General features: G+C 47.7%; 2 protein-coding genes and 1 non-coding gene across 13 annotated transcripts; 1 reads left to right on the top strand and 2 right to left on the bottom strand.

Moving 5' to 3' along the window:
* Positions 1–3,695: 3,695 nt before the first annotated feature.
* Positions 3,696–21,018, top strand: CLEC2L (C-type lectin domain family 2 member L). Its single transcript, XM_074366939.1, has 6 exons — positions 3,696–4,169; positions 12,618–12,692; positions 14,990–15,156; positions 16,018–16,118; positions 17,488–17,600; positions 17,915–21,018. The coding sequence occupies exons 1-5, from the start codon at positions 3,980–3,982 to the stop codon at positions 17,597–17,599; spliced, it is 645 nt and encodes a 214-aa protein (XP_074223040.1). The 5' UTR covers positions 3,696–3,979; the 3' UTR covers position 17,600; positions 17,915–21,018.
* A 2,328-nt stretch (positions 21,019–23,346) lies between these two features.
* On the bottom strand, positions 23,347–23,508 carry LOC123614725 (U1 spliceosomal RNA). The gene has a single exon (XR_006722206.1). It is a non-coding gene; the product is annotated as a U1 spliceosomal RNA (small nuclear RNA).
* Positions 23,509–29,111: 5,603 nt separating this feature from the next.
* HIPK2 (homeodomain interacting protein kinase 2) lies at positions 29,112–212,048 on the bottom strand. Of its 11 annotated transcripts, none has more exons than XR_012508058.1 (16): positions 211,692–212,044; positions 155,513–156,593; positions 88,339–88,462; positions 87,926–88,045; positions 85,868–85,954; positions 83,941–84,125; positions 78,568–78,730; positions 75,116–75,323; positions 74,064–74,185; positions 66,155–66,297; positions 63,209–63,388; positions 60,214–60,495; positions 48,130–48,374; positions 44,132–44,289; positions 43,526–43,686; positions 29,112–29,135 (listed from the first exon to the last, which is right to left on the bottom strand). XR_012508058.1 is itself a non-coding variant. In XM_074366931.1 (16 exons), the coding sequence occupies exons 1-16, from the start codon at positions 211,708–211,710 to the stop codon at positions 41,931–41,933; spliced, it is 3,735 nt and encodes a 1,244-aa protein (XP_074223032.1). In that variant the 5' UTR covers positions 211,711–212,048; the 3' UTR covers positions 30,484–41,930. The 11 variants fall into 11 exon arrangements, 9 of the variants coding, with proteins under 9 accessions (XP_074223032.1, XP_074223034.1, XP_074223033.1 ...); XM_074366931.1 differs by lacking the exon at positions 29,112–29,135 and adding an exon at positions 30,484–42,404 and having other exon boundaries at positions 44,146–44,289; positions 66,155–66,294; positions 211,692–212,048; XM_074366933.1 differs by lacking the exon at positions 29,112–29,135 and adding an exon at positions 30,484–42,404 and having other exon boundaries at positions 44,146–44,289; positions 66,155–66,294; positions 75,116–75,242; positions 211,692–212,048.
* Between the last annotated feature and the right edge of the window lie 2,905 nt (positions 212,049–214,953).

Genomic DNA, 214,953 nt, shown 5'->3' with positions numbered 1-214,953 from the left:
TCAGGAAACACTCGGCATAGCTGCCCTCTCAGTCTTGGAGCTGGTACCCAGGGCACTCACCAAGAGGCCCAGCTTCCATCCACCGGTGGGGCCCTTGTTGTGAAGCTCTGAGGGCTGGGACTGGGCATGTTGTTGGTCTCTGTATCCCCTGAACCTAGTACTGGGCCCGGTGTGTTTCTACTGCTCAGTAATTGTTGAAACAATGTCTTGAAGGAAGAGTTTCTGATCCCTGTTGGCTTGATTTTCATGTCTTGGAGAAATGGAGTGTCTGTGAAGATGGCTGGCAGTTCCTGGGTCATGAGTCCCAGGTTGTCTCCTGGGCTCCTCATTTTGTAAAGTTGTTAAGCCCATGGCCTGGCCATCTGAGCAGCACCTGATGAAATCTTAACATACAGGAGCAGACGCCAATCCCTGGACTCAGAAACGATACTGCGGATTTGACATGTTTCAGCAGTGTGCAGAATGTTTCTGCTACACAATAACTAGATGTAAATGGTAACAACCTTCTATAAGTAATGGTAAGTGGGGTTCATGGCCACAGCAAAATCAAGCACTTCTGGGGCATCTTTGGGGCCAGGGTGCCAAAGACAGGCCTCTAAGTGGACTTGCTCCTGCTCTGAGATCCTTCCAGATATGCTGTGGACTCCAAATCCAGGCCCACCCAGATGCTAGCTCTCTATTTCTGAAAAAGGAAGACAGTCCCCAGCTGTGAGCTCTCAGAGCTGAGCCCCAAGCTCCCCTTTCCCTGTGAAGTTCTCCCCAGCCTCCACCCCGACAGAGAACACATGGCAGGTGGCTCTGCTTTGCCTAGCTCCTGGCCCAGGATCCTGGGGCCCTGCTAACCAAGGTGGGGCCTGGTAGGTTGATGTTTAGTGAAAATGCCCACATATACTCAGTTCAACATTCAGAAGGACAGAAAACGAAAAGAGTTTCCCTTCCTAGTCTATAAACACCAACATTCCAGAAGTACTCAGTGTGTGTAGGGGTCCGTGTCCAACCATCACACTGTGGCAGGTGGCAGGTGGCAGGTGGCAGGATAATCTAATAATATTTTTGTTGGGCTCTCTCTATATTTCTTTCTGAGGGGGAGGTTATTAGGTTTCTTCATTGATTTCCGCTTGGAGGAGGTGCTGGGGATTAAACCCAGGACCTCCTGGGTGCTGAGCAAGCGCTCTACCACTTGAGCCATACCCTTCCCCCTCTCTACATATTTCTTAATTGCAAGCAACTTGCCAGGCTTTGTATGTCCTTGCCTTAAGAATTTTGATGAGGCAGAGAGCAAAATAGCCTGAAAGGAAGTCGATCTGTACTAAAAACCAAAGGCCACTGAAGAGATGATGGGATGTCCTGGAGAAGAGGCGGGGAGGGCCTTGGAGAAATGGTGAGATGAGGAGGGCAAGCTCCTGCCCAGCAAGGGCAGAGAGGTCTGTGGGCCCCTTGAGGGTAGCAGGGCCACCACCACTCAATGAAAGCCTCCTGGAGGTGGCCACATGGCAGGATGGCCACGGGAGGCAGCTGTGGCCCCAGAGCCCAGCACCAGCAAAGACCTCACATCCCATGAATGCCAGGAAGTAGGGCCTCCTAGGCACGGAGGGCAGGTGCCAGTCGGTACTTCCCTCATAAGCCTTGGGGATTCAAAACAGCGCTCAAAACAGACTGCAATGAAAAAGAACGAAGGACCGACAACATGGATGACCCTCAAAAACATGCTAAGTGAAAGAAGCCAGGAGTGAAAGGCCACATACTATATGATTCCACTGATATGAAAAATCCAGAATAGGCAAATCCACAGAGGTAGAAAGCAGATTAGTGCCTGACAGGGAGTTGGGGAAAGGGGCATGGGGAGTTACTGCTTGGTGAGTACCAGGTTTCTTTTTGGGGGGGCAAAAATGTTCTGGAATTAGATAGTGATGATGGTTGCACAATGTTGTGAATACACTAAAAGACACTAATTACAGAATTTAAAATGGTTTAAATGGTGAATTTTATGTTATGTAAATTTTATCTCAATTAAATGAATGAGAGTTTTCTACCACCCTGGTGGACAGTGACCTGAAGTTAAAATTAAGTTGATTTAATAGAAAAGGAAATGTTTGGTTTTTTTTCCCCCAACCTCTGAGCTTGTGGGCCAGGATTCATATCTAGTATCTAACCTAAGAAAAGGAGTCTGAATCAATATCCTGAGATACAGCAGAACCTGTGTTTCCCGGGGAAGGAGCTCCAGAGATAGGGACATGGAATGTGTTAGAAAGAAAAACATTGCCCAGGGGAACAAAACTGGGTCCCTGATGACCTTGGAGCTCTCAGTCCTGTCCTGGGCTGACCAGCTCCCGACTTCCTTTATGGGAGAAAAAGTAAACCTCTTTCTAGTTTGTCACTATTACTGGGGTTTTCCCTTATAGTCTGATGAACCGAGTCCAAAGGAATGCAGTGTCCTAGAGAATGCGTGATCTGAAGCATTAGCAGAAGTTAGGCAGGCAAACTGGCGTGCAAGGGGGCTACAAGTTGGGATTAGAAGGACCAAGAGGAAACGTATTCCAAGCAGAGGGGAGAGGATGTTTGCTGGCCTGGAGGAAAGACAGAACATCGCTGGGTGTGTCTGGGGCCAGCAGAGAAGGGGGAGAAGGGGATGAAGCCTGAAATGTGAGCAGGGCTGAGACCATGAGGGACCTTGTAGCCTTGTAAAAAGTTGGACCTGACCCATGGGTAGAGGGGGCCCTAAAGGACTGGTGAGGTTTGGATTTTCAGAAGATCCCTCTGGTGCTGGGACAGGCTGGATTGGAGGGAGCAAGAGTTGAGGGAGACCATTAACAGGCTGGGGCTGTGGTCCCTCAAGAGAGGAAATTGACTTGTACTTGGCGCATGGCTGTAGGAAGGGAGAGGAATGGGCACACTGAGACTTGGAAAGTGAGAAATCACGGGAGTTGGTACCTGACTGGATTTGGTTGGGGAAGAGAGCAGGAAGGTTGAGGATGAGGAATCATAGACTGAAATAGGAAACAGACGTGGGTGGGATTGGGACTGAAGAAGGAAGATGCAGGCCTGGGCGTGGAGCCTGAGGTGACCGTGGGTCAGACAGCGAACCTGCCCGGGAGTGAAGACCGTCGAGGGAGCCCTGGCCTGGAAGCCAGAAGAGCGGCCACCAGGCGCTTGCCTGGTGCCGCCTTCAGCAGTGCCTTTGACCTCTCTCATTCCGACTCTCGACCTGAACTGGGGATGTTGTCAGTTAATGTATGTAAAAGCTCCTGGCACTTATTAGATGCTCAATCAACGTTAACTGAATCCACGAGTCGCCTCGGTCCTTTGCTCTCACGTGCTCTCTACTTCTGTCGTTTCCACCTCTGTTAAGAGTCAATGCCAAATCACAGCCCTCACCCCTCTGCTATGGCTCTAGGACAGCCCAGAGGAAAGCCCCGCATCTTCCATGAGCCCCACTGCGTGGTCTGCACGAACTTTATTCCGATTTTAACAGAGGACAAGCAGGAGGCTGGCAGGTGGAGGTGGATTAGAAGACAGGTCCTAACTCCCGGCCTGTCCCCGCCCCCCCCCCCCCACCCCCAGCTCCAGGATCCCGGCACCCCACTCCGCAGCATCTGGCTTCCTGCCGAGGGGGCGGGGAGCCGGCGGGGCCGGGGCTGTGGGGCCATCCCCGCTCCCGGCGCCTCCTCCCTCCTGCCCCCGCCCTGCCCCGGCTCCCGCGCACCTCCCGGCGCTCCTCCTCCGCACCCCGGCTCTGCGCGGAGGCTGCAGCTCCGCCGGGGCAGGAGCGGCGCGCAAGGACCCAGGCGGCGGCGGCCACCGGGCGCAGCGGGTCCGGCGCGGAGAGCCGGGCTCAGCCCCGGCCTGCGCGAGCCGCAGCCCTCGCCCACCCGAGGCCGGCCTGGGGGCTCCGCAGGGCGCGCGGAGCGCCGAGTGCGCATCGGGCTGGGCCCCGCACCCCGGCACAGGAGCGCGGGCGCGGCGCGGCGGAGCGCCCGGCATGGAGCCGGCCCGGGAGCCCCCCGCGCGGACCCGGCCGCCGCCGCCCCCCGCCGCCCGCCCCGCGCCCGCCCCCGCCGCTCCCAGGCCGCGCTCGCCCGCTGAGGCGGAGGGCCGCGGTCCCGAGGGGCTGCTGCGGCGATCGGGGTCGGGCTACGAGGGCAGCACCAGCTGGAAGGCGGCCTTGGAGGGTAAGCGCCGAGGGGCCCTCCATCCCTGGGACCAGGAGGCGGGACAGAGTCACCTTGGCTGGCCTCCCGGAGGGGAGGGCGGGGAGTGCGACTCTGGAACCCGGAGGACTGATGTCATGGCAATCCGATGCCCCATTGCGGGGTGGTGGGGAAGATGTAACTAGGGACCACTTATTGTACAGCCTCGACCCTACCTCTGCAGCTAACTCACTCTTTGACCTTGGGAGCAGGTTTCATGCTCTGAGCCTCAGGTTCCTCTTGAGTGAAGGGGGATAGTTACTGTCTGGCACTCACCTGATAGGCATATTGAGATAGTGGCTTGAATCTGTAGCAGTGAAAATGCTTTGGGCAAAGTGACAAAAGCTGTAGTCCCCCGGCAGCGGGGCTGGTGCCCTGTGAGAAGTGGGGGGTTGGGCGCCCGGTGGTGAGGAGAGGGAGAATCTGCTGGAGGTTCTTCCTGGCAAGTAATGGGTCCCACCTACCCCTTCTAGTCAGACGGGCTCAGGGAGTGACCCCTGGCTAGCTGAGGGAGCAGTAACCAAGGTGGAAAATAGATTTTAAGTTCATGAGTTCTTTCATTAAACTTATGTGGCCACTGGTGGTGTGTGGTGTAGAAGGTGCTGGAGTTATCAAGAGAAAGGTCTGGTCCTCTGGAGGTTTCTTGTTACTTTTGATACCCAAGTCCAAAGGCTGAGGACCTGGACAGCATTAACTAAGGAAGCCCAGAACCTGGATCACCCCACCATCAGGGAAGGAATGTCAGAAAAGGAGGGCTTCCTGGAGCAGGTGAACTCCTAGGAGGTGTGAAAGAGAAGGAAGGCTGCATCAGGCTTGAGGAGTGACATGTTCAGGGAACAAGTGGCCAGAGCTAGCCTGTCTCTTGTGGGGAAGTGACCTCCAGAAGTGGTGAAGTGACCTCCAGGATGGGGGAGGGGTGAGAAGAGGTGAGTCTGGAGGACCCAGATGGTGAATGGCCACCCAGGCCTTGCCAAAGAGTTTGGACTTTGTCTGAAGCAGCTGCTAAGAGATTTGAAGCAGAGAATGAGACAGTGGGGTCTGCCCTTGGAAAAGTAGTGGTGTCCCAAAGGGGTCAGACCAAGGCCAGGTCAGTGAGGAAGGTGGGGCAGTGGTCAGGGGAGGGACGTAACCCATGCCAGCCAGGGCAGGTGCCTTGCTGAGGAGGGAGAGGTGGGGACAGTCATGTCAGCATTTGGCCCCAAGGCTGGTGGCTCAGGGGATGTGGATGGCCCGAGGAGGGGCTGTGCAGATGCTGGAGGGGAAGTGGGACACCTGGATGGTGATATGGGACAAGGGAGGCGAAGCTGTTGGAGCTCAGAGTAGAAGAGCCGTTGCAGAGGAGCTTTGGGCTGAGAAGAGCTGAGCTGAGTAAAGGTGGACAAACCCCTGTCTTTCACCTGCATCTCCGGGCTCATTCTTCCGCTTGCCTGTGACTGCCTGCTTCCCTCCTGCCCACGTTATTTCTTGAAGTTGCTCACTCCTCTTGCCTGTGTTTCTTCATTCATTCATTCATTCATTCATTCATTCATTCATCAGCATTTCTCCAGGGTCTGCCCTAACCTATCTCTAACCCCTGAGTTAGGGTGCTTCAGGAGTGGTATGGCCTCTTGCAATGGCTTCTGGCTTGCTGGCTCCTGTTTTACTCCCCCCCACCCCGACCTTGGCCTATTCCGCTTCCTACTCCCAGTCATAACTGGGCTGACCACCTGCAGAGCTAGGCTGAAGAAGAAGCTGAATACTGGGCAGGAAATGGCCCGGGGGGTCTCTTGGGACACTGGGTCTTCCAGGCCCTGCCGAGACTAGCCTGCTCTGAGCTTAGCACCCACCTGCGGCCCAGCCTTGTCTCGCCAGTCCGGGCCTGGCTCTGTGTCTCAGGGCATGTCTGGCCCCTACCCTCATTCCCAGAGTCCACCAGGAGCAGCCCCACCCTTGATGCCTTAGGGGCTCAGTATCTGGGGCCTGTGGGCTTTTCCCACAGGAGTTTTAAAATCTGGACTCTATGTCCCTGCCAGGAGCCTCTGCTCCACAGGTCTACTGAGTGTCTCCTGAGTGTTCCCTGGGTGCCACATCTCCTTTTGGGAGAAGGGAGCTTTTGGACCAGGGGGTGGTGCTCTCCAGGGTCCTGCTGTATGCTGGTCTCCCACATTTTCTCACTCTTCCTTTCCTTCCACAAACATTCCTGGAGTGCCCACTGTCCTGGAGCAGCTCTAGGCACTGGGAACATCCCTGCTTTTGCAGAAATCATAGAACAGGGGCTGAGGTAGCCTGGTGAGCTGCAAAGAGCACAGAATCTGGGGTCGGATAAGCCTGAACAAGATCCTTCCACCACCAGTGGACTGGCAGGTTTTTGAACTTGTCTGAGCCTCAGTTTCCTCACCTGCTAAGCTATATCAGGATTTCTGCCTCTCAGGGTTACACAGACAAAGGTGCGGGGGTGGGCTGTGTGCAGGTGATCCCTTTCCCCAGTCCCTAGAGCCCTGCATCCCCCGTGGGAGTGCCCAGGGAAACATGTGTGCCTGACTGCTCAGTTGAAATCCTTTGACTGCTGGTCTGCCTACTGTGAGTCCACTCCGCACCCCAAACTGAAGACCACATAATAAGCCCAGTCCACAGACCCCGAGAAACACCCGTGATGAGATGAGGGGTCTGCCAGGTCTGGGGACCAAGGGGTTTTACAGGTCCTGCTTAGCCAAACACCTGACTTGAGAGAAATGGTAGACTTTTTGACTTGGCCAGCCTGAACCCTCAGGGGGCCTGTGCTCCTTTATTACCACATGCTGAATGTTTATCAAGCACTTACTAGCACACTGTCTCCTTTAACCCTCACGTCTACCCTTGCAGGGGCTTGGTGAGTTTTGTATCTGTTTTATTATTATTACTTTTTATTGAAGTATAGTTGGTTTACAACATTGTGTTAATTTCTGGTGTATAGCATAGTGTTTCAGTTATACATATATATATATTCCTTTTCATAGTCTTTTTCACTATAAGTTGTTACAAAATATTGAATATAGTTCCCTGTGCTAGACAGTAGGACCTTGTTGTTTCGTATCTATTTTACACACGAGGAAACTGAGACTCAGAGGCTAAGTGCTCTTGCCCAAGGACGCACGTTGGTTTCTCACACGTAGAACCCCATCGGGTTCACCGCAGGCCTGTGACGTGAGCGCTCTCACTCTGTCCTGAGCTGACCAAGGACTTGGGGAGGCTAATTGGAGAGCATCACATTGTGCTTCTGACGCACGAGCCCTCCTCCCCCCGTGCCTCAGACAGCCCTGCCACCTCTAGCAGATAGTTTTTCCTCTTCACAGGTTAAGTGACGTGGAAAAGTTTTTAAATCTAAAGCTGGGATTTGAGCCCAGGTCTTTAAGACTTTCCTTCAACGAACAGTTAGCTTTATAAATAGAAAGCCAAACATTTCTCCTGATCAAGCCTCTCCCTGTGAGTATTAACCTTTCCTTCCACCCCTGGCTTTGGGGGAGAATGCTGGAAAAGTGACCCAAGCTCCTGCCTGGGTTCTGGAAAGACTGGAGGTGATTCTAGATGGGTATATTTCTGGCATTGGGGGTGAGGTGAGGAAAAGCAGCCTGGGGGTTCGGCAGAGGGGACAGAGTGATTCTGCAGACCTCAGGCTATATAGATTTTCCAGTGCTCACCAATTCTGAATTTTTAATGTTGAAAGTTTCTTGATTGGGCATAAACCCACAACTTCCTGACCAAAACCACACACACGCATTTAGCAAAGCCTGTTAAAAATTTTAAAATTACCAAACTCTACATTCGATAGTTTTGAACTGTCCAGAGGATGCTTGCCAGGCTCTGGCCCTGGCGACTTAGAGACGTCAGCTGTGAGTCTCTGTTGGGCTGTGGGTGTGAGGGTGATGGGAGAGCTGGCTGGACTTGGGAGACAGATTTCTTTTTTTCAGTTGTTCCTTCTAACATTAGGCTAAAGCATATACATTTATAAACATAAATAAACTGCGCCCTCAAACTCCATCCAATAAGGGCCGTTGCATAGAAGGAAGGATCGCTGAGCTAGACATCTCTTATGGCTTGAATTGTATCCCTGCAAAGAGATATGTTGAAGTCCCAACCCCCCGGGACCTCAGAATATGACCTTATTTGGAAATACAGTCACTGCTGATGTCATTAGTTCAGATGGAAGCATAGTGGATTAGGGAAGGGTCCTCATCCAATATGACTGGTGTCCTTATGAAAAGACAGTTACAGGGATAAGTATGTGACAATGAAGGCAGTGTCTGGGGTGATGTAGTTGCAAGCCAAGGAACTCCACAGATCACCAGCACACCACGAGGAGTGAGGACAAAGCAGAAAAGGAGTCCCCTACAGGTCTCAGAGGGAGCACAGACCTGCTGACAGCTTGACTGCGGACTTCTGGTCTCCAGAACTGCGAGACAATACATTTCTGGTGTTTTAAGCCACCTCGTTTTTGGTGCTTTGTTACATCAATCTTGGAAACTAATACAACATTGTTTTGGGTTGTCTGGCCCCCAGCTGTCCTCTGTGAGGGCAGATGGTGAACAATGAGTCAGGCTCTGTCATGTGTCCTCTCTCTGCCCAGAAGGCAGCGTCCAGAGCAGTTATCTCTGTGAGAAAAGTGAAGAGTCCTTGGTCCTGGTGATGCTGGAGATGCACGACCAGATTCCCCTTTCCTGGGGAGCAGGTGGATATCCACATGGCCAAGGGCACTGTCATTCAGTGTAGCTAAATTCCCTTTGTGTTTTCAGTACCAGTGGGTGCTCTGTAATAGGCAAGGCAGTGACTGCGCCCTGTTATACGGAACCCTAAGGTAAGTAAAGCACAGCCCTTACCCTAAAGGAGCCTGTCGGCTGACAGGCTGAAGTAGAGCTGACCATGCCAGGCACTGTTCTAAGCACTATATGTTGAATTCTCATAAATTTCCAAGAGACAGATACGATTATGACTTCATTTTCAAGATGAGGAAAATGAAATAAGTAACTTTGCCAGTCGGAAGTGGCAGCGCTGGGGTCTGAACCAGGTGATATGGTTACGACGCTATGTTCTCATCCTCAGTGCACAAGAGGCTCCGGTGCCAGTGTTACAGAAGGGGACTGAGAGGTGTTTGACGAAGGGGAAGGAAGGTTCATAGTGCTTGCCACAGGCAGCCTTCCGAAGCTCACTGATACAACAGTAAAGGGATTTTTTTAAAGGCCACAAGGACAAGAAGAACGGGAGAGAAAACACTGACAACAAAATTGGGAGCTAGAGGTCAATGACTGCACTGACTCCACTGGCTTGAGAAAGTTCTGGACGCAGAGGAGAGCCTGAGTTACACACAGCACCCCCACGGCACAGAGATGGGGCACTGGTCAGCATATGGCTGTGAGTGAAGAGGGAGCTGAAATTGCGAGGGCTGGATGAACACTTATTTAGGAGGACTTCAGCACCCCAGATCCCCTTCCCATCCTGTGAGCCTCTCCCCTGTCTGCTCCCCTCGAGAGAGAGGGCGTCCAGACACCAACACATTTGCTAGCAAGCAATTAAGGCAACGTTTATGTACTGAATGCGGAGGATGGGCTCCCAGCCTCTTCTCTCGGCCAAGCCTACACCCTCCAGGAGGGAAACAGAAGAGCAATATCCAGGGACTCTGACCCAAGAGGAAAGACCCCAGGAGGTCAACATACACAAAGCCTTGACCAGACCAGACCAGCCAGATCACTCTGCCATGACCCCCACAGTTAACAAGCCCCTCTTGTGGTCCCAGAGGTGCCAATGTCCTCTTGTTCCTTTTGCCTTAATCATGTACTAATGACCAAGGATCTCCAGACATCTGAGGAAAGTCTGACATGGGAGCTAGAGACCAAAACAAATGAACAGGAAAAAAAATAAAAGCAATTTGGAGGAAAGAGAAACTATACAGACTAATCTTTCTGTCTGCCTCTCCCCCCATCCCCTGCCAAAAAAAAAAAAAAAAAGAAAAGAAAACTAAACTAAAAACTATCAGTAATACCCTCAGAGGAAGAAGAGAAAAATTTGCATCAGTAAAATAAGAACAGGATGCTTTAAGTGGGAGTATTCAGAGAACAGCAGCATCAAACACCAAAAAACCTCAGAAGTTAAAAATAATTGTAGAAATAAAAGATTCAGTAGAGAGAGTGGGAAGATAGGGTTGGGAAAAAAATCTTCAGAAAATAGAACATAAAAGCAAAGAATAGTGGATAGAGAGCTTCCTCTGTCTGCTCTGGTGTCTCTTCATCTTCTAAGGGCACCAGTCTCATAATGGGGACCCTCACCAAGACGGGAATCTGCTGGTACCTTGATTGTGGACTTTCTAGCCTCCAAAACTGTGAGAAATAACTGTGTCTGTTGGTCAAGCCACCCAGTCTATGGTATTTTGTCATAGCAGCCTGTGCAGACTGAGACAGAGGTGAAGGAGAATCCTGATTTTGTCTCATCATCTGAAAGGAGTTTTGGAGATGACATAATGATGAGCACACAGAAGTGTAAGCAAAGGGAAAAGAAGACCATAATCAACTACAGGGAAACCGGAAGTTGTGGAGAAATAAAGATCGTAATAATCTACATGGCTGTGCTGGGAGCAGCATCCGTATTGCCATAGGACGGTAACACCAAATTATCAGTCTGACCCAAACCATGATGGTGAGAGGGCAGGAAGTGTGTGAGTGGTCAGGGTGGGATGATAATGCAGAGAATTAAATCTTCATCATTATTGTGGGGAGTCAAGAGAGAACATCTTAAATAGAAAAGTCAAGGAGTATGGACATACCACATGGCATTTCGAGCTTTGGAGGCAAATACCAAGAGAATTAGCTAAAAGAGTTGAAAGTGGTTGCCTCTGTGGAAGGGGTAGTGTTCTTTGTTTTGTTTTGATTTGTTTAATGAAGTCGGGTTGAATTTCTTGACTTTAGATCTGTCGCTTTTCAGATCGTTGATAAAGGACCAGGTTTCTTTTCCCCAGTCTCTTGTGAAGTACACCACAGGTGAATTACTAGGAAGAGTATCTTGCACTTGGATGTCACAGCAATGCTGAATTGCTATAAAAGTTTCTAGATACTTCCTCACAGTGTTGGTACTTATCGTGGGTGAGTGTTGGTACTTATCGTGGGCTGTGGAGGTGCTGCTTTCATCCATGCACATATGTAACTTTGGTTTTAAAAAGGGAATTCTCACCTACTAGGATGGCTATAACAACAACAACAACAACAACAACAAAATGGAGGCTAACAAGTGTTGAACGGAGAAATCAGAACACTTGTGTGTTGGCATTGCTGGCGGGATACAAAATGGTGCAGCAGCTGTGGAAAAGTTTGGTGGCTCCTCAAAAAGTTAAATGTAGAATTACCATATGGCCCAGCAATTCCACTCCTAGGTATATACTCAAAAGAATCGAAAACAGGAATTTGTTTGTCAACATTCATAGCGACATTATTCACAAGAGCCTAAAAATGGAAACAGCCCAAGTGTCCATAAACAGATGGATGGATAAACAAAATATATATTAAAAAAAATACAATGGAATATTATTCAGCCATAAAAAGGGATGAAATTCTGCCATGTGCTCCAACATGGATGAACCTTGAGAACATAATGGAAAGTGAAATAAGTCAGACACAGAGGACTGGTATTGTATGATTCCACTTATATGAGGTACCTAAAAGAGGCAAATTACAGAGACAGAAAGTAGATTAGAGGTTACCAGGGTCTGGAGGGAGAAGGGAATGAGGAGTTCATGCTTAATTGGTACAGAATTTCTTTTGGGGGTAATGAAAAAGCTTTGCAAGTAGACAGTGGGGATGGTTGCACAACATTGTGAATATAAGTAATGCCACTGATTGTAGACTTAAAGTGGTTAAAATGGCAATTTTTATGTTATGTATATCTTACTACAATTAAAAAAAACCTTTCAAAGACCCTACATCTGAAGTCTAAAAGGGCTCCTTTGTTAACTATTCAATTAAAATTTTAGATGAGAATGATAACTAAATACAAATGTAAAAGGGAGAAGCGAGGGTCAGGAAAGCGTTCGTGAAAGGGTGGATGGGTAGGGCAGCAGTGCAGCAGGAGAACTTTGGGAGCAAAGACCCTGCTGCAGGGCTGTGAGGGTGGACAGGTCACTTGAAGGAGGCTGTCTGGCTGAAACCAGGGATGGGAAAGAGAAGCAGCAGGAGATTCAAGGTTGGAAAGCTCCAGCAGCTAAAGAAGGAGTTCAAGCGTGTAGCCCTGGAGGGAGGGTTTTGAAGCAGGGGAATCGCAGAATCAGACCCGTGCTCTAGAACGGCGACCCAACTTAGACCTCAGCACCAGAACCGCCTGGACGGCTTGTTAAAACACAGAGTGTGGGGCCCAGTCCTGAGTTCCTCGCTATGAGGACCTGGGGCTGGCGGCAGGGTGAGTAGATGGGTACTCAGTCCCTTTCTCTCTCCTCAGACACCACCACGCGTCTCCTGCTGGGGGCCATCGCCGTGCTTCTGTTCGCCATCCTGGTGGTGATGAGCATCTTGGGTGAGCATGGATGTCAGAGCATGTATGCAATTTAGTTTCCCCACACCTTGTCAAAAGCATGCCTAACAAGGTAAAGAAATGTTCCAGATGTACCACCAGTTCTGTGGGGGACAGAGTAAATACAAAATAGCGTTGGTTCTAGATGAGATTTTAGCCTAAAATAATATAGTCACACATCCACTATTCCTGTCCCTTTTACTAAGCCATGCAACAGAAGTGGAGCTGTTAGGTATGATTACAAAAATGCTTCGAGAACTTAGAACAAACCTGGCGTGGGTTAGGCAGGCAACGCTTCTTGACGGAAATGATTTGGGGGATAAGGGCCTTAAAGATCATATTCAACAAACATTTTTTGAGTCCAGCTGTGTGATAGGCCCTGGGCTAAGTGATGGGGATTTCTTTCAAAGTTTAATATGACATCAACTCCCCTGTCCAGTGATAGAGGTGCTACTGCCTGGGGGCTTCCCAGAAGGGGGAACACGTGTGAAGAATGAATAGTTTCCCGGAGACCAGGAGGTAGCGAGAACAGGACATTCCAAGGGGGAGAGGCCTGAGACACAGAGTGGCACATGGGACTGAAATGGTTGAAGGAAGAATGAAAAAGGAGGAAACTGCTACTGGGGCAGGTGAGGCTCTACGACCAGAGAATTTGGCTCCTTGTAATGAATTCAAGTCAAAGTGTGTCATGGGTTCTGAGGAGTTTGCAAAGTGATTTCAGGGCTTCTGTCTTTAATCTCTGAGAAGCACCATAAAACCTCAAAGTGGGAGGAAAACCCACTGATAAGATCAATTCCCACCAAACCCTCACTTGTACCGCAGGGCGTGCAGGCTAAGCAGGGGGTTGGAAGCGCTTAGAAAAGAATGTGGTGACCACAGGGGCAAGTTTGGATTCACCTAGACTAATTATTACAAATTAAACCAGTTTCCTTTGTCCTCTTGCTAGGTTGGGAGGACAGGGCAGCAAGCGAACATAGCATATGGTGATTTCAGTAAAGCTCGACAGTCTTTTCGGAGATCCTCATGGAAAAGCATGGTGGGTGCTCCCAGGTGGGCCTGCAGCTCAGTGAGCAGAGACGCCAGAGTCCCCACTGATTAACTGGCATCAGTGTGGCTGCAGGTCCCTTGGGGGCTTGAGTACCATGGGCCTGTTCTTGGCTCTGTCCCAGTCTCCATTTTAATCAATCCCTCGTATGAAAACAAACAAAAAAATATGCATATGGGGTTTGTAGGTGGTACAATCCAAAGAGGGATGTTTAATATGACAGATGGAAAAGAACTCAAGATTAAAATTTATTCTAAAAAAAATTTATCTTTAAAAACTCAGATGAGCCAATGTGAATGAAGACTGTGGAAGAAATAAATAGAAGATTCTACATTTGGATTTAAACCTGACTTACACATGTTCTGGACGGGAGGGACCTGGCTTGCAAAGAGATTATGGGAAACAGTTGAAGACTGTGGCTGAATTCCTTTTGGCAAGGAGGCCCTTTGAGAATCTGATGGAAGCTCTGGGCTTCCTTCCAAAAAGGGGCACGTATGCCCACACCCATAGATTCTTCCCGTTGGAGGATCTGCAGGCTGGGAAGCCCACAGCAGCCGGGAGGAGCTTGGGGATAGCCACAGCTGGTGGCGGCCACAGCTGATGGCCCAGCGTGTTCTAGTGGCAGCGTTGTAGTGGTAACGTGGGCCCAGCTCAGGGGGCCAGGCAGGATGGAGAAGCATCTGGAGGGCAAGCCCTGCGAGGAATTATGGAAGAGCTGCAGTCTGTTCAGTCCTGGTTGAGGGAGGCCGTGGCCGACAGACCAGGTTTGCTCCATCCAGGTCACTCCAGAGGCAGATGCTGGACCCACAGGTCTGAGCCACAGGAAGGCAGGTTGGAACTCAAAAGTGAAAAGGAACTTTCCAGCAGTTCAGTGGCGTTAGCTAATGAGGATGTGACCAACGAGAGCGGGCCCATCGAGCCGGCAGATGGTTCCCACCCTGGCTGGAGGGAGGCTGCGTGGCCTCCAGGTCCTTCCCAAGCTGAATTTCTCGGGTTCCACGCCTCGAGGAGTTCAGAGAGAGAGAGGAGAGCTTAACCCATGGGCTCACCTGCTGTCACTTCCCCTCGTGATGGTGTCCCTGCCAGCCTCCCAAATTCCTCTTCTTACTCATTTAGCCACCAGCCTTTTCCCTGCCAGGAACTGTGACAGGCGCTCCCCGGAGCCTGTGGCTGGCGGAAGTCGAGGGGAGGGAGTAGTGCGAGTCTTGGGGGGGCCGCTGTGCTGGCGATGCTGAGCCCAGTGCCTTCCCTGCAGCTTCCAAGGGCTGCATCAAGTGTGAGGCGCCCTGCCCGGAGGACTGGCTGCTCTACGGACGGAAATGCTACTTCTTTTCTGAGGAACCGAGAGACTGGAACACGGGCAGGCAGTACTGCCACACCCACGAGGCCGCGCTGGCTGTGATCCAGAGCCAGAAGGAGCTGGTGAGTGTGCGGGTACAGGGACCTTCAGGAGAGCCACGCCCCAGGGACATGGTGTCCCCCATGACAGGTTTCCAGAACACAGCCTGGGGTGGGGTGCACAGGCAGGCCCCACAGGAACTGAGCAGGTCCACAGGGGCCTCTTGTTTCCACTGCTATTGTCAAGGCCATCTATTACAATCCAAAGCTAGTTTGCTGAACTCGACCCAGCGTGGTAAAGTGTGAGCATTGCAAATTCTGAATACACCTGTGAAATGAAATCACACTGGCGTCCTGTACTCGCCCAAATCGGCCTGATCACTCAGCTAATACCCTAAACAGTAGCATCACTAGAAATGTGAAAGAAACACAATTAATGGGTCTCTTGGCCATTTTGGATTTGGAGGGCAACAATTCATGCAATCCAAAATAGCCGATAATCTAAAAGTCGCTGCTGTCTGTCTCTGATACATGGTGTGATACCCTCTTCTGCAGAGAAAGGCCCAGGAGTAAGTGGGTAGGACCACCAGCCTGAGTGCTGACATATGTCCCAGATAAACTATTAAGCGGGCAGTACCAGATCCCTGAAAGTCAGGAATGCTGGCGTGCCGGGCCGCTGAGCTGGGAGGACACACCCTGTTCCAGGCTTCCAGGCCCAGTGGGCACGCTCCCGAGCCCGGGTCCCTTAGAGGCCATTGCAGGCAGCTGAGTCTGAGAGCAGGGCAGCTGGAACCCAGCTCCTCACTGCTGGGATGCAGTGAGGCATCGCCCTCTTGGTGTCCACCCATCTTGGGAGCGAGTCTTCCAAGCAGAAGTTCGTCTGGGGCTGGGTGAACAGTCAGGAGACTGCACTGACTCTAAGGTTTCTCTCCTTCCCTGGTGCAGGAGTTCATGTTCAAGTTCACACGGAGGGAGCCCTGGATTGGTCTGCGCAGAGTTGGGGATGAGTTCCACTGGGTCAATGGGGACCCGTTTGACCCGGACACGTGAGCTGAGGCTTCGTCTTCTGGCCACTGAGCATAGACTGGGGAAGGCGCGGCCTCCCAGACACAGCTCCCGAGGGAGAGCTTGGTTTGGTGCCAGCTAGAGCTTCTCCCCGCCAGGTTCAGGGCTGTGTGACAGAGACCCACTCACGACAATGGCTTGACTACTCTCTCTCCTCCATCAAGTCCAGCCTGGATTGGTGGCTTTGCTCCATGTAGTCATCAGGGCTTCCAGCTGCTGGCAAGGGCCTGGGCTCTTTTCATCTTGTGACTCCCCAGTCCGTGCAGCAGCCTGTCTGCACAGCTCAGGGTGGCTCAGAGAAAGGGAAGGATGTGCTGGACATCCCTCTGTGTTGGCCAGAACTTAGCCACACGGCCACAGCTGGCTGCAAGGGAGGGTGGGAGAGGGGGCCTCTGTTCTGGCCAGCCATGTGCCACCTAAACATTGTGACTCTGGGGGAAATGGGATCTGGACCCTGGGCACTAGGAGCATTCTCTTTAGAGAAAACCCCTCTTGAGGGCGTTGGTGGCATGTGCGGTGGTGATATTATTTGTGTGGCACAAGTGGTGTGGAAGTGAGCGTGTGTGCGATGCCGGGGACTGGTTTGTGGGGTGATGGCATGCAGTCATGGGGGTGGGGGTGGAGGTATGGCAGTGGGGGTGGTATTGGTATGTGTGGGGGTGTGGTTTAGGCTTAGGGACACACATAGCCTTGGGGCCACACTTCCTGACACCAAGGTGGTCCTGGCCTCTTGAAGTCCTCTGATGCCCAGCTCCTGACTAGGCAGGGGACTCAGGTCAAGGTGATCAGCTGAGATTAGGAAGAAATCTTGACAGTCCAAAGGGATGATTTTAGGCAGGGAGAACCTCCCTCCCCCAACATACAAACCCAGGTCCACGAATGATGTCAGTGGATTCCTGGGCAACACAGCCCAGGAGCTAAACATCGGGGTTAGCCAAGTCCGCCCCTCACCTGTGGGATACTTTCACTCAGCTCATCTCTGCTAAGCTCCTCCTGTGCTAGACACAGAAGGCGCAGGCAGGGCGCTGTGGGGAGGGGGAGGGGAGGGAACTGAGTGGAGGGTGGTCCAGGACAGGGCCCAGGCTCCTAGGGCTGAGCCTGGTGGGATGTGGAAGCATGATGGGGGTGGGCAGACTGCGTCCAGGAATGTCCCTGTGCATCACCAGGGTGGCTGGAGTGATACACAGAGGAAGGAGACAACAGGATGGCACACTAGAAAGGTCTGTAGGGGCCGACTGTCCTGGAAGGCAGCTCCAGGGGGAGGGACAAGTTCTAGGGCCCCTGGGGCTGCCCAGTGACGGGCTGTGTCTGCCAGGTCATGAGTGCCTGTTCTCTTCTCTCCTGCCACAGATTCCCCATTGCGGGCCCGGGGGAGTGTGTCTTCGTGGAGCCCACCAGGTTGGTGTCGACGGAGTGTCTGATGACCCGACCCTGGGTGTGCAGCAAGATGGCCTACACGTGAGGTGGGTCAGGCCAGAGGTAGCCCTCTAGCCAGGCTCCGAGACCTGCCAGCCCCAGGCTCCTCTCCAAGGCGAAGCCATGAGGAGGGTGACCTCTGCCAGCGAGCCCTCTCCCAGGCCCTGGGGCCCTGGTTCCCAGTCTCCTTGGCCCCAGGCAGGTCCTGTGGCTCAGCAGTGAAGTCCCACATGCTCAGTAGCACAGTAGGCACCTGTCCCCCAGACACTTATGTGTGCACACGTCCCCTCTCAGAGTCCACCCTCAGTCACCTCAACATGTCCCTCCCCGGCCCCACAGTGGAACATTCCTTCCTCACCAGGCCGTGGTGCTTTGAGGAAGGGTGGGGACTGACACAGACCGTGCTATCCTCCGCACAGATGCGACCCCTCCCCAGTCATTTGTCTCCTGGATGCTGGGAGGCAGGCAGAGAAGCCTCCTCTCCCCTGAGCCCTGCGGCTACCTCCTTGCCTCACCCGGGGGCTCAGGCTGGCCCCTGGTGGTGGTGCGGCTGTGCTGGTTGGTCACTGATGGAATAAAGAAGTGACAGGTGTCCAGAGAAGTCGGCTGCCATTTGTTCCAGGGTCATGGCTTGGGGGAGGGGCAGTGGGACCCGTCCCAGTGGGGCCACAGTGGATACCCAGCTGTGGAGGCGTGTGGCAGGCAGGGTGTGTAGTAAACAAGGCCAAAACCACGTTCTGTGGCCTCAGGGCACCATCGAATGTTGCTGGGCCACTGAGTTAGATGTCTGAGGGGTGCGCTCCATCTGGCTCCTTCATTGCTATTCAGCTCAATATGACAAACATTTATTCACACCTACCACGTGCCAGACACCACACCAGGCATGGGGATCAACAGCTTTATTCCCCAAGGAGCACACAGGGAGCAGAGGAAACAGCTCGGAAAGCATGCGAATGTTCTGGAACACAGGCGAGGGATGCTTACTCTAACTTAGGGGAGGATGGGGTGAAGAAAGCAGGCAGATGAGCTGCAGAAAAGATGATGGGTCAGCTAAGAGTCTGTGCAGGTCCTAGGGCCCCTTCCTGTCCCCCTCGGTCTGCCTGGGGAGCAAGTGGGGACCGCAAGTGCCACCCTCCCCGGCACACAGGCGTGGAGCCCCAGAGCAAGCCCCCGGCCCATTGAGATACGGGTAGCCTGGCCGGGAGCCTCGTGTGTGAATTTGGGTCCTGGCCTATTTTCAGGAAATAGCTCAGAGGGAAAGCAGGTCCTGCTTTGCTCTGCCCTGTCCCTTTACTGTCAGTTTTCAGACAAAACTGACAACATAGTTTTGTTGACCTTTCTGCATGCTTTGCAGATTCTTAGTAAAACATGGGTATTTTGTGGTTTCATATTTTGTCTTTATGGGGAAGCTAGCAGGGAAGCTGGGTGTGCAGTTAAGAAGTTAAGGGGGACTCAGTGTGGTGGTGGTGGTGGTGGTGGTTTGTGGGGGGATGGCAGAAGCCCACTGCCTTCCAGCCCCTGTGCAGAAGTGTGTTGAGGGGTGGGGATTGAGCAAGTGGTCAGCTGCTGCTACTTGGGTTGGGTGAGGGTGGGGAGGGCGGGAGTCTCTCACCCACACCTGTTCTCAGTCACATACAGGCCTGTGGTTCTCACCAGCATCTTCCCCTCAAAGATGAGGAGTCTCAAAAGCCTTAGCTTACTGCTTACCCGTGGCACCTCATTAAATCTCCCAGAAATGCCCCGAGACAGGTAGTGCTGCCACAGGTGACAGAAGTGTGCCTCGGCAGGGTCCCCAGGCCGTGAGGAGGAGTAGCTGGCCGAGGGCCCCCATGCTGTGGCCTCACCCTGCCCTGGGGGTTCAGGTAGGAGGAAGGGCATCACGGGGCGGGCTGGGGCCGGGAACACGTGCCGTTGGAATCTTCTTATTCGAGTTTCCACAGCCTGCTGTCTGAGGATCTCAAAGCACACTGGCGGATAAGCTCTCCTAACCTGGGTTTGCCCTGGAACCGCGTGACAATTCTCAATCGGTTCTGCAAAGCTAAAGGAATTCTGACCCTGGGTCACCAACGTTTTAAGAGTTTTTTTTTTTTTTTTTTTTAATCTGGTTCCTACTGAGGAAGGAAACACAAGATCCAAACAAAACAAAGCACTGGCACTCCAAACTTCAGAAACTTTGAAAATTCTACCAAAGTTCATAAAGCAGCCAGGCACCCGCACACTCGCACTTGGGCGGAGCCAGGGTGGGCGGGCGGAGCCGTGGCGCTCGGTGCAGTTGCTCCCGGCGGCCACACGCGGCAGCACTGAGACGGGGCTTCCTGCTGGTTCCTGAGCCGCCGGCGGGGTTGGGGAGGTGGGTCCAAGGGACCCCCTACCCCTCGGCCGGCCCCACTCCTCAGCCTCTTTGGGAGATTTTTCTTTTCTGAGGCGACTCTCCTGGAGTTCAGAGTGCTTAGTTCGGAGCCCGGGAGGCAGCTCCCTGGGTTGATTTGAACCCACACCGCAGCCCTGTCCTCGGTGTGGCCCTTGGAGCGGGCAAGGAGTGGGTAGAAGGCGGGAGAGAGCACCCCAGGCCACCGGCAGACGTCCCTTGTGAAGACGGAGGGACAGGGAGGATTTTCTAAGGAGGCCCCCCGGGTGGCAATGTTTGTTCGTGTGCTGGTGGGTTCTCTAGTGTGCTAATCCTCCCATAACCCCGCAAGGTCGGCAGCACGGGTCCATTCTTAGGGTTGAGGAAACAGGCTCCAGGAGGTCGAGGGTCTGGCTCCACATCACGTACCCAGGAGGTCGTGGAGGCAAGATCTGAACCCAGGCTCATCCCCACAGGGCCCATGGGAAGCCACTTGTGTGGCAGGCACGCCCCCTGCCCAGCCAGGCACTGAGGCCAGCTCTGAGGAGGGAGGTGGGGAGGGTGTCTGTGTGTGTCCCTGGCAGGGAAGGAGTCACCTTGGGAAAGGACTGGGGTGCCCACAGGCGACTTACTTTTCTGGGCACGTTTACCTTCTTCATATGGTTTTCATGTGAATTTCCCAGAGAGTGGGTAACGCAGACACTGACTTCTGTCCTCTCCCTTCAAGGCCCAGCTCGAGGCTCCCTGGGACTCCTTCCAGGACAGTGGCAGCCCTCAGTGACCGCTCCCTCTCCCCAACACCTCCAGCACTTAAGACTGAGTCTCTCACACGGCCCAGTCTGTTGAAACTTTTCATCTGTGACTCATCCTTTCATATCATCTGATTGCTCTTGTCATCCAATTACAAGCCCCTGGATAGCAGGGAATGTGTGTTGTCAGCCTCTCTGTAGCACACATGGCATGTGCTAAAAAACCGTTGTATATGACAGTAAGATTGCCCCCAAGTGTCATCTCTTAACTCTTTGCCATGGTGGGAGACAGCAGTGGTTGGCCCTTGTCTTTTTGGCTTTGGTGGGCATGGTGTGATTTTAGGGGCACAATAAAGATGAACTCTTTAATTTGTTTTGCTTCAATTAAGTGAGCTCACTCACATTCGCTAAGCATGCCCATACTGCGAGGGCTGAGTGGGTGTGGCCCAGAGCACAGGGGCCTGAGGGAGAGCGGCCTCAGTCTGCAAAACATCCTTTGCATCATACACAGAGCCCAGCTGTGAGGGGAAGCCAGGCCCAGGGAGGGTTTCCATCATGTCTGGGATTGGCTAAGGAACGGTCCTGTGCGGAGACACCAGGATAACGATGTGAATGTCACTGTGCTGTCTGTGAAAGACGACCTGGTTTTCAGAGATGCCCACTGTCTGCTGAGGGCTTACACCAGGAGCGGGTGGAGGTGGAGGTTGGTAAAGAGCTCCAAACTGGGAGCAAGTATGGCATTCAAACAGGGGGCATCCAGAAAGCCTGCCCCGCCCATCAGAGATACCACCTCTCAGCCTGAAGTGGACACTCCGTAGGCCTGCCTCCGAAGACCTGCCCAAGTCTAGTCTGAAGCTGGCTCTTCTACCAATGAGCAGTTCTGTAGCTCAGGCTGCTGTGTGAAACCTCTCTCACCCCAGGCTTCACCTCCATGAAGCAGAACTCATGCCTGCCCTGCCTACCTCACAGGGTTTTGAGCATTGTAGATGCTAGAATTTGAGGGATTAGAAATTACCCCATTCTCACTGTCCATGAGCCCAGAGAGATTGAATAACGAGTCCAAGGTCACACATCCAGTGGCAGAGCCAGAACTCAGGTCTTGTGGCTCCCCTATTCCTTGTTCATAGTCATTACTGCACATGTCATGCTTTGTTTATTTGTTTACTTGTCCACCATCCATACAGAAGTGTAAGCCCCTAGAGGGCAGGGATCCACTCTCAACGCTCCTTTGTTTCTCTAGCGCCTGGTACATACTGAAGGTGCTCAATAAATGTATATTGAACTAAACTGATCTTGACTTCTAGTTCAAGGGCTCCTTCCTCAACGCCATGCTGTCTCTGATCTTGGAAATCTGCACTGCCAGTCCAGCTGCCCACAAAGTATGACAACTTGCAGATGTTTTAGAGAAAAAGATAAGATGCTCAACCGCCTTGCAATGGCCATTAGGGTCCGGTAGTCTAGAGCACAGAGTCCATGTGAGCAAGGCATACACATCTAAGACAAAACTGGAATGATAATAATAATGAACATTAATTCAGAGCTTATTAGAGTCAGGCATTGGGCTAAACAATTTCACACACAAAGTGCCTAGTCCACAATAGGCACATGAAGAAATGCTCAATATCGCTAACTACCAGAGAAATGCAAATTAAAATGACAATGAGGTACCACTTCACACTGGTCAGAATGGCCATCATTAAAAAGTCCACAAGCAATAAATGTTGGAGAGGGTGTGGAGAAAAGAAAACCCTCCTATACTGCTGATGGGAATGTAGTTTCGTGTAGCCACTATGGAAAACAGTATGGAGATTCCACAAAAAACTAAAAATAGAGTCACCAGCAATCCTATTCCTGGGCATACATCCTGCGGGAACTCTAATTCAAAAAGACACGTGCACCCCAATATTTATAGCAGCACTACTTACAATAGCCAAGACATGGAAACAACCGAAATGTCTAATGGCAAATGATTGGATAAAGAAGAAGTTGTGGTACATTTACACAATGGAATACTACTCAGTCATAAAAAAGAATGAAATAATGCCACTTGCAGCAACATGGATGGACATGGAGATCATCACACTAAGTGAAGTAAGCCAGAAAAAGAAAGAAAAATATGATATATCATTTGTATGTGTAATCTTTTTAAAAATGGCACAAATAAGCTTATTTATAAAACAGAAACAGACTTACAAACAGAAAACAAACTTATGGTTACTAGGCAGTAAAGAGGGGCAGTGGAGGGATAAACTGGGAGTTTGGGATTTGCAGATACTAACTACTATATATAAAACTGATAAACAACAAGATCCCACTGTATAGCACAGGGAACTATATTCAATAGTTTGTAATAGCCTATGATGAAAAAGAACATGAAAAGGAATATATATATATGTATAACTGAATCACTATGCTGTACACCAGCAATTAACACAACATTGTAAACAGACTATATTTCAATTTAAAAAAAAGTGCCCGACCCATAGTAAGTGCTTAATTAAAAACTATTACCATTGTCTTGTTTAACTTTGATGTGAGTTGAGTAGGTTGAAGTATGCTAGCTTCTATAATACACACATTTCACAGGCTTACCAAAGATCTCTTTCTGACTCACATCACAGACTAATGCAGATCAGTGACAGGGAGAAGCCTTGCTCCATCCAGGGCTTTTTTTTTTTTTTTTTTTTTAATTTAATCAGCAGAGAGCATGAATGCAGCCCCATACTACCACAAATTATGCAGTCGAGTTCCCCACATTTGGGGAAATCACAGGAGTCAGCACATCCAGAGTGCAATGGATAAGCCTCGTCCTGGGAAACCGCCTTCATGATCATGGTATCTCCCCTGCCCGCTGAGTGTCATCTAGAGCTTCTGAATGCAGAGGTTCACACAGGATGGGTTTTAGGAGATGCGGTAGATGTGGCTGCCATGCACCAAGAATTTTTACTATCCTTCTAGGTATGTGGAAGGATTGTACTTCCTGGTGTCTTTGAAGGTAGGTACCTGGTGACACCAGAGTTTTTCAAGGAAAAGGGACATGTGTCATTTCCAGGTGGAAAGATTTAAGAACCAGTGCACACTTCTCCATATTCTCCCTCCCCGCTAATCATGATTTTTCAATTTGGAGATTTCATAAGACTAAAGCATCCTGGAATGCTAAGTCAGTATGTGAGGGACAGGTTTCCTGGGGAGCGTCTGAATCCATAGAGGACTGTGAGGGACAAAGCCTCTGTGATCTGGGGTTTGTTGTGATCACAGTACATCTTACTCTAGGCTAGACAGGGGCCAAACCTGGAGGTGGCACACATTCTGTCCACAGTCCACTGGGCAGGACAATCGTGGAAGGTGAGAAATATCTTCTAGCTGTATGCCTGGATGCATGAGATTCCTGCTTCTGCAAGTTGAGGTCTTTCAGTAGTTTTGGAATATTCCTCACCTTTGTCTCTTTAAATATTTCTCCTGCCTGATTCTTTTTTTCTCTCCTTCCAGCACTTCAATTAAGGCTGTTTGAGATTGTCACACAGGTCTCTAATGCTCAAGTTTTTCCGTTTTTTTGGTCAATTTTATGCACAAAAAAACGTGTTGGGATTCTGATTGCATTGAATCTATAAATCAATTTGATGAACTGTCTTTTTAACAATTTGACTATTCTAATCAATGATCAAGGGTAGGTAGATCTTGTCATTTAAGTTTTTAAAAATTTCAGTAACACTTTACAAGTTTTAAGGGTAGAGTTTTTGTATAAATTTTATTAAGTTTATTCTTAAATATTTTTCTTTTTCATGCTAATATAATTTTTTAAAATGTCATATTCCACTTGTTGCTAGTATAAAGAATCAATATTCTTAAAATCACCACACTACCCAAGGCAATCTACAGATTCAGTGCAATCCCTATCAAAACACCAACAGTATTTTTCACAGAACTAGAACAAATAATTTATAAATTTGTATGGAAACACAAAAGAACTCAGATAGCCAAAACAATCTTGAGAAAGAAGAACAGAGCCGGAGAAATCATGCTCTCTGACCTCAGACTATACTACAAAGCTACAGTAATCAAAAGAGTTTGGTATTAGCGTAAAAACAGACACACAGATCAATGCAACAGAATAGAGAGCCCAGAAATAAACCCAGCCACTTATGGTCAATTAAAAACCTACATATAAGACTGGATACTAAAAAATTCCTAGAGGAAAAACGCCAAAGGAGCAGAACAGCCTTTGACACAAATCTCAGCTATATTTTTTTTGGATCCATCTCCTAAAGGAAAGGAAATAAAAGCAAAAATAAACAAATGGGATCTAATTAAACTCAAAAGCTTTTGCACAGCAAAGAAAACCATCAACAACCAAAAGACAACCTACTGAATGGGACAAAAATATTTGCAAGTGATATGACCAATAAAGGATTAACACCTAACACATATAAACAGCTCATACAACTCAATGTTAAAAAAACCCCAAACAACCTGATTAAAAAAACAAGAAGAACTGAATAGATATTTCTCCAAAGAGGAAATGCAGACGGTCAACAGGCACATGAAAAGATGCTCAACATGGCTCATCATCACGGAAATGCAAGTCAAACCCACAATGAGATATCACCTCACACCTGTCAGAATGGCCATCATCAAAAAGAACACAAATAACAAACATCGGTGAAAATGCAGAGAAAAGGAACCCTCGTACACTGTTGGTGGGAATGTAAATTAATGCAGCCACTGTGGAAAACAGTATGGAGGTTTCTCAAAAAACTAAAAATAGAACTACCATGACCCAGCAATTCCTTTCCTGGGTATAGATCCCCAAAAACCAAAAACACTAATTCAAAAAGATACGTGCACCCCAATGTTCATAGCAGCATTATTTACAACTGCCAAGTTTGCAACCTAAGTGTCCATCAACAGAAGACTGAATAGAGACGCTGTATGTAAATACAATGAAATACTACTCATCTATAAAAAATGAACTTTTTCCATTTGCAGCAACGTGAATGGACTTGAAGGGTATCATGCTAAATGAAAAAAGTCAGACAGAGAAAGACAAATACTGTATGATCTCATTTATATGTGGAATTGAAAAGATGCAACAAACCAGTGAATATAACAGAAAAGAAGCAGACTCACAGATACAGAGATCAAACTAGTGGTTGCCAGTGGGAAGAGGAGGGGAGGGGCAGTATAGTGGTGGGTGAGTGGGAGCTACAAACTACTGGGTGTGAGACAGGCTGCATGGATGTATTGTACAACATGAGGAATGGAGCCAGTATTTCGTAATAACTGTAAATGGAATGTAACCTTTAAAAATTGTGTACATATAAAAAAGAAATGGAATCGATTTTTGTACATTGTTGACCTTTTATCCTGTAATCTTACCAGACTGACTTGTTAGCTCTGGAGTTTTTGGTAGACCGGTCAGGGTTTTTCATTGTATGTGTAGCCAATGTTTTATTCAAGTGTAACATGGGCCACCATCTTTCCAGCTCCTGAAATCAATTTCCTTCTCTGTCCAGCTGCTAAGCCAATGTATTTTATTTGGGATGTTTGCTACAGCACTACTTCACTTTCAGACATCAATGTCTACATTAATCAGGATGGGCTGATTGCTATAACAAATGATCCTAAAAATTCAGTGGCTTAAATACAATGAAAAGATTTCTTTCTTACTCTTTGTGGTTTCATACAGTATGGTTTCATTAGGAGGCCATGAAATCAGTCAGTGACTTGGGCTCCTTCCATTTGGTGGCCCCACTGTGTTCTAAGCCCTCAGAGTCCTTCATCAGCCCTTCCACATCTGGCCAGAAATTGAAGGGAGGGTGTGGATAGAAGTTTGAGTTTTTTTAGGGATCAGGTCTGGCCATATTTATCTGTAAAGAAAGCTAGGAAATATAATCTAGCTATGCGCCCAGCAAGAAGAAGAAATGGCTTTGGGGAATACCCAACCAGTCTTTTCCACATGTGGCTTTCTCCCCCCCCCCCCCCATTTTACAGATAGGAAAACTGAGGTTTGAGAGGTGAAGTGCTTTCCCAGCTTTTACAATCATCAACAACAGAGCCTGGAATTGAACCCTAATACGGCTGAGCCCAATGCCATGCTCTGAATCACCCTCCTAGGGATACTCTCTTCTCTCCTACCACCTCACTGGCCTGTGCTGTCTCAAGACCTAGGGCACTCTTTTCCCCCTTAGAAGAACATCCTCGAAGAATCCACTTTTTCCTTCTGGTTCTGGCCTTTTATCCACCAATGGCTAATTTGTTCTCTTAACAGCAGCCCGGTCCATGGACTTAGTTTGCAACGGAGTCTGAGAGAGCCACTGCAATAAGACGTGAGAAGACATCTAAACAGAACACAAAACGACACGGAAGCACGTATCAAGTGGTTCTCTACAAGCGTACCTGCACTCCAGTGTTGTTGTACAAGCTGTCAAATGCAGTGTCTCAGTAGAAGGGGGTATCTCTGTAGATCAGCACGTGTAAAGCAAGCACGTAAAAATGAGAATTAGACGGTCTTGTTACCGAACCGGCTTTGCACACAGCGAGCCAAACCGCTGAGACGCCGAAGTTTGCGGCATAGAGGGTTTCTTCCGAGGCAGCTGAGAGAGGCTGAGAGAACAAACCTCAAATCTCAAGCCCGCTTCCCCGAAGGCAAGGAGCTCAGGGTCTTTATGGGATGAGAAATAAAGCAGCAGGGCGGTGTGAGGCGTGGGGCACGCGGGAAAAGGTGATTGGAAAGAGGCGCGGAATGTTGTTCTGCGCAGGCGTCACTAAGCTACCAGCCCTGCGCATGCTCAGTTGGAGGGTGGGCGGTCCTATCCAGCCTTAACCCGCTACACTGAACTAGACACAACTGAGACTCCAAGTTCCTAGAAAACAACTCAGGCCAACATCTTATTGTTCAGGCTCCGTGCTGCTTGGAGGACATGCAAGTGTGAAAACGACCTTGACTAATGGAGGCAGTTGGAATGCATTTGACTAATCATCACACAGTTTCAGTCTCACAAAACTGGAGGACGATCTGGCTCCTGCCTGTTTCTTCCCTGTAGAGTGAGGATTAGGGATGTTGCTGAACAGTGGGTTTTTTCGGTCCTCAAGCAGTGCCAGTCGGTGTAAGGAAAATAGATCTTCTAAGGAAGATCTGTTAGAAGAAGTTTGCACGGTCCATGTTAGACATAACCTGTACCAGGTGGGGAGGGAGGGTCTAAGTCTCCTTTACTGAGTACCGGCAGAAAGGAGGGACTGAACAGTTAAGAGATCAAGAGGACACCCACTCCATCAGTGCTACGGTTACACTTTGCTCTTAGGTTATGCTCTGCTTTTACACTTATTTGATATTTGCTTAAGCCTAGCTATTCCAGGGAGGAGTTAGAAAACATGTAAGTCAGACTCTTGCAAAAAAAAAAAAAAAATGTAGTACACCTGGCTGTTTAAAACAGGCTTTTGGGCATGACCTCCACCCACCAGCAATGCACCCCCAAAGCAAGGAGAGCTTGGTGATATGGGAACATCTCCCTCAAAAGTTGAAACCCCAGTGGACAAAGTCCCCAGCTGGCTGCTGGGTGAGGGCATCATCCACCTGTCGGCCTGACCCTCCTCTAGGGGCTCCTTGCTGGGAAATAGTACTTGTTATGGGTGTCTAGAATTCTTCCTGTTTATTATCAGTTCAAGCAAAGAATTTTTTTTTTCAATTTCTGCAGTATTGAATATGCTTGGAGGAACGTATTGACAGCAGTAAGTCTGTCTTTTCACTTCAGATTTCAGTAATTTTCCAGAGACACTGGTGCTGAGATCCTTAAACCCAGCTACACTGCTTTCCCCTGTCGGCACACTCTTATCCCATTGGTGTATGGGTCTCGTCCCATATCCATGGGCTGTGATCCCTGGCAGTGAATTTCTAAAAAAAAAAAAAAAAAAAAAAAAAAAAAAAAGTATGTTGGAAGAGTTCTGAAGTTCTGTCAAAATATTTTGCATGGATTTTTATGGAACTCGAACTTTGGTTGAGTTGGGTTTAATCTTGGCTGCATTTAAGGTTTTGTTGGTATTACCTGGATTCTGGGAGACATGGAATTTGGAGGGTGGGAAGGTGGGTTGATTGGACAAGGAAAATGGGCTGAGTAGTCTGTTCATTTAGCCAAACACTTTTGACTTTCTATTCTGTGCCTGGTAGAGCAATAGATGCCGTAGAAATAGAGATGAAAACCACATCTTTACCTGTAAGGGTTTTGTGGGGGAAGGAAAATCAGGAAAGAAACGTTGACAGTATGGCCTGATGAGAATTACGCACAAGGAGTTGGGAACCTCGACAGAGGACACTCACCTCGAGCGGAGAGTGAGGGCGAGCCTACCGGAGAGCTGACCCAGGCTGGTTCTCCAAGGGCAGAGGTGTGAGGAAAACAGGAAGATCTGAAGCCGGGAGCGGATGCTTGACACGAGCGAGCTCTGGAGAGATGAAGGAACCGGGTAGGCGCAGGGCCCTTCTTCCCCTGAGGCTGAGGGAGAAAGACAAGGGAGGCAGACAGGCTTGTGGGAGGGGGTGGGGCTGAGGGAGCTGGCAGGGGCCTGACTTCTCTGGGTTATTCCGGGGAGCAAGGGGTAGGGGATGGAGAGCGTGGTGAAGTCTCCAATCAGCCACACGAGGCCCTCTGGCTGGGCATGCGCAGAAGGCTGCCTGCGGTCCGGGGTTCCAGACAGGCGAATCGATCCCCAGGGAGTGGGTGTAGCAGGGAGCTGCGGGTACAGGGGAGAAAGTGGGTGGAGTTGCGGCGGGCTGGGGACCTGCTGAGAGCAGGGGGCAGAGAAAATGGAGGCCCAGGAACCTGCACAGTCCTGAGGCCGCAGAAGCCAGGCTGAGAGATCACAGGTGAGGAAACTGGAGTTGCTGGGAGTGTAAAATGGTGCAGCCGCTGTGTGAAATGTTGGCGGTTCCTCAAAAAGGTTAAGAATTACTGTATAATTCAGCGAGTTTACTTCTAGGTATACATCCCAAAGAACTGCAAGCCGGGACTCAGATACTTACACACCAATGTCCACAGCGGCATCGTTCACAAGAGCCAAAAGATAGAAACAACTCACTTATCCAACAGATTAATGGATAACCGAAATGTGGTGTAGAATGTTAACTCAGTCTTCAAAAGGAAGGGAGTTCTGACACATGCTAGAACATAGATGAACCTTGCAAACATTGAGTGAATTAAGCCAGACCATTAGAAGGGCAAATATTGTATGATTCCACTCACGTGAGGTAGCTAGAAAAGGCAAATTCAGAGAAAATAGAAGGATGGTTGCCAAGCGAGGGGTGGGGGGGTGTAGGTGGGAGTTTTTGTTTCATGGGTACAGACCTTCTGTAGGGGATGATGAAAGTTCTAGAAATAGCTAGTGGTGATGTTTGCACAACACTGTGAATGTAATTAATGCGACTAAATGTACAGTTTAAAGAGGTTAGAATGGTCAATTTTATGTCATGTGCATTTTACCACACAAAAAAAATTTTTTTTAAAGTGCTGGAAGGAAGGAGGATAGGAGTTTCTCATGGTGAGGGCCAGGGCAGGGTGGGAGAGCTCCAGGGGGCAGTCCTGCGGAGGCCCTGGTGATGAGGCCAGTGAGCTAGGAACTGAAGTCTGGTGAGAGGGCAGGGCCTGGGTGCAGAGGGTGGCCTCGCCCCAAGCCCACATCCGGATGCACGTCGGGAAACTCTCAGGACAGCAGACAACAGCAAAACCTTAGGCCTCAGATGTCGCTGTACATAAATGACTTACAAAAGAGGTTGCTTGTAACAATAACCTCTTCAGTCTTAGAACTGGTCTGGTTCTAGAATAAATAAGTGTGCCAGGCCGAGTGTACAGTGATTCCAAACAGTTTAATGTAATTCCAAGACAAAGTGTGATTACATTTCTACACATATACAATATGCATATGTGAGTTTACAAATTTTAATTAATAAGTCGTTTCACCTCAGAGACCGAAAAAATGATCAAAAAGAAACTGTGAGTAACAAGCTATAACATAGTTCACCACAATGGGACCCCCCCCTTCTCACCCTACAGTTAGTAATATTACAATTAAAATAACTATATTCTTCTATAATTTTTTTCTGTTAAAATCATCTCATAAATTTACAATGCTATTATTAGTTTCCAAGACTAATATAAATTCACTCCATTTTTCTACAACGAAAATGATCATTAATTTAGAAGCACACGACGTCATGATGAAAAACACAAGCATTTTAGTAGCAAGGACTTGATCAGTTAAGAATTATTTTTCTTGTAAAACATTCTAAAGCCAAGTAAAATATCCATTCTTATAACATACCTATAATATGAGACTAAGGAATAGGTTACATATAGGCCTACAACACATTGGTTTGTCTTTAAAAAAAAAAGTAGACATTTATAAATAAAAAAAGAAAAGAGGACAATTCACATAGGAAAAAGAGGTACACGAGAAAATACTGTTGCACGCAATAATTTTCACAAAGATTAACATGGATTAACACTTTTTATTACAGAAACCATACAGTGAAGGAACACAACAGACCAGGGCTTCCATAGGGTAGTTGAGCTGAGATGACCTGGCAGAGAAAGATCTGGGCGAGATGACCCGGGGAGGGGCCACGTTCCTCAGACCGGTGACCGAGTCTCACCGGGTCTCCTGTTCCCTGTTCTCATTCTGGGGAGTGAGTCTTTCTGTCCAGAGTGTCCTGAATTCACGGGCTGTTGAAAGGTAAACATTTCAACAGATCCGTTCTCTTCCCATCCTAATGGATACCATATTTGGAAATGTGATATATCAGAGGCTGCAGCTCAATACATGTGGTCAAAGCAAAACGGAATGGAAAATTCCAGTCATTCTGATGTGTTGCCCCTCTCACTCATCTATGCTGGGGACCCAGAGAGAGCAGTGGTACCCTTCAGGGCCACCTGCCTCCGCTGTGCAGGAGCGAAGGTGCAGCCCGGGCCATCCCGGGCCCGTCTGAGACGCCCATGCTGACTCCGACTTCTGAAAGTTCCTCTTCCCCCTCATCCGTAAAGCTATACTTCTCCTATCAGAAATTTGGTTTGATATATATATACACAAACATATATATCAACAGCTACATCTATACAGTGATTCTACTAGACTAGAAATTCTGCTGCCCCAAAGTATGATTTCCTGGCCTGCTTCATTTGGTTAAAAAAATGCACACAAAGAGGATGAGGAGATGCTTTGGAGACCGGAAATGATTGTGCCCTGGAAAAGCCACAGAAGGAAGTTTTCAGGGAGCGGTAACACAACAGCGGAAGGGTGAGACGTGTAAGGGAGAGTGAGACGGTGGGGAGAAACCAGGCAGCGTGGAGGCGGCCAACAGGAGTACCTGCAGGAAGGGAGGCGGGGGTCGGGGGTGGGGTGGGGCCGCTTTAGGATCCATTCAGAAGTCACAGAAAGCTACAAAGGATGCGCATGGTCAAGTCACGTTCCAATTCCCAAGTTCTTCCTTATAACCTGAGCCAAACTATTAAAATAATCATAATCATAATCACAATAAATCCATCACCCCTTCAACCAATATCGAACAGGGAGGCAAGACCACCACTCACAGGGATAAATGGGTCCTTCTTTCTGGTTCTTGAGAGCTTCCTAGGGGTCCTGGGTGCCTGGGTGTGGGGCGGTGGTGACAGCAAGGTGGAGGCCAAGGTGGCCATGGAGACAGTGACCCAACACAGGAAGGGGGCGGCAGCACTAGGAGGCTCGTGTGGAGACTCGCTAAATGGAACTAGAGAGCGAAGGCAGAGCCCTATTCTATTTACTAAAAAAAAAAAAATAAAGCCAATTTCTATGCCTCTATTTTTATGATTAAGCCCCAAAGACAAGGACATAAAATTCATTTGGTTAATTAAAACACAGGAAAAAAGAAACCAAACAAACAGAAGAAAGTAGGAGTAGAATTAGGAGGGGCAAAAAGCAAAAGATTTTACAATGATGATTCTAACAACAAAACTGTAATAAGAACATACTACCAACAGAGTTCACAGGGAAAAAGCAAGTGCATTGAGAACAACCACCAGTTCCCTGCCTGGTTCCAAGTGTTTTGCAGTTTTCGAGGTGTTATCTGCTAAAGGGATGCCCTTTAGCTCACAGCAGGTCCTCTGCACTAAGGCTGTGGCACAAGAGAAAAGAAATTAACCAAAACTCTTAGGGACACTGGCACCTTCCAGGCTGTTCCTGCAGGACGATGGGCCCCCTCTCAATCATCATCTCCACTTGGATGGGTCTGCCCCTCCCCCGTGCCCCTCAGTCCCCAGCCCCCTGTTCCGGCTCACCAGCACTAAGAATCTCTAGGAAACAATCTAGGTCCCGCCTCCTGCTGACCAAGGCTTCAAACTGAAGTTTGACAAAGAGTAAAAAGTAAACCCATCCTTTTACACTTACTTTGTTTTAAAGGGAAAAAGCAATAAATGACAGCAGGTATTTGGAAAAGCTGACCAATAAATACGGGCACAGGGGTGTGTGACTTTCCCTGCAAAACACCCATCAACATATCGCTGGGGGCCCAGAACTAGCAGCTGCACCGTTGGGGCCACCTGCATCCCAGTGTCTCCCACTGCCTGGTGACTGGAAGTCAGTGGACCGGTGAATAAGGTAAACATTCACATCAAGACAAAGATCGGCAAACCAGGGATCTGTTCTCTCTGCCTCTTCCAAGATGTCAAAGAGAAGGCCTTGAAGATCAGTGTGGATACAACATGGCATGAGATCTCTGAATCTGGCCTGGGCTGTGGGCTCACCCTGTCCCATTAGACCTGGAAATCCTTTCACATTCTCTCGCGTTCACATGGAAACCAGTAATGCAGAGGGAAATGCTCATGTTAGGCTACACAACAGGATGGGTGGAACACACCTGCTGTGGGGGAACATGGCCTCCTACTGAAGAGGTGATTGCTGGGGTTTGAAAGATGTCAGTTATAAACAGAAACTTTCTTTTAAAAGTACCAGTTGAAATGTAAACTATAAAACACTTTAACTATAAAACGTAGCCAGAAATATGCTTAAGTATCCACAGTCAATTATTTAGTTTATGAATTTTAAAATGTGACTCTCTCGATATCTTAGAAGGCTAACAGCATTTTACAGTGGCTAAAAACATATATACTTAACATATGCACTTGAAAATCACATTTGATTACAAAACACAAAGAATAATCTCTTCCTTGGTTTAATTTTTGTTGTGAAGATTAGCTATTTTCAGAGTTCACCTAAGCAACAAGGACCAGGGTATGCATTAATCATTATTTTCAACCCACACAGAATTCATAGTCTTTTAAATCCCAAGATCAAGCTGGCTGATTTCAAAAAAGGCTAAAACCAGGATGAATGCCCACGTTTGAGGTAATTATTGCCATCAGGTCACAGTTTGTGTAAGATAATGTATCTAAAACCTTCTTTTAAAAAAACCTTCAGGTGTTCTGTCAGAATTCCAGAAGACCTATGCAAACCAACCAGGATCTCTGAATCTGATTAGTTGGGTTTGCTTACATTGGAATTAAAGTTCTAGAAGATTCTAGAACTTGTGTAAACTACCTAAGAATTGAGGCAAACAAGCCCGGAGCCAGTCAATAAAGAAGTTTTTAAAATAAAAAAGAAATGAAACTCCACCCCAAACAACTGAGGAGATGCTTCGTGACAAACGGTAATTGTTTTCTAAAAGATTAAAAATCTAATCCTAAAGCATTTCTAAATTCTTGCCCCCTTTCGACCAAAATAAAAATGCTTCTGTATTACTATTCATCTCATACCTCGGCAAGAGACTCTCCTTCCTTATAACCTCAAAGTTGGCTGGTTTTTCTCAGTTGAAACAATGGTTGCCCTCCATTTCTTTGAGAAGTTTATCTCAAAAGAAAACCTTTTGTTCCTCTTTCTAAAAGCCATCTTGTCTTTCTCCTTTTTTTTTTCTTTTCTTTTTTTTTACACAAAGAAAACAGTTCCTGGACACTAGACCCACACATGGTATTTACAAATTTGGTGTGAATCCCGCATCTGGTTCTACCCAGAGCTGAAGAGTGGATCGCTTACAGAGACCAGAGTTGTCATGATATTTATCAGTGCAGTAAAAAATAGCATTTTGAAAAAAATATATACCTTTAGTATTGCCTTTTCTAGAATTAACTATAAGCAAGAAAAAAATTATTTTTTTTTAAAAGAAGGAAAAAAACAACACTTTTTTTTCCCCTTCACTCTGATAAGAGTTTGTTGTAGCAGCAGCACTACGAAAGCTAGTTGGTACACTGGAAAGGAATCGAAAATGAACTCCACTATGACTCAAAAGAAACTCCCCTAAGATTTTCTCTAAAAGTCAAACTGATTCTGCCCCTGCTGCTTGGATCCAATTCGGGAATCCCTCTTCACACAGACCTTCTGCTGAGTTCCACGCACAGGGCAGGGGTGGCATGGGGCCACGTTCCTTCAAGGCTTTTCTGCACACAGACGCCGAGGAGACAGCCGAGGCTGGCACCTGTGAGCACCATTCTGGAGCTGGGCAGGTGCAGGTTCAAGGCCCGGCTCCCCTACTAGCTGTGTGACTCTGGGCAGGTCACCAGCTCCCCAAGCCAGCTGCCCCATCTGTAAAGGGACCACTAATGCAGATTTCATAGGGTTGTTGTGAAGACTAAATGAAACAGGATAAACATGAGTGATTTTCAGCACAGTGTCTGGCACACAGAAAATGGGAGCATCATTAAATAGTTCATTAGAAATACGAGGCCACTCACTGAGGATTATTAAAATGGTTGAAACAAAAGCATATCTCCGTAAAGGTCTGATTGACAAAAAATTTCAGTAGAAACTTGGGGATCTCGGGCCACCATTGTATTTTCTCTCCTTTAACACAAGCTTTCTTAGAGTGTCAGCTTTCTCATCAGCGCCCTCCTCTGTAAATGGGGGTGTTGTAAGTGGCGGGTGTTGTTAATGGGGTGGCTGTGAGGGTTACGTGAGGTCACGCTCACAGAAGGCTGGGTCTGAGCCTGGGGTATTGAAAGCGTTCAGCAAATGTTGGCTGTGACCCACCTGAGGGACACGTCAAGTTTTAGCCAATAAGAGAGACAACATAATGTTCTGCTGCAAGGGTCTGAGATTAGGGGCTCTCAAAGGCTGGCGGGAGGCAAGCTGGGGCATCAGGCAGCTCCCTTCTGGTACAGGTACCCTGAGCAGGGGTGCCCTGCAGGAGGGTCACTGCCCTGGAAACTCTCTTGGAGTCTCGGGAGAAGCACTGGCTGGGAGCTGGCTCTCTGGAACTTCTAGAAGCTGCAAGAATGATGCGGGAAACCTCTCCCAGGTTGGGTCACTGTAGTGGGAAAGGGTGCCAGAAGCCTTGGAAAGGTTTCTACTGCATTTAAGTGTCATTTTGCCATCTCCAATTCTTTACCGACTCTAGTCTGTGGAGATGAGAAGTGAGAGTCCCAGGGATCAGAGCAGAAAAGTACAGACACCCGCGCCCGGCCCCCGCGCGCACCTAAACCCCGACGCAGCCACACTTCCTGGCAGGTCTGCTCTGGTCCATACCCGAGGTAACATGAGATTAGTTAAGCCCACAGCTCCGGGCAGTGCCTCCAGGTTCCCAACAGCAGCAGCAGCATTTAGGGTTACTAACCTCCGCTCCTCTTACAAGATAAGCCGTTTTGAAATAAATGCAAAAGAAAAAAAAAATACAAGTGAGGATAGAGAGGAAAGAGAAAGACAGATGGGATCGCATCAGTGACGAAGTCATTATTGCCCGGAGAAGAAAGAAAGGAACGCCATTCTGTCCATAGCTGGGGTGTCTTTGAGAAGGGTTCTTTGGCTAAAGAAAGGAACACTTTCACTTTCCTTTCCAATTTGGTGAGGACAGCTCTGGCCTGCTCAATTCTGAGGCTTCCCCATCTAAAATCTGTAAGACACACCAGGAAGAGAAGACAGAGACTGGGAGAGAAGCATGCACGGTCCTTGGGGCTGGAATGTTTCGTGGCAGAACGGCTCGTGCTGGCGCTGAGAAGTCCAGGGCCAGGCCTGTGGAAGAAGCCTGGCCTTTCTGTTGAGTCCTCCCTGCTGCTTGAGGGCACCCAGCCAGTCTCTTCTCTCTGTTTTCTGTCCTAGCAGCTACTGACCAGGTCAGCAAGAGCCCCATGCCCCACCCTGCCTGCAGCGCCAGAGACCTCGGGATGAGAGCTGGGGCAAGCCCGTCGACGCACCTCATTTCATCAACCACGGCCCATCAGCAAGAGTTCCTTAAGCCTCCTCATCTCCTTCCTCCAGTTTCCAAGAAAGTCTGCTCCACTCACTCACACACACTCACACAACCCAAATCCTCCAGCACAAGCTTGTTCAAAAATGAGTGTTTGCAATTCCAAAGATCTGGTCAGGGGAAATCCGCCAGTTAGCAGCTGGGCTAATCTCACCTTCCCTTCCTTACCTCCAACAATCTGGTGTTTGGGCGGGTTGAGTCTTCCAGGGTGAAGGGAACAAGGCCAGCTGGCTCCCACAGCCCGCCAACCACTCACCGCCAGTAAGGCCAGAACACACACACAGTCCAGGAGACAACCATCGGTTTGCCCCAACCCTTCTCTTCCCACTGAATTCGATCAACCACATGCTCCACTTCACAGTATTAATTGGCAAAGAGCCTCAGACTCTCCCACCCATCAGCCTGCTCACCCCTTCCCTTGGAAACAGCCAAAACATCATGAAAGAGGCACTACATGCAGAGGCACGGGTGTAAACATCCAGATGGATCAGTAAGACCCCACCGAGCAGAAGCAAATCGACCTATGGTTCCTAAGGCTCCAATTACGAGTTCTCCTTGACCTGTTCTTTTAAAGCTTCCCTTCTTAGCCTTCACACTGCTTCTTCAGTAAAGAAAGATGGAGCCAATTTCAGAGCAGATGATCTAGGTTATTTGTGGTCTAAATCAGGACTAGGTTAGCATTCCTCTACTTGAGAGCTGGATCCTAGGGACAGACATTTTATTGAAACTCAGACTGCAGGATGGGGTGGGAGTTCGGGCAAGCGCTGTGGAGCACACGCAGAGGCTGGCCTCTTGCACTGGGGTCTCTTCCTGAGGCTCTGAGCCCACAGTCATGTGCTTGGGCTGGAAGAGGAAGGCAGGTGGGGATTCGGGGAGGGCGCCCATGTTTGCCGAGCTCCTGTGGGCTGGGCACTGCCTGGTGTCTCCCTTGGTTGGCTTCAGTGAAGCCCATCATTCTGACCCTTCCTTCATCTGGGGCTTGGCAGTTTCTGGGTTTGGTGGGCAGCGTGTGAGCCCCTCAAGCTGATTAAAAAAGCCATCACGCAGCACCGTGCCTGAGGGGCACAGTCGGAGCCCAGTGGGCATAGCTGGGAGGCCCCACTGGACCCCTCTGCTGGCCAACAATTTCAGGGGGGCAGTGGCCCACGTCTGAGGGGCTGCTGGACTTTGTCACTGTTCTTCTAGTCTCCTACCATCCCTCCACCTTTTTTTTCTGACTTGATAGTTTGTCTCTAGAATTGTGTGCTGAGAAGATGTTGGCAGGGGGAGGGAAAGGGGGGACTGAAGAAGTGGGCAGTGTGGTTAGTGAGGGGACAGGAGGCTATCATTTCCCAGGGGAAGGTACCACCTGCCTGGCACCTTCCATCAGCTGTCTCCAGTGGCTTCCAGAAGGGGACAATTATCTCTTCACTGAAGGATATAAGTCAAACTCCTGGTGTGCTGATGGGAAAAGAAGGGACACTGGGAAGAGGGGACACTGGGAAAAGGGCTGGGTCAGCTCTGACCAGAAGGGCTTTTTTCAATTGACAAGTAAATATCAGATGCGAGGGAGGCCCAGGATCTAGTTAGCAGATTTCACAAGTGCAGGGCAGATGGGAGAGGACCACAGCTTAAAAGTTCAGCCCATGAGATGCCTCCTCAGATTTCCTCCGGCCACCGAGAATCTACAAAAATACAGTACTGTTGGTGAGACCACGTTGTCCAGAGCCCAGTTTGGCCTGTATAGAGATAAAGGCTTTGATTCTTCTTCAAACTTTTGTTCTGTGATGGATCTTGGATCTTTCTCAATAGCTTTTTTCTAATTCCTGGATCTTTCCTTTCCTTTTTTTTTTTTTTTTGGTCTGACAAAACTGGACATCTGTATGTCCCTCCTGTCTACTCAGATACTCACAGATACAATAAAATAAATTTAAATATTAAAGAGAAAACATAAAGATACTTGGAATAAATGTGCACTTAAAACCCCAACTAAAGTATCAAAATGATGATTATGATAGTAATTACAACAGTAATAACCAAAATAACTAGTACAATAATATTATCTTTATGAGCAGCATGGAACCTTCATTCCTGATCTGGAAGAAAAGGAAAGAAAATGTCAGGTGAAAGAGTAACTTCCAACTTAAGGAGACAAAATAATCTTCTTTAAACTGGAAGGCTATGTTGTCTTTTCCTGTAAAAGCTCAGACCTAGAAAGGGCTGGAAGTGAACTGTACAAGGGTTCCAGGATGCTACCCAATAAGGCAAAAATGCTGGCTCGTCTGCAGCCGAGACATCTGTAACTGGGCACTGCTGCCCTCTGGACGCCGAAAGGCCAGCACAGAGATGATTCTCCAGGCTGGCGCGGCTCTGGGAGCACCCTGGCTCGTGTGTCCTCCAAAGGCTATACACCCCCTACCCTCTCTGGACGGGCCATTTTCGTGTTGTCTCAGATCGATGGCACTTCCTTATCTCCAGAAGAAGATGTACTGATCGTGACGCCACGAGGGCAGCAACCTGTCCTGCCGCAAACAGCTCCCCGGCTGGGTACCTGGGGGTCTGCTCGAGGGTGCCCCGCCTCCAGTGTTCATGGTGTCCTTCCTTCCTTCCAGCCTAAGGCCTGGACTAAGCTGGTTCCAACCTGGGGACTGATTTCTTTGTAGGGTAAGTAGAATTTATGGTTGGAAAGGGGAAATTTCCAGCGTTATTTCACATTTCACAGCTAAGAGCTAAGGTAAGGGTTTGGCTTCGTTACTGAATTAGGTTTGGATATTACGATAAAATACCTTTCACAGTAGATCGTTAAAGGAGACCACAGAGTGAGGAAGGACAGTGGGGGAGGGTGAGGATGGACTGCTGTCCAAAACTGGGAGCCACCTCTTTGCACTTTGGAAACTTGGCTTTGGGGTCTGTTAAGGACACAGCATCAAGAATCAAACGATTAGGACCACACTTTAAAGCGCCATCTATGACCAGTTAAGGGTCTCCCAACATTCATGCCTTTAGGAGTAATTTGCTATCGACAGAGAAACCCCTCCACCCCGACCCCAACCAGTGTTCAAAGCCTGAGAAAATTTCCAGAATGTATCAAAGGGGCAAAGAGGGCAAAGGGCAAATTTCCTTGGAAACTTAACTGCCCGTGGGAGTGTTTTCCAAAGTGCAGTGTAACACCACCTGGTTACCCTCACACGTGTCCCTCCCTCCAGCTTTCTGCCCACAAGACCCCTCTAAAATCAAAAACAGAGGCATGCCTTGGGTAGGTCTGGGTAATGCGAGGAAGGATTCAGCAGCAAACCACGGGTGGTGGTTGTCTAAGAGGGAGGAGCTGTGAGAGCAAAACCCAGCCGGCGCAGCCGGAGGAGAGCAGGGCAGGGCTATGAGAGTGGAGGGCAGTGGGGGTCTGAGAACAGGGGGCCGGGCTCCAAGTCTCCCCTCCACCCTGCGGACGACCACAGGAAGGTTGTGCCAGGCCTGGAGGCGGGAGGCGGCTCTCCTTGGCCCCTCCCACATCAGGAAGGAGGCAGCTGCCTGGCGAGAGGCCAACACCCCTAAGACACAGATGGGACCTCTGGTCCCACAAATGGCAGAGCTGGTCCCCCGGGAAGAAATAGGTGAGGGTGAAGGGTGGGGAGTCTCTCTTGCTCTGTCTCCAAAGTCACAGTCAACTGAAGTCATCACCATCGTCAGATCTACCCACCACCATCCATCTCCCACATCTCAGGTCCATGGGCTCTCCTAGCCCCTGCCAGCTCCCTGGCCCCCTCTGCTAGCAAACAGCCCAGGAAAGACAAAAGGTATTGAAATAAAATAGAAATTAAAAAAAAAAAAAAAAAAGGAAAGACCAGAGTAAAATGTTACAACAGCACAGAAGAAGGGCCGAGATGACGTGACTCGCCTCAGCCGGCTTCTTGGAGTACCGTGGAAGTAAACCCTCACACCGCGTCCATCGGTCGGTAAGGCACTAGGAGGGAACGATGTAAAACCGAGACTGCAGAGCCGGGGGCGGTGGGTGCCGGGGGGGGCAGGAGGGCAGCACCCACTCACACCCATGTGCACACACCTGGACCACCGCGTGGGTTACATGCCTACATTAGATCACTTTTTGTTTGTGCAAGTACGTTGAGGAATAGTCTATTGGTATTCTTAGGGTAGAACACGAAGCAGAACAATCAGGTGCAGGTGGCTACGTCTACGGGGGTGTTGGCGACAGCCGTGAGCCCTACGCTATGTCACGAGGGACTGATCCAAAGAGAAGAGAAATCTTCAGAAAAGAAAAGAAGCTAAAGTTTGCAACACACATTATTAGTGACACTTGAGGACTATCATTGCTTAGGGATTCATCCAGAGTGCTCAGAAAGAGAAAGTGCACCCTCTCCTGGGCTCCTCCTTCTCGCGGGGTCCTCCTTCAGCACCCCCATCGGTCCTGGCAAGCGAGTCAGAACCCGGTTTTGCCGACCCCAGACCCACCCCCGGTATCAGCCTCCTCAGGCCATGGCCTGACCTTTCTACAGGGCTGCTGACTCTTTAGAGTTCTGGAAAAATCCCTAATTCTTACGTTCAATCATTAAAAATCTATTGGATTTCCGTAGCAGGTGTCCCCGACAGCAAATTCTTAAATGTCACTTGCTGCCATAATGAAAATAATCTTTGAAAAGTTCATAGATAAAGTTCTTCAAAAACCGAGGCCCCCCCTACTTCTGGAATCTTCTGTCACTCTTTCCTTCTCCTTTCCAGTTTGGTGCAGAATGGGTTCGTGAGCTGTGTTTTCTGTTACTGACGTTTTCTTTTTTGTCCTTTTTCTTTTTTTAAAATAAAAAGCATAGATTTCCCCCCTCCTTAAACCCCTTCCTTCCTAAAATGTTCTCTTCTCTGCTCTCAGTCCTCCTACTTCCTAGTTCAAGTTTCATTTGTGTCCCGCCCCTGCCCCCTGCCCCTCCCCTACCCCGTTTGCATTGTTTATGTGCGGCACAAAAAGCCCAGCTCCCACCTCGTCCCTCTCCTCTCCTTCCTCCCCTCTGGCCATCCTCCCTCCCCTCCCCTCCCCTTCCAGTGTTTATATGTAAGGGTACTGGTTGACCTTGGCGGGGCTCAGTGGGTATCCAGTGTAGACGGTGGAAGCTGGAGAGGCGCTGATGTAGGTCTGGTGGGCAAACTGGGCTGGATACTGACTCGGGTGGATGGTGGGCGAGGGCAGGACCCGGGGGCCCATGCTCACGGGGACCTGGTGGACGATGCTGGCCGGGTAGGCAGTGTGCTGCACGGTGTGACGCGCTGAGCCTTGGGAGGCCACCAGGTGGGCCACGGTGCCAGTGGAGCCCAGGGCCGTGGGCGCCGTGTAGGTGTAGAGGTGGGGCTGGGTGGGGAGGTGGGCAGCGGCAGCGGCGGCGGCGGCCAGGTGGGGGTGCACCGTGCCGTGGCTGGGGCTGTTGTGCGGGAAGGAGTACGGAGCCTGCGCCATTGTGGGAGTGATGTAGGCCTGCTGCCTTCGGTGGCTCCCGGTGCGGTCTGCGGTCATGTGCTGCTGAGCCTGGAGAAGGAAAAGCACCAGGAGAGGGCTGCATGGGGGGCTGGATGCATGAAAGGGGAGGAGGAGGGAGAGAGGAGATGGGGAGGAGGGGAGGAAGAGAGGATGAGAGAGGGGAGGAGGGATGGAGGAGGGGAGGAGGCCAGAAGCAGCAGGAGCACTAGAAGATGCCTCCCTTGTGTGCTCAGAAAGTACAAACGAGCCTGGGCTGAGAAGGAATGCCATGTCCCGCTGTCCCCCGGGCTGGTGACACACAGACAAAGCCAGCTGGGAAGGGGCCAGTAGACAGTATGTCTCACAAGGACGTCCTGCAGCTGTGAAATGTCAAAAGGGAGCCCCTCTTTGAGTGACGCCTGCGTTCTCTCTCACCGCGTAGTCCTGTTCCCTGAATCGCAGGCCCTCAGAGCTCTGCTGTTGGAAGTCATGTGCACAAATGACCCCGTCCTCTTTCACCCGGAGAACCTAAGTCATGATGAGGCCTCAGGAGACAGCCGAGGGGCACTGCTTCAGACGAGAGGCTTCTCATCACAAACTCGCCCTTACCTCACCTCTGAGCTTCTAAGGAAACAGGCCCCCGAGTCCACTTTGCAGTTCAGGCCGGAGTGACCCTCTGCACAAGGGGCCAAGCGCTGGCTGCAGACTCTGTCTCAGTTACACTCCAGCTGAACGCCACCCACCTTCTCCATACCCTCCGCCTCTCTCTGGGTTTGGGGTCCTGAGTGTGCAGCCTCCCTCACTGTGACAGTTCAGCAGGCCTGGCTTGGTTGGACTGCAGGTCTGCCCTGGTGTCCTGGCCTGCCTGGGTCAGGAAACTGTTTTACCCTTTGCTGGGCTGAAAAAGCAAGGTGTGGGCCAGCCTGTTTTTAAGCTCTGGCACCACGTCCCTGAGAGCTTCCTATCATCAGACAAGTCATTCTGCCTTGGGCCTATGAATTGGGGATCCCACCTTCCCCACGGCAACCTACAGCAGAAAGGGAACATTAGAGGTCATTTGGAGCACCGCCTGCCATCACTGGAGGGGCTACCACTCTGGGAGGCGAGCAAGGGGCCACCACAGTGCCCTGCTCTGAAGCTAAGAGTTGCGGGGATGAGCTGCGCCCCAGGGCCCATCAGGCGGGGCTTACCTGGCTGAGATTGAGAGGCTGCTGCTGCTGGAAGGGCGGCCCTGGCCGCTGCTGCCGGTAGGCGATGGCTCCGGACGAGCTCCCTGAAGAGTGACCGCTGGTGGAGGTCACGTTGCTGGAGGACTTGGACTTGTAGGAGGACGAGTGGTGACTGGTGTTGACTGTGCCGGGAAGAGGAAGAGGTCACAGATCAGTCATACGTCCTGGGGTGCCCAGAAGACCCTACCCCCCAGGAGACAATGGTGGTCGATCACCCATGAGCCACATCTCCCCCAGACCTAGTGATGATTTTGGCACCAGGGCTGTGGCTTGTTCCACTGGCTGGGAGCAAACATTGCTGGGCTTTTAGAACTACTGTTTGGTGACACTGAGAAGCATCAAGAAAGTCTAACAGAGGGAAGGGGAGCTCTCTGCAGCTCCAGTGTCCCAGCTGGGGGCTCTCTGCCGAGATGCAGAGACATAGTGACAGATGCTGCAGGATGCAGATACCCGAGTCTCAAAAAAGGGACTGCACATGTGCCAGGGGAAAACAGCTGGAATAAAATGAATAGGGCAAGGAGGTTTATGTTAAAGAAACCATTTTAGTCAGTTTCTGTGTTGAGTGACCTGTGAATACCAACTCGCAGAAGAGTGGGACTCGAATCTCCAGGGGGCGAAGTCAGAGGACACACGCACGGACACGGGACATGTGGAATCGAGTGCTACTGTCCGCCTGTCTCTCAGTGTTGCTCTTGATGCCAAACATTTCTGTCCTGAAGCTTTGTCTAGATCAAGAGGAAGTAATCCACAGTGAATACCAAGGAGGCCTTTGGCACAAGGAATCCAGACATCTGCCCAAACCTGTATTGTCCTCCGCAGACTCCTCAGCTCTAAAGCTGTCCACGTTTGAGGAAGCTGCCCACGTTTGAGGAAGCTGCCCAGAGTAGAGTGTTTAAGAGAAGACCCAGAACTGGAAAGACGTACACAGGACGTCAGAAGGCAGGTCTATCCCTCGTGCTGCTCAGCAGCAAGAATTCAGATTTACTGGCACTGAGCATCTTTGGGAAACACGAAAGCCCACTATGGTCTCAATTGGGTACCCCAGGGCCGCAAGTGTGAAATGGGTGAACTGGTCATTCTTGGGGCGGAGGATGCTAACAATTAATGGAGCACACATCACATGGATCAGACCCTTGATGTCACTGGGCGGGATCAGGTCTATTACAGATCTCAGGGTGACGAGATCAGAGTCAAACAGGAGATACCTGAGGCTGGCGCCGGCAAAACAGACTGCTAATTAATTGTTGATGGAGAGAAATGTGAAGAGTGAAGGCAAACGAAACCTGGGGACAGGAGATCGGGGAGCACACTCAAGTTGAGAGGGGCCTCCCCCATCCAGGCAACAGCCCCCCTCGAGTAAGGGAGAGCTGCCTCACTGGCAGGGAGGCAGCAGGTCCTAACAGAGACCCCAAATCCAACTGCATATTGGCACCCAGTGGCTCTCCCATCCCACCCCCTGAATCATACCCCTGTGGGAAATGCCCAGGAATTCGTATTCTTAACAAGCTACCCAGGAAAGCAGGAGCCTGCCCTGGTGGACAGAGGTGACCTGCATTTGGGAATCAGGGTCTTGTGCTCAAGTCGAACTCGGTTAGACTCAAAGAATCTCCAAAGCCTGGGAGATGGAGGGAGGGGTTTGGGGGACCCACTGTAGGGTGAAGGATGGAAAGCTGCAAATGCTGGCTGTCAGCAGAACTTCAGTCTCTCTCCATCCATCAGCCACCGTGCCACTGCATTGGCCTCCAGCTCCTCCGTGCCCCGCAGCAGATTGTAAGCTGCGCCTGCTGCCGGGGCCCCGCTGTGGATGTCATCTCTCTGCTCTGATTTCAACTCTCTGGGCACTTTGTGGTAATTAGGGAGAAACTCTGAGTGCAGGGTATCCATAGTGTGAGTCTCCAAGTGAAGAGGCTGGAGAGCTTTAGATGAAATGGGTGTGACAGAGCCAGGCCACCAGCATCAGGAGACAGGGTCTGGGTCAGAGCTTGTCAACCACCAGAGCAGGGGACCCCTGAATCAGGGAGTGGGTCCTGAAAGGGATCAAGAGATTAAAGCAGTAATGCAGAGAGGAATAAAGTGACCATGGAGTGGACAGGGCAAGTGCTGAAGGTCAAGTTCCTGAGATGTATTTTGGAGCTGGGAGGAACACTATGGAGCTGTCTGCTCAGGTCTTGCCTCACTGCTCTCAAAGATCTGCTGCCCGGGAACAGCCCTGGGTTCACGGGGTGGCCCCCTGGGAGGCCCTGTCTGCACGAGGCGGGTGGGAGACTGCTTCCTATCATGGGTGCGCCCTGGGGCCAGACCCTTGGGAGGTCCCTCTGCATGGTGTGGTGGGGTTAGTTAGCCTCTCTGTGCTTCCGTTTTCTTATCTGGAAAACTGGGAAAATAATAACTTACTTCATGGAGGGTCATAGTGAGGGTTACATGAGCTAATGTACGTGCAATGCTTAGTGTCCGGCAGGTGTCCAGCTGTTAAAGGTATGAGCTGTGTGCACTATGGCTGATGTCTTTATTTTTGAGCCATGTCCCCTGGTTAAAGCTGATGCTCAAGGAACAACTGTCTGCCCCAAGCTGGGACAGAAATGGGAAACTGGGAGCCTGGGGGTCGCTGGATCAGGGTATCCAGAGAGCAGGCATCAGGCCACCAGTGGCTCAGATCAGGGAGCTCTGGCTCCTGCCCTGCCTGGGACTTAGCCATGCATCCTTCCAGTACATTCCTTATTGGTCCTAAGGTGGTGCAGAGGACCTTCTGTTGCCTTCTGAAAGGGCCTTAACTAAGCCAAGGGACCTGAGAAGGTTGTGGGAATTCCTCAAGGATCCTTCCTGCGCTGAAAGCCACTGAGAGAAGATGGACCGTCACCTGCACAGCTTTCGTCCTGACTTGAGCAGCTCAGGGGACCCGAGGACCCCAGCTGAGGGGGCACCTTGGCTGGGGTGGGCCAATCTGGGCCCCAGGAAGCCAAGGGAGGATGCTTTCCAGATTCTTCTGAGCCTGGAAGGCTGTGCACTAACGGAGGTGTCAGCGTAGAGAAACACCACAGTCTGGGGACGGACGGACAGACACCCGAATGAAGTTCTTTTAGCCTCTCACCTGACGCTAGAAAGACTGTGCAGCCTGTCCTCACAGGGGAAAATAAATCTTCCTGTACGTGGGGAAATTATACCATGGCGCTCCCCAGTGACAGAGGCACTAGGGGTATTAGAACCCATGGCCTTACTGAGAAAAACCTTCCTTTTTTGTTGTTGTTGAGAAGTATTCCTGAGGGATTCTCAGCCCTGCAGGTAATTAATTCTCTGACTTTGGTTGTAAGAGTCTTTGTGGAAATGTGGTTGCTGAGCGCTGAGAGTCGCCACCCGCATGGCCGATGCTGTAAACGGCACCGGAACTTGGAAGGCGTGACAGGAGCAGAAAACGGGGAGGATGACTGCTCTAAGGAGTCCCGCCTCCGAGGTGAGCGGTTCTGTTTGCCTACAGGTTCTTGGGTCCTAGAGAGTGTTCCTTCCTGCCAGGGTTTCCTTGAAAACCTGTGCCTGGGTGGAGAAAGAGGGTTCCAGAGGGAGGGTCCTCCGGCCCCGCACTCTGCAGGCTGGCCGATGGCCCTGGGCGGGAAAGCCCCTGAAGGCTCCATCCTGAACGCCACCCTTCATCCCAGGTCACCGGTGGGGGCAGCACCTGAATCGCCCAGGCCTGGCGTGCCTTACAGGGGGCAACCACCCCAAGAAGTTTCCATGGTCTCCAGCAGCCCCCTCTGGGGACACAGACAGGAGGTCTCAGGAACGATGGCTTCTCACCTTGAAACAAAACCTCCCCGGTGGTTTGTATCCCTGTGCTTCTGAACAGAGCTATAGAGGAGGTGCTGGCTGGCCTGGGTGGGCTGGGGACAATTTGTGGCAAAAATGCAGAAGATTTCTTTGGGTTTATTCTCAAATTCTTCCCCTGATGAGCAGGAGCGAGGGAGACACTGAACAGCTACTGCAAAATCTGGGTGAGCTGCTAAGTTTACGTAGAAGGTTAAGTGCTTAGCTTTTATTCTCGGGCCCAGTTTTCAGGACAAGCCTTCACAAGATGTAAGGAGTCCTTTTAATCAAGCAGTGAGGGAGGGAGAAGCACGCTCGCTACCACCTCTCCTCCCAACAGTGAGCTCTTGGGAGAGGCCGCCCTTGCTGACCAAGGCCCGGGGAAGGGCCTTGCCACACGGGGAGCCCCCGACCGCCAGGGCTCCCTGGAAGGGAGTGATGCTAGAAGTCAGTCAGGAACTCCCCAAACCGGGTGTCGTTCCAGACAGTGGAAAAGCAGCGGGGTGGCTTTGATTCTGTAGTTATCAACCTCGTCAGAGGCAGAGCCGTGGTGAAGACAGCAAGGTATTAATCACAGAGTTAAGAAATGAAAATGCTGCTTATACAACGTGACGCTGAGCAGAATCCTACCCTGGCTTTTTGGACCAGATACCCGAGTGAGGACCTACAACCTGGGGCTTACAGCGCTCACGTAACAAGACTGCGAGCAGCAGGTAACCAGAAAACTCGTCTCCAGGAGCTGTTCCTGCCCCGCCCCGGCCCCAGATTACCTGGCCCCAGGCTATCACACTCCACCAGCACCTCGCTGGCCTGGGTCTTCAGCGGGGGCACGATGATAGTCCGGGGGTTCCCAGTGCAGTGCGTCTCCAGGCTCCCCTTGGTGTCAAAGGTGGTGGCATTGTGCCCGGCGCGGTGCTGCACAGAGTAGGGGCTGGTGTTGCTGGAGGAGTCGGAGTAGGGAGAGTCGTGGACCGTGACACAGCTGATGACGTTTTTTCTCTGCTTGGAGACAGTGCTGAAAATGTAAAGGGAGAAACCAGGACAGTGAGGGGCTGTGAAGTGAGACACCAAACCAGCAGTTCAGGACCAGCTGGGAAAAGCCTCTCTGCGCTCCGGGGCAGGGGGCAGGCAGAGCAGGAGAGAAGGGAGGAATGTGACTTCTCTCCAGAATCCTGATGGGGAGGCTGGCACACAAGTGTCAACTGTCTAACCAGTGGGGGTGGGGCATGTGAGGACATGAGAAAGGGGCTGGAGCGGGGCCCACAGGAGCTTCTGGAAATTGGGGCAAAAAGATTCCAGGCGGGCCTGAGCTTTCCCGTGCAGCCGGGCTCAGCAGAACTGCAGGGGAGGCACCTGTAGCCCAGAGCTGCATGGCAGCGCCCTCTGAGCCACCGGAAGGAGACAGAAAAGCAAACAGAGAACCCAACCAGACCCAGGCAACCTGCGGCCCTGGTGTGGGAGAAAAAAACTGCTGGGAAGGGAGCAGCCTAAGTGTATCAGGCTCAGGGCCTGGGAGATGCAGCTGGTTTAGGCAGGAGGGAGTAGGATCTTAGAGGAAGCAGGATGCAGCGGGAGGGAAGAAAGCGAGGTTCTGAAGAGGCTGGTCCCACAGCCCACAGCTGGGGCTCACTGAGAAAAAGCAATGGGAGCTGGGCCAGACACCTTGGCCATCTCTTTGCGGTGAGGGCGGTAGGTGGGATGACTGGCCACCCAAGACCACTGAGTCCCCTTCTTAAGTGGGGCCCAGCCTCCTGCTCCTGCAGCTCCCCCACTGCCTGGCCGAGGATGGGGCAGGGGGCCTGCACCGTCAGAAGATGCCTGTGAGGGCGTGGCTCCCGATCCCTGGTCTTCATCCTCTAGCTGAAACTTCCTACACTGACATGGAGGAACTGGCTTTGGCTGGCTCTCGGCCAGCGCATTTTTTTCCTGAGATATTTGTGTGGTTACTTGGGGAACCAATTCTGTCTGCCTCCAAGCCCAGTGAGAGGCTGGTGGGATGATGGATATGGAATTTGTTGCTTATTGTGCAGGTTTCAAAAAAGGGTTTTCATCTATTTCTGTATGTTGATCACCTATTTTTAAGAAATATCGATTGCTTAGGTAAGATGGTCAGTTGCCAACTCATTTGCTAAGAGAAGAAGCTGATATTTATAGAGAGCCTGGTGGAGCCACAACACTGCCCCCTGCAGGTGTCTTGCCCAAGGTCACACAGCCAGTCACGGGCCAGATTCCAAGATCGATTCCTAGGCGGCTAAGGGCAGCAGAGAAGTGGATGAACTCGATCCCCTGGCGGTGGAAGGGCTGCTAGCCTATCAAAGGGCTGAGGAGCTGGGAGTGAGCCCGCAGGAGGTCTGAGCGCCCTGAGGCCTGTGCTACTGACACCTGGGCAGGATAATTCTTCCAGGGTGGCACAGTCCGTCTTCCCTGGTTCAGGGAAGAAGGGTCCCTCGCTAACTGGGTCTGTGGGTAGGGACACAGGCCCGGCAGAGAGATGTCTAACTTCAGCATGTGCTGATGGTGTGGCCTTGGGGAGCTATTCAGCCTCTGAGAGATTCAGTCTCATCAGTAAAATGTGGGTAATAATAGTACCTACATCACAGGCTTGTTTTGAGAAGTAAGTGAGAAAATACACGGAAAGTGCTTTGAATGGTGAACAACACATAAACATTCTATAAAATTTAGTTTCTATAATTACTATTATTATTATTAGTTGTGTTACCTCATCTGACACGTAAAAACAGGTTTGCCAAAAACATATTTAGGCAAGATGAATTCTATGAAGGTATGGAGTTGCTGGAAAAGTTTTTAGTCTACGAAAAAAACAGACGATTGATATGAAAGAAGTCAGCACGCTTCAGTCAGATATCCTGGAGATCCATGCGACAGGGAATTTCTGTACAAAGAAATTTAATCCACGTCTCCACCCTTGAAGGAGATTAAAATCTCAGTGGGGGACTGTGTAAAAACATGACAAGTTAAACAGTGAAAGCTTTAAAATGATCAGTTAAAGAGAAGGGATGTCACAAAGCCTTCCATGATGAACTGTCAAATGAGCTGTGCTGAGGATAATTGATAAGAACTCAAAAGAAGGTGAGGAATGAATTGCCTGCACATACTTATAGCTCTTCATGCTGACTTTGATAAAACAGATATGTCTTAATTAATCAAGAACTACACTTCCTCCTTATGACAGTTTAAATGTAAAAGGCCCATATGCTTGTTCCTCAAAGACAGTTGGAGGTAAACACAGTTACCATATGACCCAGCAATTCCACTCTAGGTATATACAAGAAGGAATTGAAAGCAGAAACTCAGACACTTGAATACAAACGTTCATTGCAGCATTATTTACAATAGCCAACAGGTGGGAATAACCTGTGTCCATTAACAGATGAATGGATAAACAAAATATGATATATCCACACAATGGAATATTATTCAGCCGTAAAAATGAATAAGGTTCTGATATATGCTACAATATGGATGAACCTTGAAAACATCATGCTAAGTGAAATAAGCCAGACACGAAAGACAGGTCCTGTGTTAACTCCACTTACATGAGGTACCCAGAATAGGCAAGTTCAGAGATAGAAAGTAGATTAGAGGTTACCAGAGGCTGGGGGGAGAGGGGGGTTGGGGTTACTACTTAATGGGTACAGAGTTTCTGTTTGAAGTGACGGAAAAGTTTTGGAAATAGTGGTGACGGTTACACACACTGTGAATATATTTAGTGTCACTCAACTGTACACTTAAAGATGGTTAAAATGGCAAATTTTATTATATATACTGTACCACAATTTAAACAATTAATGGAATATGCCAAAAATCATTTAACTATACACTTTAAATGTGTGTATTGTATGATATGCAACTTATATCTCAACTTTTTAGAAGTCCATATTCTTATTCAGAAACAAGAAAGCAAATGGGATGAGCAGGGGGTGGGGGTGGGGCAGCACTGAGATCTGGCACAAGAACTAGAAAGTGGGGCGCCAGGGAGAGGTCCTCATGCCTGGGAAGCAGGGACACGGACTCCGAGGGCAGCAGGAGCTGTGGGAAACTGTGGAATTAGGAGGAGGGAGCATTGGAGGAAGGAGGGCCACCTTCAAGAAGCACAGACCAGCGAACCCTGCAACTGTTTTCTGTGGTGGGAGGGGCTGGCCTGCATGTGAGGAGTCTGTCGGGTGATAAGATGTTATTAAAGGAACAACCCCTCCCCCACCCATTACAAAGCACTCCCAGGACCAGGATATGAGCTGGGAGGCCCTGAGCACGCAGCTGCCAGGGCCCTGTCCTTCATTCTTAACTTCGGTCACCGCCAGTTCTGCCTGATTGAATAACACGCACGCGCGCGCGCGCACACACACACACACACACACACACACGCTCAGTGACTCAGCTGGTCACTGCACAAAACGCAAATGTGTTCTGTTGCTGTGCATGGCCTGTGGGTGGTGGACTCCCCCCCATGAAGAACAGAGGCTGGCTCCCAGATGTGTCCTGGGAGCTGGTGTTCCAGTCCTGGCTCTGCTGTCCGTTTATTGGTGTGAACCTGGACAGTGGCCTGGATACTAGGGTGACCCTAGATGTCCCTCCAGCTCTAACCTGCTATGAAATCCGTTAGGGAGAGTGGCATTAAAGGATCCCTTAGAGGGATCTATTTAAAATAGGATTTGCTTTACTCCTAATTTGGAGAGAAAATAAATCCTTTCAGGAAGTATACATTACATGTACACCCAGACCCAGATGATTCCTGCTGACTATGTATCTTCCTTAGGTTCTGAGTAATTTAGAAAATGAGCAAATTAAACACACACACATACACACACAGACAGACACCCCTCACTAATTTTGGCCAAGCTGTAATAAAATGCCAATTGGACATATTTGGAATGCTTCACTCAAATTTGGAAATTGTGGAGAAGCTTCAGCTCAATAGGAGTAAGAATTTTCTCACAACTGAAATTATCTGAACATACAATGGGCCACTTCATAAATCAGTGAGCTTCCTGTCACTGGAGGATGGCTTTTTGGCAAGAGTCTTATAACAGCTGACAGCCTCGTCGAGACGGCCCCTGAGAATTTAGGGCCACCTCCTGATGGAAACCCAACAGGTAGTGAGGCTTTCCACCGAAGAGGCTGAGGAATTCTGCACGTCAGTATCTCGGTATCTATCAAGAAGCATGGGCTAAAACCTCTCTAAAGTCTTCCTGGGACTCACCTCTGTTTTCCGAGCTGGAAGTCCCTATGCCTCATGAACGCCTAGGTACAACAGAGCCGAGTGCTCATTCACCTACCTTTTTGGATTTACATGTGACAGGTTTGGAAAAGGTGAATTAATCTGATAGCTCTGTTTTTAATCTTTTCTATTGTTAGAAATCTCTGTGCTCTACCTGAGTGTACTGCGCAGATTACAGAACAAATGGGAAACTGTTAAATGAATCACTAAAAAAATAAGCACACATTTGACATCACTACTATGGATTCCTTAGGCTCCGACGTGTCAATTCTACTGGGATTCATCTCACTATAGCATCTAATTATTATTGATAGCTTATCAATCCATGATGAATTGGGTAATGGAAGTAAGAGAGACAGTGATAGGAATAGAATGAGAAATATCTGCTTAAAAGGCCTCGACAGAACATCACTTCTGAAAAAAGAACAAAGCTGCCAGGGTTCATGATTGCATTGTGTTGTCATGGCAATATATGATTGTCATCATTTTAAAATCATAGAAAGAAATAAGGAGCTAAGAAGTAAAGAAATCAGCCCCAATGGAGAAAATGCTGCCAGAGAATCAGACACAAATCTGTGACCCCTTCCCTGTAGGGCCCTATCTGGAATGTGTTTTTGATTCTGAGTTGCCAGTTTCAGTCAATTCCATCCTTCAAGACCAGAGTCAAAACTCATCTCCACCAATAATATATCCATGCCTTATTTCACTCCTCTGCTTCTATAATCAATGCTGTATGTGAAAAATAGTACTCTTCTATTTCTGTGACACTGATTGCTAAGTACAGGTAACACTTACTGGAGGCCCAACTCCTGTTCAAAGTGCTTCGCACGTTTTATCCCCTCTAATTCTCACAGCGAGACTACGAGGTGAAGAATATTACAACTTTCATTTTAGGAACAATGAACTTCAGATGCGGAGAGCTGAGGTCACTCAGTTGTTCAAGAGCACCCAGCTAGTTAGCGGCAGAGTCAGATTTGAACCAAGAGCTACCATCCTTCTTCTGTGACTCAGTGTGGTCTTAGCTTATTTATTTAAAATTTTTTTATTTTATTGTGGTGAGAATATGTAACATGAGATCTACCTTCTTAACAAAACTTTAGGTACACGAGACAGCGTTGGTGACTACAGATAAGACGCCGTACAGCAGGTCTCTAGAACTCCTTCATCTGAGCTCAAATACATGCCTATTAATTAGGGACTCCCAAGTTCCCCCTACCGCAGCCCGTGGCGACCAAGTTTCCATTCTTTGACTTTATCAATTGGACTATTTTAAATAGCTGATGGAAGAGGTTGTTTGCATACTGCATAATTTCCTTCTTTTTAAGGCTGAACAATATTCCACTGTATGTGCATGCCCCATTTTCTTTACCCATTCACCTGATGGACACTTAGGTTGTTTCCTCATCTTGGCTATTGTGAATAATGCTGCAATCAACTTGGGAGTGAGTTACCTCTTTGAGGTCCTGATTTCAATTCTTTTGGATAAATACTCAGAAGTGGACTGCTGGATTATATGATAGCTCTATTTTAAATTTTTTTTTTTTTGGAGGAACCTCAATATTGTTTTCCATATTGGCTGCACCAATTTATATTCTCACCGATAGTGGACAAGAACTGCAATTTCTCCACATCTTCCTCATCAACGCTGTTATCTTTTGTCTTTTTGATCACAGTCATCCTGACACATGGGAGGTGATTTCTCATTGTGGTTTTGATTTGTATTTCCCTGATTATTAGTGACATTAAACTTTTTTTTCCATGTAGCTATTGGCTACGTATGTCTTCTTTTAAGAAATGTCTGGAAAGGGAGGGTATAGCTAAGTGGTAGAGTGTTGTGCTTAACATGCACGAGGTCCTGGGTTCAACCCCCAGTACCTCCACTAAAATAAATAAATAAACAAACCTAATTACCCCCTCCCCCAAAAGTCTGTTCAAGTCCTTAGCCCATTCTAAAATTAGGTTATTAGTGTTGTTCTTTTTTTTAATGCTCATGGGTTGTCCAGAGCCTGTACTTCCTCTTAATCACTACGCCATGCTGTCCTGTTTACCACAGCCCCCTTCTGGTTCTGCCAGTCGGTGGCAGCGGTCTTTTCCAAGCATGGGACGTGGGGCTGTTCACATGGACAGCTGTCCCAGCTGATGGAGGTGACAGCTGCATGCTCGGCCACCTGCTCAGGCATGTGTACTGCCCACTGTGCTGTTCCCACACACACTCCACCCAACTAGAACTACAAGGCCAACGGCTTTTAACCAGCCCTTCATGTGAAGAGAGGGACTGGAAGCCGACACCACCAGACCAATGTGCTCCTTCCAATGTTCTTATGTGGCTCCCAGTTGAAAGTCATTGGTGAGAACCAAAAAGATCTACATTTTAAATTGGGTGATACATTCCATTCAAAGCATATATTCACACGTTTATATCTGTGTGTATGTCTCTCTCTTAATGTACACACACATACACGCAGGTCACCATTAAGGTCATTTTTTTACATGACTACCTTCTGTAGAAATTTGAAACAGGGCTGGAAGGCACCACAGGTGGTCCCAGCTCCTCATCCACCACACACAGCAGCAGGTGTTCGCTGTCCCTACGCCCTCCTCTGCACTCCAGCCCGCAAGCCTCTGCTCAACATGTTAGGTCCGTCCGCAGGGCTCCGCTCAGCCCCGTGCTTTCCAGCCCACTCCCGCCCCACTCTCTCTGCCGGGAGGAAGGCAGGGAGGACATCAGGAAGTCGCTAAGCATCAGCGAAGGCTCTGTAACGTGCTGAAGGGTTAGGATGGGCTGCTGGGGACAGCAGGTACAGTCTCTTCTTCCAAATGCAGCCTTTTCATAAAATGCAGCCCCTTAAACACTGAGGATTTTGAATGAAGCCCTGGAGAGAGGATGCGGTGGAGTCCTCTCAGCAACACGTCCTGAGAAGAGTTGTGTGACTGAAGTCGGTTCATCCGTGGGGTGCGTTGCAGCAACACCCCAAAGCATCACGCCCTCCAAGTGACACGGCCTGTTGGGCTCCTTCACTTCTTCCCTCGAGGCGGACTCTGATGCCACCAGCACAGCGCGATGCTGGCCTCAGCGGGTGTGTGCTCTTCCCCTCTGTTCAATGATGTTAATTTTTCCGGCCAAAGTCTTTTGAGCAGCAGTCCACCAGCTTCCTGACTGCGCCTTTTCTACAGTAATTTCTCTAGATTTTCAATTTACTATAAAGAAGAACTCTTGGGGTCAATTTTTCTACACACACATTTTCAAAGTGATGGCTGTCTAAAATACCAAGTGATGCTGATGACTCAATCGTCTGTGGAAGTTCACATCTTGGTAACATCAGCTGTGACACTCCGAGCAGCTGCTGGCACTTGCACGGTGACACAGAACAGAACAGGGCCCTGACGACCTCAGTCAAGTAAACCCTGTCTACCAGAATTAGTCAGATAACTGGATGAACAAACGAATGAATGAATAATGGAGACTGGACAAAATGATTTCTAGCTGATCAGATGACATGAGTCACTCTGGATGCACAGTTTAGAAGACCGTCTGATGTCACCCCATGGCCTCCAAAAGACTATTTCAGCACAAGGCAAGGCTGGCAGAAGGGTCTGGATAAAAAGACGTGCACCCATAAACTTTCTCCAAGGAATTTCAAGGGAGAAAAGATGGCTTATTCAGCATGTGTAGACAGTCAAATGCTCCTCTAATCAAAGTCATTTATATATATTTAAAATAAGGCTGGTCCTACTACTTAATCCTGGGGGACCCAGAAAAATATCGTTTCGTTTTCTATCTTTAGGCCAACTCTAGCCATAACCACAGAGCATCCTAGTCCAGCATCTTTCTTGGCCTCCTCACTTTTTCAAATCTTATCACAGGATGAGAAGAGCTGACCGCTGCCCTTCCTGCTGCTGGAGCCCCAGCACCCTGACCAATGCCTGCTCCCGGTCAGGGTTCCGGGAACACACTCTGGACTCCCCGCTGCTCTGGCCGGCTGCCCTGCACACATTGGGTGTCACCATGAGTGTGGGGATGGTGGTGGTCAGAGGCAGAGGGTGGAATTTATATTTGTTAAACGAATGACTGAAGAGAAATCAATTGTTTTTGCCAATAATTAAGATGGCCATTTCCTCAGTGTCATGGAACCTGAATCCCAATTTCTGCTACTTAGAACCTTTGTCAAATTTGGGTGAGTAACTTACCTTTCTTGGCCTCAGTTTACTCATCTATCAAACGGGACTAGAACTACAGGCCCCATACACCCCATCAAATGGAGCCCAAGATAGTGCAGGTGAAAATGCCTGGGGAAAGTTCATTATGATTCCCTTCCTCTTTAAGTTACTGGCTTCCAGCCTGCCTGTCATGCTCCGGAGTCCTCCTTACAAGGAGGAGCTGCTGACCGTCCATCTGCTCTGGCAAGGAACAGTGCCGCATATTGGGGGTCAGGAATAATAATTTGGCCTTGGCATTTCTCTGAAACTTCTAAGCAATGTTTCCTGGTCCTGGAGCTCTAGTAATGCTTAATTAGGCCTAAAAATGTGGGCTTACCATTATTTGTCTCACGTCAGCTCTAAAAGACACTGGTGGTGGAGGCGCTGCCAGTGACCGCACGCTCACTGTGCCTGTGAGCATGGTCGGCCCCGACTCTCCAGCTGCTGTGCTGAGGCCGAGTGCCATCAGGGGACGTTATCAGTGTTTCAGGCAGTGGTGCAGGGCTAGCGCTGGGGGTGAGCCACAGATCGGAAAGGAGGTCAGGAACACAGAAGGTCAGAATCAACTTGCTCACAGTGCGGGAAGAGCATCAGGTCTGGGAACAAGAACGATCAGGGACAAGGAGGGAAGTCTCCAGGGTTCAGACCGGAGCACTGATGGCTCGGGAAGCTTCCAGCAGGAGGGTGGCCGGGCGCCTCCACTGTGGGCTGCACTCAGGGGTGCATCCTTGTTTTCCTGGGACTGAAGCTTTCCTGTGAGCTCCTCGGCATCTCTTAGCAAAGCTGACCACACCCATAGAAGGAGAGACGCTCAAATCCCCCTTTCCGCTCTGCAATCCCTGTCTTCCTTGCCTCTCACTTCCTCTGTGATCAGCCGCGCCCCCTGCTCCTGACCCTATCTGCCCACCTCTGAGGCTCGGCCCCACCACCTCAGCAGTCTCTCTATCTCTACCCATTGTCCACACCCAGAGGGAACTCTGCCCTTAAAAAGCCCCCTCTCCCTTGCTATTTCCTACAGCTTGTTTTCCCTTGGAGTCCCCACAGGACTCTGCCAGTTTTTAGGGGACTGATGTTCTGTTTTGTGTTGTAATGATTTGTATGTGACTTATTTTGCTTATTACCCTGCACACCTCCTGAGGACACAGACTGTCGGCTTTATTTATGTAGGACCTGCAGTTCTGAGCATAGTATATTACCAATGGGGCCAATAAATATTTACTGCGTTAAATTTTATGATAATTCTGATTTCTAAGAACGAGTAATCACGTTGCTCCCTCTGCCCCGCCTTTTTTCTCCTTACAAAATGTAGTCACGATAATGTGATCACATTACACAGTGGTTTCTCTATAAATAAATAAATAAAACTGGTTTCTGCTTTATCCTACTCAGACTCAGATACACTTTCCTGGCTTCTTAGGTCCTAAAACATTTTTTTCAGGCCCCAGTCATTTGACTTCTCCAGAAAACGCTATTATCACTTCCTGTGAGATTCCCATTGGAACCGTTGACAACTGACAGCCTCCTCGGTTACGCTCTGGCCTCAATTTGCAGCTTTCCCCAGGCAGCAGACCGTCTCTGGGAAGCTTCATCGTCGTGGGCAGGCGGGCAGGCAGGCCCTGCGTTTTCCATCTTATGAAGCTCTGGTCCTCGGGAGCCCACTGTCACTACTTGAGGCTGTTGCTCACACAGGCTCCTGCCCTGCCCTCCCCTAAGTCTTAGCTCACTTATGCCAAGGTCCTCACATGCTGCCAAGTACTTGAGTTCTGCTCTTCCTGGGCCCTGGGGCCGCCGGGGAAGCAGCCTGCGCACTGGCCCTGTGCTCTCAGCCCTGGTGGCGGCTCAGCTGCTGGGGAGATGGCTCTCTCCCTGCTTCTCCTCAGACCTGCTCTCTTCAGTTCTCTCCTGAGCACTTATGTTGAGATTCTGTGTCGATTCAAATGTCAAAAATGACAGTCCTGTCTAGTCAACCATCAGATTGTAAAATCACTTTTGCTTTCTTCCAGTTGTGGCAAACGGCTGTGGGAGGTTGTATGTCCTTATGTCCTGATGCTACAAATGTGTGGACCAGATGCTCCAGGCCAGGGGGTGGGCTGGGAGGAGCCTTTCTCTTTGTGAAGGGACGGGGAGGCATGAGGCACTGGAAGGGACAGGGTAGTGACTCCACTGGGAGGTGTGATCCAAAAGGAAACTGAGGCCAGTTCAGGACCCGATCTCCTGAGCCCGGTGGCTCCTCTGGCACCCGGCCCAAGGCCAGGACCAGAAGTGCTCCATTACATTCTTCTCTGAGACACACTCAAGACTGGGCTGAGCCATTAGAGAGAATACTGGAATAAGAAATAAACTAGCCCTATCACACACAAAAAAACAACCAAAACACTGAGTTCACTGTAACGGTGGGAAGGGGGTACCCCATGCAGAAGTAGCTGTAGTGAGAATGTTAATCAGTCTATCTGCACATCTTGCAATGATTTCAAGTGCAGGAATTTATTATCTAATCAAAAGGATATGTGATTATAATTACTGACACTGTATCCAATCAGGAATTAATAATTCAGGCCTAATTGTTAATGTTAAGCTTTGGATCCGGTCATGGGATGTGCGCTGACTGGCAGTGCAGGGCTTGGGGGTGGCAGGCCTCCCTTTCCGGGTCCTCAGTCCCAGAGAAGAGCCAGCAGGTTGGGGTGGTGAGACTTTGGGTCTACAGGGTCCTGAGGCCAGGGGATGCCAAAGACTAGGGGACCGACTGATCTGGAGGGGCAAGTTCCAGGGGACCATCAGACAGCCCAGGCCACAGCGCACCTGCTCTGGTGCCAGGGTTAACAGCCTCACACGTATAATAAACACTTCTTCCCCCTTCCCTAGGAAGCACACAGAGAGTAAAACAAGTTCTTACCACTTTGGAATAAATGTAATGCTCTCTGGGTGAAGAGCCAACTGGCAGTTAGAAAGATTGTGTTAATCAGACACAGGGAAATTTCTGATTAATTGGATAATTACTTCAAATTCTGAGAGAGCCAAGGCAATGTTAAAAAAAATATCTTGACCAACTGGGAATAAATTCAATAGCCCGAGGCAGAGATTTTTAAGCATATGGGGGTAGAAATACACTGGCACCGCGTGCCTGATTTTTATGGCCTCAAGTCTTCCAAGGGCCTGTAACTATTTGTTAAGACCAAAGTGACTCAAAATCACTGTGGCTTTCAACGATTATGGAATATCTGTTTGGCATTCCCTTGAAATCACTTTAGGACTCCAGGACACGGCAAAGCCAGAACTCAGGGGCCAGGAGAGAGGGGTGATCGCGCTTGATGATGGAAAGTGGTCCAGATCCACAGATACCGGTCTCTGTGTGAGCCGGAAACACACAGCGCACCCCTACTCTGCTCCTTCCTGGAGTCCGAAGGTGGCACAGCCTCACCTGGTGGGGGCGTGCTTCTGCTCCTCCTCCTCGTCCGTGTCGCTGCTGATGGTGATGACGCTGACCGTGGGGCTGGGGGTGTCGGGAATGACGATGGTCTGCCGCTGCCGCTCCCTGGTGGTGCTGGAGGCCCCGTCGCCCCAGCCGCACGTGACGGAGGAGCTGCAGGCCGGGCTGCTGTGCACCAGGGCGCAGCGCGGAGGCGTGTTCTCCTTGACGCGCTTGGACCGCTGAGGGGAGCTGACGGCCTGAGAGGAGGACACCTCGCAGGTGGAGACGTTTCTGGAACGACAAAGCCATGTGCACTCACAGAGAAGACTGGGCCCAGCAGCTCCTTCCAAGGAGCCCAACTGTCTAGAAACACCAGCTTTGCCATGTCTCCACACAAAAAAGAGGGGGGCCAGGGCACTCAGACTTGATGTGTGACTGCAAAAGTGGCCGCCCAGGGAGCTCTTTCCTTCTGTTATCTCTACGCAGATGGGGCGGGAGGGCAGCGGCCTGACCTTCTCTGGGCTCTGGTCTGGCTCCCTGGGCCTGCCCCCAGCAGGACTGAGGACTAGCCTGGGCTCCAAGGAGAGGGCAGAGGGCTGAGCCTGAGGATGGGCTGCTCTTGCGGGGGCAGATAGAACGCCTGGGACTTCAGGGGTGTCTGCTCCAGTGCAGTCCCCTGTCTTCAGGGTCAAGGCCCAACTTCCTGAATTCAATCTTGTCATCCTCCCAAATACACTTAGGTCTTGTTTTGGAGGGAAGTGGAAGAAGAGGTATTTGCACATAAAGCTTAAGTGTCCTTGCTAATGGCTGGTTTACCATTTATTAAACTAAAACACTCACTGCTTAAGAGCTCTTAGATCTAAACGTTTTAACGTTGGTGATCTTAAAGTTTAGCTTTCTCTCCTTCTTCCTCTGGGAAAGGGACATGCCCATAAAAGTACCCATGTGGGTACAATTTAAAAAAATTTTTTTCCCCTGGATTTTGACATATGAGCCTCACAGGAAGCTTACCAGTCTGTTTCAACAGAAAAGAGAAAATCAGGAAAAAATACAAGAGGAAAAGAGGTGCTTAAAAAGGGATAATTCAATCTTGATTTTGATTGACTGGAAATTCACATCAAATTAGCCAGTGTAGTTTTGGATAACTTTAGAGGAAAAAAACACCTTACCTTTTCCCCTCCCCATCAACCCTTGCTCACCTTAGTCATATCTACACAGTGAGACTAAAGCCAGCCTGTAGTGAAACTTAAGACTATGATATGTCCTTAGAGTTTCTAGCACCTTCTAGCTAAAAGGATGGCAGTCAGATGAAAATAATTCTGTAAAGGTGGATTTATTTAACTTTCTATTTAGTTGGTATCAAATATGTTGCTTGTTCCTTTTTGGGGGTTTGGAATAAGAAGTTTTACTGATAAGGTTCTTCCATTGAACTTACCATAGAACTATGTTTAATTGTCAAAATTTTGAGATTACGTTTTCATTACTGCAGCAGTTAAAATACCTCCACTTGGCACTGTTGAAGAAAAGTATGCCTGAAGGCACTACCTGACAGGGGAGAGCCTTCTGGTTTTTCCAACTGTTTTGCCTAAGGCATTGGTCTTAAAAATAGGCAAACACACAACTTTCACTATAGTCATACTCATTTGAAATGCACTGGCAGTAAGCCTTCTACTAAAGCCAGCTGGGTGGTGAGGAGGCAACAAAGAGGAACCTGCCAATAGGTTGGAGGCTAAGGGTTCTTCCTGTCCCTACTTGGCCAAGATGAGCCACAAGGAGGCTAAGCTCAGCCCCCTGGGCCAGACCAGGGTTCTGTGTGACCACCCACCAGGCTGAGCATGACAGCACATGACAGTGGCCTCTATTGTCACTCAGTGTAACAATGACATGGGTGCGCTGTCGTAGGGCCTCCAGACAAACTCTGGAAGGACACCACTGATTGACATGAATTTCCCTAAGTTGTCAGAAACACCCAAATAAGATTCTTGTTTAAGAAGGATGACAACTTAGGGAAGCCAGCTCTTGGACCAGTTTTCAAATGAAAAAGAATGAAAAAGGCAGGCCTAGTTTCTGGCATCTTGTTATCTGAGGAAGGAGAAAACCAAAATTCACTACACTATATGAAATACTAGACTTCTCTTGATGAATCTATTCCAAATAAGCAATTAGGTTCCTCCAACCCAGTGCCACTGGAGAGAGATGTAGGAACAATTCTGTAGCCACACAATCTCGATCTGGATTTTGTTTGTTTGGAAATCTCTTTTTTTGAAGTCAGGTTTATTAAGGTATAATTTATACACAGTGTTAAGTCACCCTTTTGAAATGTTTGATGAATTTCAACAAACATACAGTCATGTAACCCCCAGATCGAGAACTTGTTTATCACCTTGAAAAATTCCCTTATGCTCTTTCCTTGCTGATCTCCTCCTCTCCACCCTAAGCCCTGGCAGCTCCTGATCTGATCTGTCCCTACAGTTTTGCCTTTTCCAGAATACCATATAAATGGAATCATACAGCACATGGCCTTTTGTCAATCTTAATTTTCAAGAATTCATGGAGATGAAACTGTATTTAAAGAAAATGGGAAAGATTATTGTTCTGCTGGTTAGGGTCTGGGATTAACCAAAAGTATTGCTTATATCAAGCAGCTAAATTTCTGAACTTAGATTTCAAAGACAGCACATTTCTCTACTGGTTTTTGTTTTTTTTTTAAAGTTATGATTTTGAAAAAGCAACTTCAGAGGTCAGTCTGAGTGTTTAAGTCTAGAGAAGCGTAAGGGGACAGAACGGCTCAAGGCCCAGGCACTGAGCACTGTGATCCCAAGCCCCCACCCTTAGGGCGCTGGCGGTGCTGGCAGAGCGGGCATCCACTCACACAGACCTCAGAATGGGTGCCTCCTTCAAAGCCTGGTGCTGTCTGCAACCTGATGCTCCCTAATGCTAGGAGGTTTCTTCAACTTCCCATCCCCTGAGATTTCTCACCTCTGAAGCCACCTTGACCACCTACCTGGCAGAGGACTGGTGCTGCTTACTCTTCCGGGAGGAGGTGGTGCTGGTTGGTTGCTGCCGCATCACGTGGGCCACGCCCACATTTAAGGGCTGAGCTGCTGGAAGGGTCACATGACCAGTCAATAGCGCCGGCTGCTGCATGATGGGATTGTAATGGCTGCCGTGAGCATGCGTGTTCCTGAAAGGGACATGGGAAAACGGCCTCTTTATTGGTTTTATAGAAACAGAGCTTCTTTATAAGATAAAGTTCCCTCCCCAATTAAAAGCCAAATTAAACCCAAAAGGTGGTTGTCTCACTACCCGGGGAGTTGTTGAAGAGAGAAGCCTCCGCAGGTGGCTTCCTCAGGTGAGTTTCCCAGATGCAGTGATGCTTAAGCGCTGTTCTGAAGGAGTGGCAGGGACATGATTTGTTGGGGAGTGAGAAAGAGGGCATTTCAGGTGGGAGAATACCAAGAAGGCAGGCTCAGCTTATGTTCTGGGGAAGAGGAAATAAATACTCCCTCCAGCTTTTAAAGTCCCTGAACAGGTGATTGTGCTGTGCATTTTATTTTAGAATTTACGAAGTGCCTTCAGTGGGCTCTTCCACTCTGTGAGGTAGGCAGGATATCTTAATAATACCATTTTATAAGTAAGTATATTGTAGTTTATGTGAAAAACAAACTTTGAAGACTGAGAGTCATATGTTTCTAGCGTTAGGAAGTGTTAACATTTTTTAGAATTCTCTCGCAGGCCAGCAGAATGCTCAGGCATGTAGCAGCTGATCAGTGAATTACATGCTTCCTGAATGAACAATCAGATGAACTGAAGGTTGACTAGACATGTATAGAGTTGGGTATTAAATTAAAATTAATTAAGTCAGACGCACGTTGATAGAAATACTGGCAACCATTATCCTGAAAATGGGTTCTATGGGATCTGGGTTAGATGGCACTCAAAGGCTTGTTTTCCCACAGAAATACTACGAGTGGGGATTAATTAAGAGAATTACCCATGAAAGCTCATTCGCTACAGAATAAAATGAAAAGCTATAGGAGAATTTGTCTGAATTTTTTAAATGTTATGAAATTTATCTTTACAGCTTAGAGAAAAGGATGAATAGAGTAAAAAAAAGGAGGGGGAGACTTTTGTAGGGATTTTGATAGTCTTTTGGATATTTACATGGACTTTAGAAACTGATGTTATGGCTTCTTTGTTGCTATTTCTTCTACAGACATGGCATTCTTTTTCTTTTGATACAGGTCTAGCACTGGTACTTCTCTTTTGCATATTAGCCATGACTATGGATATCCTTTGGGCTACACATGAAATGGAGGAGAGACTGGAAAAAAAGTGTGCTGGCTTTAGGCATCTTTTGTGGTTACCAGGGAAGAGATGAGGAGAGATGAGGAAGAAGAAAAGAGGCATGAATGAGTGAGTACTGCTGGAATTAAATGAGCTATAAATGCTGAGAGAAAGAAGTACAGCATATCTGTGGTCTTTTAGGAGGAAAAGCGGTGAGAAAAAAACCCCAGCTGGTCAAACAGCTTTCCACTTGGTTGCTGTTCCTAATGAGCAGGAGACGGAAGGTGATCTTGCTGAGCACGACCAGTGCGAACTGGGGGAAGGGAAGGGAACAGATTTATTTACTGCCTGTCAGGTACCAGGTGCAAGAATGGTACACGTTAAATACGGTCCAGCTGCTTTGTCTTTCCTCTTAGTTTAACCCTCCCAGCAATCTATGAATGGCCACTGTCATCCCCACTGTACTGAAGAAGAACCAAGGTTCATACAGGTCAGGTATGTTGCCCCAGGTCAGGCAAGGACGGAACCCAGCTTCACCTGGTGTGAAGGTGCCTCCAATGGGTGGGGGTGGGTGGGGGAGGAGGGTGTGGCCGGTGGGAAGTGAGTGGGGCTGTGGGAAGCAGCCTGTGTTCCTCTTTTCTTTTTACTGGTCAGAAAATGAAATGGCAGAGCAGAGGACGCTGCAGTTGAGACTTGACTGGGGGCCTTTCTCTCCCCCTCTACCTTTTTTGGAGAGCTCTTCATTCCTAACAGCCTTTTGGGTCAAAAAAGGGGCCGTAGGGAGGCTCCGTGGTTGGTCTAGATACTGTGAGAGGTGAGGGCTGTGACCTGCCCCAGTGTTTGGGCTGAAAGAGAAACAGCCCCGAGAGGCGTGGGAAGTTGGGGACAACTTGGGGGGCTGCCATTTGGCTCTTGCACTGGTGAAACGGGGCACTGTGGTGGTATTCGGATGGGGTGGGTGGGAGCTACAAGGAAAAGGGGAAAGTGGCCATAAAAACAACAGAGCAGCGTGCTGGTGAGGAAGCTGGTGAGTGGGACGGGGTGGGGGTTCTGGAAACAGATGTGGAGCAGGGGTGGTGTGCTGGTGGCTGTCAACCGGATGCCTCTGAGGTCTGTGAAAGGTAGCCTTTGCTCTCCGAGAACTGACTGTCAACTGAAGAGACACACTCAACAAACATCCCAGAGTTTACTATTCCAAGTAAACCCCTTTCTGTCAGGCCTTCCCCTGGGAGGTCGGACATGACTCCAGTGTGCCTGTGTCTCCAAACACCTTGAGAACACTTTCTAGAATTGCTTAGGGACCTCAGGGACGCTCTTCTGCATCCTTTCACTGCTGACTTTCTGGGAGTGGAATTTAATTCTGAGAAATAACCAAAAATCATCCCGAGCCAAGTCTGGTGAATTAACTGATCAAATAATGTGACTGAATTTTTGGTGGAAAATGACAACTGACCATAGAGTAATAAAGCTGATTTTCTTATGTCCTAGTGCATTTATTTAAAAATCACCTCTGATGACACTGTAGTCTTAGTCCACATAATACTCTTTGTAATTGAAAAAGCCCCCTGCAAAGCTGGGGACTCAGGTACCGGCCAGCGGGGCAGCTCTCTGGGTCGGCAGTGGACACATCTCCCATCCCAGACACGCCAGTTGCCTCACTTACCTCCAGTCAGCCAGCTGCTGGGTGCCTGCCATGGTCTCGGGAATCACAGTTGCGTGCTGCACCGACGTGTGGGTGGCCACTCCAGTCAGCTGCTGCCACGCCGGGGGGAGCAGGATCTGCTGGGTCCCACTTGGCCAGGCCTGCTGTAGAACAGAGGACATTTGCTCTCATCATGTCTGTTCATCATCTAATCAACCTGCACGAGTCAAGCACTCATTCTGTGCCCAGGGTTGTGCTAGATCCTGTGCTAGGTGAGAAAGCGGAGACCTGCCCTTTGACCTCAAAAACCAGGGGAGATAAAACTGACATGTGAAGTAAACAGAAGGTAATACGTACGTGGGCAGAGAACTGTATGGAAGGGATTCATTCACACTGAAGCATGATTTATTTATAAATACACTCTAATGAATAATGCTCAAAGTTTCCAAAAGTTCATTTACTGACTTATTCTGTCACACAATTTTGTGCAAGAGATTGAGGCAGTTGAATTGGGCTGTACAAGGGCAACTCCTTGCCCTCAAGAACTTTCCTGTCTAGCATCCCTTATTCAATTTTTTACCTTTTGTTTATCAGTTAGAATCTAGAGGTCCAACCTGTGTTATCTTCTGAATCTAAATAAACATAATTCTGAGACTACCAAATATCTGATACTTGCCTGTATCTGAGGGGAAGCGAGTGTGAAGTCAAATTCTTAGCTGGGAACTTAAGCTTAGTTGGGAATTACCTCGACCCCTCAAAGCAAAAACCAGACACTTAGGAAGTCACAGCTGGATTCTTCATAAATACTAAGCTTTTTCTAAGAAGTCTAGAAAAATCTTTCCAGATTCCTCCTTGAGTAGACACACAGACTTACAGGTATGCACGCCTGCAGGCACGTGTTGCGTTCTCAGCTCTGTGCCTTCAGTCACCACTCTGCTTGCCTTTGATTATTAAATGATTCACACTGAACACAGTTGTCCAAAGTTGGACACTTAAAGGGACCCCACTAAGACAAGATACCTCTTGGGCAGGTCAAGGATTTAAAGGTTTGGGATCTTAGTTACTGCTCTCTTTCCATCAGGCTGGATATGATTAACACTGGGTAATTTATGTAACATGGTGCTCCACCAACTGTGCACGTGTTTAATATACGTGTTTTGAATCATATGTACAAACAAGCACTTCTGGAAATGGGTAACGAATTTGAGTCAAGGCTTAATAAACAACGATATGTATAAACATGAGCGAGCCACATGTAGATCTGAGTGGACGGCGCACATGGTCCATCCTTCCCATGTTGCAGATGAGGCCCAGTGAGATCTCATACTTTTTGGATACTGCCTGTTTGCTTATTGATCTTTCTTGATATAGGCAGAAAGCTCAGGGACCACAGGTTATACAGTAAGTGCTTACTAAATGTTCGTTGGTAAAATGAAAGAGGCAGTTCTACCAAGGCAATTAACTCTACTTAACTGTATTTAAGGTTTGCTGAATTCAACAGTAAGCAGAAAAATAATCGATTAAAACAGTTATGAGCCCAAAAGTTTAAATGAATAACAATTTCATTGGCAGTAAGATTTTTACTGATTTTGTCTGGAACTTATTTCAGATCTCATGAAAAGCATGTGTTTTGACTAAAGTCATTTAAAAACAATAAATCTTGACATGACGCTAAAGACATTGTTTTTCTCCTATTTCCCTAAAACAGATATTAACATTTTACCTCAGACAGGCGGGGTCAGAGGGTATGTTTGGACCTCTATCATTGATTTATATGTTTAACTCATTTGAGACAACACTTCATCAGATACTTCTATAGATTATTACTACTTTATAATTTATAAGATTAGAGCTAATATTTCTGGATGCATATTGTGTGCCAAGCATAGAGCTAAGACCACAAACAGACTTTCTGACTTCATCTTAACATCAATCCTGTGAAGCAGAGACTATTTCCCCCTCCCATTTCTCAAAGGAACAAACTGAAACACAGAGAAGTTAAATGACTTCAGAAATATGGTAAATTAAACATATACATTTACTGCTTGCTCTCTTTAAGCCCAGCTAAAATGACAGTGAAGGAATGAAAAAATATACAGATCCATTAGGACAAAAAGAGAGAACAGGGAGTGACAACAACAGTTAACCCAATTTTAGAAGCTGGAAAACAGAAGGGCAATTACTGAGTTAGCAGAATGAAGGAATCTGAGGTCAAGTCTGCATGTTAAACAGTGAGAGTCCTTCACCCCCTTGTTCCCAGATTCCTGGTATGCAGGATTATACTCTCCCCACCTCTGCCCCTCCATCTCAGAGCAGGAGCCTGGAGGATTCTCTCTAGAGAAACCAACAATTCCAAGAGAAAAAGCTACAGACACGTTTGAGGAGAGGGGATTTGCCTGTGAAAATGCTGAGCTCACTCCTTATCAGCCTACAGAGAAGCCCGCATTCAACAATCCTGTCCCCCACTCTGAAGCTTTCCAATTAGTTTTTCAGTGCTTCAGTCTAAATATGAATAAACAGCCAAGGATCGCCAGATTTTAAAGGAAGCATCTAACACGAAAGAGACTAAAACAAATGAAACTCAGAGGAAACAACAACAGTGTAGGAATCAGAAGAAAATTTTCCAAAAATTTGTAATTAATGTCAGAGAGTTAAAATATATATCTATATCCATGAAACAAGGTCATATGTAAGACTGTATGTCTATATTCAGCGAACAAGAAAGAACTCTTGGAAACGAGAACTATGACAACAGAAATTAACAATTACATAAAGTTGAGAAAATCTTAGAATGTAGCAAAGAATAAATAGAGAGAGGATGGGGGAGGGGGAAGATATGAAAATCAGTAGATCAATTCAGAAGTACCAGCACCCAATTAATAAGAATTCCACAGAGAAGGAGCACAGAAAATGGAGGTGGAAGAAATTCACAAAGGAAAAAAACAAAAGAAAAAATTTCAGATAAAAAGGGCAAATTGGATGTCCAGGACAATGCATTCTAAAAGACAAGAAAGCAGGTAGTCGTGAACTCTCAGACCACCGTGGACAAGGAGAGTCTAAAAAGCTTTCAGAAAGAAAGAAAAATAACAGCCCCTGAACTTTGCAAGATGCTCAAACACATCAACACATCAAACACACATACCTTTTAGAGCTCTGGAAGAGTTTGGGGCTGCATCATAAGAGATACAGAGGAAACTAACCCAATGGAAAAATTAGACAACCATTAATTTCAAGAAAAACAAGTTGTGCAGGAAAGGAAATAGAATCATAGTATATTATGAGGCTCAGCTGGGAATCCTATGATACAATATTGATGATAATAATTATGTAAACAGTACAAAGTGGTTGAATCAAGGGAGGGAAGGGAGAAAGGAAGAGTAAGGAAGAGAGAGGAACAGAGTGAGTACGTGAGTGTGCTTGTGTGCTTTGGGGATGGAGGCATTAGAGGGCTAAGCCTTCATCCTTCACAGCAGGAAGTCAACTGATACCTAACATGGTCAGCAACAAGCAGTTTAAGCATGTTCTTTAGAAACATGAAGTTAAATAACAAAATGAAACAGGTAAAAACTACTGTTTTGGGGGAGTAGAAATTGGGAGTGGGACAGAGCAGGAGACTACTGTTTTCTTAGAAATTTGTGGTGGCATTTAACTGTAAAAATTAAACGCATGTACTACTTTGAAGAATCAAATTTAAATTAAAAAATAACTTCCCCAAGGTCATACAGCCAGTAAGTGGTGGGGCTGGCATCTGAACACAGGCAATGGAATTCCAGGGCCCATGCTCTCTGCCAGTATACTTCTCTTTACGGAGACGAGGTACAAAAATAATGGCCCTATTCAGGATCAGGTGTTGGTGGTAACTGCATAAACATGGTATGAAAAAGTCTTCCTTACTCATTAACAGAATCAGGACTGAAGAGGACAGCAAGACAGAATGGCTGGAAAGACTGGTTGCTGAAAATTACCAGAGAAGTTTTTGAGAAGCATTGAAGTTTTATATTTCGGACAGTTTAAAGAGTTCAAGCCACTGGTTTATTCTGAAGTAAACATTAAAGGGGGTTCAGGTGATATGAGTTGATTGGCTAGAAAAACGCCAAAAACTTCTTTATGGCAGGGCAGAGTCTATAAGGATCTGGCAAACAGAAATCTCCATATTCTAGGGGGCTCTGAATGGTCAAAGGAGGTTTTGGATCCTGCCATTTGGAAAGTGAGATAAATTCAATAGTGTATCAATAAAGAAATGTACTTCCTGTCTGACGGTGGTCAAGATGCTAGCTCTGGGCTGGGGCTCTAGACAGAGGCGACAGCTCCTTTTGGGCAGTACCAAAAAAGTGTTACTGGTAAGGCAATCCGTCAGATCACCCTCGTGTCCCTGAATGAGAAGGTGTCATTACCCCCTCTTCTTCCACGGACTCATCTTCAGGGTGCCCTAGAGAGACTGTTTCCCTTTGAGGGACATGACGCTGCTGGGAGGTGGGGAGGAAAGGTGCAGAGCAAACAAAGCTAACATGAGGGATGGATTCAAAAGACTCCATCTCTAAATTTGCATGAATGAACTCCTTGATAAGGTTTAACTATTTGGATCAAAAGAAATATGCTGACTTTTGGGATACATTTAAAGTAATAATATTTGGAGTGCCTCTGCCTGGTACCTAGAAATTTACCCCAAGAAAAATGAAGGCATCAGTTTCAATGTTTAGTTACTGCCTTTTTTTTTTTTTAAATAGCTGCCATGCTAGTTTTATAAGTTAGCTTATTTTTATCCTTTGAAGGGATGGTTAACAAAATATCTAGGCGAGAACTCCACCTTAAGAGACTAACATATTGGCGTGGACTAAGTGACAAACAGAAAAATCAAAGCATCTGACAAACTAAAAGATACAGTGATACCAGACAGGACAGGACAGGTTTTTTTTTTTTTAATTTAAATTTAATATCTCTTAGGGATCTCTGCATGTCAAGGCATTTTTGGCCTACCATGTCTTTTTAATGGCTACATGGTGCCCCGTTTTATGCACGTATCAATTTATTTAACAAATCCCCTACTGATGAACATTCACATTGCTTCAAGCAGTTCCCTGTTATAAACACTGGAGCAATTGAAATCCGGTACACGTGAATATTTTGCTCACTTTCCCACTTAGAGCTTCAAGTTAAATCCACTTGGAGATTTACAGCAGTCCAGGAACTCCTTTTCAAGTACACGATAGGTGAAGCCCTTCCCTGCTATGATGAAAGGACTGAAACAAATTCAGAAATGCTGAGCCTGTTGGTTTCCAAACTGAAGAATGTCAGTTTTAGCTAGGAAGAGATGCTAATTATGATTTCTTTCAGAGATGGTTCCTAACTTAACGAGGGTTAAGTGTGCAGCCGCAAAAAAGGCTGTTTAAGTACCCTTTAAAGTACATGTGGATTCTAGAGGTTTGGCTCGCGGAGGAGAAGCACTGGGAGACTGGCCTGGATTTCTGCCAGTCAGATAAAGCATGAACAAGCTGCTTTGACCCTGCGCTGAGCTGCAGTTCTCTTGATCTACTAGGGCCTTTTCTGAACTCCCCACTATCCAACGGTGCAGACAAAAGGGAGCTATGAGGACCAGCAAGAGAGTGAGGAGTAGAAGGCCTGCTCTCCATCCAGGAGGCTCTCTGTTTGCAAACTGTCAGCAATACAGAACTTTGGGTACCACCAGGACCTGGCGTGAGTCATCACTTACAGTCTCAATTTGGATGTAAGAACAAAGAGATGAAGAATCATTAATATCAGTCTCAAACAAGCTGTTCCAGAAAACAGAAGAAGAGAACAATATCCAGCATATCTTATGAGACTAGGATGATCTTGATGCACAAAGCAGATAAAGATTCTATAAGAAAGAGAAATTCATGCCATTTCTCACTTATGAATGTATGCAAAAATACTAACTATGGTATTCACAAACAATCGAGAACTGAAAAGCATACAAACACATCAAGCACAACATAATCAAAGTTTGCCTTGGAAACACAAGGACAGTTTAACATTTCAAAATCTATTAAGTAACTTGATGTATTAACAGACTAAGGAACAAAAACACATGAATATTTCAACAGATGCAGAAAGAATATTTGATACAATTTAATATTAATTTAAAAATCAGCAAATTTGATAAACTATCTCTATCAACTATTTATAGTACATAAAATACCTAATGGCAAGCAGCTAGAAGAATTTCCTTTAAAGTTAGGTTCAAGTTAAGGATGCCCAATATCAACACTGTTATTAGACACTGTTTTGGAGGTGCTGTCAGCACAATGATATAAGAATAGTAGATAAAAGTTACAAAGATTGGAAAGGAAGAAACAAAACTGCATCATTTGTAAATAAAAAAGACAGTCCACATAGAAAATCCAAGGGAATTCACAGAAACAGAACTCATCTGAGTTTGGAAGGATTTCTAGATTACAAACTCAACAGAGCAAAATTGGTTATGTTTCTATAAACTGAAGACAAATAATTAGAAAATATAGTTAATAAAATTATTAATAACAAAACTGTAAAATATTTAGGAATGATTCTAACAAAGGAAAACTTTAGTGAAAGGAATAAAAGGAACTTTATATACAGTTAAATCATTTTCAGGGATGAAATGACTTAACATTATAAAGACGTCAATTTTCCCAAAGTTAATGTAAATCCAATGCAAGTCCAATAAATACAAACCAAGGTTTTGGGGGGTTTTTGGCTTGTTTTGGAAGCAAAATTCTTATTAAGAGTGATGTTAAAATTCATGTGGAAGAGTGAAGGGACAAGAACAGACTGGGAAATTTTAAGGACAATATAGGAGCAAGGCTTTTCCAGATACCAAAATATACATTAAAATGATACTACTTAAGACAAAAGGATATTAGTGAAGCCAATTAAATAGAATAGAGAGTGTCCCAAACAGATATATGCAATTCGACTACATTAAAATGAAAACCCTAAACTTCTGTTCAACAAAAGACACCATCAATACAGTGTCTTTGGGAACACTTAGAGAAAAGCCTTTGGGAACAAACTTTACTTAAAAACAAAGGTGCTTCTGAACTAACAACATTAGGTCAAGCTGTCCTTGACGCCCAACAGAAGACCTGATTATAAAGAAACAGTATAACACGGTGGTTAAAACACAGGGGCAGGTGTCAGACTTCTTGGGTTTGTGTTCTGGTTCTGTCACCTAATTGCTGGGTGACTTTGAGCCAATGATTGTGTCTCATTTTCCCTATTTGTCAAAAGGAGACAAATACCTCACTATGTTGTGGGGATTAAATCAATAACAACCCTAAAGTGCCCGGCATGTTCGTGTGTTTGTTATTAAGGTGCCAGTGACCTTAAGGATTGATGCCTATTATCATTACATGACTATGTGACCTAAAATTCCCACAACACTTTACAAATTCTCAGCCACTTTCACCTCTGTGATCTCATTCCAAGAATCCACCAGGGTACCTATGGGGACAGAGGAGGAAGGTTCCAGCCCAAAGTTTCTGTGATCCTGGTTTTCAGCTATAAAACAAAGAGATAATCTCCAAGGCTCTTTTCGGCTTAAAAAAAAAATAATTTCTATTTCACAAGAGAGAAATTTCAGGCAAAAATGCTAACTGATTTGCCTTAGGTCACAGAGTTACTAGCAGAGTTAGGATTAAAACCTAGGTCTCCCATATTAATTTGCATTACAAAGATACAATGGTGATAATTTCCCCAGACTCTCCCTGCGTCTAAATTTCTTTTTGGAATTGTAAACTAGATACTTAGGGAGGTAATTCACCTGGGGATCATTCAGAGTATTACTGACATGTCCTAATGACTTGAAGCATCTAACTCATTGCCAGGGAGGGAATTAGCAGAGAGATATCTTGTTTGTGAACAACATTAATGTGGATAACAGTGATACTAGTAACAATAAAGAAAGAATTACCTGGGCCAGCAGACCTGGTTGGATCTGAAGAGGCTGAGCTCCTGGGGCTTGAGTGACGATGGGGACTGCATTTTCCATTCGCACAGAATAGCCAGCATGCTTAGAGGGCGAGGCCTGCAACCCTAGTCCAGACAGCGGGCAAGGGAGAGAGGGCTGAGAGACTGGAATCAACCCTCCCCGCCAGCCGTGCCCGCTCCCAGCTTCCCTTCCCACCACACCCACCAGTGTCTGGGCCTTTGGAAGCCTCCCTCTTAGTTTCTAACTTAAAATTTAAAAAAAACACAAAAAACCACCTTGAATGTTTTCAAAGACTAGAAGGTCAAATTAAGGACTCTGTAAAGCCAAAAGTGGAACAGTTATGCTGCCCAGTTTCAGCAGGAACACTGCCACTTCTGCTGTGAAGATGGATTTGTAAACGGCAAAGCCAGGGGTCTCAGGGAGAGCGAGCGAAGCGGCTGGAATTGCACTGATTCAGACCGAACCACCACACAGACTTCCACCACGGGGTGTTCTGAAACAAGTTTGTGAGCTTTCTGTGTAAACTGTAACCAAGTCTAGCTTAGAGTTTTCAGGAGTGCCGGGGTGCAGGGCCAAAGAATCACTGGGCGGGGAGAGGGCGGCTGGGAGGGACTTTTCAGACAGATTCGTATTCTCCATGAGAGCTGGGGCGTCACTGGCTGGCAGAGACTGGCAAGTTTCTATAGATAATCCACACAGAGGGTGCTTCCCATGAGGAAATGAAGCTCTGGCATCAGCATCACAATGGGCGCACAGACAATGGCTGATTTACAAACAGCAGGCCCAGGACAGAACCGCAGGCAGGTGGTGAGAATGACAAGGAACTGACTCGGTGCTGAAGCCTAAATCCCATCTTTCCTGGGCTGGCTTCCGCAGGATGGGGCCCTCAAGTTCAGTGATGCCGGTGCTCTCACGGAAAGAAATGGAGAGGGCTTTATCCCAGGGGAGCCGTCAGGAGAGAAAAGTGTGGGGGCTGGTGCCCCAGAGGCTGTCCCATCTGAAGCAGGTGAGAGGCCGCGTCTGCTCACCCTTACCTTGGAAGCCAGGTGGACAGACGATGAGCGCTTGCTGGAAGGGGTCAGGCCGGGCGCAAATCTGGGCTGTTCCCGTCTGCAGGGGCATGCTCCGCTGGGCCACTGCGGCCATGGACGCCGCTGAGGGCTGGTAGAGTGCAGATTGGTAGTTTAGTATGGAGACTTCGGGATTGGCTAAGGAAATAGTGGCACTGGTGGAGGTGGGAGCCTAAAGGAATGATGGGGATTAAACAAAAATAAACAAAAATAAAAAATGAGGGAGGTGGCATGTTGGGAGACACGAATCTAAATCAAATAAATGAACTCAAAGAAGAACAAACAAACAAACAAAGACCAAGAGCAAAAATGCAAAAAACGGAGGGGAGTGGAAATACAGTTGATGAGTCTCAGGGGAGAGCAGGCAGGCACATGAGACGCTTACATCCAGGCCCGTTCCTGACATTTGTGGGGCCCGGACAAAAGCCAATGGATGCCCAGGTATCATGTCTAAATAATGCAAAGTTAAAAACTGGCCTAGAAATGATGTGTATTTTGCCCTTCCACTTGGATAAGGAAGGCCAGATTTGAGTTTAGGATTCTTGGATTCCTTGGCTTCTGCACTAGAACAAGGAGCTGAGCCCCTGCCTTCCTTCCTTCCCTGCCCCAGCTTCGTCCCACAACTTGAGGGCCTTTGGGTACATGTATTTGGACTCGGTGGTACAGTCCATACTGGGGGAGATGAAACCAGGGTCCCAGATGCCCGAACTTGGCATGGAAGCACGTGTACCTCAGTCAGGCTTGGGAAGGGGGCCCTCTGGCTCAGGTCTAAGGGCAGGACTGTTTACAGATGCCCTTAGATGGCTGCAAAGAAACATGCTATAGAAAAACAGATGGGGAGGGACACGCTGAGACTGGGGTTACTTGTTGGAGTCCAGTGCATTCTCATGTTGGTGCTCAGCTACTAAGTCTGGAAGCCAGGGAGAAAAGATGCTAGTGGGTCAAGAGAATTTAAATGGAGATGAGTTAGATGAATATTGAAATTATGTCCTCTCTCCTTTCTCTTTTAGAAAAAGACATCATTTGAGATTGAACTTCCGGGTGAAGCAAGACCATGGAAGGAAAAGAAATTCTAAATTGGGAATTCTCCAGCTTCACCCCATCTTACTCTTCTTCACACTGATCCTTTAGCAAGATAGGTGGAGGTTACCATGGCTTCAGATTCAACATTGTTTACACGAGGTTTTGCCACTAGAGGTTCCTAGGACTAAAAAAGCAAGGAGGAGAAGAGCCACAGGGTATCTGGGACACGTACAAAATTAGAACTTCAAGGAGGGTATGCATGTGTGTCAGATTTGATAAAACGGAATAAGTCACATTTTAGATTTTTTTAAAAAACTTTTATGCTGAATTTCAGCGCAAAGCAAAAGAATTTGTTTGGAAGTAATGACTAATTTATGTGGTGCACATGTTTGGATTTTAAGGTCTATATTGTAAAAACAAGTGTCTGTTTCTGCAGCACCACACAGTCGGACTCCAGGGGGTGTGACCAGGAATGCACGTGTGACATGTGTGGGCCAGTGTCTTTCCTGTTGCCGATGGCGTGACTTTATTTCCTCTTTGTTCTCTCCACGGCCTCACCCCTCCTGGAGGCTTCCCCACAAACAAACTTCCCACTACCTGCCTGGACTCTCCACGCCAAAGTTCAGACCCTCCTCACATCTCACTACCCTGGGCTTCCCTCTTTTGGGCACTGGCATCAAATCCTCCAGGTTCCCACGCTGGTACTCAACTACTCCCCCTCCTGGTCAGTCACTGGTCTTGCTGCTCCTTCCTTCCTTCCACATGTGCTTGGAACCCTCTTTTCAACTGCTACTTCCTTAGCCAAGGCCTTCTCTCCTGGTGCCTGGGACCTGTAAGGCCCTGATTAGTGATGTTCTGGCCTTCACTTCTCATCCAGTTCTTCCTGGGCACAGAGGCTAGAACATTCTTTCCAAAACACTACTTTGTGCATGTCACACACATCCCCCCCCGCCCCCGCTCAGAAATCTCCAGTTACTGCCTAAGGAGCACTATATATGCATCTTGGTCCGGCCCTCCTTCCTCCAGTTAGGCCAGCCTTCCCACCTCCATGTATCTTCTACTCTGTGCTCACGGCACCCGCCAGGTGGTCCACTCACTGTGACGGGGTGCTGGGGATGAAGAACAAAACCACAGAAACACACTGTCAAAGAGTTCACATGCTGTGGCTGCCTTCACCTGAGGACTGAGCTAGCACTGGGTGGGAATGCTTCTTTTTTTGGACTGGAGGCACGTTAGCTCTTCCAGCTAAGGAGAGCTGTAAGGACAATGATGGCCCCCAGGGGGCAGCAGATTCCAGACGGCCTTTCCTAGAGCTTCAGCAGAGGGAGAGGACAGGCTGGGAAGGTGAGCTGGGACTTAGCAACCCAATGTGCTGCAGGAATGGTCTAGAAAAACGGGGTCAATGACTCTTCAGTGGGAGTCGGGGGCCTGTTGAAAAAGAGGAGCTGGCTAGGCAGAGTAGTCACATTTTAGGATTAGAACATATATGTTCCTCTCCTAGGAGGTGTCTGGTATGTACACACACACACACACACACACACACACACACACACACACACACACACACACACACACACACACACACACACACACACACACACCTGTCATTACAGATTGCTATTAAAACTGAAAAAACCTAGGGACATTTCCTTAGGGGAACTGGTAAGACTGGAAGGTCGGAGTAGAAGTCCGAGTCTCTTGGGTACAGAGGCAGCCTGAGCGAGGACTTGGAGATTATCCCCTCAGTAAATACTCCCCGGGTGCAGTGTCCGTATTTAAAGGAGTGTGTCAGGGGCTGGATTCTGCTAATTTTCTTTCAAAGGTTGGAAAACTGTGGCAAGAAAACCTCAGTTTCCTGGTCCCTTTTAGTTCTAACTTCTGAGATTCTGGTGACAAGACGGATGAACTGAATGTCCCTAAGACTTGGAAAAGGAGGTTTTATCTGTCTTGAAAGGAGATCATGTGGACCCAGCGGTGGTGAGGCCAGCAGGGGCCTGAGCTGGAGGACCGCCAGCATCCCTACCAGTTCTAGGATTCTTTACCAGGCAGATGTTGGACGTAAAAGGACCACAGCATCTCCTGTAGCCTAGTCCCACATTGGGACAGAGGACAGCAGTGAGAGGTGCCACCTCAGAAAGACCTCCCTTAGTGAGTCATTTCTGGGACCTTTCAACGGGGCCAGGAGTCAATACAGCGAGGGCCTGGGCCTCTAAAAGGAAGTGACTTCGGAGGCGAACACTTTCTACAGAGTTGATTATGACAGCAGAGGGGTTTTTCTCTGTTGTATATGATACTGGAGGAATTTTGTCTCCTGACTAGCTCTGGTGGGAAAATACAATTCCTGATGCTCACACCATCAGCCCCACCTGCCTTGCCCTCTGCTGCCCACTCACCTGGTTGTGGACAGTGTTCAGCTGGTTGTTGAAGGTCATGGTCAGGTTGGTGGATGTGCTGGGGGCCACGTGTGTGATGAAGGGGGTCTTGCTCTGGTTCACCGTGTCATACATGTTCACCCGGCGCTTGCAAATCTCCATGTTCTGGAAACATGACTTGACGCTGTTCATGCAAAAGGCAGAGACAGAGAGGAGGCATCAGGGAAGAGAAGAGGGTAACATGAAAATGGAGAGAGAAAAGGTGAGAACAGTTAATCTAGCAAACAAGACAACCGGGAGACTTAACTTTAGGTCTCAATTTCCTGGATTTCTCATGCAAGGTGTGCATTTGTGAGAGTGGGCGGCATTTAGATGGGTCCCCCTCACTGTCTTACTACCTCTTCTCCCCATCCTGCGTGGGTAAAGTTTCTCCATAGCACAACAGACCTCTTGGCTCTCACTGCATTTCCTCGTGTTGCTGATCTGCCTCCAACTTCAGTGCTCATTCTCAGCTTTCAAAGTGGTTTCTTGGCCCATAAACAAACGTATAAGTTTTCTGATTGGGAACATTAAACAGCAGTTTATGACCTGCCTCCCTTCCCCAAAGACAACCCCTGGCGCTCGCCCTTCCCGCTCCCCTGGAGCACCAGCGCCATCTAGGGGTCAGCCAGAGAACTAGTCAAGCCATCATCCTGACCTACTGCAACCTCACTGGATTGTGCATGGAATGAAGACAATAATATTAACAAACAATACTGTTAATAATTCATAATAGTGGCTAACTTTATTGATTGCGTGGTAGTTGTTTGCAAGCACTCTTTCACTCAGTCCTACAATAACCACGAGAGGAAGACAGACGATTGTTGCCCCTATGTTACGAGTAAGGATGAAGCAGAGAGAGGCTGGGTAATTTGCCAAGGTGGACAGCTACCTGTCAGCTGTCTTCACGTATGCGTGTACATTCCCTTTAACCTCCTTCATCTTTCCTTTCTCTTTTCTAATCCTTGCTCAGTTACACGAAATAAAAATTATCTCCCTCTTTTTCTTCCTCTTTTGCTCTTATGAATCAAAACAAAACCCTAATTATGAAAGTAAAGTATAAGAATGTTGCTGACACCAGCATGAAGGAAAAGGAAAGTGGTCCATGGGCTTGACCAAGATCTTGAAAATCCACCCTATGGTGTTCTTCAGGATTTATACCTTGTTCCTCATTCACTTCTGTGTCTTCTAATTAAACTTATTTTTCCTCAAATGCTAATATTGAAGATAATAAGACCCCAATTACATTTCAATTTAAAATACTTATTTTAATTACACATAATGTAATAATCGAATACAAAATTCTACTATTTTAAGATTACAATTGTATACTATTTCTGTATCTTATAGGTCAGCTGTATTTGGGGCAAGCAGGTGCTCGTGGGCTGTCCCCAAGCATCCTCTCCATGAAACATGTTTTGAACTGACTTAGACATTTTTTCTGAGTTAATCTTACTCAGTCTACTTATACTGGCCACACACCGCACACTGAATAAGCATTTACTGACTGGTGACCCTGGAGGCAGAGGGAAACGTGTTCTATGGTAACCAATGGCTAAAATACTGTCACTGATGCTGGTAATGCCGACATGTTTTGAGCATCCACTGAGGCCCAAGCCCACTGCTAAGTGCCTTCACCAGGAGGCTGAAGGAATAAAGCAATGGATTTTGTGTTCTTTTCGGACTGTATTTAATGCATCAGTGGTTTTCTGACAGTTCAACACAAAGCTTTTAGACTCAGAATTTTCTAACTGAAATGGTCTGAGTTTCTAGTTTCAGTTAAAGGAAAGCACCTTCATGTTGCGTTGATTTTGAGAACGGCTTCTAAGGAATTCATGTACGAGCATCCTGGCGTGGAGAAGTAAGTGCAGTCTCTTCTACCTGTTAACGTAGATGTTGGGGCAGCTCTGGCCCAGCCCCAAGGGTGGGATCTACAGCGGGGGCTGGGCCTCGAGGTTTCTTCCTACCCCAGAGTTCTCCATGGTCTGCCAGTTCTAGGATCCCTTGGGGATTAGGCCCACTCTTGGCTAAGCCTGGGTGTGCTCAAAGACCCCTCTTCCCTTCAGGGGCCCATTTTCTGAGTTCTGAATTGTCAGTGCTTCTCTGGGGTCCCACACCAAGCTGTGAACTGGAAGCTGATGCTCACAGTTTCTGTGCTCGGTCTTCACCACGCACAGTGGAGCACCCTATCACTGCTTCCTGGCCGGATGCAGAGACAGACAGCACCCTGAGGTCATTCAGCCGAGGCCCCGACTTCATGCAGGTGACTGTCTCACTGACGTAGTGCAGACAGCAAACGAGAGCCCTCTAGGCGGCACCCCCCATCTCCCCTCTAGAGCCGCTTCTCAGTCATCCCACTGCACTCTTGAATATACAAAGTCTGATCTTATGGGAGCCCCATCCAGTAAGTCACCATGTCTGCCTTTCTCCTGTGGTACAGACTGATGCGCCTTGACTTACCTCTACCACACCCAGAAACAGGACAAATCCTCTAACGAGAGTTTGCAAGGGATGGGTCCAAGTTCCTTCTCTGTACTGGAGTTCGGCTGTTTCAACATGCCTCTTCTAAGTAAAGAGGCAATGTTTGCTTGTTGCAATATGATTTGACTTGCTCAACGACAGCTAATAGGGAACAGACCTAAAATAGAGGAAGCCCCATCCGTGGTGGGCGCCACGCCCTCATTTCTCATATGTTAAGGTCAAATCCAGCCTTGAGACTGGGTCCAACCTGATTCTGATCATCGCAGGGCCACCGGTGATCTGCAGGTGTCTCGGACCCCCAGCCTCTTCTTGTGTATTCCCTTCCCCTCCTGACCTCTATCTGAAACCTGCTGCTGTCCTGAGCACACCGCTTCTCCCTGCAGACACCCAGCGATGTGACCGTTTATTCTTTCATATCCCAAGTGCCTCAGGGTTGAGAGGCTGAAGCAATTATCTTTCATGACCCTCTGTTATGGGCTGAACTGTGCCCCCCAAGTTCATATGTTAGAGTTCTAACCCCTCAGGACTTAAGAATGTGACTGAATTTAGAAATGGGAGCTTTAAAGAGGTAAAATGAAGTCACTAGGGTGGGCCTTAACCCGGTTCCTGAGAAGGAGGGGGGATGAGGACACAGACGAGAAGGAAGACCACGCGAAGACACAGGAGAAGACAGCCGTGTGTAAGTCAGAGAGAGGCCACAGAAGACACCTGCTCTGCCAAACAGCCAGATCTCAGGCTTCTAGAATTTTAGAAAATTAATCTCTGTTGTTTAAGACACTCAGTCACTCAGCAGCACTTTCATGGCGGCCTGGGCCGATGAACACTCCCTCCTAATCTCCCGGCCGACAGCCTCACTTCTTTCCTCTCTCTCTCCCTCACCGAGGCCTGGGCCACTAGCTCAGTGCTCCTCTCCAACCCACTCCCTGCCCACCTGGGCACTGCAGCCGTCACACTGATTACCCGTCAGACATCCTGGTTTCTTGGTCCCTTCTCACCTCCAGGGACCTGATGTCAATTTTCAGCCACCTACTCCTTGGGCTGTCCAACTACCCCCAACCACAAATTCAAGCATCCTGACCCCTGGTCACATTTCCCTCCCTTGTGGCTTATTTGACTATTACTATAATAAAACCATTCTTGGAGCTGATCAGACCACTCCATCTCTCTGGACCCTCCCATCTTCACTTCCTTTCTTTGTTAGCTAAGCGTCCCACAGCCATCATTCTGGGTTATGATTGCTCCATTGCCAGCATCATAAATCTGTGTCAATCTTTTCCTCTTAGCAGCCCGGCAAAACTCCAACCTGGGTGGACCCAACTCTCCGTGTTCTCCATGCCTCACCTGGGGAGTTCAGTTACACCCCACGCTATTCATGTCCAACCTCCATGCTTGACAAGTCTGCTGTATTTCTCTGTTCAATTTGTTCTGCTACCTTCCGCTGTGTAAACTTTTCTACCCTCCTTAAACCAGCAACAGCTTGATCCCAAGGAGGAGACAGCAGCTGTCTGAATTACTCCCTCAACTCCCCCACTGACGTCATCCGCACACCCATGACAGCCACACGCCCTTCCAGCCACCCTTCCTGTGATGTTGGCCTGTTTCTCTACCTGTGTTCTGAATCCCGGCTCCTCCCACTACCTTGGGAAACACCTTCTGAGCATCCTTTATCTTTGTTCTCTCAGTTGCTACCACACATTTCCCATCAGCATCTTAAATTGCTCAGGTCTCTTCCACATTAAAAGAAAATCCCCCTTGGGCCATCCCTAGTCACCCCTCTGTTTCTTCCCTCCTCCTTCACAGGCTTCCTTCTTGAAAGGGTACTCTCTGTTTCTTCACCTCTCACTCAGTCTTGCAACCAGCTAAACTGGTTTCTGCTTCTACCATCCACCGAGACAGCTCTCCCTAAGTTACCAACTTCCAAGTTGCCAAATCTGATGGGCATTTTTTCCAGCCTCATTTGACTTGATCGAGCAATGGCAGACAGATCTTTGTTAAACACAACTCTCACCAGCCATTCCCCTGCACAAGAACCCTTTCCTGACTTCTCACGGCTCTTAGGAGAAAGACGAAATCCCTAAGGTGGAAGCCTTGCTCCTGCCTTCTCCTGGGGCCTCATCTCTCTCACTGTCCCAGGCTCTCGTGCTTGGACCTGCCTGTGTTGGGGTCTCCACATGGCAATGCCCCTTCCGCTCTGCCAGCCTTTCCACCAGGTGCCCCTCACTCTTCTTCATCACTTCCTCAGGTTTTCCCCGCCCTGCCCCACGCGAGGGCCCTTGTTACCTGCTCTCCTCGCCCTCTGTGCCCCGGGACAGCAGCCTGGTTATTTGGATGTCGCTGGTTTAGTCCTTTCTCTCTCCTATAGACTGTAAGCTCCGTGGGCAGGGCCCATCTGCTCTATCCCCTGCTTTACCCTGGCACCTGGCATCGCACACAGCACAGTGAACGAATGAATGAACAGACCCAGATCCAAACGAGACCGAGTCCACTCCAGCACGGATCTGGGAGTGACCCCCGCACTGAAAGTGGCTTTGCTTCCCAGACGCTGCCATTCTGCGCCCCTCCCTTCACGCAGACTCTGGGGGCTAGTCCCCCCAGCCTTGTGCCCTCTCCTGCTCCTCTGTTCCCTCCTGTTTGGTGTCAGGAAAACTTCGGCCCAGGGTCCCGATCTGGCCGCCACCTGCTTTGATAAATACTGTTTTGTTGGAACACAGCCTGGCTCCCGGGTTTCTGCATTGTCTACAGTGCTTTCAGCTGGAACGGCAGAGCCGAGTTGTGACAGACTGTACGGCTATAAAGCCTAAAATATGTACTGTCTGGGGCTTTAAAGAAGAAGTTTGCTGACCCCGGGTATAAAGCACCGAGGGGGACACCTACTGTGTACTATGGGGAAAATCAAGCAAGTGCGTCATGGTGACAAAGGGGTGGTTCAGGGTTTCGATCGGAGTGATTCTCTTATCCGCATCTATGGTCAGCATTTTCTTTAACAGGTCGATGAACTCCCGCCGGTCCGCCTTTTCTACCAACATGTCGCTCCCTTCCAAATCCGTTGTCATGTTCACCTGGAAGTAAGCGGGGACAGGTTACTCTCCCCGACGTCCTTCCCCTCCGCCTGCCGCTCCATCCTCATCTCTCAGTCACCGCTTCCCAGCTTCCACAAGGCTGTGTCTGCCCTGCGGGAGGCACTGCCACGTGCTATTACTGCCCACAGCATGTGGCTGTTCTCTGTGCAGGGGAGGCCGAGGGCCACCGCCGGTGCCCGTAAGCACACGTGAGTGACGGGAGTACCTGGTCCTGCTTTCATCAGTTCCGCTGAGATGCACCTCACATCACACCTCATTGAAAATAACCACAAGATGAAGTGAGTTCTGGAGACTGTGTGACAATGGGAAGGTACTTAATACTAGAACTGTATATGTAAAGATGGTTTAAATGATACATTTTATGCTATGTGTGTTTTACCAAGGCTAAAAGCAATGACAACGAAGCAGTAAAAAGTAAGATGCAAAAAGATTTATTTACTGAACCTTCAGAGGGAGATGTCAGGGCCTCAGTGCCGTCTTCCCACCCCTACGGTCTTATCTGCCCTCTCGCTGCACCCTGGATTAGGGCCAGCATTATTGACGTCCCTGTGTTCGCTGGGATGACTTCTGCCCAGAGCAAGCAGGAGATCTGAACACAGGATTTTTCTTCCAAGAGCAAGTCTACACAAGGATGGCCTTTAGTAACTTGTTCTGTGGTGCTCGCTGTATCTTCCAAGACATGTGCTAGAAGCCAATTTCAGTTTTTGCAGACAATCTAAGCTTCTAATCAACTGACAAGTACACTTTATTCAGAATCATGATTTTTGGTTACACTTCTCTTCAGTAAGAGGTGTGCTGAGTGTTTATTGGTCTGTAGCTTTATTTCTTGTTGCTTTGAAGAAAAACCCACTTTGGGTTGCTTTGATTTTACACCAGCTTTTGCCCTGAAAATAGTTGAAGTTCTAGGACTTTCTCTAGCACAAACGTGAGGGTTGCGGTCCCTCCAGTGAACTGAGAGGACCGAGTGCAGTGGGTTGAACTGTGTTCTCACAAAAGATGTGAGTCCTAATCCCTGGTCCCTGAATGTGACCTTATTTGGAAAAAGGGTCTTTGCAGATGTAGTCAAATGAAGGTCACACTGGAGCTGAGTGGGCCCTAAAGCCAATGACTGCTGTCCTTATAAGAGAAAGAAGGGAGATTTGGACACAGAGACAAAAGGAACACGGGGCAGAGATGGGGAGGATGCAGCTACAAGTCAAGGGACCCTGAGGATTGCCAGGGGCCACCAGAGGCTAGGACGAAGATATGGGACAGGTCTTTCTAGAGCCTTCAGAAGGAACACAGCCCTGGTGGTACCTCTATTTCAAACTTCCAGCCTCTAGAATTGTGAGAGGATAAATGTCTGTTGTCTTAAGTCAGCCAGCCTGCGGCACCTTGTTACCGCAGCCCGAGGGAACTAATCACTGGCAGGAAACTGAAATGTACTAATGGGCTTGAATTCTTCTCCTGAAGAATCAGTAAGACTGGCCGGTTCTATTTTACAATTAGGAACCAATAAATTGGAGCTATTTTTAAACAGCTGGTGTAAGGTTTTAAAAAGGTTCTACAAACCCAGTGGCATTCTTACTAAGTAAGGCTGGTATATGATTGTTTAAGGTCAAGGTCAACCTCCACAGCTGAGTAATGTGGATTTCTACCCACATCCTCTATGACTCCTGCAGAAGTCTTGCCGTGCATGGTTTTCAAAGGGCTAACACTGCATACTCACCCATGGAGCTTACCTGGGCCATATCATCTAAACAGTTGAAAATGTACTTCCTTGCTTCTTTCGACTTAATCCCCGTCTCTGCTTCATGGTCATCTGGTGTCTGGTCAGGAGAGGCAACAGCCCGTTGGTTACTGTGAATTACATCCTCGTCACTGTGACTCAAACCCGCCAGCTTCTGCTTCTCGCAGAGGGTCTCTTTCCCATCTTTCAGAGGAGACTAGGGTTCTTCTTAAAGTGACCTGCACACTACTCTCTTTCGCGTTTCACCCTCCACACTGACTCATCCCTCCTCCTTCCCTTCTTCCCACGAACACCTGTTGGGGGCCTGCTCTGAGTCAGGTCTGGAAGACTCCCAGCTGAGCAACACAGGCCACCCCCCCATCACTCTCCATGCTTCCCCAAGTTTAAGGGCTAAGACCAGCTTCCATATGTGGAAAAGCAGGAGGTCTTTCCCACACATTTAAAAATTTTAGTTTAATCCTACTTATCAAGCTCTTATACACAGAGCTCTCACTATGTGCCAGGCACTGTTCTAAAGCACGTGAGCGCATGCAACATCCTTCACAATCATCCTAGGTGGGATGGCTACCAGCCCATTTTTCAGAGGGACAGACAGGAACAGAAAGCTAGAAGGCTTGCCAAGGTCACATGGCCAGGGAGTGACAGCCGGCTCTGGAGTCTGTTCCGTGGGCCCCCTCCACCCGGGCCCGGGGCACACACACCCAGTTCCCGTACTGGCCTCGGTCCAGGAAACAGCTGTTTCCAATTACTATGGGTTTTCAGTCTCATCCATGGATCACAGGTAATTAATCCTTCAAATCACTCACCGACAGCACACCTGGAGCTGCTAAGATCTAGGAATGACTGGGCAAGTAGGTCTGAGGCTCTTAACTAAGATGTAGAAGTGAACCCTGACTCTGCCCGGCCTCAGCCTCCTCTCCCCAGGACTCTCTTTCCCTGGACCTGACCTTGAGCCACTCCCCCTCACAGCTGCCCAGCGCCGGCCTCCCATCAATAGCCCAAGATGCTTGCTTCACATCCCAATCTTTTTTCTAAACCTTTTGTGACCACTGGCCACACATTATCTTTTAATGTATTACAATTTGGCTGTGGTTTCTATCCAAAAAAAAAAAAAAAAAAAAAAAAAAAAAATCCACCCACACTGGTGCAAAAAAAGGAGAAACACCTAAAATGAACATAAAACACTTAAGACATATTATTTCCACCTTCCCAGGAAAAAAAAGTTAATTTTAATTACTAGGCACAGATCAAAGTGAAAGCAAAATATGTTTCTGTTAAAGTAAAACCACCTGAATATATGGTACATCGCACCCGCTGCTGGCTGAGACGAAGAGCCCCCTCCCCGGAGCCCGGGGAGGCAAGGCTGCTCAGACTGTACCCTTCGCCTGGAAGACCCACCTCATCTTTCAGGGCTCCACTCAAATGCTCCTCCCCAACCCTCTGCCACAGCAGGATTTAAAAATTCTTTTTTCTTTTTTCTTTTTTTAATAGGGGGGAGGAGATAATTTAGGTTTATTTATTTTTAACAGAGGTACAGGGAACTGAACCCAGGACCTTGTGCACGCTGGGCACGCACTCTACCACTGAGCTCTGCCCTCTCTGCTCCACAGCAGGATTAAAGGCTCCCTTCCTCCTGGTCCCACACTCTGTTCCTGCCGGGAACAGGGTGCTTGTTGCAGGGGTTGGGGGCTGGAGCTTGCCACAAAGGTTCTGTCTCCCTCTGGACTGGGAGCTCCTTGAAGGCAAGGGGTGCTTCACTTCTGTCCCTGGTAACCAACCAGACAGGTCATCAAAGTTTACTGGATTAAATCTCGGGAGTTTAGCAATCAGAGCCTGGGATTCAGCAGGCCGACGACGAAGCGGTGCTTTTGAACACTCGAGTTCATCCACGCCACGCATGGACAACAGTCACACCTCCCCGGTGTTGCTGGCCAGATCAAAGGGAGATCCCGGGCCAGTGTGCCGATGTCTAAGGCTCCCCACGAACTGGACTGGGCCCTTCTCCCCTGGTCTGGGCGCTGGAGAGGAATGGAGGGGATGCTCTTCCTACCTTCAGCCTCCACAAAGGATACGGAGAGTCTGTGTCACGGTTGAAAAACCTAGTTGTCTTTGTCCCCGCGCTTAATAAGTATTCTGCCGGCAAACCCTGTGTTTGTGAAATATACCGAATCTGCAAGAAAAGATGGGGATGAGGTCAGGGCTTTTCCTGTCACTGTACCTGTGGTATACTAATGGCGCTAGTGTCTCCGAGAGAAACGACAATTTTATAGGGAGAGAAGGAAGTAATCAAAGGAGAAGGGAAAAGAAAGAGGAATAAAGCAAGAAAAGTGAGGCGAGGGGAAGCAAGGTTCAGGAGACAGCGGAACAGCCTGTAACCCTATCTGCACATCATGCAGTAATTGAAGAGCTAAAGCAGACAAAGAAGGGGGGCTTGCCGTGAATACCCGAGCTCTCTGGACCCACCTGATCGTACTCAGAAGCCCCTGGATACAGCGGCCAGCCCAGGAACAGCTCTGCAATCACACAGCCCAGGGACCACATATCAATTGCTTCACAAAACGGTAAACCAAGGATGATCTCAGGGGCCCTGAAAGGGAAGAATGGAAAAAACCATTAGCAATTTGGAAATGCAGGCAGCTGTGCCTATACGAATTCTACATAAAACCCCATCTCTCAAACCCGGTACCACGACTGACCCCCTCAAGGGCCTGTCATTCTCGCACGAGGCTGCAGTGATCTCTCCATCTTTTGGCTTGGTCCTCCCCCTCAGCAGAGAGCCTGGCTGGATGGTTGGCTGAGATGAAGGGAAGTCTGTGGTTCTGGAACAGACCCACAAGGAACCACATCTATTGACTTCATTACCATTACGTTCCAACCAGAAGACCTAATAACCACTTCAGATGAGACTGGACACGTTCAGGGTGGTGTGGCCACAGGCCTAATGACCACTTTAGAGATGCTCAGGAGTTACTTTCTGTAGCTGAAAACCCAGGAAACCAACCTTTAGAGAGTGCCCGGTTTTTACAAAGGAATTCTGAAGTACAAGTATTCTATTTCCAGTAATATATAGAACAAGTTGCCTCCACCCAGAATGGGATTAACTCCAATATCTGTTTATGCCAACAATCCCCTCTTAGGAGTCTGTATCACACTTTCCCAAGGAAACACTACTTTTTTTCTCCATTAGCTTCTAAAAAGGTAATCTGAAAAGTTCTCTACTATTACAAATACGGAACCTTGTTCATGACACCTAGTTTGGGTATCAATCAGAATTCCATTACCAACCCTTTCCTAACTGTAGAAGTTATGTTCCTTCACATGATAAACAAGGTTACATGCTGGAACTTCTGAAGGAAATCACCTAAACTCAAAGAGAAAATTTCACATTTGATTGGTAATCAAAACCCAAAGACCACAGAGTGCCTCTTCTTTTCTAGGAACTGGTCATGATTAGGTAGGGTACACTTTGGAGAGAACCACGTTCAAGTATGAGATACCAACCCAGTTTATGTTTTTAATAAACACGGCTCCAGGCACTCTGCAGAGACGAATATGCACCAGCCCAACTGCTGTTTTCTCCATAAATTTCCCACTTGATTAAGCGACGCAAGAAGCTGCTGCTCTCCCACCCTTTCAGCAGCCTGGAGTGGGAGTGCAGGGGAACGGGGGACTTCTCTGGGTCTAGGTTATCTCCGCCCGCCTGGCCCGAGAGTCGGGGGTGGGGGTGGTGTCAGAAACATCTCCAGTGTCTCCGAACTTCTAGATTAATTTCTCCCCACTTAGCAAGTATCCCCCAACCCGCCCCTTTAAACTTGCTCTCATTGCTCCTTTTTCTTCTCTACATAATGGTATTGAAAAAATAAAACAAATAAGAACCAAAATGTCTTGTCACAAAAGTCTTTTAATTTTTCACTTGTTTTATTGGGGGGAGCTTAGGTTTGTTTGTTTGTTTATTGGTGGTTCTGGGGATTGAACCCAGGACCTCATGCATGCTAAGCACACACTTTACCACTGAGCTCTACCCTCCCACCGAGGAGTTTCCTCATTTCCTTGGGGTTGGAGAGTCAGCACACTGCCAGGTGCTTCTAGAGCGCCCCTGGCATGGTCTGGGCAGCAAGAGAACTTGTCCTAAAATCCAGGGCTGGGTCTTCCCAGGCTTGGGAGGAGGGGCTGCTGTGGAGGGCAGCGGAGCAAGTTGCCCCGGAGCTACTTAATGGCTCTTCCTGTCCCCGTCCCCTGGCTGCTGGGCATCATCAGCGGCTGGCATTCTGCCTGGCACTTCGCCTCCTCTTTGGTCTCTGTCTCCTCCAAACCTATGTCCTGTAAACGCAGGAGGCTGCCCTTGCTCTCTGGCCCTGATGCCCTGGGGATGCTGGTGGTGGTTTTACGACACATCATGGGGCCTCAATCCCACAACTGGCCCAGGTCGCCGTGTCCAGCGTTGCCCCCACACACCAGGGCCCCCAGAGTCACCTGATCACTGTGTGTAACTGACAAGATTATGGTTGCCTCCAGCAATGCAATCTCTTCAGAAGTGGTTTTGTTTTATTTTAAAACCACATCTTTTAGAAAAGAAGGGAATATGGGAAAAGAACATTATAAAGGAAACAACACGCTTTTATTACACATGTGTCAGAACTTGCTTTTCTTTCTGCCCTCCCTGTTTTAGAGTCAGGTGTGTGTACCTGCCTCCTCTCACACGCAGACTCAGGCCTCTTCCCAGGAGAACTATTTCTGGTCTGGTCCCAAGAACCCCTCCCTCGGCAGGCTGCTGCTGGCTCCAGATCAAGCATCTCCACACCTCTGTCCCCCGTTCCTATGACCTGTCCCTTTGCCCTCTGCAGCCGGGACACTCCAGTCTCCAGGCCAGTCTGGTTTTGTGGGGATATCTCTGGACTGGACCACGGGGCTGCCCTTTCTAACAGGGTAATCAACTGGTTCTCGGGCCCCTACCAGGCCACTGGCAATCTCTGGAAACCCATTTCCCAGATCCTGTTCCCTGATGATCTGCACAGCAGAATCCAACAAGTAAGACTGTCATGCAAAGGGCACTTCAGTGACGTTCTCTGGCAAGAAACACCAGATGTGGATTTTATTGCCTAACGTTACATGAACAGGGCCTGTGAAAATAGCTCTTCGTCCATTTTCGGTCAGAAAGTGACACGGCAGTGATTCACGGTACCGCGATGTGGGCAGCAGGGTATTTTTTTTTTTTTGCCGTGATCACGGTGAACAAATGCTTATGTGTCAGGCAGGACAGTGGGAGACAAAGGAAAGAGAAGACGCAGCCCCATCCCCAAGGGACCATGGTGCTGGGAGGACATCACTGAAGCACAGGTGACAACTGGAGTCGAACACAACATGTACACGGCGCCCACGCACACAGATACGACGACAGAGCTAATCCAAGCACACAGACGTGCTCCGGCGTCTCCCGTTTAAAAAAATAAAGCAGAACACAAGAACAAAACACACCAAAACCCAAACCCAACCTTCCCTAGTCCCTTCAGCTCCCTGCAGCTGGCGTCCTATTTCTCTGTTCTCCTTCCAAAGCCAACTCTCAAGACCCATCTCCTGCAGTTTCCACCGCTTGTCTCCCTCCTCTGACTGGACCTCCACCCCCCGCTCCCATCAAGTGCCTTGCTTGTCAAGGTCACCAGGGACCACGTCACATCCACTGGTCAGCTTCTCAGCTCTGGGAGCCGCGGGCCGCATTTCTTCCACGCAGGTGACCCTTCCCTCCCGTTTTGAAACACGCAGTCTGGGTTTTCCCGACACCATGCCCCCGCATGTTTGTCCTGCCTCTGCTCGTGGTTTGTCTGTTCCTTTGAGGGTGTGTCCTCCTCTATCCAACTGCCAAACGATGGCAAAGCCCTGGGACCCCTCTCTTCTCTCTTTTCATTGTTTTTCTAGGTAACCGCTATGGGTTGAGCTGTGTCCCCCAAAAGACATGTCGAAGTCCTAATCCTCAGCACCTCAAAATGTGCCCTTACTTGGGAATGGGGTCACTGCAGATGTAATTAGTTAAGATGATGTCATCCTGGAGTAGAGAGGATCCTTAATGTCCCAATAAGAAGAGGGAAATCCAGCCACGGACACAGAGGGAAGACGGCCATGTGAGGATGGAGGCAGAGGTTGGAGTGATGTTGTTAGAAGTCAAAGAATGCCTGGAGCCATCAGGAGCCAGAAAAGGCAAGGGAAAGTCCTCCCTGAGGGGCTCCTGAGGGAGCATGTCCCTGCTGACAACTTGATTTTGGACTTTCAGCCTCCAGAACTGTGAGAAAATAAATCTCTGTTGTTGAGTCATGTGATTTGTGGTCCTTGTTTCTGCAGGGCCGGGAAGCTGATACAGTCATCGTATCCATGCTTACAGGTTTAAATCCCATTTTGTGTATTTCCAAATGTCTATCCCCAACTTGGACTTTTCTCAGCACCAGCTTTACATTCTGATGGCCTGACATCTCCACTGGAATATCTCAAATCATCTCAATCTTAGTATGTTTAAAAGGGAACTCTTACCAAGACATGGAAGCAACCTAAATGTCTATCAGCAGACAGATGGATAAAGAAGATGTGGTATATATACACAATGGAATACTACTCAGCCATAAAAAATGATGAAATAATGCCATTTGCAACAACATGGATGGACCTAAAGATTATCATACTAAGTAAAGTAAGTCAGACAGAGAAAGAAACATCATATGGTATCACTTATGTGTGGAATCTAAAAAAATGATAAAAATGAACTTACTTACAAAATAGAGACTCACAGACCTAGAAAACAAACTTATGGTTACCAAAGGAGAAAGGAAGTTGGGGAGAAGGATAAATTAGGAGTTTGGGATTAGCAGATACAAACTACTATATATAAAATAGATAAACAACAAGGTCCTACTGCATAGCACAGGGAACCACATTCAATATCCATAATGAAAAAGAATATATATATATATACACACACACACATATATATATATACACACACACGTATATAACTGGACCACTTTGCCGTACACCAGAAACTAACACAATATTGTAAATCAACCATACTTCAATTTTAAAAAATATGGAATGGACAACAAAAAAGGAAACTCTTCTCCCCTGCTCCTCCCCTGCCCCAATAATTCCTCCCTTCGTCTTTGTTTCAGTAAATAGAATTACCACTCCCACCCCCACCCCCTTACTCAAGCTGGAAACCTGGGAATGATCTCCGATTCCTCTCTCCCCTCCATCCTCACCACCCAACCCATCAATAAGGCAGTTCCAAAGTCAAGCAACCCCGATTCTCTGCTTCCACTGCCACCGCTCCGGCCCTGGCCACCTGTCTCACCTGGAGCTTCCAATCCCTTCCTCCAATCCATTCTCTACCAGCTGCCAGAATCAACAGGCCACACATCCCTTTGCTTGAAGCCCTTCAGAGGTTCCCTGCCACACTTGGCACGAAATCTAAACCCCTCCCCTGGCCCACGGGGACCTCTAGGGCCGGGCCCTGCTCAGCTCAGCACGGTCATTCCAACCCACTGTCCTAGTTCAGTGAGCTCCAGCCTAATTAGCTTCCTCTCAGTCTCCGGACCCAGTGCCTTTGTGCGGTGTTGCTGCTTCTGCCTCAGATGCTCTCCCCAGGCTCTCAGACGGCTGCCTCTTCCTCATTCTTCCAGCCTCAGCTTAATTGTCACCGCCACAGACAGGGTTCCCCTGACACCAGTTAGTCTCTATCTAGGCTGCCATAAATGTCACTTCACAGCACTTTCCCAAGAACCTGCTTACTGTCTGTCTCCCCTAAGTCCATGGGGGCAGCACGGTGCCCTTCATCCAGGAGACACTCAATAAAGGTTTGTTGATTGAATAACCCTTTATTAAACATAAGACAGCAGTAAAATATGTGATTCATACAAAAAGTTCTAAGGCAGCGCAAACAAAAGAGAGTGGAAGGGGCAAATCTTCATGAAGGAATGGACGCCCGGGCCAAGAGCGGGGGTGGGCAGGCTTCTGCCAGGGGAAGAGCAGGCCTCCATGCGGGTGGGAACTTCAGGAGTGGAGGCCCAGGGACTGGCCCGGGTGCGCGGCAGCCGCAGCAAGGCCAGTGCCAAGGATCGGAGGACACCGACCTGTAGATGGCTCACGAAAGAATTACAGTGAAAAGGCAGCAAAGGTAGCAGGGGGGCTGCAGTGGCACCAGGGCTTTGCAGGGTCAGGACCGCGGGGTTGACCGCATCTCTGCTTACTCTCTCTTGAAGCCATTCCCCCTGAGCTCCCCCTGCTACCAGCCTGGCAGAGCCCTCTTCAACCCAGGCTTCTCTTGGAACCCCCAACTGCTCTCCTGCCTTTGGTTTCAATCTTTTCCAATCTCCTCTGAAACTCGCCTTCATCCAAGGGACGTGTCCTGTGCTCTGCATGCATGCCATGTTGATCACATTTCTGATACAGCCTGCCCCCTCCCCTCCCTCCTTCCTGCCCGCTTTCTCTGTGCCAGGTGATGAAGACACGGACACCAGTCACCAGAGTGGTCCAACGAATGTTCACCGATCACCTATTACTGACATACACACGCTCGGGTGTCCACCCTCTACTAGGCCTTCCCAAGGGCGGGGTCTGTGTCCCACGGGTTTTGATCCTCAGTCCGGCACACAGCAAACACCCCATAAAGATCTGCTCACCACCCAGGCCATGAGTCCTCGGGTAAAGAAGGCACTTCTCTGGCCCCTCAGTCATCCCTAGGGGACTGAAGACCCTTCTGCTCTGGTCTGCAGAGGCTCCTCTCCTGTCCCGCTGGTTCCTAAGGCTCTGAGCTCCTGGAAGTTCAAAGTCAGTCTCAAATCTGCTTCTTTTTGTTCAGCGCACCTGAAGCACCTTCAACGGTGGCCGAGCCACGTTTACTCTTCAGTGAAGAAGAAACCATTCTCACCAAAGGCTATTCTAAGCCAGAATTTGGTTCAAGTGCCACTTACTTACTTACTGGAACAATTCAACTGCCATTTTCCTAAGCATCTACTATGCGCCAGGCACCGGGCTGGGTGCCGAAGATCGAAAGGAAAAACAGACCCTCTGGCTCCTCCCGGAGCTCAGCACTTCGGAGGCCGCAGCGAGCCCACAGCTGACACACAACACGCCGGCCGTGTGCCCAGCACACGGAGGAGGGGCTGACTGCAGGGAGGAGACGCAGAGCAGGGAGGGCTCCCCAGATGCCTGAGCTGAGTCTTGGGAAGTGGACAGATGGGGTGGCCTCGAGGCACTGGGTGATGAGTGCATGTCACCCCCTGCCCCCAAGGTGGTGTCTCTCCAGCACGTTGCACAGCGCCTGGGCAAAGCAGGTGCTCACACAGATGTGCAGAAGGAATGAATCTCTCTGCTTCAACCCCACACCCTCAGCAGGCGCCAGTTTCTCTGACGCTAGCACCATCCCCTTGGCATCACACCTTCTATGACAAGAGGAAGATTACGTGGCCTGTTTCAAAGTTTACACGCTTTAAAGAAAAAAGTCACATTCAAGTTTCTTGCACGGAGCCTTGTTCTGTTCTCAGTTCGGCCCCACAGCAGGTAGGCCCACCAACCGGGGAGACGGTCTTTCTCTCTGGGCTCAGCAGCACCCGGGTCCTGTCAGTGACGCATCCTTCACCCGCCACCCAGGGAGTCATCTTCCAGAGGCTCTTCAGTGCTATTTTGGGACGTCAAAAATACTTTAAACATACATGAAGCGTCAGACAAAATTGGCACCTCAGAAAAAGAGAGATTGTTCCTTTCCAACACTCCCAGAGCAAGACACTGAAAATTCTATTTTTCTCTAGAAACAGAATTAAACAGTTAGCATTCTCAGCACATCAGTGATTGAAGTTTGTGATTTCGCTCCACTGGCTCTCCTGACGGAGCGCATAGCTGATGGGGTCCTCCCAGATCACGTCCAGATCCTGCGACCCTGTGGGGGAACGACCCCAGCAGAGGTATGGACATCACCCGAGTAGAGTGGAAATGCGTGGGAGCACTGTTTTCACAGGCAGAATCCAGCGTTGTCAGGCTGCGGCTCTTCACCTACTTCCTGATGCTGGTGGGAGGACGGAATTCACCACAGCATCACAGGCAGCGCCTCGCACAGGACAGGCAGTCGAGAGCTAGTAAACCACTTACGTAGAACAGGTCTAAGTCCACGTGACAGCAGTTAAACAAAGAGCGTCCCTTTCCCTCATTTTGAAAGCCCGTTGACTTCCTTGTAAGTTGAAACACTAGAAAAGCTGTTTAAGTATCTTAAAGCATACACATTAAACATTTTCGTTTCATTTATTTGTTTAAAGGAGGTATAAAGACAAATATAACCAACAACTAAGAGCTTTAGAACGACAACAGCCCATCCTCAACCCCACCCCTCCTCCTGAGAAGCAGGGCCCTGACTCTGCCCTCCCTTTCACGGTGCAATCTCTTCCTCAGCCAGCCTCCCGGGCCAAGTCTCCATCATCTACACGACACACGAATAAAACAAGCGCAAGGTTCACAGCCACTCCCAGCTTGGGCAATAAATCTGCAGCACTAATCTGAGAGCACAGGAAGCACTGTGCATTTCTGGAAAAATGTTACTCAGTTTCTCCGGAGTTTTTATTTCACCATCTATAAAATGTGATTATTAATCTCGCCTTTTTTTTTTTCTCGTCTCCACAGCAGCTTATGAAGATAATTTATGGTCAGTAGAATTATAAAGCAGTTTGAACTCCTTGGAAGCAAGACACTGTTAGTCCATGGCATTTTATAATCACTGATATTATAAGGTGTACTTGAATTGAACTGCAGTGAAAAAGCCCGTTCCCACAAATACATGTAGATTGAAAGTAACCTCGGGATGGCTGGGGCAGAAGCAATCAAAATGTAAAATGGTATTTCAGATGGGTTGTTAAATCTTATGTTTCCACCGCAAAAATAAGGAGACTTGGAAATGCTGACATGAGCTCAGAGCCACTACTTGAGCTGGCGACCCAGAGTGGGAGGCAAAGGATTACATTAAAGCAACACAGGACCTTAGAAATGGCAGAAATCTGAGGACTAGGAGGAGGCTGTTTTAGAGAAATTTGACCCCAAAGCCTGAAGGATCTGCAGAGAAGACAGCCCGAAGGGTGAGTGGTGGAGAGCATCTCGGAGCAGCATCCCTAAAAGATGGTTTCAGACTATGTCTGGGGGACCAGGAAAGTCCAAGTGGAGATCTGCATAGTGATCAAGGCCTGCCTAATCCAAGGCCAAACTGGGATTTGCTTTTGAAAAAGACACTGCTTCCTCAGTGAACAGGAGATATGAAAGAAATGGCTCTGTCTCTGGGGTGCTAGGGAGATGAGGGGCAGGACAAAGGGTCTCTGAGATGGAGCTCCAGGAACAAAACACAGGTGAGGTTGACCAGGAGTCCACTCGTTGTGTTGGCTTGCACTGAGCCAAGGTGATCAGGAGACTGTCCTGGGACAGCTTGACCAAACACTATGCACCCTGAGATCTGCAGACACACTCCACAGGAGAGTATTTCTGCCCTGTACTGAGCTGGAGAGGACACTAGTGGAGAGTGGCTACAAAGGAGCAAGGCTCTGACTCCTGAAGGAAAGCCGGGGAAGAAACCCCACTCTGCCTGTGGTCGTTCCAGCTGGATCTTACATGTGTAGCAAAATCCTTGCAGGGAGGTTCTAGAAGTGCTACCTTCAGGCCACAGCTGATGTCAATAAAACTGTGCTGATGAGGATTTAAGACGCTCAGTGGTGGTTCTGTCGTAATTGAGTATCTCCAGCTATCACCAGTAGAAATACTTAAGACATTGGAACAAAGCATCACATCCATATGGGAAGTTGATTATATATAATCAGGGTTTGCTTGCAGTGTTGCCACACTTGGACAGTTTCCCAGAGGATGCGAGCTTCCTTGATTCAACTGACCATTTTCAGTATAATGCTAGAATCAGAGTGGCAGTTTTTTTTTTTTTTTTTTTGGATTTATGTTGGCAATGAACATCTTGGTTCTGAATAAGACTTTCCTGGTGTGCACTAAATGTGTATATATATATATATTCACCCCTGCCCCACCTCCTCCCACATGCTGATCCTTAGTTTCCAGCACTGCTTCAACTCTGCTTCAAAGTGCAGCACCAAAAAAAAAAATCTAACCTTCTTGTTAATATACCAGAAGAAAAGGTTGGATCTGCAACTCAAATGACTATTGCCTCCAAAACCTTCTAATGATGTTGGTGTAAATGGGAAACCAGTTCTCAGGTCTCTGGGGGATATTCTGATGCTAGCCTGTAATTCTTTGTAAATCACAGTAAGAAATGTTCCTAGGAAGAACGACTTGCACCCCACCGTGGGTCATTTTAAAGATACGCACACTGTCCTGTAATTCCTTATTCTCTTGACATGTACAGTTGCACTGTCTACTTGGCCCATCCCAAGCCCGGTGGCCCTGAATCTCCCGGTCCAGTCTCCAGTGCTTTTACCATGAAGCCAAGGGCTACTGGAGAAAGCCTGACATCCCACAGGACGACTGTATTACCAGTTTTGCTGGAGTACGTGCTCAGTAAGCATCTGTGGAAGCACCTGGCAGCCAGGGAAACGGAATCTCAGGTTTCTGCACGTATCTACATATAGAGGTTCTTTTTACATGTGTACAGCTCCAGGTTCTTTTATAAAGTTAAAAAAAAAACCTTGATTGATTGATTGTGAAAGTAACACATACAAAGAAGTGCATAAAGCAAAATCATACAGCTCAGTGACTGACCAGGAAGATAAGCAGAGACGTGGTCAGCACGATAAAGCCCCGCCTACACACTGTCCCCTCTGCACCTGCGGGGGCGACATGCAGCCTGTGCAGGGCATGTGCGTCGGCGGTGGGGACCCTATGCCTCGGCTGGGCTCTGCCTTCCCTGGATCAGGCTCCCGAACAGGCAGGCTGGGCGAACCATACAGCTGGCCGAGGGAGACAGGACACCAACCCTCAGACGTTCTTTTTAGCTCCTTTCACTGACTGTTTCTTCTGCTTTGTTGTTAGTGTGGAAACCGTGCATTTAGAGCTTCCCTGGGAAGCCTGCTGATACGGCGGGGGCCTAACCCAAGTGGCACTGTCACCTGCTGTCACCCTTAGGCTTCCTGAGGCTACTCCTCTTTTCCCTGCTCTGGGAGCGAATGTGGAATTTCAATTTCTGAGGCCCAACTGCAGAGCTAGCACCCCCACTTTATTCCGAGGGGTGATGTGTGAAAGCGGGAGGTCAGGCTGGGGGAACAGGGCAGGCCTCTTTCACACCTTTGAGTCAGTTAATTCAAGGCTCACCCTCCACCCCAGATGAAAGCACATTAAGAAGGTAATATTATTTACTTATGTACCAATCATTGATTTAAACGTAAAGCTTCCCATTGATTAATATTTAGCTTTGGCTCATAGTGAGTACTCAGAAATGTTCGTGGGGTAAGGACTGAAGCAGCACTCGGCTGAGGAATCAGGCTGCTGCCCTGCCTGGGGTCCCCAGGCCTGCCCTGCGAGGCCCCCGAGCACCCAGCTCTCAGAAAGTGAACGGGAACAAAGACAAGGCTCACCCTCGGGTTACTTCCTTTCCCTACAGTGCCATCTGATCACGTGGCTTGTGGGGCTAAAATCCTGAGGCATTCTTTACGGCTGATGGATGGGGGTAGGAAAGACAGGGCCTGAAGACAGAAACCTGCTCCTTCTTTGAAAGGGAGATGCATTTGGTGTCACCAACTGGAGACGTACCAGTTGAGAGAGCAGAAGCCGAAACCTGAGACATGAAAAAGAATCTGCTGAGTAAGGATGCCAAACACATGTTGGAGGGCGAATTCCCACTGCAGCCACAGGGGTGCTCCCAGATGCTCAGAGGCCTCCTCCCTACATGGCGCTGTTGGTGGAGAATCACAGAGAAAGAAGAGCCACAGCCAGCTAATCACAACCTAAGCAAGTTCTTAAGTAAAGCCAGGGCCATCCTGGCCAACGGAGTCATCCGCTCTGGTGCATGAGGTATAGGATGCCTCCTGCCTCCAAGGGGCCAGGCAGGCCAGTAGGAGGAGCCGGGTGGACGCGGCTGGCGTTTCTCGCTGGGGAAGTGAACACTGTTCTGGCTTTTGCCAGAAGGGGACCGAGGACACAACCTTCACCCAATTCTACAGCAGGAAACGCTGCAGTGTGGACTTAACCACAGTCTGTAGGACCTGCCACGGTCAAGACAAGGAGGCAGTCCCCGTGGTGGCTGCTTGTTCCAGTGGGAGTTAAAAGCAGGAGAGTTTTGCCAAAGTGGGTATAAATTCCAGGTCTCTTGCCAAGGGAAGCTTATTTAGGGAGAACCTTCCAACTTCAACTTTTCCTAAAGGAACTGGAAAAAAAAACAAAACAAAGCAAAACTCAAGTTTGTTTCCCTGTGTTTGGATCCTGGAGGAAACAGTAAGCTGGCTCTTTGCAGCTCACGCGAGGGGCTGTGGAGGGCAGTGGACGCACCCTCTGAAAGGCACCTGAACCTTCAACTCCCATGGGATAGATGCACGAAGCCGACTGGGGACAGCCAGGGATCTCACTGTGAGAAATCCACAGCAAACTGCAGATTAGAGCCGGGAAGATATTTCTGTCAGTGGAAGGCGAGTCAGTTGTCCCGCAAGATGAGGACACGACTGCTCCATCTTCCCATAAACTGTTTTCCTCATTCTCACAATGGGGCTTTGTGATCTGAGAGCTGGGGCTCCTGGATCTTGCCTCTGGAATGGAGCAGCCTTCAGCAGAAGAGATTAAAATGTTCATTTTGTTCTCTTGAGGACACTGCTCTAGCCAAGTGAGCTAACTAGCATGCGGAATCGGGGAGCTGCCATGCATCAGTCAGCTGGGGCTGGAGAGGCAGAGGGAAAGGAAAGGAAGACAGGACTTGGGAGGGAGGGTGGGGCTGATGGGAGGGGTGGGGCGGAAAGGAAACAGGGCAGAACCCTCCAGACCCATCAGAGCAGTCTGAGGAGGCCCCCGGACCCCCAGGGGTCCCCTCCACGCCTCCCCTATCTGCCTTTTTGGAAAGCACTCTCCTGGCTCTCCTAGGATCCACCTCCTGCAGAGCTCTCCCCTGACCGAGGCTCTCTCCTGTTCTGCTCCCACATCTCCTGCCCTGGGAATTCATCCCTGTCCTGGGAATGATTTCTCAAAATGAGAAAAATCTACAGGCAGCTTCTTAGCTAGACCGTTAACATCCTGTGGGGTGGGGTGGGGCTGTCCATGACTCATCTCTGTACACCTGGTGCAGGTGCTGTGCGGGGGCGGATCCCCCATCGATGTCGGCTGTCACCCCTCACACCCCCAGCGGGGGGAGGCCAGGGTTTCATGAGCTTTTTTCCTACCACAAGCACTGCGCAAGAACAAAGTAAATGCTCAATACACAGATGTTTGCTGAACAGAAGTGATTATCTGAGGAAGAAGTAAACAGAGGGATTTCTTACTATACGTTGTTTATGTATTTATGTCTGTATGCATTTATTTTTAAGGAAAGAGAAAAGCAAGCTCAGGAGAAGCTAGCAGGCTCTTTCTAGAACTTCTCTGGTGATGGAGATTTCCATGGAGAAATCTGAACGGAAACTCATAAGGCTTTATATATTTTCAATTGGAGAAGCTTGACATAGGAAGTTTGTATCTTTAAAAGATATACATGCGGTGGAATGGCAGGTGAAAAGGGGAAACTACCAGGAATTGAGGAAAGAAATATGGCAAGAGAGGGGGCGTCCACGGAGATTTAAAAAAATACAATTAAAAAACCCCACAAGCAATTAAATGGGTGTTTGAAAGAACGGCAGTGATCACTGGTGTGAAGAGCTCAGTTTCTTTTTTGACAAAGAATAAAAGTTTTGGAAAAAAATCATCTAACGTGACCACGTGGCTGCATGACACTGTAGAGTGTCAGCTCTCTAAGCAGGTCTCTGTATGTGTGCATTCAGGCTTGCCCTGGATTTGCCCATGAGATCCAAACTTCCTTGAGAAGAGACAGCCTATGTTTGCTTCCTAAGGAAGTGCTCAGCAGCCCGGGGGTCGCTCTGCATGCAGCGGGTGTTCAATCAGCACTACCCACCTAGATGGAACTAACCAAATTCCGTCTCCTGTTTGAAAGCCTCTGACGCAGAACTGTCTAGCTCCTTTTCATTCAGCCTCATTAAAGGTTTGTTTTCCAATAAACAAAACAACCCCAAATACCCCAGAGAGTCAACTCTAGATTCATCTTTGAGGACAAGCTAGGCACAATTTTGTCTGACTCTTTAGTGATGCTTACTTGTGTCAAAATCAAACACATGTCTTCCTTCTTCCCTCTTCTGGGGTCCCCCAACTTTACAGAGGCTGAGAGACCTCAGATGATCACAGAGCCCAAAGCTACGGCCATCACCGGGGACTCACAGTTCAGACCAGGAAATCAATACCGGTGGAGGGAAGTGTGGAGTGAACAACACCGAGTATTTCAGGTTGCACAGAGGAGAGGTTGATGAAAGAAATGTGGCACACCTCAGCCTTGTTTTTTTTTTTTTCTCTGCGATTACATCAGTAGTTTAAATGTATCATTCCTGTGTACACCTTAACATCTGGTTAAAATGACTCTGTTCTGCAAGCCAGGGCTTAAGATCCATCACTGGTTCCATCATTCCTCCTACTGAGAGGCCACATCCCACACATTTCTCACAGGCCCATCTGCATCACCCCCGAGGACCATTCTCAGACGGGTCTTGCTTGGTTGGGGGAGTGAGTTCTGCACGGGAGAGGCAGTGGGCAGAGATGGGGAGTGGAAGCTGCAAGGGTATTTTCTCTCCCTGTACGTGCTGTGTTCAATATGGACAAATATTTGTGTAGCCTCTGTATTTGCCATTAATACTGGGATGAAATAATTAGCGACTAGATTTTACTCTGGAAAGCAGCGAAGCAGCGTGGGGGAGGGGGTGGCAGGGAAAGCCAAACCCCAAACGGAAGACTACAAACGCTAAAAGCTGGCATCTGAAGGTATTATTCAAAAACAATATGGGAAAAGGCAGAACTGTATTTCCTCTGTTCTTCTAAGGGGAAGTTCAGAAACAGGTCAGAAAAAGAACAATGCAGGCCATCTAACACAGCAGCCTCTAAACTAGAAAGGTTACTTCCACGCCTGCAGCCTCATTTCTCAATCCTGTAATTCCCAGCCCCCTTCCACAGATCGCACGCCACCACGGCTTTATGAATTATACATTTCATTTCCATTTACCAACAGCCAACTGGGTGACCAGGGCTAAGGCGGCGAGGACAGGCTGGGGCGGGGCCAGGCTGGGGCGGGGCGGCCCCCTCCCCCAGGTGCGCACGCAAACGTCAGGGGCCCAGAGCACCGCGCACAGCACACAAGCCTGCGTTCGGCTTGTGTTGACCTTCAATTCCCAGCCTAAGGTTTTGTTTATTGAACAAATAAGCCCTGGCTACCAGCGGGGATTTTCCTAGGGGAAATCACGGTGGGGCACCTTTCCTTCCCCTTCACAATTTTATTCAGGCGAAATGTGCTTTAAAGGACTATTAAGGGTGGTCTTAAAAGGGACAAAGGCAAGGTGCAGCCTGTGTGTGTGTATGTGTGTGTGTATGAGCATCAGCAGCGCCCACTCAGCCCTGCTGGTTGAGTTGCGGTGGCGAGCTGCAAAGGGGTACCCGAAATAGACACAGTGGCAGGAACTGGAGTAACCCCTCTCCCCGCCTGCGGCCTCTGATAACGGGCACCCCTCTCCTACTAATTCAGAGGCTCCAGGGAATCTCTGGGGGCTATTTGCCTTCACACATGCTATTAATATATCAAAGAGGGTACTATTCTTGGTTCAGGACACTACTTCTTAGGGATTTTCCTTTCAAGTCTTTAAAAAACATTAGGTTCAGCCAAGAAGTGTCATCTCAGGCAACTGAGAGGCTATGAGAGCAAGGATGCCCCACGAAGCAGGGAGAGGTAATAAGCAGTGATTGAAAGAGCTTCCTTGAAAAGCAAATGGTACACCTGAGCCTATCACTCTAAGAGGTGATACAGGTAGAATTTTTAAATCTGCTTTTAAAATGTGATTTTAGATACATTCAGGGAAGACAGTTCTAAGATGGGCTATAAAAATGGGATATTTAATTTCTGAGGTTGATCTCGAGAACACAACAGTAAATGAAATGAATTAGGTACGAATCACTAAGACAGAAAAGTTATTCCCTAAGGTTTTTATGAAAACTGCTCTCAGTGTTTGATCATTTGTTTTGAAAGGATTGTTGTGAGCACAGCTGTGACAGGTAGCCTCCAAGACGGCCCCTCAAGAGCCTCGCCTCCTGGTGTTCAACAGTGAATCCCCTCCCACACTAAACAGGGCAAATGTATGTAACCAATAGGGCTCTGCAGAAATGATGATATGTGACTTCTGAGATTAGGTCATAAAAGACGTTGTGGCTACCACCTTGCTCTCTCTTGGATCACTCACTCTGGGAGAGGCCAGTGGCCATGTTGTGAGGATGCTCAAGCAGCCCTATGGGGAGGCCCACCTGGCAAGGAACTGTGGCCTCCTGCCTCCTGCCTCCTGCCAGCCACTAGCACCAGTTTGCCAGCCACCCTGGAAGACCCTCTGAGGCAAGTCCTCAGAGGACCACAGCCCTGGCTGAGAACTTGAGTGCACCCTCAAGAGAGAACTTGAGCAGAACTGTCCAGCCAAGTTGTTCCCCAATTCCTGGCCCACAGAAACTGTGAGATAATACATGGTTATTGTTTTAAGCCACTGAGTTTTGAGGTCAGATGTTACGCAGTGATAGATAACTAGTACCCACATGTGGTCATATCTCTAAGAGAGGAGGGATGTGCAAAGGAAGTTCGAGGCATGTTCTCTCTACGAGCCTTAGCTTAGCATCTTCGTGGTGCCCAGCTCTGTACTAGACACTCCATCTGGTCCTTTCCCCGCAGGGACAGATACTCTGGATGGCAATCAGTTATTACCCTCTTAAAAAGGTAGGTGGCCCAATGAAAATGATGCCCAGGGAGGACTTTCAAGTGCCCAGAGGCAGGAAGGTCTAACAGAACAAAGGTTGCAGACTGCTATCCCACAGGAAGCATCCAACACAGACACACAAACTGGCTTGCAAAGAATTACAGAAATTTCTGAATTAGTTATTAACATTTAGAAATCAGGCAATGTTTCCTAAAAGTTTGGATTTCCAGCATCTCTTGGAAAATCCAAAGCTCTGGCAACTCTGGGCTACACGTTTGTGCTTGGCAGGAATGAGTGTGGGCTGAACAGTGCTGCCCACTTCAATGGCACACACCTGTCCTCACAGCTGACTGCCTTTCCCTGCCTGGCCCTATAGGCAGCCGAGTTTGCAACCCTTAGGCAAGAGGTGAGAGGCCGGAAGACAAATGGAGTAGTTAAGCAAATGACTGTTTTTAGCTATATATTGGAGACTTTTGAGTGGCATAAAACTAGTATTCTTTTATTAAACAAAAAAGGGTTTAGGCAACAGCTACCCCAGAAGCAAGGGACACTTTAGAACTTATAAGGGATATAAACCAATGATTACACTTTACATTAAACAGCACGGCATTGAAAAGGACCCCACGTTCAGTTCATGTGATGTTTGTTTACGAAGGTCTCCATCATATAAGACCTCAGCCGAGAGGAAGCGTGATGCTGAGTCTGGCTTTGCTGACTGGCTTTCTACTATAACAATAATTCACAATAACAGAAGAAAGGAAGGCTCTGGCGCCATAACTCAGTGAATATCTGCCCAGTTCTTCCTCCTACAAGACACAATAATATACCCTTTTTTGGCCTTCTCCCAACCCTTCATTTGAAACAGGATTAGAACCAGTTTTCAGAGTGGCTTACTCAGGAATTAACTCACCACCCCCTGGATAACTGATTCTTGAACAATTCTGTACAGCCCTTTGCAAATTTATAGACGAGGAATGCAATGTTAACAGCATTGTGCTCTTAAGAATATCCTTCCTAAGTAGTCGAGTGTTGGTGGGAGGAGAGGGGCCCCTGGGCCTGCTTCAAAAGCTGCTCAAGGTTTGATACAAGAGCAAGAGAAGGACACTTGGCCTGCCTCCCCCCACCACCTCCAGCCCTGCACTGAGGGAACATTTCTGAGTGGTTCTGTACTAAATGCAATCACCACTATTTACTGAGCTCCTAGTGTGTTCCAGGCTCTGCTAGAGGGTAATACAAAGTTGTGGTTTCTGTTCTCAAGAGGTGCAGCAACTGGTGTACGTGTACAGAAGGATGGGCATGGACAGACGTGATCTATGTCAGATGGCAGCTAGGTTTACAGAGAGCGATCACTGCCTTTCATTTCATAGACATTTACTGAGCATCTACTCAGTCCTGGGCACCGAGTATTTGGCAATGAACAAAAAAACACAGTCTACCCTCATGGGGCTTACACCTCAGTGGACTTCAGAGGACTCACTCCAGGTTGGGGAGAACGGGGGGAATTCAAGGATGTAGGATTTAGCATGGCCGCTCCGGATGGGCAGACTTCAGGCTGCCTTTAGAGAGTCCAGAGAAGACAGAGGGCCTGCAAGTTGGAAAAGAGCAGAAGTGAAGGTGTAGAGGCAAGAGAACACAAGGAATGCTCCAGAGAGGAAGGAAGGGGCACAGTGGGCAGGCAGGTACAAGGAAGGGGCAAGTGACACCAGGGCAGCACACACCGACCTTGCATTTCTGGTGCCCCAAATGTGAGGTGAAACAATAAGCTATTCTTTGATTCCTTTATTCAGGAAGTACTGACACAAGGGCATCTGTCTCCAAACACGAGTAACTGGAAAAGATGGTACTGAGGATTATTAAATGCTGTAAGATGGATGGTAGGAGACTCAGAGATTTTATGGGACAAACCACACTTCCCACACTACTACCACATCCTGTAAAGGTCTGACACCCAGACGTACGGAAGAAGGCCTCTGCCTCCTCTTGGAGAGGCCACAGAGAGGTGAGAAGTGAGCAAAGGAAGTGAGCCACTCAGCTTCAGGGAGCACAGCCCAGGAACCCCAGCCTGGTGGGATGGGCATCTCCAAGTCTGATGTCGCCTAAGCAAAGCTTTTCCATGTGGGCAATGTTTCTTCCCTCCCAAAGGAGAGGGGAAGCAAGCCACACTCCCCACGCACCCAAAGACTGTGACTTTAATAAGGCCGAGACAGTTTTATGTACACGCAGCCCAGTGTGTTGGATGACAAGGAAGCAAAACAAGATCCCAGCAGCGCGGAGACCTGACAGGCCCACATTCATGCAGGTTTAATGGTGCGGGACACGCAGAAAGGTGGCTGCTCCGTGAATGAGGCTCTTCAAGGTAAACATCGTTAAAAACACATCTTTGGAGCTGCTTAATGCATTTCAGAGGGAGTGGCTCTGTTAGGGACTGGGGCTTCACTGAGCCTGTCATCTGGTCCCCCTGGTCCCCTGAGAAAGCAGCTGGTGTTATCTCCATGCAGGGGCGGTGACTGGCGAGAGAGAGAGAACTCGGCCGGGAGGGAGGACAAGGTTGGCGTGCCTGCTTACAAATCCAGCGAAGTTCTGATTCTTCAAAAAGCTGGCTCATCTTGCTATTCCTGGTAACATCAACTCTTTGGATCACCCACCCAATATGTATTCTGGGAACAGTTTAAATCAAGGGAAAAGCTATTTATTTAATAAGTCAAACAAAAGCTGTTGAAGGGATTCCTCATGCGTGGGAGGATGGAGAGGGTGATTTCTCAGGTCCTCGCCAACACCGTGATTCTAGATTCCATTATGCTGTCTTCCTGATCACGAGCAATTACATATTCACAGGCAACAGAGAGCAATGGGAGGGCTTTCATTCACATGAAGGGCTGTTATGAATTCACTAGGATAAGAAAGTGTCTCTGGGAATGAGGGCCCTAAGCCTGGAGCTGCGGTACTGTGGGCAAGCGCCGGCATTCCAAGTGCCCGCGAGGTGCAGGGTTAACAGCAATGACCATGCGTAGCCGAGGGAGCAAAGTCACGAGAAATGCAAAACAGGGAAGCAGAGGAGGGAAGTACTGAGAAGGCAAACAAATCAAGAGCAAAAGGAGCAATCTGTGATAAATAAGTATCAGTCTTCCCCTTGGAACAAAGGAAAGATGTATCATCAGTTAAGCTGCAGGCTGCGGTGCAGGGGAGGTTAGCAGAACTGTGTGGGGAGACACGGTGTGACAGGCCTGCTGGACAAGGAGGTGGCGACCCGCGGTCCCCAGGATGCTGAAGCTGCAGGGAGGAGTGACCCACAGGGCGGTCTGTCTCCCTCTGTAGTCGCTGCACCTCACCCCACGCCGCGAGGTCTCTGCTTTTTGCTCCCGTCCTCTTTCTTTCCTCCTTCCCTTTCTCTCCTTCTTCCTTGATGAGCCACCTTGCCTGCCCGGCCCCTGCCGCCAGCACTCTCCACTTCTCCCCACTGATGCAGAGCCTGCGCGACCTTCCTCTATCACCGACCCAATTTAAAACGTACGACTAGAACTGTATTTTAGAAACATAACTATTAATTGATTAGGATTAGGATTTTAAAGAAAGGGGACACTCCTGACGAGCCCCCCGAGAACCAGGCACAGCTAAGGAGGCTCGGGAGCCGGCAGTCAGGAGCGTGGCAGCAACTGCAGGCGGGATGGGGAGGCTCCCGGACAAGAAGCCGGAGAGACCGATCTCGCAGCACCACTGACCTCCTCCTCGGCGGCGGATCCACTGGCCTCTTCCTCAGTCCCCATCCTTAGCCTCCCCGCTCTTTCATAACAGACCCCGATGATCGCCAACTCACTTCCAAAATCCCTTTAGGTTCATAATGTGTTTTGTCAGCTCTCCACTGATTTCTCCCATCGCTCTCCTCCCTCCTCCTCTGCCTCCTCTTTCTTCTCTCTCTTCCTTACTCTGGACCCCAGTCCCCTCCTGTGGGGCTCGTTCAGTCAGGCATCGGCTGTCAGCCCACTGCACGCCTGGCCCCAACCTCTCCTTGTCTTCTAGGTCCATATTCTCAAAGACGCAAGGACCTTTGTTTGGATGCCTCAGCGTGAACCATCACCCGTCCCCTTCCAAAATGGGGTTCTTTCCAGGTCATCCCATTTATCTCAGCAGAACCATTATTTTTTCATCTCCAAAACTAGGACCTTCAAGTCATTTCTGCCCATGGCATCTTCCCTTATCTCTCAAGTGTCTGCTCTCTCTGGAATGTTCCTCAGAGTCACCTTTTCTTTCCTCTTCTGTCCTCATGCCATGACTCCCAGGGCTTTGCCCAGATTTCTGACAGTCTCCAGGCTGGCTTCTCTGCCTTGAATCTTCCCCTCTTTCCAATCCCACCTACAGATGCTGCCAGACTTGTTTTCCCAGAACTACTTTCATTAATACCGCTTCCTTCCTCCAGAACCAATTTGCTTATCACATGAAATCCAAATTCTAATCGCTTCCCAGCCCCTCCGCAGCCATTCCCATCTCTTTATCCCATCCTGTTTCTGTCTGTTCAACTCATAACCTCTTCCTCCAGGCCACAGCCTTCATTTCTTACTCTGTACTTCTGTGTGTGCTACTTTCTTCACCTGAAATGCCTTCCCCATGTCCTATTCAAATCCGAAACGTCCTCAGAGTTCAGTCCTACGCCTTTGATTAGCAGGCCCCCCACTCTGCTCCTTGCCCACCTAGCCCACTGCCTCCCCACCTGAGGCAGGACACCAGCCCAGAGTCTTCTGTCAGACAGTGTTTGCTTTGGCATCACAGGTCACAGTCATGCTGTTTACAGTGGCTCGGGTTGGCCCAGATGTCCCTTCAGACGGCATCTACTCAATTTTTCACTTTACTGGTCCACACCCTCGGGCCCCACCTATGCTGAGCTTTCGGGACCTCGCCTTTACCTCCTCATCTCTAGATATGACAGGACCTGCACATTCTGCCTGCAACCAAATGACCCCTGGCCAGACGGTGTCGCCTTGCTTGCGAGGCCCTCACTCTTGCTGGTCTCTGGCTATGCAGTCCTTTCTCAGCCCAAGATTCCGTTTCAGTTCTTCCCTCGGGAACTTTTTGGGTGCATTCCAGAACTCTCTTTCTTTTCTTTCACTCATGTTCTATTAAACCTAATTGTTCCTAGGGGTAGCAGTCTGCGCTGTCCAACTAAGCTGCAAGCTTGCTGATGACAACCCGTGGCATGTTCTTCTCCTGAACACCCACGTCACTGGACCCGGTGTTACATACGGGGTGCTCACCAAAACACAACTGGCTGACTGAGTCTTTCTCACCCCGCATGCCTAGCCAACATTGTTCTAGATTCCCTTTAAAATTTCTGCGTCAGGGATCAGGAGACCTGGGTTCTATGCCCGACTTTGCCATGCACCTACTTTGTGTTTCTGGTTGAGTCTCTTAATTGTTATGAGCCCAAGTTTTCTCAACTGTAATGTGGGAAGAGCAACTGCTACCTGGTCACCTTATGCAGTGGGGTAAAGATCAGCGGAGCGTCAACACATGCGGAAGACTGTCAATCATAAGCTTAATTTACTCTCTCACTGAATTATTCAATGTACACTCTAGAAATGTCCAAGCTATGAAGTGATGATAAACCAACAGTGTTCACTTCCACTGAATCATTTTGAGGGATTAATTTCCATGAGAAATGGGAAAGCAGAAACAAAATTTTCTGCATAGAAACTAACTTAATGCCAGCACTACGGGAACCAATACTAGAAGCTCTGATCGGGGAGAGCCTTTGGAAGCACAGATTCGGTTTACAATTAAAGGATTTCATTCTAGGTAAGGACAGGGGACAGTTAGAGTTCTGATGGGTACAGCAGAGTGGGGAGATGCTTCAAAGGTGGCTGAGATCTTGTACACTCCTCATCCCCAGGGCCCACTGTGACAGCTGCTTTGTGCAGGCAGAAGCCCAGGAGGTTGGTAAAATACTAGATGATTTTATACTGGAGGGCCAGGCACTGCCAGTTTCTCCGAGAGCGTTCTCAACCTGAACCATGGGACAGAGAAAATGATCTGAGTCACCATCGCCTTCCTCTACAGCCTCCCAGGTATCCAAGAGAGACGCTGACTCGTTACACACAGTGATGTCTATGGCAGGAGGGCTTAATTCTCTCTTGAAACCCTGGCTGGGAAAGGCGAGATGCTGACCAGTGGACACATTTCTCAGGGAGGCCAACAGTATGTGGCCAACCAAAAACAACAGGGCCCCTGTTTCTTTGCTGCCACCCAGGGCAAGGGGGCAGGAGGGACCTTCTCTACTGAAGGGCCCTACCTTACTGAGCCCAGTCGCTTCTCTACGCCCCCTGCGCCCACGTCTCCCTCGCTGCCTCACTTCTCTCCTGGGAGCACCCCTTTTCCTCGCCCTTTCCCTGTCGTGCATCCAATCAGGCCATTCTAACCAAACTCGCTTCCCTCAGCTCAGGGATGCGTTTCATGCCACTGAAGATTTGAACGGGCACAATTTAACAGCCTTCAATTCTTTCTGTACCCATTTTAACTCTTAACATCTTTTTCAAGTCCCTCCTTTTGCAAGGTTCTCCATGCCCCGAGGCCAGGGCTCGACGGAGCGCTGACCCAGGCTGCAGCTGCAGCTTTTCCACGTCGAGTGAGGTTCTTCCCGGGGCTCCTAGGGTCCCAGCCAGCCTGCAGTTAGAACCGTCGGCACATCACCACCTCCGGCCCTCCCAGAGCTTCTGCAGTAGGAATCCCATCTCCCCCTGGTTCTCTGCCCTTGTCCTGTACTGCAGACTTTCTTCCTCAGGCTGCGTTCCTAGCCTGTGACCAGCGCTGTGTTCTGTCTCTTTTCTGCCCCTTCTTCCTGCCTTGCCTTCATCCCTTTATTCGGTTCTCTCTGACCCCTCTTCATATTCCATCATCATCATATGGGGACGTAACTCATCTTCACTTGGTTCGGCCACTTCTACAACAGCCCTCTTTACAGCTCCGCAATGCAGTGCTGTGCGTTGAAAGCAAGCCCTGCACTTCACCTCCCTTATTTATAATCTGGATTTTGAGATTCAGAGTAGCTCGCTCCACAGCTCAGAAATCACCCTTTGGATAGGTTAAGTTGGCAAGAAAACTTTTTATCAAAAACAGATCGTTCACTGCCTGGCAATATGAACTTCACTGGAAGGGCCTCCTTGGGTGAATAGTTGAACCATTCGTGGGTGCCATTGTCTGTCTCCCAGGAAACCAATCAGGGGAGGGAATGAGGAGCAGGCAGAACTGGGGAAAACAGAAAAGTGGGTGGAGTTTCAAGTGGGACATAGTGGACATATCACAAAAGTAAAAAAAATCAATTTTTGGACTTAGAACCTCAGAACAAATGCCAACAATCTGCATGCCCACAGCTGAATCTGCTGTCATGTCTACCACAGGACATTTGCTTTTCCCTTACACATCATGATTCAGACTTTATTCAAACCCTCTCTGTAAAAAGAAACGAGGGAGAGAGAAACAATAGAATTAAAATCATTGTTTGCTCTCTGCCCACGAGGCATGGGGACCGAGGCTGATCTGAGGTCACCCGACGCAGCCCCCTCCAGCATTTGGGCTGCTGCTGCCATATGGTGTGCCAGCCTTTGTTATCCTGTGACTTGGACCTTGCACTTGTCATCACTTGTTCTCTGGAGCCCAGGTGTTTCCAAATCCTGTTTCGATCACTGAACTCAGTTCTAGTGCTGAGCATGGAGTGGGGGCTACCCCTCGCCCAGGGCTGGCCAGTCTAGATACTTAACAAGGAAAGAATTATTCCAAGAAACAGAAGATATCTGAGTTTCCCTGGCAGATCCGGTGACAGAGAGACTCACAGACCTCAGATCTTGGCACAAGATAGGAAGTGCTTTGAGCACCAGCCAGATGAGCTGCGTACAACGAAGGGAAACAGAATCTGAAAAGTCCAGGAACGTGAACATGGACGTTCCCGCCTCCCTCAGCTCTCTCACATTCCAGAGGGTCACTGCTTTTAACAGACACTCTTTACCGCAGACGATACTGGTGGGGAGCTTCTCCGCTGACACAGGGTCGGGGTGGAGAGGGATGGTCTGTACTATTTGCAGACCTCTGTGGTATTAATAGCCTGTGGCCGATTTCAAGCCACCAACAGTTTTACTCCTGGCTGGCAGAACTCCTGATTATTTAACAATCAGCTCCTGCAGTGGGTACAAGCGAGTCCAGCACCCCGCTGGATGACATGTGAAGCACAATCCTAGACCCAACTTAAGTCTCTTCTACAGAATCTCCAACGACTGTTCATCAAAGCTCTGTTTAATCCTCCACGGATGAGCTGCTTGCTGAGTTCAAATCTGCTTCCCCTAAAATTCTCTAAGTGTGTCCACTGGAGGAGTGCAGGGTCAGTCTACCTGTCCGTGGTGTCTTCACCATGGCAACCGTCTACATATTTTATAGTTTCCATGAACCAAGAGGTGTATCTTCTCCTTGCTAAATCTCCTTGCCCCAGATTCTTCCACCACCACACTTCACATCAAAAGTAAAACTGGCCCCTCACAATAAAATGAACAAAAAATGTTGCATATGTAACGTAACCCAGACATGATTCAATGAGACCCTCCCTTGTTCTAAATACTTTGTTTTTTTACTCTGTCCTAAGACCTCATTAACCCTTTTGACAGCCATCCTATATCCACCACTCATTCTCACTGTCTCCCACAAAGCTCCCCCCACCACCCAAAGCCTTTTAATATGCTCTAAACCAAGTCAGAGTTCTCCCATTAATTGATTTTTAAAAACACCATGCTAAGACTATTATTTGTACTAAATGTTATACTGTTACCTTGGCTTATGCTTCTGTCCTATTGAGATCTTTTTCAAGTTTGATTCTATTATCCAGGAATGTAGTTATTCTTCCAAAGTCTGTTCCTAACAAACCTAATACACCAGCCTTTTGTGTCTTCATCCAGTCCACTCACTTTGACAGAGTTCTGCAGCATGCTAGGAGAGACCTCCCTGTACACTGATCCATGATCTTTGAGTGTGTTCCTCCCGTCGGCTAAAATCCACCCAACTTGATCACTGTCCAGTCCATACTTCTCCCACTTGCTCATAGCTTCAAACACCTGTCAAATGCTGAGCTGAAATTTAGAATGTCCTTTCAGCAGAAAAGCACTATATAAAGGTAAGGATTTGCCTATTATCCACCCCTCCTCCCTGCAGACCTATCCCTCCAAAAATGTTACGAAGAAAATAACTGGAACCTTATGATGGTTCCACCACTGCTTAGAGACCGTGTGCCAGTGAGGCCCTATGAGAAGCTTCTTGGGAATCAATAGGTTTACCACTCAGGTCCTCACCTGGGTTCCTGCAAGAAAGTCTCTAGCTCCCTCTCCTGGACTTTACCGCCAAATCAAGTTTCCTAAAACGCTGCCTTCTTTATGTTGCATCCTAGCTTGTCTTCTCTGTGACTCCGGGGGCCTTCCATCATCTGGCCCCACCATCCGCCCCACTGGCCATCACACCCTTTCAGCTCTATTTCTGGCAGCCTCTTTTCTGTCCACTGCTGGCTACACGAATTCCTGCTTCCACCTCCCTCCCTCAGCCTGTAGACTCTCCCCACTTTCTGCCTTGCTCATTCCTACCTAAGCTCCAGGGTGCACCTCGAGCCCTCTCTTCCATGAAGCGTCTCCTCTCAGTTCTTGTCCTCACTGATCTTTGCCTTCTTCCTACCATGTTCCTTGAATGTTTACAGCTTCACAGTTATAGGACAATGGCCTTCTCCACCTGGAAGACTGGGCTGGAGACCACCACACTGAGCTGTCTTTTAGGTTGGAAGGGATTTAACACCCACCGAGGCACACAGAGCTGGAGAGCCCGGGACCCCGGGCTGAGTGACAGCCCTGCCACTGAGGAGCTGGCTGACCCGCCCGCGGGCTCCTCACCCGCCTGAGGTTCCGACAGGAGACTACATCGAGAGCTCTCCAGAAAGAGCCAGACCGCAGTTGGCCGCTGGTATCGTTGCTAGGATCCCTAAAGGGTGTCACCCTTAGAGTGAACTGTGCGTGGAGAGGGGCTTCAGGTGGCACTGGTCTTCATGCTATTTATATGCACTAGGAACCGAGGAAACTGTTTTCAGCTTCAGGGAAAACTGGGCTCAGGAGACATTAGAAACAAAGAAAGAGACAAATAAAAACCATGTAAAGGCTAAATTCAGTTAGATTTGGGGGTAAAATTTAACCTTGAGAGATTAGTATCTTCCACATTCCAACCTGTGATGCCTCGAGACAAAGTAATTGTTAAGAAGCAAGTAGCCCAGAAACCTCCTACATCCTATCGCCAGGTTTTTCTCAAGCCCACCTTTGTTTCTGGAGCTTTTCCTCTACGCGACCCCTCGTCCGGCAAGTGTGTCAAGCAGCCTGAAGAGGTGCCTGGGCCTCCCTCCAAGCGGCTGTTCCCACGAGGACCCTCTCTCCTCACACTTGGTCACCAACCTCACTGCCACCCCTCCTTCGTGTCTGAACACCAGACTTGTAACCGAAGAAACCCTCACCGTCACCACCCTCCTTTCATCTTCCGCCGTTTTCCCGTCATCTCTTTCTTCTTGTCCTCCTTTCTCAACTTCTCCCGTAAGTATTTCCCCCTGAAATCTCTCTCCCTCATTCTGACACCATGGCTTCTGTCCTCACTGCTGAGGAATGTTAGAACGTTCCTTTTGGAGGACCCGAGTGTCACACCGCGGCCCAAGGTTTCTCTGCTGACCCCTCTCCCTCTCCACTATTGACGTACTCCTCCCCTTGATTTTCAATTGCTTTTTCCTTCTGCATCCAAAGCACACAAGATGGACACATCTAATCTCTGGTCCTAACTGCTTCTATACCGTAATTGTCCACATGAACATCATACTGATAGGGGGTATCAACAAACCCACCGAACCAGCAGCTCAGAGTCCCCCCACTGCCTTGTTATAGGTACTCTGTCCCCAGCTTGTCATTAACACCAACAGGTTTCCAAATGCCTAAAATTCCTTTCATCTTTCCCTTGGTGGCCCTTCCTCCTCCTTATCTCACATTCAATACTTTATGGCACCTAGCAGATTCCTTTCCTGTAAGAGATCTGACTTTGCTGGGTCTTCCTCGTTTTCTCTGCAGATGCCCTTGCTATGCAGGAACTAACCCGGCTCTCCTGGCTGGATTCCTGTCTGCAGCCTCCTGGCCACGTTCATCATTCAATCCATCCCTCAGTCACGATCTTTATTCCGTTACCCACTTTCCGGAAATCTACAGCTGCTCTTTACTCTCATCACACTACCAAACTCACCCCCTTTAAGTTAGTACCTGGTACTTAACTTTCTCTTATGTGTACACAGTCACTTCAGCTGGGACACCCAGCGCCACCTGCTCAGTTGATCTGACTCTGCTGGTCATCTGAGGATCAGCCAGGACTGGGTTCAGTGCAAATGCTTATGCTGTGACCTGGTCATCTTGAGCTTTAAGAACGTTCTTCCATTGTTCTGTTTCCAATTAGACTGTAAGCTCTTAAAATCTGTAAGTCGGTAAGCAGATCTTTTTCTTCTGTTCTTTTTTTTTTTAAAAAAAACACTGAGATGCCCAGATGGTGCTTTCAATATAGCAAGTACTCAGTTGACCCTACTGATGGGCAGTGACTGTTAGTAGTGAGAAGCCAGTTTCTGTAAGGGCTGGGGATAATACACACCCCAAAGTACATCAAGAAAAGGACAGAGGTGACTTTGTCTCTGGAGAGTTTCTGGAGACTGCAATTTTTCAAAATAATTTATTGGTATATGTGAGGAGCACATAGTGTACTGTTTGGGCCTTCAGTCCTTTTTTTTTTAAAAAAAAAAAAAAAGGTCAAGAAGAATACGAGTTAAATCAGAGTTTTAAACGGAGTGGGAATGTCAAGCTGTTCCCACCAGCAACGCGGCGACCCTGAGTTCAGGCCTTCTGAGACTCGAGAAGGGGCTCGGCCAAGGCGTACCCTGTGACAGGGCCTGTCACTATGTCACTCCGAAAATCCAAGGCTCACTGGAGCCATTACAGACCCTCTGGCACTTCTCAAAAGCCAAAGGTCAGGTGGCCAAATGTCAGTTTATGGACTGGCAAACATCATCTTCTTCCTTGAGGTTTTAACTGGACAGATAAGACACTACAGAACAAACTGTCCTGCTGTGTACATTGCTTTCTGGGAGTTGGTAAGGGACTCTTAGAAAGTGCAGCCACTCTTTAAGGATGCCACAAATAGACATGGTCTTTCATTAAACGGCGCCATCAGATACCTTATTTTTGGTGATAGGACCTACAATCATTGACTGATCCTTTCAATTCCTTCTTAAAGTGCTAAACAAAGACAGGTTAGAAAATGTATTCAACAACTTTGCAATAATGCACAAAAACTAAATTAAAAAAATCTGGATTCCTACTCTAACACAATAGCTTTTCATTTAAAAATTTTATATAGTTGTCATCATAGTCCACGTACAAATTTATAATCTTTTGTCACTTGATAGTTTATAATTATTCTTATATACTTTTGGTCTTGATACTTAAAATCCAGAGTCCATCCAACTATTAGTATTTCACTTTTTCAAACTATTATTCTTCATTGCTCATTTGCTGACTTTGTTATCTCTAATATTCAATTTTTAGAAACAACAGTCAGATAATATACATATATATATGCATACAGCTCTTTAAAAATTAATTACTTGTAATTTTAAGGAATGAGGTTGTCAGGTGAAAGGGTATAAAATATTCATAGCTGCTGGTATAACTTGCTAAGCTGACATCTAGTAGAACTGTACAAACATAGTTTTAAATTCAATTTTATAATTTTTGATCTACCTCTTGTGCTGAGTCACCACTGCAGGATCCTAAAATTGTGACTGCCATTTCAGAAATGGCATTGACTTGTTGGCTTTTATAATAAGAGAATAACAACAAAGGGTAAGGTCTTTTAAAAAAAATTGCCATATTCCCTGGAAAAAATTTGTACATTTGTATAATATACAAAACGCATTGGTTAATTTCCTCTACACATTAGAACAATCTGGATTCATACGTAATAAGTAGTGAACATGTTCTATTTTATTTGGGGTTATCTTTTAGGCAAGAGGGAAGAGAGCATTTATTTACATATGATATACATCAACTAAACTCAATAATTTGCAACAATAGTCAGATAACCCCACTATTAACCAAATTAATTAACTGATTAATGTTACATGTTGTAGGAAACAGACATGACTTACTTTTTATTTAACTGGGTGACTGATGAGACATGCCTCACATGAAACACTGATAAATGTGCTTTATCACAGTTATTTCTTCTAGATTGACTAGAAGAAATTAACAAATGAAATCAATTCTATTAGAGTTTAATGCCATTAATTTTGTGATTAAAATTATGAATGTTGTTCAGATTTTCTGGGCTAATGTTAAAATTGCACATTAGATAGGGTATTAGCTGTTCTATTTAATTGAGACAAAATCCAGCTTTGAATCACGGTGGTTAAAAATGGTGAAGTAAAAATGGGCTGATGACTATCTTTTATTCCTCTAAACTATTTACATTGATTGACTTTTATCTATATGCATTTCAGATGTCAAGATATTTTGAAAATAATCAAATAACCATGGAAGAATTCAAGTGGCAGGATCAACTTAACCTGTGCCTTCTAATGTGAGGTATAGAATTTTATAGAAGGACCAACTCAACTGTCTTATTAAAAACAAAACCAAGAACATGGCCTTAAAACCCCTTCCTTTGAGTTAATCCCTTTAAACTAACAGCTACTTTAAAAAATGGAGGGTTTATCATTCTGGGTAGGAAGTGACGTTTCTGGAAGAATCTCAGAGCCTTCCTTCCATGTAGGAGGCCACCATCTATCCCTTAGGCCAGTGGGTCACTGTGTACTCAGCCTGCTCTTGAGTCATGTCATGTAAAAGGGTGAACTGTAAACAGAAGCTGTGATCTCCAACTTGGAGGAGTTGGTGGTCTGGCAGGGGAGATAACTATACTCACATCACATAATTAAAAGACATTATGAAGCCCATTTTTGCAGCCACTATAGCAAACAGTATAGAGATTCCTTAAAAAAACTAAAAATAGAATTACCATATGATCCAACTATCCTACTCCTGGGCATATATCTGGAAAAGATGAAAACTCTAATTCAAAAAGATCCATGCACCCCAGTGTCCACAGCAGCACTATTTACAATAGCCAAGACATGGAAGCAACCTAAATGTCCACTGACAGATGAATGGATAAGATGACGTGGTATATGTATATACAATGGAATACTACTCAGCCATAAAAAAGAATGAAATAATGCAATTTGTAGCAACATGGATGGAACTAGACATTATCATACTAAGTGAAGTAGGTCAGAGAAAGACATATCATATGACACAAATGAACTTATTTACAAAACAGAAACAGACTCACCAACATAGAAAACAAACATAGTTACTAAAGGGGAAAGGGAGGAGATAAATTAGAAATTTGGGATTAACAGATACACACCACTATATATAAAACAGATAAACAAGGACCCACTGTAGAGCATAAGGAACTATATTTAGTATCTTATAATAAACTAAAATGGGAAAGAATCTGAAAAAGAATATATATACATGTATGTATGTATAACTGAGTCACTTTGCTGTACACCTGAAACATTGTAAATCAACCTTACATCAATAAATTTTTTTAAAAAGCCCATTTTTCTTCTGTAGACTGAAAAACCTTAGAAAGTGTCTTCTTAAATTCAGTTTTTCAAGACTCATTTGTGAACGAGAAAACAAGAATATAAAAAGTTCTCCCCAGATCACCTGTTGAGTATGAGTCTCACACAGATGAAATTTGGCAGATTGGAGGGATGATGTGAAACCACACAAACGCAATGGGAAATTCCCCGGTCTCACTGCTTTGTTTCATGAGCAACAACACTACCACAGTCACAAAAATACTAAGTGATGAAGTAAAGACTAAAGCCTAGAATAATCAGATAGGTTGTATCTCACAAAAGACATCAATAATGCGAAACTACATCAACTATGATGGTGGGGGGCAGCCTGCAAACATTATAAATGTGTTCGTGTGGATTTTGGAGGAAACAGTTTCCACATAAAGAGCTATTGATGGCGGTCATATGGCAATGAGGTCAACACAGCAGCCAGGCACCGGCAGACCCAAGGCTGAATTTTAATCTGGGATAATTAAGCTTTATTTACTTCTTGCTCTGCCCATCATTTTCCTCTTTTAATTATGGAGGTTTCAAGACCAAGCAAAACGTGGCACAATTAACAGGTTAAATTTACTTTTCACTAGATCTACCAAACAGTTTGGTTTAAATTACTTTCAAATTGCTTTCAGACATTTGGCAAGTGAGAACTGATACAATAAAAGCGTTTTCAACTCTCATTACTGGTTTGAGGCCGGCCTGACAAGGTTCAGAGGTCGTCTAAGAAGGTGTTCTTCCGTAAGTGGACACCTTTCCCTGCACAACTGGTGGAGGGGTGCAGTCAAAGGGTCCCCCCAAGTCTGCACCCCCATGAAGAATCTGGACTCCACGTGGCAAGAAGACAGTATGTAATTACTGATCATGCCCGTGGCTGGCAGCGAAGAAGAGGCTGGGCTTCGCCTCTTGTTCCCGATACTCAACTCAGATTATTTTCAGCCAGGTTTAAATATCTTCTAGTTTTGATTACAAGTATAAAAATAACACTCTTAAAACCCACAATTTGAAACGGTGAACCAAAGGAGTAATTTGTGACAGAAAGAACATTAAGATACTTTTTATAATACTTGAAAACAAAGTGTTACAATTGGAATTCAGTGAAGTGAAACTGGCACATCAAACATAATAGACGATTATAAACGTAAAAGGTAGAATAATTAAAAGAAATGGCAATTATACCAAAGACAGGTTTACAGACAACAACACTGGTTAACTTTGTACTTAGAGACTTACTTGAAAAGAATTGCAGACGTGACATTTTAATATTGTGATTGTTCCCCACCTATCTTTATGCTGGTCTCCATAAACAGTGCTGAATGCAAATCAGAAAATCCAAGCCGATTAAGAACTATTTATGTGATCTGTGTGCCAGAATGGATTGGACTCCCTTACAGCGCCTTCAGCTGAGAGTAAAGTTTTAATGACGTGACTTCAAGGCTTTTATTAGAAATGGGCATTACCTAACTCTAGGCATTGAGTGCTGTAGTTCAGATGAGCAACGTAGAGAATTTTAATTATCCCCATTTGTTCACTATTCAAGGACCTCAGAGATAGCGCAGGTTCAGTTCCAGCACACCACAATAAAGTTAATATCGCAATAAAATGAGTCACACGAATTTTCTGGTTTCCCAGTGCATATAAAGTTATTTTTACATTATACTGTGGTCTATCAAGTGTCTAAAAAAAAAAAGAGTACATAATATAATTAAGAAATACTTTATTGATGAAAAATGCTAAACCATTCTCTGACTGTGCAGGGTTTCCACAAACCTTCAATTTGTAAAAAATGCAATTTATCTGTGAAGTGCAATAAATCAAGGTATGCTTGTATTTACAATTCTAGTTTAAAATGACATATTTGAGTTTTAACATTATAATATATTCTTCTGGATTTTTACAAAAATATTTTTATTAATTTCTTACAGTTTATGTCTATGGTTAATTCACTTACTCATTAGCATTTATCTAGTGACTGCAATGTATGCCAAGTGTTGTTTTAGATCCTAGAGATGATACAGTGAATAAAGTAGACATGCCCCCTGCAAACATCCGTGTCCTCATGGAATTTACATTCTACTTCATACAATACTTGGAATGTTAAGGAATTGATTAGCTACTGACTTAGTGATTTGAAAATGATGTGTTACATTTATTTAAGTTGGCATGAAATTATAAAATATCTTTCATATGGGAGACTAGTCAAGTTTATAAGAATAACTGGGGCAGTGTTGAATATGTCATGTCAACTAACCATTCACTACTGTAGAAAGGTCAGTTCAAGTCCTGACTTCAGAACATAAGGACTTCAAAAAAAAATTAAAAGTACTATTTTTTATTAATTCTGGGGTTTAATTAAGATCATCATAATTTATTTAATCATTTGTGGGTTGTCCTCTACATAACTATCTCATCTTTAACTCTTCCTATATTTATAAAGAATTTACACTTTTACTATTCTGCTGTGGTATGATTTAATATTTTATAACGTAGTACACTCCTTGCAAAAAAATAATGCGAGTTGAAACAAAGCCAATAAGGCAAAATTACCACCTGCAACAATTAAGACAAATATTTTAACAGCAATAAATCTGTCTTGAACAGAAAGTCCCAGTGGTCAGAACAGTGCTGATTAGAAAAGCAGTGGTTAGAACATTTTTTATGAAAAAAGGTAGGGGAGAGGATGGCCAATAAATTATATTAGAGACCTACGGAGTTACCCCACTGGCGCTGGGGCCCGGGGAGAGGTGAAGAGTGGGTGGAAGATGAGCTGAGAACGTGGAGACTGAAAGATGGTCAGCAGGACAGAAACAGAAGGAGCACGTCGGTGGCAGCAAGTGAAGAGAGCGGTGGCAGGCTCCTGACCTTGACAGTGATGCACCACGTTCTCATTCACAGTCCGTCAGTCCTCTCTCTCCCTCAGAGGAGGAGTCAGGCAGCCACCCGTGCTTCTGAGCACACTGCCAAATCCCCTCTCTCAGAAGCAGCCCCGCATCTCCTCTTCGTGAGATTTAGAGGAGGAAGGTGAGGGTGGGGAAGTCCCCGGGGACTGAGGTCTGTCTGTCCGCCTGTGTGAGGGCTCCTGGGGCTCCCTGGGGGGGGGGGGAGAGGCAGGCTGGGCTGGCCCCAGGTGTTCACGCTTGAATTCTCTCCAACCGTTTCAAGTGGGTCTTCTCTGCCCTTCTACCTGCAAGGGCGGCAGGGCCCTGAGGAAGTCAGTTCATTTCCAGCACACCGTCCGGCTCAGGGGAAAGCCCATCCATAAAGGGTGTTCTGGAACTTGCTGACTGTTGGTTGGGCGATCTCAAGTATAAACAGCTCAGAGAAGCGACGATACAAACAGCCGAAAATAGTGATGATGCCGATAACCAAAACTCATGCGGCACTTCACAATTTACAAGGGGTCCTCCCTACACCGTCTCGCCTGACCCTCAGAGCCGTGCTGAAGGCAGCTTCTCAGCTCAGGGAGGTGAGGTTTCACACTATGCAAAGTGAAGGGAGATTTTTGTTTTTAATCTTTTAAGCCTTTTCCATCATCCCACACATAAAGCAAGAAGAAAAATTAAATGAGAAACTACTTGGTATTGATTAGGTAAAGTGATGACTTAAAAGAAAGGGGAGATCCACTAAGAGCCAAGACAGCCCAAACCCATCCAGAGGACGAGGTGTGAGGTGAGCCTGAGCAGGTGAGGTCTTTGAGGGAGCGTATTAAGCAGAGGGCCTTCGTTTGTGGATAGAACACACAGTGACGGGAATCGGACTCCAGGCAGAAAGATCTAGTCTAGCCCCAAGTATCAACCCTGGCCTGGACCAAATACTGGCTCTCTTCCACAAAAGGAAGTAAAATGAACACAGTAATCGTATTAATCAATTAGACTTCTGTATTCAACGTCAATTCCCAGGGCGAATTAATTACTTCATTAAGTAGGAGATTTTCCCTTGATTTAAGTCATTAATGAATATTACCAAGTAGAACCTGATTTGTAGTTCTAAAACTTTTGCTTTTCATACCCTCAATAGGGCTCAGGGTCAAGACGAGAAAGAGGAGCTAGACGTGAACTCGGGGCTCCAGCCCCGTGGGCACTTCCCCTGTGTCCATCCTGGCTCTCCTCTGTAAGCGCCATCTAACGGAACTGTCCTTGGAGTCCAGATGCCTTAGCATCTGCCTCTATCAGTCTTAAAACTAACACTGGGATAAAAACTCTCATCTTTTCTGTATTTACACTGTGTCTAATTTTAGTTTTATTGCACCAAAATGACTGACGTGGGTTTAACTGCTTTATCTGATGGATGTTGGTTCATCAGACAGATGCGTGGTCTTACAATTATTAGCCTGATGTATTCTGACTCATTTGTGGAACGAGATAGGGTATGTTTTCTCCAACAACACATCCTGCTCAGTGACTGCACCACTACCAAACATATAGAAATGACTCGTGATGTTAAAAATATTAGCTAACCACTGAGAGAGGTGTGGCCGGCTAAGTCCCTGGCCTCAGGGTATGGACAGGCTGTGGGAGAGGACACATGTATACCTACAGATAACCCTGGAAGTCAGGGCACGGCCAGTGGTGGGGCTGGCGTGTGGTTTGGGAAGGAGCTTTGAGGTGGACCCCGCACCAGTGATGAGAACTGGGAGAAGGGCCAGGGTGTCTAGCCTGGGGACAAAGCGTGACAAGCCAGCTCTCAGATGAGACTCAAAATGATGTGCTTCCTTCGAGGACGCCTCCACAGGTGGCTCTGCTGTGCTCCCCATGCCTTCCCCACACCCGGCTCCTTCCCCGGACGAGTCATTCCACTCCCACTCCCAATGTTCCTAAACCATGCCTCCCGCCACACCAGTCCCTTGCTCAGGAGCACCAAGTACAGACTGTCCCCATACAAAACGGCCTTAAAGTAACTGACCTCAGTCTTGTTCATCCTTGTGAGTAGGGGTCAGCAACCCCCTTCTGTAAAGGGACAGATAATAAATATTTTTTTTGGCTTTTGGCCCACACAGTGCAACAACTCACCTTGGCTGACACGGCACAAAAGGAGACACAGACACCTGGCAGTGAGTGGGCGTGGATGCCCACGGGCCACGGTTTGCTGACCCTTCTGCAGACATCCCAAGGCTGAGTCTGACCATGCCGAGCCCTTGGCTGGCCCCCTCCAGGCCTTCCAGCGGGGAGACTGGCCTCCCTTCCCAGAGTACCTTCACACTCACTGCCAGTGCCCTGCACTTCCCTCTGCTCACCCCACAGGCCCCTCCACCATCACACCTTCCTGCCCTCCCAACCAGCCCCTTCAGCAGATGCCTGGCGGCTGTCCACCATGTGCCAAGCACTTGCTAAGAGCTGGGTCTACAAAGCGAAAGGCTGGTCCTGTGTGTGAGCGTCTAGTAGGGTGACAGACAGGTGAAGATAATTTCAACAGCGGGAAGGAGCGGATGAAGTGCCCCTGCCTCTGACCTGCCACAGCACCTGCTCTCTACAACGAAACACTTCATGCTTCTGCACCCACACCCTGGAGCAAAGGCCTCTCCTGAGAAGACACGCCACACAGTTCCTTACACACAGTGGGTACTCAGAAAACAGTTACTAAAGTGAATTAAAGAAAATTTAAATTAAGAGAGGACAGACTTCTAAAGAACATGACCATATGATAAACAAGTCCTACTGTACAGCACAGGGAACTATATTCAATACCTTGTAATAGCCTATAATGACAAAGAATATGGAAAGGAATATACACACATATAACTGAATCACTATGCTGTAGATCAGATATTAACACAACATTGTAAATCGACTATAGTTCAATTAAAAAAATTTATAATATCAAAAAAAAAGAACATGACCATAAAAAGAAATTGGAAATAAGTAGGAGCTGGATGCTGACATATGTGATTTTTTACATACATACATACATACATATATATATGTATATACACACACACATCAAACAGCAACAACAACGAAACAGCAGCTTGGTGACAAGCCTTCGAGCTGGGTGAAGTGGCTCTTACTTAGGGGACTGGCAGCTGTGAAGATTACACTAAGGGGATGCAGCCACTTTGAGTAGATCAGAGACGTGTAAATGGGGCTACGGAATCGTATTAGGAATGCCATGTGCTTGGAGGCCCATCTTTAAATTAAACCTCCTATCAAAACACCTTCACGGGGCACTGCCGGTTATCGACGCGCTATCCTCGACGGGGAGAAAGTTCCATGAGAGCTCACAAAACCTTGCTAGAAGCATTAAAAATTCCTGGCCGTTTCATTATTTGTCACTCAGCGAATGTTAATATTTCTTTTTGTATTCCTACTGAAGCTTGAAATTAACATGGCTTTTTGTTTATTTCTTCATTTCTGCACCCTTGTCAGCTCATCTCGGGAATGCACTTTGTTCGTTGGCTGCTGCAGAGCTGAATTAAAAAAAGCCTGAAAGACACTCACACCCGGACTGGTAAAAGGCTCTGCATGAAATTACATTTGTTCTTTAACCTCTGAGAAGTAGAACATTCCGCCTAAAATAAATATTTAACACCCAGGATGCCTTTATCAAGAATTATTTCGACATGGACGTTAGTCTCCCTCGGTCCCCAAAGCCAGTACCCTGGGGGCTCAAAGCTTTCTGCAGATGATGTGGAGGGAGAGTATGGATGGGGGACAAAGGCTGGAAAGCAGGGGTGAACACGGAATTTTCTAGGCAAATGGATTTCTGAAAAAATGCAACCCCCGCCCCCCGCAAGACTCTAAGCAGAATTGAGCCTGAGGTTAGCATTTTCAAACCTCTCCGGGACGTAGGTCTCAGGGAAGGTCCTCTCTGCCCCAGGTATTACTTGGTCCGGCCTGCTTCCCCATGACCCGCCTCCACAAGACCTCCCCACCGGAAGCCTGACTTACACCCCTCTTAGCTGGTGCCCTGACAGCTCCCGCGGGGGTGGGGCCCTCGTTAGGAAAGCTCTGCCTTGGGCAGGAGCACTTGTAGGAAGAAGTCTATGGCTTAGGTACCTAATATTAAGCTCACGTTGCTGACTTAAAATCCTGCCCCACAGTGTGCCTTGGGTGTTGGGAGGGCACTGCTTTAGGAGGGCTTGAGGGCTTTTGTGGGGGCAGGGATTTTTGGAAAAGTATAGACCGTGACAGACATGGGCATTGAAAGTCCAGGGACTGTATCCCAAACTGGCTGGAAGAATGTCTCGAATGTGGCAAATCATTTTTAACTTCATGGTAAGAGCGGCCAAGAGTCTTCAACAGATTGAACCTTTTCCACATTTGTGGGCATGTGTGTGTTTAAATATGCACTCTGAGCGTCCCAGCCGGGGCGGAAGGGCACAGCCCTCCCGATTCAGAAAACGGCACCTGATAAAGCTCAGAGGACAGCCCGATGGTGGCTCTGCATGTCCTTTTAAGGCTGCTTCCACAGGCTGTGCCCCCGGTCTGTCACAAGGACCACAAGGACCCTGGTTAGATCACAGGGCCACAGCACCCCCCGCCCGTGTGCCTGCCTGTGAATTTCCTGTGGAGAACATCGTGATGCTATATTCATCCTTCCTCTTGGCTGATGTTGACTCACTATATGATAAAACCACTCTTCAATCTCTATTTTGGGCAGACTTTGCACTTCGGGGGAGCTGGTAACACACCTTTCCTAATATAAACGAACAGGAGAGGCCATTAAATGCAGCTCTCTGAAATTTTAATTGGGTCAGTGTCTTCACTGACACATCACATAACCAATTTGAAAACATAACCGACTTGCGAAGTTTCCTCTCGCTTTGGCTTTCAATCCTTCTCTTCCTTGCCTTGTTTTGATAATGGAAGCCCTCTGTCCTACCACATGAGGACTGGGGACAGGGTGGGGGTGAATGGGGGGGAAGAGGGAAGAAATCCTGCTTCTCAGGTCCTTCTGAGTTGTCCTCATTAAAAGGTGGTTTTGAAATTGTGTGAATTTTCAGAATACCAGGCACCTCTACATACAAACAGAAGCACAAATCCATGTCCACCAATCCACGTCCACTGCCTGAAGACTTGCGAATTACCTGCCGTTTTACAAACTGAGCCCCAGTGCTCCACCCATCCTCCCAGCCCCTCCACCGGTCAGCGTGGACAATCAAGAGGTGACCAGGAAAAATGATCTCCAATGGTTGCTAAACGCCATGTAAGAAAAAAGTCTCATTTTCTGTGAATCCAAGTTAAGCTCTGTTTGCTCTACATGAAATTTAGGGATGCTACGTTAAGAAGCACATTTAAAGATCCTCACATGGCAAGTCCTGGTACTCCAGCGACAGACAAAAGGTTCTCTTTAAGGAATGTCTCAGAACACAGCCTAGATGCCCCATGAGTCCACTGCAGCACACACTGCTCCTGGGAGCTCAAGGCCTCAAGTTCTCTGGGCCGGAATCTTCCCATATTTCTTGGTCCAGTCACTCAGGGCCTCGCCTGCAGGACAGCCTCTCCCTGGACTTGAAGTTGCCCCAGACCACAAGGGCTTGGCCTGAGCAAGTCCGGCTCTTTCCGCTCCAGGAATCACAACTGCTTCCTTCAGGTCTGGTTCCTTCCCTCAATTTGCCACCTCTGTTACTGGCACACAGCTTGTGCCACCTTGGGTACAGACGCTGGGTGACGCAGAGGCTCACGTGAACACACCGACATGGCCACTGCACCAGCTTCCGCCTCTCCCTGGTGCAGACTGCAGGCCACACTGCTCCCCCCAGAAGGAGAACACCCTTTACTGATGATTATTAGCTCAGTATTCACGGCACCCCAGGCCCTTATAATTCAGTCCGAGTTCATCTCTCCAGTCTCATCAGTCACCACCATGTACATTGATTCATTCGTAGAGCATCCGCTGCAGCCTGCAGTGAGTTAAGCACTGTGCTTGGTGCCAGAGACACCAAGTGACACCCATCTCTAGATGAGTTTCCTCAAGAAACTCATACTTAAGTAGTGGTAGCCAGACTATAAGCATGTATGTGCATAAAGGGTCAGAATGAAGGGTTCTATCGGGGCGCCAAGGCGGGTGACGGCGCTTCTCAGTTCCTCAAGGCCCAGCTGGGATGCTTCCTCTGATGGGAAGCTTTCCCTCAAAACCCACCCTCCTCTGGGTCCTCCCAGTGGGCAGGGCAGTAATGATGTGCTCAACCGCAGCCCCCAGAGGAACAAGAGCAGGAACAAGGCGCCACTCCTCTCCACCGCACCTGGCATCCTGGCACTTAAGATGCTCTGTGCGTGTCCATCGCTGACTCGACTGTACCTAGTGGTAAATCTGAGGATCAGGGTCAACAGAACTGACGTTCCTCCTTCTCCCGATGGAGTGGGCAGACATGGGCTGGACGGCTCCAGGCAGGAGTCTGACTGCTGCCCCAGCCCTCCACTCTGAGCTTTCCAAAGACTCTCCCCACCCCTCCAGCCCTTGTCCCCCCTCTGTGTCTGCTGGGCAGGAGAGGCCCCTGTCCGGGGCTGCTAGGGTGCTGGAGGGCCTCAGATGGGGAGGTGGTGGGAGGAGAGGTCCCGTCCTCAGAGGAGCGACACAGGAGAAGCACGAGACTGCCTGGTGGTGGACAAAGGAGAACCTGTCTCCCCCTTAGACACAAGACACCACTCACACACCATCCCTTCAGTAAGGACACCTGCTATTTAATGAACAAAACCCTGCTGTTTGTGCAACATTGAGCTTTACCAGGGGGCGGGGGGCTGTCTTTCAAACTCAGAGACTGGACTAAGACCACATCACGCTCATGTGTTTCACACACACACATATGCTACACCTATCAAGATAAAAATACTGTAAGACGTTGTATGAGTGATCTGTTGCAGGGTGACAAATCACCAGAAAACTCAGTGGCTTAAAGTAACTAGTCATTATCTCACAGTTTCTGTAGGTCAGGGATACAGCAGCAGCTTAGCTGTGTGGTCTGGTTCAGGGTCTCTCATGAGGCTGTTGAGCTGCTCCTAAGCTCACCTACATGGATGGCTATCGGCACGAAGCCTCAGTTCCTCTCTGGCTGTTGGCTGGAGGCCTCAGTTCCTTTCCACGTGGGCCTTGACTGGGCTGCTCCCAGCATGGCAGCCAGAGCACATGACCCAAGAAAGAGAGAAAGACAGAGACAGACAGAGACAGACAAATAGACATCAAGACAGAAGTTACAACATATTTTATAATCCTATCTTGACAGGTAAATTTTTTTTCCCTCCTGTGGTTTTAAAGGCTGTAGATGCTTTAGAGATGGTTGTGAAATATAAAATAGGCTCAGAATTTGAGAAGGGATACACACACACACACATACATATTTTAGTAAGTGACACTAAGTACATTCACATTGTTGTGCAATCACCACCACCATCCATTTCCAGAACTCTTTTCGGACCTCTGTACCTATTTTAGAGAATAACATCCCATTCTCCCCTCTTCCCTGTCCCTGGCAACCACCATTCTTTCTGTCTCTATGAATCTGATGATTCTAGATACCCCATAAAAGAGGAATCATATAATATCTGTCCTTTTGTGAGTGGCTTATTACACTTAGTGTAATGTCCTCAAAATTCATCCATGTTGTAGCATGTGTCAAAATTTCTTGTCTTTTTAAGGCTGAATAATATTCCATTGTACGCAAATATCAAATTTTATTTCTCTATTCATCCGTTGCTGGACACTTGGGTTACTTCTGTCTTTTGGCTATTGTGAATCATGCTGCTAGTGAATCATGCTGCTACGAACGTGGGTGTACAGAATTATTTTTAGTCACACAGTAAACATTTTGAACATTTTTCAAACTTTTAAAATAATTCATGTCACTGATATAGTATCATTTCAAGATCTTAGCAGGCAATATTCTTGCTTTTGAATTAATTCCAAGGTTGGAGGGTGGGAAATTTTAAGGAATGAAGGTAAATGTTCTCTGGACCTCCCTGGACTGGGCTACTCTCCACTGGTTCAGGTTGGGGTGTGGCAACCTGGTGAGTGTCAATAATGACTATAAAGAAACTCAGGGTTAACTCTACTAAAAATGTGACATTTTGGTTAAAACTTTAAAAGATAACGTTCTATAGTAAAATATATGTGTTCTTCCAAAACCCAAACAAACAGCTCTACTGAGACAAGTTTACAGCAGATCCTGAGTTAGAGCTTCTGTCGGAAATAATTATAACCAAACTTTGGCTCTTATAAAACTCAGGTTATAATTCTAAACAGTTGGGGTGGGAAGTTTAAAATAAAAATTTCAATAAATATATGAAGAAACAAGTTCTTCCCTTCTCTCCAGCAGGAGGGCAAACCGCAGCCATCTGGCCTATGAAGTGACTTCTTTAGTAGAGGCTACCGCGGGTGCCCATCACCAGCTGAAACAGGGCCACGTGCAAATGATGGGGGAAGAGACGCTGCCCGAGAGAGCTTCCGAAGCCAGACCATCCAAAGCGCTGGGGCCAGTCCATGGAAGATGGAGCTGGTATATAAAGAGGTATCCACTCTTCTAGTCTCTCAGGCTCCAGGTGCTCCCACTCCTTGCTCTGCGGGCTCCCAGAGTTTCGCCACACTCTTCCTTTCCAGCTCCTCTCCTGCGGCTCCCGCTCACTGGTGACTGTCAGGTAAATGATAACCTGACCCTTGAATGTCAGAAGCAGCTGAGGGCAGCCAGAGACTGGAAGACACAGGAAGGTCTGGAAGAGCTGGCTTCTGACTCTCCCACCTGAGTCCATCCAGGTCACAATTCCAGGGCCAGAAGATGGGAGCTGATGGCTGCTGTCTGGTCCTCTTCCAAGGGCTGTGCTGGAGGGTCTGATCCAGATACAGGTGTAGATTTCCGAGGGCTGGTGTCCTTATTTTCAACTACAGCCTACAATTTTAGCATCAAATGTTCCCTGAATAACATGGTATGAGAGATTTGTTTATCAATTGTGTATCTCCGTTGACTATTTTTAACATCAGAGATGAAATCCCACGTAAAATCATTTTCCCTCTTCCTAGCTCTCACCCATCCAACATCCAGACAGCAAACTTAAAAATACCAGTGTTCATACAAGAGGAATTCTGCCTATGTGTATTTTTAATGTTATCAGTATAGAGCCAGGAAAAAAGGTTGGTGAAAAGCACCATTAACTCACAAGACTTTGGGGTACTTTCAGGAGCTTTTGTGTATTAAAATATACAATTTTATTTCCCATTTTATTAAAAGTTCTTGTCTGCAAGTATCACTGCAAGTCAGACCCCAGTATTCACAAGGCATGTGAAGAGAAATTCTCAAATTGAAACCATAATTGCCAGTCAGCAACCCAGCACAATAGCTAAAGATTAATCTTGTTACAGCCTGCAGGTGCCTGTTGCGTGCCAGATTTGCCTGGGGTATAAATGCAGCCATGCACCCTGTGGTCTCCTCCCCAAAAGCTGGGGAAATAATGGACATCTGACAGGGAGGCCTGCTCTACTACGGGGGAAAAACTTACCCAGTTGGGCACGTGCAATCAGGGAGAAGTGGTCACGTTTTGCTGGTGTTAATGGGGCTGCCTAATTCAATCATCACAACGAAGTCCATGCACAAAATGGAACCCTGAAGTTCCCGTGGCTAAGGTTTAGCCGGCACAAATGCATCACCCTGAAGTTATTTATGTTATGTATTCTCTAATGAGAAAGAATCAAGTTGCTACCCAATTTGGAATGAAAATCCATATTTCCTATAAAATAGCCCCAAATTATTTTCATACAAGGTCATTTATACATATTAGCTGAATTGTTGCAGGTGCCCAGTACTCCGCCTGCTACTGGGGAGCTGTTCAGAAATGTCTCCCACCTAATGGCCCCAGACCGAATTCTCCCCACACAAACCTGTCCACCCCTGCCTGTCACCATCTTCCTGCTGGTCCAAGGGCGATGCCTGGCCTCACATTTAGTCATCTGGCTCAGAACTCCACAGTTATGGCTGAAACGTCGCTAGAGACCAACTAGGGTCTAGAGATCCCTAACTCGAAATCAGAAAAGGAGGAGGAGGAGGTAAGAGTCAGGAGAAATGAGTCAGTAACCCCGAGAGACATACAGCTTCCCTGACAAGGACAGAGACAGAGGCGGCACGGGGCACAGGAGCACATGGGGAACCAATAACAGGGACCCAAGAACAAGCAGCAGCAGAGACAACAGATTGTAAAGGGGCAGCAGGGCCAGTGCCTGGGAAGGAGCTGTGCCCGCGGGCCTCCGAGCGTCACAGAACACCTGCTGGCCAGTTAAAGGAATAGGGGTCATATCAACACAAGAACATCTGCCTGTGTTTGGTGTCTTATCACTGCAGGTGGAGTCTGAGAGCCGGGCCTCAGTCCTCCATCTGGTCCCGCACACACACGGCAGCCCCTCGATGGATGCTGGATCCCCTCCCAACCAGGTGTCTGAACCCGCCAATCTCGGCCACGCAGGCCTTCGAGCCCCTCCTCTCCAGCCCCTGGCTGAGGGCCCCAACCCTAAATCTAGTGTGTGTTCGACATAAATGTACTGAGTGGGACCTGCACCGGAGGAGGTGGGATTAGATAACTGTCAAGATGGCTTTGGGTGCCACAGTGCTGGGATTTCATGGGAGAGGTTCTCGTTAGACAAAAGGAAAACTGCCCCCTTGTTATCACTGTCCAGTACTGGCTGCACACAGGGCTGGCCACAGAGTCTGGTTCACACGTCCGCAGAGTTCTGTGGTTTCTGTTCTGTCTGCTGCTGATGAACTGAGCCTCCAACAACACGGCAGCTGCTGGTAATTCAGCGCTCGTATCAGCTCCTTCCTGCAGTCACTGACCAACGCCAGCGGTCGGGTCTGCAGAGGGAGTGCCGGGGGACCTCACGTTCTCTTTCCAAACAGGAAGACCATGTAGATACCCAGCATAAGGGAGCCTTGCTCTTTTGAGCTTTTGAGGTTTGTTTTTTTTTTTTTGCCCTCGGTAGTAATACGTTGCTTGGAATCATTCAGACTCTGACCTGGCACCACTGTATGGAACCCAATTAATGCATGAGAAACTGGACTGAAATGAAAGTCCAGGTGTTGGGGAGCTGGCTGGGGCTGGGGACTGGCTGGCTCGCCTCCTTCCTGGCTCTGTGTCCTGGGGCAAGAAGGCTGGCTCTCAGCTTCCACATGTGTGGGTGGGGACGAAATGGAGCTGTTCCGATGATTAAATGAAATCGTATACAGGATCGTGCTCTGCAGAGTGTAAAATCATATTTACATATTAAAAACCAACAATAAATGAAGAACTGTGCCCTATGAAACAAATCCAGGCAGTCTCTGGAACAGAAACACACTTAAGTGTTACGCTTGTCTCTCCTTTCAGGGAAGGTTCCGAGTCTATCACAACCAGGTTGTATGAAGAAAAGAAGTTTTAAGAAAATTCTTTATTCAAAAATTAGAGTTAAGAAAGGTGAAAAGTATTTAATGTACCAACATGCATGTCCACATGTTTTGTTTGTTTTTTTAAATGAACCAGTGTTCAGAAAAATACCAGTCAGGCGCAATTTCTAATTATAAAGTATCTGAAACAGTATTTTCTTTTCAGTAGAGATATATAAATTTAGGAACATTTGGAACTCATTTATTTGACATCAACAACAACCTAGAGCATAATCCAGCACCTGCAAGTAAACTCCAAAAAGCCTTTGAGCACCACGACCACAGACAGACAGACAGATGTCCCAGGTTCCACACACAAGGTTTGTGCATGCTGCCACAGAGGGGGTGTCAGGCCCTCCCCAACAGCCTGCTTCACAAGACCCCACTGAGCAAGGACCGAGCCTGCACACTGGCTCGGTACCCCCCACAGAGCGTTCCCACACCTGGACACGCACAGCAATCCTGTTAAGGTGAGCAGGGCAGGCGTTCTCCCTGGACATTAAAAGGAACTCTGTCCTCTTCTGTAAAGCAGGGGGAGCAGCAAGAGCCATATGATAGTAACTGTATTTTTATTACTATCTTCCAACAGAGAAAATACAAAATGCCAAAAAGCTATGGCAGCCCAGTAATGTCTTTCAATATATTAATCACAAAAACATCTCTATGCATCAGAAAAAGTAAAAGTTGCATGCATCCGTACCAAATACAATTTAGCCTACCCACACTACGCCGGGGGAACATAGCGGGTTCTCCAACATTTGTGACCAAGGCCCAGGCCTCTGGTTCTCAAATTCCAGGAGTTAATGACTTGCTCAAGGTCACACGTGCAGCCTTGAGGCCAGAATCCAGGTCCCTTGGCTCCTGTGCCAATATTTTTTCATTACCTTTAACAAGTTTGGTTACTTGACTCCGCAGCCATGAAGGGATTAGAACATCGCACTGGAGGAGGGGAGAGGTCAGCACGCTGACAGCAATGAGAGGAGATGGCCGAACCCTGGGAGGACACGGGGACAACCCCGGGGTGAAACGTGAACACTTTGGAGGCAGAAGGACCGGGCTCTGCCGCTTAGCGGTTGGTTATCTGATCTCAGGTAGTTTTCCTAACCTCTCTGAGCCTGCTCCTCGTCTACAAAACAGGGCTGATACCTAGCTGTAAGAGTTGTGCAGAAAAGAGAGAAAATACACAATAGGCACTTTATAAATGGCAACTCTAGTATTTATTTTAAGAATTCAATAAATATAGATAATAGAAGACTTTTCACTTTAGAACAAAGAGAATAAAAGGTCTACATAGAATACACGAGTGCCTCCCTGTAGTTGGACACATTTCGTCACATCCTAGTGATAACCATGAGGGATTCAGAAAAGGCTCAGCTGGGGGAGAGCACCCTTTGGTGGAAGGACCATGCATCTGGGAGTCCGATGCCTCTGGTTCCAATCCCCGCAGCACTACTTACTAACCTTATGAAACGTAGCAACCGGTTTCCTGAAACTGAGTTCTCATCTACTAAGTGGGGACAGGAACAGTAACAGTCATCACAAAGATTAAATGTAGGCCCTTGGCCTTTAAATGTCAGAGCCAATCCCCCTCTGTCCTTAACTCCGTATCGGAAGGCACTGGGTGTCTGGTGTCTTCTTGTTAGATTTCTGTCCATAAAAATGAAAACATTTTTAAGTATGGTGTTGAAATGGGTAAGTCTCAGTCACCTGGAAAATTTATACACATAGGATATTCTTTAGTCTCCAGCATCGTGTGACTCATGGAAGTATTTCTAAATAACCTGCATTCATCAGAGTACTAAAATACGGTACACAGCATGCAGTAGGCACTCAATGAATACTGGCTGCAAACTGAATACATGCAAGGAGTGATAATCCAACCCAAATAATTCAACCTGTAAACAAGCAACTTCTATGTGCATAAAGAGTGCGGTCTTCCCTTGAAGCCATGAATTCTGAACCGAGAAAACAAATCTGGAATTGAAAAAGGAGACACGTACTTTTTTCCCCTATTCAATAAATAATCAAGAATGGCTAAGTAAGGGTTCTGCATCGCTCAGTACTCTGGGTTTCTCAGGTTTCTCTTTTGACTTGGGTGAAATAGACTACTTAATTTTGAGTGAGCAGACATCCACTTGATCTTCCTGACTCATGAAACAGGTATAATTCAGTAAAATCCGCCTCCTCCCACCAACCCTCACACAGTCATGCCCCTCTCCCAGACACACGTGCACTCACGGGGCCAGCAGACACCGGACCTGGGGCAAGAGTGAGGTTCTGTCACCCAGCCTAGTGGGGAACACCCCCCACTCCAGCACAAAGATAATGTGGACTGACAGTGACATCCCAGCCTGAGTGACTCGGCTCAGAGCTCCATGGGGTGTCCTCCCCCAGGGCATTCCTGCCCCAGCACGGGACCACCTCCTGTCTCTGGAGACACGTGGGAACTCCGCTGTCGTCTGCCTGGGTCTCAAAGGGCCACATGCCCAGGTTCTGTGGTCTGGATGAGTCTCCATTACCTGCTGGCCCAGTCACTCTTGTACATCCCAGTGCTGTCCATGGCCACACAAGAACAGAGACAGAGGGTTAAATGTGGGGGATGGGGGAGGCAGTGTCTGCGCTGGGTTGATGGAAGGATGCTGATGAGCAGAGGAAGATGGGGGAGGGGGGCTGGGAGGTGCGGTGAACGGGGTGGAGAACGATGCTCCCATGCCAACCCGAGGGAAGGGACTGGGAGTCACTTACAGGGTGAGATGCTGCCGCAGACACATTAGAAATCCCCTGCAACACTGCTGAATGACGGTACTTATCGGCCTCAGATGACAGTTACCATATAAAAATTCACAGTTCACCCTATCTTACACGGCCTGCCATGCTGGCCAGCGCCTCTCCCAGCTGGCTGCTGCTCTGGCTGCGACTTCGCCATTTTGTCAAGAAAACAAAACACCTGCCTACAGCTCAGTGCATGGGCTTCACTCACTAACACCATCTCCACGAAAACCTAATGAAAAAGTAATAAAAGTGAAATACAGTTTATTAATATTCACACTTCCTCCCACTGCCGGCAGCCACGCGCTCTAGCACTAGAGGAGGGGAAGGGGGCCCGGGGCTCCGGGAGCAGCGGTCCTTGTCATCAAAGTGACCATCACGGCGGGTGGCTTCGGAGCAGAGGGTGAGGCCTAAATATAACTGCCCGGCCGTCGGGAGGTCGGAGCCACCTCTTGTCACCAGCCAGCTGGGAGGCCAGAGGAAAGTGAAGGACCAGAACAAATCAGAGCTGTTCTACTGAGCCATTTACAGGACGAACCGTCTGTTACAACCGAGACAGACTTTCAGGAGGAGAAAGAACATGCACTCAAGAGAAAACTGTACCAAAGGGAGGTTTACAAACAGTCACTGAACATACCCCACAAAAGGTGGTTTGGACAAATTACCCCAAATCCTGGGCAAGCATGCAGGGGGAGTAAGGTAGCTATAAAGACAGAGTTTAATGAAATCCCACTTCAGACAGCTTAACTCCGATCGTGGTGATTTCTGATTTTCCTTACTGCCTTCTCCTTGAGGGAGGGGTCTGCTTCCGATTGGTCATGACACACTGCCCGGTGTGTAACAGGTATCCAATAAACGTTTCCCGAATGCAGGGGGAAAGAAAAGCTGTAAGTCAAGATTTGGAGGAGAGCAGACGCATTATCAACGGTTATGACTTGGGAGAAGTGTCCAGAAGGGGAAACTAGCAGACACCAAGGCCAAGAGCAGGGACCTGGAAAGCCATCGATAATGTAATGTTTGTCATGTAATGTAATATAATGTTGGTGGAACTTTGTGGATGGGGGCAGCAAATATGTAAATATACATGTGGTAATATGCAAATTTCTTTTCCATCTAAAGGCCCGTGAGAATAAAATCTAATTATCTACATGGCAATCCAGGGGAGGGGAGGGGATGGTGAAACGCAGTCTATACTGATTAGGGAAGACAGTTGATGAAAAAACAAGCAAAACCCAGGGCCTCTGTACTTCCTCTAAACGTCAGTGCCAAGAAAAGATGTGACCCAGAAAGGGCACCAGTGTAAGGAGAGGTGCAAAGGACGAGGGGTGGGGGGCAAACACAAAAGGAAAGTACTTGCATGTCCTTGAGGGCAGCCCTACAGGTGACTCTCTCAGCATCCTCCCCTTCGGCGAGGCTGATGTTTCTGTGCTTTTCCACGGGCCAGGCCCTGCCTGTGTGGATTTCATTCAATCCTCACACTTTCATAAGATGGTGCTGTTGTCCCTGATGTAGGGACTAGGAAGGTTACATGACCTGCCCAAGGACACAGTCGGTAAGTTGCAGAACCAGAATTTTATTTCAGGTTTGCCAAGTCTACAACCAGCTATACCGTGTACTTCAGCAATACTAAAATGTCATAAATGAAGGCCTTTTTTTTTTCTAGACAAAGATTAGTCTCCCTTAATGAGAGAGAGAGAGAGAGAGAGAGAGAGAGAGAGAGAGAGACAGAGAGAGAGAGAGAGAGAAAGAGAGAGAACGAGCGAGCGCGCGCGCCAGCCACAGAGGCGGCCGGCTAGGCTTGGGGAGCTCCTGGCTCCCTGTCCACACCGCACCTGTTCTGCAGGTGGCGCCACGTTCATCGGAGCAGCACCAGCCCCCTCTTGTACACACTGGGGGGCCCAGCTACCTCAAAGAGAGCGAAGATAAAGCTGTTCCTTTTCTTCCCAAGTCAAAGGGGAAAAAACAAACACAAAATTTACTTTAGTGTTTTAGTCCAGCACCAGAAAAGGATAAATCATCCTCAAAACCCTGCTTCTGTAAGGATTTTTTAATCAGCTCCCATAGCTACCACACAAACACAGCTCTCAAAGCTGTCCCTGTTCAAGCTGGCATTTTTAACACCTCTAGGTCCCAAGTACAAATAAACCAGGAAGGGTGTAAATCTCAGTTCCCAGGAAAATCTCACCCCACTCCAACTTCTCAGCCTGAAAAAGTTTTTTTTTCTTTTTAAAAAGTAATTTATTGAGGTGAAATTCATATAACATAAAATTTACCATTCTGCGAACTATTCGGTAGCATTTAGTATATTTGCCATGTTGTGGAACTTCTATTTAGTTCCAAAACATTGCCATCTCTCCAAAGAAAAACTTCTTCCCCATTCAGCTGTCTCACCCATTCCTCCCTCCTCCCTGCCCTTGTCAACCAACAGCCTGCATTCTGTCTTTATGGATTTATCTGTTCTGGTCACATAAAGAGAATCATACAATACGTGACCTCCGTGTCTGGCTTCTTTCACTTGGCCCAGGGTTTTGCACGCTCACGTTGTGGCGCATGTCAGTAAGCCCTTCCTCTTGAGGGCTGACTAATATTCCTCTGTGTGGATACATCACAATTTGTTTAAACATTCATCCACTGCTGGACATTTGGGCTGTTTCCACCTTCGGGCTATTGTGAATAATGCTGCTATGAATGCACAAGTATTTGTCTGAGTACCTGTTTTCAGTTCTTTTGGGTATATACCTAGGAGTGGAATTGCAGAGATTGTATAATAATTCTAGGTTTAAAATTTTGAGGAACTGCTGAACTGTTTTCTGCAGTGGCTGTACCATTTTATATTACCACCATGTATGAAGGTTCTTGAAAAAGTTCTTTTAAACATATCTAACTTATGAAATAAAAATCCTGAAATGATTTTTATTAATGCTGACCTTTGTAGCTCATGAAAGGCTTAGGGGATTTGTGTAACAGCTTTCCTTTAAGAGGCCTTGTGAAATCTCTAATCCTCAGCTACCCATCAAGTATGGAGAATATGTTAATCACCAAAACAGACACTCGGGACATTTACAGTCTAGCTAGTTGCCCACGACTAACACCCAGGACACAATTACAAAATAAATGTAAGCTCAAAAGTTCCATCAAATGCAAGGAGGCATAAAATACAGATTTTTAAATGCAATAAGAATTTACAACGGACAAGGGAGAGATGCGTGGAGAGCAGAGCGGCCAAAGAAAGATGAGTAGAGAAATGAAACCTGAATAAGACCTTGAAGGATGGGGATAATAAATAAGAAAAACAAGAAGCCCTGGCCTCCATCCAATGGCCTGCCTTGTGGATGGGGATGCCGGTCTCTGTTAATGGAGGGTAACCTGGGCAGCAAGAATCCTGAGAAGGAGACGCTTCCTCGCCCGCACAGAGCACTATCTCACTTCCCAAGGGCGGCAGGGAGCACGTCCTGCAGAACAGCCCCCGCCCCACCCCCATCCCAGCTAAGACAGGCGACATTGTCATGTTTCATTAGAAGTGTTCAATTTCTGCGGCAAAACAAACCCAGCAATTCTCATGCTGTGCAAGTAAAATTGAAAGTACGTAGGTGTGGTGAGTCTTGCTTGCTGGATGGAAACAGGGATAACATGAGTATGTACAAGGTCCCTCCGGCTTCCTCCGCAGCTCCTGGAGACACCACCCGGCTTAGGCTGTGTGTGCCTTCCTTCCACAAGAAGAACTTAGGTTTCTGTGCGGAGGGACGCTTTACCAAAGCGCAGGTCAGTGTGACCCTCGGGCACACCCCGCTGTCGGATGGAAGGGCAGGGCTGGAGGGCAGGAATGCGGGTCCCTGTGCCCCAAGCCCAAGGCGGTCCTCCCCAGCGTAGAACTCCGCAGCACATGAACTTCAGCGAGCTTACGGATTCACCGCTGTTTGCCTGGCACTACCGCGGCCTGCATCCATCCTGCGTCCATTTTTAGGAGTAAGCCCTTGGGGCTACTGCTGACCCGCGCCTGGATGGGCGAGGGGCGTGCGGCACACGCCGAAGGACGCGCGTGCGCACTGTGGCTACGCACCCACGCCGCGGGCTCTCCCTCCATGACTCGTTCATTTCTGAGCCCATGAAGATGCCGCCCCACCGTGTGTGTGTCAAGGACACTGCGTTTCACTACCACCAGGACAGGGAGGGAGCAACAAACAAAAGCAAGCTGTATGCAAATCCAAGTGTCCGTGCGGAACCAAGCACATGACTCCCACCGTGACCGGAAAGCGAATCATCGCTCCACCGCTCTCTCCAGAGGACAGGTCGTCCGTCTGTATGAGGGTGGGGAGGGCAGGCTAGACAAGAGTCTGCTCAGATCAGACGCATCCCTGCGCCTGCGTGCGGCCCGAGCCTGTGTAGAGGAGCTAGAGGCTGGCCCTCTGCATTCGTGGTTATTCTAGGATGCCTTGGCCCGAGGCCCTCAACCAGCCAGGAATCGCCTGGACAGAGTGGGACACGCAGGCTGCACTCCTGGGGCTGGTCACTAACACGTGGGTGACCTCAGGCAAGACAATGAGCACACAGTGAGCTTGGGACAACGCTGCCCCAGCTACCCTCAGTTACAATGATGGTTACATAAAGCCACATTCAGAGAACACTCAGAAATTGTGAGTTATCCTCACCAAAGGCCCAGGCAAATACACACTGTTAATTTCCCCTCAGAGAGAGTCTCACCCCCTCAGCACTTCTGCTAATTTCTTTGGTGGCTTCATGTTCCTGAGGTTTGTGTCCAAATGGGTGTGTTAAGAGATGTTCTTTCCGGAGAAGCGACAGCACATTCCCCAAAGTCAGGGTCGTGTCCCCACAGCATCTGCAGTGTCACACGTGCAGGAGGTATGTGACATCACTCGCTGAGTGAAGCTTGTAAAAGCCAAGCAGTGAGATGAAGATATGGGTCTTTCAATACAAACCATGACAGAATATGAACAAGAAAAGTTGGAAAAACATTTTAATGGCATATTTCTCCGAGAAAATCTATCTTCAGTCTTACTGTTTCTGTCAGCACCAGCAGAAACCTCATTTGGGTCTGCATGGCCCCAAACTGAGAGTCAAACATGAATACATTTCTTGCAGGGGCAACAAAGCAATTAACTGGCAACATTCTGAAAGCAGAGCTCTTCCTTAGCTGTGTCCCTGGCGTCTATGTATGGTGGTGCCTGGGGACTTTCCACCGCTGCTGATGTGTCCACCTGGATCAGCGTGGAGAACCTTGGGACCACAGGTAGAGGAAGAGAAGAAAAAGGAAAAGCCAGGGATAGAAAGGCAGGTCATGGTCAGAAACAGTAATGTATTTACAGTCTCTGCTATGCCCAAGGCATGGAGGGGCTGCGTGAGGCTGAGCGCAACAGGGCAAACTCACGTAGACCTCTGAGGTTCCCATGGCCCTCTTGCGGAACATCACCAGCTAAGGAGATGGCGTGTCGGGGAGGTAAGGAGACCCACCCGAGTCCCATGGCTGGCGGGACTCTGAGACCTGTGTCTCTGTCTCCACGTCACCTCCCTGGATCAAGCCAGTGGTGGCTGGTCATCTCAGCTCACTGTAAACTGGGCTGACAACATCAGCCCTGGTTCTTTCACAGGGTCTAAGAGCCAGACTCTGGCTCCAGAAAGTTTATCATTTTCTTGGAGACCAAATGGATGAGTGAATAACAAGTCAGATTACACAACGTCCCAGTGTTTCCAGAGGAAGAAACCACTTCTGCTTGTGGTGAATCTGGCACTTGGGTTTCACGGAGAAGGTGGGGCAGGGCTGGATTTGGGGGTGTGGGTGGGGTGGGGAGCAGAGGAGGCATCCTAGGCCGAAGGAGCAGTGTGTGCTCACTCAGGCACTGAAGGCAGGGGGGCAGGGGCAGAGTGGTGGTGAGGGGGAGGCTGGGGCCTTGGAACAGGACTCCGAATTCCAGGCTGGGAACTGGGATGTGGGAGCTAGAGCAGGGAACAGAGGAGGGAATACGGAATCAAGGGAGGAGCTGCAGGGAGTGTTTTCTGGGAAGAAAATGGCGCATTGAAGAGCAAGGAAGGATACCCCAGTGCTGCTTGGGACTATTGCAGAGAGCAGGCTGGGTGGCACCAGGGTGCCAGGCAAACAGGGGTGTGGTGGCCGAGAGCTCAGATCTGCAAACAAATGGACCTCTCACTGCCAGGAAAGGCCTTGTCTTCAACTGGCCACTGAGCTGCAGGGGACACTGTGAAATGACACTGACATGCCGTGGACTCTCATTTCTTCCAACGAAACAAGTGAAAAGTTCCTGTCAGTGGGGAGGGAACGGAAGGAACATGGCTCTGTGCCCAGCATGCAGCCTTGGGCCATGGCCCAGTTATTGGGGTGCATGGCCCAGGTCGTGCTGCCGGGAACTAAACTCATCATGCCTGGAATCACCACTGGGGACAGGGGCCCCTCTCCCAGGCCCATCACTCAAACGCAGACATCAGAACCTACTGCATCCAAGATGGCACACAGGCGCCCTCTTTCCAGGGGGATAAAAGACCTTTCTTGCAAAACCAGCTACTTCTCTGTAGTCAGCACAAATGTCCCCACAGATGGGAGGCCTGCTGTAGGGAAAAGCTGGTTCTAGGAAAACTCTGTTAACGGAAACAATGTTGTTTCACCCCTGGTGTGCTGGCCGTGGCCATGATAGTGTAAAAGCCAAGGGCAAGACTCTGTAGGCACAATAAGTCTGGATGACCAAATTCCACAAAGCCGGAGCCTTCTCCCTGGGCCCTGGCATTTCAGAGGTCACAGTTCCTCACTTCTCTGTTCCTAGCGGTCACCGTCCCTCACTTTTAGGGGGCAAGCCCATGGCCTCTACACAAAACAGCGCATAATAAAGAAACTGCATCACAGAAATGCTCCCATCACCGGTGGCTGTTTATTCCCCAGAGTGGTTTGCATAGTTCCCCTGTCCAGCCGTTTCCAGAACTGACTGTTGCCCTGCTGGCCATCCTGTTACAGGATGAACAACGATATCTCTTTTACCCAAACACAACACAGCAAAACAAAAACAGGAAGAAAAACTAGGCAACATAAAGTTTAAGGGTTTAATATTATCAACAATTTCCTAAGCGGTCTTTAGAGGTAAATTTAGGTTTCCAGTTTTTATTTAGAATTTTTTCAACTTAAGTTTTTGACATAAGGTCTCTGAGTTTAGCCCACCACCACCAGGACCATCAGGACCCAGAGCAGCCCGCTCCCTAAGCTCTCCCTGCTGCTTCTCAGGGGGAAATATTTGACTTTCATAGTGAGAACATCTGACTCTCAGGGCCAGCTCTATTTACATTCTGGGGGTTCACACTTAGTGCCTTTTTATTTGCTAATATAAGTTCTAATTTACAAAAAGAACAGGACTAGAAATCCTTCACTGGAGGTCAGTGGATGACAAAGAAGTGACACCAACAGTCTGTCCCTCATGTTCTGGCCAAAAAAACTTTGATTTTATGGTCAATAACTATATGAATGAGGTTGTGACTGGAGAGCAGACTTCCTGAGTCACACGAATCAGGATCAGAGGGGACTCCAAACATGGGGATCCTTGTGGACCAGTCTACCTGCTGCCACTGAACTCGTATACCCAACACACCCACACCGACACACACTTACACGTCCAACATGCACACGGGGCACGTGCACGCACGCCCGCACACACACACACATCCCTTCAGAAAGTCCTGAAGAGTCTTGTCCATCACTCCAGCCTTGGCTTTACCCTTGTGATGCCGGCGGAGATGGGGGGCGGATGCAGGGAGAGCGGCAGGTGGCAAAGGCAGTACAGCTTCACGAGGCTTCCAGCGCCTGCTCCCCTCTCCCAGCTCCCCGCTCCAGAGGGCCTGTGCCCAGCCCAACGAGGGCAGGACTCGCAGCTTTACTGCAGGAACCCGAGCAGCAGCAGGGTGGTGACATGCCCGTGCCCTCTAGTCAAGAATGATGTACCTGGGTTTCCCTCCCAGCCCAGAGGAAGAGATGTTGCCCCTCTCCTCAAATGCTAACCTCTTCACTGTCACACCGGGCACTGTCCCTTCCTGACACCAGAGGAAACCCTCCAGACACACTCCTCAGTGCCTACGGAATGTGAAGTAAGAGCCAGGGTCCACAGAGATGAAAAGGAAACGACGCATGAGCTCAAGAAACTTGGGAATGCTGGGGAAGCTGACCGCTAGCCCTGATACCTGGCCAAATAAAATAAGCGCTAAACCAGAGGCACACAAACCGGGAGGGGAGCCGGGGAGAGCGTGATGGGTATTAATGACACGGAGCGAGGTGCACGCGGGTGAGCCACACGCCTGCGGCTGGCTCCTTTAGTCCTTAGAACAACCTCAGAAACTGCTGTTGTATTTCCCTCGTAAGAGAAAAGAACAATGAGCCTCAGAGAGGTTTGGGAACTTGCCTGAAGTCACATAGCTATCGAGTGGCAGATCTGGAATTCAAACCCAGGTCTGTGCCAATGCTGTGACAATGACAAAAATGATGCTGCCGCTGCCAACAGCAGCAGCAGCAAAGCAGTAAGAGCAGCTGACACGGGCCGAGTGCTTGCCATGTGCCAGGCACACGCGGGGCCTCACACTCAGAGGGAGGTCTTTGTTCAGGCGGCTCATAAGTATGAAGACACAGTTAGGGGCACACGGCTAGCATGCCTGTAAGGGCTCAGAGACAGAGAAGCAGAAAGGGGTCAGAGGCCCAGGGGATGGCGCTGTCCCCATGTGTGCAAGGTTTCCTAGTTGGTCTTGCTGCGCTCGGCCCCTTCTTCATGCTGGGAAGTCATTTCTAATTTTCTGTAAAGGTAAAATGGGACATGACAGATGTTGGCTGATTTCAGGGAACTAATCTGTTAAAAGCCAAGTCAGCTGTCTTCAGGTTTGAAATTGAAATCTCACAGGTAGACAGGCAAGATGGGACCAGACATTTTTGGTGAGATGTGTTTGTGCCCCAAAAGGCTGATCTTGGGGCCCGGACGATCCAGGGTTTGGAGATGCTGGAGGCCACGGGCCCAAGGTTTAGGGCAACAGCAAAAGGACTTGTAGGAAATACTACAAAAAACTGGGCACGTGAAGGTTTCTGGTGAGTGTGGCACTGTGAGCTGAGCTGTGAAGGAACATATGAGGCTCCCGACACCATCCATCCATCTGTTCAATGGGCCAGTTAGTCACTTACTCATTCAACACCGGAGCCGTGGGGAACGACCCCCACAGCATCTGCTGAGCGCACACCTCCACCTCTGGCCACTGCTTCTGACAAACACCTGTTTCAGGCCCCTCTCCTTGCAGGGATTTCCTCTCTCAGACAGAGCCTGGCTCATCCCCCACCTCCAGCGGGCAGGCTGGCCAGATGAAGAAGGAGAGTGTGGAGAGAGGCAAGATTCATTATTTTTAGCTTTTAAGTCAGATCCCCCAACTCTCCCCAAACCAAAGTTTGCAGTTCAACTCAGAATTCTTAGCCTATGGTCCTTAAATCTGCCTAAAAAGCCACTGCCCCTTTGCTCCCTTTCCATTTAGAAATGCGGCAGGTGTACCTGGAGCAGGGGACGAAGCAGATCCCCTGGGTCTGGGGCGCGTGTTCCCTCTGATCTCAGCCACAGGCGCGGGGATTTTTCTGGGCTCCACGTCACCCTGCTTTTCTGGCTCACAGACTCCCCTAAGTCTGCCCCAGCCCACTGAATCCTCACACAAGCTAGGCCCAAACCAAGGCACAGGATAGTCAACACCCTTGGGGACCTGAGTCTCGGGGGTCCAGAGCCCTGCCTCCCTTTTTCCAGGCATGATCCTGGAGGCCCTGGGCAGGCCCCTCAGAGGTCAAATGGAGCAGCCCCCTAACTCTTCCCCGTATTAACCTCCATTCCCTTCCTCCTGCCTCCTGAGATCTTCCCCCAGATAGACTCCCTGCACCCAAGCCCCGTCTCAGGTTCTGCTTTGGGAACACTTAACTGATGACAACTGCTTCTACAATGTCACCGTCTCCCTCTCTGCCCAGGAACAAGGGCCATAGCCCAGTACCCAGCACCAAGAGCCTTTCTCCTCCATCCAGCTTTAAGACTCTGAGCCAGCAGCTGGTGGGACCGAGGGAGAAAGGGAACTCCAGGCTCAAGCTGTCCTGGCAAGGCTGTGGCTGGGTGCTTGTGCACACCTCCTCCTCTGGGAAGCCTGGTGAAGCGGGCGAGGAAAGGATGGCCCGACCTGTACCAGCTGTGATGCAGAGACCCACTGCCCTGGGAGGCCAAGAGCAGGAGGGAGGGGGTCCATTCACTGGGGTGCGTGTCCAGGACTCAGAACATGCAAACAGCCCAGGGAGACGGGGCAAAGCGATTCAAGGGCAACACGCTCTGCCTTCTCAGTTTAATGGGATGTCTACACCGGGGTGGACGAGGACAGCGGAGTCTGCCACATCCATGGCTGGCTCCCCAGGGACAGCTCATTACATGACAGATTTGGGGGCAGAGCTGCACAGCACAGGGCACTCTTGCTCATTTCTTGAAACCTCAGCACAAAGCACAGTGTCTGGCACACCTTCAGAATTCAAAAAATTACTTGTTTGACGCATAAATGAGGCCGATAGCCCCAAATCCAGCTACAGGGAGAGTTCAGTAGCTACTTAGCAGTGCGTGCTACGTTGACTGCAAATTATGCAAAAGTTGGTGTCCATGAATGTCTCCGCTGTCCATTTGCTTCCCTATCCCCCCAACCATTCCCCTCCCAACCACTCACGTGCCAGTTCACCAACCCACATAACCTCTCCTATCGCAGGTGCCAACTATTCTTGGATCATCACTGTCACCACCATTGAGGCATAAAGGGTTTGACCCCAAGGAATCAACAACTGGGTGCCACGCAGGGGAAATCAACCAGTCAGATGAAAGGTCAACAGCTCCATGCCGGGTTGTCAACAGCAGCCCCACTTCTCCCATTTTGACCGGGCACGTAGTCACCCCCTCTGTGGGATGACAGACTCTGGGATCTAAGCCATCTAGAGCAACAGTTCTCAAAGGACAAAATAATATAATTAAAAAGAAAGGAAGGGAGGGAGGGAGGAGGAAAGAAAGGGAGGGAACTTCTGGAGGTGATGGATCTGTTTAAGGCATAAATGTGGTGATGGGTTCACAGGTACAGACTTATCTCGAAACTCATCAAGTTGTACACATTAAATACAGACAGGTCTTTGTGTGTCAATGATGCATCAATAAAATGGCTTTAAAAAAAGAATTAGCAGCAGAGCTTGTTTAAATGTATGTCCCCTGGCTCCACCCCTGGAAAGCCTGTTTGTTAAGATTTGTTTTGCAACCCAGGAACCTCCATTTCTGACAAGCTCCTGAGTGGTACAGGGGCAGAAGGGTCCTTGGATCACACTTGGAAAACAACTGGTTTATACCTTGAGCCTGAGAGTGGTTCCAGCCCTACTGTCCTCAGATCTGGGAACGTGTAGGTGGCAGCTCTGCAGCAAGGCTGAGAAAATTGGGCCAAGTTTCCGGGGCATCAACATCACTTCTGCATCTGGGCCCTCGGCCTCTGGGGCTGCTCTGGTGACCTGTGAAGGGGCATAGTTTTCCAGTGTCTTTGAGGTTGTGTGTGTGTCCTTGCGTGTACGTGCATGTTAGTTGCATGTGTCTGCGCGTCTCCCTGCACGTGGTGGGCATCTGTGTCCATCAGCATCTTTGCTGGAGCTGAGCATGAGCGTCTGTCACCAAGGGGTTCACAAGCACACCGACGTCTGCCTGTGTTATGCGTGGGCTTAAACTGTGTCATCTGAGTTTATTTGTGTGAGTGTGCGTGTGTGCGTGCGTGCGTGCGTGCGTGTGTGTAGGAGGGACTGGAACACCCGGGCAGAGATACACTCAAATACACAGAAAGGTTCTCACTTTAGTTATTTCATACTAAAGAAAAATTTAATGTCCAGTTATTTCACCACACAACTCAAGGTCCTAAAGACAAGTCAGGGAAAACTGAAGATAACCTTACAGCGCAGATGACTTATTGATTACTTCTCTTCAGAAAAGAAACCGCAGCTCTAAGAGCTTTTACATATTCATAACCACCTCCTTCATCCAGGTGAATGAGATGACCAGTGGGTTGACTATTTCACTCAATATTCTCCGATGTAAACTAGCACTTTTTCCTGTTGAACCTGCTAGTAAAAAAGACAAATTAATTTAAAAAGCTAACGCCTGCAATGCAATTGCTTTCAGTGCTCTTCTTTTCAATCAAACCTAACTTCTAGGTGGAAATCTTTTATACTTCATAATCTGCACAAGCTGTGCAATTTCTGAAATTATTTTTATGGCTTTATTAAGCCACGCCCCTTTCCTGAAGTGACTTAGAGTAGGCATTTTGGAATATGCCATGTTCCCCGCTGCCAGGGAGGAGATCAGGGAGGGCTCCCAGTGTGAGCTAATGAGGCCAAGGTAAGCCCACAGGAGAGAAGACTGTCTCCTGACCAAGGACTGAACCATCCTCTCTGGCCACCTGTCTCATAAGCCCAGGCCCTGGTTGTAATGGGATCCAGACGCACGAGTGCGGATGGCTCAGAGTTGACATCTACCTATATAATGACTCAGGGGAACACAGTTGGCTGGGGAGGGACAGGCCCAGGACTGGAGCTAAAGTCTCTCAATGCACCTTCCAGAGCCTATGACTCCATAGCAGTGGTGGGACCTGAAATCAGGTTCTGGAGACCAGAGCGTCACAACTGTGCCTTAAGGAAAGCAAAATTCATTAACAAATAGCAGCAAAACAAACAAGGATTCCCTCTAAGCCAACTCTGCAATCACAGCACCAGAATTTAAAAGCACTAAAAGTGTTCATATTTATAATGGGGGGGTGATCGCCATTATAATCTAGGGTCTCTTCCCTTCATTTGTAATTACTACTGTCTCCTACCCTCCGGGTTCCACTCAACGCACACACACCCCCCATTCCAGTTGATTAATTTTACATATGTAATGTCATCGATCCTACTTTGCTCAATCAAAGCCCCTCAAGCCTCCATCAGAACTCCCCACTGTCAGACCTCCCTTATCTGACACTCACTTTCCAACCCAGGCATTCAGCTCCTTGCAGGTGTCACTGTCGTTCCCTCCCTACTGCTTCCCTTATTTATTCCACTCTGAGGCTTTCAGGCTACCCCAAATCCCCATCTCACATTTCCTTTAAGGTCAACCTCAAGATTCCTTCAGTATTGGTCTTGCTCTATAAAACTTCCCTATTAACCCACCTTGCAAAATCTTTCATTGATTTTCAATTTATTTAACAGTTTTTTTTTCTTCACCACTGGTTCCCTAGAATCTCAATGAATATCTGCTGAGTGACCAAACATTTGCAATATCAAAGCATCAGAATTCCACTCTAGGCAATTTGTTTGTGTCTTTTAATCTCAGAAAAACCAAAAACGCCTCCAGATTAGAGATCAGGTTTTATCTTCTAACCTCCAGCCCACAGACCACAGGACACACAGTAGGTCCTGACGGAATGTTTGATGAATTGAACTGAATTAAAATATATCTCCACCCTCATCTAAAACAACCATGGAATCAACTCGAAGATAGTTTGCAATCAAAAGAACCAGACAAAAAAGGTCGGATTATTCTGAAAAAGTAGATCACTGGCTATTTTTTACGTCCTAAATTTTTAAGCTCCCCCTGCTCCTTTTTTTTTGGGCCTCGTAATAGTCTCAAGTGTTTCAAATTAAGTCTAGACGACAAGAGTATTTTAAACAGCCTGGAGCAGCAACAATAAAGCCACAGTTTTTAATCTCTGACTATCCCCTGCCTGAATGGCATGTCTTTTTGTTTGTTTTTCCTGAGTAGAGCTTAATATTTGGCCTTGTTTTTAGTTTACTGGTCACGCTGATAGTGGAAATTCTCCAGCATCAATTCATGCTTGCTCCAAAAAAATAACTGGCACCAGTGCAGAGGCAGAGCAGTAGTCCTCCCCTTATCCACAGTCAGCCGTGATCCAAAAATACTACGTGGAAAATTCCAGAAATGAACAATTCGTAAGTTTTAAATCGCCTGCTGTTCTGAGCAGTGTGATAAAACCTCACACCATCCTGTTCTGTCCCAACCAGGACGTGAATCTTCCTTTCGTCCAGCACATCCTGCCCACGAGTCTCCTACAGCATCTCTTAGCCGCGGGCTTGGTGATCGGATTGACTGTGGTGTCTCGGGGTTTGTGTTCAAGTAGCCCTTATTTTACTTAAATAATGGCCCCCAATGGCCAGAACAGTGAGGCTGGCAATTCAGAGATGCCAAAGAGAAGCTGTGAAGTGCTTCCTTTAAGTGAAAAGGTGAAAGGTCTCCACTTTTCTTATTGAAGGAAAGAAGGAAGTATGCTGAGCTTGCTAAGATCGATTCTAAGGATGAATCTTCTGTTCGTTAAATCATGAAGAAGGGAAAAAGAAATTTGTGCTAGTTTTGCTGTCATGCCTCAAATTGCAAGTTACGGCCACTGCATGACAGTGCTTACTTAAGATGGAAAAGGCATTAAATATGTACAATAAGGTATTCCAAGAGAGAAAGAGAGAGACCACGTTCACATAACTTATTACAGTGTACTGTTATAATTGTTCTATTTTATTATTAGCTATTGTTGCTAATCTCTTACTGAGCCTAATTTATAAATTATACTTTACTTAGGCATGTACGCATGGGAAAAAACACAGTATATACCGGGTTCAGTGCTATCCTCAGTTTCAGGCACCCACTGGGAGTTTTGGAATGTAATCCCCAAGGATAAGGCAGGGCTGCTGTTGGGAAAAGGCAGGGATTTCCAAGGTGTGTTAACAGAAGTGAACAGGATTACCTACAATTCGACCCCTTAGGGTGTGAACACTTGAAAGGTGACGCCATCGAGGAAGTCCCTTTCTCCCTGAGTGGCCCCAGCCCACCTGCACTAGCGTACCTCCAACTCCCCGTGGCGAGTTTTGGGGGCGTTTGCGCGCGCACGCGTGTGCAGTGGGAGGACCTTCTCCAGGGACACCTCTCTGGAGACTCTGGTGCAGTAGGTCTCGGACAGGACCTTGGCAAAAGCGTGTGCTTAACAAGCTCTCCAGGTGATTCTTACGCACCATAAAGCCTGAGAGCCAGCGTGGTCTGATGGTTAACTATGTGACTGGCCTTCAAGTTGGAGGGTCAAGCTGGCAGGGGCTACCCACACATCAGTCTTAAAAAATGAAAGAAGGAGCCTTTGTTTCCTGAAAAACACACAGTCAGAATGTTTGTCTCACAGGATACCTACACCCTATGCCCGATTTTGGCCAAGTAAGTGCCTAACAGTTGGGGAAACTGCTCCCTGCAACACGCCGGCTTTTCCATGTACTGCACACTAGGACAGGAACACCTCCTTGCATCATACTGTTTTCACGTTACTAGGTGGGGACGAGGGTGAGCTGAGACTAACACTGTCCATTTCAAACAGGGAGGGACGTGTCAGCATCCTCCCCCTTGAAAGTGAGCGGTTCCCCAGGGACGACCGCCCAGCTCAGACACAGGCGCTCGAGGCTGGAATCACAGCGTGGTGATCCCTCTCCTCAGGCTGCTCAAACACAGAGGCATTCTCTCAAGATGCAGCTGAAAACATCTCCCTTCTCAGATTAACAACGGACAACCGGAGAGACTTCCCGACCACCTTCCTCTTCCCTACAAGAGGCAAAGCAATCAGGAAAAGCAACTCGATGAATGTGGCCAGCAGTGGGCTGTCCCACACGCCTGGGACTCAAGCAGACAGAGCTCGAGACTTGTCCTCACACCCTCAGACCGCCATGCATGGCAGCAAACTACTCCGGGGTTCAGACAGGACCGGGGGAAGGGGAGGATGTTGCAACCAATTGAGAGACGAAGCACCACTTGAGGCAGAATGAAGAGCTGGCTGGCTTCCACGGTGACTGTGCCCTTGAGACCAGAGCTGGGCACTGGGGGAGGGCCGAAGTGGCCACAGGAGGAAGAGGTTATCCTGCTTAGAATTTCAGGCAGTGGTCACACAGGGCTAAAGAAAGGGGGTAACACCACACCCAGAGGGGGGGCCTTCTGAGGGAAATGGGGGTGCTGGGGCCAGAAGTGGGAGACCAAGAGCAGAGTTAGTGAGAGCCCATGACTCTCGGCAAATGAGCCTTCCACACCCGTCACAGCAGCGGTTTCTCCTGCCGCCCAGATCTCCTGAAGTGGGGTCCCCAGCACCCGGGCCTCAGGGCAGACACGGAAGCACAGTGAGCCTGGAGAGTCTGTCTGTTGGGAGAGGGGTGCCAATGTCACGTGGGCACCGGAAGGTGAAAACACGAGAGCCCAAAGTCAACTGATGCAATTTATGAACTACTTTTTAAATAGCGTTTTTAAGTCTTTTTTTTTTTTTTCTTTTTGTGGGGGGAAGAGGTAATTAGGTATTTTTAGAGGAGGTACTGGGGATTGAACCCAGGACCCTGTGCACGCTAGGCATGTGCTTCACCACTTGAGCTATACTCTCTCCCGCCAGAGTTTCTAAGTCTTCTTGGAAGTTGCTGTGCTCAATTTTCAGTAAACATGAGTAAAGCCAGTATTGCTCACTAAATGATACCAACATAACCAAGCAATAAATGCTTGAGTAGCCCAACTTCACTGCGGTTCACCCTAAATTCAGGCCAAGACCTAGGAAGAACAGCCTCTGGCATGCTGAACCGGCACCCCTAAATGTAAAGTGACCATGGCAGCAGGGAGCTGGCCTAGGCACTGCTGTCCCTCGGGCGGCCTGGTGACCCTCGATGATGCCACCCAGAGCTCGTGCTCAGAGAAAGGCACTTCCTATAGAGAACGTCTGCTGTCCCGGCCCCAGCCCAGCCTCCTCCTTCACCCCTTCTCCTGGGGTCCTCAGGGTCCACTCCCTTCGCCTTCAAGCAGCCCAGGCTCCCTGTCCTCAGTGGCCACAGCACTGGGCTCACAGCTTCCCTCTCTGTGCAGCTCTGGTGAGAAACACGGGGCTCCGGAGCTGAGGGGCGATAGCAGAGCACAGAGGTCTACGGAGCGAGTGAGTGCAGAGGGAGCAAGTGAGCGAGAGCAGATCCTCCCTCCCGGAGCCCAGCAGGGAAGCAGATGTGTGCATGCACACCTGAACCTAGTGCCAAAGGAACGGCTGGTGAAGGGTGTAAGAAAGAGCCTAGAAATGAGCTGCCGTCATTCAGAAAATGACCCGGAAAGCGGGAGGGTAGGGCAGGGGGAGAGACAGCGCAGGTGGAGGGGACTGGAAAGCTGTCTGAGTCAGGATTAAGATGAGGGAGGTGAGGAGGTAGCTGGGACATGTGTCGTGTGGCCACAGACCTCTCAGGGAAGGGGGTGTACTGAGACCTGCAGGCTCAGGGTGCGGGGGGGGCGGAGCCCTGGGGTGGGGGTGCCTGCAGCAGCCTGGCCGGGTTGCAGGGAAGCACATCGGCAAACAAGGGGTGCGGGCGGGGCAGCCTCAGCACGGGTGGCGGGCTGTGTGGGAGCATATTTCCAGCCTTTTCTCTGCGGCCCGGAAGGAAGTCTGGGGAAGCATGTGCGGGCCAGCGTGGCTCTGATATGGATCAGTCCTGGGATTCCAGTTTTACTGCCTACACATCCACCTCTTAAATGTGTTGTCAGCCTTCTTCTCGGGCAGTCTTAGTTTCGTTTCTTATCAACTTCCACTATCACCTGTTCAACATCCCCTCCAACACAGCCCATCCCGTCTCCCCGGAGCGGACTTACGAGCATCCCATTCCCGTCCATGCTCAGCACGCTGACTGCGGGCCAGGTACCGGGCGGAGATCCCGGGCCGTGTTCCTGCCCCATCATCCAACAGCCCCACCAGCTGGTGACTGGACTTTCCCAGCTTCTGGGTCAGGAATGAAGGGGCACAGAAGCGAGCCATCAGCCCAGGTGCACCGCTTAGCGAGTGGAGGGATGAGGCTCAGCCCTAGGTCTTTCTGACTCCAGAGCCAGAGCTCATCTGGCCGGCACCGGAGGGACCTTCTCAACTCTGGCTGGGAGCCCCGGAGGAGCTGCGACCAACACCCGTGCAGGACTCCACCCCCAGAGATGTCGAGTCAGTTTGTGGTTATTTTTTTAAAGCCCCCTCACTGCCCCATGGATTGGATTGGATTTTAACGTGGAGCCAGGGGTGGGAGCCAGACGCTACAGACTGCAGGATGGCGAGGTCCTTGCCTCTGCTGTCCTGGGCCCAGTGCCGTGGCTGGCTCATGTCAGAAGTGAAGTAAACCCTTGTTGGATGAGTGAGGAATGAGGGCTTCGCACTTTCCCACCAAGGGTACTACCATCCTTCACCTTCCTGACCCCAAATCTGGAGTTCTCCCACCACAGGAGACGGCTGACGGGTCCTCAGGGTACAGACACTCCCTTCTCCCACCCTTTTCCACAGGGACATAAACATCTCAGAGCATCACTTTCGTCCCGTTACCCTCTGTTGTTCACATGCTTTGGAGCTTGCTCTGGGTTCACTGATACAGCTGCACCCCTGAGTCTGGTATCTAAGACCTCACCATCCTGGTCCCAACTTCTCCTTTCAACTTCTCCACCCTCCCTGCTCCAGATTCTCTGTGAGCCCTGTGCATTCTTGTACAAGTGACTTCATAATGCATGTCCCTCTCTCTCCCACATCCACACCTGTGGGACGTGTAGACACCCCTCCCATGCCTTTGCTCTTTGCCCAGCCACAAGAAATCCCTCCCAACTCTGAACATCTATACCTAGAATCTTACTTGGCTTCATTCCTACATGGTTTCTACTCATCATTTCAATGTGCACAAGTCCTAATTTCCCAACTCAATTATGATCACTTGAGAGCAGCAATCTGATCTCGCCAGCAGCGACCAACACCGCGCACGCTCTGTGAATGCCGCTGGGCACTCCGCTTCTCCTGTCCCAGTGCAGATGGCCTTACCTGTAATATCTCGACTGCAAGTAGGTGGAACACACAGCCTTGGACACGTGACTGGCTGAACCAAAGTCAATGACCTTCACTCTGTACGGCTGTCTGGATGGATCTACCAGCATGATGTTTTCTGGCTTGAGGTCAGCGTGGATAAGTCCTAGGCTTTTTAGTTTCATCAGGGCTGTGGCAACCTGCTGGAGGACTGGGCGAATGTATTTGAGGGGCAAGGGGCTAAACTTATTCTGCTTCAGAAAGTCATAGAGGTTCTGCTCTAACATCTCAAAGACCAAGCACGTGTGGTTCTTGTGCTGGAAGCACTCGTAGGCGCGGACGAAGTTGTAGTCGTCAGCGCTCTCCGTGCTCAGGCGGGCTAGGATGCTCACCTCGATCTGACCTTGCCGGGCGTAGGACGGGTGGTTCTTCAGGATCTTGATGGCCACGATTTCATTGGTGCCCCGTTTCCAGCACTTGACCACTTGCCCGAATGTCCCTCGGCCCAAGAACTCGAGCACTTCGTACGTGTTGGTCATGGAGCACAGCACCTCATGCTGGACCAGCTGGTAGTCGCCCTCACTGTTGGAGCCGCTGTTTTTGGAGGTGGCAGTCGATGTGGTGGCAGTGGCGACAGTGGCCCCGCTCGCATTGTTCTGAATCATGGGTGGGTGCTCCTCGATGATTTGCACGCTGCTCGTGTTCTCGATCTCCTCACTCTTCCGCTTGAGTCCGCATTTCTGGTAGGTGTCAAGGAGGCTCACAGTGCTTCGACGCATTAGGTTGTGCGGTCCGCCGAGGACCTGCCCGGTGACAGAAGTGCTACTTGCTGATGTGACGACTATGTGCCCGGTGCTTCCTGGGAAGATGATGGTCTGCTCGTAAGGTAGGCTGGGGTTTGGGATCGGCAGGGAGGTGCTGACGGTTGTGGCTGGCTGAGGAGGCGGCACGTTCTTGCTCTGGCCGTACACTTTGCTGTGGGAGCCGTACCCAGTCATGTCCCAGTTGGAACTCGGCTCTACTTTCAGTTTCTTCACGCTACAGAAGGCACTTGATTGAAGGGTGTGAGGGGAGAAAACTTGCACATGTGAGGCCATACCTGCGAGAACAAGGGTGGGGAGAATGAACATTTTAGTCACCGTTGCACGAGCAAACAGCAAAGTCACTTGAGTTGTGACCGGCAGTGTGGGCCCTAGAGAGTGTTTTCCTCCCACTGCAGAACGAGGCCAGAAAAGTGAATCTATTCCACCCAGAAGCACGGTCTGAGCACTCGGTTTGGGGGCCCCAGGAGTTCCAGGGGTGCACCTGCCACCATAAGGAGGGTAGGAGACTTGAAGTGGGGATACAGTGCAGACTCAGAGACAGAATTCGAATACCAGGACCTGGTTCATTACCTACTTTTTAAAAAAATATTGTTTGCGATAGACACAAATTCTTCCTCAATTCTCACTGGGTTGCAATCCTGTATTAGGTGGCCCAGCTAACTGTTACACACCTAGTTGTCCCACATGGTCAGCTACTCCTTGTCACAGACCCTAAAGCTGTCAGGTTTACTCATTCGAGGAAACATCCTCCCATGTAGGTCGAATCACAGAGCCACTCGGGATATGCTAGCTTTCAGATGAACCATAATTACCCCCTGGCATCTTAGTCACCTTAAATAATTCTGCAGGGTTGAATCGACTAGCAGTCAATCTCATGTCCTGATGTTTGGATTCAGATAGTCTGAAACATTTTATCAGCTTTTTTGAGGGGGGAGTGGGTAGCATAACTCGTGGGTTCTAGTCACTCACTTTTCCTTCTACGTTCATCTATCAGTCAATTTATCTAGAAAGTACTGTTATTTCATATCAAAATCTCATTCACAATTTAGATAACGTCAGAAATCAGTAAGACTGTAACTTCGGAATAGCTGCACAATGTATAATTATGGTGATACTGGAAACAAAATCTCACAACGTATGAGGGAAAAGTAATAAGGCGATGAGGAAGGATAAGGCCTTAAAGGGAAAAGCAGAAACAAACACTGCCCATCTTCTAAGCTGCAGCTGAGAAACATCTCCTGTAAAAGCACAAGGAAAGTGGGGTTTCTACCAAGCACCTCGGTGTGTAGCCATCCTACAGTCTGTCTCTCTGACCCCCTAGCACGACCCAGGGTGGTTCTTTATCATTTTCCTTTTCACCTTCTCACCCATCAGTCACCCTAGTCCACCCTCTCCCTCAGCAACAACCCACCTTCCACTTTGTCCAGAAGCCTTGCTGTCCACCTTTATTCTCTTCATTTCAAAACACTCCTGAATTTACACCCGCCGTCCGTGCTCCCTTCCATCTTTCCAGTCTCCGAGGAAGAGGTCTCTCTCCATTCCGACGTTAAAAGCTCCCCCTGTTTTCACAATTCACCCTCTCCCACTCTTGAATTCTACACGCCCTCCACTGTCCACTCTCTTACGGCTTTCAAGTTCTCGCTGTTAACTGGATCCAAGTCCTCAGTAGGTACTTAACAAAGTGTTGCCTGAAGAATCAGTGACAATCTCTTCTGCCTTCACATATACACAGGTGCACAAGGAGACTCCCAACGTGGCAGGCAAGAGTAACAGTGTATCCTCCCTTTCAATCCTTTTCCTTCTTCTCACCTGTAATCAATGGTTTATGGTCCCTTTTCTTCAAGGCTTGCTCTTTAATCCATCTCTCCGACGCACACACACACTGTGCTCTTAAAGGTAAATGACTTCCTAATTGCCTAACCCAATGGCCCTTGTCCAGCCCCTATTCTCTTTGACTTCTTGGCAACCTCTGATCTGCTGACCACGACTTCCCCCTTGATGCTTTTATCTGTGCTGTGTGAATCTGTAACCTCCCCATCCTGCCTGATTACACACTGTGTGCTCGGCTGGTTCCTCTTCCTCCTTTAAAATGTTGGCATTTCCAACATTTGGACTCTGTTCTCTCTGGATTTAAGCTGTCATGTTGTCATATCTATGCAGGCAACCCCCACATGTTCATCACAGGCCAAGTTCTCCCTCGCACCTTCCAGTAATGATTGCTGCCTCCTGCTACAACATCAAAGATCATCTTCCAGAGACTAACTCCTTATCTTTCCCTAAAAATCTAGCCATCTCACACTCCATGATAATGTCCCCACGTCTATTCATAAAATACTCTATTCTAGTCACCTGGATCCAAAACTGTGGATTTACCTTTGGTGATTCTTTTTTGCCTCTATGCACATGATGATGTGGAGTTTCTTCCTTCCTTCAAAATTTCTTCTTCCTTCAAAATGTCCTTTGAATCCATCTCTTTGTTTCTGTTCTTGCTGCCACTTCCATAATTAAAGAATTTATCACTCTCTCATAGACTAAAACAAACATAGACATCTGGTCGACCTGCGCACTCGTTCCTCCTCTAGTTTGCCCATCTTTAGTCACCAGATTATCTTCCTAGAACATTTTTAAGCATGTCACTCCTCCGTCCAAAAACTTTCAATGATTCCTTAGCATCTAGAAGATAAATTTGAGTAATCTTAACGCCTTCACATTTTGATTTCAACTGCTTTGTTGGCTTCACTTCCAACTATTAACCTTCCTGAATCCTCAGTTTTAATTAAGCTGTTCTATTCATTGTTTCTAGAATGTCTCTATATTTCTTACCTCCATGCTCTTACACCATTCCCCCATTTGGCATGCCTTCACCATTTCTCTCAGCTTATCCAAAGGTAAGAATTCAATGCTTCCTCTTCCCAGGCCATGCCAGCCCACAGTGATATCCCCAACTCTCCATTCCTAAGGCGCTTACCGCACATACTGCCCATTTGGCCACAAAATGCATTTCTGTCTTACAAAATCTCGTCTTGAATTGAATTACTTATCTTTTGTACTATATAACTTTTTACACATTTAAGTCATGTTTCCATAACCAGGCTATATTCTGAGGGCACAAGCAACAGTTTATACTTCATACTTCTTATTTCCCCTCTAACATTAGGCTGAATTTATTATATATGGTAGGCACTCAGCTGATGGAATAAAGCCTTTTAACTGGCCAGGACTCCAAGAGACCTTAGTTCTCCAGCTACAGAGCAATTACCAGTCATAAGCATCTATGGAACCTGGCCTTACTCTGGAGCATAAAGAAAAACTTGCCAATACTTTTGTACCCAAACCAAGGCAGAGTCCAGGCAGCTCTTGTCCTGGGGTCAGCAGTCACATTTGTCCTAATTCATCTTGGCTGTGCTCTGACTTCCCAGGGGCAACCTCAGCCTGTCTAACACCCAATGCCTGCCCTGAACTCCCTTTGACCGTGATCCCTAGATCTGACAAAAGCTTCCTTTCTTGTCTGGTTCCTGAATTCCAGTATCTACCTGTGTAATATGACTGACTTCTGTAGGTAGTCTTCTGCCTAACAGGACAATTTTGGCTTGCTTATTTAGAATTCACACTTCACCTGTTTCTTCCTACTGTACTTTCTGCTGAGGTCAATCTCCCCTTAATTCTGTAATAACATAGAGAATGGCTTTTCCATATTTATCAGTATTAAATAACCATACTGTCTAGATATTTTATGCAATCTCTTGGCTTTTAGTAACTTATCCACTGAGCAGGCAAAGCAAAATAAGCATTTCCCTTATTTGGGGGGATCCAACTTGCCCCTTACTCCACCACCCTCAAGAACTTCGTGGTAGGACCGGGCGGAGGGTGGGGGGCGGCGGCCAGGGGTCAGAGGTGGCAGAAGAAATATGGTGATGTTACATGAAGGAGATGCAGGTCTCTTCTCTATTTTGACTGTTTCAAAAAATCTCAGTGGAAAGGCCAGGGTGTAGAAGTGGAATTTTACAGAGGGGAAAAGGATGGTTTATGACTTATTTGCTATTGGGATGACAGCCAAGGGTCATAAAATTGTGGAAATTGTCGCTGGCTACCTCTGGTGACAGATTCCCAGGATCAGAGAGGAGATTTGCATGGCTAGAAACAACCTGCACCCCGCCGGCTGCCCAGACTCTGGCCTGGTCTGGTGTGGTCACTGCTGCTCCTTTATAAGGTCAGCAGCCACTTTTCTAAGAAGCAGACACAACTCCCAATACAGCCTCACTTCCCCTCCCTCGTATAACATCGTCTAAATTTAAGGTGTACAACGTGATGATCTGATATGCATATATATTGCAAAATGATGACCATAATGAGGTCAGTTACTACCTCCATCACCTTAATAATTACCTTTTCTTTTCTGTGTAGTGAGAACATTTAAGATTTACTCTCTTAGCAACTTGCGAGTATACAGTACAGCACTGTTAACTGCAGTCACCGTGCTGTGCATTACACCCCAGAACTTCTTTATTTTAGAACTGGAAGTTTGCCAACACAGTCTTATTACCTTTATTCTGCAGCACAGGCCATTTTGCTCTGTTAAGCAAACTGCTCAAAGAAGATGTAGCAAAAGAAAGTCTTAAATAATAATAATAATTACTACTACTACTATTATTTATTTTTAAATCTCTAAATTATCTTATAAGGGGATAAACTGCTGCTGGTAGCTGCGTAGCTTAGTCATAATCCTGCAGGAATGACCACTTATTTTCAAACATTTCTCCTTGAGAGTATTTTTCTGGAACAAATCCTCCTGATGAGTGGAGCTCGCAATGAGTCCAGCCCACACTTTTGCATTCTATTTATTCAGGTCCCCAAGGCTGGGGACGAGGAAGGGGAGGGCCTTTAAGTTTTCCACTCTGGGAAGAGCTGTTTCCTCTCGTTCCTTTCTGTGCTGACCTTTGTACTCGCCAGGGCCTGCTGCCCTCCTTATCTGTCAGTGTTCTTTTCAGAAAAGGCAAGGGCACAGTGAACATTTCTGGTTTGATCCTACAACACAGGAATTGCTTTTAAAGTCATCTCTGCCCTTCCTATTTGGCTCCTAGAAGAGAAAGTGAAGTTTTTGCCTTCCTTGGAAGACTGGGAGGCTATGACTATATGGGTGTGAGGGTGGGTTTTGAGCCCAGGGGGAGTGAGGGGCCCTGGAAACCACTGCAATAATCACACCTGCTCCCTAGAGGGGCCACCAGACCCAGGCCGGTCCACGAGAGCCTGGGTGGCCTCCCAAGAGAACTGCAACATGACGGCCACATTGTCATTTATATGAAAGCACAGCAAGTCACAGTTTAGAACTGCAGTTTCTAAAAGGCACGTCCCCATTATCACGCCACTCTGTCTCATGAGCAGGTCAAAATCATAAACACTGAATATTAGATACACCTCAGGGCCTTACGTGCTTTTTAGCGTTACATGGATGTGACCAGTAAAAAGCATTTAAAAACAAATTTATTAAAATTTAAGTCAACTAATATCACACAACTGTATATAATACAGTCTTTTTATATGGCAAGTGAAAAACAGCTCCTATAAAGTGGGCATTAAGGTACATCTCATAATTAGCAGAAGTAAAGTCCATAATTTCTAAGAAGTCATTTCTTATTATTGTAAAGACAAAACACTGCCCCTTCATGCCACAAACAAATCCAGGTTCCCGGCTACTTGGGGTGCATTTCTGACAGCCTGCATGCTGAAGGCAATAAAAGTCCGGGGCCCTCCTTTGGCCACTTTACTCAGATGTTCATTTTGCATTAAAAAAAAAAACACGCACGTGAGCCTGCATTTCAGAATACTAGTTTTAAACCATTTGCCTTCTACTCTTTATTATAGATGCCATTTACATCCGTAAAATGCTATCACACTTGACTTCAAACCCTATTATCAGGATTCGCAGGATTCTCCAGACTTTAAAAGCTTGAGCACCTAGTACATATCAGGCTCTGGGCTGGACATTTGATGCACAGGGTAAACACATGTCTGAATTTGTCTGGGACAATCCAGAATTACCCTTGTGATGCCAATTCAATTAATAAGAGCACCCTCACTTTCATTCTTACAAGGGTCCTAGTTTGAAAACTAGGATGTCAAGGGATGGGTTTAGATTCCTATAAGTGGAAAAGCCAAATACTGACCCCAAAAGTTTGAACCTGGATAATTCTATGCGCCTCTTTATCTTAACAGTTTAATGAGAAATTAATTTTTCTAGGGTTAAGAATAATTTTTTCCACTTAAAAAAAAGAATAGCTAAAGATCTTCATGATCTTCCAGAACTGTTAACTCATGAGAATTTTTAAAAGGTCATTTGTTAAAGGACTGGCTCATTTATTTCATTTTTTTCCACTTATTTGCTTAGTTTCTTCATGATTTTATATTTCACAATTAGATGAACTGAAAAGTTGCTTCACATCTGAGTACATTTCCTTTCCATTTCACCACCCCAAAATTATCTACTGGAAGATCAGACTCTGGTGAAACTACAGGGATGAGTGAGGGTCAATCATGATTTAAAAAAACTAAACTGAATTCAATTTCACTGAATTCTATCAAAGCTCAAGAGAAGAAATTATAAGTTAAACAGGGGCACTTTCTATCAGTATATAACGTTTAATTTTGGTGTTGCAGATGTGAAATAGATTACCACTCAGAATCTAGTCACATTATTAAAGAGAACAGAATCATGAACACCTTAGTTTAAGAAGTGCCAACTTCCCCACTTCCTAAAGTCCTTTTGACACACACTTCTACCAAATAGTAAGTTTTGTTAGAAGCTACAGATTTGGGGGGGGGGGGGCGGGGGCGGTAATCCAGAGCCCAAAGGAAGGATTAATTCCTATACCTAGCTGAATGCTAGGTATGTATCTCTTACAGATCACATTATGAACATATGATACAATAAAATCAGGATATGTCAAAAATGTCAAAAATACATGAATGTTGGAAATATGCATCTAAATGGACATTTTTAAACACCTAGAAAAGTGTTAATCTGTATAATTCTTGATTACCCTGTATAATACCACAATTTGATGTCTTAGGGAGTTGAAAATAATAGAAAAAATTTCTTCATTGACATATGAAACAATGTTCATAAAATTCAATGACACTCATCCTGCTTATCAAGATTATATTATCAAGTAGTGCAAAGATAATTTCAAGTTAGCCCATTCCTAAAGGATATATTTCTAAAATAGTGTATACTGTCTGTGGGACTTATATTTCCATCAAAGTCTATTGATCCACTAGGTGTGTAATGTTAAAAACATAGTATATACTATACCAAAGCACAGTTCAGGATCAACCACAAGCTCTACAGAATTCTTTATCAATAATGACGAACTGCTACTGAGTCCATTAGGGGGTCCTCTATATTAAAGAACTGCAGCTGGGGACAAAAAGATGCACAAAGACGTCTAAGATGTCAGCACTGAGCTAAAGGAGCTGAAAATCTCATGCAGTTGCCAAGTTCAGCACGACATAAGCAACTCACCAAAGTAAATGCGATTGGCATTCAGAGGCAGGAGTCACTATGGGCTGTGGTTAGACAAGGTTTACAGAGCTGCAATTAGAAAGATGTTGTACCTTTTGAAGGGCAGAAGGACAGTGTTCCAGCTCCTTCTAACTGAGTGTAAGCAAATCGGGGTGTTGGGGGTGTGCAGCTGGTACTCTGGTCTCTACCCTCAGGAAGCTGAGCCTTTGCTTGGAGACAACGTAGGAGCATTTAATAGTAGTCATACATGAACAGGTGCTACCCCCTGCATAACTGTCAGTCTACACTGTGCGAACCAACAGCCTACTTGTCCAGAATTGTCACCTTCTGATAGCTTCAATCTTCTATAAGTAATTTTTAAATACTGAAAAAGCTGGTGTGAGCCACTCACTTTACTGACTGTCACCTAACACATGATTAACAAGTTGCAGAGGGACTGTCTTTACTGGTTTGTTCTCCGTGTCAGACTCCAGGTGCTCATACCCCCCAGCTGTAAGGGCAGGTGCCCTCCTCTGTTTTACAGATGGGTAACTGGAGTGGAGGGAGATGACGCAGTTGTCCAAGTTCACTTTGCTTCCACCAGCAGCACTGGGATTTGAACTGAGGTCTGCCTGACTCCCAAATTCATGCTGTTAACCATTCTTCATGCTTTAGGTTCTTGAACTTACAGCACCAAATAAGGAGACAGGGACCATAACAGCCGAGGACAAATGAAAGCTGGCATGTGAGAGGAGACAGATCTAAAGTATGGGGCACACCAACCGCGCACCACCCGGTAAGACAGAGGACACCCTCGTCAGTGATCCCAGGCCAGCCCGCACTTCTCTGTCCTCTGGTTATGACGACATTTGAGAAATATAACCACTAGGAACTGTTCAAATGAAACAAATTTACCCCCTGAAAGAGGTAAACTTCACTTATCTGATGCTCAGTGGCAGAGTGGACAGAGCTCTGGTCTTGACTGTGGTGATCTGGGCTGCCACGGCAGTCCAGGGATGAGGTTAATGAGGATCTGGACTAAGGAACTGCCTGAGAAAACAGAAGGAAGTAGCAGAAACATAAGGCTTTGCAGAGAAGAAAAGGCAAGACACACTGACAGATGGGACTTGAGGACAAAGGAGAGAGAGAGGAATCAAGTACATCTGGGGCCTGAAAGGAGTGGGGTTCCATGGACGCTGGTGATACCAAAGACGGGAGGTAGTTTTAAAGTGCTGTTTATCTTGGAGAGGGGGTAATGGAATGGGTTTGCAACAAGTTGAGTTACAAGCACTGACAGGGGATCCAAGTTGAAATAGTCAGTGTTCAACTATTCATACTGAAACTGAGGCAAGGAAGTGCTTCATTTACCAAACTTAACAGTGTCAGGAGCCGCTGGTCACTGACATTCAGCATTTAGTTCCCATTTGCTGAGTTGACCCCAAATGAAGATAAACTATTTTGAAAAGAGAATGGAGAGCAATCGTACGGGCTAAGCTTGCACAGGATGAATTGGAGGGGGAAGAGGGCAAGGTGACCCTGAACCAGTCCACACATGAGGCCAAAGGTAAAGGGGTGGAGCCCAAAATATTGTCAAACAGAGATCAGTAGGACAGAGTGACAAAAACATAGAAGGGAAAAAGACTACAAAATCGAAGAGTGGCATCCCAAAGAGACTGATAAAGGGACGATTTGCCAACGACAAGGGCTGAGTCCAGCTGGAAGAGCTGTCTTGGATTTCACTGTAGGCATTAGGAACAACACAGAGGAAATGTTCTACATCGACCAAGAGAAAAAGCTGGCCAGGAGAACGGGTGAGAGGTCGTGGCAGGAGATGCCGACCTGCGGGCTGGCATCCACACCCAGATGAACACGGAGCCACGTAGGTAAGGTTGTTCCCCAGGAGAACTGATGTAGAAAGCAGAGCAGATGGCAAGTCAGGTAATCCCTGGGGGCACAGACATTGTCAAACAGGATGGGGAAGACAGTATGGGTCACAGGGAGAAGTCAAGGATAAAATGATGGGGGAAAAAAAAAGCGATTAAGGGACTGATGTGGGAAAACGAAAACAGAGCAAGTGCTGCTGGCCTGGCTGGCAAAAGGCACCAGCCTTCTTGTCCCACAGGGTCAGGAGGAGGGAAAGAAGGGGCGCTCCTTTGGGAAGAGAACCGAACGCACCATGTTATTATGCCCCCTACCTTCCCAAGACATACAATTCTCTTAAGGACTTCCAAAATCGTTTACATCATCTTCCTTGAATTGGCAAATTCTACCATAAGCTTTATTTTATCAACGGAGAAAACATCCTTTTACTACCATTTACAAATTCCCCACACATCTGTCTACCTACTGGCTCATTATCCATCCAAATCAGCCCCTCCCCTTGTTCAGAGTCACTTTCTCGTTCTGAAAATTGCGAATTTCTCCTGTGACAGCTTCAGGGGGAGGGTAAGGCTCAGTGGTACAGTGTGTGCCTGGCATGCAGAAGGTCCTAGGTTCAATTCCCAGCACCTCCATGAAAATAAATAAAAATCTGTAACAGTTTTAAGCCTCTCTCAAATTCACTTCCCGGGACTCTGCCGCATTGCCTTGGACCATAAACCGCTGTGGATGAACCAGGCTTTTGCTGCAGTGGGTAAGTACATGGAGCCTAGAAATTGGTTATCTAGAGTCTACGTTACCAAGTGTTCACAAGCAATCTGCAGATTACCAATCCAAAATAGCTCTGGGGAAGAAAAAGGTGATGCTGATAAGACACATGTTTTTCAGTCTCTCCTGGAAACTGGTAGAATCAATGAAAGGAAAGCAAGCATGTTAAAAAAAAAAAAAAAAAGACAGCTCAAAAACTCTTTTTTTAAGCACTAATTGCATTAATTAAGAGCCTAATTTATTTTTTAAAAAAAAGCAAAAACAACTTCTCAACATAGGTGAATTTGTCTGCTAGGGTGGCCGTACACAGACTGGGGGACTCGAACAACAGAAATGTATTGTCTTGCAGTTCTGGAGGCTGGAAGTCCAAAATCAAGGTGGAGGCAGGGTTGGTTCCTTGTGAGGCCTGTGAGGAGAGGATCGGTTCTAGGCCTCCCTGAGGGTGGTGGGTGGCTGTCTTCCCTCTGTGCAGGTGTCTCTGTCCACATTTCCCCCTTTTATAAGGACACCAATCATTTTGGATTAGGGTCCACCCTAACAATCTGTAATGTGACCACTTCTGTAAAGACATGACCTCAAATAAGGTCACAGTCTGAGGTCCTAGGGTTAGGAATTAAATATATGAGTTTTTGCAGGTGGAGTGGGGGCAGGCAGGGGTGGGGGGATAAGTCAACCCTTAATGGTAAGCTTCAGGAAACCAAAAGCATTTTACCGAAGTGTAACTTTTGCAGGATACAGAGTCATGACTTTCTCAACGCACTCTCTGTTTTCCCCTCCTTGGAGATAAGATGTTTCATGTTGTGGTTTCCCTATATTTTGCCTCAAAGGACCCAGGCAGGGATTTCAATTAGTTAAATATTATATATGGAAACAAGCACAAGCAAAGTGATTATTTTCAATAAAATTCTGCATAAGTCTATGTTACTGATGCGGTGCTTCTGGAGAAGGTCATGCAGGAACGTGTCTGTAACGTACATCGAGGAGTAACTGTCGTCCTTTGGGTGTAAGAGAGAATTAGAAGTGACATATTAGTAACAACAAAACGAGAAAGTGCGCTACGTTTCTCGTTCTGATTCTGCGTGCGCCAAACATTTCAGAAGGAGAACGTGAGGACACTCCAGAGACAAGTCAGTTGTGGGTCGGGCAGGCGCTGGCTAAGAATTAGGACCTTTCTTTCTTCAGGGCCACCTGGGCATTAACAATGAGCCTTGGGTCGGGCTTTTCCCAGACACGCTCTACTTCTCTTCCTCTCCCCACGTTGACCTTTTAGTCCCAAACTGGTACAGGCTTACATTTTTCAACTTTGCTTATCCTTTCCAACTCAGGATCTCAAGGAGATAACCTTTTAAACACTTGGTGGGACGAAAGGGACAAACAGCCACAAACCATAAAAACAAATTGGCTATACTTCTGGTTTCAAGCAATCCAGAATGTCATTTAAATACGTATTTTTGCAAAGATCTAGAAGGCTGCTCACCCTGTCCCTGAAATGTTCTAAGTGAGGTGGTTAAAGTTTCAATGGTATTAATTTTCAGGTGTTTGAGTCAAAACAAAGTCTTACAAAAGCCTTGTCCCCGAATATTCCCACACTCCCTACCCCTCCATTCAATGTGGTTTCCAAATCACAACCCAGCAGCTCAAGGAAGCAGTGAGCAGGGGCAGCTACTGAGGGCTGAGGCACGCGTCTAGCGATGCTAGGATAACCCTCAGATGGAATCTGTCTATCCTTCAGAAATGTCTTACAAAGTCCAAATCAAGACTAAAAAATCAGGTGGGCTTTTCTTCTCTCTTTTAGGCAAAAAAGGAAGTGGTTATCCTTAAACGCCTCTTACCAAATTATGTGTTTTACTTAAACCTCACCCATCCCATGCCCAGCCCACAACTAATTTGTCTTTTGAACTCAGCTTCTCCTTCAGAAATGTTTGGCATCCTCAGAATCAGAACTAAAATCCTACTTTACTCTTTTCAATTTTGGTGAATATTACTAGACCACTGCCAACTCTTTTACACCAACAAATTATGAAAATTTGAATACTCTAGGTTACTGTATTACTCTGGGCAAATTCTGTTACTATGTGTCCCCTCCAAGGATATGCTGGAGTACTAACCCCCAGTACCTGTGAATGTGACCTTATTTGGTTTTCTTTCTTTTTAATGGAGGTACTGGGGATTGAACCCAGGACCTCGTACATGCTAGACATGCACTCTACTACTGAGCTATTCCCCTCCACCCAAATGTGACCTTATTTGGAAATAAGATCTTTGCAGGTGTAATCAAGTCAAGATGAGGCTGTTAAGGTGAGTTCTAATCCAATATGACTGGTGTCATTACAAGAAAAGGAAAGAAGACACAGACACACAAAACTCCACGTAAGGACAGGGCAGAGCCTGGAGTGGTGCAGCGGCAAGCCAAGCGATGCTGAGGACTGCTGGGGGCCACCAGAGCCAGGAGGAGGCCAGGAAGGCATCTACTTGGAGTCTCAGCAGGAGCACAGCCCTGCTGACACTTTGGTTTCAGACCCGAAGGCTCCAGAACTGTGAGAGAATAAGTCTCTGTTGTTCTAAGTCACCTGGTTTGTAGCACTTTATGACAGCAGTCCTAGGAAACTAATTCACTCTGCAATATAATTCAGGATGGATTTCATGGAAAAAACATGTCTGTACTCCAGCTATGATCAAGTATTTATAACCACTGCAGAGTCACGTGGCCAAATGGCAGACTGCCCTTTCAGCCTGGCTCTGCCACCTCTTGGTTGGAAGACAGTAGGAGCATCCTCAGCTTTACTCCCCCATCTCTGGTCCAAGTCCCAGGGGGATGCTGAACATCTCCTCTCTCATGCAAATACATTCGTTCTTTGTGATCCACACGTGACTTCAAAACAACCCAATTTCTCCAGAAGGCAAAGAAAAGCTCAGTCTGTCCTCACTAGCCAGAGTAATGGTTAAGGAGACCCGGGACAGTACTTCCTCAGACCTGCCCTTTCTAAACTTAGCTTCTTGCTGTTGTCCAGAGAAACCGGGACAAAAGGCCACCATCTGCATCCCACTCTCAGTGCAACACCTGTCGCTGCCTCTTGTCCTCATGTTTATGTATTTCTTCCAACATTTCTCTCACAGGCTACCTGCCAAGAAAACTTTTTGTGAAGATGTCATACAGACCCAGTGATGCCCATGAGGCCAAATGCATGGAACTCCTTCCCCTGGCTTCTCTCCAGAGACAAAAATTTCTCCCTTCCTCCCCTTAAAAGCACAGTAATACATCCTTCTTACCTGATTTAAATGGTGACTGCTATTTATGACGGTAACTCTACACTACAGCCCCTTGGCTTCTTGGAGAATTTTTCATTACTCTCAGTTGCCTTTAACTGACATCTGACAAAAGTCAATTAGCGATCGCTTTGGGGAAGGGAGAGGAAGTGCCACCTCAACTCGACGGTGTAAAGGGAAGAAAGAGGAGTGGGAAGACACAAAGGGAGAAAAGCCGGAGGAAGGGGGGAAGCAAGCAGGGACGCTGGGAGGGAGTAAGACCACGGAGAAGGGAAAGGAGAAATAAAGACGGGGGGAAAGTGAGAAAACAGAATGCAAGCAAAACTGTACTGCGAGCACACTCAGAATGATAAAGTAGCACTGTGATGTGTCTTGTAAGCTGTAAAGCACAAAAATGCTCCGTGGTGTTATTTACAATATTTAAGTAGGTATTTGTGCGTAGATATTGTGGATGTAAAAGTCAGCTGGTACAGGGCTCCCTTGGCAGGGCAGCCAGCAGCCCGTTCTAAGCTGTGTAAATGAAAGCGGGTTCTTTGGTCTGCTGCAAGGACATTTTTATGCTGTGAGTCACTGTCATCGAACCAGTCCTGGTGTTGCTGTGACCCGGCAAGCTCACAGCGCTGGCCACCGGCACGCGGCCTGAGGGGAGGTGCCCACTGCAATTATACCGGGTCTTGCTCCCTCCCCCTGGAGCACAGCGAAGACGGCAGGGAGGTCTCATGTGTCCTGCTCGGGGGCACGTATGATGGCAGCTGGTGACATAGGCAGTCTCCCTCTTAACAGTGGTTTGTGTTCCAAGAGCTCGTTTCAGCTTGTTTCTGAGTTTCCAGCAACTGTGTTGGATGCGGGCTCCGCAAGGTCCAAGCACGTGACGCAGCCTCTCTGCGCCTCAAGTCCCTCATCTATGGATTGGGGACAGTATCGCACACAGCCCGGCTGTGAAGTAGGTGGGCTAGTGTCTCTCATGCGCTTAGAGCAGTGCCTGGCCCAGAGTAAGCTCTACGTGAGTGTCCGGGGATAGGGAGCAGAGGGAGGCCCCCCGGCCCACCCACACGTGGCGAGGCCAACAGGCCAGCGGCTTGTGATGAAACGAGTTCTCACGGTACCACGAGTTCGCTGAGCATCACTCCTGGCCGGACAAGGGCCTCCGGATGCTACTTCTGAACGACTGGACCAAAGAATCAGAAAGACAATGAAAGGGACAAGAGCTTACTTGTTACTTATCTCAGACGCTGTTCCTCAAGGAAAGGGCAGGTTTGGTCAGGAAGAAAGCTGCTCCCAATCATTCTGAAGAGGGTACCAGGGAAACTTGAGAGTCAGATACAGACTCTGTATTTTACCTACTTTACCTTAAAAAGTATGCATTTCTTTTCCATGTAACATTTTAATCAAAAGCACTACTCCCAGTCACAAATGGTGCCCAGTTTCTACGGAGAACATACTCGCTGTACATTTGTACCTATTGTATAAACTATGACCTAAGCATTTCTGAGTAAGCACTTCATCAGGAAAAAACTGAACACTCCTAATACATTTGGTCTTTTTTTTAAAAATAAATTATATATGTTCTTCTTTACTACTACGTTTATTAAAAACACAAAATAGAAAATTTTAAAGGATGAGACAAAATCTACATATTCTTATGTTTTCTTCCATACCCCAATAAATTGTCCTGAGCCCTTCACTTTCAAAATTCCTGTTATAACTCGGGTAGCCAAAGCCAAGTAACTCAGAATTAGTCTTGGCCATATGATGAAACCTGGCCAACAAAAAGTGAGTGAGAAGTGTCATTTCTGGGCAGAAGCTTTTTACAGCCAGGGTGCCATCTGCCTGTTTGATCCCTCTCTCCCTTGCCAAGGTAACCAGTGATGATCCGATGATCTAGGGATGGGAGTAGGAATGAAAGAGGATGACAAGGAGCAGAGACCCCAGCTGACACAAAGTGGACAGGCAGCCGGATGGTGGAACAGACTTTTGTTATTTTAAGTCCTTGAGATGTGGGCAGGTGTTTGCTGCTACAGTACACTTAGCTCATCCTAACCAGCACTGTCATGTTCCTTAACGCTGCCATCCCTAATGAGTCTGAATTAATGAGGTTGAATGTAATTACACTGTGATGCTCAGCATCTTCACCCATCAAAACCAAAGCACAAAGTTTTAGAGACAACTTAAAAAATTCTAAATAGTTCAGCTCCTATCTTCCATATTTTAACATCACTTCTGTGCTTTGTAGAAATGCTTCCCAAGAGCAAAGTGTCGCATGATGGCACAGCGCTGATCCTCATGGCTCTTAGCGACTTCAGGTGTGCACACACTAATCCCCACCCAATAACTTTCCCAGACGAGTGAAAGGTACAGGATCACCCGTCACAAACACCTCTCATTTGGTTTGGAAGCTTCGAGGCAAATGACTTGCTGGTGACTAAAATGGGAAGCTGCTCTCCAAACCCAAACAGGAGTTTGGCACTGCAGAACTGAGGCTTGCCCGCCCTCGTGAGAGAACCAGCGTGTGCCCCGTGCTGCTGTGCTCCCTGGGAAAAATGGACATTTCACGTCCTGCCCACAGTTGCGTGATGCAATGGTTATGTTCTTGGTAAAGAATATTCAAGTTCTGACATCATAATAACCATGGATATTACTCATGGTAAGCTCACAAGCCTGGCAAGGCACAGTCTGTACCCTCTTTATCACTGAAGTCAGCAATGGGTTTAAAAATAGCATTGCTCACACACCCAGGGCACCACTGATTCATTAGTGGCTGAACAAACACTATTCTGGACTCCTTACTTATATGGGATTTTGGATTGAGATGCCTAGAATTGAGACACAGCATCTGTCATTCCCCTCATAGGGGTGTTGCATTGTACTATTTTATAAATAGGGATCTGCAGATCCTAAAAGAAGAAATCCTCAAAACTTACAGACCAGGGTTTAAGATGCCATCTTATTTGTGGCTCAAAAATGATGAACCTAAAACGTAATTAACCAGAGTATCTATAAATTTGAGAACTGTAACACGCTGCACACATCAAAATAAAGAGGGCTGATGTCACAATGGTAAGTGATACTCACCCCAGTGACGTCTATAAATGAGTCAGAGATTTTTCATTGCTAAGGGGGGAAAGGAGACATCTGAATCTAGATGCCTGATACAGGTTCTTTAGAAACCCAAGAAATATGCCTAGGACAGAGAATGTTTTCATAATTTATAGATACCTTAGAAACACGTAATGCCTTTTGCTCAAATTCTGTGCTCAGTGAGCAATCGCTCATCTCTAACTGGGATTCCAGAAAGGACCTTCTGTCCTTGTACATACATGCCTAGGATTCTCCCTCTCTTCAAAAGATTTGGATTAATCAGTCTTCTGTACGACTGGTTAGTGGGAATCAGTCCTTCTGAACCTCATAATCCCTGATGAATTTACGAAGTCAGATTTCCAAATCTCCCCAGCCGAGGTTTCTAGAGGCCATGGTGGGCAACCAGAAGCATCGGCTGAGTGCCTGCTAGGTCCAAGCACCGCCCCAGGTAGGGAGGCTGCAGGCATCATGAAAAACAGTACAAATAAAAAAGATAATAAAATAAAATAAAAACAGTACTACTGCTTTTCAAGAGACCAAAAGGACGACGCGGGTGATATGAGAAAAGACAGCTGACTGCATAGGGCAGGCGCAACCATTACCTCCTGAATGCTGCTGGGGTAAGAGGGAGGACGGAGCACAGGAGTGCACTCCCGGAGGAAGAATGTGGCAGGTGAGGTGCAGAGGCCAGGGGACACACTTGGGGTGAAGGAGCGAGAGGAGACCTGGTTTTATTTAAGTTTTATAAGCCATCTACTTCCCACAGGACCTGGGGTAGTTTGTAGGTACAATATAAAAATGAGTTAAGTTAAGGTAGAACAGGACAGAAGCCAACTAAATGGAACACAGGGAAGAAGAAAAGGTCTGACTGCAGTGAGGGCTCCTGTGGGGAGACACTGCAGTCAGATAGATGCGGAGGGTCTCCGGCTCCTGGCTGCGCCTGCATCCTGGAGGTGGTGCGGAAACGCAGAGGTGTTTGGGGCAGGGGTGGGGTGGGGATCAGGAGGGCTTCTGGATGGAAAACGGACTCATGCAGAAGCCTGGAGGCTACCTGCTCACCCGGAGGTGCGTCTAGGAGGTAAGATTCTGGAAGAAATGTGGCACCAGTGGGAACTAGAGCAAGGCCACAGGAGCAATTAAAGACCTTGACAACTAATGGGGAGGTCACAGCGACAGATCCAGGAGGAGGCTGGTCCCTTTCTTGGCATGGCAGAGGGTGAGTAAGGCCAGGCCGGCTGGGCGGTGGGCCCTGGGAACAAGGGGGCTCAAGGGGCACAGTGACTGTTGTCGGGAAGAGCTGGGACACACTGGGGACCAGCTGGCTGTACTGCCACCCCGAGGGACCCAGACAGCAGAATGCAGAGGCCACAGGCTGGCAAAGACCCCCACCCAAGCCTGCACGTGCCAGAGGTCGTGTGCCAAGGCCAGAGGTGGTGTGCAATTAAATCAGCGCTCAGGCTGGGCCTGTGAGTTAGTGTCTTGTGCCGATGCCCTCAGCTGAAGCTGGAAGACACTCAGATAACAGAAAACCTGGCTCGGGTGCAGGGGGACAGCGACCTGCGACCGCAAGTGAAAACACACAGAAACCCTGACAGAAGCATGTGGATCAACCAAGACACTTTAGCCAATTACGGTACCTCTTGTTGCACAGGAGATAACGAAGGGAAGACGTCTAGGTTTACATCTTCCTCCTGATGGCTGGATGCAACGGAAGTGGTCTGGTTCTTCCACCAGCATCAAGTACACTCAATTCATTCCTCTGAACAGACAAGGGGACCGGTGCTCAAAGTCCTTTCTACATCACCCTCCAAGGGCGGGGAAGGGCCGGAGCTTCACTGCTCTGCTGCACTGCACGGCTCTCAGCTGCTCGCCTTGTGGTCCTGACCCTGCCGGCCAAGCCCTTTGCATTCTTTTTTAGTTGAGCAGCAAATGAAGTGATCAGCTCCATTTCCACTCTCTCTGCAGGAATCCAGTTCTCTTTTCTTTCCTGGCTCAAACTACATGGCTCATGTAAGAGTCCCACTGAGTTCTTCAGTTACTCTTACCTTGCTAAATGTTTTTCTCTTTTGAGAAATGTTGAATCAAAATAAAAGGTGGGAGAAGGTACGGGAATACATTCTAAGGGGCAAAGAGAAATGCACGAAAGGTAAAAGAATAAACCTGTTGGTTTCTTGTTTCTCAGCTCTTGCTCCAAATACTAAGAATTATGGGGATGGTGCTCTAAGGAAGGGAAGTCAGCAACCCACGAATCTGTTTTCCATACTTACTCCGACCGTAAAATCCCACTAAGTCACCGAGAGTCCCCTGGAGGATCAGCTCTGACCCCAGTTAGCTCAAAAGTAGAAACCACTCTGCAATTTACTCATTTCCCCTGCGTTTCATCCAAAGTACGGCTGAAAATCACCGGGGTCCACTTTCTCCTGGACGGCAGGAAGTGAGCTGACAGCAGGCAGGGTGGCTACTGCTGGGGAATGTGGGATGGGCAGCCGGGGCCATGCCCAGCCGGCCTCCGCTCCGCATGCCCCAGGGGTCCTGGGCCCCACAAAGCCATTCAGAGCTACGGGATCACGACTCACCCATAAAGCAGAAAACACGGGAACGAGGCGAGCCTGCCTTTGGTGGCAGGCTAAAGCTGGGGGAAAGTTACCAGAACAAAGCAGAACAGCACAGCTGCTGGGGAGGCTGGTCTCCTTTCTCTCACAGGACCTCTTCCCTGCTGCTTTAAGGGCAGAGCCACACCTGCTCAACGACCACACGTCAGTGCAGAGAAGGGGGGGTGGGGAGGGGGTGAGGAGCTGCACCTTGAGTTATTCAACCAGCGACAAAGACATCAAGTCACTTTTGAGCTAAGGAAACCCAAGCTGGCCCCAGCATGCGAGTTAGAGAAGGGATTCAGGTTTGTGAAAGGAGGGTCATACTAAAGGAACCTCAAACCCAAAACTTAACAGTCTATATATAGTCCATGTGCCTCCCCTGAGCACAAACCAAGCAGATCTGGGCCACAAACAAGACTGAAGACCTCATTCCAAAAGGAATGAGAACATCACTGGGTCAACTGACAAAACTGGAGCTCAAGCCATGGGTTAGACCGAAGCTCGGTGTCAGGGCTCAGTTCTCTCAAGGTGACACCTGCACTGTGCTGGGCAGGAGGTCCCCTTCCCTCAGGACACACACAGGGAAGCGTGAGGGGGAAGGCAGCTCTGTCCACTCCAATGCTTGTGTGATGCTGGAAATGCTCTGGAACCTCTTCTGTCCCACACAGTAGCCACTAACCCACTACAGGTAGCTACTGAACACCAGAACGTGTGGCTGGTGTGACCTAGGAACTGACCTTTACATTTCAGTTAATTTTGATTTAAATAGCCCTCTGTGGCTAGTGGTTACTGTACTGGACGGTGCAAAAGTCAAGGGCCACGACATTTATAACTTACCCTCAAGTCATTCAGAAAAAGTAGTATTTACGTGTGTATACACATACACCCCTGCACACGTGTGTGACAACAGAGTGGAGAGGAAGCATGCAAGTGAAATGCAAATAATACAGCAAATGACATAAAACGATAACCTGTAAATCTGGGTAAAGGTACAGGGCTACTCTTTGCATTATTTTTATTTTTGCAAATTTTTAGTAAGTTTAATGTTATTTCCAAATAAAATGTTTTTTTCAATAAATGAGGGTGAATATTTTATTCATTAATCACTGAAATCTACCCAGCTCCAACTAGAACTTATTTGCAGGCAGAGTGGGAACTAGGAGGTTTAGGGCCTTCCAAAACTTTGAACAGACATCGTAGATCCCAGAGCACACTTGACATGCCCCAAAGCATTGCTCGTCCAAACCCACCACCTGGTGCTTCTCTCCAGCGGCAGGATCATCGATGCTTCTTCTCTCCCACCATGGCCTCTCCCACCTTTCACTTGATTCCTAGCCTATACGTCTGTGTCCACAAAGGATTTGACTGCAATGGCAAGTTCAGAGCAGTTTTTTAAACAACAACTTTACTGACCTATAATTCACATTCTATAAAAGTCATCCTTTTTAAAAGGTACAGTTCAGGAGTTTTGAGGATATTCAGAGCTGGGCAATCATCATCACTATTTAATTCCCAAACATTTCCCCGCTCTCAACAGAGATCCCACACTCCTTAGCAGTCACTCCCCATTCCCACCCCCGCCCCACACCAGCCCCTGGCAACCACTCATCTACTTTCTGTCTCCATGGATTTACTGATTCTGGACAATCCATATAAATGCTTTCATACAATATGTGGCCTTTTTGTCTGGTTTCTTTCACTCAACATAATTTTTTAAAGTTCATCCATGTTGTATATACCAACATTTCATTCCTTTTTATCATCAAATATTTCATTGAACGGATACAGCACGTCTGTTGGCCCATCATCAGCTGATGGACATTTGGGGTGTCTCTGCTTTCTGGCTGTGTTTATGAACAACGCTGCTATGATCTCATGTCTGTGTGGACGACTGTTCCCCCAGGAGTGGAACTGCTGGGTCGTGGGGTAACTCTGGGTTTAACCTTTTGAAGAACTGCCACACTGTATTCCAAAGTGGCCTCCAAAGTCCCCAAGAGCCATGCCAGACAGCGGTCCTGGAGAAAGCCCACAGAAAGCAATTCTAGGGACACAGCTGCCCTTCTGTCATCCTGCGAAATACCACAGTCTGCATTCAAAGCAGGAGTCAGGGTTTGTTTGATTCGAGGTAAATAAATTAGAGAAGCTGTGACTCGCTCGGTGCCAGCAGCCTGCTTCGCCCCGCACCGTCCCGGAGAGAGAGCCAGCACCTGGCGTGGCAGACGAGGGCTGGCACGCCGCGCGCCGGTGCCAGATGAAGGGGCTCTCTGTGCCCGGCGCAGCTGCGGCAGGACGCAGGCCGGCCCGCGCTCCCGCGGTCCCCTCGCGGCGAAGCTGTCTGTGCTTCTGCTCCAAGCCCAGGGAGAGCTACTACCATCGCCCGCAGGCTGCGCTCCTGCCGAGAAACTGGCGGAGAAAACCTGCAGAGGGCGAGGGCCACGAGGAACTCCGAACGCAATTCGACGAGGAGGCGGGGCCTGGGGGGTGAAGGGGCTGTCGCCTGTCAGGCTAAGACCGGTACCCACGGACTGGAGCCCAGGAAAGCAGCCAGGCCCCCCACCGATGCAACTGGTGATTCAGTATCAGGCCGGTGGCCCCTCCAAGCTGACGGTAAACAAATGCCCGGGCTTCACGTTCCGGCATTGGACTAAATTCTAGGCAAGTGCAAATTCCTAAGCTCCAACAGCATGTTTTGAGGGTGGAGTGGTGGACTGGTGAGGTGGGAAGACTTCTGCACTGGGGACCCTGTGCTCCATCACAGCCCCGGGGAGCCCCGGTCCCCCACTACGCCTTGCATCCTCCTATTCTCCCGCCGTGTCTCCCTACCCCTCCACCTTCCCACCTCAGCACAAACTCTGTCACCAAGCATTTTAAAATAAATTGTTCTCCAAAGGCAAACTAGTATCTATTTGCAAAGAAACCTCAACAGCACTTTTGGGTTGTGGGGATGGAGGAAGGGAAGGTAGGGGGCTTGACATCCTGAGCGGTCCCTCCTTGGACAGTCTTCCATCTGGCTCCAGACCACCTACACTTTCTAGCCTGGCCCTCCATCAGTTCCCCGAATATTCACCGAATATTTAGCAGTTCAATATAGCTCCAAATTTCCATAGGTAGTTACTCCTAGCCCATGTGCCTTCATTCTTTAAGTCATCATTCAACAAACATGTATTATGACCACCACTGCTAATTTTTTGCTGTCTGCAATATGCTTAGACTTTCAAAATCATAGGTAACCGGGTCCAGCACCTGGTCTAAGGAGAAAAGTCTGACGAAACAAATACATGAACACAGACTTGAGCTTTGCATATACTGTCTCAGCTCATCCTTACAACAACCCGGGAGGCCGTTACTGTCATCCTCAACTTTACAGAAGAAGAAAGAGACCCAGAGACAAACAAGCTTAACTGGCGAAGGTCATAAGCTAAAAAAAAATGACAGAACCAGGCTTCACGTGTATGTCAGTCAGACCCTAAAGCTTCTGTGTTTTTCACTAACAACATAAATGACAACAGTTTAAACATCACACACCCTCTTTCGAGCATGATATGGTTGTTATTTGTAAAAAGAACAATGGAGAACAATTTGGAAACACCCCAAATATTTCTGAACACAGGTTTCCTCGTCTATAAATGAGGCAATGTTTCCCAAAGTATGCTTAGTGACCTGGAAGCTGTTAATATCTATTATGGAAAAAGAAGAACAAAATTTGAGATAAAAGAGCTTAAGAAAGGCTGGGTGAAATCAAATTAAGCTGTTGTCTTTATTGCAGGACTTCTCAGAGTCTTTAATATACGAGCGCACACCACAAATCTCCAGGACGGCCACACAATATGCTCCATAGCCCACAATTGCATGTCAAAGGAAAACTTTGTTTTTTTCCCCACATAAAGCATTTAATGGTTTTTGGTCAGGAAGGGAGACTGGAAAATATTGGATTGGATAAACCCCAAGGAATCTTCTAGCTCTAATACTGAACAACTTTCTGATTTATCTCATCCTTCAAATAGATGGCACACTTTGTGAGAGTTGAACGTGCTTTTCTGTGAAATCAAGAAGATGACAGCCAGACAGGGGCAGGTCCAAAAGTTCAGAGAAGCAAAAGCAGGCAGAGATGGCTGCACTATAATGGACTTGCATATCTAGAGGCACCTCCTACCCTTTGAAAACAAATAACCATCATCCAAATGCAATTGAACTGGCTTTGTCCTCCAAAGCAAATTTCCCAGGCATTAAAAAGATTTTTAACTGTCCTGACTGATTTAAGAGGAAGAATCAGTGTCTGTCCATGACCCTTCAAATTCTCTCTAAGGAAAGGCCAAGTCTTTGGGGCAGATCTGTGGCTTGGAAGTTTCACATATTGGTGGCACTGGCTCTCTGGGGGACAGTCCAGGCGGAGTGCCAAGGCCTCCACTTCTCTGGAGGTACTTTGCCCCCTTGTGTGTGGAGAGAAGGGGCCCTAATTACAGAGACCCAAGGGGCTCCTGGGAGCGGCAGGAGACCCTGCTGGACCTTGGGGAATGATCTGGATTTGAATCACAGAAAGGGGACGGTTACATGTACCAGGTTGGAGGGATGGAAAGAGAGGCTGATGGCTGCAAAGGCAAAGGGGCAGCAAGCAGAGAACACGTCTCGGGATGCGGAGTACAGTTCTCAGAACAGAGAACAATTTCCAGGTCCTCTCAGTGCCTTCAAGCGTTTACCATAAAACTCCCTTCTCTTTAAAAAAGACCCATGATTTTCCTTGGGACGTTTTTATATATGACTTACAATTGCCAGATCACTCTTGGAAAATATGTTACTCATCGTGGCAGAAGCACTGTGGAAAGAAGACAACGTTCTCAGATACACCTCCATTCGGACTTCAGCCCCAACATCCAGATGCCCACAGCACAGGATGAAGGAAACCCTAGGGCAGCAGCAGCAAAAAAAAGCTGTGCAATTACCCCCAAAGTCCTCCGTCTCTAGAAATAGCCACTGCCCATGAATTCTGGCAGAGTTCTTTTCCAGACCCTCACTACTCTGGCTGTTTCAGATTTCAAATTTGGGTTCTAGGGTCAAAAAGGTGGGGGGCTCTGTGCTAAGAAGAGTTCTGGACAAGACATAACGCTAGTCTGGGCAAGACGAAGGATCCTGGGCATTCAAGATCTGGGCAGTTAGTTCTAGAGGTCACCTAAAAGGTGACAGAGTTCTGTGAGAAACCTGGTAAGAGGAACTGACATTGACTGCGTGCCTATTTAAAAGCTAGGCGCTGTATCCAGAATATATTAAGAACTTTTACAACTCAACCATAAAGAGACAAAGGGCATAATTTTTTAAATGAGCAACGAATTTGAGTAGACATTTTTCTAAAGGAGACACACAAATGGCCAGTGAGCTCATGAACAATGCTCGTCACCATTAACAACTAGAGAAATGCAAATCAAAACCACAGTGAGATGCCAAGAGAAGGGGAAACACGTGTCCACACAAAAACTCGTACACAAATGTTCACGGCGTTATTCATAACAGCCAGAAAGGGGAAAAAACCCAAATGTCCACCAAGTGATCAATGGATAAACAAAACATGGTTCTTCCATACAATGGAATACTGCTTGGTAATAAAAAGGAATGAAGTTCCCCTATACGCCACGATGTGAAGGAAATGTGAAAACATTACACTAAGCAAAAGAAGCCAGACAAAAGTCCACATGTGGTAGAATTCCTTTTATAGGAAACGTCCAGGAGAGACAAATCCACAGAGACAGAAAGATCAAATCCACAGAGACAGAAAGATCAGTGGTTGCCAAGGACCAGGGGGAGGGGAGAGTGCGGAGTGATTGCTAATGGGTGTGGGGTTTCTTTCTGGGGTGAGGAAGATGTTCTGGGATCCGACAGTAGTGATCAATGCGCAACTCTGTGAATATACTAAAAATCAATGAGTCGTATTTCAAAAGGATAAACCCTATGGTAGGTGAATTATATCTCAACAAAAATGTTTAAAAAAATAGGCTCAAGGGCAAATGCTCGATGCATGTTGTCACCCAGTGAACCTGAAATGCGTATTATCATCCCCTTTTCACAGGAGAGGACACTTGAGGACTGGCGAGGACAGCTAAGCGTGGAGAGCAGCACAGCTGGCCACGTGATGCGGTGAGGATTTAAACTCAGGTCACTGACTCCAAAGGCCACGTTCTGGCCACCTCACCATGCTGCTTCTGGCCAAGATGATAAAGCTAACTGGCAACTGCAGGACGGTTCTGATGGGAAAAAATAGCACTCCCTGGACAAAGAATCACTGACCGACACAAAATGCTAGTGTTGGAAGTCACGGTACAGGGCATCTCGCCAAATCCCTTCATTTTACAGATGAATAAGTAGAGCTTCAAGGCAGTCAACTGACCTGCCCAGCCAAGGCGGCAAGGCTGATGGGAAGGGTCCCCCCTCTCCTTTTACAGACGACAAGCTGGCGTATTGTTCACTGCAATTAGTTAGGAATGAAAAGGCAGGACGGAGTTCACCCAGTGGGGCACACAGGTCAACAGGTATTCAGCAACCTTCAAACATGCTAGCCTCACATCCGCATCCTAGCTGCTGGATCACTCAGGCCGGTTATAGCTCACATTATTCTGCAGTTACCCTGAAATTTCTCTCCCAACCCCAGGAGTGCTCTGAAAAGTCCCACCAGGGTGCGACTGTTCCAAGGATCCCTCGGAGCTTTTGAACAGCTCCAGCTACTTAGCAGGAGCAGGGAGTTCTGAATTTAGTATTCAAGTGTGAGGATAAAGGCTAGGGAGACTTAAGAAACTCCCTCCCCACTAATCTGAAGTGACTCCATGGGGAACCACTTGAGAAGGGAAGGCAAGGAAAGCTGAAGCCAGAGGAATTCCCGCTGCCACTGCTGTCTTGAATCCGCTAAGGTGGGGGTCTTTTTCATGTCACCACGGGGATGTTCTGTATCAAACTTAACATGTCCCAAATCAAGCTCATGACCTTGTTCTCCATCCCACAAACCTACTTCTCCTCTGGTTTTCCCTTTCTCCCATGACTACACTATCCTCACCATTCTCCCAGCAGCCCACTCAAAATACCCAGCCTGCCTTTCACGCACCCACCAGGCAGTGGCGGGGGCCCACCGGCTCTAGCTCCCCATCCACCGCAAGCACTGTTCTACATCCAAGAAATGTCTACTGAATCGAGAGGTCAATCCCACCCACAACTAGGTAAGTCCTTCACAGCAAGTCGCAGCCAAGACTATTTAAACACAGAAAAAGAGCAAAAGAGGAGATGGGTGACCTCACATGAATAGGTCACAGAGAGGTTATTAAATAAAAGACAGAGCCAGGAAGAGGAGAGCAGATGGGGCTGTGAGCCCTCTTTGCGTGTATTCTGCTGGAACGGAAAGGCACACCGAGACACCGGGGCTACCGACTGCATCTGCAAATTATTAATTATTTCAGCGTAGTCCCTCTGAACCCTCCATCTGCTGATGGCTACTACAGTCAAATAATTACATTCAAATCGAAAAACCTGTGACCTGTAACTCGTGCTGGTCATACCAAGTTAAACACCCACCGTTCCCAGCCGAGCCTCGTGCACCACTGCCCGGAGCAACCTCAGGCTGCCCGGCTGCCCATCCAAATCAAGGCCATCTTTCAAAGACCAGATCAAATAAAGCTTCTCTGGTCATTTGGGACCATGACGTTTTTTCCTTTGTGTCTCTCTGACGGGGCTCATCCCATAATACCTTGCATCTCCTGATCTCTTTTGTTGCTTTGTTTAATCTCGTCTGCAATGAGTTTATGTTCTTGGAGAAGAGTGAGCATGCGCTTTGGTGTGCTAATACACTGTCATGCTATCCGTGTGAGAATGAGTTACGATGAGCTATCACTACTTACTGATGTCCCCCAAGTCCCCAAGCACAAGGCCACGCACATGGTAGCAGCTACCCAATTTCCCTCAACCTCGTTTCTCTCTCTAACCTCTTCTCCAACTAAAACCTCGCCCTACAAGGCCCAGATGTTCTGGCTGAACATCACCGGCTCACCACTCAATCAGGCAAATCTGCCCCTTCCTTCCACGATACCTCCTACTCTGTTTAGAGTCCCATCTGCCAGGGTGAAGGGGGGCAGGGGAGAAGCGGGCACCATCCTGGCATAAAGCATCTCCGCGTGACACCCCTCCTTTGTCTCAGGGTTTAGAAAAATCACAAGACTTGATGAACCATTTGCTTCTCTGTGAAATCAGAATGATGGCTAAGTAGAGTCGGAAAAAGGAGCAATTTTTAAATTATATGGGGCACTGAGCCAAAGCCAGTGGTGATACAATGACAACAGTCATTTGTCCAGGGCTGGCCAGCACAGTCACGGGGACCCTTTCTTCTTCGGTGTGAAACTGCATCTAAGAACGCCCGGCTGTGGTTCCCTTTTAGATTCTGAAACATCCCACGGGCACTCTCCCCATCAGCACCCCTCAGTCACTCGTTCCACGCAGCAGCTGTCAATGCAGAGGGCAGGGCAGGGGACTGAGCCCCAGAAGCTTTTACTGGGCATCCGCCACAACAAATCTAGTACAAAATACTCCAAGGGCAACCCTCCTGCCTTCAGAGAAGCTGGTCTAACCCGGAACTCCTCGACTTCCTAATGTCAGGACTACGGGTTTCTTGGGGTATGTCAGGCACCAGCACACACAGCCTTGGTCCACAGGGACCCAGAGACCCAGCCTCCCCACCTCCTCCCCCTCTCCCATTTGCTGATTTGCCCCATCTCTCTACTGAGTACTGAACAGTCTAAGGTAAGGGGGGCTCTGAGACGTAGACCCGTGTTAAGCACCTTTTCAACAAAGCATCTAGAAACTTCTGCTTGCATTACTCCACTTTTACTCCCACCAGAGCCCCCTTAGCTGAGGACAAGGCCACACTCGAGGGCACTAGCAAACCCAGGGTGACCAGTTAACTCAACCTCCCCATGAATCTCACAAAAGATCAGGTCACCTTGGTTCTCTCCTTGGGGCTCTCCCCTTGCCTTCCTTATGTTCTGGATCCACACTGCCCAACATGGCGCCACGAGTCACAAGGGGAAATTTAAATTAAAATTTTCAAAATTAAAAATTTAGTTCCTCGGTTACACTAGCCACATTTCAAGGGCTTAACAGCTGCGTGCAGCAAGCGGCTCGCATGCTGGAGAGCGTGGATCTGGAACGTCATAATCAGCACAGAAAGTTCTATTAGACCAAGCAGCTCTCCACAGTGAAATTTAAACTTGGAGGCAGTCTTTATTTTTTTTTTTTAAACAGACGCCTTATAGTCACAAAGAAAATATATTTCCTACCCTAATGGACAAACTGCTTTCCTTAAAACCCCCAATGAGGCAAAGGCCACCTCAGAGCAGTGTCCCTCACACAACAAACACGCACACTCTTCAGAGGCTGGTCTGCCTGTCTGTGCCGTTTCTCTTCTGTCTCCTGAACTCTCGGCCTCCCAGCCAACTCCCACGCTCCAGTGGAAACTTGAACCAAAGCGTACGAGGGACTCTTATTTCTCTCCCGGAGTGTATGCGTCACTCTTTCTCCACGGGCCCCGTATTAGCTTGCTAGAGCTGCTGTGACACAGTGCCAGAAACCGGGTGGCTGAAAACAACAGAAATTTACCGTCTAGACTGGAGGTTCAAGACCAAGGTGTCAGCAGGCCTGGCCCCTCCCGCGGCTGTGGGGAAGAGTCCGGCTCCCGGCCTCTCTCCAAGCTTCTGGTGGTTCCCGTAAATCTGTCTCTCCTTGGATTGTAGACGCAGCGCCCTGATCTCTGCCTTTGCGCGCACATGACGTCCTGCCTGTGTGCACGTCTGTGTCCAAATTTCCCCTTTTTCACAAGGACACCAGTCATGTAAGATTCGGGCTCCCCGCAATTCCAGTATGAACTCATCTTAACTCATTACATCTGCAGTGACCCTATATCCAAATAAAGTCACGTTCTGAGGTACTGGGGGCTAAGATGTCAACGAATGAATTTGGAGGGGGACATAATCCAACCCATAATGGGCCCTCAAGCCTCCAAGAAAAAGCACTCCTCCTGGCACACCATCTGTTTTCCATTATTCTATTAATATGAAAAGATCTGTAAGAAGCTACTGGCCACTCAGCTTTGCGGGAGCAGGTGGTGACCCCGGCAGATGCTGATACTACATAAGGCTGTTTCCATTATCCACCGAGTCAATTCAAGCCCTCGATGCTAGATTTAACAAGGCCCAAGACCAAAAACCAAGACCAGGACTTTGACAGAAGTGCAAAAAGAAAGCTGTCGCAACTGCCACAGCCACAAAAGCTGCTGGGAAGTTGCTCCGTGCTCATCCGATCAAGCCATCTCACTGTTCGGGGACGTTCTCCAGGTAGTATGACAGACAGAAAAGAATCTCTCCTCGCCCAGGCTGCTTAACATGATGCTTCTTTTCACAGTCCTCACACAAATCACTGCCCGAGCTTGTCAAGTGCGATTCTAAAGAACAGAAAGTCACTACCCAGGAAGGTGCTTTGGTTCACAGCCCACACAGCTGAGTTGCAGGGTATAAGAGAGTTATCTATAAATCCGGACAGCAGGGACCAGAGAAAAACCACAGGCTTCAGTGCTAGAAAACCTGGTTTGAATCCCAACTTCGACACTTCGTAGAAGAAAGATCTTAGACAAGGTAATTAACCTCCTCGAGCCTCAGTTTACCCACCTGTAAAGTGGGGAGCATGAGACCCACCTCACGTTATGTTAAGGAAGACCTCCTGATGGCCATCATTCTAATAACCAGCATCTACTGAGTGCTGATGGTGCACTCATGAGGCCTCCCAACCAGTCTGCAGGGTCAGGTGCTGTCATCATCTCCGTATTTTGAATGAGCAAACCTAGGCTGAGAGCCTCAGGTCTCTGATTGCAAAGCCATGCCTAACCAGCTCATGCTATGCCTGGTACACAGTGGGAGGAGCTCTGTAAATGCTTGTCTCCCCTGCTTCCCGCCCCTACTCTCCCCTGTGGTGGTGTACACACTGCGTAGCAATCCCTGCTGTGCAGCCCTCTGCCGCTCCTCGACCAGCAAAGGCTGAAAGATCCTTAAACGTCATTTAGAATAAAACTCGCCTCTGTCAGGACACAATCCTGATCTCATCTGACACTTCCCCAAGCCCTTTTCCATAACTCTTACTTACTACCTAACATTCCCGGCAGTTAGTGGTGGCGTCTCAGCCTTCTCTTCCCTCCTCGGCACCATCCCACTTCAGTCTACCTGCTCATTCCCACCCTCTGTTCACACACTCGAGACGACAAGATGAGACAGAATGGCCTGGCTTTTGACGTCCCCACTCTGTTTTAGGTACTTGCCCAGATGACACGGTCCCTGGGTAAATGGTAGCTTCTTGGTTATCACCGCATGGTTTTAACTGTTAGGCTTCGTCCTTGGGAGTGGTTAAATAAAGACAGATACTAGCACAGGTTTCCACCCAATTATCCTATTTACAAAAATAGAACTCTCCTCTGTGAGTGTTTCAAATAAGAGTCCTTAATTTCTACAGAAGACATCAACTTTACCAGGTCGGTTCCTAAAGCCTCAATCAGTGAGATAAAATACAACATGGGAGGCAATGGAATATAACCTCAAACTATCTCCTCATACACACACACACACACACACATATATATATGCAGTATCTCATACACACACACACACACACACACCAGTTAAAAGCAGTCATGGTTATAAAGACAGTCTCATGGACACATGGCCAGCATTTCGCCGGGTGTATGCGTTCTAGTGTTGACCACACCACACCAGAAGGCTAGAACTTCACTCGCTGAGTTGCATTTTGATGTTACACCTTGCGCTTCTGATAAGGACCGATGTGAGAAAGCGCCGTATGAGCCCAGCTGTTCGTTTGCCGTGGGGACGCTGAACATCCCGTGCGCGACACCACTCGGATCTCCCGAGATGAAAGTCCACGTGCAAAATTTATTTTGAAAGAACAAAAAACTCTTTGCTTCTCTTGCGGACGTGGTTAAGTCCTCCTTCTCTGGCAGCAAGAATCACTGAAGTGACCACTTCTCTTTGATCCTCTGAAGCTTTTAGACAATGTGCGGTCCAGCTAAAGCAATGTGGGGGTCTCACTGTCTGTGTATCTGTCATTCTTTTTCCTGTCCTGGCTCTGAACTTCTGTAGTGATCTTCATTTTTCCTGGTCCTGTTCTTAAATTCCTTTTTGTGTTGCATTAGTTATTATAGTATATGTGTTCATACTATAAAACCGATCATAACTGGAGGAACACAGTAAAGTATAAACAATTAATTGAACAGAATTCAAAATAATTGTCATAGTAAATATAGCCTAATTTAGAGAATATTTTGGTTAAAAATGTGACACAATCAGAACAAAACATTAAAAAAAGTTAACATGTTGAAGCAGATACTTTAAGCTGCCTTCCTAACAGCCGTTTCCACTTCCTCCCCTGGCAGAACCCCAATGGCTGAGATGCCACCTTCCCCCACCACCTCCCACCTTTGCCCCTTTGCCCTCATGACTCAGAAGCCAATCCTGATTAGCCTAAGCTGATCACTTCCTGTGCCTGGGAGTCCCCGATTCCACCTATTAAAAGGGAGAGAAGAGCTGGGGGCCACGGGGGAAGGCTCCTGTCTGAGGAATGGATGGAATCACAGATGGATGGACGGATGGGCGGATGGATGAACAAATGTGGATTTCTGCTGGGCCAACCACATATACTAACTTCTACATCACCAAGCACTAGACACTAAACCGCACACGGGGGGAGATATGGGGATAAATGAGAAATGACGAAGGGCTGGAGGAGGCAGACGCTGTCAGAACTGCCACCCTCCTGAGAACCCTGCTCCACGTGCTGCTCTCCAGACCCCCGGGACCGCGCGTGGCCTAAGAGGTCATCTCTGATCAACGCCCTCAGAAACTACTACATGAGCACCGAATTTCCCACCACCAAACATGAATGGCTCTCGCTCCTCCACAAAAGAATGTGGAGGAAAGGCGGGGGGCGGGGGGAGGCCAGGGAAGCTAACCACCTCCCTTGGAAGTGTATGCTGTGCGCCCTCTGGCCTGCGTAAAACTCCCTCCACGTTTGCGTGTTCATGCTCTTGGGTCGCCAACAATGTCAGCTGTCCTATCTTTTCCACACCAGACACGCATGGGCACACATGCACGTGCTCAGAAGTGTTTTCAAATTTTAAATGTTCTCCAGCTCACCCACCCACCCACCCCCTTCCACACACAGACACGGCTTCCTCTGATTGGGCAGGGACCATGTCCCCTTCCTTGCCACCCTCAGCATCCTCTGCCCACCCCATGTCAGTTGCTTCCCGCCCTGAGTCTGCCCTCCCCTTGCGGTCCTTCCCCTCGAGGACACACGACGATGTCCTGGAGACACCTGTGGTGCAGGGCATCATGGAGCTCTTCTCCCCTCCCCAAAGAGTCCCACACACAGCAAAACAAAATAACATTCCTGTACATCCCAGTAAACCCCCGCCCCCAGCGAGACACTCCCTGCCCTCCCCCAGTGTGAAGTCTGTCTCACGCCTTCCATAACTCGAGGCATCTGCACGAGATTTTCTCACTTCCACACTCACCTCTCTCCCTTCTGCACCAAACCACGTCACCCTCCCTTCTGAACCACTGAAAAGCCGAAATCCTCCTGAAAGCACCCAAAGCTAACGCCTTGGGGTCAGGACCACTACACTCAATAGCCCCTCATAGTCATATATTTAGCTTTTACTTTGGAGGAAATGATTCTCCAAAGTCATCTCCTGTGAAGTAAATCCTACTTCGCACTAACCTGTATTTCCTCACAGCAGGAAAAAACAAAACAAAACAATAAACTCTGCCGAAGCATGTGGGGTACTGGCCATATCTGCTCCACTGAAATGCAAGAGGCTTTACTTCACCAGACTTTCCAGGCTGAAAATTCCTTAACTTACAACATTAGTCCAAAGCCACCACTATGGGCCGACACCTGCACATCTGATTTAATCACAAAGGGACCTCGGTGACAAACAAAGCAGAAGTGAGCACAGGTTTGTCCCCATAACCAGGAAATCATCTCCAAGTCCATGTCCCAGAGAGGGTGTCTCCATCTACACCGAGAGTGCACAGGTGGGCGTCTGTCCCGAGGTTCTTGTCGCTTTTTAGGTGATCCAGGAGGCCTGCTGGCACGTCCTGCTCTGTTTCCGGCTGAAGCCACTTAACACGGGGCTCTACACCCAGTGGGCCTCAAGTGTTGCTGAAAGGCTGACTTCTGCAAGTGAAGCGCTCTGCAAACAGCAGCTGCCTTCGTGGCACAGAGGGCAGCTGAGCGGTCACAGGCACGCCCTGAGAGAAGCCTCTGGGTTAAGTCGAGTGGCAGGTAATAAAAACCCAGGTTCCAAAGGAGCTCAGCCGAAGGGGTTGGCTTGTCAGCTGAACTAGAAATCCGAGATGGCATGCGACCACGGGAGGCTCCTCCACGTCACGCAGAGCGCAGCCCCGACTCTCTCGGATGCAGACGGGGGGTGCAGGAGGAGGAAGGGGAGAGATTACTGGACAAAGACACCCGCTGTCATGAGTGATGGAGCAAACTCCGCCTTGGGACCAGGCAGGCTCAGCATGCAGTGTTTCTAGCGAGTTACAAAAAGCCTCGTGCATCACTCATAGCAGCCAGGCTGCTTTTAAAAAATGTTTTTAGGTTGAGCACCATAGGGAAAACGCAAAAGTAAAGCTTATTTATGACTCTTAACAGTTCTGAAAACAACCACTTTAAGGGTTGAAGGATGGCATGTTGGTGCACATGGGCACGTGCGCACACACACACACACACACACACACACACACACACACACAGCCCCCAGCCACCACCCCAACCTCGCACAGAACAGGCAGTTAAAAAGTGAAACTGTTCCTTTAATTGTGCCAATCGTGAGATGGGGAAGGCGCCAGGCGAGAAGGCATTTAAAGCAGATTGCCCCATTTAGGGAGATACAATTCTTGGAAACGAAGACTGGCACTTTTCCTAGAGTAAAGGTTGAACTGGATGACCAAGGAGCAGGACGGCCACCGCCTGGGCTAATGGGCTTCACCCTGACTTCAGAGGCGGGCGCTGCACTGGAGCCCGAGGGAGCGACGCAGACTGAAGACGGGGAACTGCTCAAGGCCCGGGCGGCTGCCACCTGCTCCAGGTCAGGACCGCGTCCTGGTTACACCGTGTCTGTGCCCCCCAGAGAAACACCCCGAGAAAGGAGGGGGACGCTGCAAGTCAGGGCTTGAACCACAGGGCTGGAAAGAGGACACGGCACACCAGGCCCTGCCCTTTAATTTCAGAACCATCTGAAGAACAGGAGTGGCTCTACCTAAGTCTCTCACGATAGAAGGAACGAGGATGGGAGATGCTCAGTGTTGTCACCTGGCTTTGGGTCAAGGAAACACCCAAGTGAACCTTCACTTTGCGCTGGTGCTGAACAGAAGCGGGTACATCAGGACCTTTTGGTGGACGTCACGAGAAGAGCTGGAACCATGTACTCCAGACACATTCTTCCCTGTCCAGACCATTACATTCTCTCTCAGAAGAAACTCTAAAGGGCATCCAGCCCGACCACCTATTTCACGCTGGGTCCCACTCACCAGCAGTCCATCAGGAGGTGCTGGTCCTGACACCTCCAGTCCCAAAGGAGTCACTGCTCCCCAGGACTGCCCATTTGCAGAGATTTCAGCATGAAAATGTTCTCCCTGAAAGTTTGATTAAATCTGCTCTCTGTGGCTTTCAAATCATTGGTTCTAGTTGGGTCCACAGCTACCGTTTGTATCCACCTGCCCTTCAAATACCACTTCCATCTCAGACAGTTCAATCCCCAGTTAGTGCCTTTCAGATGAAAGTTTTCTTACAGCAAATGCAGATCCTGTGGAACCATATTCTACCTGCCCTGTCTTTCAGGTTCAGATACTTCAGGGAAATCTATCTAAATGAAGGAATCAGTGAATTAATCAATCTCTCCATCTCCTACCTCCCTAACATGCCTAATAATATAAGGTTAATAATCTTATTAAAAGTCACATCTTATGAACAAAATTGGGGCAATATAAAAATCCACTATTGTCAGCCTGTAAATCCTTAGACAGTGATCAAAAGTCTCCTGCAAACACACACACACACAATCTCACCTAGTTCTATAATTAAAATATCTTTCTTTATACACTGACATTAAAGAGAAATAACTACTTATTCAACACTATTTTCCTGACATTTAATTATTTCCCTTTTCTTACAAAATATGTGTATTTCAGGTATGCTTCTTTTCAACATTTTTATTAGACTTTTTTTTTTTTTACAGCATTTTTAGGTTCACACCAAAACTGAGAAGGCGGCGCAGAGATTTCCCATATACCCCCTGCCCTTACACATGCACAGCCACGTGCTTTAAGGCTAGCTCGAGACCCTCATCTTAATTAGTACCACTTTTGTCTATCGTTAAATGTGATTTGTGCCCACACAACCACCTTATAAAAGAAATTCTGGAACACAGTCCCTGGTAAACTTCGGACTTCCTGAATATTCATGAGCTGACCAATCTCGTTCAAGACTCCCTGTTCCCAGGCTCAGAACACCTTTACCTAACTTCTCATGTCTACCTTATGTATTTTACCAAGTAGTCTCCAACAACAATAGAATCTAGGGCTTAAAATCATCCTCCTTCAAAGATAATGAGTCTCCTGGACATATGTTCCAGCAATTCTCAATCGTTCATTCTAATGTAAGAGAAGGAAACATTGGTCATCACAAGTCATATATCATACAAAATTGTTTTTACAGGGCTGTTGGATGTAACACGCGACTTTCCTAGAGGGAAAAAAAAAAAAAAAAAAACACCTCACCCTCTAATTATGCTTTGCCTAGGGTAAAATAATTAATTTATGTGTGCTAAACCACACTGCAATTTTAAAAAGTAGAGGTGGTCTAGAAATACAGTCAATCCAACCATTCATTAAATAAGCAGTTAATAATGTTTGCCAGGCACTCTGGTAGACACTGGGGATTTAGAACTGAAAGCTCACTCCCTGCCCTCATGAAGTCTCACTAGAGTGGGCGGCAAAAAGAAACTAAATACACACAGAAATCAGCAAATCAAAGCCACAGTGAGACACCACTTCACACCCACAAGGATGGCTGTGATTAAAAAAAAAAAAAAAAAAAAAGACAGACACAGGCTACAGCACGGAAGAACTTGAAAACATTACACTAAGTTAAAGAAGCCAGTTGCAAAAGACTATGTCTTTTTTTTTTTTTCAAGACTATGTCTTGAATGACTTCATTTATATGAAATTCCATAACAGAAAGATTAGTGGCCTCCAGGGAATGAGGGGAGGCTGGGACTGGGGAGTAACTACTGATGGTCACAGAGTTTCTTTTTGGGGTGAAGAAAATGTTATAAAATTAGATTCTGTGAACATCCTAAAAACGACTGAAATGTACACTTTAAATGGGTGAATTACTTCTCAATAAGGCTGTTAAAAATACATATGGAAATCAACAGTCTTCATACATGCAAACAACCAATCAGAAGACAATGAAAGACCATTTACAAGCATAAACTTAGGAGACATGTATAAACCATGTACAGTAAACTTTTAACATGACTAAGGTACACAAAAAAGAATACACGGAAAGAAAACATGATCTTAGCTACAACTCTTCACCTTGTAAAGATGGTAATTCCCCCTGAGCAATTTATAAACTTAATGTCATTCCAATGGAAATACCAACAGATTTCTTCTGAAATCAAGACACGTTGATTCTGAAGTTCAGATGGAAAAACGAACAAGGGGAATAGCCAGAAAAATTCTGAAAAGAAAGAGCAATGAGGGAGAACTAGTCCTTTTAGACATCAAAAGACAATATAAGTCTCAATAATTAGCAACAGATCGACCACAGGAAAAATATAGAGTCTGGAAATAGACCCCTGAGCCTATAGGAAGTTAATATATGATAAAGTAGACACAATGATACTGTGGAAAAAATATAAACTTGTTCAATAAATGGTGTTTAGACCATCCCAATTGGATATTGCAAAAATATAAATTCGCCACCAAACCTCAGAGCATACCTGAGTACAAACACCAAATGAACCAAGATGTAAATAAAAAAATAAAGTTACAGAAGTACCAGAGGGAACTTAAACACCTGAAATAGGAAATGTCTTTCTAACTCTGACTCAAAATATAGAAGCCAGAAACAAAAAGATAAAAGTGATCAGATAAACTTTAAAAAGACCTTTAAAGAGCAAAAGACACCACCATCAGTGAACTCAAAACATATACGATCAACTGGGAAAAAATATTTGCAACTCCTCACAGACAGTATATAAAGTGCTCTTAGAAATAAAGAAGAAAAAGGCCAGAAACATAGTAGGACAGTGTATATAGTTCAAAACACAGTTCACTTAAAAATAAATATCAAATGACATTTAAACAAATGAAAAGATGCTCAACCTCACTGAAAAAAAAAACATAAATTAAAACTACACTGAAATACCACTTCTCACCTACCAGCAAAAATCCAAAAGTTTGACAACAGATTCTGTGGGCAGTGCTCCAGGGAAACAGGCAAGTTCATATACTACTTGTTTGAAACATGGTACAAATCCTAACTGAAGGAATTTGTGTCACTATTTTTTAAAAGTTACAGATGTACTTACTCTTTGACCATACAATCCCACTCATAGGATTCTGTCCTATAGAGGCATTTGCATGAGAATGAAATGACATGTTTGAAGGTTACACATTACAGATGGTGTGTAAATAGCAGAGGACTGGATACAATCCAAGGTTATGTTAGTGTTCCATAAACGTGGTATGTCAACAAAATAGGTACTTTGTGGTCATAAAAAAAAAAGACTGAGGATAATCTCTATGTATAATGTGGAGAGAGCTCCAGCATACATTGTTAAGAGAAAAAGTTAAGATGTAGAACAATATATATGGTATGTTACCTTTTGTATAAGTAAATGAGAATAAGACTGTAAACACACACACACAATTTCAATCTGCAAAACAAAGGACTCAGGGTCAAGTAAGACACTAATAAAAATGGCCAACTGTGAGGAAACAAAGGGAAGACTTCATCGTGTATATCTTTCTATACAGTTTAAATTTAATTATTTTAACTTTCAAACAAAAAGAAATGTAGAGAGAATAACTTAACAAATTTCCATACACCTGTCATATAGATTTAACATTTGTTTAGTTTTGACCAGTCGTGTAAATGCATCAAGTCTCTCAAAAAAGCAAAATTTTTAAATTTCTTAAACTGAAAAGAAGTTGAAAGATATGAACCTAACTATAAGTCAAACTGGTGACACAGTCACCCTGAGGAAGAAGAATTTATTTTTAGAAATTATAGAACACAGTTTTTAATTACACAGTTGACCCTTGAACAACACAAGTTTGAGCACTTACACACTGATTTCTTTTTTTTTTTTTTTAACATACTGGAAAATTTTTTGGAGATCTGCTGAAAAAAAAAAAAAAAAACAACTCAGAGATGAACTGCATTGCCCTAAAAAAAAAAAAAATCAAGAAAAAGTGAGGTACGTCCTGAATGCATAAAATATATGTAGATACACATGTAACATACAAAATATGTGTTAATCAACTGTTTATGCTATTGGAAAGGCTTCCAGTCAACAGCAGGCTATTGGTAGTTAAGGTCTGGAGAAGTCAAAAGTTATATGTGAATTTTTGACTGCATTGGGCCGGGGGGGGGGGTGCCCCCAAACCCTGCGTTGTTCAAGGGTCAACTATATATTCTTAGTTGGATGCATGCTAAGGAGAAGAAAAAATTACAAAGATGTATTAATTAAGCTTTCCTTTGTAGTTTCAGCATTTGTAATAATATAAATGTTGGCATTTTGAAGATTCTCATATTTACAGGCTATAGAAGAAACAAAAGTTTTTTTTTATAGAAGCGAAAGGAGTTTCAATAATAGAACTGAGGAATGTAAGTGAAAGCACTGGGAAATTAAAACCAAACATGAATCTAAACTCTAATTTTTAACAACATGTATTTTCTAGCTCTGTCCACTGAAATTCTCTAGGAAAAAGTCACCACTGTAGCAGTAACCACCCCTAATGCCCAGATTGTGGTCTCTAATACCACTGACCAATACTCCAAGATGAGCCTGGGGCATGCATGTCATTTAGCAAGAAAGCTTCTCAAGATTGTGGAGGTGATCCTGTCAAGAGGTCACAGGAGCTGGCTGAAGGGGTCTCACTGCCTAACGTTGTAACAAAGACTGATTAAAACATATCAAAACAATAGAATAAAAATCCATGACTACACAATGATTTTTCTTAAAAGCAGAAAAAACTCACTTCTCACTATTTGAAGTGGCTATTATACAACTCCTAACTTTGAAAATTAATGATTAAAGGGTAAGTATTAGCAAAGATCCTGACTTTCCAGTGGGTACTATTATTTCAGGGTAACCACCAGCCCCAACTGAAGAGAAAAGGCTCTACTTTATATAAAAAAAATGAAAGAATTAGAAAAACATCATTTTACAAATTAGAAGGTATGAGTTCAGGCAAGAATTATCATTCAGTGCTAAAATCATTCTGTAAATGGTCTGTACAGCAAGGTTATACCTCACAGACCACTTTTTGGTCTCAAGAGGGAAACCAGAACTGGACGGTGCAGGGTCCAGGCTGCCGAAACCTTCATCCAGGGGTCAATCTTAGCTTTACTAATCGTGGGTCACTGTAACGTGAAGGAAATGCCCAGAATCACCTCTGGGGTACTCTAGCCCAAAATGACGAACTGGAATCCATCAAGCCCTGAGATACAGGAAATCCAGGAGATAACGACTCAAGTTCAGCATGGCCCCCAGGAAGCAGCTCCACACATCCAGAAGGTGAGAGCTTCTGTGGGCAGCTGGCCTGTTTCTTCAGAGAGAGACTGTGCCAAGTTGGAAGATGAAAAGAAAGTTACAACCAGACACAGTGCACAGTCCTGGACCAGATACTGATTTCAACAAAGCAGCTTCAGGAAAGTACATTTGGGAGCCAATAATGGAAATACGAATATGAAGAAGGAATTAAGGAACTGAAAGTTACTGAAATAAAGGTTGAAAACTGTTCATTGAAAAAAAAAAAAGCAGATTACTAAACAGTACTACATCTTTTGGGTGGAAAAAAACCCAAAAGTATATGTACACAGATATGCACAGAAAAAGACCTACAAGGGTAGCAGTGATAATCTCTGGAGAGAGGAAAGAGAAAGGAGTGGCGGGTCCTGCTTGCCTTTATTTTCTAACACTTTATAATGCAGAAGAGGTGTTTCTGTAATAGTATGTCTTTTGGAAAAAAAGAAGTTAAATAAGGCTTTAAATTCTATCACTGCTAATCTACAAGAGCCCATCTAAGAAACGATGTATTATCTCTCTAAAGTAAGTGACGTGGTCTGTCGATCCGTAGCGTGCGTGATTCTTGGAATGACTTGGGAATGCTCTCTAATTTGAAACTTTGTTGCTCAGATGATTCTCTGATAAATCAAAGATTTCTTTCCCAGACTATGGCAATGCTGTTGAAAAACACTTAACACTACTAGCTAAGGTCTCAGAGGGAAGAGTGATGGTTTGAGAGAAGAAGTTAAAGTCAGTTTTTAAAGGGGGTGCCAAACACCTCCTCCAGCACACTTTGCTTCCACTTCCCTGTGTGACAATGTTACCAGCCAAGTTCAAAAACTCTCTAGGAGATAAGGGAGACCAGGACTGAACACAGCACTCAAGCTCCAGGGAGAAAGCACTGGACTGGATGTACCTGACAGCGAATCAGCCTCTGACAACAAAGACACAATTCACACCCATTTACAGACCCACTTACCAGGATGACTTTTCTCTTTAATCATCACTGTCAAATTTAGAAGATACACTATGAGCTCTAAAAGGATGACTTTTCCAGGTTTCTATACTGTAGATTCACAGAGCTGTAAGAACAAAACTAGGTGGTACAATCATTTGCTGATTTAACAAGTTTCAGGAAGTGTCTACAATGTGTGTGAAGGCGCCACGAGCAGAGCAGACAGACAAGGACAGAGGCGTCCGTATCTTCACAGAGCCTCCAGTCTGGCGGGGGAGGCAGGTGGAAAACAAACACATTCGAAAACATGGGCATCTGAACACTCTAAGGGTCATGAAGGCAAAGAATGGGGTCCCTGAGGTCGGGAGAGGGACATCTAATTTACCCAGGGGGAAATGACATTTGGGTCAGAACTGGCCAGGCAGAGGGCAGCATTCCCTGCAGGGAGATCGCAGGTAAAGGTGCTGAGGCAGGAAACAGCAGGGTGCAGTCACAGAACCGGAAGAGGTCGGGGTGGGGCAAGGGGAAGACTGATCTGTAGTGAGACTGGGGAAATACACAGGGACCATGTGGCAGCCACGTTATTCAGGATTTGGGATTTTACTCCAAGTGTGATGGGGAGTGGTTGGACCTCTGAAGCGGGAGAGTGATCAGATCTCCGTTACACTGAAAATCAATGTGGAAAACAGCTGGACGCTGGAGCACGGGTGTGGGGGGCAGGTCAGGAAGGCAGCGCCGGTGACACTGGTGGGTAAGACCAGGCAACAGGGGTCCAAACTACAGCCTGAAGGCTGAATTCAGACCAGAGCCTGTTTTTGCAAATAAAGTTTTCCTGGAACACACCCCCACCTGCTCATTTCTGTATGGTCTGCAGCTGCTCTCACCACCTCGGTAGAGCTGAGCAGCTGTGGCAGACCACTTAGGCCTGCAAAACCTAAAATACCTTTTATTGGGCCCTTACAGAAAGTCTGCTGACCAGTGGGCTAGGTGATGGCAACGGAGAGGAAAATGAGTTCACCATGTACAGCTGATCTCCATTTGCGGATTCCGTGTCTGCGAATTCACCACCTCGCTAAAAATGTATTTGTAACCTCAAAATTAATTTCCAGGGGGTGCTTTCACGGTCATTCCCAGGCTCACTGTCAGGAAGACTCCGGGCTGTGTGATGCCTGAAGCCTCTGTCCCCAGTTGAGGTCGAATGAGGTCACTCTGCCTTCTTGTTTTGGCTCCTATACTGTAAGCAAGTATACTTTCCACGGTCTACTTAGTACCATGTTTTTCACATTCTGATTGTTTTTTGTTGGGGATTTTTAAATGACCCTCAAGTACAGTGATGAAAGGCTGTCTAGTGTTCCTAAGCTCAAGGAGCTGTGACGTAACTTACAGAATACATGTGTTAGGTAAGCTTCATTCAGGCACGAGTTAAGAGTGCTGAGGGTTCAATGCGAATGAATCAACAATATACATTAAATAAAGTGTCTTTAAACGAAAACACGCACAAGACAAGGTTACGAGCTGATCAGCTGACGAAAATCAAGAAGCTAATAACCCTGGTAGCAGTGGTTCACCGTCCCCTCATCCAGAGTGCGTGGTGACTTTACAGAATACACTTATGGAGAAAAACAAGAACGGCTCTGTTTGGGAGGCAAAATCAATATAACTTGGTGATGGATTAAATATGAAGGAAAACGAAGTCGAGGATGACTCTCAGGTTCCCGATGTGAACTACTGGGTGGGAGACGATGCCTTTCGTGGAAATAAGGAGGAACACCTGTTTCGGATGGTTGCCCAAGACTTCTCCTTTGCACATGTTAAGTTTGAGCCGCTTCTGAGACATCCAAAGGGATATGTGCAGATTGCTGGCTTTATGACTCTGAAGCTCAAAAAAGAAGTCTAGGGAAAGATACAACTCTGGGAGTCGCTCACATACAGAGATGCTGTTTGAAAGCCCTTGGGAATGGTATGTCCTCCCAGAGCAGGAGGAACCCTGTTCCTTCCTGAATGAATGGGCAGGTGATTTTAAATCTTTATCTAGGTGGTTTGGTTTGTTTAATGTAAAAATACTTAGGAGAGGAAATTCATCTGGTGGCATAAATCTAGAACCTGATAAATGTTCATGCCCCCGACCTCATAATGCTACTAGCAAGAACTGACTGTAAAATTCAGACACCCCTTAATGTTCCATTAAAAAATACTGAAAAATACTTCATGAAAGTAAAACCAGGAACCGTAACATCTGGGAGACGTTATACTGATAAAACCACTGATGACTTTCTTTCTTCCGCAGATTCTAAGCTTAGACATTCCAGCCCCTCTAGAGATTTAATAAATATCCTCTTCTATTTCCTTCACGCTTTTTCTCAAAATGGATTTTTTTTAAATCCACTGATAAATTTACCTTCATCAACTAAAATGCAGGTTGCTCCAGGGTAGAGGTTTTCATCTGTTTTGGTTTGTTTCTGTTTCTTATTTTTCATGTTGTGTTCATTGCCGCACACCTAGCACCTAGGACATTCCCTGGCGTACTGAATGTGCTCAGTATTTTGTTGAATTTAGCATTTTAATTGTGTAGAATTTATGTTGGTCTAATGATGCAAGGTGATAATATCCATTGAGGTTTTTCAAACTGCTCTCACACAATCCCATTCCCATTTGCTCAGCGGGTTTCCTCTCCCCACTGCTTCGGGGACCCTCCTTCATCACCTGTGTGTGAGATGCTCAGGGACAGCAGGGCCTGAAATCTGGTGGCCTCTCCTGCCCGGTTTTGTGCCAGATTTGAAGCTTTCTGGTTTGGTTTAACACACAGCCGAGCTGGCCCTTCCTCTGCTCTTACCTCTCAGGCCTGACTCTCCTACGCCCCTCACCTTAGCTTTCAAGAAGACCAACAGAAATCAGTTCCTCAAATTTGAAAACACTTATTCAGATTTTGATTGAAACAAAGAACATTCATATTTGGGGAAGAAGCGGCCTATTTATAAATTTCACTCTTCCATCAAGGAAGGGGTTGGGAAGACCTTCCACTTTGCAGCTACAGCCTAGCGGGCAGGGGCAGGAGCTCTGGATCCAGGCGGACGAGGTCAGCCTCAGCTCAGCCACCTGTGAGCTGCTGAACCTTCCAGTGTGTCCGTAACATAACGTATGTAAAACAACGGTGGCAGAACCCACCTTGCAGCACTACTACGAGGACCCCATGACTTAAGAGATGTGAAACCCTACAACAGAACTGGCAATACCTGGGGCTCGATAAGTATTAGCTGTTATCATCTTTTCATAACTTTTTTCTTAGAGGTCTCAGTAAGATTATTCTCAGATACCTGTTTTTGCTGCTCAAAAGGGCTGCCCTTTACGATGGAGCAGAGGTGAACGAGACAGCAGAGCCTCCGTCAGGGAAACGTGTTTGCGACATGAAGGCTCTAGCACTGTCAGCCCCGCTGTGGCTGTCCCTGCTCTGAGAAGGACCCCAGACCCTTCCACATGGGGTTAATCATGTCTCTCCTTGCTGTATGTTGCCCAGACCACTCCCACCGCCCCACGAGGAGCCAGGTGGCCTGCCGGTCAAGACAAGGGCGTGCTCTGGCGTCAGGAGAGTTCAAGCCCTGGCTTACGAGACCTTGGACGTGTTATTTAACATCTCGAAGTCTCAATTTCCTCTTCCGTAAACGGAGACAATCACAGAGCTCTTTAGGTTGGTTAATAATCGTATGTTATTATTGTGAGAATGGTATCTGCCCATTCTATTCTGGGGCCCAGGGCCAAACTGGACGAACTACAGACTGTCTGGCTCTGGAGAACAGAAGATAGTAGCCCCTGCATTTACTGAGGAGCCTGGGGAAGATGGGGCCTTGTCCCTTCCGGAGCAGAGAGGCAGGAAGGCTGGAGGGAGGCTGGATCTACACCACATCCTATGGCCTCAGGAAGTCCCAACCACGGAAGGCAGCGCAGCTACAAATAACGCCACTGCCAGGTCTCTGCCTCCTACCCACCAGAGGAAAGTTTTCACCAAACGACTACTATCTGATTTTAAACAGGTCCTGAGTTCTCATTCTGAAGGCATCCCTCTCAAATAGGGGTTCTCAATTAGAAATGCAAATTCTCAAGCTCCGCCCCAGCCCTACTGAAACAGAAACTCTGAGGGTGGGGCCCAGTGATTTGTTTTAACAAGCCCTCCAGGTGACTGACGGTTTCCAAAGTTGGAGAAGCGCTTTTCCAAAAAGGCTCCCAACACAGAAACTCTCAAAAGAGAGTTCCCTGTGTACCTCCACTTGGACCCGGACACCTACAAGTATAACAAGGCAGAGACAGAGCCAAGGTACACAAAGTTGAACAATGAACAGGTAGGTGAGGAGCCTCGCTGGCTGCGGGATGATGAGTGGGAAATAATAAGTAGGTGGAAACAGAGAGGCGAGATGACATCAAGGCAGGACGGCAGGAGGAGCGGCTGTGTGTCAGTGGCTGAAACAGACAAAACAGAAAAGCCGTCGGATTTACTAGGCTCTCTGTCAAGTTTCACTGTGGGAGGAACAAACTGGTTACTGAGCTTTCCTTAGCAAGCAACAGGAAATGGGTCAGTTTCATCAACTAAGCTTTATGGAGCAACCGTAAGTACCAGATCCAGGTTGAGGGGGGAAAGAAAGGAGCAGAGTACCCAGTGAAGCAATCACCAGCCAGGGCTTGTATAAACAGGAAACATTTCACGTTGCCTTTGTTGCCCAAGTTTTTACAGCAAGGAGTCCCCTTATCAGCACTGCCCTGAGAACGGGGCAGCGGTGCTCCAGCCCCGAACCCCATACTTTCACGGCCCTGGCCGCACCCCTCCACAAGGGGAGAGGAGTCCCCGGGGGTCACGAGGCGTGTCCACTCACAGGTGGAGCACCTGTCCTCTTCCCATCCGTGCTCTGGGGCCCTGGGAATCCCTGTCCAGAAGGCCTTGTGCCTGCTTCCAGGCCTTCCCCAGGCAGGGCCTGTGGGTGCACACAAGGGCCGGGCAGGTGGCAGAGAGGGACCCCAGGTCCCAGGGGAGGAAGGGAGGACATAGGTTGACACACAAACCAGGAATCAGTGGGCTGGAGACTGTCCTGCACCGTCGCCCCAGACACACCAACGTCAAGTCCAACCAGCCCTTAGCATGGGAGTATGTGTGTTCAGTAGTACGAAGGGTTACTCATCAGGATGGAAGTGCTTCCGAGGGAGGTCAGGAGCAACACAAGACAGGATCCTGCCGGGGTCAGAATGGCATGTCTGAAAACAGGGGTGGGTCTCAAGTTTTGGTCATGTCAACGGGAAAGAATGACTCTAAACTGTACCTGGAGAAGTCAATATTTAAAAAAAAAAAACCCTCTTAATGACTGAAAAGTGCTCTGAGGGTGTATGAAACTCATCCCAATTGTACTGGTTTCTCTTCTATGATTTTGTTTGCTTGTTTTTGTTGATAAGCAGCTCATGGTGACAAGCTGTAGACTTTCTCAGGGAAACAGAAGGAACAACTTCCTAACAGATGACCCTTTAAACACTAGAGCTGAGGGCACGTGGCCTTACTTTCTTCGGGACCGAGGGAAATAGCTCCCGGGGGATGGGCTCAGGGAGGCACTGTGGGCAGCAGGGCACCAGGGAACCAGAGCCTGGGACCTCTCTCCAAGTCTGGGAAGAAGGTTAGTGACTCTGACAGCCTTGTGGGAACCATAACCATGGAGATCCAGTGAAGCCCCACTCAGCGGTCAGTGTCCTGGGGCTTCTGGACCAAGGCTGGGGCAGGGGTGGGGACACCTCGCTCTGCCTCCCTTCAACTCTCAAGACGATGTCAAGGCAGCCTCTTCACCACTCTGGGCCTTGGTTTCCTCCTGTGTCAAAGGTCGATATGAATGTGTGAAGATGTCCCTTGGGTTATACTGTAACCCAGTAAGATCCTGAGATACTGTGATCCCAGTGTGGAATGTGAGAGAGCCTATAAAAAGAAGAGATTCTTTACAAAAACAGAATACAGTCATCCCTGGGTAGCAGGAGTACTGGTTCCAGGACCCCTGCAGATACCAAAATCTGCAGACGCAAGACCCTCGTAAGAAAGGGCAGAGTATTTGCGTATAACCTATGCACATGCTCCTGCATGCTTTAAATCATCTCTAGATCACTTATAACATCTAATACGATGGAAATGCTAAGTAGATCGTTGCCGGGGGCATGGCAAATTTAAGCTTTGTTTTTTGGAACTTTCTGGATTTTTTTCCAAAATATTTTCAATCCATGGTTGGCTGAATCCAGGAACGTGCAACCTATGGATATAGAGGGCAGACTGTAAATATCACAGTGTTGTGAACCCCAGCAAGTTTCCCTGGTCCTAGACCACTGCCATTAAGGGTGGGGAGGAAGGTGGAAAGGAACAAATATTTACTGAACCCCCAGGGTCGGGCATGCTGGTAAGTGCTCTGCCAGACTCTCCTGTGTGACCCCAGCCACAGCCCCATTCCACACCACGGTGCCCACACCTTTCCTAACACCATGCGGCCTCCCAGCCGGGCTCACCCTCTGGCTGCCTCATTCCCTGTTATACCCAGGGCAGGAGTAATTACCTAGTTCAAGTATCGTTCTGAGTATATGGGTCCCCTTCTTCACACCATAAAGTGTCTCTTGAATTAGAACCCGTTTTAAGCCTTTCAACAACTGATCCCAAACACTTACCATTCTCGTCTGCTGGTCTATTTTGTGTTTACCACTCCAGCCAAGCAAAAATGACTCTGCAAATGAATTCCATTATGTACTCTGCTTGTTCACCTTGTTAAGGCAGCACAAATGCTCTGTTTTTTCTGTTGTCTCTCTGGATACAAATACCTCACTTATCCGACATCTCTGGAAACAGGCTGATCCATGAAATTGCTCTATATAAATTAATGTCCCCTCTTCCAGTAACTTCACCCTTTAAGAAGCCTTAAATCCTTTTTCGGAGAAAGTCACGGTATAACTAAATGAAAGAGTTTCTTTATTTTAAACATTTTCTAATGGAAACGTTTCTGTAATGCATTTGAGAAAACTCCCCGACTCAGTTAACAGAACATAATGAATATCGATTAATCTTTTCCTGATGGTGCAGGTCATACTTAATGAATAACAGTGATCGGAGTGTGCTTGAGCTGCAAGTGTACGTGCTGGGGGGGGGGGGGCGTGCGCCCCTCCCCTCCCCCACCGCCTATCACGCATTCTCCCGAAATGTACTTTCCTGCAGGAACTCCTGCTATCAGCCTGGACTCCGGTGAGGAGGTGCAGCTCCCCAGAACTCAGAAGGGTGTAACTGGCTGTCCTTCTGCACAATTTCAAGAACTCACATGCTGCTTTTTGTCAGAACTCTATAAATTCTTCATTAGAGGAAAAACAAAGACCAAACTTCCACAACCAGCAACAAACCAGTCTTCCAAATCCCCTTACCATGTGACTCTTAACAGGATTCCAGACACACATACCATTACAATTTGCTTTTTTAATGCTGTGAACCTAGAAGTTCTATACAGAACTGGCATGATAGATCACTGTTCTTAAGATAAGCCCTCGGAAAATCATTTTATACTGTGAATGACAATTTCATAGGTGGAATCAAAAAGGTAATTCTGATACAGTGGAAAATGGTAAAAATACAGGGAAAAAAACCTATTTCACCAGGATGCCATCTGTAACTACATGAATCAAAAGTGTTTTTCTCTCCAATGTTATAGCAGGTTCTACAGTGATCCTTCTTTGAGGACAGACAGCACAACCTGGGGAGAAATGCCCTTATCCACTCACATATGAAACTGCATGCTTTCCATGACAATGAAGGTTTTATAAAGTCTACAGCACTAGCACATGCAAGAGTCAATCAATCTTAATTCTGCTTTAACACAGTGGCATTTAATTAATCAGAACCCACCGAGCAAAAGAAGTTAGGCAAGAATTGCTAAAACAGACCACTTTCAGAAACACTACAAATCTCTTCAGTGCCGTGTTTAGAAATAAGTGGCTGCAAAACCACAAAATTATTTTGCAGTTTTAAAGGTTTTCTGCTTTTTTTAATAGGCAACTACTTTGCCAGCTTGCTCTCTAATGGCAAAGTCACCCATCACAAAATCACAAGTTGAATGGCTTTTTGCCCCTCGTATCTTTTGCCTTTTCCGTTGGCTTTAGATCAAAAACAGGGAGGAATTTGGGCTGCAAGTCTGACTTGTAGCCACTCTCACGACACCTCACCTCACTCACTTGTCGTAGAGAACCTGGAAAAACAGGTATGGCTTTCGCTGACTCAGAACTTCTAAAGAATTTGTCGAACCATCCTTTCTAATCCTGGAGGAACCGATATTACACTGAATCATCAAGATCCTTCAGTGCACTCTCTCCTCTTCTTTCAAGAGTAGTTCAACTTTTTTTTTTTATGACTTATGTCAGCTGCATTCTGTTTATCGGATCAGTTAAGTAAGACAACTAAGTAAGGTTCTAAAGACCTGCAAGTAGAGGGGTGAAATTCACAGGGTTAAGCAGAAGACGGCATTGTTGGGGTGAGGAGCGGTGAGACACAAGTACCTGCAAGGGACAAAAAGACTCAGGATGGGGTGGGGGAAAGCAAGCTAACTAGGAGTCACCAATCCAGGGCTGGTGTGACATAAGTTACTACTTAGATATGTTAAAAGGAAGAGTCAATTCAGTAAGCATTTATGAAGCACCTACTGGTTTAAGCAGCTGCACAGCGACTATGGAGGATACAAAGATGACTCAGATTTGGTTCCTGCCCTCCAGGGACTCGCAGGGAGGCAAGACTCCTGAAATCGTTTCTCTTGTATATGTGGTACTAACAGGACCATTATTAAGGGACTGTCTTCAGTTTTGATCACCACCATTTTCTTTTCAATGTGGAGGAACTAGAGATTTCAGAGGAGGGAGAAGACCTAAAACAGGCTCTGAGAAAAAAGCTATAGAGACCCAGCTATGATCTTCAAGTACATGAAAGGCTTTAGAGAAAGGAATCAAGTGAAAGAGAACAGGTCTGAGTGGCAGCGAGTGAGATCTCAGCTGGCCCCGGAATTCCCTGACAATCAGATTAACAGAATACTTGAACTGGTCACTGAGGGAGTTCCCAGTGTGACCTTTTCCTGGAAAAAAATGTTTTGGATGAACTGACAGTTCCACGTCACGGCCATTCACCTTTCTGAAGGCAAGAGGGTGAACGAATTTCTCCCAAGGTCCTCTCTTGTTCTGGGCTCCACGCTCCCAAAGCTGGGACTTCTTCTTCCACAACTTCCTTCCCAGAGGGTTGTGCTGAGGGACCACCCGATCTGCATCCCACAATAACTACCATAAAACTACCTGGAATTAAAGACCTCAGCCAGGCAGCATAGCCAGGAATTAATTCTCCAACAGCCATGTAAGATGAATGCGTTCACTGGCAATGGAGCCTGCAATGCCAAATACCAAAACCAAGAAGTCTCCAAGCAGCATGCGCAAGCTAGAAATGTAACGTGTTTACAAGGCTATAAAACGTTAGTAATCAAAGAGGAAGATGGGGTCTTCTGCAAATTAGAGATGGTAATTTCCAAGGAAGTTTGTAATAGGTATTTTCTCCATGTAGAAATACTTTTCTTGATTCCACATAAAGAAAATATTTCAAGAGAAAAATAGGGAAATGGGGTCTTCCTTTTATACCTTAAGAAACATGAGTATGTAAGAATTAAGAGCTGGCACACACACACACACACACACACACGCATTCCACCCCGAGTCAGATCGTGGTCCATCGAGCTTGTGTTTAGTGTGGACTTTCACTTCCCATGCCCTCTGAACTCGAGGACAGGGACCCCACATAAACATATGTTACATAACTGCTTTAAAGATGTGCCCTGCCTGTAAAGTGGGGGTGATGGGACCTACTTTGAGGGTCTGTTAGGACAAGGGGAGAGGGTGCAGCACAAACTAAGTGGGGTCTGAGCTGCAGTTACTGCCATGAACTTCAGGCATCTTGCTTTCTTTCAGAGGAAAAATTAAGACCTTCCTATACTCCAGGTTTTCCACTTTCTTTCCCTCCGTACCCCTCCCCGACCCCCAACAGGGTCTTGTCATTGAGAAATGGAACTATCACGGGTTTGGGGGCCTTTCACCCTCACCTCTGTGAGATGATACAAAATCTGCTGGCATTACTCTGAACCTTGCCTTTGACAGCAACCTGAAGACCTTGAACTGTCACCCTAAGACTACCAGAAAGCACTGGCACGTGACATGTTCAGAGAACAATAAACAGTGTTCACGTATCACATCCTCTTGATCATCACTACTTTTGTTCCACAGAAACCTCAAAGGTGTTTCCTTTAAGACTGGTCTCCATGGGAGGAAGGAAGAGAGAAATAAAGAAACAAAAAATGAAATATGAAGACTATGAGCAGCTGTAATTTGTATAAAACACCACACTTTCTTTCATAGGAAAATTATGTTTAATGCATTGATCCAGACCCCGGCTGGTGGCCGGGTGGTGCCTCCCCTCTGCGGAGGCCCTCAGTAAGGAAGCCACCTCTGGGCGCTCCCTCTCCTGGCCTGCTGCCTGGGTTACGAATGGATCCTGATTAAGGGCAAAGATTATCTTTCAGACTTTGGGATACTTTCCCAGAGGCACAGCTGCAGCCCCTGAAACTCTGTTCTAATGGTTTGTTGCCTCATTTTTAAAATGGCATAGAATGTGCCGCTACAGAAGAGAAATCCTCTACCTGAAACCCGCAGAGGCTCAGTGGGAATAAAGAATCTGGAAAGGTCACGGAGGGGGTCAAAAAAGGCTCTTTCTTCTGTGGCCACAGGGGGTTTATTGTTGCTGGTGCCCAAACTGGAAAAGGAATAGCAGGAGATTAATAATTGAAATGTTGCTATTATTGGCTTTCTAAACTATTTGTGGGTTATTCTTTCCCTGGAGTCATCATGCCTGTAAGCAGCTCAAAAGATAGAGAGATTTAACACGCACTGAGAAAATGCCTACTACAGCCAGACGCTTTACATAGACTCGCTTCTAATGGAGCCCTGGCACACTCTAATAAGGCTTTTAAAACAACAACAACAACAACAATGAAGCTCAGACAAGTTAAGTAACGTGCCCAAAGCCATATAGTTAGATTCAACCCCAGGTTTCTATGATTCAAGTACCATAGTGTCCAGTCTCAGGGATAAAATTAATTAACGAGCCTTGATTCACCCCTGAAATGGGGTGGAAGGAAAACAATATTTATATTTACTCATTTTAAAAATATAAAACATAAACACAGGAAAAGATATTTTTGAACGTGTGTCATCAAATTCTTTTAATGGAAGATGATTCAGAATCCATTTCTTGGTTGGTGTCTTCAGGCCCATCTGATGACGGGCCTCAGCATCACAGTTTGGGAAAGTCTGACTGTTATGAGCCAACACTAGTGGACACAGCACAGCTCAGCTGTGTGCAGTGGAACAATCGTGGAATTTAGGGTCCTCCAGCCCAGAACCCACGGCACTATAAACCTTTGTGGTTGGCCTTTGCACTACATATTGAAAAAAGCTTTGCTAAGCAAGTTGATGGAGTAAACACCGTTGCAAGGCGAATGTTTAACTTTCTAAAGAAAATAAACCTTTTTAAAGGAGTTTGACTTGATCAGTACCAACCCATTGAAAACTAATGTGCTATTTATAAACCGATCCTTAAAAGCAAGTCGTAAAAGACTGATTACACTTTCCTACCCATTAATCCATATTACCAAACATACACAGTTTCAAAGAGAGCATTTCCCTCTAAATACCTGGCAGTGGAGGATGCTCCGTGAATGCAATCCAGCCTTCATGCCAATCTCAACTTGGGGCAACTGCACCCCATTTAAACAAATGAGTACACCCCTGAATTCCAGCTGAAATGCCTCACCTGTCATTAGTCTTCTCCTAAGAACCCCACGATCACTCTTAGTAACTCGAAAACTATTAGAAATCAATTCCTCTTGCAGAATTCCACAGAAAAAGCTCCGCTCCTTCAGGATCCCCACAGGAGTCCATATGCTCTAATAGGGATATGGTAAAAATCAGGTTCACTAAATCCAGTGGATGTCACCAAGGAGGGAAAACGGTGGTCACTGGCATCTTAGAGGCACTCATCATGGGAAGTGACTGTGGGTTCCAGCAATGCAGTGCTTGATTATGGGGGTCACCTGTCTGTTTCAGAGAATAACCAGCAGTCTCTTTCAAAAAAGACCTAGGTCTAGGCTTGTGCTGAGTGATGCTGGACTGGTTCAGGAGGGGTGGGGAGGAAGACTAAGAAAAGAATTATAAAGATGGGCAGAAACTCTTGCAGAATCAAAGGGTGCAAAGCACAGGAATAATTAAGAGAACACACAGACAAGACTGACAGAAACCTAGGGTTGATGCAGGGACCAGGTAGGTCACCTGGGTCACAGAAGGCAGGCTTGCAAATAAAAGGAGCGAGCTCCTGAGACCTTTGAGATCTGTGATTATTCTTGAACCACAACATCTTACACACCCACAGCCCTTTATCTGGTGTGATGCACTAAAAGAACACCGTAGTGAGAATTGGAGTGCCAAGTCTTAGCCTCGGGGGTCTGGCCTACATTCCACATGGATTTAGAATGAAAGGAACAAGAGAAGAACAGCCCAGTTCCCAAGATGGCTTTACACAAAGTTGACAAAATACATCCCAACCCACATTCCCCGCCCCTGGCGAAAGGGAAAGCAGCCGTTGTACTATAGTTCTGAATTCAATGCCAAGTTCCTTCTCTAATGCTCACCCGGAGTGTCCAGCAGAGGGAGTCTCAAAGAGGTACTTAATAAAGAGAAAATTGTTTCATTTTAACACTCCATAGACAGTGGGAGCATTGACTATAGCCCCCTCCCATAGACACAGGAACAATGAATGCCCGACTGGGTCCTGCTAGCATGTTCACAGAGCCACCGGCTCGCTCTGTGCTGTGTGGTGGAGTGATCAGAAATTTCGTTTTGTTTTGTCGAATGGGTAAATGGACCTTGTGTTCTTCAGAATCAAAGAGGAAAGCCCCTGGAATAACATCGCTCTGTTGCCTTCTAAACAGGCCCCTTTGTTTCTAAGAGAGTCTGAAAAAAAATATTTACAGTCCATAGGTTATTTACAGCCTCGTTACACAGGGCCTGACTGGTAACTTTATTCCATCCAGAAACCTAATTCATTTGGAGCCCTGGAACTAATAACAGATTTTCTTTTCAGATAAGTTTTTTTTTAAATCTGCCTTTATAACAGAGATAAAACTATTAATGCGTTCCCTGCCTCACTCGCCAGGACTGTTCTCCGGATTTATAGGAGGATTAAAATCTCCTCTGCTCACCCCTCCTCTCCGTTCCACACAAACCCTTGCCGGTCTCATTTGCTATTTCATCCACAGAATATCTGAACAAAACCGAAAGAAAAGCCAGACGGACTGACGCTCAAAGTATGTAAAGGCTGCTATTTCAATGATTTCATGTGAAAAACATTTTCACGATGAAAATGACTGGAAAATTAAGCACACTTTTGTTCAAAATTCCTCCTACTATAAGCACACAAAACACACCGAAGTGTAAAAACTTAGTTGATTCCGGTTTGATTTCTGGCTGGAAGCTGACAGAACTGACTGAAGAGAAACGAAAGAGAGAGCAAGGAGAACATAGTGCTTGTGCCTTCCGTTCTTTTCTTTCTTCCTAAAGACAGATCAGATCAGAAGAAGGACCCAACGCCAGGTGAAGGTGCACCACGAAGGTCTACCCAGACCGATCGAGACAAACGTCTTGGCTGCCTCCCCGACTTGAAAACCTAAACTACATTTTCCCTTACACACGCTAATGCGGGGAGATTTTAGCCTATTTCATTGTTCTCCCTGGGTCTCTAATGGACTTTTCCTCTCCCTCAAACCCCGTCTCACCACCTAGCCCCATACATTCCAATTCGACCCCCCAAAATCAGAGGCTCTCGAAGAATAAAGGCGCGTGGGGTGGGAGTGGAGAGAAATCGGAAGGGGAGCTGTGAGGACAGAGTGCAAAGCACATCATCCTAAAGGTAATTTTCTTGGGGGGAGGGGGGTGGGAATAAAAACTCCATCGCATCACCTTTATTTATTACGACAATAAATAAAAAGCACCGTCATGGATCTGTCTTTTCCCCGGCGCCCCCTCCCAATTTCTTTTCTTCGGTCAGGAGCCCACCCTCGCACCCCCCCCCCCCCGCCTCTTTCTCCACCCTGGAAATAAGATCTGTTCGATTCCGGATCCCGGTCGTTGGCCGGGCGAGGGAGGGGGTGGCGGGGAGGGGCGGGCAGCAGGTTCGAGCCCCGGGGGTGGGGCGCGGAGGCCGGGCGCCCGGGGGCTGCGGGCCGGGGGCTGCCCGGCGAGGGGCCGCGGGCAGAACAAAGCTGCGGGGGCCGCGGCGGCAGGGCGGCGCGGGGCAAGCGGGGTCGGCGGGCCGGCGCCCCTTACCTTCGTACACGGGGGCCATCGGGGCCGGGGTGTCCGCGATTCATGGCAACGGAGAAGGGAACGCGGCGCGCGAGCTCGGCCCCCCCAGCCTCAGTCGGAATCTGCCATCTTGAGCCTGTGTCTCCGCTCTCGGCGCAGCCGGGGCCGCCAGCGCCCGCATCACCGCCTCACTTGGCCGGCGCCGGGGGAGGGGGCCGGGCGCCGCCGCCGCCGCCGCCGCGGCCCGGGCCCTGCGCGGGGCTCCGGGGCGGCCGGGCGGGCGGGCGCAGCGGCCGAGGCCGAGGGCCGAGCGGCCGCGGCCCCCGAGCGGGTCCGCGGTGGGGCGGGAGCCGGGGCGGGCAGCGCGCGGCCAGTCCCCGGCCGGAGCTCAGCTCAGCATGGCTGTGTGTGGGGGCTTCGGCAAAAGTTGCACGGGAGGCGGAGGAGGGGCGGGAGGGGCGGGAGGGGCGGGAGGAGCCGGAGGAGGGGCGGGGGGCGGGGGCCGGGGGCGGGAGCGGCGGCCGAGCGCGAGCGAACGAGCGAGCCGCGGAGAGCGGAGTCCGCGCGCAATCGAGCGCCGATGGCACGGATGCGAGGCGGGGAAGGCCGAGCGGAGGGCAGGAGCCGGCCGAGGGGGCGGGGGGGGGGGGGCGCGGATGAAAGGAAGCGAGCGAGGGAGGCTTGGCAGCGCTGGTGTGCACACACTTCGATTCTGATTGGCAAAGGAGAGCCGGTCCGCAGAGGCAGCAACCAGAACTTTGTGTGCGCGCGTGCTGGGCGGGAGGGGGAAGAGGCTAGAAAGGGAGCCCCCGGCCGGCAGGGTCTCGCCCAAATCTCACCTGGTTGGCGCTCCCTGAGATAGGTGTGGGCCGAATGAATGGAGGAGTGGGCGCACGCTGTCCTCGGAGGGCGGATGAGTGCGTGGAGGAGCTTTTGAAATCCAAATGAGGTCAGGGATGCAGAAGCCATTCAACGCTTAAGAAATGCAGCTCCCGGGTGGTCGCTGGATTCCTGCGGGAATCTGGTTTCCACCCGGTCCTCGCGTCTACGGTGTCCTGAGGGCACCCCATCCTCTCCATCACCTGGACGGGTGATTTCCACTGACTTGTTCCCAGGCCTCTGCCTTCCTCAACACTCTATCCGAACAGGGCTTCAACGAAACATTCTCCAGACTCCCCAGCCCGGAGCCTCGCGGGTTCACTCCTGCAGCTTCTTGGACTCTTTGATAGGATTCCCTGCCATCGCCCCCAACTTAAGAAGACTTGAGTCTCTTCTTAGGCAGTGTTTTTAAAACTGTGGGTCGTGACACATTAATTGATAAGAGAAATTCAGCGGAAGGCAACCAGCTCTTTTAAATAATGAAACATACTAGAATAGAAAATATTAGACTCCAACTGCCCTTAATAAGAGTCACAATTTGTTTCATAAACCTTTCATTTCAGTTGTATATACTGGACAACTGTACCGGACTATGATGTAAGTTGTATTTCTTGCTGTGGGCCATGGATCAAGAAAGTTTAAAATCTGTATTTTGGGTGTGGAAAATAATGAACAAACCCATCATTTTCCCACTACCTCTGATCCTTCCCAACCTCCATACCCTGCAACACCCCTTACAAAAGAAAAGAAAAAAAAAAAAAAAACACCCAAAACCTCAAAGACAAGACTTTCACACACCTAGCTGTGCTAGTAGCACATCAGCCCCCCCCCCTTTGTCTCAGGATGACCTTTTCCTCTGCCATCTTTCTTGCCCCCATACTCAGTGCTACACTTCCCACTGCTTCTTTTTGCCTAATGTCACACACATTTGCAGAATCCTAGACTACCGTTACTAGAAGGGGCCTCAGAGATCGTCTGGGCCAGCCCTGCCCTTTTAGAATTGAAAAGATGAAGCCCAGGGAAATAGTGTATTGCCCAGTATTACATAGCATTAAATCTTGGGGTCAGGCTCTAGGCTCCCACTCTGGTGTTTTTTAGGTTCATACTGTTCATCCCTTCCTTCTCTCCCTCTGCCATCTGAAACTGGTCCCAGCCCAGTTTACCCTAAGCACTTAAGCACTTCCACCTTCATAACACACAGTTCTGACCATGCCATGCTCCTGCTAACATCCTTCAAGGACTCAATCTGCACATAGAGCTGAGATTCCTAGCTCCTTGGTTCTTAATCAAGGCAGGCAGGCTCTGCTTACCTTGCCAAGCACTTGAGTTCAGCAAGTCACTGCCTCTCCAGCCAGACTGGTTTACTCGTGGTCCTCTGCCAGCCTTGCCCATCTGTGCCTTTGTGCCTTTGTCCACGCTGCTACTTTCCCAGCGAGGATGCCTCCTCTGTCTTCTCTCTTTAACCAGATTCTACCTGTGCCTGACTCATTTCCTCCACAAAACAGTCTGAGGCAGCACAATATGAAGACAGATCTGGGTTCAGATCCCAGCTCTTCCACTTAGTAGCTGTGTGAACTTGGGCAAATTCTTTAATCTCTCAGAGCTTCTGTTTCTGCATCTTGATTATAATAAGACTAATAATAATGTTCTTCCCTTGTACCTGTAAGTCTGTATTGTGACCTTTACCAATACAGGTATTATCTCTCTTCCCCTTTTCAGTGCTGCTCAATAGAACTTCCTGTGATGATGGAAGTGGAACCATTTGTGGCTGTAGAGCACATGAAATGTGGCTAGTGTGACTGAGGAACTGAATTTTTCATTTTAATTCATTTTGATAGCTAACAGATGGCTAGTGGCCACCATATTGGATAACGCATCTCTAAACTGTAAGCTCAGTGCGGACAGAAACCATCTTGCTCCACGGTATATTCCCAGCAATGAACACATTGCCTGGCACATGGAAGGTACAAACATTTGTTAGATGAATAATAGCTCGCATTTATTACACACTCACTTGTGCCAAGCACAACACAGGAACGTGGTGTAACTTATTTCATACAGTCTTTGCCACAGCCCCTGAGGTGGGATTAGGTTAGAGTTTGTAAAGAGGGCTGGCAGATAATATAGTTCAATAAAAGGTGGTTATTGTTATCATGCAAAACTCTCTGTGACCAATCCAACTGATTTTTATCTCTTCTTCCTCTAGGCTTACAGGACAGTTCCTGCCTGTCACACACTGTTGTCCTATGCATACCCCAGCCTAGAGGACTGACTCTCCTCTTCTGTCTCAGTGCCCTGTCCCCACGAGTGGGTTGGCAGCATCTTGGGGCAGGAGCCGTGGCGTATTTGTGTGGAAGTCCCTCAGCTCAGAGCTTGCACTGATTAGTGTCTAGTAGTTGCCTCT

This window comes from Camelus bactrianus, chromosome 7 (genome assembly GCF_048773025.1).
Source record: "Camelus bactrianus isolate YW-2024 breed Bactrian camel chromosome 7, ASM4877302v1, whole genome shotgun sequence".
Classification (NCBI taxonomy): Eukaryota; Metazoa; Chordata; class Mammalia; order Artiodactyla; family Camelidae; genus Camelus; species Camelus bactrianus.
Note: the sequence above shows the minus strand (reverse complement) of the source record. Positions and strands in the feature narration are given on the sequence as shown.

Bases quoted from the DNA above. Each gene is read 5' to 3' on its own strand.
- CLEC2L (XM_074366939.1), top strand. From the start codon at position 3,980: ATGGAGCCGGCCCGGGAGCCCCCCGCGCGGACCCGGCCGCCGCCGCCC. The intron at 4,170-12,617 runs GTAAGCGCCGAG...CTCTCTCCTCAG, and splicing joins CTGGAAGGCGGCCTTGGAGG to ACACCACCACGCGTCTCCTG. The intron at 12,693-14,989 runs GTGAGCATGGAT...CCTTCCCTGCAG, and splicing joins GGTGGTGATGAGCATCTTGG to CTTCCAAGGGCTGCATCAAG.
- HIPK2 (XM_074366930.1), bottom strand. The intron at 85,955-87,925 runs GTAGGAAGAGCA...TCTCCTGACCAG, and splicing joins ATCCTTTGTGGAGGCTGAAG to ACACCAGATGACCATGAAGC. The intron at 43,687-44,145 runs GTTGGTATTCAC...TTCCCGGCACAG, and splicing joins CGAGTCCCACTCTTCTGCGA to TCAACACCAGTCACCACTCG.